This window comes from Neoarius graeffei, chromosome 10 (genome assembly GCF_027579695.1).
Source record: "Neoarius graeffei isolate fNeoGra1 chromosome 10, fNeoGra1.pri, whole genome shotgun sequence".
NCBI lineage: Eukaryota > Metazoa > Chordata > Actinopteri > Siluriformes > Ariidae > Neoarius > Neoarius graeffei.
The window spans coordinates 13,603,171-13,891,528 of record NC_083578.1 but is presented as its reverse complement, the minus strand read 5'-3'; the positions used below and the strand labels follow the sequence as shown (position 1 = coordinate 13,891,528).

The 288,358-nt window shown below is 41.8% G+C and overlaps 4 protein-coding genes and 1 long non-coding RNA gene across 8 annotated transcripts; 3 read left to right on the top strand and 2 right to left on the bottom strand.

Annotated features, from left to right (window-relative positions):
- Positions 1-504: 504 nt before the first annotated feature.
- egr3 (early growth response 3) lies at positions 505-7,525 on the top strand. The gene is made up of 2 exons (XM_060930690.1): positions 505-1,099; positions 4,277-7,525. Exons 1-2 carry the CDS (start codon positions 943-945, stop codon positions 5,410-5,412), a joined length of 1,293 nt encoding a protein of 430 aa, XP_060786673.1. The 5' UTR covers positions 505-942; the 3' UTR covers positions 5,413-7,525.
- Positions 7,526-18,022: 10,497 nt separating this feature from the next.
- Positions 18,023-116,108, top strand: bin3 (bridging integrator 3). Of its 3 annotated transcripts, XM_060931324.1 has the most exons (10): positions 18,023-18,162; positions 48,711-48,759; positions 67,191-67,231; positions 74,150-74,249; positions 76,263-76,324; positions 78,494-78,630; positions 81,503-81,543; positions 96,960-97,101; positions 98,421-98,555; positions 114,740-116,108. In XM_060931324.1, the coding sequence occupies exons 3-10, from the start codon at positions 67,216-67,218 to the stop codon at positions 114,884-114,886; spliced, it is 780 nt and encodes a 259-aa protein (XP_060787307.1). In that variant the 5' UTR covers positions 18,023-18,162; positions 48,711-48,759; positions 67,191-67,215; the 3' UTR covers positions 114,887-116,108. The 3 variants fall into 3 exon arrangements, with proteins under 3 accessions (XP_060787307.1, XP_060787308.1, XP_060787309.1); XM_060931325.1 differs by lacking the exon at positions 74,150-74,249; XM_060931326.1 differs by lacking the exons at positions 67,191-67,231; positions 74,150-74,249.
- A 2,755-nt stretch (positions 116,109-118,863) lies between these two features.
- acsl2 (acyl-CoA synthetase long chain family member 2) lies at positions 118,864-206,679 on the bottom strand. Of its 2 annotated transcripts, XM_060931328.1 has the most exons (22): positions 206,549-206,679; positions 188,099-188,164; positions 158,877-159,100; positions 158,443-158,557; positions 157,674-157,738; positions 154,133-154,234; positions 145,593-145,692; positions 143,783-143,961; positions 143,613-143,645; positions 143,298-143,349; positions 141,416-141,489; positions 134,552-134,629; positions 134,062-134,196; positions 133,729-133,863; positions 130,288-130,383; positions 129,532-129,604; positions 124,142-124,230; positions 123,893-124,009; positions 123,478-123,621; positions 123,295-123,396; positions 123,071-123,142; positions 118,864-119,710 (listed from the first exon to the last, which is right to left on the bottom strand). In XM_060931328.1, the coding sequence occupies exons 3-22, from the start codon at positions 159,096-159,098 to the stop codon at positions 119,570-119,572; spliced, it is 2,124 nt and encodes a 707-aa protein (XP_060787311.1). In that variant the 5' UTR covers positions 159,099-159,100; positions 188,099-188,164; positions 206,549-206,679; the 3' UTR covers positions 118,864-119,569. The 2 variants fall into 2 exon arrangements, with proteins under 2 accessions (XP_060787311.1, XP_060787310.1); XM_060931327.1 differs by lacking the exon at positions 188,099-188,164.
- LOC132892866 (uncharacterized) lies at positions 128,930-187,032 on the top strand. The gene is made up of 2 exons (XR_009655487.1): positions 128,930-130,449; positions 186,653-187,032. It is a non-coding gene; the product is annotated as an uncharacterized LOC132892866 (long non-coding RNA).
- Positions 206,680-214,720: 8,041 nt separating the features above from the next.
- prkg1l (protein kinase cGMP-dependent 1, like) lies at positions 214,721-278,349 on the bottom strand. The gene is made up of 19 exons (XM_060930689.1): positions 278,169-278,349; positions 276,939-277,056; positions 275,804-275,967; positions 268,327-268,440; positions 246,296-246,401; positions 245,988-246,051; positions 245,814-245,891; positions 244,242-244,336; positions 235,322-235,387; positions 233,165-233,233; positions 232,068-232,164; positions 231,740-231,879; positions 231,497-231,586; positions 223,532-223,673; positions 221,854-222,017; positions 221,494-221,616; positions 215,153-215,212; positions 214,987-215,053; positions 214,721-214,867 (listed from the first exon to the last, which is right to left on the bottom strand). The coding sequence occupies exons 1-19, from the start codon at positions 278,347-278,349 to the stop codon at positions 214,781-214,783; spliced, it is 2,025 nt and encodes a 674-aa protein (XP_060786672.1). The 3' UTR covers positions 214,721-214,780.
- Positions 278,350-288,358: the final 10,009 nt, after the last annotated feature.

The window sequence follows — 288,358 nt, the reverse complement described above, 5'->3', positions numbered from 1 at the left end:
TCTGTTTAAACTAGAGTCATTCATTTGTTAACCCTTTATGAGGTGGTACACTCTCTCTCTCTCTCACACACACACACTTTCAGGACTTTGGAGGAGTTAAACTAAAGCATGCATGCACTCTAAATCCATGTGCGTTCTTAAATAAATTAATCAGCCTACTTTCTGTTCAAACCGGATCCAACACCATAGTTTAATGTTCCCCTTGCTATTCACCGAATCTAAATAAAGTGTTTACAAAAACCCCTAAGAATTGAAAAGGAAACCTGCTCCTCCTGCCTTCGCATGTTCCTTTCACTGCGGCTTCGCCCCAAACTGCGCACTGCGCCCTAAGCAGTAGCCCTAGGTCAGAATAGGACGCCGCCGGAGCGCAGTTGATGTTGCGGTTCCGTGTCGCGGTTTGGGACGCGGCCCGGGGCTCCAAACGTTCCACTACGAGGTGCTTCCATTGTGACGTCGTCGCGCTGTAGCGGCCACAAGTTCCTTTGAGTCTCCATATTTGGTCATCTACGTCACGATTTGTTCCGCCCTCTCGGTTTTAACGAGAAAAAGCGTTGGAGTTCCCTCGGCCGAGCGACACAGCGAGCAGCCAGTGCACTTGTGCAATCACCAACACCACCATCATCATCATCATTATCATTGCTGCATTTGATTCAGAGACTTTTTAGAAGAAGAAGAAGAAGAAGCAATGCAGAAATAGCGCACAAATTAAAAGGAAAAGAAGGTTGACTTGAATATTGAGGCATTTTCATTTCGACCGGGAACTTGGATACAATCATAGCCGACTTCAGGGATTGTTTTGGTTGGGGTTTTTTTTTTTTTTTTTTGGTCCGTGTTTTCTTTTCCACTTTAGGTCCTTAAAGCGCGCGGGAGACTGGAGACCGGGGGCGAGTTAAAGCCCGCGCGCTGTCGCCGACCGACCCGAGCCTCTTGATTGAACTTGCTATGACCGGTAAATTAGCTGAGAAGCTCCCTCTTACCATGAGCAGTTTAATCAACGCCATACCTGACAGCCTTTATCCTGAAGAGGACATTCCCACTTCATCTATGAACATCTTCACCAGCACGGACTCCGTCTCGCACTACTCGCAAATGAACACAGGTGGGTAACTTTACCAGTGATCTCTCTCTCTCTCTCTCTCTCTCTGTCTCGCTGGACAGAGTTGTGACCATGGCATCATGTTCAGCCTGTACTCAAGATGATGCCTGGTGTGAAGATGGCAGGGATGTTGGATGAGTCTGATTAGTCTTTATTCCCTGTATAAGCGCACTACTATAGGGGGGTGTGAGGAGTGAAACAGTGCTGTATTTGTGTGTGTGTCTTGCATGCTACCTGTTCTCCTCAGTGATGCTGAGATGATGTTTAGTACCCAGTCATTTGGCATTTAACTGTGGTGTTAATCAACCTAATGTCCTGTTGGATTCAGATTTGTAAAGAAGAAGAAAAAAAAAACCCCAGCACTACTGTCCTAACATTTATTAGGCTATACGAACACGCGTTAATAATAATAATAATAATAATAATAATAATAATAATAATAATAATAATAGGTAGGGGATCACGTGGTAGGAGTCGGAAGAGGGCATCCAGGTGATGGAGAGAGTGAGTGAGTGAGTGAGTGCACGTGCGACATCAACACAACTATACAGTATCCGACCGAATGAGCAGCTGCAGTGGGTTTATAACCTGTTACCTGTTCTGTTCTGTTTTGTTTTTGCGTTGGAACCTACTCGTGAATCAACTAGAAAGGTTAGAAATGGTGTCCAAAATGTGCTTAATAATTCTACAGCGAGGAATAAAAGGTGTGTAAATTAAAATAGAAATAAATAAATAAATAAATAAATGGACATTTTTAGTGAAAAGCTGCTCGTGAAACAGGAAGGTAAATTGTAGCCAAGAGCAACACCTCAACATCAGCCCAGTCTGCTCTTATAGGACTGTTTTAAATTATTATTATTATTATTATTATTATTATTATTATTATTATTGCTGCTACAGTCTATTTATTTATTTATTTATTTATTTATTTATTTGTGTACAAGTCAGTGTTTTTGTTATTTAGGGCCCGGACTGGAGTGGCGGTGCTGCAGGTGGGCGGTTTTTCGGTCGGTCGGGCGGGCGGGCGCGCGCGCGCTGCTTTCGAAATGTCTCGTGCCAAAAACGCTTCACACGTGCACGAGGCTCCGCTTCCACCGGAAAAAAAAAAAAAAAAAAACCAGAGCCAAACATGAACTCTACTGAGAAATCCGTTTATATTACAGTGTGAATTCTATTTAATTTGGCACATTTCAGTGCACTAATGCGGGACATCACTCACCCCTGACCATATAAGGAGGTTAGAACTGAATTCTACAATTATTTTCACACGGACAGGAGAAATTAGAAATGTCAGAAATGGAATTAACCCCACACTTTGGATGGGAAATAATTTTAAAAAAAATTAGAGAAAGAAAGGAAATTTGGTATGATGTGCAGGAAAAAATATAGAAACAAATCGTTTGTATCGGCTGTTAATGAGTTTATTTAAATACTTAGTTTATATCGTTGCACATTAGAAAACTGGTGTTAATTGTGAGAGATTATTTGTATAAACAATAACAAAATAAAAGTGATATGGATGCAAAAGAAAAAGAAACAGATCGATTGTGTTTAGCATAATAATAATAATAATAATAATAATAATAATAATAATAATAATAAAGACGCGACGTCTCCAAGCGCAGAGAATTTCATCTTCCGGTATTTACTTTTATTGACAGTGACTGGTTGAACATGCAGCCCGAGTTTCATTCTCAACCTGCCAGGATTTTCGGCTTCGAGTCTAATTTTAGGAAAAACCCGAACAAGACTAACTGTAGGCTGGATTATGGACACAAACAGGGCTGTTTTCATGGCAATATTACGCAGAAAATCAACCCGAAACAGCCGCAACAAATTCATCTTCATGATTTTTAACACTAAATCTTTCTCTCTGTCGCAAATATGATGGAAGAAATATTTTAAAATCCTGACTGCGAGAAAATATCTTCAGTTTTTCGTTTAAAATAAAGTGCACAAGGTTTGTTTGTTTGTTTGTTTGTTTGTTTGTTTTCCTGTGTATCAGGAGACATGGGGTCTTCTGAAGGAGCTCCACTTTGTTACACACATTAATATGAAGCTGCTTTAGTTTTAATCTCTCTCTCTCACACACACACACACACACACACACACACACACACACACACACAACACAGGGGAAAAAAACCTCCAGTGCTAATTTGTTAATTTAACACCTACAGTGTTTCATTTGGGTCCATCTGGACTTCTAGAAGCACAATGAGTGTTAATTTGTCCTCATGTCATCCATCTCAATGAGGTTAAAAGTGACATAAATGACAAATCCACATTAAATTAAATTAGACCGAAGTGAAATACATACACTAGTTGATCCAGTCCAGATTTGGACATTTTCAAATCCTGTATGTGTGTGTGTGGGGGGGGGGGGACGCTTGTCCCAGATTGAATTCTTTACTCCAGTGTGAGAATGTGTTTGTTTTTGCACTCATATGTGTGTATTGTGCTGTTTGGTTTGTTTGTTTGTTTTGTCTGTTCTCACCATGAATCATGATTTGGTGCATTCTGGGGAACTATGTATCAGAGCACCAAGGCAAGTCCAGTATGACGTCCTAGGATTTTTTTTTTTTTTGTATAAGTTGGCAGGGAAGATCTTTTATTTCATATATTAAATTCAATCTATATAAAATACTAGAAAGTGATAAATTCATGAAGAAATGTGATTTCATAGATACATGAGACGACCAAGTTCAGTGATGAGCTTCGTGTGTAGATTCGGTCTGTGGCGTGTGTGTGTGTGTGTGTGCGAGAGAGATATGACACGCAGTTGTACAGGGAATCCTGTATCTTCTGAAGGACACGTTGTACTTTAGAACTTGAGGGAGGGAGAAGGAGAGAGAGAGAAAGAGGAAAAGACTGAGAGGAAGAGGAGGGGATAGTCACTTCTGTCTCAAGTCAACCAACAAACTTTTTGCTTCCTCTGTCAAAGATCTAATTATTTTTGCTCTATTTTTTTACCTATTTGGACCGAACGATTAACTAAGGTATGGTGACATGCTGTATTCTGTATCCGGGTTAAAAGCTCTCCTATATTCCCTCTAGAGTCCGTCTGGGATTTCTCTTCAAATAGCAACGCCCAGTTGACGAACCACTCTCAAAGATTTAGAATAGAAGTGCTTTTTGTGTCACTTTCTCCTCAGTTGACCTTTCCATTTCTTCCTACAGATAATATCATGGACTTAGGAATGGGAGGTGAGAAGAGCAGCAATGAGATCCCGTATGCTTCCAGTAGTTTTCAGTCCAGTCGAAGCGGGCAAACAGTTACATATTTGGGAAAGTTTGCCTTCGACACGCCTCCTTCGGGCAGCATTGGCAGCTCAGGCTGGTGCCCGGATAACAACATCATCAGCCTGGTGAGTGCTGGCATCCTTGGTGTGTCTCCATCACCAGGTAGCATCACCACGCAGACATCGTCATCGGGCGGCATGAGCGTCCAATCGTCGGACATTGACCAAGTGTACGCCCCGCCCCTTCCTGCCTACTCCGCCTGTGGTGACATGTACCAGGAGCAGGTGGCGTTCCACCACAGTCCCGCAGCATCGTCATCGCTGCCCTACGCACCCTCTGAGTACCACAGTACCACCAAAGCTGTGGACGCCAGCCTCTTCTCCATGATACCTGACTACAACCTGTTCCAGCACCAAGGTGGCACAGGTGAAGCGGGCACCATGGAGCACAAGCCTTTCCAAAGCGTCGAGCCCCTTCGCGTAAACCCACCACCTATCACACCGCTTGAGACCATTCGGGCGTTTAAGGACAAGCAGCAGCTGCAGCCGGGATTTCTGGGCTCGCAGCAGCACCATGTTTCCCAGCACCACCACCACCACCAGCCCCAAACTCTCACCCTTAAACCCGTGCGCCCTCGAAAGTACCCGAACCGACCGAGCAAGACGCCGGTGCACGAGCGTCCTCACGCGTGCCCAGCCGAGCACTGTGACCGGCGCTTCTCACGCTCTGATGAGCTCACACGCCACCTGCGCATCCACACAGGCCACAAGCCCTTCCAGTGCCGCATCTGCATGCGCTCGTTCAGCCGCAGCGACCACCTGACCACACACATCCGCACACACACCGGCGAGAAGCCGTTCTCCTGTGACTTCTGTGGACGCAAGTTTGCTCGCAGCGACGAGCGCAAGCGCCACGCCAAGGTGCACCTCAAGCACAAGGACAAGAAACCTGCAGAGAAGGCAGGCAGCTCGAGCGCCACAGCGACGACGGCGACTCGCTCATCTCCACCTGGTTCCTGTGGGAGCAGCGGGGCCGGTGGGGCCAACGTCCTGACTGTTACCACGTGCGCATAGGACTGAGAGTGGCGTTAGAACGATGGAGGAAGAAACTGAGCTCTTTTTCCTTTCTTCTGAAAGGCCTAGCCATGGACTCTTACAAACTCTCCCTCTCTTCATGCATTAGTTCTTTGGTTACAATGTTTTTATAAAGTGGTACAGTCACATTCACGTTGACCCTTAACAGCGGGTTGAGGGGACACACTAGTGTTTAATGGCAGGGAGAATAGCAGAGTGGGGTAGCAGCCGGTGGACAGTCAGGTCATCCCAGGAAAAAAAAAAAAAAAACAGGGCACTTTTATTTATTTTTTGGGGGGGGGGAGCATTACAGGCTCAGGGAGTCCTAACTTCCGGCTCCATGGACCTATACTCCAGTGATATTCCAGTCTGGCTCAGATTAGTACGTTTTTGTTTTTAAAATAGTATAGAATAGGCATAGGCTACAAGCTAACCTACACTTGCCGTCGATTTATTTTTTTTACACCGTATTTCAGTTTGTCTCTGGCTCATCAAATATGAAAAAGTGCAATTTAATTTCCTCAACTTTCTTAATACTTTGTTTGTGCTGCACTTTGGTTCCTGTTCTTTTTTTTTTATATATATATATATACTGCTCGTTAATTATTTAATTGATGATTTTAAAAAAAAAATACTACAGCCAGTTTTTTGTGTGTTGTCCTTCTCGTGAGCGTAGCAGGGCTTGTTCTGGTGAAGCTACTGGATGATCAGGTTTAAAGGAAAACCTTGAAAGGCTCAGTGAGTTTGAGTATCAAGTGGGTGTTTTCTTGTGTAATTAGACTGCATTATCTTAATATCTCAAAATCCCATCAGTACAATTAAAGGGATCTGGACGCCTTTTTGGTAAACAGGAGCAGATTGCCTGTACTGTACTGTACAATACCACAAAAAAAAACAAAAAAAGCAAGTGTGTGTCTTGGCATCCGAGCTCCTTAAGTGCAGTTTACTTCTTCGCATGAAATTAAGATAAGATCTGTGGTGTTTACTTGGAGTACGTAATCTGGTCATGCCAAAAAGCTACATGTACTTTATTTAATGCCGAGATTTGTAACCGTCCTGCCATTTCATTGTTTTTATTTTTATGACTATGATAGTGATTTTAAATTTTTTTTTTTTTTGTCTCCAGTCTGTATGCCTGCATGCGTCATATGTTGGTAGTGTGTCTGGATTAGCACTGAAACAAAGGACATTTCTGGGAGCAATATGCGTGGCACCTCAACCCCTCATCACGGAGTTAAAAGAAATGATGTGAAATGTGAAATTGTTCACGTTTGTGTCATTATGATATTTATGTTTGTGTCTTTGTTGTTGCTGTTGTGTCGTTGCTGATGATTTCTCACTGGTAGGTTTAGGTTTCATGCGTGCGTCCTGTTTGCTCTCACACACACACACACACACACACATGCACGCACAGCCAAAAAATGATGGAAATAACAGCCTTGGAGCATTAACACACTCGGCTAATCTGGGATGCTGGCTTGGCTTTCTGACTGAACTCAGCCATACGCATGCCATTCGAGATGTTTTTGGATAAAAACAGTTTGGACGTTCTTTTGTTAGTTTGTTTCTTTCTTTTGTTTTGTTGTTGTGTTTTTTTTTTTATTTCTTCTCCTCCTTACAGCTCTGAGAGGCAGCAGCAGTCACGTAGTATCTCCACGTCTTTTTTTTTTTTTCCTCCTACATGGAACACACTGAGAGATTCTGACTATCCGAGAGGGATCGTCTTTTGTACAGCCGCTTATATAAACACACGACTACGTGTTTTCTACGAAGAATGTACAGTTTAAAGGAAAGCAATGTGCTTCAGTATTATGGTGTGTGTCCGTGCGAACACACGCCCCCGAACTCCAAACTCCCAGATCCGATCTGGACGCATAGGGTGTGTTAACATACATTTCTGAAGACTGTGTACATAATGCAGAATGTGTTTTTTGTTTGTTTGTTGTTTTTTTTTTTTTTAACTGTGAGTACGTTTAAAAAAAGGAGAAGCGTTGTCCAACAGTGTCAAACCTGATGCATCCTACGTCCTGAAATATTGTTTTTGTGCATAATATACAAAGATGGAGACACACTGAATGATGTGTTTATTAAAGAAATAAACCATAAGGTTATTTGGAACAAAAAATAATAATAATGTGTGTATGTTAATGTCACTATGTTGTGGGGTTTTTTTTTTTCACCTTTATTGGATAGGACAGTGTAGAGACAGGAAATGAGTGGGAGAGAGATGGGGAGGGATCGGGAAATGACCTCGGGTCGGAATCGAACCCAGGTCCCCGGATTTATGGTATGGCGCCTTATCCACCTGAGCCATAACGCCCCAATATGTTGTGTTTTAATGCGTCGTTCTCGCCTAATGAAGATGGTAAATTGATATAACAGCACAGTTTGCTGGAGCAGTAGTCACTAATTATCATTTTTGTTGTGGATTTGCCCGGGGTATTCATGGTAGAAACTGTGTTCTTATTTGGAAGTGAAACAACTGCAAACATCCAGTATTATCTCAACTAAGTGTCGAGTAGTTTGGAGACATTTTGCTCAGCTCTGATGGAGAGAGTGAAAATGCCCCCTTTCGTATCACACTTAATAATCTGACCCGTTTAGTGCTGTCCTGCACAAAACCCTACCACTCGCGGGCATGTGTGTCCTGGCACTCTGCCATGCGTCCTCCAATTAACACAGCCGCCGACGGCAGCGAAGTTCTGTCTTCTGTCAGTTTCCTGGAATGAATGTGTGCTCGATACCGTAGGCGTCGGTTGACGTTGGCTAATCTAGCAGCATGAATTTTTATCAACATGAATAGTGCAGCCTGCATCTCATTCTTTGACAGCATATGGAGTGAGCGACGCTTAGACGTGTGTCTGAAGAAGAAGACGCCTGTATTTGTCACTTATACATTACAGCAGAATGAAATTTCTTCTTTTCTTCACATATCCCAGCTTGTTAGGAAGTTGAGATCAACCATCATGCATCACCCCTGGAGCAGAAAAGGTTAACCCCTTGCTCAAAGCCCCAACAGTGGCAGCTTGGCAATTCTCAACAACCGTCATATACGTATGAACTTCACCAACATGTTGCAGAGCATTTTTTAAGGATTTTCCACTAGGAGACCAACTGGTCTGGGCAATACAATCACAGGCCCCAGAGTCCATGCGGCTGCACCGCTGCGGCATATTCTGTGATGCAAATTGCCGCATTACGAATCCTCGTTTCAGCCAGCATAATATCAACATAGTTAATGCAGTGCCAAGTTTTCCTTGTTAAATGTATACTTACATGGTACTTGGTTAATTAATTGCAACTGATTGAACCAGATGATAAGACATAACTTGGTTTAAAATTTGGTCTCCCAGTGAAGCTGGTTTGGCATTGACTAGGAGACCAAATCTGGCCACTGGGAGACCATTTGGTCTCCCAATAACTATTAAAAAATGCTCTGACATGTTGGCCTGTTTTCACTTTGGTTAAGTTTCTTACCCACAATGCACTTATAATCTGGTTTCCACTGGGATTTAACCCTCACTTCCTTCATCTCTACCTGAAGAAAACAATGCAAAGACCAAGAGACTTTAGTCTTTTAGTCATCGTGCTCGTTTCTCGCAGTCTATAGACGGATGATTTGTGGAGCTGCACTGCATTCTGGGACTTTGCCCTAATGTATCGTAAGGGCTCAAGAGTTAAAGCTCTGGGTTACTCATTAGAAGGTTGGCGGTTCAAGTCCTAGCATTGCCAGGCTGTTGTTGTTGAGTCTTTGAGCAAGGTGCTTCACCCTTTCGACTCCAGAGTCCTGTATCATGGCTGACCCTGTGCTCTGACTCCAACTTCCTAACAAGCTGGGATATGTGATTGTTTCTCTTTACTTAGTTGTTTTGTTCTTGACATAATATGGATTACTACAGTTGTGGTGTTGAACAGGGCTATTTACTGTATTTTTATATTACTGACTATTTGATCTCAAATGCATTAAGAAGCAAGAAACTCGTCCAGTAATTACCTTTTGACGAGACACACATGCTAACTGAAAAGCATTCCAGGTGACTGCCTCATGAAGCTGGTTAAGATAATGCCAATAGTGTGCAAAGCGTCATCAAGGTAAACGCTGGATACTTAGAAGAATCTAAAATATCAAACATTTTTTTAACACTTTTTTTCTTTACCACATAATTCCATATAGGGTCCATGTTATTACATAGTTCTGATGTCTTCAGTGTTGTTCTGCAATGTAGAAAATACAGAAAAACCCATGAATGAGTAGGGGTGTACAAACTTTTGAATGGTACTGTATGTGTAACAAATAATGGCTTCTTCTTCATCATCATGATCATATTTATTATTATTATTATTATTATTATTATTATTAGCTCATCCAGCCAACATGTGATGAGTTTATGCCATCATTTCTTGTCTGTCATCCGTCTGGCGTCGTCCACATTTCACGAAAATCGCTTCTTCTCTCTCAATTCTTCACCAATTTTTACTCTTTTTGGCAGGAAGGTCGGTCTGCCTGGGGTGCATATGGCTTCTACCTAAAATTGCATAATTGCAATTAATAATGAAGATATGGAGTAATTAAGCTCTAACGAGCAGTTTCCACACAAATCGCTTCTCCCTGAATTCTTCACCGATTTTGATTCTTTCTGGCATGAAGGTAGGGGGACCTAGGGTGCATATAACTTCTACCCGGATTTGCTTAATTACAATTATTAATGAAGTTATGGACTAATTAAGCCTTAATGAGCAGTTCAACAAAAATCGCTTCTTCTCGGTCAATTCCTCGCCATTTTGGATTCTTTCTGGCAAATACAGTAGGTCGGTATTCCTAGGGTGGATTTCGCTTCTATGTAGTGCATATATTGTAGCTTGCAACATTTATCATGCAAGGTAGCCCACTTCAGATCGTTCCTTCTGGATTAGACGGGACCGGAGTGAGCAACACCGTCACTGACGGTCTCGTATCCCACTTATGTTAAGTGGCATTATAACTGCACTGACATCAGCGCCACACAAACTTCTCATGCGAATAGTGAAACTACAGCACCAATGCACCAACACCTATTAAACGATTGTTCCATCAAAGAGCTGATGTTTTGTATTTAAGGACTGACGGATGCTTTCAGAACGTCTCCTCAATGGTGTTAGTCAAAATAACATGTATAAGACAAACATATGGGTGCTTCAAGTGCGTAATTAAAACCTTTCTTCCAATTAGCTTTGGATTGTTTCCAATGAAATGTCACAAAGATTTCTAAATTCAATTAGAACGACTCTGTATTTGGATTTTCTTTTCTTTTTTAGTCTGTTTAACCAAAATGACTAAAATATGCGGTGGTTAAAAATGATACTGGTTTAATTTGGTCACGTGGCTGACATTTTAATGTCAAAATGGATGAACAATGGATGAAGAGACAGAGATTTGTGCACTGATGCAGATCTTCATGAAAACATTACTGGTGTGTGTGTGAGAGAGAGAGTGTTGTCTAAAATCTTTGCTGTAAGAGGAGAGCATGAATAGGTTACGCGCTCTGATCGAAGAGGCAAACGTTGATGCTCTCCATGGATTTGGCTCTTGTGCTCTTCCACAGCTTCTTGTTCTTTTGGACTGATATCTTTATTTCTCAGGGATGGTTTGACATGGTATGTGGAGAGGAAAAAAAACACTGTTGTTTTCTTTATTGTTACAAAAATAGCTTCTGGCATAAGTGTTCTTTCTTTGATTTTAAATTTATTTATTTATTTATTTATTTATAAAAAAAAATTTTTTATTTGTTCATTGCCAAGAACTGTCAGAAAGCTGGGCCAAACTGAAACAGGAAAACAGAGAAGGTAGTGTTCACAGATCAGATGGAAGTGGAGCCTTTGGGGTGTGTGTGTTTTTGTGCGTGTGTGTGTGTGTTGAATCCAGAGATAGTTCTGTGTTCGCATGTACTGTATCTGACAGGTCAGCTTTTTTGAAAGAAAAATATAGCCGTATCAAAATAGCTGACAAAATCAGACACGAATTTAAAAACACAGCGCCGAGTTGAATTCTCCAATCTGATTGGTCGGAGGGCGGCACGGTGGTGTAGTGGTTAGCGCTGTCGCCTCACAGCAAGAAGGTCCGGGTTCGAGCCCCGTGGCCGGCGAGGGCCTTTCTGTGCGGAGTTTGCATGTTCTCCCCGTGTCTGCGTGGGTTTCCTCTGGGCGCTCCGGTTTCCCCCACAGTCCAAAGACATGCAGGTTAGGTTAACTGGTGACTCTAAATTGACCGTAGGTGTGAATGTGAGTGTGAATGGTTGTCTGTGTCTATGTGTCAGCCCTGTGATGACCTGGCGACTTGTCCAGGGTGTACCCCGCCTTTCGCCCGTAGTCAGCTGGGATAGGCTCCAGCTTGCCTGTGACCCTGTAGAACAGGATAAAGCGGCTACAGATAATGAGATGAGATGAGATGATTGGTCGGAAGGTGGTGATGAATTTTCTATAAGAGCAGCTCTGACAGTAAGGTTCAGTTTAATGCACTTGACCAAATACGTTATGGTTTCTTCTATGGTGGAGATTTAAAAACATGCATAATTGTTAAAACACTGATGTTTTCCATTTATTTAATGTTTACAAAGGGTTGCAGGTTTGATTCCCGGGACCGGCAGGAAAAATGTGAGGGGAGTTGAGTGAATGAACAGCACTTTCTCTTCGCTGTGTGTCATGGCTGAAGTGCCCTTGAGCACCCCCAACTGCTCCCCATGTGCTGTAATGTGTGTGTGTATATATATATATATGGGCGGCACGGTGGTGTAGTGGTTAGCACTGTCGCCTCACAGCAAGAAGGTCCTCCGGGTGCTCCGGTTTCCCCCACAGTCCAAAGACATGCAGGTTAGGTTAACTGGTGACTCTAAATTGACCGTAGGTGTGAATGTGAGTGTGAATGGTTGTCTGTGTCTATGTGTCAGCCCTGTGATGACCTGGCGACTTGTCCAGGGTGTACCCCGCCTTTCGCCCGTAGTCAGCTGGGATAGGCTCCAGCTTGCCTGCGACCCTGTAGAACAGGATAAAGAGGCTACAGATAATGAGATGATATATATATATGCCCACTGCTCTGGGTATGTGTGTGTGCTCATTGCTCACTTGTGTGTTCACTGCTTCAGATGGGTTAAACGTAGAAGAGGAATTTCACTCAGTGCGTTTACATGCACATAGAGAAAATCGAATTTCTGCCGTTGCTCGACTGAAATCGAAGTTCTAAATGCCATGGATACACCTTAGCTAGGCTGAAATTGAACCGAACTTGATTTCTCGTAATCGAGCTACACGACCTAGATTATGCGATTTTTGCCGAGCTACTTAGTGCATGTATACCGTATCGAGCTACGTAGTCGAGCTACTTACTTCAGCACTCCGGGAGTGACAAGACCACAAGCGGGAAACACGACAGCCTCGGTCGGCATGACAACAGTAGTAGCGAGCAGCAGAAGAGGTCAGGAGGAACAAACAAAGAAGAGAAAATGGCGAGCAGAAACGTGCACTTCTGGAGCAATGAGGAGACAGAGTTCATGCTCATTCAGCTTAAGGAGTTGAATATATTAAAATTCATGGACGGGAGAAAAACGCGCAATGGAGAACACGGAACTGATAACTTTGTTTACACTCTTGAATAGCTCTTCTTCATGATGACAACCGGAAGTGTACCAACACGATGGGGCGTGTAGCGCCATCTGTGGCTCGGGTGCACAACGTACCTCACACAATAGCTCGATTTCCTTGTGTGCATGTAGGATTGGATTTCTCTGGCACCCCTGCTGGGACCCTTAGCTCGATTACCGACAGCAGCTTGATTTGGATGTGCATGTAAACGTACTGATTGTGCTCGAGTGTACATGTGACCAAATAAAGGCTTCTTCTTCTTTTAAAAAATTTTACGCCACAGGAAGGTCTTTAGATCTAAACGCAGACGCTACATGTTCATTTGTCATACGTTTGTTTGTAAAACGTGGCATGTTGCCTTTTTGTTGATGGAAATGACGACCACATGGAGTTGCTGCTGTCCGTCTCGAGATCCACGCCAAGCTGAAAAGCCTCTTTTATGCTAAAGTGTGTAAAGAAATATGCCCAGAGGACATTGCTCTAGTGTAGACATGACCTCTTTGTGTCGTCCACTGGGGATTAGTCTCAGCTGGAGTCTGTGTTTACTTCATCAGTTTACACTCTCTGAGCTCCTTGCTGTGACTGATCATTATAAACACTCAGCAGTGAAGCAGTAAACCGTCTTCCATACTGTAGGACACGTGAATCTCGCTTACTTTGAGCTGCTTGATAGAAAAAAGACCAGGTACAGATTCGGTGCCGAATGTAGCTTCAGATTTCTGCACCAGTGTGACGTGCTGTGCATTCTGACATGCTTTTCTCCTCACCATGTTTGTAAAGAGTGATTATTTGAGTTACCATAGCCTTCCTGTCAGCTCAAGCTAGTTTGGCTCATCTCCTCTGAGTTCTCTCAACAGTTTGTTCTGTTTTCAGCACCATTCTGTATAAACTTGAGAGAATTTTGTGGGTGAACATCTCAAGAGATTCTCTCGAGATTAGAAATTTCTGAAAACTCAGTCTGCCACCAAGAACAATGCCGTACATAACAAGTCATACCACTTTAATGTTCTTAGCCATTCCTCACTATGGTATGTACTGCTTCATGGATTTATTTTTCAAAGTTATTTGGGTCACACTCAACTTAAATTCTGCGTCGTGTCATAAACATACTGCATCGTGACTAGTTTTACGAGTCATGACATGTTTAGCAATGTCACACTAATATTACTAGTTTAGCTGCCATCATGTTTGACATCATCAACAATTTACTGTACGTCACAGGTTGAGAAAACATCTTAGGACACATACTTTTTCAGGTCTGTCATAATGCTTGGCAAAACGAATGCCATGTTAACGCCAACCCCAGAAATGTTAGGTTATGAGTTTTAGTGTTGTTGATTAGTCTTTAACAGCATCATAAAGGACAAAAAAAAATTGAAACAATGAAATATGGAGAGAAAAAATAAACAGAAAACACAAATGTATTTTAGGGTCTCTCTCTCTCTCTCTCTCTCTCTCTCTCTCTCTCATATGTTTTTACCACAGTGATGTTGAATACTTGACTATTTTTGCTCAAATGGTGTTGATTAGCAACATACATGGGAACTTGTATGGTAGATGCTCCACTTTAATAATAATAATAATAATAATAATAATCTGTAATTGTTTTCTCCATAAAGAGCAGATCTTTATGTAACATTTACGGAAGGAGTCTCCAGTGTCAGGGCTTTGTAAGACTCGGAGAGAGGTTTCAGAGCTGCTGTTTTTGGAGCTCATGACCTGTCGTTATTTTATTCCTTATCATGTTTTTCAGCTAAAATGTACAAACGGGACATAAAGCGTACTGTGAGTATAATACACATAGTAAAAATGATCACGTGACACTATTGCTAATGGTACCATGACAACGAATCACATCACTGTTATGTCTGAACGCACATGACAATACAGTTCCGATGTGTTAATGACATGGTTATGACAGCCTTATAATGTAGAGTTCAACGGTTCACTTGTACTCCCAAATAGACACTCCCAAACAGTTAAACGGTGAGAAATGTGCAAGAGGACAATGTAAATAAGAGCCGGTGTTTACCCTTTGAGCATCTTACCTGGATAAAACGGCTGGTGAATTTATAAATGTACTTCCTTGATATCGATCTGTCTATATAACTATGGGAAAATGTTTTTCATTTACAATTTTTGGATCATCTCCAGAGTCAGCGTTTTATAACAGTCAGTGGTGAAGCTGTAACTTGAGGTTTTCCTCCACATGAAAGTCTTCACGACACAGAACTTTGTATTGTGAAGTTTCCTGGAATCAAAACAAGTTGTGTTTTTGAAATTATTTATTTTAATTGATTAATGAATAGATAGATAGATAGATAGATAGATAGATAGATAGATAGATAGATAGATAGATAGATAGATAGATAGATTTACTTTTTGATCCCAAGCTGGTATATTATGTTACAGCAGCAAGTTATCAGACATGCAAAAAGAAAAAGACACACTGTACAACATAAAATAGAATTTAGAAAAAAAACTCCCAAGAACAAGCAGACTATACAATATACAGATAAAAATCTAATGATAAAAATATATATGTTATTTACCAGCTGGGAGGTCCGTATGGTGAAATACCGTGACCGAGGTCTTGAAAGTACTGAGCGAGGCCCTCTGGGCCGAGGTCACAGTATTTCACCATACGGACCGACCTCATCTCATTATCTCTAGCCGCTTTATCCTGTTCTACAGGGTCGCAGGCAAGCTGGAGCCTATCCCAGCTGACTACGGGCGAAAGGCGGGGTACACCCTGGACAAGTCGCCAGGTCATCACAGGGCTGACACATAGACACAGACAACCATTCACACCTACGGTCAATTTAACCTAACCTGCATGTCTTTGGACTGTGGGGGAAACTGGAGCACCCGGAGGAAACCCACGCGGACACGGGGAGAACATGCAAACTCCGCACAGAAAGGCCCTCGCCGGCCCCGGGGCTTGAACCCAGGACCTTCTTGCTGTGAGGCGACAGCGCTAACCACTACACCACCGTGCCGCCCCCGGACCGACCTTAAGCTGGTAAATAATATATATATTTTTTTCTTTACCAAATTCTAACAAAACGAGAGCGCCCGAAAGGGAAAACCGAGCCGAGCTGCCATTTTGAATCCTCGTTCACGGCTGTAATGTAAATGGCTTCCTCCTCGGTATACAAGTGCACTTCCATGGCAGGAAAAAAAAAAACATTTTGCCACCTATGTAGTCCCCTATTTATACAAAATTGAGTCATTCAGGATTCAGCCATGTTTTTGCTCAGCGTTACCAACAGTTACAGGTTTTTAGCTTTCTCCTGAAATGTTTTCTTTTATTTCTTCTTCCACAGGGTAGTAAAACTCGCTTTCTCTGTGAAGACTGTCGTTATCACTATTCATGATGCACAATTAATGCTATTCTCCTGAGAAACGCGAAAATAAATGTTGACAAAAACTGCTACTATGTATGTTGTTGTGAACAAGCGAGTCGCCAGAGGTCCGTAACCGGGGTCCTGAGTCGTACATGAGCTGATAGCCGACAAGGCACGTAGCTCCGAGTCGGCTATAAGCCATGTACAATTAGATTGAGTGGAATTACTGTTTTATTCTATTCACATTCACTGGATTTTGAGAAACGGAGCATTTTTATTTTTTGCAAATTCGATAAATAAAAACTTTAGATAAAATGTCTAGCAAATAATTTCCGCTTAGAATGTAAACAAAACGGCGAAATGACAGTAGCAGTTTGTGAAAAATGCTATGATGATGATGATAATCTCATCTCATTATCTCTAGCCGCTTTATCCTGTTCTACAGGGTCGCAGGCAAGCTGGAGCCTATCCCAACTGACTACGGGCGAAAGGCGGGGTACACCCTGGACAAGTCGCCAGGTCATCACAGGCCTAACACATAGACACAGACAACCATTCACACTCACATTCACACCTACGGTCAATTTAGAGTCACCAGTTAACCTAACCTGCATGTCTTTGGACTGTGGGGGAAACCGGAGCACCCGGAGGAAACCCACGCGGACACGGGGAGAACATGCAAACTCCGCACAGAAAGGCCCTCGCCGGCCACGGGGCTCGAACCCGGACCTTCTTGCTGTGAGGCGACAGCGCTAACCACTACACCACTGTGCCGCCTGATGATGATAATAATAATTCTTGAAAAATGAAAAAAGATACATTCTTACCATCAAATATTTTCATTCCATATTTTGTCGCTTTTTTAATATTTTTTGGGGTTTTGTTTTCAAGTAGAGTTTTATTTCATCCTTGATTGGTTTTCAGCAACACTCGCTGCCATTTTGTTTTTCTCTACTCATGGTATATGAGCTGATATCCTAATAGTAGAGTAAGAGCATGCGATTCCAGTGAATGTGGATAGAATATATATCTATATATGTGCTTTGTACATGTGAATAGTGCTAATGAATGAATGAATCAATTAATTAATTTGTATTTATTAAAAATATCTGATTAACTTTGAGAGAGAGAGAGAGAGAAGTAGTGGATGAGAAGTGGATAACTTTATATAAAAAAGCAACAATAAATGGATAATAAATACATATGATGGAACTTTCTTGAATTATTATTATTATTATTATTATTATTATTTTAAAAAAAGGTAGTATTGGTAAGTTGCTGTGGTGTAAGTGGAATAAAACACTTCCAGGCATGCGGTTATTGGAAAATAATGAACTTCTGGATTGTAGCAGTAGGATTATTTATCGCAGTAGTTTATTCCTTAATTGTGATATTTCGAATAGCAACACTGTTTATTAAAATGTTGTTGTTTAATCTCAGAAGCCTGTAAAATTCAGTCACCTGTTGAAATAAAATAACTCAACTCAACTCATCCACTTGGCTTTCCGTACTTTAAATCCTCTTAACAGCAAAATACCAAACAACCCGTTATTCCCTCACAATAAATACTACCCAGTGCATAAAAGAATGACTTTCACGCCCTATCTAGTGCACTTCTTTTTGAATTGATCTCCAATTGGGACTCGGACCCTGTACAACGACAACTGCTAATACTACTACTTCAGTTCCTGGTTCCACAGTTGTAGCTAGTGAGGTAGAAAAGGCGATGTTTTTGGAAATAAAGTTGTGTTTTATAGTTAAAGTGGAGTAAACACGACACCATGAGCTGGTATGTATCACAAACAACATCTTATGGAAGAGTTTAGGTCGTTTCTTTGGGTGAATAATGAGCTGTCAGGGTTGGTTTGTCTCGGCTAGTCAGCTAGCGTTAGCATTAGCTTGTTAGCTTGTCTGTAGATATGTAGAATGTAAAAAAAAAAAGTCCGCTTTAAAAAAAAACAGTTCTCAGAAAACTAAAACCCTTTTGTAAGATGTAAAGTGTCTTAAAAGCTTCTTAATCTCTTGTGAATAAAAAAAAAGCCAAACATTTTAGCTATGCTGCTAATCCTTTTGGTTGTTTTAAGCTAATGCTCTTAGCCTGCTAGCGTTTCTCAATTTATTAAAGTTTTAGTTTGGGGTTTGAACTTAAATTTGAGCCTATAGCTGAATCGACCTTCTCTTCGACTCAACGTAAAAAAATTTTTTATTTCAGGTTAAATAAGCTAGCTAGCAGTTTTATAAGCGCCTTGTATCACTGAGAGTTTTAAACACATTAGCATTCAGATATCTAAAACACAGCTTCTGTGGAAAAACGGCGAAAATTCAGCAAGAAATAATGTGCAAAACAACCTTAAAATATCTCTCTGCAGTACCTCGGTTTCTTTTACACAGTCACTTTATGAGGAAAAATAAATCATATTAATATAATTTGTGTGTTCTGCTTTAAATGGGGTATAATGTACAATCACAACCCCCCCCCCCAAAAAAAAAAATTGGGGACGCTGTGTAAACTGTAAATACAAACAGAATGTGAAGATTTGCAAATCATGGAAACCCTATATTTCATAGAAAGTAGTACAAAGACAACAGATGAAATGTTGAAACTGAAAAAAAAAAATATATATATATATATAATTTTTTTTTTGGAAAAATATATGCCAAATCCCACTTTCTGCACATTAAAACTGCATGGCAGTGTAGTAAGAGTCCGGGTGCTAAACTGGCCTGCAGACCCCCCCTCAATTGTAATTGTAACCCTAGCTACAGTATGTGAGAGGCCGAGAGCTACTAATGGCCCTTTTCCACTACCCTTTTTCAGCTCGCTTCAGCTCACTTCAGCCCGACACGGCTCGCATTTCGACTACCAAAAACCAGCACGACTCAGCTCGCTTCAGCCCTGCTTAGCCCCTAAAACTCGCACCGTTTTGGAGTGGGGCTGAAGCGAGCCAAAGCGAGCCGACTGAGGCTGGGGGCGTGAGCAGACACTCCCCTGTGCACTGATTGGTGAGGAGGAGTGTCCTCACATGCCCACACACGCCCCACGAGCGCGCTGGGATCTGTAAACACCGCAAACCCGGAAGGAGAAGAATTACGAATTACGAGAATTTCTGAAGCCTTATGCGCCTCGCCTCATCTATACGCTCTTGCCAGTATCTGTTGGCGTTGTCGGTGACAACAAGCCACAGCACCAAGACCAGCAACACTAACAACTCCATGTCCTCCATGTTTATTGTTTGCTATTCGGGTTGTGAGACTACCGCTTAAAAGCTCACCGATGTCACTGTTTGCGCTGCTTAATGACATCACCTGACGTCCACCCACTTTCGCTAACTCCACCCAGTGTGTCCACCCACTTCCAGCCAGCACGGTTCAGCGCGGTTGTAGTCGAAATGCAACTCCAACAGCCCCGCTCAGCCCGACTCAGCCGCATTTGTAGTGGAAAAGCGGCATTAAACAGAGATCAGCGCTGCACCTATGCAACTCGAGCTGTGGGTGGTAAAAGAGAGCAACTGGACTTGCTTGAAGATTCTTGAAGACGTTTCACCTGTCATCCGAAAGGCTTCTTCAGTTCTGTCTGACTAAGGGCCAATTTATGCTGACAACCCAGTCCTCGCAGATGGCGTCTGCGAAGCCCCCCCCCCCCCCCCCCCCTTCGCAGACGCTCTGCGCGCACCTCCCAAAATTTGTGACCACCGCAGACAGCCTCGCAGACAAGAGGGCTCTGATTGGTCTACTCTACATCCGCTGTACACGCACTTCCGCTTCCCTACTTCCCCGGTTTGGTTTGTTTTCACGACCGCCATTTTTAAAAACACGAGCGAAGATGGAGCAGCACGAAGAGCGGTTGATCGAGGAAGTGAGGAAGTACGTACATCTATATGACTCCAGTTCAAGTCATTATAAGGACAGCGGTGTTGAATGACCTGTTGCTCAGTAACCGGAAGATAAACACTCCACTAACCACACCCACCAACTACTCCTAGCGATTTCGTGACTTTGCGCCCCCTTGCGTTGTGGCGGTGAATAACATCGCGCACGCCTATAGACCCTTTTCAGTCACGTGACCTTCGTAAACGCGAGCGCCATTTTGGACATCTAGTGGACTTCGGCTCGAATCGGTTTGAATGCGAGGAAGGCGACAAACATAAAAGAAAAAGGAGCGAGATGCAGAAAACTGTATTTACTAGTTTACTGTAATTATGATCTGGCAGCTATTTACACCGGATCCAGTGTAAATAGCTGCCGGAGCCAACGTCCGAGCTTGCCGGAGCGCGCTCCGGCCGGCCGCGAGCTAGCGCGCTCCGGAACCTCGGACGTTGGCTCCGGCAGCTATTTACACTGGATCCGGTGTAAATAGCTGCCAGATCATAATTACAGTAAACTAGAATGGAATGTTAACAGCAATGTAATGCCTTTTCTGGCTAATTTTATTCGTCTTACCTCCAACAAAGTGGTCACTACACAAGCGTTGGTATGCCGCTATCCATCTTCTCCGTCGGTCAGCATCTACCGGGATCCGATAAAATGATAACCCTTGCCTTGTTTGTTGATGGTTACTACATCCAGGTGCACAACAATATAGTGGCATGATGGAAGTCTTGCTGAAAATAAACACTTTCTTTGCTGCCGTTCCTCAGTGTTGGCTGCGGTAAACTACTGGTAGTACATGTCCAAAATGGCGGCCGCGTTTGTCGTGACGTCACGTGAAAAGGGTCCATACTCCCCGTTCAACGATAAATTACAACTATCTGCGAAAAGCTATCTGCGAAAGCCTTGTCGCAAGAGCATGCAGAGGCCTTAATAGGGAGTATCAGGTATTTATCCTTTATCCTTTATTAGGATAAATACCTGATACTCCCTACTAGTCAGACAGAACTGAAGAAGCATTTCGGATGAGAGGTGAAATGTCTTCAAGAATCTTCAAGCAAGTCCAGTTGCTCTCTTTTACCACCCACAGTTACTATGACCTGGATGACTGAGAATCTTCACAGACAACTCAAGAGCTGGTTAGTACTGGGACAGGAGACTGGCTGGGAAGACCAGGTCCTGGTGCAGGAAGGGACTGATCTTTTATTCATGGATGCAAACGACGCGCCTTTTGGCGGATGCCGCCTTTTTCACGGCTGTCTGGGAGACTTGTGTGAATCGTGCAGATCCGATGAGGTTTTTTTTTTTTGGGGGGGGGGGGGCGTTGGAGTGTCTGATTATAATTTCATCAAAGTAAATTCTGTATTAAAATTACTAAATAAGCAAATGCCGTTACAGTCCATGAAACATAGGAAGTATAAGTATGAGAAGAAAACAGTAAATCAGAAAGCTGCGCACGTAAAGCCAATTGGCTGCGCACCATTATCTGCTGCTGGCTGCACTTCACTGCACGCGCAAGGATTTCCATCAGTCCAACGTAAGTTACTTGCGTAACACAAGTTACACAGACAGCCCTGAAAAAGGCAGCATCCGCCAAAAGGCGCGCCGTTTGCATCCATGTTTATTGTACATTAAAGTTTTCTGGTCTGACACACACAACCAACTTCACGGTGAAACAGCAGCCTGTCTTCATGAGTGTTGAGTTGAATCGCAGCGCTCCGTTGTTCATTAGTTTACTTCACAACATACTACCAAGAACAAGTGTTTTATTACCTCCTGGTGAAACCCTAGTGTAAATAAAAGAAGGTTCAAACAGCGCAATCAAGTGTGAAACATTACATTCTGAACTAATTTCATTTTTTAGAAACGTTTTCCTCATCAAAGATGCACAGGTTTATTCAGCAACAATCCGTTTTCTGACAATTATCACGTTTTTTTTTCCCTCAATGATTAATAGATTTTTTTTTTTTAATTTAAAAAAGGCATGCGTTATGATTTTTGTTTATAGATAACTTCAGCCTTTTCTTTCTCTTGAAGTGAGTAATACAAAAAAAAGCAGTAGGTGAGAAGCTATAAAGCACAAACTTTTTCTTTGAAAATGTTTGAGGCAGAAAACGTATTAATGCTGGAGACTCCTTCCACAAATCTAAAACGTCGTCTCCTCGAAACATTTTTCTTTGTTTAATTTTTCTTTTTTTAATTCCATGTATTACTAGGCTTGGATTATGTAGCTTGTATAAAGAACAAGTCTCTATGAGCGAGCTGTTACTGTAGAAGCAGTACAGGTTGCTGTTTATAGAAAATTAATCAGCGTCTTCTGACGAGGCATGAGACAATTTCTGGGCTCAAATATCACGATATAAAATACTGATGAGACTGATTTTGCTTCTTTAAAGCTGGACTGTCTTTCAGAGTTTGTGTAGGTCATAAAAAGAATTTTGCCGGACACACTATTTATTATTTTTTTTAGTGGACCGAAAGCTACTGAATTCAAATCATGGACTTCTGATTTTATTAGATTAAAAAAAAAAAATAGGACAATTAATGAATTTAGGGTCACGTGGCTTTAAATTCTCTGCTACCTTTTCCTACTTCACCATGACGCAATGCAAGATACCACATCATGCATCACGTGGTGGCCTTTCCCCGTTCGCCCAAGGCATTGTGGGATACAAATTTGAAACAGGAGAGAACAATGGAGGACGTGAGTGTGCGAATGAAACGTGAAAGACCGACTACAGTAACGGAAAGTGAGAAGAAAAGACGTTATGTTTTTTATATATATATATATATATATATATATATATATATCATTATATATATGAAGGAAAGGAAACGCAGGACCAAACTAATAAATATCGGCGCCCAGCGAGCACCTTGGTGTGATCAGCTGTTCGTTTAGCGACAGAATGACGGAACTGTTAGTGCACGGTCAAAGGTAAACCTGCGCATGCGCGCACGCACACACGGACTTCCTCTGTCTGCTTGACTGCACGAAGCGAACGATTTCATGCGCGTTATTCGCTCAGGAATCCCCTCAGATTAAATAACTTTCCAGATGCAGAAAGGCCTGATGTGTTTATTTCTGTAATTTTTTTTAAAAAAATCACAATGACCAAATTTCAGACGAAACTAACTTTAATCTATTTTATGAAATCGAAAGACCGTCTAGCTTTAAGGTATATCATGATGTTTATGCTCATTATTCGTTATGAGCGCTACCTCTTTTTGCACACTAGGTGGCAGTAGGAGAGGTGGTATTCTCCAGAGCACGAAGTTTGCGAGTTGGAACCTAACTGTCATGAAACATGTTTCCCGAACAGTCCAAAAAGTTAAGCTAATCGTAAGGAAGTGTTCGGGCCTGTTCAGCTTTTTAGCACTGTCCAGAATTCAGCGCGGATCTGTAGCATAGCTATTCGAAGGTAGATATCGTAAAGCGGAATGTATACCGGTAAGTGCACTCCAGGTTCTATCGCAGCTGGAATGATGATGGTCTGAAACGCGAGTCAAGCCTAGGTCACAACCGGACGTACGATTTTTTTTTGGCTGTGTGATTTTTGGCATTTCCCAAATCGCTGCTTTTTTTTTTTTTTTTTTTTTTTTTTTTTTTTTTTGTTCGTGGAGAAAGACGCACGTTGGCTGTAAGTTTGTCTTACAACCTGAAAAAAAACGTAAGCGCCCGTGGAGTTTGTTTGACATGACAAAGAACCTCTGCGGCCGGTCTACGGCTCGAAAATCAGCACGTCACACGCGCGCCCTCCGTGCGTTTTTTGCACGTAGACCGGCCGTAGGCGCACGTACGGCCGGTTGTGACCTAGGCTTTAGCATTAACGCCTGCGTGCTGTTCTTGATGCAAGTCGTACTCACGTCTAAAACGATTCAGGAGCACTTCATGTGTTGTGCTGGCAGAGGTGTAACCTTCACTGGGATGAGGAACTACACAAAATTTAAATCACAGTTGTTGTTCTGATCTATACAGGTGAATCACTTGGTAAGTGTGACTTACTTGTGCATTTCAGATAGCAGTAGGAACAGTGATGAGACAAATTTACCATCAAACAGTCTTTCCATATTAACCGTTGCTGTGAAGTACGTTTATGACCCTGAAAAAGATAAAAATCAGACGTCCTTTCGATTTCATAAAACTGGTGAACTTTAGTTCCATCTGAAATTTGCTCATTGTGATTTGTTTATTTCTGTAATATCTAAAAAACAAAATATCAGGCCATTCTGTGGCTGGGAAGTTATTTAATTTGAGGGGATTCCTGAACAAATAATGTGCATGAAATCGCTCGCTTTGCGCAGTCAAGCAGAGGAAGTCCGTGTGTGCGCATGCGCAGGTTTACCTTTGAGCGTGCAATAACAGTTCCATCATTCTGTCGCTAAATGAACAGCTGATCACACAGAGGTGCTCGCCGACCGCCCATATTTATTAGCTTGGTCCTGCGTTTCCTTTCCTTCGTATATAACATAACGTCTTTTCTTCTCACTTTCCGCAACTGTAGTCGGTCTTTCACATTTCATTCGCACACTCACGTCCTCCATTCTTCTCTCCTGTTTCAAATTTGTATCCCACAATGCCTTGCGCAAACCAGGAAAGCTCACCATGTAATGCATGACGTAGTATCTTGTATTGCGTCATGGTGAAGCAGGAAAAAATAGCAGAGAATTTAGGCCCATGTGACCGTAAAGTCATTAAAGGAGAACTGAAGGCGCGGTTTTTTTTTTAAAATCAAAATTCTATTTCTCTCATTTTATTAAATATAGGAATGCATTTCTGGCAGCTATTTTGTCACTGCTATAGCAAGTTATGAGTGTTTGAAATATGCTATGTAATATCAGTCCATACGTCAAAGCAATGGCTGTAAACGAGATTCGTTGAGACCTGTACGAGACATCGTAGGACGGAAGTAAAACGTACAGCGGAAATCAAAGTGACCGACATCTGCCAACGTTCCGTGTCCAAAATCACTCACTCATTCAATACTCCCTATATAAGGAATTACTATATAGAGGACTACACAGTGGTAAAATGAAAAAAAAAACACTTTCGGACACTCGTCCGTCGCGCTGGTATTTACATCATTACTGTCGCACAATTAAAACGTGCCAGATCAGTCGGCTGGTGGGTTTTCAAAATAATAAAATGCATGCTTGTGGTGTTTTTTTTTGTGATAAATCCATATTATACTGGGCGTACTTCCCACATTAATCAATCCACAGTACCTGCATCTTTCAGTTCTTTTAAATATAGGCTGAATACTTTCTTCTTTGCTGCTGCCTTTTATTAAATCAGATTTGAGACTTTAATTTGATTTCTTTCAGCGCGACTGCAAAAAAAGACGCACGCGCCCTCTTTCGAATGCTGACGGAATCAAGCCGGAAGTTTTGTTTGTCTTGATAGCAATCGGGAAAGTTTGAAAAAAGTAATCGTCATTTAAACTCCTTTTTTTTGTGTGTGCAATATTTCGTTTGGAAAACGGTTTTCAAAATGGTGGCGCTGACACTTCACGTTTCGAAGTCTCGTGAAGATCGCGCGGATAAGCGACGACTGCCGTGGACCAAACAAACTAAATTCAACATGGCTAAAAACCGAATAGGCTGATAAGTATAATATTTAATTGCAGTTAGTCATACATGTCAACCTATACGGAATGTCCGTATTTTATACAGATTTGATTCAATAAACGTAGTATACGGGCGTATAAATAGTTATACAGATTCTTTAAAAAAAAAAACTTCAATATTTATTTAGAGCTATAATCAAATCCTACGATGATAAAAGAGCGCATAACATTTACAAACGTACTGTACACCACAGACAGCCAGTAAAGAGTCTTATGAAATCGCGCGTTATCTTGTGGTAGCGAGACTTCGTTCCACTTTTGATCATGTGCACACCGCATTGCGAGAATCCCGCCAACCCGGAAGTAACATTTTCACCTGAGCGACTTTCACTAGCGACTGAAAAGATTCTGAATGGGCACTCCGGCAAGATCAACACAGACACTTGCTGTGACATGCAGCCTAGGCTACGTTTACATTACGTCGAATCAGCGGATCATCAGATTAACGTTCTTAAAACGATTCGCGTTTACACTAAAACCGTTAGCCGTGCACACAGCAACACCAATACGCGGATACGCTCGGCTCCGCAGGCATCCTGCGCTCCAAATCACTCCGCCCTGAACAGCGAGTGCCCTCTGGAGGGTGTGCACTCCGGCCCTGCGCAGCTCACAGAGCGCGCAAGTGAAGTGAACAAGCCACGATTCGGGACTGAGCCGCTGTGTGTGAGATCCCAGCGCATATCACTTATTACTTGCAAGTGGAAGGATGGCAAGCCTAAAGACAATCATAACTACACAATGGGCAGTATTTGCATCAGTATTTGCAGTATTTTCATACTTTTATACTCTTTAATGAAAGGTGATACAAGGCGGAAGTCTGCGCCGTTTTTCAGCAGTCGCGTCACATGACCAACGCCAGCGAATCAGGAAGGTGGATGTCACAGTGACGTTGTCCAATGAGACGCCAGCTAGAGCTCAGCACAGCGTATTCGCGTATTCTCAATGTTTACACAGCACCGGAGCTGATACGATCTAGATTGAATACGTGGACGCTGGCGGATTCCCGTTTCCCCGCTTTTTCAGGGGGGTTAATGTAAACGGACAGTGCATCCGCGAAGAAAACGAGACAGATACGGTCTAGTGTAAACGTAGCCCTAGTGAGGTATTGGTGCAGAGCGCTAAAAAAGCTGTCATGGAGTACAATTCAGAACATTAGAGTGACACTGTGTGTTTTTGTCAAACATTGGAGCTTTGTATTCATTCTGAAGGTTTATTGTTATTAATATTGAATAAAAAGTAACTGGGATATATCATTGTTAATTATCATTCAAATTTTAGGTAAATTAACTTAATTTGCATCTTATACGGATTTTATAAGGGAAATACGGATTTTGGAGGTTGGTTATACAGGTTTGAGTGACCAAAGGTTGACATGTATGGTTAGTTGCCAATACGAGTCACAATATAAGGTTACTAAAACCGAAAACGTAATTGAATAACACGTTAATTAAATAAAGCAAGCTTCAAAATGACTTCAGTTCCCCTTTAATTGGTCTGTTAGAAACAAGAAAACTAATAAAATTGGACATCTGTGATTCGAGTTCAGTAGTTTTCAGTCCACTAAACAAAAATAATTGGGTGTGTGTGGGGGGGGATTCTTTTTATGACCTACACCTGAAAAATCTGAAAGTCAGTCTGCCTTTAAAATAACGTTAATAGTCAGGGAAAGTTACACCGTACGTTATGTATAAACCCTGATCTACGTTTCTTACAACACGCTGTATTGATATTGTGGTTCAATTTATCGTGATTACAAACTGAACATATTAAAATGTAATATTGTGTGTTAATTAGGGCTGTAACAATATGCGTATCGAAATCGAAATCGCGATACGCAGAGCCACGATCTGTATCGCGATACAAGAAGGCAGAATCGCGGTACACCCTTTCAAACTTCTCCTCAGCCCAAAAACAGAGGCGCTTCCAAACTTAAATTTATGAATACTTTTTATTTAAATTACATTTTAAACTTACTTAAATTACTTTTATTTTTTTATATCTATTAGTAAGTCGTTTTTTCGCCGACTTGCGACAATCTTCTGCGAGTCACGCAACGTCCACACTCGCCACTGGCAGAGCATTCATTTCTTTTAAGCAGTCGCCATTCTGGTTGCGACGCGGGGAGCGAATCTGTAAACAAGCAGCTCATTGGCTGGCTAGGTGTGCCACAAGCCAATCACAATCACTTGACCGGAAAGGCATGCAGTGTTGCCAGATTGGGCAGGTTTAGGTGCTTTTTGGCTGGTTTTGAACATATTTTGGGGTGGAAAACGTTAGCAATATCTGGCAACACTGAAGGCATGTCTGCTTGGGCGGAAGCCTTCTGCGGCAGTTACATTTTGACACGCGAGCAACGTTTCACCATAAAAATTCCGTAATTTCCATCTGTTTTCCGCGATCACAGAAAATCATTGGCCCTATGAGAGTGAGAGAGCCACCCCCCCAAAAAAAATCTTAACGGATTTACACGATTTGGAAAAATGACTTTTTCAGAACCGAAAAAAACAGAGCTTCCGGCTCAACAGTATTATTTTGAGAAATAAAACAATCTTTGGATATACATTTGTTCATTTTTGCATACATATTACTCATTCTCTGCAGTGGTCTGAATTATTTGTTATTAAATAGCTAATGTAAGTAAGTAAATGTTAAGTCAAATTTACTACTTTAAAAAAACATTTAAAAAAAAATCGTGGGTCAAAAATCACGATACGAATCGAATCGTGAGTTGGGTGTATCGTTAAGGTATTAGGCAGAGACCCGTCCACCCGTAAATTTGACGGGCGATTGCCGATTTCAACGGGCAAGTATACACACAGACGGATACTGAAACGGACGATAATGCCGAAAATTTTCACACATGAATACTCCCACATGTCATCCGATAAATCCAGTTATGTTCCGCCCACACACGGACTGGCCATCGGGAGTAGCGGGAGTTTTCCCGGTGGGCTGGTGGTTCAGCGTGGGCCGGCGGAGAAAAAAAAAAAAAAAACAGTTGCGCGCTGGCCTTTAATATGATAAGCAATGTTAACAGTTTCTTTAACAAACTGTTAACATTGCTTATTACAGTTGCGCGCTGGCCTTTAATATGATAAGCAATGTTAACAGTTTGTTAAAGAAACTGTTAACATTGCTTATCATATTAAAGGCCAGCGCGCAACTGTTTTTTTTTTTTTCTCCGCTGGCCCACACTGAACCACCGGCCCACTGGGAAAACTCCCGCTACTCCCGATGGCCAGTCCGTGTGTGGTTCCGCCATCATTTACAAATCGTAAGAAACACAGTTTAATACGAAAAATACTGAAAACTTGAAATGAAAAATCAGAATATTTCATCGTTTCCGCCATTTTGGCCCGCACTGAATCTTGTAACATGCGGACTGAATAAATCGCGAATTCTGATTGGTCGAAAATTGCCAAACACCCTGCGTTGTAGTTTCCTCTTTCTTGGCGGGAGAACCGCATTTTTTTTGCTGACTCACTCTTCTGGATCAAGATGAATCCCAACAAACGCCCCAAATTGAATGTGACAAAAACTGATTCGTTTTTCCACAAAAAGACAGAAAAGGTATGTGTGATACATTGATTAACAAGGGGGTTTCATTGGGGTATGGTAAAATAGAATACTGTTGGGTTTTTTTTTTTATTAAATACTGTAACTAGATCAAAAGATTATATACAATTCATTGTTGTTTATTTTCTTTTCACTTTTGTTACCAAATCAGACACCATACATACATCTGATACATTCAGGAGTGAAACTGAAAAAAATACAAAGTAAAAATATGCAATATTTCTGATCAAAAATTACACGCCATTTCACCCTGAAAATGTCCTAGAATGCAGGAAATGAAGTCTAAATTTCAAAAATTTTCTGGGGGGGCATGCCCCCAGACCCCCCTAGAGGGACTTCGCGCCTGCGGCGCTCGTCTTCGCACCTGCGGCGCTTATCAGGATTATATAAAATATTATTTTTGACTGGTAAATTTCTTTTTCTGCCTAATACCCTATGTATCGTTACAGCCCTAGTGTTAATATCGTCTCGTTCCTACTTCTGACCAATCAGGATTTCAGGTTGCTTGTTCAATAATTTATTCGCTGCACTATACAGTCCAACATTGTATAAATCTGAAAATGACCAAGCTTAATCAAAGTCTTTTTCAAATTCAGCGATGGACGTCATTTCTCTTACGTTTTAGCTTCTGTCTCTGTGACCCTGCTGAACTCTGTTCTTAAACACGACCGTTCTTCTTTAAAATGTCACACAAGCTAATCCTCAACCAATCCCCTTTTTTCCTGAGAAGATGCCAAGCTGAATAAATCAGCAGCAGCGTATTATCAGCTGCTAAAAGCTCCAGTCTTGCAAGTTCTGCATGTAGACCAAGACGATGTGGAAGTGAGCGTGACATCATGGCAGCCAGATGTGACATCAGCAACTGGAAGTAGCCGCTTCCCCTTCACACACACGTCCAGTGTTGGTGCTCCGGGTGATGTGGGCACTCGCTGAAAGGATCTTTTATGGTTCGGGGTGACCACCGCATTCCACACAAGCCAACCAACTGGACACAGTGACGCGGTCACCATGACACCAGGGTCATGAGGTCGCACTCGGCGTCAACCGAGCCTGTGTGCTGCTTATTGATAAGATCCCTGTGTTATACAGTCTGACCGCTGCCTTTTCCAGCCGTGCTGATGTAGCATAATGCGTATCGTGAGTCGAGCTCGACTCTTTACGCAATCGCTCCTGCAGTGGCTGAAGGAAAGCTTTGTTTCTTAGGAAACTGTTTCTCATCCCTCTTTATGCAGTGTTTAATGGGAATAATTTTGCCAGTTCCAGTCTGGACTTGCATACATCTTGAGAGAATTTCAAACCGCTGGTTATGTTAGATGCGTTTAGCAGACGCTCTTCTCCTGAGGAGCGGTTAGGTGCCTTGTTCAAGGGCACTTCAGCCATTCCTGCTGGTCCAGGGAATCGAACCGACAACCCTGTGGTCCTAAAGCTGCTTCTCTAACCATTAGGTCACATGGTTTTAAAAATCTGCAAGTTGAGAAATGCATCCCAATGTGTGATATTTATTTCTAACTCGAAGCTGCCTGATCAGAACGGTCCGAGCATGTCGGATCACATGCTGATTAGCAGCCGCATCTCCTTGGCAACGTGAACAAGTCATCACAGTGCTACTGCTAGAAAAACATACTATGTGTGTGTGTATGACTGACTGACTGAATTGTCGTGTAGTCTCTTTGCTAATTTTTTCTTTTTATAGCTTTCATAAACCGACACGCTAACTAAAATGGTGTGTATAAAATGTAACTCAAAGCAGTTTTGTTCGCAATCGAACACAAAAAGGGCGAGTAAGCAAGAAAGAAGTGACTTCTTTTGCGCTAGCAGCGCTGCCACAAATGCCGCTTTTCCACTACCAACACGGCTGAGTCGGGCTGAGCCGTGCCGTGCTGAGTTGGGCTGAGTCGAGCTGAGTGGGGCTGTTGGAGTTGCATTTCGACTACAACCGCGCTGAACCGTGCTGGCTGGAAGTGGGTGGACACATTGGGTGGAGTTAGCGAAAGTGGGTGGACGTCACGTGATGTTGTTAGGCGGCGCAAACAGTGACATCAGTGACCTTTTAAGCGGTAGTCTCACAACCCGGAGAGTAAACAATAAACATGGAGGACATGGTGTCGTTAGTGTTGCTGGTCTTGGTGCTGTGGCTTGTTGTCGGTGACAACGGCAACAGATACTGGCAAGAGCGTATAGATGAGGCGAGGCGCATAAGGCTTCATAATTCTCGTAATTCGTAATTCTCTTTCTTCCGGGTTTACGGTGTTTACAGATCCCAGCGTGCTCGCGGGGCGTGTGGGCATGTGAGGACACTCCTCCTCACCAGTCAGTGCACAGGGGAGTGTCTCATGCCCCCAGCCTCACTCAGCTCGGTTTGGCTCGCTTCAGCCCCACTCCAAAACCGTGCGAGTTTTGGGTGCTAAGCAGGGCTGAAGCGAGCTGAGTCGTGCTGTTCTTAGATAGTCGAAACGCGAGCCGTGTCGGGCTGAAGTGAGCTGAAAAAGGGTAGTGGAAAAGGGCCAAAAGTTGCTCAGGATCCTTCTACTTTTCTTATTTTTATTCTCCTAACGGTTTTTAGGATGCTATTTCTCCTTCAGTTTTCAACCAATCACCACCAAATTTCACATGAAGAAATACCTCTGGACTGACTTGCATTGCTATGACTTTTGGTGCTGGTCTGGGTCACCGATCCAGAATGATCCATGAAAAACGGGAATTTAAAAAAAAAATTTGTTCAGGGCGGCAGGATGCAACTTTTCCTCACTAAGCGTCATTTTTCTTTCTCTCTCTCCCTCTTTTACCATTCCGGATCTATTGCTGGGTTTCAGTCACGTGACTTTTCTTAGCGGTTTTACTGGAAGTGAAATAGCTGGTGGTCTAAACAGCTGCCGTAGTGCAAACAACTAGTGATAACAACTTATCAGAGTACGCTCGTAATCTAGAAGCCACTGCTGGCTTTAGATATATTCAGAAGATTGCTATGTGCAATGGAATCGACCCTTACAGTCTGGGAAAGAAGATTTGTCATACAATTTCGAAAACGACCCTTTAGTCGAGTTCCCCGACAGCTCGAACTATCTGGTGTTGTAGACGTCCTTCTACACCGCAAAACAGATGAAAGTGGGAAAGAGTATGGAGGCTTACAACTTTTTTTTTTTTGTATGTGGCTGGGTAAAGGACCTTGGAATCAAGTCGCCGCCGAATGAATCCTGTATTGGTTTTGCCCGTGTAAGGTTTTTTTTTTTTTTTTTTAAATAAGCTTTTCGTTCGCGTCTTTACAACAAAGTGCTGCAAGTTGAAGTGTAAACAGACAACAGTTCTCTTGATTCTCACTTGTGTTGGCTCTTATCTCTCAAGTAAATCATTCACAAAGGTCATCAGAAACCCCTTTAAAGACCTGGATCTTAGTTAAACAAGACGGAGAAGAAGTGATCACGGCGCATTGTAACTGTACGGCTGGGGAAGAATTTTGTCGCAACCTTCATGGGTATGGACTGAGTGAGGAGTGAACAAAGAAACAGCTGGGGACTTTAGCGCTTCGTGACTAAAAAAAAAAAAGTACTGTAAAATAGCGACACACAGCAAGAAAAGTACTTGGAAAACACTAAGGACGTCGCTGAGAGGGATACAAACCTTTCACCAAGTGATCACTGCAAACTTGAGCATGCTTCGACTCGGCTCCCTTCGATTTCACTGAGAGGTTCAAAAACCACCTTTCTCGACGTCTTTTTGTGAAATCCTGTGTTCATTCACCCTTTTCTATTAGTTCACGGGGAACCCTGAAGAAACTTATCAGTTTCACGGTTTGATTGATTCGAACAACCTAAAACAACACAAGCGTAAGGCATTTTTCATGCGAGCAATGCACCTTCTCCGTACAAACGCTTTGTCAGCTGAGCTTTGGTAGACCACCAGCTAAAGCTTTGAATAACTAATGAGGCGGATGTGACGTCACACCCGTGTGTGTTGGCTGGCTCTGGACGGCATGTGCCGCAAACTGATTCGTGTGCACCGCTAATGACTCGCACCGGCACTGGATTAAGACGCAGTCAGCGCGCATGTATAAGGACGCCAAACACTAACTCAGGTTGCGAAGTATTGAGTTGTTTAGACACATTACTGAGCCACGTGTCGTTCTGATTTCCGAATTCCTAGTCCTTTTGATTCTGCCTTTGTTTGTGCCTGACCTGCTGATTTGGACTGTTTGCCTGATTTGCACTTTTCTTAATAAATATCTTCTACACATACATTCGTCTCCTCCCATCCCTGACAAGTACGGTGACCAGGTGTCCCAAATTACTCAAATTACTGCGACTTTACTATGACCGTCTCTATCTAGTTACCGGTCTTGGTGGAAGGGCAATTGATGTAAGCAGACGGCTGATTCCGATTGGTGTATGCTTTTGGTATACCATGAAGGTGTAATCCCGCCCACTTTGAATTGTCAGATATAAATGGCAGAAAAATGAAATGCTTGTCAGGGGGGACCCCCCCCCCCCCCCCCCCCCCCCCACACACACACACACACACTATTGTTCCTTCTTTGCGAATTAAGCACAGAAGATCTCGCTAGATCAGTATGAAACTGTTTACGAAGAAATGTGTGTATAATAATATGCATTCATATTGGGGATAATGAAAAGGGAAAATGAGTCATATTCATCCTTTGGCATTAGAAAGCTGGTAACCGGAGCGTAATTCTGTGTGCTTCATTCATTCTCTGCATTATGACTGCAATTCAGCTCGGGTTGTGTGGGAGATGATTTTTGCGCTCTCCCCCCCTGCACTGCACCTTCCCCATTCAGTCAGTTGTGGCGATCTTTCTTTCATTTAGTCTTCTGACAGGAAGACAGTGTTTAACGTGCACCCGGGTCACTGGGGCAGTGAAGCACATCACATTGCCACCGTACCTAAAAAACCCCTGCTGACGTTTTTCCTATCTCTCCGTTTCTCGCAGTGCCCTCTCTCTCTCAGGGCATGGGATCAGTCGTCTCGGTTTGACTGCTCGTCCTCTCTGTGTGCACATGCGCAGGCGGGCGTCGGTAAAAATGGCCCAGCCTGCGAAGATGAGTAGCTGAGGATTCCCACAGTACAGAAGCGTGCCGGTACGTCTGTAACAAAGGCGTGGCGAAAAAAGCGCCAGAATGCATACACGCATCAAGAAGAATCCCTTAAGCTTAAAGAAATCCTTGTAAAATGTTCAAGACCGATCCATAACATTGATCCACAGGAGCTGTTTATTTCCTCAAAAGGTTCTGAAGCTTGAGGGGAAGCACGCCTAATTTCAGCTCATCGAAAACCACAAGCCACAACGTGCCACTTTTTAAAAAAAAAAAAAATCTTTTTGCCAGATTTTTGCACAATACGTTAATAATTGAGACTGATGTGCAGGTTTACCTTTAACCCACTTCTGGTTGTGGGTTTACCCAGGCACATAATTGCCTCGTATGGGTTTTTTTTTTTGTGTGTGTGAAAGGATTAAGGTTGCGAAATAACTCTCGACATTCAAGTTTTGTGATCGTGATGAGCCCGTTTATCTGCAAAAGGCACGGGGTGGGGGGAGTCGGTTTTTCATGCAACCTACTGCGTCATCACTAAAGAGAAACAATTGACTTGAACTTCATTCACACTCTGTTCATTCATCGGACAGGCGTGATTACTGTTTAGATAATATAGGCTTCAGCAATCCGGACAAGTTACGTTCATAGCATGACTCAGAGTTTGGAGTTGAAGAATTTTCATTAGTGAGATAATGCAAACTTTTCCATGATGGCGTGTTGAGGTGGTAAAATTTTTTTTTTTTTTTTGTCGACGGGTCTTGGGAATCATCGTCATGGCCGTAATCCAGACAAACAACCTCTAATAATCCTCTAGCAAGCGTAAAAACACATCCGCGCACTCGCACACATTGTCAGATCATTTATTTTGATAGGAACGAAACCCATTCAATTAAGACTTCATCGCCGAACTCCTCGATTGAGCCATCATCATGGAAACCGCGCACACACCCTAAATGACGACTTCGTGTACCTGTCACAGAAGGCATGCACACGTACAGCGCACACACGTGTGCACTCTTTTTTTTCACACCCTTCTCTTTCTGTCTCATTAGCGCACACACCTTTGCTTTGATGCAGCTGCCAGCTGAAATGGGCTGTCATCACGAACCGTCCGTCATTTTGCAGGGACATTATTACTGTCACACCAATAACGGGGGGTGTGTGTACAGTGCAGTCTGTGACTGCAGCAGTGTAAAAAATTTCTCCATCACAAGGTCTCCCTGAGCTATAATTAAGCAGCAACTTTGGCATGAGAATCGACGTAAATCTGTCCCTTTAAATGTGGCCCAAAAGTCTGATTGCTACCTTTCGGCTGAACAAAAGCAAGGAAGGGGGAAAAAAAACCTCGGCAACGTATTTTCAAAACACTACTGTACAACTCTGGGGAATTTTTACAATCAAACAAGCTCCAATTCGAACTCTACCACTTCGTTCAATTTGACTTGAAACTGAGTTTGGAGTTTCTGTATCTGATTAGGATAAAACAGAGCAGTGTTTCTCAGCGCCATCTAGTGGACCACGAATTTTAAGTTGAAGCTAATTTTTACTCGTCGTAGGGTACAATTTGCTGGGTTGCATCTGACGTCACATCCACTTCATTAAAGGGGAACTGAAGGTAAATTTTTTTTTTTTTATCATCAATTCTATTTCTCATTTTATTAAATATAGGAATGCATTTTTGATCGCTATTTTGTCGCCGCTATAGCAAGTTATGAGTGTTTGAAATATGCTATGTAATATCAGTCCATATGTCAAAGCAACGGCCGTAAACGAGATTCGCTGAGACCTGTGCGAGACATCGTAGGACGGAAGTAAAACGTACGGCAGAAATCAAAGTGACCAACATTGTCAAAAGACGCGCGTGGCCTCTTTCGAATGCTGATGTAATCAAGCCGGAAGTTTTGTTTGTTTTGATAGCAATCAGGAAAGTTAAAAAAAAAAAAAAGTAGGCAGTAATTGTCATTTTAAACTCGTTTTTGTGTAGTATTTCGTTTGGAAAACAGTTTTCAAAATGGCGGCGCTGACACTTCACGTTTCAAAGTCTCGTGAAGATCGCTCGGATAAGTGACGACTGCCGTGGACCAAACGAACTAAATTCAACATAGGCCAATAAGTAAAATATTTCATTGTAATTAGTTGCCGATACAAGTCACGATATAAGGTTACTAAAACCAAAAACATAATTGAATAACACGTAAATAAAGCAAGTTTAAAAATGACTTCAGTTCTCCTTTAAGCTATGGTCACACTCCAGCTCGTGAAGGGTTATCAATGAAAACGAGGCATTTTGGTAGCGATATATGCGTGAGCTAAAAGTTGGGATCACACAGCAGGTGAGCACTTGACTGTCGTCACGCCTTTGCGCACGCGAATCTGGCGCAGCTCGAGCGGATGCACGCGCTTGGGACCCAGTTATTATGGGAAACACCTGATACTGATTTTGAGCACAGTCAGCACACAGATATGGACGCTGTTTTCACAGAGGCTTTGCAAAGCGTTATCATTATCACAGTCACGTCTGTTTCTAGCCATTAACGCTTTTGTAAATATCTCGCCTGCCTGTCTGTAGTGTCCTGATCCCCAGATCTTTAACCCAGCCACATATTAAAAAGTTGTACTCCTCCGTGCTCTTCCAGGTTTTCATCTGTTTCTGTGTAGAACAATGTCTGCAGCACCAGGTAGTTTGAGATATCTGGGAACTTTAACGGATGGCTCATTTTCCAACTCGTAGAAAAAAATCCAATCCCATTGAGTGGTTTCTATATCCACTTCTTTTGAGTGTACCTCTTGGTTTTAATAACTTGCTTGTTTGCTGTATACAAACATGGCAATAAGTTCTTGTGTTAATCAGCCAGACTCCACTTTTGGATCATTAATCCCTTTTGACTGAGAACACCCTGCATGCATGGTCTTATGTTCGCTTCTGGTACATCCATACAGTTTTAAATACAACACCTACAATTAAAAACAGTGGGTTTTTTTAATTGCATTTATTTAATTCCTGGGCTTTGATCTGTAACAGGGAGTGATGTTACATCATATTAAAATGCATATTCTGCACCAATTCCGGTTTTTTTTTTTTTAATATGGAAGTACAACCCCGATTCCAAAAAAGTTGGGACAAAGTACAAATTGTAAATAAAAACGGAATGCAATGATGTGGAAGTTTCAAAATTCCATATTTTATTCAGAATAGAACATAGATGACATATCAAATGTTTAAACTGAGAAAATGTATCATTTAAAGAGAAAAATTAAGTGATTTTTAAATTTCATGACAACAACACATCTCAAAGTTGGGACAAGGCCATGTTTACCACTGTGAGACATCCCCTTTTCTCTTTACAACAGTCTGTAAACGTCTGGGGACTGAGGAGACAAGTTGCTCAAGTTTAGGGATAGGAATGTTAACTCATTCTTGTCTAATGTAGGATTCTAGTTGCTCAACTGTCTTAGGTCTTTTTTTTTTTTGTCGTATCTTCCGTTTTATGATGCGCCAAATGTTTTCTATGGGTGAAAGATCCGGACTGCAGGCTGGCCAGTTCAGTACCCGGACCCTTCTTCTACGCAGCCATGATGCTGTAATTGATGCAGTATGTGGTTTGGCATTGTCATGTTGGAAAATGCAAGGTCTTCCCTGAAAGAGACGTCGTCTGGATGGGAGCATATGTTGCTCTAGAACCTGGATATACCTTTCAGCATTGATGGTGTCTTTCCAGATGTGTAAGCTGCCCATGCCACACGCACTAATGCAACCCCATACCATCAGAGATGCAGGCTTCTGAACTGAGCGCTTATAACAACTCGGGTCGTCCTTCTCCTCTTTAGTCCGAATGACACGGCGTCCCTGATTTCCATAAAGAACTTCAAATTTTGATTCGTCTGACCACAGAACGGTTTTCCACTTTGCCACAGTCCATTTTAAATGAGCCTTGGCCCAGAGAAGACGTCTGCGCTTCTGGATCATGTTTAGATACGGCTTCATCTTTGAACTATAGAGTTTTAGCTGGCAACGGCGGATGGCACGGTGAATTGTGTTCACAGATAATGTTCTCTGGAAATATTCCTGAGCCCATTTTGTGATTTCCAATACAGAAGCATGCCTGTATGTGATGCAGTGCCGTCTAAGGGCCCGAAGATCACGGGCACCCAGTCTGGTTTTCCGGCCTTGACCCTTACGCGCAGAGATTCTTCCAGATTCTCTGAATCTTTTGATGATATTATGCACTGTAGATGATGATGATATGTTCAAACTCTTTGCAATTTTACACTGTCGAACTCCTTTCTGATATTGCTCCACTATTTGTCGGTGCAGAATTAGGGGGATTGGTGATCCTCTTCCCATCTTTACTTCTGAGAGCCGCTGCCACTCCAAGATGCTCTTTTTATACCCAGTCATGTTAATGACCTATTGCCAATTGACCTAATGAGTTGCAATTTGGTCCTCCAGCTGTTCCTTTTTTGTACCTTTAACTTTTCCAGCCTCTTATTGCCCCTGTCCCAACTTTTTTGAGATGTGTTGCTGTCATGAAATTTCAAAATGTCTCACTTTCAACATTTGATATGTTGTCTATGTTCTATTGTGAATACAATATCAGTTTTTGAGATTTGTAAATTATTGCATTCCGTTTTTATTTACAATTTGTACTTTGTCCCAACTTTTTTGGAATCGAGGTTGTATGTCCCTTTACACACTCATCCAGAAGGGTAATTTTGCACAAGGCCATCTGTCTGCAGCAGAAAAAAAAAATAACACAACGCGTCTGGAAAAATCCCAAGCGAGTCTGGAGCCAGATTCGTGACGTTACCTGTGGAAGCGCCAGCAGGCTGCACGAGCTTTGCACGGTTTCAGTGCACAGCCTGTGTAGACCAAGCGCTCCCATTTCCTCTCTCATTGCCCGGTCTTTTGGAAAACAATGAGTACTAACCCCATCATGATTGGTGTTGCTACACCCTCCTACGATACATCTGTTAACCATTTTAATAATTACGCGATAACGTTGAAGAAATTTGCAGAAAACCACCAGGTCGTTTTCTCATAAACAAAGCAGCGCTGACGTAGGATTCAGAAGGTGGCGTCCCGCACGCGACGTCACAAATCAGTGTTTGCTGGGAAATCCAAATGCCAAGTTTTTTCAGAGGCGGACCAATTCGCCTCAAATGGCTTGATTTTCAATTGAGTTTTTCTGGTCTTGCGCAAGGTAAAAAAAAATTGCAGAGAATGCAGAATGTGACAGATATTTGACCAAAGTTGAATATAAAATAGGAGAATTACATTGATCTTGCTCCTGAATTTACCCGTGATATGCACTTTAATACACTTTATTAGATTATGATAGAATAGATGAGCCAAAATAATTGGGGATTTTTTTTTAATAGGCCCCGATTTCCCTTAAAGCAGAAAAGGTTGAGAACCCCTGGAATAAAGTACAGAATTCGCACCATGGAATACACAGCTGTCGGCCCTCTTCTGCATACATGAGCGGACAGACGGCCGTGATTGACAAGAGAAAACGAAACACCGTTCCTTCTACAGCCAGTTTTGCTTCCTCGACTCCTGGCTACAGTTGGGTGTGGCATCAGGATTTGAACCCGTGCTCTTCCTGTGCTTTTCTATTGCATAACTCGGTTCATAGGTGTGTGTGGTGTTTTTTTTTTTTTTTTCTTTTTTTCAAACGGTTTGTAAACACCGTAATTAGATTTATTAATCGATGTTGTCGTTTTAGATCAGGCAGGCTGTATGTCCTTTTCATTCACCTTTCATTAATGTAATCAGGAGCACTGAAGCCTACAGGATGTGATGTCATGATGCTCAGCTGTCCTCAAATATGTACCTGTGTAAATGATTTCTTGAAGCTCAGTTCAGATGATTTGATTGATTTTTGTTTGTAGTCCGGTAAAAGTAAGAAGGGATAGGGTGGTGATTTATTGTTGGGGAGAGGGAAAAAAAAAAAAAGAGCGAGAGAGAGAAGTATAACCTGGCGAGTCACTGCGTTTATTTCTTAAATCCAACATGCAACCGTGATTTGTCATTTAATGCGTGCAAAGCAGCAAGACCCAGGTCGTACACACCCTCTCACTGACTAAGCTGATATCCCAGATTTAAAGCGTGGGTGAGTGTTTTGACCTTCGGGTACACTTCCTTCGAAATATCATACTCTTGTTAGGACTCCTCAGGGTCTTAGTCATCAGTTTATGGAAAACGTTTCTTTCGAGTGAACTATTCTTTATAAAACAAGATTTAAGAGATTGTTAACCTGGTCACGGTTGAGCATGTTACTCTGTTACTTCAAATTATCATGTTACAAGTTAATAATTATTCCTTTTTGCAGTAGAGAATGATTTTATTTTATTTTTTTCCTTTTAGTGTGGGATGAGATGTAAGAGATGATTACACAGCTTCATTCTTCAGGTTGACTCATGAGTAGCAGTCAGCTGCATATGTGTAAAAGTGTGGCTTGTGCTGATTTCACTCGTGTGTGTGTGTGTGTGTGTGTGTGTGGGCGAATTAGGGATGCCAGAATTAATTCACTGAACGAGGGGTGCGTGATATAACAAAAAAAAAAAAAAAAAAAATCACAATTTATTAAATATATTAGTGGTCTCAAAGTTTACGGAATAAAAGGGTACGAGGCAGACAACAGGAGGGTACAATTAAAAAGGCTGAAGCCCTTCGCCATGAACCATAGGTGAGGAAAAATGGAAAACTGGGGTTATCTGAGACACACCCTGCGTCCAAAGTCACCCCCTGCTCACTATATACTGAGGACGCCATTTTGTAGTGCTGTCTGAAACGATAGTGAGGATTATTTGCACTCAAAGTATCCCATGAAAAGTAGTGTAGAACAGATGGTCACTAACCAAGCAATATATCCCATCGTGCATTGCAGTCACGCTGAAAGAAATCAAAGTCTCAAATTTGATTTAATAAAAGGCAGCAGTGAAGAAAGTATTCAGCCTTGATTTAACCTCCTAGGGCTTAGCGGTCACATGCGTGGACAGCACTTTATGGAAATTCGGAACAAGAATCCACATATGTGGACATACTTTTTCTCTAAAAGCACATCTTATCAAAAGATGATGCTTAGTTTTTATTCTAATCAGGTTCTTATAAGCCCAAATAGCAAAGAGAAATAAAAAATGCATGTAAAAAAAAACAGCTTGGGCCTTAGGAGGTTAAAAGAACTGAAAGATGCAGCTACTTTGTATTTATTAATGTGGGAAATGCGCTCAGTATAATATGGATTTATCACAAAAATACATGCATGTGTTTATTTTTGAAAAACCCACCAGCTGACTGATCTGGCACGTTTTTTAATTGTGCGACGGACTAGTGTCCGAAAGCGTATTTATTTTTATTTTTTTTAATTTTACCAATGAGCTCACCTATATAGTCCTCTATATAGTAATTCCCTATATAGTGAGGTAGGGAGTAGTGAACAAGTGAGTGATTTTGGACACGGACAGTTTCAAGGCATTTGGGGAGGAATTTCCGATTTATTGTAAACGGCAGAATAGATTCTGAAGTGATGGTAATCAATACTAAAAATTTTCATAGAACAGCCATATAGTAGGCGGCGTAGTGGTTAGCGCTGTCGCCTCACAGCAAGAAGGTCCGGGTTTGAGCCCCGTGGCCGGCGAGGGCCTTTCTGTGCGGGGTTTGCATGTTCTCCCCGTGTCCGCGTGGGTTTCCTCCGGGTGCTCCGGTTTCCCCCACAGTCCAAAGACATGCAGGTTAGGTTAACTGGTGACTCTAAATTGACCGTAGGTGTGAATGTGAGTGTGAATGGTTGTCTGTGTCTATGTGTCAGCCCTGAGATGACCTGGTGACTTGTCCAGGGTGTACCCCGCCTTTCGCCCGTAGTCAGCTGGGATAGGCTCCAGCTTGCCTGCGACCCTGTAGAACAGGATAAAGCGGCTAGAGATGATGATGAGATGAGCCATATAGTAATGAATCAAAAAGAAATTTGACAATACAAAACTTTATATATTTTTGTGGTTTACAAAATTAAGTTACAATAACTTGATTTTGTAAACATCAAAAATATATAAATTTTGTATCGTCAGATTTTCTTTGATTCATTATTCAATTTCTGAACAATCTGAGTATTGATCTAATCCTAAAGCTTCTATAACAGTGTCTGTCTGTAGTGATATCAGGTACTGAACCTGATTCGGGTTTTTTAACATGTTCGATCTTCCCCTTTATCCTTCTTTTCTTTGAAAGGAACCGCTCTGTTGCCTTTTGCACAAGTCTGTTCACTTCAGATGAATTCAAATTTTATATATAGCATGTGAGATCCTCTTTATATTAAGGAGGTTCAGAGTTCAAAAGATTTTTCAGATATTTAAAAAAAAAAGAATTAATTTATCACAGTATTTTCATTTGGTATTGCACTATATAAGTTATAATAAGTGAATCTGTATTCATCTGACAATGAGTGACTGTTCTTGCAACAGCAACTGTACAAAAACAAATGTGTATAAACTTGTATATATTTATAATTTTAACGATTACCGTTAACGTTAACTGCATGACAGATGTCAAGTCTCGATAAGTGACTCCCCTACAAGGACACACTGCATTTTGACTTGGGACGGAATGCAAACAATGTCAATGCGCCAAGCATGCCGAGTGGGCGGGTTCGACCCAAAACGGGCCGGATACAATAATGGGATAGCAATCGATATTTATATTTAATATTTAGCCGACCAGCATTTATACACGGACCCATACACAGGCGTCTTTCACTCGGTAATCATAGTGACGGCTAAAATTACAGACTTGCCCGTGGTTCGGGGCCTTTTTGAAAACCAGGCATCTAACGTACTGCTCCGCTTCTTAGTCGCCGTTTCTAGCCATGTGGTAGCGCGGCTCAATCACTGTACACGAAACATTGTCAACACCTTGTCAGCCAATCAGATTGCATCTTAGGGTGTATTCAGACCAGGATAGTTCACTTGCTTTGGTCCGAACCAAATGTTTGTTTGTTTGTCTTTTTTTCATTTTGGTGCGGTTCGCTTTCACACTGTACATTTTAGTAAGCGGACCAAAATCTGTCAACAAAGCCCTGAGGTCGTTCAGCTATTGGTCAGAGATGACACGCGCACAAAGCGTTAAATTCAAAAGTAGTCATGGAGGCTTTCCATGCTGTTATTCTTTTTAATGTCATCAAAGCTATACGTTTTTTCCAGTTTTTACTGTTTTCACAATTGTGCGATTACTATGCTGTTGTACAAGTAATTTATCAACGACGACGACAAAGGGCAAGGCGGCTACGGAGGATAGCGCTGATGAGCGCACATCATGTTGTGACAGTTCTGGCTCTTCACGCAATAGATGAATTTCTTTTTTGCGTCGCTAGTACCGCCACTTTTTGAAAGAACGTCCCTGATTTTAATGTAGGTCTGACGGAGTTTCTTCACTTTTAGCCGACATTGTTCTGGGGAGCGCGTGAACCCCTTCTCCTTCATTTTCTCACTGAATACAGCAAACACGTCGGCATTTTTGTGTTCTCTCCAAAAGCTCAGATATGTGGACATCTGCCCATATATCCACAAGGGTACGCGTTTCTTCCTCGGCCCACGTTTGCCCCCTACTCATTTTTTGTACTCTGTAGTCTAGCCTACCACTGGTCTGAATGACTGAACGACTGTTGTAAGGCTCCCTTGACAACCGAAACAGTGTTTGCACTTTGCGGTGGAGTGTCAAGACTCTGTTTCCCATAATGCTCGACAAACGACGGAAGCTCCCGAGGTACAAAAAAGCAAAACTGTCGGATTAGGTCCGGTCTGCTTTCACACCTTCAAAAGATCCGCACCAGGGTTCATTTGGTCCGGACCGAGTCCGACCTTGCAGCTCGGTCTCGGTCCGCTTGTTTGGTCCGGACCAGAGTTCGGTGGTTTGTATTCAGACCAACCCAAAAGGTCCGGACCAAGGGAAATTTGGTTCGTTTGGTCCGGACCAAACAACGTAGGTGTGAATACGCCATTAGTTGCAGCATAATGGCTGCCTCTGTTTCCTACGCAAGTGTTAGTATTTGGCCATTATTTAGTTGAATAAAACTTAGTTTCACATTGCACGCTGCTCAGTTTTGTACAGATATGTAAACAAAAATATTTTTTTGTTACTCAGCCGAAAAATAGACGGCGGCAAATCGCCGTCTGTAGTAGGATTTGCCGCCGTCTATTTTTCGGCTGAGTAACAAAAAAATATTTTTGTTTACATATCTGTACAAAACTGAGCAGCGTGCGATGTGAAACTAAGTTTTATTCAACTAAATAACGGCCAAATACTAACACTTGCATAGGAAACAGAGGCAGCCGTTATGCTGCAACTAATGGCGTATTCACACCTACGTTGTTTGGTCCGGACCAAACGAACCAAATTTCCCTTGGTCCGGACCTTTTGGGTTGGTCTGAATACAAATTGTTTAAATTTGTTTAAATTTTTATTGATTAACATTTAAACTAGTCTATTCCAGTCAGTTCATAAAAATCAAACACTACTGTATATTCTAAAAATAGAATAAAAATGTCTGATTTACAGATGACGCTGTCTTTTTATTTCAAGACCACAGCTGTGGAGATTTCACCAGATTGCCTGTGTGATGTCTGATTGATTTAACATCGTTTCCGTGATCGAACGTAAAATTTCCTGCTTGAAATGCGGCCACTAACGTGACTGACTGACTGCTAATTTGAAAATTTTCTTCCTGTTAACAGCGGTCACCCCTCCCCCACCCTCCTTCACACACTGTTCTGGTCTTGACTTGGTCTCACTTTCTTGGTCTTGATTTGGTCTCATCCCTGTTTGTTTCCGTCTTCGGGTTGAGTACACTCGTACACCGTGCGTGTTCTGGCTGCCGCTTCTCGCCGGAGCTTTTTTATTTTATTTTCATTTTTTGTTTGTTTTTGAGTGTTTATGTCCGCCGGTTGTGGTGTAGCTCCGGACCCAGTTTTGGGCGTCGGTTCCCTCCAGGCCTTGGTGTGCCTTGGGTGATGCTTGTGATCCTCGCTATGGACTGCAGTGAGCTCGTTGCTCTTTTAACATCGTGGTTGTCCAGCGCTCTGTGCGACGGTGCTTTTTGTGCTTGGCGTGGTGTTTCGAGCAATGTCACTCGGTGGTGGCTGTGCAGGCAATGTGGGATTTATTTTTGTGCGCCTTTTGGTGGGACTGTGGTAGCTACACTTTTGGAATGACATCCTCACCACCTTTTGGGGGACCACCACCAATTGTAAAGTGACCTTGGGTATGAGAAAGGCGCTATATAAATTTAACATTATTTTTATTAACCTCTTGGTCTTGTCTCAATTTCGATTTACTTTTGAGACAAGACCAAGACTTTAAGAGGTTAATAAAAATAATTAACCTCTTGAATATTAATGAACCAGTTGTTTCGATACACTTGGCCATGACTTGTCTCAGTTTAGGTGGTCTTGAGTACAATACTACAATACACGCCATCGGATTGGACCAAGGGTTGAACCAGTTGTTTATTGAGTTGCGCTTAATTTGCATAAAGTTGAGAGAATCTAAATGGTTAGTCGTCACTCTGTCGCTTGCTATTGCTGGGTTTCACGTGGCGTCACATCCGCCTCATTAGTTATTCAAAACTTTAGCCGGTGGTCTACCAGAGCTCAGCTGACAGTGTTTGTACGGAGAAGGTGCATTGCTCGCATGAAAAATGCCTTACGCTTGCGCTGTTTTAGGTTGTTCGAATCGATCAAACCGTGAAACCGATAAAAGTTTCTTCAGGGTTCCCTGTGAACTAATAAAAAAGGGTGAACAAACACAGGATTTCACAAAAAAGACGTCGAGAAAGGTGGGTTTTGAACCTCTCGGTGAAATCGAAGGGAGCCGAGTTGAAGTATGCTCGAGTTTGCAGTAATCACTTGGCAAAAGATTTGTATCTCCCTCTCAGCTACGTCCTTAGTGTTTTCCAAGTACTTTTCTTGCTGTGTCATTATTTTATGGTATGAAGCACTAAAGTCCCCAGCTGGTTCTTTGTTCACTCCTCACAAAGTCCATATGCATGAAGGTCGCGACAAAATTCTTCCCCAGCCGTACAGTTGCAATGCGCCGTGATCACTTCTTCTCCGTCTTGTTTAACTAAGATCCAGGTCTTTAAAGGGGTTTCTGATGATCTTTGTGAATGATTTACCTGAGAGATAAGAGCCAACACAAGTGAGAATCAAGAGAACTGTTTGTTTACACTTCACCTTGCAGCGTTTCGTTGTAAAGACGTGAATGAAAAGCTTAAAAACTTGCGTGGGCAAAAACAATGCGGCAGCGACTTGATACCAAGGTCCTTTACCCAGCCACATACAAAAAAAAAAAAAGTTGTAAGCCTCCGTACTCTTCCACGCTTTCATCTGTTTTGCGGTGTAGAAGGACGTCTGCAACACCAGATAGTTTGAGATGTCGGGGAACTCGACTGAAGGGTCGTTTTCGAGATCGTATGACAAATCCTTCTTTCCCAGACTGTAGGGGTCGATTCCATTGCACATAGCAATCTTCTGAATATATCTAAAGCCAGTAGTGGCTTCTAGATTACGAGCGTACTCTGATAACTTATCGCTAGTTGTTTGCACTACGGCGACTGTTTAGACCACCAGCTATTTCACTTCCAGTAAAACCGCTAAGAAAAGTCACATGACTGAAACCCAGCAATAGTAAGAGCTGGGGTTTATCCAGTCACACACACAATACGAATTATAAAATGAAAACATTTTCAATATTAAACCTGTAGTTCTTGCACTCTGCCTTGTACACCCTACATAAATGGCCCTTTTCCACTACCCTTTTTCAGCTCGCTTCAGCCCGACACGGCTCGCGTTTCGACTACCTTAGAGCAGCACGACTCAGCTCGCTTCAGCCCTGCTCAGCACCCAAAACTCGCACGGTTTTGGAGTGGGGCTGAAGCGAGCCGAGCGGGGCTAGGGGCGTGAGCAGACACTCCCCTGTGCACTGATTGGTGTGGAGGAGTGTCCTCACATGCCCACACGCCCCGCGAGCACGCTGGGATCTGTAAACACCGTAAACCTGGAAGAATTACGAGAATTTCTGAAGCCTTATGCGCCTCGCCTCATCTATACGCTCTTGCCAGTATCTGTTGGCGTTGTCGGTGACAACAAGCCACAGCACCAAGACCAGCAACACTAACGACTCCATGTTTATTGTTTACTATCCGGGTCGTGAGACTACCGCTTAAAAGATCACTGATGTCACTGTTTGCGCTGCCTAATGACATCACGTGACGTCCACCCAATGTGTCCACCCACTTCCAGCCAGCACGGTTCAGCGCGGTTGTAGTCGAAATGCAACTCCAACAGCCCCACTCAGCTCGACTCAGCACAGCACGGCTCAGCCCAACTCAGCCGCGTTGGTAGTGGAAAAGCGGCATTAGTGCACGTCATTAGAGATTCAGCCACTGGAGCGAAAGAAACAGCTGGATGTAACGTGTTCTGTAGATCTGTCCTATGTTAACTTGAGTAAGATTATAAATTAATCTCCATTCAAACTACATTTACAAGTATTTTTAATTGCGGTCTCGGATATGTAGGTGTGTGCGTGCTTTTGTATACGCGTCTGCCTTCCGTATAGACCACACGACGGCAGAGATGCCACTAATTTCTAGCGTCTGCTTTTGATGGCCTCCATATGGGACCCGTTAGGGCTGCATCAGAAGGGAAAAGTTTTGTTCGTTTTATTTATTCACTTCCTCTTAAATCTGAGACAATACTTACTACTTTTTGAGTCCACTTCATGGCCGTGCACTTTTTTGCTCAGGACATACAGTCCCATAATTTTGGAGGTTAAGTAGCCTCCAGAGTTTAAATCCCAGTGCCATGTGCTGGCTAAATTCGGGTGAACTCGTGTAGTGGGAATGATGGGGGCTTCACTCGCTAAGCAGTATAGCAGCCAATCAGCATCTCCAGCTCATGGAGAGTCTCATGGACCTGGTGTGGTTGTGTATCCCAGACCGATTGCTCTGTATTGGCGGAGGAGGCGTACGGGAAAAGTTCATCGGTTACAAACAAAAAATGATGAATCGTATCTGCTGTGACATGTACATGGTAAATGATGTGAGTGAATAAGGTTGCGTCTCGATATTGATAACACTTCTTTAATTCCAGAAATTGGAACAGGTTCTTTCTTGATCAGTCATTCAACTATAAGGAAGACTAACGGTTTGTGCTTTTTTTTTTTTTCCCCCCAGGATTCCGTTTAAGATCGGGCAGCCGAAGAAACAGATTGTTTCAAAGACGGTAAGTTTGAGCTCCCCATAATGTTCAAGTCTGTTTTGTGATGTGACCGAGTCTCTGTGACATCCTGCTATTCATTTACACGAGCCTCTTCTTGCATCTTTGGAAGAACCAAAATGAACTGTCCGGTTCACACAGTGACATGGCCACCCTTCATAAAGCTATTCCAGAGCACAGAAAGTGAAACTTGGTATTTTTACTCTTTTTATGGCCAGACACTGAACCTTGTAAGACTGGACGGTGGCAGGCAGTCAGGATCTGGCCACTTCAGTCGCTGGAAAAGCATGCAAGAAATGCACATTGGCATAAAGCCTTCCCAACAAACGTCTGCCCGGAACATGACCATATGTAGAGATGCTTAGAGTAGGTGGCATAGACAAAGCTAAGTTCTGCCTGTTTTTCATTTTTCCCACACACACTTAGGTTCTCAAACCAGTCTGCAGCATTGCAGGGTGAAGGTTCACGATACTCCTCAAGCCAATCGGCTAATAGTACAGTGCCTTATTTCAATATTCACCTCTCTTGAACCTTTCTACATCTACAGTACCAGTCAAAAATTTGGACGCACCTTCAAATTCAGTGTTTTTATTTTTGTTAATTAAGTCACTTCAGGTAACTTAAAGGAGAACTGAAGGCTTTTTTTTTTTTTTGGATCAAAATTCTATTTCTCTCGTTTTATTAAATACAGGAATGCATTTCTGATAGCTATTTTGTCGCTGCTATAGCAAGTTATGAGTGTTTGAAATATGCTCTGTAATATATCAGTCCATATGTCAAAGCAACGGCCGTAAACAAGATTCATTGAGACTTGTGCGAGACATCGTAGGACGGAAGTAAAACGTACAGCGGAAATCAAAGTGACAGACATCTGCCAACGTTCCCTGTGTCCAAACTCACTCACTCGTTCACTACTCCCTATATAAGGAATTACTATATAGAGGACTATATAGTGAGCTCATTGGTAAAATGAAAAAACGCTTTCGGACACTCGTCCGTCGCGCTGGTACTGTATTTGCGTCATTACTGTCGCACAGTTAAAACGTGCCAGATCGCGTACTTCGTACATTAATAAATACAAAGTAGCTGCATCTTTCAGTTCTTTTAAATCAAGGCTGAATACTTTCTTCTTTGCCACTGCCTTTTATTAAATCAAATTTGAGACTTTTAATTTGATTTCTTTCAGCGCAGACAGCACTACAAAATGGCGTCCCCACTATACAGTATAGTGCCCTATATAGTGAGTAGGCAGGGCTCGACATTAACGGTTGCCCGCTTGTCCAGGACAAGTGATACCTACTTAATGTCAGACAAGTTCATCGTCTCAGTTACTTGTCTGATCGGACAAGTGCCAAAAATACGCCGATATTCGGGTTGCATATCAAATTTATCAGTTTATTCACATGATTTCCGAAGCATCTCACTCGCCATATTGTTTTGATGAATCGCCAGATGTTTCTATTCGGAAAGAGCGACGTGTGCATGCGTGATATTCCACTTGCGAAACCAGCCAATACCGCTTCGTGTATTTGAGCTGAAAAGTAAACGGTCGTTTATGATTGGTTTTAATCGTGTCATACACGTGGGTTTGTTAACATTTCTGTTGGCGGGATCATTATTCGACTGTACATTTACGTTGAGTGTGCGGTAATTTCCAAATCTCTGAGTTGTTGTTGGTGTTCGTTATATAGCCGAGCGTGTGCTGGCGGGGAACGTGCGCCTGCATGCGTGTGGATTGACAGGAAGTGAGGTAGGAGTGGGGAAAGTTATCTATGAAATACCAAGCTGTCAAATGGCTGCTATTTAGGTTACCAGCTGTATTAATTAACTAATTAGTAATGGGAGTTTAGGGATTTGAAACATAGGGCTCTATAATTTAGATATAATTATGGATTATTTGAAATTCTTTTTTTTTTTGACCATTAAATACTAGCCTTGTAAACTAGACCCACCCGCCTAGCGGCCAAAAATATTTTTGCCTAGCGAGTGGGTCTAGCCTCGCACCATATAAACAAAAACACCCCGGGCATCAAATCGTGCCCGCCAATCACAACACAAGGTTTTTGTTTGGATTCTTTGGGCGGGCTTTTGCAGGAGTGACGACAAAGCTGCGCGACGCTGGAGAAAGCACAGCAGGAAAGATGGCTACGGCTAGTGAACAGCGCACGTTTGACTCCGCTTTGGAATCAGTTTTAGAAGAATTAGACTTGGAGTTTTCGTTGAAACATGAGCAGGAAGAGGCTCTCCGCTCATTCCTTTTCAAGAAGGACGTTTTCGCTGTTTTGCCGACCGGCTATGGCAAAAGTCTGATCTACCAGCTGGCTCCGCTCGTAGCCAAAAGGATGGGGCTAGTTTGTGCAGTACGAAGAATTAATAAACAGCTTTGAAACATTACTTTTTGATTGTTTCTTATTTTCCCGTTATTTTAAATTTAAGGGAAATTATTTCACCAAACACCACTAAATAAAAACTCTCAAAAACAGTTTAAGCAAACACTTGAAAAACACTTGGGGGGAAAAAAATGAATGTATGTGGTACAGACTCCAAACTTGTGGTCATTATCTCCAAACTTCTTAATATCTAGAACCTGTTTATTAATTAATACGCATTTTGAAAAATTATTTATTTCAAGGCCTCCCCCACTGCTTTCTGTCGCTCTGACTACGTCACAGTCACTGTTGCGCTGATTGGTCAGAGCGTTGGCCTATAGACCCCTTTCACTGACGTCACCTGAAACCGGAAGTAAACAGACCCTGCGCCGTTTTGGAAGACCAACAAACTCGTGATTAGGGGGAAATAACGGCAGCGGTATGTGAACCCATGAGAATAAAGTGGAGTGGCAAACGACTTAAACAAACAAATCTGAGCTGTTTCATGATTTATTGGCCCAACAGTAGACTTGAAAGAAACCTGTGAGAGACTTGGCAAAAAACTGTGGATATAATGGACAAGTCTGTGCATGATCTGCGGACACTTTGAGGTAAGCAAACGCAAGAAATTCAGATTTAAAACATGCTAAATTGGCCCCAAGTTGATAACTGTATGAGGAGCAAGCCTCCCAGACTTCTACAATTTAATAATAATTTAGGATGGTTTGGGACTTGCTCTCCCTCCTATTATATAAATAAAGCATAGTTGTTGTGTAGGCATATATCATAAATACATATGTATAATTTGGATAAATTAACCTAAATTATGGATACCTTAATAGTAACAAAAAGTATTAATTTTTCAACTGAAAAGATATATATTATTAAAAGATAAATATCAACAAGATTACCTTGGCCATAACTATGTGTAGGTTATTCTTAACAACAGCTGTAATATCATGAACTAAAGGCCCGGTCACACAGCGCTTTACGGCTTTATCACGGCCAAAACCCGTCAAAAAGTGCTCTCCCGTGAAGCAGACGATGTTGTTCGTGTTGATGTCGAAGTTAAGACGTGTTACAGTCGATATACAGACGTGACAGGACGCAGGGGAAAATCGGAACGGCGTCGGACGCGGCAAAAAGTTTTGGACTGCTCAAAACTTTAGACCGCGGACAACCACGGCCGGCACACGTGGTAAAGATGTGCAACACACGTGAAAAACGCGTGATAATCAGTGTCCCAGCCGTTATTAAAACTTGGGGAGACGTGGTAAGACGCGAAAGTTTGGCGGTCTATCACGGGCAGAGCACGGTCATCGGACGGGTGTTACGCGTTGGTATCACGGGATATAGCGTGTGTTTAGCGGCTTATCACTGAGAAATGGATTTTTCCGCGTACATAGCACTGTCTAAGCTCGTTAAACGACGTCTCAAACAAGTTCTAAATTCGATTGATCACTGTCTAATCACTTCTGCATCACTTCTGATTTGCGGCATGTAAATACCGTAATTTTCTGAGACCTCGGCACTTGCAGTCTAGATGTCAAGGGGTGAACATGAACCCTCAACGCTGTGATGTCCTCATCTTAATGCTCCAGCACCAACAGAACCAACTGATACAGGCTCAACATATCCTTGCTGAGAGAAGAAGAAGGAGGAGGAGGAGGAGGAGGAGGGTGGTACGGAACATCTGGGTGCGTGACTGGATTGCGAGGAGACCTCAGCTTGGGCTTTACGACCGTCTCATGGTCGAGCTGCGTAACGAAGATCCAAGAGCCTTTCAGAACTTTGAGGATGCCTCCTGCGATGTACGATGAAATTGTGCAGAGACTGACACCAGCCTAAAAGATCTGGATCGGCAACTGTGAAGACCAGCCGTGCGCGACCGCTTTTATATGCGCAGCAAGCCGCTCTTCCAACGACGCTGAGCCGCGGTTACCCGTGATTTGGCAGTGCTATGGCAGTGGAGTGCCCGTTTTACGTCCGCGCTCAACACGTGATCGGCAGTGCTACAGACGCGATGAGGCTGTAACACGTCTTAACTTCGACATCAACACGAACAACATCGTCTGCTTCACGGGAGAGCACTTTTTGACGGGTTTTGGCCGTGATAAAGCCGTAAAGCGCTGTGTGACCGGGCCTTAAGCCGCTAACAACATAATTGTAAGCCTGTAGCCCTTTGTAGGCCTTCAAGTCATCAGCAGTGTAGGGACTGGGTGTAAACAACAAATAGTTTACAATGTCTGGGTAGCAAACGGATGGCAGAATTGGTGTCCGGTCCTCCTTATGTTTCCATTCTCCCTTGCCGCGAGTCTTATCATATGGGTCAAACCCATCAATCACAGCCAGTTTCTCCACATACCGTGCCCTTTCTGCAGCTGGTAATGTACTCACATAACCAGAATTATCATCCATCGTGTCACTTTACTCTCGCTCGTACTTTGTTTTATATTGTGAGTGTATGTACTTGGTCTTCCAATATGGCGCCTAACAAAATCTCGCGGCGCGGTGACGTCATGCGGTAGCCCTCTATACGCACAGAGACAGTTTGAAAGGCAGCGGTTTGTTCCTCCCACCCCCTTCGGAAATGTCTACGGATTGAGGCCAGACTAAATATTCACATTTAGTCTGGCTTGCCAGGCTAATTAAATACCATACAGGAGCCACACTGGATAATTAGACAACAGTTAATCAGTGGAGGATATATATATTCAAAATTAATAATTTAAAAATGAAAATCTCATCTCATTATCTCTAGCCGCTTTATCCTGTTCTACAGGGTCGCAGGCAAGCTGGAGCCTATCCCAGCTGACTACAGGCGAAAGGCGGGGTACACCCTGGACAAGTCGCCAGGTCATCACAGGGCTGACACATAGACACAGACAACCATTCACACTCACATTCACACCTACGCTCAATTTAGAGTCACCAGTTAACCTAACCTGCATGTCTTTGGACTGTGGGGGAAACCGGAGCACCCGGAGGAAACCCACGCGGACACAGGGAGAACATGCAAACTCCACACAGAAAGGCCCTCGCCGGCCACAGGGCTCGAACCCGGACCTTCTTGCTGTGAGGCGACAGCGCTAACCACTACACCACCGTGCCGCCCTAAAAATGAAAATGTATATAATTTTAATTTTCTGGTTTTCAATTTCTCATAAATAAATTAATGATTGATGGAGTCCAATTGATGGAGCAGAACTCAAGGGTTGATAGGTGAAGATGAATAGAAACTTTATTTGTATCCATTCATCTGTGAGTCAATAGAGGTGTGGAGGTTTTCATAAGATATATTATCTTATCATTTGATAACTAGATTTCAGTGTATAATAGTGATTTACAGTATTAATTAGTCAATTTTGTTATCAGTTTTTATTTGTAGCATTATTTGTTTCTCTTATCCAAACTATGAGTGATATCTCATAAAGTCATAAATTTTATGATGTTAGTTTTTGTGATATTTGTTACTGAACTGCAGAGTACTGATCTGTGCATATATAATGGTTAGTGTTTCTGGATCTCATAGTATAGTTATTTTGTTCTTAAAATTTTATGTTCATAATTTCTACTCTATTGGAATATATTGCTTCTGAACTTCAGCATAATAATTGGTGAATTATGGTATCAATCAGTCTGTTTTACTATATTTTTGAACTTTTGCCTCAGTATAGACCCCTTCGCATGTTTGTAAACAAACCGACCGTTGCCAGGATGCGTGCGCAGCCTGGACCCAGAAACAATGGCGCTGCCCATAGACCGGCATTATGAGCTGTCAGATTATGCAAAACAATTGTCGTTACATGATCGAGAATGCTACATAAATAAGTTAACTCTAACAAGTGGACATCGCCTACCGGATCCGTATTTAATTAAAGAGTGGACGGACGATGTTAGTAAGTTCCCTGGTATACAATGGCCAGATATATACTCGTACCTTATTGACAAGACTTCAGTGTACACCCACGAAAAACTTCGTGCCTACAAGTCTTTAGTTTAGATGCATATGATTATGTGCGGGCATGTACAACTTGATTAACAATGGGGCATTCATATTCATTTTGTTTTAATCAAATTATGCCAGTGATGTGATGGCAATGTGGCTTTAGCTACAACAGCAAATACCAACACTAAACAACAATTTGCAGGAGGTAATGGCATGAAAGGAATGATAGTGTAAAGAGTGCAGCTAAGAGAAATCAGAGCTGCGTAAAAAGCGAGAGGCAGAGACCAGAAATGAAACTGAATGGGGCGGGAGCTAGGTTAGAGCAGTCAGCGTAAGTTGGCATTTAGAGTGAGGGCACACAATTTTACCTTTCCATCCTTGCTTTAAAATTGTGATTTTCGGCATACACAAATAACGATGGCACAAAATCTGGACTGCTTGAGTCAAGCGAGACCTCTCCTACAAACAAAATTGCATGCAAAGCTAAGTTAACATGCTAACAATATTCATTACATTGTGTAACTATGACCCAGCTAATCAGACAAACATTACCAAAGTATTTTGCTACATCAATAAACGAAGACTAGAAAGAATAAAAAAGAAAGATTTAATAAATAGCCTGATCTTACCTGTGATGAAGTGGGCGCTGCAAACCCGCGCATTTTTGATGGTGCTTTTATCCCAGTCTACACGTTTGATGGCTTGTAGTCATAGACGTCGGCAATTTTTTTTTTTTTTTTTGGAATGGGTGAGATCCTGCTGGAATTCTGAACATTTTAACCCCATCACTGCTACGATTCTGACACCCGACAACACAACAACTAGGCATTTCTGAGTCTTTTTTAGGTCCAGGCTGCGCGCCCAATTTCCGCTTACGTATGAATGACGTTTACTGCGAAGGGGTCTACATCAAGTATTGATTACTTTTTTTTTTCCCCCCCAAGTTTTTTTTTGGGCTTTTTTTCACCTTTATTGTATAGGACAGTGTAGAGACAGGAAATGACCGGGAGAGAGAGACTGGGAGGGATCGGGAAATGACCTCGGGTCGGAATCGAACCCGGGTCCCCAGATTTATGGTATGGTGCCTTATCCACCTGAGCCACGACGCCCCAGGTGGATGAATTCGGAAACAAATGCAATTAAGATTGTTGGGTTACAAATACACTACCGTTCAAAAGTTTGGGGTCACCCAGACAATTTTGTGTTTTCCATGAAAAGTCACACTTTTATTTACCACCATAAGTTGTAAAATGAATAGAAAATATAGTCAAGACATTTTTCTGGCCATTTTGAGCATTTAATCGACCCCACAAATGTGATGCTCCAGAAACTCAATCTGCTCAAAGGAAGGTCAGTTTTATAGCTTCTCTAAAGAGCTCAACTGTTTTCAGCTGCGCTAACATGATTGTACAAGGGTTTTCTAATCATCCATTAGCCTTCTGAGGCAATGAGCAAACACATTGTACCATTAGAACACTGGAGTGAGAGTTGCTGGAAATGGGCCTCTATACACCTATGGAGATATTGCACCAAAAACCAGACATTTGCAGCTAGAATAGTCATTTACCACATTAGCAATGTATAGAGTGGATTTCTGATTAGTTTAAAGTGATCTTCATTGAAAAGAACAGTGCTTTTCTTTCAAAAATAAGGACATTTCAAAGTGACCCCAAACTTTTGAACGGTAGTGTAGTTTTTTTTTTTTTCCTCTCAAATATTTCTTCGGACAAGTCAACTTCACATTCGGACGAGTAAATTTCCTTTCAACTTGCCCGACAGGACAAGTGGTTTCAAAAGTTAATGTAGAGCCCTGGTAGGGAGCGATTTCAGACACAGGTTGTCAAAAGACGCTTGTGCCCTCTTTTGAATGCTGATGTAATCAAGCCGGAAGTTTTGTTTGTTTTGATAGCAATCAGGAAAGTTTGAAAAAAGTAGGCAGTAATCGTAATTTAAACTCGTTTTTGTGCAATACTTCTTTTGGAAAACCGTTTTCAAAATGGCGGCACTGACACCTGGCTGACACTTCACGGTTCGAAGTCTCACACAAGTCTCGTGAAGATCGCGCAGATAAGCGACACCTGCCGTGGACCAAACGAACTAAATTCAACGTGGCTAAAAACCGAACAGGCCGATAAGTATAATTAATTGTAACTAGTTCCCAATACGAGTCACGATATAAGGTTACTAAAACCAAAAACGTAATTGAATAACACGTTAATTAAGAGAAGCAAGTTTAAAAATGACTTCAGTTCTCCTTTAAAGTGCATATCCTGGACCAAATTCGTTTTTGTTTTTTTTTTTATATGAAAGTATGTCCCTTTACACACTCATCCAGAAGGGTAATTTTGCACAAGGCCATCTGTCTACAGCAGAAAAAAATAAAATAACAAAATGCGTCTGGAAAAATCCCAAGGGAGTCTGGAGCCAGATTATCTGCGGAAGCGCCAGCAGGCTGCGCGAGCTTTGCACGGTTTCAGTGCACAGCCTGTGTAGACCAAGCGCTCCTATTTCTCTCTCATTGTCCGGTCATTTGCAAAACGATGAGTATTAATCCCATCAAGATTGGTGTTGCTACGCCCTCCTACAATACATCTGTTAACCATTTTAATGATTACACGATAACGTTGAAGAAATCTGCAGAAAACCACCAGGTCGTTTTCTCATAAACAAACCAGCGCTGACGTAGGATTCAGAGGGAGGCGTCCCGCACGCGACGTCACGAAAATCAATGTTTGCCAGGAAATCCAAATGCCAAGTTTTTTCAGAGGCGGACCAATTCGCCTCAAATGGCTTGATTTCAACTGAGTTTTTCTGGTATTGCGGAAGGTAAAAAAAAATGCTTAAAATGTGACAGATATTTGACCAAAGTTTAATATAAAATAGGAGAATTACATTGATCTTGCTCCTGAATTTACCCGTGATGTGCACTTTAAAGTAATGATGGATGTCATTTCTCTTTACTTAGTCAAGCAGTTCTTAACAATATGCATGGATGACTACAGTTGTGGAACAGGGCTGTTTATGGTTTGATCTCAAACGCATTCAGAAGGCAAGAAACTCGTCTGCTAATTAACATTTGACGAGGCACACCGGTCAATTGAAAAGCATTCCAGGTGACTACCTCATGAAGCTGGTTAAGATAATGCTAATAGTGTGTAAAGTATCATCAAGGTAAACGCTGGATACTTTGAAAAATCTAAAATATGAAACATTTTTATCCATCCTTTATCCGTAACCGCTTATCCTGTGCAGGGTCTCGGTGAAGCTGGAGCCTATCCCAGCTGACTATGGATGAGAGGCGGGGTACACCCTGGACAAGTCACCAGGTCATCACAGGGCTGACACAGAGACAAACAACCATTCACATTCACACCTACTGTCAATTTAGAGCCAGCAATTAGTCTAACCTGCATGTCTTTGGACTGTGGGGGAAACCGGAGCACCCGGAGGAAACCCACGCGGACACGGGGAGAACATGCAAACTCCACACAGAAAAGCCCCCGTCAGCCACTGGGCTCAAACCCAGAACCTTCTTGCTGTGAGGCAATAGTGCTAACCACTACGCCGCCCTATGTTTTTAACACACAATCCCATATACGCTCCAGATGTTATTTCATAGTTTTGATGTCTTCAGTATTGTGTAGAAACTTTTTTTTTTTGGACTCGTACTGGATATGGAATTGAAATGGACTTACTTGAAATATACACAGAGTGCCACAATACTGAATGGAAGGAATACAATTAGCAAAATTATGAAATTTTGCAAATGAAAATTAAAAAGTTCTGTCCGCAACCATCACCCCACATTCCTGTGAAATCCCTAAACTACAGGTCATTCAATTAGTTGAATGTATGCAATTAAAGTGAGGCGGCCTTTCAATTTTAATAAAATCGCTAAAATTTTAGTTCTCTCTGAAATTTGGTCATTGTGATTAGGGATGTTAACCGATGACCGTTTGACCGGTGGTTGACCGAATCAACGTCAACCGGTTAATTTTTTTTTTGGTTGTCGGTGAAAAAAAAAAAATCAATCGTTTTGAAGCTGCTGATTTTGGAGCGGAGAACCTGGAATTCTGTGTTTTGTAAACGCTTGGGCCATGCCAAGCGGTGTAAGGACGACAGCTGACAAATCAGAAACACCCATTCAGTCATGTCCCGCCCTCCCGCCCCAGTTAAAGACAGCTGACAAATCAGAAACACCCATTCAGTCATGTCCCGCCCTCCCGCCCCAGTTGAACACAGCTGCCACTCGGCGGAAGAAAAAAAGTGTAGACACAGGCTTTTTAGCTTACAAATTACTATTGTTTTTTTTTTTTTTTTTTTTTAATTATTATTAGAAGGCACATGGAGTTTAGTCCTGCCTTGGCCAGTGCATTCTGAAAGTATGTTTCGGTCTTTAGCCAACAATGCATGTTATTGCAGATCGTATCTCTCCACACAAACTAAAGGCGCAGATGCTGACTTTTTCACGGCTTTTTCATGGACTGTAACGGCATTTGCTTATGGAGTAATTTTAATAACAGAATTTACTCTGATTAAATTATTCAGACACTCCAACGCCCCCCCCCCCCCCCCAAAAAAAAAAAAAAAAAAACGGATCTGCACGAGCCGTGACAAAGGCGCGCCGTTTGCATCCCTGTTTAAACTCGTAGGTTAACCGACTTTAACCGGCTAATGAGGCTCGGTGGTCGGTCAAGATTTTTTTTTAGTTTTCGCCATCCCTAATTGTGATATGTTTATTTCTGTAATATCTCATAAAATATCCGGCCATTCTGTGGCTGGGAAGTTATTTAATTTGAGGAGATTCCCGAGTAAATAACGTGCGAGAGATTGCCCGGTTCAAGCAAACCGAGGAAGGGCATGTGCGCATGCGTAAGTTTACCTTTGATCATCCCACCGTCTCTGCTGATCGTCGATATTTGTTAGTTTGGTCCTGCGTTGCGTTTCCTTTCCTTCACAATACAGCGTCTTTTCTTCTCGCTTTCTGTTACTGTCGGTCTTTTCACATTTCATTCGCACACTCACTCACGTCTTCCGTTTTTCGCTCCTGTTTCAAATTTGTATCTCAAAATGCCTTGCACGAACGGGGAAAGCCCACCATGTGACGCATGTCATCTCTTGAATTGGGTCATGGTGAAGCAGGAAAAATAGTGGAGAATTTAGGGCCACATGGCCTTAAATTCATTAATTGTTCTGTTTTAAAAAATAAAAATTGGAAGTCTGTGATTTCGAATTCAGTTGGTCCGTTAAACAAAAATAATTGGGTGTCGGGGAAACGTCTTTTTATGACCTACACTTGAAAAAATCTGTAAGGCAGTCTACCTTTAAAGTGTGTGGTGATATTGATATAAATGTGCCTGCTCCAATGGTGCTAGAGTTTGTTAAAGAATGTACCTAAACAACCATTTAATTCATGTATGAAATTCTGGAGACGTACCAATCAGGGTTTGGTGATCGGGGGAAAAAAAAATCCCAGAATTTGAGCACCACCATTAAATCTATTATAAAAGAAAGCAGTTAACCAGAGAAGGTGGTTGTTAGTCAGAGAAACAACCACGTGACCAAGGGTAACGCTCCATGTGATGCTGCCACCACCATGCTTCACTGTAGGGATGGTGTTCTCCGAATAATGAGCAATGTTGCGTTTGTGCTAAAAGTAAAAAGCTCGTTTTTGGTCTCCTCAGACAGGGAACCTTTTCCCCATGTTTGCTGAATCTCCAGAATGCTTTTTGACAAACTCCCAAGAGAGTTTTCTACAACTCTGTACTCCTTCCATAAAGCCCAGATTGTGGAGGCAATGATTGTCCTAGGAACAGCTTCTCTTATAACTGTTTATAATACTACAAACATGGGGGTGAATATTTGTGCAAAGCACTGTAGCAGCCTGTTCACCAGTTGCATCAGTGTTGTGAAAATGTTAACGCTAATCACTGAACCAGAATGTTTCTTGGTTTGGAATTCAGAGATGCACGTAGACCGCACTTGGTTCATATAATTTCATATCAGCCAAGAAAATGGCTGTAGCTAGAATTTCCCTTGACATTCTTGAAGACCGACAAGACCTTTTCACCGAAATTGAGCAGAACTCTGTGTGGCATTGGACATGATGGCCTGTAAATGTTTCCCAGTGCGCTCACCACAAGGACCGTTCCGGAATCGACAGGACAGCGGCTGTCTCAGCACTCAAAACATCTTCCACAGGAAGTTTAATTATTGTGTGTCTGAACATTCCTACTGTCTCTCCAAGAGGGCAAATGTGAACCGGCTTTCAAAAAAGCCATCATATCAAGAGCCGAGTTCCATCTCAATAAGCTGACGTCCTGTTGGCGTTTCAAAAGGGTTGATTTAAGAGGACTTGAGCCTGTTTTCTTTTGTGAATTTATCAGGTAGCATCATCGAGGGAGCCTCAATCAACAAACCAGTGTCCACTGGAAATACAAGTGAACCTTGGCATGGACAAGGCATAAATATATTTGCTAGTGTTGTCGAGTCCAAGTTCAGTCTCGAGGCCCCAGTGTTCAAGTCATTTAAAGAAAATTTCGAGTCGAGTCTGAGAACAAGACTCCAACCGCACCATTTGACGGTGGCTGTTGCTGCATTTATGTGAAACCGTCTCTGCTACTGTGTTGGATTAACGTTACTGCTCGATTGCCTCGTCAGTTATTACCTAGCTTCAATATTTGGGACAAAAGTTATATCATAACACCTTATTAAAACTATTAAATAATATAAAGAAGAAAAAAGTCAGCAAGCATGTTCAAGTTCGTCCAGCTGTGCTTTGTAAGACAGTAGTCAAGAACCGCGCAATAAATGCCTTAATCTGGTAATTGAGAAGTTGGATAATGCATCAAACCTGGTGAAACATTTTATTAAAACGCAGGATTAAGTACAGTGCCCTTTGCCCAGCGTAGCCTCCGATTCCTGTTCTTGGTCGACAGGAGAGGAACCGGATAGAGTTGCAAACCTGCCTCAAGGTTTGATATGTTGTGCTTTTTGAGATGCTTTTCAGCTCACCACGGTTGTAAAGAGTGGTTCTGGTCAGTGTTTGTAGTCGAGTCACTAAACCTCGTGTCCAAGTCCAGTCTTAAGTCGAGTCCAAACCATTAAAGAAAATTTCGAGTCCAAGAACAAGACTCCAACTGCACCATTTGACGGTAGCTGTTGCCACTTTTACCGCGAGTTGGCCTAGTGGTTAGCGTGTCCTCCTCTTGATCGGGAGATCGTGAGTTCTACTCCCGGTCAGGTCATACCAAAGACCATCATAAAAATGGTACCTATTGCCATCTGGCAAGGTACGCTGCAATACAGATGCGAGTAGGGAGTCAAACTCTCGTGGCTACCAGAGGACCCACCCCCCACTGTAACCAGAGGTGGACAAAGTACCCAACTTAAGTAATGAAGTCAGAGTACAGATCCCACTGGTCAAATGTTACTCCGATACAAGTGAAAGTAGTACAGTCAATTTTTTACTTAAGTTAAAGTACCGAAGTACTTGCTTTTAAAAATACTTAAGTATTAAAAGTACATTTTCTGTCAACGCATCGTTGTATTATTGCCACAACGCTTACAAAACCTAATGCCGTTACCAAAGACAGAAATGTGAATTCACAAAATGAACATGTGCCAACATGGTGGTTTAATGTTAAGCTAGCTAGTCAGTGAAGCTCCACCGGACATGCCAGCAAACGCTTTTCAAACTCAAAATCATATTGGGTAGCTAATGCTACTATAAAAGATTTCTACATTCTGTTTATTTGGCAAAATTATGCTAAAACATCGAAAGGACTTCAGATAAATTAACATTATTCATGTTCGTGTAACTCCGTTTGTACATGCTAACTAACAGTGTCCAAATTAACTAGCTATGTGTAAACGTTAGCCGTGGACAAGGCTAGGGCAACTTGACGAGCAAATCCACAGAAAGTCATCTGACTAACCAGACTGCATAGCTATTGCAACGTTATCGCTAGCTCTAAAAGCACAGACAACTTCGTTGCAAGCTTTCTCTTGGAATAAAACATTTATATACCTCAATATCCTTCCGCAGGTCGGATGGCGAATTTTTGTAGGCCGTGATGTGGTTCGTTTTAGGCAAACAAAGCAAACATTTAAAACGAAATGAATCTTTAATCCTTTCAGAAAACTGAAACATGGGTTCTAGGTATGGCCACGGGTGTGTGTGCATTCTCCAGAAGAACCACCTCCTTCCATTCTGCCATCAACTGATCGTGTTCAAATAATGTTGCTGAGAAATTACTGAACTTGGTTTTATAGTCTATGGACGTGACGTGACCCTAGTGATTACTGATAAGCTGTCTCAGTGTCGCCTGCGAAAAAACCCATCATGTTTTAGAAAATAAAATAAAAAAACATCCACTTTCAAAGCTGCTTCATAGTAATGAGTAACGAGGACTTTGACAGAAATGTAGTGGAGTGAAAAGTACGATATTTGCCTTTCAAATGTAGTGAAGTTAAAGTCATAAGTTTCCAAAAAAAAATACTCAAAGTACAGATACTCAAAAAGTGTACTTAAGTACAGGACTCAAGTAAATGTACTTCGTTACTGTCCACCTCTGACTGTAACCCTAGCTATGTAACAGGCGAGAGGCCGAGGGCTACGGAAACAGAGATCAGCGCCGCCCTATGCATCACATGGTGTGGGAAGGACTTTGTTGCCACTTTTATGTGAAAGCGTCTCTGCTACTGTGTCGGACTAACGTTCCTGCTCGACTGCCCCATTTTAGTTAATAGGCTACAGATAAAAAGCTTGTTCATCGCTCAGCAAGCCCCGCCCACTATCAGCAGGGCAAATACCATGAGAGAGGGTTAACACTAGCTAGTTCATCACTCAGCAAGCAAGCCCCGCCCACTCTCAACAGAGCAATGAATATAGCATGTCACTTCCTTCTCTGGGTGGAGTCTTACCAAATGACGATTGAAGTTTGAGGTTGTCCCCGTCGTCTCTTCGATAGTTCTTCTACATATGGAACGCATAGCAGTGCGTTTTTCCCCACTGCACGAGAAGTCTGTATAACGGGGATCCCAGACGTCTGCTATTTAGCGGAATTCCACCATTTTTCTAGCCAAAGTGGTGGTGGTTTTTTTTTTTTTTTTTTTTAAATCTCTTGTATATCCGTTAAAAATATGTTTAACTAAAATGACCAGCAGAATACGTTCTGATTTGGTTTGCTTGTTTAGCGTTGTTTTTGTCAGCTTCGTTTGTTCTCGTTGACATTCAGGAACACTCGGAAGTTAAATTGATTTAAATACCGCGAGACTGTACGCGATAGAACGAGAAAACAATATGGCTGCGCCCATTTGCTAGAAAATGTGTTTTAACTCCGTTCGTGCTTTTATTTCTAATGCGTTGAACTTCATTCAATATGTCGTGGAAAAAAGATATCGTCCATAAAAGAGATAGCGGAACAGTGTCCAGGTTAGTAGTATATTCTTCAAAGCTACATTTTCATCTAATTTTTATAAATTTTTTTTGCCACTTATGTCATTGATTACAAAATATGGCATCAAATAGATACACATTATTGTTGAATTCTGTTGCTTTTCTATGTTAAATCTATGTAAAAAATGTGTTCTATAGCATCTTTAAATGTTAAAATCTCAACAGCTTCAGGGGGCTTGCAGCGCCCTTGACCCCTGCTGATAGTTTCTTACATTCCTCTATTTTTTTCAATTACTGCTGGGATCCCTGGTATAAGCAAAGCGGACAATCCTAGGGGCGTTCTAGCGCCATTAAAGGGATAGTTCGGGATTTTTGACATGAATCTGTATGGCATCCCCATCAATAGTGTCGTGCAAACACACTGACTTACCCCTGACAGCATCCTGTGAGTCCAGTTCTTGTCCAGTTTTGGTCCAGACGAAAGTAGTCCGGCAAGTTTGTTGGGGTCACGAAAGTAAAACGTTTTTCGTCTCAAAACAGTATGTGTTCAAAAGAGTGATATATTTGCATCACAAAACCGTTGTCAAATAAAAAGTCAGACCTCGAAATCGCTTGGCACTATTTTCTCTCCCTTCTTATCACTGCGCGCTGCCGGCTTCATCCAGCTGCGGCTCCAGCTTCAAGGATAAGCTGGAGCCGCATAAGTAGGAGTCCCGGCGGGTGGTTTGTATTCGATTCGTTTATATCCCGACCTTGTTAGCTGTCAAATTTATGTTCATGGACCCGGTAAGCTGGTAAATAATATTTATTATTATTTTTTTCTTTACCAAATTCTAACAGAAAACGAGAGCGCCCGAAAGGGAAAACCGAGAAGAGCCGCCTCACGGCTGTAATGCAAATTGCTTTCCTCCTCAGTATACAAGTGCGCTTCCATGGCAGGGAAAAAGAAACTACCACTGCTGCCTATGTAGTGCCCTATTTATACAAATAGGAGTCATTCAGGATTCAGCCATGTTTTTGCTCCGTGTCATGGCTGAATCCTGAATGACTCCTATTTGCCGGATGAAGCCGGCAGCGGGCAGTGATAAGAAGGGAGAGAAAATAGTGCCAAGCGATTTCGAGGTCTGACTTTTTATTTGACAACGGTTTTGTGATGTAAATATATCACTCTTTTGAACACATACTGTTTTGAGATGAAAAACGTTTTACTTTCGTGACCCCAACAAACTTGCCGGACGACTATCGTCTGGACCAAAACTGGACAAGAACTGGACTCACAGGATGCTGTCAGGGGTAAGTCAGTGTGTTTGCACGACACTATTGATGGGGATGCCATACAGATTCATGTCAAAAATCCCGAACTATCCCTTTAACGTTAGTTTGTTCCTGAACATGACGTATGAACAGGTGAATGTGCATTCTTTTGCACGAAATTAGTATAAAAATTAATGTAGATAATATCTTATGCCAAATTATTATGGCATGTTACAAAAATTAAAGAAAAAATCCGAGTCCTCGTCTCCAATTTACGAGTCCAAATGCAGTTAATGGACACGTCCAAGTCAAGTCATGAGTCCTTAAAATTAGGACACGAGTCAGAGTCAAGTACTACAAGCCTGGTATGCGCTAGATGATTGGGCAGGTAACGGCTACCCAGTCCTGTGTTTTTGTTGCCTGGAAACTTAGTAGGCTAGATAAGCCAAGCATTTTCTTGCAAGTTTTAATACGAAGCTTAAAAACGAGATATGTTTAGTCAAGATTGTTGATTTATTAGCTCACGCGGCTATCAGCCAATTAGCTATTGCAGTCACGCTCCGTCCGTTTGTCCCCAATGCACAAAAATCGCTGCTCCTCCTTGGATTTTTATTCTGATTTTGTTTGGAAGATCAAATTGTTCTGATGGAGAGCTAATCAGCTAATTATAAACGAATCTGATTTCTCACGGTACGGCTGTGTGAGCTGCTGTGTTGCTGATGCTCTGGTTTTAAGTTGCTAAAAATGCCCCGTTTCATACTGGTTTAGCTTTGCTGAAACGTTTAGTCAAACAGGACTTCCCTGAAACCATGCAAATAAAACGGTGCAAGCCACATGTATGGTCACATCCGAGCCCGTGTGTGGGTGCTTCCTCTCTCCGTGTATCGATGGGGGCAAAACCACCTTCTGTCATCACTCTGTTCCTCTGTCCGCCTCGGTCCCTTCCTCGGTCTCCTTCCTGTTATAACACACACTCAATGCGGACCCTACGAGTGGGCAGTTCACAAGACAGGCACGTCACTGAAGCCGTCTGCACGGCTACCACGAGGTACCATCCTGCAAACTGTTTATTTACAGGATGCGCCCTCAAGAACCACAGGACAGGAACCTTAAAACACCACTTCACACACACAATCCTAACACACTCACACCGGCACCGTGGCACGGACAGCCGGAGCCAGGATTGCATGACCGCTCCGTTTCCAAAATGGAAAGAGGATGTTGTTTTGTTTTACTTTTTGCTTTGCTTGCTTTTTGGGCCTCACAGTTTTGTTTAATCTTCCATTTTGTTTTCATGTCAAACCAAATACACGCCATGATGCAAGTTATTAACAAACATCAGCTTTTCCCACCGATCCACAAATCCAAGCATGGAAAACTAGAGCAGTTTGCCGACACATCTCTTTCAATCATCTCTCTCTCTCTCTTGCTCTCTCTACATGCGTGTGTTCTGTTTCTTCTACAGGTTGAAAGAGACTTCGAGCGGGAATATGAGAAGCTGCAGAAGTAAGTTGACAGGTGTTCAGCGATGTGTTTTTCGTTAGCATTTCTTGAAAGATTTTACTTTAAAATGTGTCCAGAAACAAATATTGTCTCAAAATAGGCTGGCTGTATTAAAGTAAAACAAAAGTTGTGTGTGAAAATAAATAAAGGTAGAAGTTTTGATATGATGAGTCCTCTTGTGAAAGAACAAACCAGGCCCTCAGGCTGGCACTGGGCTTCTAGGAGGTTGTGTTAGCAGATATGTGCTATAATAATGAAGAAATGGAGAAATTCTCCCAGGATGAATACTCTCACCCTTGTAACAAGAATAAATATGTACAAAATAAGCTAACTGTCGAGATTCGGGGTCGTGGCATAAGATCCACACGATGCTTTTTCACTTCAATTATGTGATATTTGTTAACTTGGATTTCTGAAGTTTAAAAAAAAAAAAAAAAGGGATGAACACTGCTATCGGGTAATGGTCCAGTACTGTGCTCGTATACTCGGACAAAATGCTGTGATGCGGTACCACATCTTCCTCCAGAACCTAATGAAACGTCTTTCATACCCCTTTTCGAGCAACAGGGAGCAGGTTCTTGAACCGATTCCATTCAGGATTCTTTAAACCTTGGTGCCAGGTAGCAAACCAGCCCACGTTTTCACCAGTTTTGAGCAGAACCGTTGTAATCAAGGATGCGTCATGTGTTGCACACTTCACACCGGGAGTAAACGGTAACTTTTTAAAGGAATCGATCACTGAAAACTAACTGAATTCTAGTCACCGTATCAATTCTAGGACGGTGTGTGTTTCTGTAATGTTTTTATGTGTCTGAAGTGGAATAAACAGAGAAAATAAACAGAGTAGTTTATAAGGAACTGTTTCGTTCAACCGGCGCAGCCACCATGACACCAGAGTTGCTTCCTGTGAGAGCGCGCATGTATACGTTTATCGCAAAAGTGAGCGAGCAATGCACCATAGTCCATATAGACTATATAAAAACACTCTATCGCTAACTTTTACCGCACGCAAGAAGCTGAAAGTAAAATACTCTCAATAACACGGAATCCAGCAGTGACGAGGAAACAATTGTCCCAGTTCAAAATAGCAAAGCCATGGGTTTAAAAGGCTAAAAGGGGTCTCACCTGGATCGGGCTTCAGCAACTTCTGCATCAATCCCACAGCCTCATTTTGGTCTGTCTGTCTGTCTGTCTGTCTGTCTGTCTGATTTGAGACTGACTGTCTGTCTGATTTGAGACTGACTGTCTGTCTGATTTGAGACTGACTGTCTGTCTGATTTGAGACTGACTGTCTGTCTGATTTGAGACTGACTGTCTGTCTGTCTTGAGACTGACTGTCTGACTGTCTTGAGACTGACTGTCTGACTGTCTTGAGACTGACTGTCTGACTGTCTTGAGACTGACTGTCTGACTGTCTTGAGACTGACTGTCTGACTGTCTTGAGACTGACTGTCTGACTGTCTTGAGACTGACTGTCTGACTGTCTTGAGACTGACTGTCTGACTGTCTTGAGACTGACTGTCTGACTGTCTTGAGACTGACTGTCTTGAGACTGACTGTCTTGAGACTGACTGTCTTGAGACTGACTGTCTTGAGACTGACTGTCTGTCTGATTTGAGACTGACTGTCTTGAGACTGACTGTCTTGAGACTGACTGTCTTGAGACTGACTGTCTGACTGTCTTGAGACTGACTGTCTGACTGTCTTGAGACTGACTGTCTGACTGTCTTGAGACTGACTGTCTTGAGACTGACTGTCTTGAGACTGACTGTCTTGAGACTGACTGTCTTGAGACTGACTGTCTTGAGACTGACTGTCTGACTGTCTTGAGACTGACTGTCTGACTGTCTTGAGACTGACTGTCTGTCTGATTTGAGACTGACTGTCTTGAGACTGACTGTCTGACTGTCTTGAGACTGACTGTCTGACTGATTTGAGACTGACTGACTGACTGATTTGAGACTGACTGACTGACTGTCTTGAGACTGACTGTCTGACTGTCTTGAGACTGACTGTCTGACTGTCTTGAGACTGACTGTCTGACTGTCTTGAGACTGACTGTCTGTCTGATTTGAGACTGACTGTCTTGAGACTGACTGTCTGACTGTCTTGAGACTGACTGTCTGACTGATTTGAGACTGACTGACTGACTGACTGATTTGAGACTGACTGACTGACTGTCTTGAGACTGACTGACTGATTTGAGACTGACTGACTGTCTGACTGACTGACTGTCTGATTTGAGACTGACTGACTGTTTATCTCTATCTAATACAGACTACCTAATATATCTATCTGACATAGTCTATCTGATTTTAATAGTCTGTGTATCTATCTGTCTGATTATCAGTCAGAGACTGTCTATCTGATAGTCTACTGTATCTGTCTAAAATGTTATTTGAAAAAAAGCTATAAATTATTCAAAATTCCAAAGACATAGACAAAAAAAAAACCCTTTCAGAAAGACAGTTGTTGCCAATGATATTTGGGGGGGGGGAGGCTACATATTCAAAAAAAAAATTATGAAAGCATTGACCAAAAAAAAAAAAAAAAAAAGACACACACACACACACACACACTAACGTTGTTGCCAACAAGTAATTCTAGCTATTCTTACTAAATAAACGTGTCTTAGTGTTTCTTAAATAACTCTGTCAGTTTCTAAACGAAGGTAGCAAGGTCACCATGTTGAACAGTAGTAATAAGATGGCGGTGCATATTGATTACCTGCAAGCTCTTGTTCTGGTATTGCAGATATTTGTTGGCTGTCCATTTTTATTTATTTATTTATTTATTTTTAAAAGATGTATCCTTTTCTGGTGCTTTACTGCACTCCACTTTCTCCCCAAACTAATGACATGCCCGCTGATGTCCTCATGGTTCGCTCGGGAAAAACCAGCTATATATTGATTCCAGCTCGGAACCAACTTTTCAATTTGTTTTTGGTTGAATTGCTCTCTGGTGGGTTTCCCAAAAGCCTCTTAACCCTAAGAGCGTCTTAACTAGGGGAGAGAGTGTTCATTGTGCTGCTCACTCTACCGCTTAAGGATGATCTTTGTGCTGCGATGCTTTTGGGAAACTCTGCACTGAACGGTTCAAAATATGGCGCGTAAATCTGGACGGAACCCGTTCCCTGTTGGTGGAAAAGGGGTAACGGTGTTGATCTTTAATAGAAAGGACAGAGCAGTTGAAGTCTGAGAGACACACACATGCACTTACTTCCCTGTCACTTGCCACTCTGCTTGCAGTTCAACAACTCAGCACAGAGTTCGTTGCTAGTAACAACCAACGTAAACAGATTTATCAAATGTTCTATGACACCACTGATTGCTTAATAATAACTAGATTGCTCATTTCAGTATCGGTATTGCGTGCTTGGTACTCTTACTCTTCACATGGCTACACTTCTATGCTTCAGGTACTCGAGTAGGAGTATTCACGCACACTGATCGGGTACGATAACTGGCAGACCCTTATGAGAGTGAGGGATTGCACTGACACGCACAGTGTGGGTGTAGGCATAGAAGAATAATATCTGACTGGAGTCACCAGCGTGGTCCGATGCTTATCTGAATGATATTTAACAGTGCAGACGTTTCGTAAAAAAGCAAGGCTTTGATTGTAACCTCAACCACAAATGTTTGCCGTGAGAAAACATTCCGAAAGTTATATTTTGAGTTCTAGTGATGCGGCCTCTGTGTCCTGAGATTGAAATCCAAATGGATTAAAATGCCAAAATACAGGAAGTGAATCGGTCATGCCGTGTGGTTTTTTTGGGGAGGTAGTAAATAAATCATAGCTGCCATAAAGAGTGTTTTTAAAATAATAATTTCTGTAATTATTTAGTAATATATACTAGTGCATCTCAGAAAATTAGAATATTGTGAAAAAGTTCAATATTTTCCATCAGTTATTTAAGAAAGTGAAAATGTTATATATTATAGACTCATTACACACAGAAAAATGCTTGAAACATTTTAGTTTATTTTAATTTTAATCAGTATGGCATACAGTACAAAAACATATATTAAAAAAAAAAAACCCATCTCAAAATCTCATCTCATTATCTGTAGCCGCTTTATCCTTCTACAGGGTCACAGGCAAGCTGGAGCCTATCCCAGCTGACTACGGGCGAAAGGCGGGGTACACCCTGGACAAGTCGCCAGGTCATCACAGGGCTGACACATAGACACAGACAACCATTCACACTCACACTCACACCTACGGTCAATTTAGAGTCACCAGTTAACCTAACCTGCATGTCTTTGGACTGTGGGGGAAACCGGAGCACCCGGAGGAAACCCACGCGGACACGGGGAGAACATGCAAACTCCACACAGAAAGGCCCTCGCCGGCCCCGGGGCTCGAACCCAGGACCTTCTTGCTGTGAGGCGACAGCGCTAACCACTACACCACCGCGCCGCCCCCATCTCAAAATATTAGAATATTTCATTTCGAGTTTGAGTAAAACAGTATGAACACAGTGTATCTCTCAGTCTAGTTCAGTACACACAACCACAATCATGGGGAAGACTGCTGACTTGACTGTTGTCCAGAAGATGATCACTGATGCCCTCCACAAGGAGGGTAAGCCACAAAAGGTCATTGCTGAAAAGGGTGGCTGGAAAAGGTGCACAAGCAACAGGGATGGCCGCAGTCTTGAGAGGATTGTCAAGAAAAGTTGTTTCAAGAACTTGGGAGAGCTTCACAAGGAGTGGACTGAGGCTGGTGTCAGTGTATCAAGACCCATCATGAACAGACATCTTCAAGAAAGGGGATACAACTTTCGCATTCCTAATATCAAGCTACTCCTGAGCCAGAGACAATGTCAGAAGTGTCTTATCTGGGCGAAGGAGAGAAAGAAATGGACTGTTGCTCAGTGGTCCAAAGTCCTCTTTTCAGATGAAAGTACATTTTGCATTTAATTTGGAAATCATGGTTCTAGAGTCTGGAGGAAGAGTGGAGAGGCACAGAATCCAAGGTGTTTGAAGCCCAGTGTGAAGTTTCCACAGTCTGTGATGATTTGGGGTGCCATGTCATCTGCTGGTGTTGGTCCACTGTATTTTATCAAGTCCAAAGTCAACACAGCCGTCTACCAGGAGATTTTAGAGCACTTCATGCTTCCATCTGCTGACGAGCTTTTTGGAGATACTGATTTCCTTTTCCAGCAGGACTTAGCACCTACCCACAGTGCCAAAACTACTACCAAATGGTTTGCTGACCATGATATTACTGTGGTTGATTGGCCAGCCAACTTGCCTGACCTGAACCCCATAGAGAATCTCTGGGGTATTGTCAAGAGGAAGATGAGAAACACCCGACCCAAAAATACAGATACGCTGAAGGCCACTATCAAAGCAACCTGGGCTTCAATAACACCTCAGCAGTGCCACAGACTGATCACCTCCATGCCACACCGCATTGATACAGTAATTCATGGTAAAGGAGCCCCAACCAAGTATTGAGTGTATAAATGAATACACTTTTCAGAAGTTGGACATTTCTGTATTGTAAATCCTGTTTTTGATTGATCTTAGGGAATATTCTAATAATTTGAGATACTGGATTTCTGATTTTCATGAGCTATAAGCCATAATCATCAAAATTAAAACAAAAAAGGCTTTAAATATTTCACTTTACATGTAATGAATATAGAATATATGAAAGTTTACCTTTTTGAATTAAATTATGAAAAAAAGGAACTTTTTCATGGTATTCTAATTTTTTGAGGTGTGTGTGTGTGTGTGTGTATATATATATATATATATATATATATATATATATATATATATATATATATATATATGGTAAGGATTCATGTTCTTTGTGCTCGAATGCTATTTTTTATTTATTTTTTTATTTATACACATACTTTGCCAAAGGTTTGCTTACTTTATTGCACGGTTATGTTTCCAAGTAATGAATGAGCACTTTGTGTTTTCAGTCCTACACACCCCTGAAATGTATGTATTTATTTATTTTTCTGTTCCGTTTGATTTGTTGAAACTTGTGCAGTGAGAAAACAAACCAAATAGCAAACCTCCAAGAGTATCAATTTCACTTGGATTTGGACTCAGGAACCAGACTGAGGTGTGAAAGCGCACTTAAGGCCCGGTCCCACAGTACCGATAACTATAACTCCAATACCTCTCCTGCTGGACCCCTCCCCCCCCTTTTCTTTTCCCATATCTTATTCGTTTTTATATTTGTATATGTAAATAATTTATCTAGAAGTTTTCTTTATTTTCTATTCTCTGTTTATCCTGTAATGATGCTGCTGGAATTTTAATTTCCCTGAGGGAACCCTCCCAAAGGGATCAATAAAGTTCTGTCTAATCTAACTAACTCTGACTGTACCTGCGCCTGAATTTAGTTCCACTCTGGAGCAGAAACACCACAACTATAATCCTGACCTATAATATCAGTTGGTCCTGTCACTCAGGGAAATAAATGCATCAGTGTTGTAGTCGAGTCACTAAACCTCAAGTCCAAGTAATTAAAAAAAAATTGAGTCGAGTCTGAGAACAAGACTCCGACCGCACCGTTTGACAGTGGCTGTTTTAGTGCCGTTAACATTAATTTGTTCCTGAACATGCCGTATGAACAGGTGAATGTGCTTGTCTTTATCAGCGAATGTGAAGTATTCTGTCAGAGATGGTTGGGAGACGGATGTAAGTGCAGAAGGTGTGTTTATTAATACAAGTGAAGACGGTAAACAATCCAGAACGTCAGGCAAAATCGTGAAACAGTGAAACCGGCGATAGGTCGAGCGAGGCACAAACAGGCTATCTGAGATCAGGAAACCAAACAAGGAAATAAGGCTCGGTAACGTATCAGCAACACAACTCAATACTTCGTAAAGTAAGTGTGTTTTTCACAGTTTTTATATCGGCGCACTGATTGCGCCTTAATCCTGTGCAGGTGCGAGTCGTTTACGGCGCGTGAGAGTGAGTCTGCTTGGCGTGCGCGCTGTCCGGAACGTGCCCGAGAGTCTATCTGATGCACGCGCCAAGGCACACAGGTGTGACACTCTCTTGCACACACAAATTAATGTAGGTATCAATATCTTGTGCCAAATTGTCATGTTCCAAAAAATAAAGAAAAAATCCAAGCTCTCGTCTCCAGTTTACGAGTCCGAATGCAGTTAATGCACGAGTCCAAGTCACAAGTCCTTAAAATTAGGGCACAAGTCAGACTCGAGTACTACAAGCCTGAAATGCATGCAGCTTAGGAACAGTCATGGAAGTTTTTTCCAAGTAGTAGCGCGTTATTCCGGGTCATACTGTACAGCTTGGACTTCAAAACAACCCATGTACACACTCCAGTGGTTGGGAAAATACGCATAGGTCACGGATTACGGAAATATAATTAAAAAGGACACAAAATGCAGAGTGGTTACAGATTTTAATCCGGATGCATCACGAATGCTAATAATTTACGGATTGGTCACGGATGTTTCAGTATATTACAGATTGGTTACAGGTTTTATACAGATGATGCATCACGGATAAAAAAATTAAGAAGTCTGAAACGATTTAAAAGTTTTGACTGCTGAAGTTAATAATTAAAATATATTGCCTGCATTTATAGGTTTTCTTTATTATTGATTTATTTCACGGAAAATCACATCCGTGAATAAAAGATCCGTGCTTTGTATTATATTTTTTAATTTTATTTTCCGTGAATCCGTGTTCTGTGACTTCATGATGCAATAAGGATGTACAAAGATGCCCAGGGAAAAATAGCACATGCTCAGACACCGTCACATGTAAAGAATTACCTGATTTGGTCACGTGTTTTATCGGATCAGAGCCAAGCCTGGAAAAATCTCACCGATACGGATAAACCCAGGCCTGGGCTATAGGTATCGTTATCGGTCTGGTGCGAGGATTAGCCACATTAAACTGCAGGGGATCGATTTATTTATAGTTATCGGTGTTGTGGGACCGGGCCCTTAGACTCCATTGTGTGGAGCGTCTGCAATTCCAGTCCCTGCAGACTAGTTGTTACTATAGAAACGATCGTTTATTTGAGCACGAGCAAGCACGTTAATATAAACCTGTGGCTTGAATACTGCCCAAATGGTTGTTTTAAAAAATAATAATAATCAAGCCATCAGAATTGAGAACTCAGCAGTGCTGTATAAATCTGGTGTCTTGTCTAGACCCAAGAAGTGCCATAAAATGGCTCATATATTTCTTGAAATCATTTCTGTAAAGCGTATCTAAAGCTAATATGTTAGTCTGTGACCTGTGGTAACACTACATGTCATTCACATGTTGGAATGAGGTCTGGTGTTGGCACGCTCATGCACAGAATGGAGCAGCTGGGATACTGGGGCTCGATTAGCACCTTGTGTGAAGGGGGGGTTCTTCATCTGGCATGCTTTCACCTTTTATTTATTTACACCTCTGCTTCTTTTTTTTTTTTTGTTTGAATCTTTACATTTTCCTCATTTATTTTTATTTTTTGTAAAATATATAGATTTGATCTCCTCCTGATTTTCCCTCAGTTTGTTCTAAGATGCGCTAAAACTATAATCTCCCTCTGTGCTGCATTTCTCCCTCAACAAAGCTTTCACATGTGCTGTGATCGGTGTCTCATGGGAGTTTCCCAATCTCTCATTTCCTTCTTAATTGATATAATGAACAGCTCACACACACACGTGCGCGCATGTGTGCACACGACAGGCGCAACAGTGTCGTAATTGCAGATGTTAACACCCCGAGTGTGTGTGAATGGGTCACAGTAGGGAACACCTGTGTGAAATGATCTCCTCGGTGTCGTCTTGTCCTGAAGAAGCACGGATAAGGATCGCAAAACATCAGCGTCCCTCTTTCGTTTGCGTCATTTAAGTTTGTATTAAAAGCTTCAGCGTAAAAGGATGTTGCTGTCATATTTGAAAGAATTAAACATTCGTCCAAATTAATGAAACGCGGATTATTCCTTTTATCATTCAGTCCAAGACGAAGCTTGATTTGTGCGAAATGGTTCACACCGTGTCCGTTGACAAGTTCTTGTTTTCTGTCCACAGGTTGGAAGACCAAACCAAGAAGCTGCATAAAGACATGAAGAAAAGCACCGAGGCTGATATAGGTGTGGAACGGGATTGTGTAGAGTTTTCCGCGAGAAGATGTTTATTTAGCATTTTGGTAACGGTCAGAGCAGAGGTAAAGCTGTTCGGTTTTCCGACGTGAGAAAGGACGGATGGTTATGTCCATCCATATACACACAGCTCCACCCACAAAACTTTCTTTTTTTGCAGTTCAGCTAGAGTTGGCATTAGCAAGGACAATCATGATAATCGAGTGCTCGAAAGCCAAGTTATAACTCTGTAAACATGCAACTTCTCATAATGATTTAGGGGAATGTGAAGTGGCGTTGGGGGCGTGTCCTAAAAATGACGTGGCTAATCCCAATGCAAACATATTCATTCTGGATTAGTTTCGAAACTTTTTTTTTTTTTAAACCCCCCTCTCCCTCCAAGCTACATAATGTACTTTTTCAATGGCTGAAACTTATCATTTCTACATAATTTTAGTAAGAAATGAAAAATATTGACTTGCAAAATGTCAGAAGTAGTAAGCAGGAGTGTTGACGGAGCTCAGCGTTCGCTGTAGTGCTCCAATTGATTGATTTTGTGCAGCAGCTTTTTTTTTTTATAGTGCCAGCTCCAATTACAGCTCCTGTATGTCCGTGCCGTGGCTGCTTTAAATCTGTCAAGCCAAATCAGACTCCTGAAACATCAGCCCTCATCACAAGCTTCAGTAGGGTCGCTGTATCATGCTAATAAAGAACTCGGTGCTTTTTATTTATTTTTTTTACTTTTTTTTTTTTTTAAACCTCTGTCTGTCCGTCCGTCTGAAACACACACGCACACGTGTGCGTACACACCCAGCAACCACAAATTATAGGCACTTGGTACCAAACTTCAACTTGGGGTTCTATACTGTTTTTTTCAGGTCTGTCACACATGAGCCTCCTGTTTACCGATTTGAATGTACTTATGAAACCTATAACATGGATTTACAAAATTTTCACAACACTTTTTTCAGCAACTACAAATCACAACTGCTTGATATTTGGTACCGAGCTTCAGCTTAGGGTTCTATACCGTGTGTACCATTTTCAGGTCTGTCGCACATCAACTTCCTGTTTACCGACAATGTATTTACGAAACCTATAGCGTGGATTTACAAAATTTTTGGAACACTTTTTTCTCAGCAACTACAAATCACAACTGCTTGATATTTGGTACCGAGCTTCAGCTTGGGGTTCTATACCGTGTATACCGTTTTCAGGTCTGTCACACATCAACTTCCTGTTTACCGACAATGTATTTACGAAACCTATAGCGTGGATTTACAAAATTTTTGGAACACTTTTTTTCTCAGCAACTACAAAGCAAAACTGCTTGATATTTGGTACCGAGCTTCAGCTTGGGGTTCTATACGGTGTATACCGTTTTCAGGTCTGTCGCACATCAACTTCCTGTTTACCGACAATGTATTTACGAAACATATAGCGTGGATTTACAAAATTTTTGGAACACTTTTCTCAGCAACTACAAATCACAACTGCTTGATATTTGGTACCGAGCTTCAGCTTGGGGTTCTATACCATGTGTACCATTTTCAGGTCTGTCGCACATCAACTTCCTGTTTACCGACAATGTATTTACGAAACATGTAGCGTGGATTTACAAAATTTTTGGAACACTCTTTTCTCAGCAACTACAAAGCACAACTGCTTGATATTTGGTACCAAGCTTCAGCTTGGGGTTCTGTACCGTGTGTACCATTTTCAGGGCTGTCGCACCTCGACTTCCTGTTTACCGTCAATGTATTTACGAAACATATAGCGTGTGTTCCAAAAATTTTGTAAATCCTTTTCTCAGCAACTACAAATCACAACTGCTTGATATTTGGTACCGAGCTTCAGATTGGGGTTCTATACCGTGTGTACCGTTTTCAGGTCTGTCACACATCGACTTCCTGTTTACCGACTGAGTGTATTTATGAAATGCACAGCATGGATTTTGAAGCTATTTCAAAAGAAAATGACAGTTTACCGGGATGCTATTTGAAATCCCTGGGAAGAGACACTGCTCTTTACTTACTTGTTTCAGGGTTCATTATTTGTTGAAGTCAACATTCATAATAAGTGTCCTATTCCTTCGATTGCTTGTGTTCTGATCTGAGCGGGGGAGGGGAATACGTAAGTGAGCAGTAGCTCACAGTTGATCTTGTTTTGGTTTATTTTAAGCGATGTCTAAAGCGGCCGTTAAGATCGCTGGGGACTTGCTGAGTAACCCGCTGTGCGAGCAGGACCCAGCCTTCCTGGAGTCCATGAGGTCTCTGGATACAGCCATGAAACGAATGGAGGCATTCAACCAAGAGAAGGTGAGGGTCGTTCTGTTGTGCTTGCACAGTCATCATTTCTACATCTCTTCAACAATCAGGGTTGTACATAAACACACACACATGCTGCTCTGTACCAAATGGTTCTATTCCCTTTTTATTTTCTATTGAAACTGGATGTGTTTTTTGCTTCCTTGTTGTTTTGTCAATTTTTTTTTTCTTCCTTTAGTATCCACAGTTACGTTGTCTGGTCTGGATTTTTGGGACAAAATAATGACACACGCATGCATTTTCTAAGTACTACAGTGAAGAATTATGCTTAAAGGTCACCTCAAAAATGCTGCAAAAAGAAATTACTGACATTTACTGACATCGTGAAAAAAAGCAGTCTGTCGGAAAAGTCCCACACTTTAAATTCTCCAAAACATGACTTGGGAACATGAATATAAGGAAATATAGCTTGTTTGTTTCCTGCCCCCCCCCCCCCCCCCCTTTTTTTTAAAAATAATACTTCGCTTAAAGAAGAACCGCAATTCTGCCTCGCAACATCCTCTTCACCGTGTACTTCATGTTTGGCAGCGAAAAACATTTTATGCGAATGTTGTTTCTCACTTTGGCTGAAATAAACTCTGTTACCCTCCAGCAGATTGGGTATGAGTAAGGTTTTCTCACAACAGATCCCCCCCCCCCCCCCCCCCCCCGACAACACTCCTCCTTAGGCATCTAAACCGAAATAAATGCGCACTATTGAAAGATTCCAGCCTCAGTATTTTTTTTTAAGTCCTTTCTTCACTGTAAGTGATTTTTAAACCACATTTCTACGGCTGCTTATCATGAGTCCCAAGGCACGCCGTGTAGCCCGGACAAGTACGCGAGGGAGGAGTAATCGCGCTCCGTACAACCTGCTGACCCCGGTCACCCTGGCAGGACCTGGAAATTTTCAACTCGACCGAATGAAAATTCAATAAAGATGCATTAGGAAGGTTTAAAGCTCTACTGCTTCGTCAAAATATAGAAGTACGTCATATATTTAAAGTCTGTAAAGCAAGTTTGTCCTATAGAGCTGAGATTTTTTTTTTTTTTGTAGTGAACATGGAAGTGTTTCTGGATGAATTAGCATGCCTGGCTGAACCTGGCCTCATTTGTAATATTCGTTTGAAAAAAAAAAAAAAGATTTCACAGGAATACGGCAACCTTTGCAAGCCGTGCTATAAGTACAGCTCGATTTAATGCACGCTGCTGCGAAGCAGATCTCTCCGACAACAGATGTGATGCAAATGCGCTCTCTCTGCACTGACCCCGCTGTCAGTTTCACTAAAGCGAACACTTTTTTTTTTTTTTCAGCAGCGCTCTTCTCTCCAGCTAAGCTCTATGGCCTGCTATTCCAGTATATGGGCACTTGGCAGGCGAGTGATGCGTTAGCCGTGGGCGACAAGAGATGTTAGCACAGCTGATTTTTTTTTTTTTTTTTTTTTTCTTTTTCTCCGGCTTAGTGTTCCTCGCTGCGCCTGTGCGAATTACCGCCTTGGGATGCCGGAATGGTTAATGAGACTTGCATGAATCAGATGCCAAACCTGCAACCAAAATCCAGTTCCAGTGCAGCGGCTAACCAAATCGAGCCAGTGTTTAAATAAAGACAATGAAACCTATCTTTTCGGATTTTTTTATATATATATTTTTTTAAATGCACTCCAGGGGAGAGAAAGAGGAGAGGAGACATGTTATGGTAATGAAGGCAGCTTCAACCCAGGTCTACAGTGTGTATATTTTAAAGTCCATGTATAAAAGGCTTTAAGGCCTGCAAAGTCGAGCGGTTAGTGGTTAACAACTGGCGGCCATGACGGCGGCGGGGGGGGTTATTGATTTTTCAGGGTTTGTGCTTCTTTTTTTTTTGGGTTAGTTCTGTGTGTAAAGGAAAGGGAGAGGGAGAGAGAAAGGGAGTCGGGCTGATCTCTGCCCTCTGATTCACATTGAAGCTGGTGCTTCAGCGACGCCCTCAGGCTTTGCGCTTACCTTATGGAATACTCGCTACACCCTTCGCCCAGCTTTCCACATCTTACACGCACACACACACAAGCTCTACCATCAGTCGTCCTGCTTCTTCACTTTTCTCCCCCCCCCATCCAGACAGTTCACATTTAATAAAGCGTTTACGTGCTAATAAAAGCGCTCGTACGTGTTGATTTTTTTTGTCATGCTCCGTTTGGGGCTTTCTGACTGACTCTTGAGCTTCACACGCCCTTCTGGTGCGTCTCTGCTTGCATCTTTCTTTCGTTCGCCAGGCTATGTTGGCTAGCATGGCTATGTCGCATCCTGACGCGTGAACGTAAATTGTCAACTCGTCAGAGACTTTTTTTTTTTTTTAAGGCCTCGGGGTCAAGCGAGGCATGTCCTCACCCCACCCCCTCACCCCTCAGTTCCTCCCTCGTCTTTTAACATCGAAGAGAATCTGAACTATTATTGTGAAAAATGTTTGTTTGCTAAGAACTTTCATGTTGCCAGGGCGTCCCACCCTCTCCTTTCGCGCTCTCAAACCCAACCGGGGCTTCGCTTTCATGTCTCGTCCCCCGACAGTTCCGTCTTTTTGAATTCGGCGCTTGATGAATATTCACATCCTCGTCCGTCCCCTCAGGGTTTTGAGAGCGGTAAAGAGGTGACATCACCGGTGCTCTCACACCCTTTCCGTCTCTTTTGGAGGGGGCTCGGCGCTCTTTTGGCAGGCTGTGTTGTATCCTGCTACCAATTAACTTCACTGCCGAGGATGGGCTTATTGTTGTTTTTTGTTTCGTTGTACCACTCAACTTAATGATCAATGTAATTTGATATGAAGGTTGCCACTTAGCCGAGTTTTTCTCTCCTAGTTCATTTCGTCTGTTTTATTGTATGTGTTTGTGTTTTTTTTTTTTCTCTGTAGGTCAATCAGATTCAGAAGACTGTGATTGATCCTCTAAAAAAGTGAGTGTCTATTTCTTTCTCTGTCCCTTCATGACTGCATGGACGTTTGGTTTTAAACCTGATTTACGTTTAAAGCATTTAGCAGACGCCCTTATTTACCAATTTTTTATTATTTAAAAAAAAAAAAAACAGTAGCGTTTTCTTGCTGGTCTGAGATCAGAAATTCTGAGTTACAAGCTGTGCAGGATACAGGTGTCGAGACAAGTAATTGTTTGTAGTGTGTATATGAATATTAGTGTGGTATTTATTTTTGAGAAACGAGAGCAAACATCAGACAAACTTGTATACTATCTGGCCAAAAGTTGTTGGACACGTAACCGTCACATCCATTCCAGATTTAAGTAAGCGCCACTCTTCTGGGAAGGCACTAGATTTTTGGGGCGTGGCTGTGAGGATTTGTGTTCGTTCAGCTACAAGAGCATTAGTGAGGTTGGGCGAGGAGGTCTGTGATGCAGACATCATTCCAAACGTGTTCAGTCGAGTTGAGGTCAGGGCTCTGCAGGACACACTCGTGTTCTTCCATTCCACCATGTCTTCATGGAGCGTGCTTTGTGCACAGGAGCATTGTCATGCTGGAAAAGGTTTGGGACTTTTTCTTCCAGTGAAAGGAAACTAATTTCACCAGCGTACAAACGCGTCTTGTACAATTGTGTGCACGTGCGTGTGATAATCAGGTGTCCGCAAATTTCTGGCCATATAGAGTACATGGGTAATGTTGAAGTAAAGGAGATTTCTGTGTAATCGAAACATCGACTGCATGGTGACGAGCCTTGCACCCTGAAGTGCACAAATCCTGAGCAGCAACTTCTGATTTTACACACGTGCAAGTTTTTTTTTTAATCCTTCAGGATTATCCTTTAGTCTTTAAAGTTGAGTATGCTGAATAGTACCACTAAGAGTAGTGGAAGAAAAATGAATTAAGAGTGTGTGTGAGAGAGAGAGAGAGAGAGGCTGCTGTCCCATACGCAAGTGATTGGATGAGAGAGAGAGAGAGAGAGAGAGTGAGTGAATGAAAGAGGGCTTCTGGAGGAAAGTTTATTTGGCTGTCCGCCCCTCCACTCCCCTTTCCCGCCCCCGTGAGTGCTATTCCGTTTGTGTCTGCTCTCGTGGGAGGGGCCGGAACAGGAAGCAGACCTTAACGAGCCGACAGGAAGAGGAATGGGAGCGGAGACACTCCTTGCAAACGCCTCTGCTCTGGAGCACTTGTGTGTGTGTGTGTGTGTGTGGTTTAGACGGAGAAATGAGGAATGTTATCTGTTCATTTATAAAGAGCTACTCGTTGTTACTTGATATCTTTTATAAAAGTTCTAAAATGTGAAGCAAACCCCCTGAGCTGGAAAATCTGTGTGTAAGACTTTTTTTTTTATTAAATGCTCACTTTATTCCGTGTGTGTGCGTGCAGTGGCAGGACGGAATGGTTCTCATTTCCTTTGGCCAGTGGGTGTGTGGTGGACATGTGTGTAGGCTCTTAGCATGGCCTCAAGCCCAGACACACACACAACCACTTACTCATTGACAAACACCAGGTCTATAGGAGAGGATTTAAAGATCAGGACAGGCCCAGGAAGACAAACCTGAACGCGCGCACACAGTGATCTGACCATTTTAAAACTGACCACTTTTCCCCCCAGTAGGTGAATGTGAGCTGCTTGTGTGAAGTTACTCTACTTTTTTTTTTTTTAAATAAAATACCAGATGCCAGCTTTTTAAGACGTGAGCTATTCGTGGCTTTTAGTAAAAGTTTGTGTGTTTCTGTAGTTAGCATCGTCTCACCTCCCGATCCGACGCTCGAAACATCAGCTTTGTTTCTGGCCCGAGCCAAAATGCACTTAACCAAACCATATGCTAAGAAACAATGAAAGCCCAGATTCCATTAGTGTATGAAGAACCAGACTGACTTAATTATTTATATTTCGCTCGCCGTTCATGTATTCAAATGACATTCTTAATGCGAGCCGCAAGAAAAAAAGGTGTCTGATCTCTAATGGATTTAGCCATCTGTTCAGCCATCAAAATCTCTAAATGCAACGATTCATTTGCGGGCTAACAAACTTCCACTGCGTCTCTCAGTCTCGGCTCTCCATACCGCCGCCGGATCTCTTCACAATGTACATTACTGACGCCGGCGCTGACCTTTTCCTCGTTTGCTCTTTGTTACATTAGATGGAACAGAAGCTCTCATTGATGGGGATTCGTACAATAATCTGTGTGCGCGCGTGCACGTGTGGTGTATCCAGACACATTTACACATCGCGTTTGTTTAAAATGGACATTCGAGAAGTTGAAGGATCAGGGCTGGTTGAAATAATGAAACTTTTTTTAATATATATAAGCTAATAAGTAATGAATCTTCTCTAGATTGAAATTCTGTAATCCTGCGGCACTGAAGAAATGTCACCGCTTGACATTTCATCTTCCTGTTTGCAAATCTTTCCTTCTTTCTACTCATTCCTTTTATCTTTAATCGTAAACCATAGATACTGATTACGTGACTGATAATGAGACAGGATTATGTGATAACGCTTTATAATAACACTTGCAAATACACACGCATACTTCTGATGAGAAAAAGCACTCCATATTTTAATGGTTGTTTTATGCGATGACGCTGTAATGATCATCTGAGAGAAATTTCTCAGACCAGTCCTGATTTTTTATTTATTTATTTTTTATTTTTTTGGTGTGCGCTTCATACTCAAACACCAACAAATTGTATAAATACCATGTTTTTTTTCTTGGGTAATTATTTAGTATTAAATTCCATTTTCTACAAAACTAACCCTGCTGATTGTAAATTAGCTATATTTTTAACAGTTATTCCACGAAATCAAGTCGTACATGAGCCGAAAGCCGATGAGGCGCGTAGCACCGAGTTACCTTTAAGCCACGTACAGCCATATTGAGTGGAATAACTGTTTAATTCTATCCACATTCACTGGATTTTGAGAAATGGAGCATAATTTTTTGATAAATAAAACCTTTATACTAGTGCTGTCAAAAATGTCGCGTTATTAACGCATTAACTTGACTCAATTTTAACGGCGATAATTTTTTTATCGCGAGATTAACGCTCTGTGGCATGATGTAGGTTTTTCATAAGCTTTTGAAACTGCCAGGAACTTGGAACAGAGACTTTGGTTAGAAAACCGATAGCAGCTAGACTGTAATGCCACGCCCCGCACAGCCAGAGTCCTCTGCCCTCCCCCCCCCAAGAATCAGCGCGGGCAGGGCGCGCTAGTAGAGATGGGATTTATGGCTCTTTGATGGGATCCGCATCTTTGTGATCCGTTCTTTGAAAAGAGCCGTTCAAAAGACTGGCTCATTTGGCTCTTTTTAAATATTTATTCAGTTTTAAGAAGACAGCGTCTAAAGAAGCCAGATCCCTCTGAACTGTAAACTCAACGCTATCCCAGAAATCCTTCCTGTAATATGCAAATTTGGCCACCTCTGATTGGACAGCGCGACGCATCAACAGGCAGAAAGTGTAAAAGTACAAAATGTGTTAAGTGAGCTGAAACAGTAAAGATCAGATTCAATGCAATATTTATCAACGAACAACTTAAACTTAATATAATAGTGTACTTTATATTATAATCAAGCATGTCAAGCCTACCGTCACTGTGTAACCTATCTCTCTTTAGTTGTAGACTAACTCAAACAGTAGATCATTTCACTCATGGTTCTCTTGCTAGCCCCGCGCCGGTGCTCGGCTTAGGTTTCACTTTGCAGTGGCTGTGTCAAGACGTGTTATGCTTTGCAATAAAAAAAAAAAAAAACATTGGTGCAAAGCAAGCCAATTCACTTTTTTATGCTGATAAGAGAATTACAATGGTTTTTTATGTGACAAAAATGTGCGATTAAATTGCAATTAATCGCGAGTTAACTATGACAGTCGTGACATTAATCGCGATTAAATATTTTAATCGCTTGACAGCACTACTTTATACAAAACGTCCGACAAAATAATTTCTGCTTCGGTGGACTTTTTAACTTATTGATGGCTGCACGAATTGATTTTTAAGAAAGTGTCGTCTTGCTGTTGTGCCAAAGTATAGAGCAGCTCTAGACATTTAATTCTTCCTTGAATATTTCAAACTTTTTTTTTTGAGCTTTTGAAGAAAAATTCAACAAATTTTTAATGCTTAAAGATGAATAATGTAAACCAGCCGGTGAAATGACAGGAGCAAATTGTGAAAAATGATGATAATTCCTGAAAAAAAAAAAACACATTCTTACCATCAAATACTTTCTTTCCATTTTTTTGTTGCTTTTTAAAATTATTTATTTTTGTGTTTTTGTTTTCGAGTAGTTTTTATTTCGTCCTCGGTTGATTCAGCAAAACGCTCCGTCATTTTGTTTTTCTCTCCTCACGGCATATGAGCTGATCTCCTAGTAGGAGAGTAGCCAATCAGAGCGCACGATCATGGCCGTAGCCAGCTATGAGGTCCGGACCTCGGTCATTTTTAAGAGCTGAAAATACATTTGTACGCTAAATATTCAACTGGATAAAAAAATAAAGAATAACATTAAAACGTCTCCGTAAAAAGTGCATTGTTAATTATGTTAAACGTTGATTCTGTCTTCTGTGTCTGTTTCGTGTGCGCGGCTCTGAGACCAAGAACAAAAACGAATGAGTGCGTGACTTGGGGGAGGGAACGTGGTGCAGTCGACACGTTTTTTTCATGGTAACCATCAGCGCACTTTCATGAAGCTGTTAAATTTACATTTTCGAAGCAGCGCAGTTTTGTCCTCATTGCTTGGGCCAGATCAAACCATTAAACAAGCTTACTCTTACCACATACATGATTTTTTTTTTTTTCAAAACCGATGATATTCAGAGGCGTCGTGGCTCAGGTGGATAAGGCGCCATACCATAAATCCGGGTTCGATTCCGGCCCGAGGTCATTTCCCGATCCCTCCCTGTCTCTCTCTCCCGCTCATTTCCTGTCTCTACACTGTCCTATCCAATAATAAAGGTGAAAAAAGCCCCAAAAAAATCTTGGAAAAAAAAAAACTGATGATATTCAGTTCAAACACCATTAAAAGTAATCTCAGGAATAGATCTCTTGTGTGACGTGTAATTCACCCCTCTCATTTAAATATGTAGAAAATTTTTCAGCGCACGCTTTGCGCGCGCATCACAGACCTCGGTAATTTTAAAATGCTGGCTACAGCCCTGCGTGCGATTGCTCATATCCAGTGAAATGTGGATCGAATAATAACCCGTATACAACGGCTGCTGCCACTTCTTATTGGAACTTAAACAAACCCAGCTCGATAGGCCACGCCTATAAACAATAACCATCATACTTGTGACATGCCCATGAGAGTGCTAGTGAATATACACAAGAAATAAAACACAACATGGTGTGGTATGATGCAGCCCAATGCATGTTATTCCCCAATAATGAGACGTCCTGAAGTGTTTTATTGCTCTTGTACAACACCAGTTGGTACTGAATGTCTTATTTTATCCAGATATACAGTCGTTCCCTCACCAGCCTTTGGAAAGCTGTCAACGTTTATCAACGCCTTTTTTTTTTTCTTTAAATTATTAAATACTGATGCTTCTTATTAGTTAATTATTAGCTTTAGGTTACATGCTGTGCCACTATGTACTGTATGAAATGTTACTCTAGAAATGATAAGCCCATTAATATCAACGCATGATTTAGATTGCAGTCATCTGTCCGACCAATCAGAATCAAGAATGCAATATTGATGTACGTACATAGTATAATTAAATTACTTCATCCTAGAACTTTCTGGTAAAATTTAATCATCATAAATGTGGTGATGAATTCAGTTCTGATTTTGTGAAAATTGAGAGGTTCCTTGAATTACTTGGGCATTATTTTTAAGGAAGACTTTAAATGGTAAGCAGTGCAAGGTGTTGCTGTTTAGATTTCTAATAGTAAAGTGTATAACTATTTGAGATGTTTATTAGAGATACAGAGCCAACATAGTAGCCAGTATCGAGTTGGGGGGGAAATAAATCTGCTAAAAGCAAAAACATTACACTCCGTGTGTTTTTCTAAGCGGTAGTTGAAAAAGCTAACATTTTCAGTTAATACCCACGAGCCGAGGTAGAGCTCGCCTTCCTCTGTGTTTTGCTGTTTCCTGAAACGATCCTTCCTGCCTTTTAAACTAGCGAGTAAACTCCCATGGGTGATTTAAAACATGGGCGAGGATGAGAATAAAAAAAGGAGTAAAACCAAAAATGTGCACTCCAGAAGGGTGGAGATAAATCGGACCCACCTTTGTTTTAGAAGCCAGTGATTTTGTTTGTTTATTCGTTCATGGAGCCGTGCTGCTCCTGCTTCTTCCTTAGAACGGTCATGCAATTGTTCTTGAAGTGGTTTTTTTTTTTTTGCACATTTCTGAATCTTGGTCCTCCGTCGAGCCAAAAGTGCATCCGTTGCCCTAATCAAAGTTTCAGTTTGATTGAATTTATTTTGCAAAGATGCAAAATCGCACCCCTCGTCATGTTTAGTTTTATAAACAGGATTCTGATCCTCACAAGTGGATGAACTGTCCCTCCTGCTCCTTACTTCTCTGGCTCGAGCTGTAGTAGGCAGTTTGCCCAAACTTGGGGTTTGGGGCAACTTTACACCTGTGCACAGCCAATCACATGGCAGCAGCGCAGTGTATAAAATCCTGCAGGTACAGGTCAAGAGAGTCAGCTAATGTTCACAGCAAACATTGGTTCAAGCTGACAGGAAGGCTACAGTAACTCGCACAGCCGGGCTTGTAGTACTCGAGTCCGACTCGTGACTTGACTTGGATTTGAGCACTGATGACTCGGACTCATGCGTGTTAACTGCATTCGGACTCGTAAACTGGAGACGAGGACTTGGATTTTTTTCTTTATTTTTTTTTGTAACATGCCATAATAATTTGGCATAAGATATTAATATCTACATTAATTTTTATACTAATTTCGTGCAAGAGAATGCACATTCACCTGTTCATACGTCACGTTCAGGAACAAACTAACGTTAATGGCGCTAGGATTGTCCGCTTTGCTTATACAGACCTTCTTGTGCAGTGGGGGGAAAAATGCACTGCTACAGTATGCGTTTCATATGTAGAAGAACTATCGAGGAGACGATGGGGACAACCTCGAACTTCAATCGTCATTTGGCGAGACTCCACCCAGAGAAGGAAGTGACACGCTACATTCATTGCTCTGTTGATAGTGGGCGGGGCTTGCTTGCTGAGCGATGAACTAGCTAGTGTTAACCCTCTCATGTTATTTGCCTTATTGATAATGGGCGGGGCTTGCTGAGCGATGAGCAAGCTTTTTATCTGTAGCCTATTAACTAAAATGGGGCAGTCGAGCAGGAACATTAGTCCAACACAGTAGCAGAAACACTTTCACATAAAGGCAGGAACAGCCACCGTTAAATGGTGCGGTCGGAGTCTTGTTCTCGGACTCAAAATTTTCTTTAATGGTTTGGACTCGACTTGAGACTGGACTCGGAGACGAGGTTTAGTGACTCGACTACAACACTGACCAGAACTACTCTTTACAACCGTGGTGAGCTGAAAAGCATCTCGGAAAGCACAACATATCAAACATTGAGGCAGATTTGCAACTCTATCTGGTTCCTCTCCTGTCGATGAAGAACAGGAATCGGAGGCTACGCTGGGCAAAGGGCACTGTACTTAATCCTGTGTTTTAATAAAATGTTTCACCAGGTTTGATGTATTATCTGACTTCTCAATTACCAGATTAAGGCATTTATTGCACCGGGAACGGTTCTTGATTACTGTTTTACAAAGTACAGCTGGACGAACTTGAACATGCTTGCTGACTTTTTATAATAATAATTTTATGATGTAACTTTTGTCCCAAATATTGAAACTACACTACCGTTCAAAAGTTTGGGGTCACTTTGAAATGTCCTTATTTTTGAAAGAAAAGCACTGTTCTTTTCAATGAAGATCACTTTAAACTAATCAGAAATCCACTCTATACATTGCTAATGTGGTAAATGACTATTCTAGCTGCAAATGTCTGGTTTTTGGTGCAATATCTCCATAGGTGTATAGAGGCCCATTTCCAGCAACTCTCACTCCAGTGTTCTAATGGTACAATGTGTTTGCTCATTGCCTCAGAAGGCTAATGGATGATTAGAAAACCCTTGTACAATCATGTTAGCACAGCTGAAAACAGTTGAGCTCTTTAGAGAAGCTATAAAACTGACCTTCCTTTGAGCAGATTGAGTTTCTGGAGCATCACATTTGTGGGGTCGATTAAATGCTCAAAATGGCCAGAAAAATGTCTTGACTATATTTTCTATTCATTTTACAACTTATGGCGGTAAATAAAAGTGTGACTTTTCATGGAAAACACAAAATTGTCTGGGTGACCCCAAACTTTTGAACGGTAGTGTAGATAATGATTTTTTTTTAAAGACTATTCAGTACCCTGTAGTATAGAAGTGTTTTAGTTGGTGCCTTTTGAAGTACCCAGCACTAGCTATGATAATACACAAGGCAATGCAAGTGTTTCACATACGTGTGTGTGTGTGTGTGAGTGAGAGAGAGATTGTCTTGATGTTCTTTATTCAGCTGCTATTTCAATCTACTCTGACCAGCCACCACACCCTCAGCCAGTGTAAAATTATACAGTTGACTGGTCAAGTGTGTGTGTGTGTGTGTGTGTTGGACCAACTAGGGATGTCTAGGGAAACATCGAAGGAGAACCAGGACACTTCATTATAAGTTAAGCCTAATCGTGTGTGTGTGTGTGTGTGTGTACACGCTGAGTCAGACAGGCCATGCCCTTGTCGGGTTGAACCAGTCTAGCCCAGATTGTTGTCTTTTTCCAGAAAAACAGCAGCAAACTATGTCTAAGGACGATGATCAAGAAACACCACAGTTTTGGGTAAAATTTGGGAAGAAAAGTAAACCGGCTTAATCCACTCTTCCACAGCTCAATTAAACATTAAAAAGTAATAAACTCTGAAGTCACCGAACCAGTCTGCCTTAACTCCTCCATCAGGTTACTCATAAAATAAAAATGCACATATTGGTAACCAGTGGCTCATGGCCATCAGTTTTGGTGGGGCAGGATGACATTTTGGTAAAGACAGCCTCAAACATAATCAAGTTTATCCCACTTCTTATACTGGAGGCTTCTATCTTAGGAAGTTTTACGGTGACTTTGTAAGAGGTAGCTGAAAATTGACAACGTTGTCATCCGTTATAATGGCTAGCAGGTCCTTTTGAGAGGTTTCAGACGTACGCTTGTTCAACAGTGTTCGAGGTAGTAATATTATATTATACACTTGCTTTGCTTTTTTTTTAACCTGTCTGTCTGTCCGAAACACCCTTTTTCTCAGCAACCACAATTCATAGCCACTTGGTACCAAACTTCAGCTTGGGGTTCTATACCGTGTATACTGTTTTTTTTTTTTTTTTTTTTCAGATCTGTCACACATCGACTTCCTGTTTACCGACTGAATGTATTTACGAAACATACAGTGTGGATTTACAAAATTTTCGTAGCACTTTTTTCAGCAGCTACAAATCACAATTGCTTGATATTTGGTACCAAACTTCAGCTTGGGGTTCTATACCGTGTGTACCATTTTCAGGTCTGTCCCACATCGACTTCCTGTTTGCCGACAATGTATTTATGAAACATTATAGGGTGGATTCTGACGCTATTTCAAGAAGCAAAATGCTATTGCAAAATGACATTTTCCCAGGATGCTATTTGAAATCCCTGGGGAGAACTTTTGTTTCAGGGTTCATTATTTGTTGAAGTCAGCATTCATAATAAGTGTCCTATTCCTTCGATTGCTTGCATTCTGATATAAGCGCGGGGGGGATACGTAAGTGAGTAGTAGCTCACAGTTGATCTTGTGAACCAGGTTTCAACAAAAATTTCCAGCCTAACTCCATCTCAAAGTCCAGAAAATTTGGGCATTTATTTATTTTTAACGTGGGGGAACAAGTATATAACATGTATTTCTGCTGTACACTCATTATCTACTCCGTAATCCCCCTTTCCTCTGCTGATCATCTCAATGTCTTTGAATAGAAATGGTGCTGTGCATCATGTGCTCTGTTTGCACTCACATTTTAGATTTAATTCAGAATATTCGCTGGTGAACACGATCCCGGTGACTAGAGTATTTTTAAACTACCTGAGTTTGACAGCTGTTTCGCTGTTCACTGCACCTCCCACCAAGCATGGGGCAACACGATTCAAGTCCCACTGGGCCGCGATTAGTGCTTGATGCAGTTCCCGTTTTGGCCACTTGGAGTTAAATGGGACAGTGAGCACTCTGCCCTGTGAATGCACAGCATCAGGAAAGGAAATCAGCTGAACATCAGCTTATATCTGTCAAATAGTAATTTTTTTTTTAAATTGTTCTCCCAAAAAAAGCAAATTAGTATTTCAATAGAATTTTCAAATGTATGGAGTTTTATAAACGTATGAAAATTGATATCCGTTGAATGGCTGATACAAGCGGACGAGCCGCTAGCGTTCTGAGCCATGTCATTTATCGCATCCTCCAAACATTGCACAAGAAAAATCTCTCAAACTCTTTCTGGACCCTAGAACTTCAAAACAAAGTCGCTTCACCAAGAACGCCGCAGACGTGCGACTCTGAGCCCAAGGCGGCATTTAGTGCGCATCTCCGTGCACTAATAATGTGCAGCATCGTTGTAAATTTATTTTTTATTTTTTTGCATTTCAGTGTGAATGGGAAACGTTTGAGGAAAAGGACTAAAGCATGGGGGGAAAAAAAAAAAAAGTTTTCCAGTTTACCTGTGTTGGTGTGGACTTCTTTTTAAATGTTGGCCTGCGACTATTTTGTTTGTGTGTCTCCATGTTAACATCCTTATGTAATTTTCTGGCATTCAGTGATCTGCACATGCAGCAAGTCATGTTCACTCGGTAGGATGAAAATCATGTTTTTTGGAGTGTATAAGCCACGCATACTACTAGTGCAAGTGATTTACAGGCACACGATATTTGCAGAAATGTATTATGAAGGCAATAATTTGAAGAATTGCTGCAAAATGATGATAAATCTATGGAACAGTATTTTCAATGTATATGTAATTGTGTGGGGCGGCACGGTGATGTAGTGGTTCGCACTGTCGCCTCACAGCAAGAAGGTCCGGGTTCGAGCCCCGTGGCCGGCGAGGGCCTTTCTGTGCAGAGTTTGCATGTTGTCCGCGTGGGTTTCCTCCGGGTGCTCCGGTTTCCCCCACGGTCCAAAGACATGCAGGTTAGGTTAACTGGTGACTCTAAATTGACTGTAGGTGTGAATGTGAGTGTGAATGGTTGTCTGTGTCTATGTGTCAGCCCTGTGATGACCTGGCGACTTGTCCAGGGTGTACCCCGCCTCTCGCCCGTAGTCAGCTGGGATAGGCTCCAGCTTGCCTGCGACCCTGTAGAACAGGATAAAGCGGCTAGAGATGATGAGATGAGATGTAATTGTGTGCCATTGATTTTAAGCATTAAATTCCCAATATATTAAAGCATTTTTTTTTAATTGTTTGTTTTAGTCCAATGAGCTTAATTTAACTACAGTTGAGTGCTAAAACTTTTCAGTGTTTTTAATTTGCCAGAAAATAATCAGATGATTATTTTGAGATCAGGGCATAAGTGATACAGTGGAGGCTTTAAACATTTTTTTATTTAAACAACAAAACAAAAAGACCTTGATTTGATTACTACTACTGATGATGATGAAGAGCTGTGCTTAACGCTTTTTGTCTAATTTGTCAACATGATTCTCCATATTTATTTGTTCATCTCGCAGTACTGTAGGTCATATATTCATTATGGTTAGACTAACACCGAGAGAGAGAGAGACGGATACTGTTAGCACCCCCCCCCCCCCCAAAAAAAAAGGGGGGAAAAACCAAAAAGCTAAATAGTTGGTTAAATGGGCCAAGGTGATGTAGCATTGAAGGGAGTGTGTGGGTTGATGGTGACGTGTTCAGCACAATATTGTGCCGCTCCCTGTTCTAGTTCCTGTGGGAAACAATCTGGGACTTGTCTTAACAAAACCCAGTGTCGTGAAGCCAGGTCTATCTAATCTCTGCCTCTAGGTGAGCGCACTTACTCTTTCTGATGTCATAACTATGTGCTCTGTTTACATTATAATCCCACCTTTGGGCTTGTGGTTGAAACCACTAAAACCTTCAAGCTATCCCTTCATCCATTTAAAAAGAAAAAAAAGTCCACGTTCCACTATCGTTGCTCATTCACCACTGGTTTGGTCTGAGTGCTGAGCAGCCAAATTACCTTTACTCCATTATTGTCAGGAGGATTACATCATCTTTTAAATAGTCATGTTATCATTTCAGGAGCTGGTTATTAAGTTGAGGCAATACCGGGATGACGTTAAAACTTTAAAGAAACAAAAATTAGTAGTGATGTTTTAGTTAACTCTTTAGTTACATGCTTTTGGTTGGCCACTCCTGTAAATCTTAAGTGTTTGTCATAATTGATGTGTGTGTATATATATTTTGGTCATTTGGCCCTTAATTCTTTTATCCTGCGTATTCAAGCAAGTGTTGTTATAAATTGTCTAACCTCGCTCTCCGTTCACGTTATTCCTCTCTGTTTACTTTGCTCAAATAATAGAAATGTTATTTTCTCTCGATGTTCGGTTTGTGTTTTTGGCCTGAAAGAATCTCACGTGTTTGTGCTGCATCGCTGACGGTTCTTGGCAGTGCTAAGCAGGAGCACAGTCAGGCCTCGAACCAAACCACCCGCTCCTGTTGCTAAGTTACAGCCTGAAGTCCCCCCCCCCTATTTTTAGTATTCTGATAGCAGCATTTTCACTCATTTTCTTTTGGAAAAGAAACAATTAATCACATGGCTTCCTCGGCGCTTTAATTAAGCAGTAATGCTGAAATAAGGTCAGCCATGTCTAAACAGTATCAAGGTCAAAACTCTTGTCGAACGATCATCTGTATGTAAGAGCTTGACTTTTGACAATTAGACAATCGATCTCTGACACAATCATTGGAAATTTGAGCAAGGAGTATGCATGCTTGATGGAAATCAATAGACAAGCTGGGAAGCTTTTACTGAGGGGTCAGCTAGGTTTTTGTAATAGTGTTACTTTCGGGTGGAGATGTATAAATATATATATCCATCCACATTCACTGGATATGAGCGATCACACACTCTGACTAGCTATTCTATTACTAGGCTATCAGCTCGTATACCGTGAGTAGAGAAAAACAAAACGGCAGAGCGTGTTACTGAACCAACCGAGGCTGAAATAAAAAAACTACTTGGAAACAAAAAGCCAACAAAATAAGAAATGAAAGTGTTTCATGGTGGTAATGTTTGTTTTTTCCCCAATAATTATCCTAGCATTTTTTCCCCACCCCCCACAAATTTCTAGTATAATTTAGCTGGTTTGTTTACATTCTTCATCTTGTAAGTATCAAAACTTGTTGTGTGGGTGGGCTTTTTAAATTTTATTTTTATTTTTAAAATTGTATAAATAAAGACTAGGTCAGGGCAGCACGGTGGTGTAGTGGTTAGCGCTGTCGCCTCACAGCAAGAAGGTCCGGGTTCGAGCCCCGTGGCCGGCGAGGGCCTTTCTGTGTGGAGTTTGCATGTTCTCCCCGTGTCTGCATGGGTTTCCTCCGGGTGCTCCGGTTTCCCCCACAGTCCAAAGACATGCAGGTTAGGTTAACTGGTGACTCTAAATTGAGCGTAGGTGTGAGTGTGAATGGTTGTCTGTGTCTATGTGTCAGCCCTGTGATGACCTGGCGACTTGTCCAGGGTGTACCCCGCCTTTCGCCTGTAGTCAGCTGGGATAGGCTCCAGCTTGCCTGCGACCCTGTAGAAGGATAAAGCGGCTACAGATAATGAGATGAGATGAGAAGACTAGGTCAAAAGCTCAAAGAAGTTTGCAAATCATGGAACTAAAATGTCCAAGGAAGAATTAAATAAACGTCTAAAGCTATTCTATACCTCAGCACAACAGCAAGACGGCACTTTCTACAAAAAAAACCAAACAAAACACTCAAGTCAATTTGTGCAGCCATCGATAGGTTTTTAAGAAGTCCGCCAAAGCGGAAATAATTATGACAAGTTTTGTATTAATTTATCGAATTTGCAAAAAATAAAAAGGCTCTGTTTCTCAAAATCCAGTGAATGTGGATGGAATAAAACAGTTATTCCACTCAATCTCGTCGTACACGGCTTATAGCCGACTCGGTGCTACGCGCCTCGTCAGCTATCAGCTCATGTACGACTCTATTTCATGGAATAATTTTATTTATATATATATATATATATATATATATATATATATATATATATATATATATATATTATATATTAGTGCTGTCAAGCGATTAAAATATTTAATCGCGATTAATGTCGCGACTGTCATAGTTAACTCGCGATTAATCGCAATTTAATCGCACATTCTTGTCACACGAAAAACCATTGTAATTCTCTTACCAGCATAAAAAAGTGAACGGGCTTGTTTTGTACCAATGTTTTTCTTATTGCAAAGCATAACACGTCTTGACACAGCCACTGCAAACTGAAACCTAAGCTGAGCACCGGGGCTCTTTGTCCCGAGACTAACAAGAGAACCATGAGTGAAGTGATCTGCTTGAGTTAGTCTATCAGAGAGACAGGTTACACAGTGACGGTAGGCTTGACATGCTTGATTATAATATAAAGTACACTATTATATTAAGTTTAAGTTGTTCGTTGATAAATATTGCATTGAATCTGATCTTTACTGTTTCAGCTCACTTAACACATTTTGTACTTTTACACTTTCTGCCTGTTGATGCGTCGCGCTGTCCAATCAGAGGCGGCCAAATTTGCATATTACAGGAAGGATTTCTGGGATAGCGTTGAGTTTACAGTTTAGAGGATCTGGCTTCTTTAGACGCTGTCTTCTTAAAACTGAATAAATATTTAAAAAGAGCCAAATGAGCCAGTCTTTTGAACGGCTCTTTTCAAAGAACGGATCACAAAGATGGGGATCCCATCAAAGAGCCATAAATCCCATCTCTACTAGTGCGCCCTGCCCGCGCTGGTTCTTTGAGGGAGGAAGGCAGAGGACTCTGGCTGTGCAGGGCGTGGCTAGCGGCTATCGTTTTTCTAAGCAAAGTCTCTGTTCCAAGTTCCTGGCAGTTTCAAAAGCTTATGAAAAACCTACATCATGTCACAGAGCGTTAATCTTGCGATAAAAAAATTATCGCCGTTAAAATTGAGTCAAGTTAACGCAACATTTTTGACAGCACTAATATATATATATATATATATATATATATATATATATATATATATATATATATATATATATAAATAAAAATAATGAAATGAAGTGTGTTGGTTCTTTGCAGTAGTGCATAACGAGAACGAGACCCCGTGCGTTTTGTGTCCCCATCAGGTACAGCAGTGTGTTCCCCAGTCTGAACATGGCGGTGAAGCGGAGAGAGCAGGCCTTACAGGATTATAAGAGGCTGCAGGCTAAAGTGGAGAAATATGAGGAGAAGGAGAAGACTGGACCCATCATGGTCAAACTCCATCAGGTACAACCAGCTTCAACTTCACCGACGCACTCCAAACTGTTTACGATATTCCCGATAACTAACGAGTTCAACACAAATTGCATAAAGCGCTAGTCCGAGTGGAAATCGGCTGATTGATCGATTTACATACTAAAAGCACATTTGGTGTATTAGCAACGGTAATATCTGCATGAGGCACCAGATCTAAAGGAACAAACACTGTGAGTGGGGAATTGAAGAAAAGTCGGACCACGGAATCATTCCAGAGTCCGAGAGAGCATTCCGAAAAACTTTCTAATATACAGTATCCTCAACAACCACATTGATTAATAATTAGCTACGACAGTAGCTACTACTTTTTTCTCCCCTCTGATTATATTAACTAATCACTTAGAATTTGTCAATCTTTGCATTTAAATTCCTTCACCGTCGTCATGCTCATGAATCCAATCTCAGCCTGAGAACTCGTCTCTTTCCTTTTCAAAAGAAATTTCATCTCCTCTGCTGGTCCACACTCATTCCTTCACAGAGCTTGTTCTGATCCAGCTCTATCTATCTAGATCACCTATAGAGGAGGATGCGATCGGTGTGGTGCCCTACCGTGGCTCTAAAGGCCGATCTCAGTCTCTGTACTGTGCTCTGGTGTGCTGCCGGTGTTTTCGGGAGCACAGCGTAACAAGTGCTGACTGGAGCCTTTACAGAAATAGAGCACATGCATTCGAGCACCCACGCAAGAGAAGCAGCTTCTCAACTCCGCTGCTGCACTTTAGAGGCTCCAGCGCACGCACACAGCCAGATAATTAGGTTGCGTGTGTGTATGTGTGTGTGAATGCTAACTCGGAGACACCGTAGTAGCGAATGAGCGTTTGCTCACCGAGTCGGGTTCTGCAAGGTCACTCTATGTATATGTATACACTCAATAGAGTGTCAACACACAGACACACAAAAGGCTTAGGTGCAGAAAATATATACGAGTTGACCACCTACACACACTGAGAAACCAGGCTTCATCAGGGCCATAGAGTAGCACTAAACAAGCTTCTGATTAAATACCGTGTGTGTGTGCTCGTGCTGCTCGCTTTCAGTAACGTTTTCTCATACACCATAAAGAAAAAAACTCACATTCTTTCTCACACTATCCATTTCTCCTTTCACCACTACATCATTGCATCACTCGTTTGGTTTTTTTTCCTTCCCCTTATTTTCACCACCTCCACTTCCTACTATGTGTCACAGAATCCAGTTCAGCAATGTTCTTGTTACAAACCACTCCAGAATTCCCCCAAAAACCTGCCTGTCTTTAGTAGGGGTGTGTGTGTGTTTGTGTTGTCCCTTTTTAGGCAAGGGAAGAGTTGAGGCCAATCAGGGAGGATTTCGAAGCCAAGAATAAGCAACTGTTGGACGAGATGCCCAAATTTTACAACAGCCGCATCGACTACTTTCAGCCGAGCTTCGAGGCACTTATCCGGGCCCAGGTGAGCCTCACACGCAGATCGGCTCATCTCATCTCCATTTAATCTCAGCTTTGTTTTCACTTTTAATATGATTTTGCTGTACAGTACATGTTGGTAATGTCGGTTATGTTACTTTGCATTACCGATGTGTGGCGATTTTGGAAAAACTCTCGGTTGTTGCTGTGGGGGATTCTGGCACGCAACCAACCATGACACACAATCTGGTTTTGGCCAAAAAAAAAATTCTGCTTATAACACGTTTTGAGTATTCAGCTTCAGTGAAAAATTATATTTAATAAAAAAAAAAATGTGGAATTACCTTTATTTAACTTCCTGCAAAGAGCCATGGGTAAAAAAAATAAATAAGTCTCTCAGTACAGTAATGGTGCTTAAACGTAACATGCCATATGCTTTTAAATTACAAGGTGCTTTTTTATTTTCCTGTTTTTTCTTTTCCCCCCCCCGTCATGCTGTTTTAGCATGGTATGAAAACCCTAAAGGATAATACAGGCTAATTTTGCAGCTGTGCCTATTTTTTATTATTATTATTATAATAATAATACCCCCGCTCTGGGGGGGATACTGGTTTACCTCTGTCCGTCCGAAACACCCTTTTTCTCTGCAACCACGAATCATAGCCACTTGGTACCAAACTTCAGCTTCTATACTGTGTATACCGTTTTCAGGTCTGTTGCATATCGACTTCCTGTTTACGAAACATATAGCATGGATTTAAAAAATTTTTGTAACATTTTTCTCAGCAACTACAAATCCCACCTGCTTGATTCATAATAATAAGTCTCCTATTCCTTCGATTGCTTGCATTCTGATCTAAGCGAGAGCGGAGGGGGATACGTAAGTGAGCAGTAGCTCACAGTTGATCTTGTTAAATATGTAAATTGCTTCACCCTGATTGGTTTACATCTTTAAGCAAGAACAGTCATCCACACCTAAGGAATTGTTTAGCCACCATAGCTACTTGTGTTGTAGTTTTTATGATGATTATTGAAATTCTTGTGTATGTATGAAACCAATATTCCTGAAACTATATACAACCCCGATTCCAAAAAAGTTTGAACAAAGTACAAATTGTAAATAAAAATGCAATGCAATGATGTGGAAGTTTCAAAATTCCATATTTTATTCAGAATAGAACATAGATGACATATCAAATGTTTAAACTGAGAAACTGTATCATTTAAAGAGAAAAATTAGGTGATTTTAAATTTCATGACAACAACACATCTCAAAGTTGGGACAAGGCCATGTTTACCACTGTGAGACATCCCCTTTTCTCTTTACAACAGTCTGTAAACGTCTGGGGACTGAGGAGACAAGTTGCTCAAGTTTAGGGATAGGAATGTTAACCCATTCTTGTCTAATGTAGGATTCTAGTTGCTCAACTGTCTTAGGTCTTTTTTGTCGTATCTTCCATTTTATGATGCGCCAAATGTTTTCTATGGGTGAAAGATCTGGACTGCAGGCTGGCCAGTTCAGTACCCGGACCCTTCTTCTATGCAGCCATGATACTGTAATTGATGCAGTATGTGGTTTGGCATTGTCATGTTGGAAAATGCAAGGTCTTCCCTGAAAGAGACGTCGTCTGGATGGGAGCATATGTTGCTCTAGAACCTGGATATACCTTTCAGCATTGATGGGGTCTTTCCAGATGTGTAAGCTGCCCATGCCACACGCACTAATGCAACCCCATACCATCAGAGATGCAGGCTTCTGAACTGAGCGCCGATAACGCCTCGGGTTGTCCTTCTCCTCTTTAGTCCGAATGGCACAGCGTCCCTGATTTCCATAAAGAGCTTCAAATTTTGATTCGTCTGACCACAGAACAGTTTTCCACTTTGCCACAGTCCATTTTAAATGAGCCTTGGCCCAGAGAAGACGTCTGCGCTTCTGGATCCTGTTTAGATACGGCTTCTTCTTTGAACTATAGAGTTTTAGCTGGCAACGGCGGATGGCACGGTGAATTGTGTTCACAGATAATGTTCTCTGGAAATATTCCTGAGCCCATTTTGTGATTTCCAATACAGAAGCATGCCTGTATGTGATGCAGTGCCGTCTAAGGGCCCGAAGATCACGGGCACCCAGTATGGTTTTCCGTCCTTGACCCTTACGCACAGAGATTCTTCCAGATTCTCTGAATCTTTTGATGATATTATGCACTGTAGATGATGATATGTTCAAACTCTTTGCAATTTTACACTGTCGAACTCCTTTCTGATATTGCTCCACTATTTGTCGGCACAGAATTAGGGGGATTGGTGATCCTCTTCCCATCTTTACTTCTGAGAGCCGCTGCCACTCCAAGATGCTCTTTTTATACCCAGTCATGTTAATGACCTATTGCCAATTGACCTAATGAGTTGCAATTTGGTCCTCCAGCTGTTCCTTTTTTGTACCTTTAACTTTTCCAGCCTCTTATTGCCCCTGTCCCAACTTTGAGATGTGTTGCTGTCATGAAATTTCAAATGAGCCGATATTTGGCATGAAATTTCAAAATGCCTCACTTTCGACATTTGATATGTTGTCTATGTTCTATTGTGAATACAATATCAGTTTTTGAGATTTGTAAATTATTGCATTCCGTTTTTATTTACAATTTGTACTTTGTCCCAACTTTTTTGGAATCGGGGTTGTACAAATATAATATTGATGTAGATTGTGTGGCTACCTTGCCCAGCTAACCCAAGCTAGCAGCAGCTACCTGTCTGACGTGGTGAAAAAAGAACCCTCGATGGTGGTGTTGCTTATGGGAGCTCACATCAGTGCATGGTGGCTAACAAATTTCATCAAAATCACACAACAGGGAGTTGTCTATTACTCTCGTACTGTTCTCAGGCTACATCATCTCAACTGACAAACTAGGTACGTCAGATTACATGTTTTAGTGAAATTTAGCATCATGAAAAGTATGTTAATCTTAGGTGACCGGCTAATTTTTAATGTTTTAATTACATTTTGTGGACTGGTGCACAACTCCCATCTTGATTTAGATTGCTTTGGGCAGTCGTATGTTAATGAGGGGTGGTGCTCTTTTTAAAAAAAAAAAATTCTTTATACGAAGCACACACTTTTGTAACTGGGCTTTTCTCTTTGCCCATTTTGTTTCTATGGCTATTACAGACTGGGAAGGGAACAGAAAGGCCCAGTATGTCCCCCAAGTCACATCGACGTATCCTATTTCAAAAACGGCAAGGAAAGTTTTTGATGGCTTGGTATGATTTCCACACACATCGAATGTCACGCCTTGATCAAGTTGTTGGATAGCTACATATTGGAGTGGATCATACACCATCTGTCAAAATGTCCATGATGCTCCTTCGTCCCAGTCAGAGTGAAACGTTTAAATGGAATTTTCTCCCGTTTCACAATTTGTGGAGAACGTATTTCATTTCAGGAAAATCTGTAGCTCTCAGAATCATGCTTGTATTGTGTCCACGTTTGACCATGTGAGTGGCTTCCGTCAGTCTGCCACACATTTAGTCATGATACTGCTATTTATTATATAGACACGAGTGTTTACTGGGAAATACACCACTCGTATTTTTCATGCAAGCTACATCCGGGACATTGAGTAACACATTTAATGATGTCTTCTCTCTTGAGGAGATCAATGAATTAATTATTTTGATAAATTTACGTACTTTTTGTTTGTGAATGCGTCCTATATAATAAGAAAATCACATGTTGGCTTGAGGATATGAAGTTTAACTTCTCGTGTTGAAAAACTTGAATTTTTCATACGAAATACATCGCGGATCTGAGTCACACATTTAAATAATATTGGCTGGGGTTGAGTGGCGTATTAGATATATTCCATTCAGCTAGCATGATATTGAACGAGTCGAAGATGAGTAGCTGAATGGAATATATCTGATATGCCATGAAAAAAGCATTATTATTATTATACATGCATCCTCCCTTCATATCACTATTCTCGAAGGCCAACGCTAGGTTACCTGTGACTTGGTGCTAATAATCTTTTTTTTTTTTTTTAATTATAGTTACTTTTAATATCGACAGTTTGACCTGGCAGCCAAAATTCTCTCAAAATCTTCTGCTTTTAATGAAGCAAACCTCACGGCCATGTTTGTTTATAAGCTGTCACAGTCACTCACTAGCATGGAAGTTTTAAAACTCTGTTTCTCTCTTCCAGTTTTTCGATGTCCGTTGGTCTGTTTTTCTCTTGTAAATATGCATGAAGAATATCTAATGAAGTTTTGGTAGCCTTTTGGGTGTTCAGCGTGTTTTCAGTTTATTTATTTAGTGCTTAAACCTAGCACTGGATTAGTCGCGTCCTCTCTCTCTCTCTCTCTCTCTCTCTCTCTCTGTATCTTTTTTCCTGGCCAACAAAGAAATGATTGTGTATGCTCAGCGGGAAGTTTTGTCATTGGATATTTGCATGAGCTCAGACGTGTGATGTGTTGTCTTGACAACATGCAATATTATAACAATATTGCACACTCCTTCTCCATTGGGGAGAGTGGCGTATACGGGACATTCCACCGAATGGGTGCCATTTGCTTGTTGTACCACTCCCAAATTAAACTTAATTTGTTATATCTTTTCAACACTGATTTATAATAACACACACATTTAACTCTTCAAAATGTGTATTGGTCAACCTCAGGCTATATTACAAGGTTTGGAAGTCAAAGATGGCTGCATTTTTTTCAGTCCTGTTACCGAAACTCTGAAAGTAACAGGACTGAGTTTTTAGCCTAGGATTAGCTAATACATGGAATTAAGCCACATGGCGTCATCGCTAATAGCATGACCACACTTAGCACATTCTAGTGATTTAACAAAAATCTGTATTTTTAAAATAATTTAAGTAACAGGACAGTATGTTGACATTGACCTTATCAGTCAAAGTTAAAAAAATCATCAAATATACAGAAAAGTAAATGAGAGAACTAACTTTTGGTCTTCCCATGGCCTTCAGAAGACGCAACTGATGTAACTTCCTGTTGAGCATGTGATTAATGGAATGTTCCAAATTTGTCAGATGGGGTAATGTGTTTGGGTAACAGGACTGAGTGAAAACCCAGGGATACGACTAAAATGTGTATTTTAACGAAGATATTGTGGATTTCTTATGAAAAAAATATATTTAAACCATGGATAGGATATGGAGTCACACAACAGTGCAAAAGAAATACTGTTTCTGAAGGATTTTAATCATAATATTTCACAGTTAAGTATAAAGTTAGAGTGCGGGGACAGGTAACACATGCTATTTTTCAGTGTTTTAGGTAGTTTTTATTAATCCTTACAATTATATATCTTAAATTTGAAATTAGATCAATGTGCAGGACATTCTGTGTAATAAGGAAATGTATTTTAAAGTACATTTTTATGTGCATTTATACATATAATTTTCTAGGGATGGAAATGGCACCGATTCGGTGGAATGGCTCATACATGGATGATGAGTGATAATGATAACAGTATTGCGTGCCATCAGTAAACCCGCTAGAAGAGAATAAAATGTTTTTATTCCATGGGGAAAGTGTCGTGTATGGATAACAATTCCTGATTTCACTCCGATGATGTCACTCCTAGTGTTTTCCCGCTGACTAGACGCACATTATCAAAATGACGAACCGGTTCAAAAGTAAAATTCTTCTGATTAACTTGGGCTGGGGGGGTTTTGGTGGATGTGTCCGTATAATAAAAAGGATCTTACACAGTGGTGCAAATATATGAAGTTTATCTTCTTGTGTTGAAAAATATTTCACGACTGAGTGATGTTCACCACATGAAGATAAACTTCATACCTTCACACATGATGTAATATATGTCATGTTTATAGTAACCGCAATAAACACAGCCGCTATTCCTGACTACTGTACGTTCCATACCAAGCGTTGTACATGCAAACTGTGCTTTCCTCAGTGTTTAAATGGTAGGTCATGTTAAAATGGGTTTCGTCCCCAAACCAAGTTCTGAAATGTAGGTAAGTTTGATTAATATCTGGACGTGTATCAAGGCTCCAGTAATGTAGGGGGTTAGTCTTTCCAATTGTGATCATATATCCGACCTTTACATTTAGCTCGTTATCTGAACATAATTGGGGTGATCTAAAATTTCACACGCCAGTAAAATCAAATGTTTCTGATAGTTTACCCCGCTGCAAATATATAATACCAAAAAAAAAAACCCACTGAAATAAGAGAATTGTAATAAAAGGTCTTGAAGACCTTGGGGCTACCAAGAAAAAGTTAATTTCATATTGAATGTTATTTAATTTCTATCACAAGCTGCAACTTTTAAACCTTTAATTTTTAATAGTTATTTCATTAATAAACACTTTCTTTTGAAAGCGATGTGGAAAGCGATGTGAAAACCAAAGTCACCAGTTTTTCTTAAGAAATGTATGGGAAAAAAAAATCTCATTTAATATTTAAATACAACAGGTAAGTGTTATTACATCATAAATATAAGAGCCAATTATGATCTGGTATGCAAATTAGCATTTTAGTGCTGGTTTATTGGGGAAATGGGTCCGGGTACACGGGCTTGTGGGCGTCTACAGTTTCATAGCATCTTTATCCGTGGGGTGGTCTCTCTCTCTCTCTCTCTCTCTCTCTCTCTCTCTCTGGGAAAGGTTACTGAACATTTTATATAAAAATGGCCTACAAAACAAGTTCTGTATTACTTTTAAAGTGAAATGTTATTTGCTCGCCACTTAGCATCACAAGCTGTAAAATTAGCGACATGTTTAATTAGGAATAAATAGGATTCTTAGCTGGAGTTAATTACTTAACTGTATCGCTGTCATCTTGATTTTATTTATTTATTTTCCTGTTTTCTTTCTGACAAAATCAGCTGCCTGTTCCACTTTATGTGGCTGTAAAGTAATGAAGTAATTAATTTCTCCTGATGGTCGTCTTTATAAACGTGTGTTGTGGATCGTCAAAACGTGGCTGTGATGTTTAAATGGCTCATCCTGCTTGTTGGGGAAGATGAGACGCTCTTGATTTCTGTCCCTTTTTTTCCTTTTACACACACACACACACACACACACACAAGGCTGTAATCCCCTGTACTGCTCTCTCCACCCAGATCTAATATGATTAACCTTGACCACCTCGTAGAAATGGTCAAACACACACACTGCTTATTTTTATTATTATTTTTTTGTCTTTACACACACATGCGCACACATACCATGTGTGTGTATATACATGTTCTCCACCCTCCTCCTGTCTATAATGTGATTAACCCCCACAATCCTGCTTCAGCTCAGGCTGTCACTTCAGGAAGTTCATAATTATTTGCTTCTTTCTGTATGTGACACACGCGCACACACTGTGTTTTGTTTTTACCACTGACTTGCTGCCCCACGCACTGATGATGAGCTGTAAGTGGACGGACACATCATGTGGCTTACACAATTGTAACCTTGTGATTGTTAGCGTGTGTATGTGTTTATCTTTGGGTTGGCAGTAGACATAATGTTCCTGAGGCTTTATAAAAGCACAGGGTTTAGATACAGGGGCAGTGGGAACAGCTGTTGTAGTGTGTGCTGAAGGTTAACTCGCACTTTTTTTTCTTTTTTTTCCCTCCCGCTCCCCCCCCCCCTTCTTTAACCCCTCACATTGCTAGCACCTTTTAAATCAAAAACTAGCAAAAATAATAAGTGGTGGGGTTAGTCGAGGTAGTGGAATTAAAAAAGGTGGGGTGGGATTAGACTAGGTGGTAGGTTTGGTCAAGATCAGGTGTTGGGGTTAATCGAGATGGTGGGGTCAGACACGGTGGTGAGTTTATTTAAGTTGGTGTGATGAGGTCAGACGAGGTGTTGGGATTAGTCTGGATGGTGTGGTTAGTCGATGGTGACGTGAAGTTTTCGGACAAGGTGGTGGGTTTTGGTCAAGCTGGTGGCGTGAGTTCAGACAATGTTTTGGGGTTAGTCAAGCTGATGTGGTGAGGTCGGAAAAGGTGGTAGATTTAGTTGAGGTGGTGGCGTAAGGTCAGATGTTTTGGGGTTAGTCAAGCTGGTGTGCTGAGGTCAGGCGAGGTGTTGGGATTAGTCGGGTGGTGTGGTTAATCAGTGATGTGAAGTCAGACAATCTTGAAGTTAGTCAAGCTGGTGTGGTGGTTAGAAAAGGTGGTGCTGTGAGGTCAGACAATGTTTTGGGGTTAGTTAAGCTGGTGTGGTGAGGTCAGACGAGGTGTTGGAATTAGTTGGGATGGTTTGGCTAGTCAGTGATGTGAAGTCAGTCATGGTGTTGGGGTTGGTCAAGATGTGGTGATGTCAGACAAGGCAGTGGGTTTAGTTGAGCTGGTGGTGTGAGCTTAGACAATGTTTTGAGGTTAGTCAGGCTGGTGTGGTGAGGTCAGACGAGGTGTTGGGATTAGTCGGGATGGTGTGGTTAGTGATGTGAGGTCGGACAATCTTTTTTTGAGGTTAGTCAAGCTGGTGTGGTGAGGTTGGAAAAGGCAGTGGATTTAGTTGAGGTGGTGGTGTGAGGTCAGACGATGTTTTGGGGTTAGTTAAGCTGGTGTGGTGAGGTCAGACGAGGTGTTGGGATTAGGTTGTGAAATCAGACAAGGTTTTGAGGTTGGTCCAGATGGTGTGAGGTCAGGCAATATTTTGGGGTTAATCAAGTTGGTGTGGTGAGGTCAGACAAGGTTCTGGGGTTGGTCCAGATGGTGTGTGAGGTCAGACAAGGCAGTGGGTTTAGGTGAGGGTCAAGGTGGTGGGACAGACTGAGTGGTAAGGGTTAGTCAAGGTGGGGTTAGTAGAGATGGAGTCTGGTGTGGGGTTATACCAATTAAAGACTGCAGGACTTTGAAAATTTCAGAATCACTGCGTGACTTTTATCACAAACACTACACCAGGTGATTGCAGTTGAGGTTCATGCTCTGGAGAATCCCAGGTGAAGCATGCCTGATCCTCAAATCCCACTTTCTCACAAAAGTAAACGCAAGAGCCTCTATTACGTCTGTCCACGCTACTTTGTACGGAAACAAAAAAAAATGTGAAGTAAGAGGAAAAATGTAGAGGATCAGAAGATAAATTGTGGAAATGCGGGCAGCGAGGATTGTCTGTTCCACAAAGAGATGTAGCCGTTTTAAATTTTTTATAGGTGTGCCACCGGGAATTATGCCGTTTTGTCTTTGTTGCTGCTATTCTTAATAATCATTTGGGTAATTACATGCCAAATAATTTCTTATAGAAGTGTTGTGCGCTTGCATTCTGCCCTTGACCTCCAACACAAATACAGATTGGCGATGGAACTTGCTTCAGTGATCTGCCAGGCATATCAGTCAATGATAGCGTTGCAGATCCCCAGAATTAGTCTGTGAGAAGGAAATCTGGGCTAAAATTAGTGTGTGTTCACCTTTAGATGTGGTGGTGGGGCCAGACTAAGTGGTGGGGTTAGTCGAGGTCTCGGTCTGAGAGTCCTGTGATGCAGCCAAGCTTGTTCTTCTTTCCATGCTGCCTTTACTCCAGCAAGGCTGAGAGAGATCAGTGAGATCAAGTGCTCGTTTGGCGATTCTCCTGTATTAGCGTGGATTAGAGTCATTCCTGTTGCGTCCCCCGCTTGTGTAATCTTATTAGCTGATTAGCGAGGAGCCTTAGCATGAATCACTGTGTGCATTCAGAATGATTGGCAGAGCCTCCTTCCTGTCAGAGCAGGGAAAGAGTAGGAGGGAGAGAGAGAGAGGCTTTAAGCGAATGGCGTACATCAGTATCAGTGGAGAAGCTGCTGCTTGTAGGACCAGGTTTGATATGTCAGTTTGGCTCACGAGGAGAGAATTTTAAATTTGTTTTAAATGAATAATGCTGAAATGGGGCCTGAGCTGCAGGGCAAACCATGGTATTATCTGCTTACTGAAGGGGCGATGCTGACCCTTAACCAGTCAACTAGCTATATTGGTGGTGGCAATGAATAGCCACACACACATGAAATGTGGTGCTTAAGCTCTGAGAGGTATGAATAGTACATCGGTTAGAGAGAGGAGAATCGCTGCGTTAAAGAGGCAGTGTGTAGGTGGACCGCAGAGACTCGCTATCACACATGCTGTATTTAGACTTACTGAGATGTACAACAGCTATCAAGCCTGATTTCTCAACTAGGAGACTCTTCTAGTCAGAGATTAGTGTGTGCGCGCGCGCGCCTGCAGTCCACAATGGACATATCTTAAACACACTGACTCATAGATCTGCTGGAACTGAGAGTCCCTTCATCCTGCTGAATCATACACACACAGTTCAGAGATCAGCTCTGATCAGATAGACGCAAAACTCAACCATTTCATTTCAGAGCTCCACCACATCACACACTGTTCCGGAACAAATATATACACACACACACACACTCTCTTCCCATCATGTCATGCATGTTTAGGTGGTGTTTAGGACCTCTGTCAAAATTAGAGAGTTGTTATGAGGCCTCATCCATGTGCACAGAGGTTACAGTGGTGCTTGAAAGTTTGTGAACCTTTTAGAATTTTCGTTATTTCTGCATAAATGTGACCGAAAACATGATCAGATTTTCACACAAGTCCTAAAAGTAGATAAAGAGAACCCAGTTAAACAAATGAGACAAAAATATTATACTTGGATTAGATAGAACTTTATTGATCCCATTGGGAGGGTTCCCTCAGGGAAATTAAAAATCATTTATTGAGGAAAATGATCTAATATTACATATCTGTGAGTGGCAAAAGTGTGTGCACCTTTAGGATTAGCAGTTAATTTGAAGGTGAAATTAGAGTCAGGTGTTTTCTATCAATGGGATGACAATCAGGTGTGAGTGGGCACCCTGTTTTATTTAAAGAACAGGGATCTATCAAAGTCTGATCTTCACAACACATGTTTGTGGAAGTGTATCATGGCACGAACAAAGGAGATTTCTGAGGACCTCAGAAAAAGCGTTGTTGAGGCTCATCAGGCTGGAAAAGGTTACAAAACCATCTCTAAAGAGTTTGGACTCCAGCAATCCACAGTCAGACAGATTGTGTACAAATGGAGGAAATTCAAGACCATTGTTACCCTCCCCAGGAGTGGTCGACCAACAAAGATCACTCCAAGAGCGAGGCGTGCAATAGTCGGCGAGGTCACAAAGGACCCCAGGGTAACTTCTAAGCAACTGAAGGCCTCTCTCACATTGGCTAATGTTAATGTTCATGAGTCCACCATCAGGAGAACACTGAACAATGGTGTGCATAGCAGGGTTGCAAGGAGAAAGCCACTGCTCTCCAAAAAGAACATTGCTGCTCGTCTGCAGTTTGCTAAAGATCACGTGGACAAGCCAGGAGGCTATCGGAAAAATGTTTTGTGGATGGATGAGACCAAAATAGAACTTTTTGGTTTCAATGAGAAGCGTTATGTTTGGAGAAAGGAAAGCACTGCATTCCAGCATAAGAACCTTATCCCATCTGTGAAACATGGTGGCGGTAGTATCATGCAGCCTGTTTTGCTGCATCTGGACCAGGACGGCTTGCCATCATCGATGGAACAATGAATTCTGAATTATACCAGCGAATTCTAAAGGAAAATGTCAGGACATCTGTCCATGAACTGAATCTCAAGAGAAGGTGGGTCATGCAGCAAGACAACGACCCTAAGCACACAAGTCGTTCTACCAAAGAATGGTTAAAGAAGAATAAAGTTAATGTTTTGGAATGGCCAAGTCAAAGTCCTGACCTTAATCCAATCGAAATGTTGTGGAAGGACCTGAAGCGAGCAGTTCATGTGAGGAAACCCACCAACATCCCAGAGTTGAAGCTGTTCTGTACGGAGGAACGGGCTAAAATTCCTCCAAGCCGGTGTGTAGGACTGATCAACAGTTACCGCAAACGTTTAGTTGCAGTTATTGCTGCACAAGGGGGTCACACCAGATACTGAAAGCAAAGGTTCACATACTTTTGCCACTCACAGATATGTAATATTGGATCATTTTCCTCAATAAATAAATGACCAAGTATAATATTTTTGTCTCATTTGTTTAACTGGGTTCTCTTTATCTACTTTTAGGACTTGTGTGAAAATCTGATGATGTTTTAGGTCATATTTATGCAGAAATATAGGAAATTCTAAAGGGTTCACAAACTTTCAAGCACCACTGTAGATCGTCCACCACGTCTCACTCGGGAGAGGAGATCGTGCACACTCATCTCTTAAGAATGATTGTCATTAAGGACGGTGTTCTTGAGCTCCTAAATCATTCACATATGTTTAAATATACGTGTTTTTCAGCCTAATCTCTGTACATCACCACATTCATCGCTTTTTGTGAGATTTACTACGAAAAAGAACAAACCTTTTTCACTTGCAAAGAATAATCCTCCCTGAAAGACTTGCATGTTGCATGTCTGTTTCCTGCACGACCCACAACCTAAAGAGAGCAGTGCAGCAGCGCTTTAATGCTTTAGTCTGTCCAGTTCTCTCTGCGTGTTCTGCTCAAACGGATCAGCTTCCAAAGCTTCAACTTTTTCATGCTAAATCGGCATCAATGCTGTCATGTCGTCATTTAGATTGCCGATTAGTCAAGCTGCATCTCTACGATAACTTGACACACACTTGACATTTTGGAGCTTTGAGTCTAATGTTTGCACCATTGTTTCCGTTACTTCTACGTTGGATCGTTATTAAGATGTTGGAAATGAGCCAGCGATGAAATTACATCGAGTATTATCTAGTCTCGTGTTTGAAGTTTAACTTTTTTTCTCCTATTATACGCCATTATAAGTATTTCGAGAAGGAAACTTTGGTAGTCAGTAAATGTTTGAGATACATTTTTGTAGATCGCCTTAAAGCTGCATGTTGAATTTGTTCTTAATGATAAAATAGACGAGACTGTGTGGGGTTTTTTTTCCCTGCGAGCGCAGCGGAGATGTACAAGTGCACGCTATACTATATATATGGTTTAGCGTGACTTCTCGGTCAATTTCTCCACAAAAATTACAGCAATGCAGTATTAGAAAAGGAATAAATATAAAGCAGCGGCTGGTTTGCCGGTTTATTTATTTATTTATTTAATTTTAAATTACATGCTTTTCTTCTATCCGTGTGATGTGTGACGTGGTGAAACAAAGTCAGGATGACGTCTGGCTTCAGTTGTCGTTTCTGCCTCATGTCTCGGTCCACAAAACAATCTTCTGTAAAATGCTCATTGCACAATTTGCTGCTTTTTCCAGGAGTAAAGTTTTCTCGCTTTACTTGATAAAGCCACTCGGACAAACATCTTAGATCCAGGACGGAATGAAGACGTGTAGAATCCTACGTCACGCAGCGCCGCCCTCGTTTTCGTCTCCTAATACATCCAATGTATCTGGCTAATCTAGTATGGCCACGCCCAGGGAAATGGCCCAATGGACTGATGTTACAACTTTTTTTTTTTAAGCGAAAGTCCGCTTAATTTTTTTTTTTCGTTGGGAACGTCTTGTATTAGTGTATAATGTAATTTCATAACTCCGTAATTTCAAAGTTTCCTGGTTAATCGCTTTGTTTCCTCGAATCATATACATCTGAAACGACCACGATGGCACAAAACCTTCTGGAACACACACAATGCCTTATTGCGTTGCTCCAGCGTTGAGAACTTTCTCTTGTTTGACTCATCCAAAAATATTTATTCAGAGTGTAAAGGTTGTAAGTTTATATTTGTGTTGTATAGCCACATATTTAAGTTGTTTGTCTGTTGACCAAATGTAACAGCTGTCTTTAATTTCAGAGGGAAGAGTTTTGTTCTTTATTCTGTTCGTGTGTGTGTAGTAAGTGAGACAGAGCCTACAGATGAGCTTGAAAATGTGGCGCATTCCTTAGTTTTATACAACTCTACGAATTAATCCTAGTCAAGAATTGTTGGTTTGGGTTTTTTTTTTTTTTCTCGAAAAGCCCTCGAGTGTCCTCAGTACCACTCTCTTGGAGTTTTTTCATGATCCCTTGGACAGTGAGGTTTCCGACACTGTTAGTAAACTCGGAGAGGATGTGGCATTGTTTCAGCAATGCGTGATTACAACTAGAAACCATCTCCAGGAAATGATAGCTGCTGTTGACCACGACAGTTTAAATGTCTGAGAGTTGACTGTCCCACTAACCTGTCGCTCATTCATCCGTTTACAAAAAAAAAAGTCATTTGCGGAATCTATTACCGTGCACTGGCAATTTTGGTTTTAAGCAATCGGTCTAGGCGTAGACGGACACAAGCGGATGTACGCGTAGGACTGCGCCCGTTTTCCCCACACCCAGTGGCTCCATCCTTCTTCAGCCATCTCCGAGTGTGTGACGGGAGCCCCTCTGTCTCCACGCCGCTCCCACGTGCTGCATGTAAACGGATCGTCAGGCAGTGCTTGATGTGGCAAAGCTGCCAGTTAGACACATAAACAGGACAGAGCAGTATCCGTTTCCCATGAGCCCCGGGCAGGAACCGGTCTCTTTCAGAATCACAGAATGGCACTGACTCGGATTGATCTCTTAATTAGAGCGCAGGATAATAAGCAGTGACAGAGACCACTCGACTCCAAGTCCGGATGAATGATGCCTACTTCTTCGAGCATCAAAAGCAGTTTATTAGGGGAGGGGGGGAAAGGGAGGACGCTTGGCCTTGTGGTCGTCCTGGCTAAGAAGACTATCGGAATTGAGGTAGAGGATTGAAGAAGTTTGTTTGGTTTGAATTGACCAGTGGAGTTTAGTGTATTGACTTCACAAATAAACGAACAGCTAGAAATCAGTTAAATGTGAATGTAATATCTTTATACAGGGTGTCTGGGGGGAAAAGTCCACAAGCACGGATAGAATGCTTAAATAAGCAAATGTGTCCGATATAATGAACAGTTATTCCACGAAATCGAGTCGTACATGAGCTGATAGCCAACGAAGCACGTAGCACCAAGTCAGCTATAAGCCATGTATGACGAGATTGAGTGGAATAACTGTTTTATTCTATCCACATTCACTGGATTTTGAGGAACAGAGCATTTTTATTTTTTGCAAATTCGATAAATTAAAAACTTTTATAAAAAACATCTGACAATTTCCGCTTAGGCAGACTCTTTTAAAAAAAAAAAAAAAACTATCGATGGCTGCACGAATTGAGAGGGATATTTATTTATTTATTTATTTATTTATTTAGTAGAAAGTGCCGTCTTGCTGTTATGCCGAGGGATAGAACAGCTTTAGACGTTTATTTAATTCTTCCTTGGACATTTCAGTTCTGTAATTTTCAAACTTCTTTGAGCTTTTGAACCAGTCTTAAAAAAAATTTTTTCAACAAATTTTAAATGTTTAAAGATAAAGAATGTGAACAAACTGGCAAAATGACAGGAGCAATTTGTGAAAAATGCAATAATTATTATTCTTGAGAAATAAGATATGTTCTTACTATGAAATACTTTTTATTCTATATTTTGTTGCCTTTGTATTTTTGGGGGGTTTTGTTTTCGAGGAGTTTTTATTTCGTCCTCTGTTGGTTCAGCAACATGCTCCGCCATTTTCTTTTTCCCTATTCACGGTATATGAGCTGCTGTCCTAATAGTAGAGTAGCCAATCAGTGCGCGATTGCTCATATCCAGTGAAGGTGGATAGAAGAATACAGAATATGCAGTAGTTGAGAAAATGCCTATCGAGCTTAGGTTGTGTAAATGATCAATACAAAATTAAACGTGTAGTTTTATTTTATTGATTCCTGGCTTCTCGGACACCTGGATATAATCTGAATGAACCATACGTTAGATTATGGTTTAAAAACTTTTTTTTTTTTTTTTTAAGTGTAATAAATTTATTTTTAGATCCTGAACTTGGTTTGTATTAGCATGAGGACATGTTTTAGGACCTGCACCGGACAGGGCGGCTGGCTCGCTCTCTCTCTCTCTCTCTCTCTCTCTCTCTCTGTGTGCGCGTGTGGGTGTGTGGGTTTACAGTGGAATGACTGTGTTTCCCAGTAGGTTTGTCAGCAGCCTACTCCTCGTGGTGTCTCGTAATGTGATTAATGGCTATTAATTCTCTCAGCGTCTCAGGCAGGACCCCTGACTCACAGGAAGAGCAGGATGCTGAAAAACTCTTAACTTTTCTCACTGTGTGTGAGAGAAAATGAAATCTGGACGTGTGTGTGTGTATAAAATATGTGCTGCTTCTGTCAGTTTTGAAGATCTCAAACTATTCATATAAGTGCTTGTAAGTAAAAAATGAAGGTTTTTTTCTTTCCCTCTCATATATATCTTGTTTGTTTCAGGTGGTGTACTTCACGGAGATGCATAAGATCTTCAGCGACCTGACGGACCAAATTGATCAAGGTGGCCTTACGGACCAAGAGCGAGAACAGCAGAACGAGGCCAAGCTCAATGACCTGCGTGCTCTGTCTATTGTAGCAGATGACTGAAGAAAAAGCAGGTCTCTCTTTGCCAGGTTTTACTCTTTATTCGTTCCATCCAATTGTTTCTCGACGGTCAGGCGGCTGCGGTATGGAATAACGGCCGTGAACGATGTAGTAAAGATGTACAGGGAATGTAACTCAACCTCCATTCAGAAGCTTGCTATTCATCAGTCTCTCTTTGTGATCTGGGTTATGGTTCGATTTCCAGTTTGTTTCATGCTAAGACGAGAGGAAGGCTTCCTCAGGCGGATACACTACACTATAGAGCTAAACGTCTGAAAAGTGAAGGATCTCAGTGGTGGGTAGAGCATCACTTGTTCTTTATGTGTAAACGGTATTTAATGTAGAGAAAGGTAATAATTCAGTCGGGCTTCTCTTTAGGAATCATGGTGTGGGGGTCACACGCATGTCGCTTTTAAACCTGCTTTTACTCTGCCGTCTCGGTCTTCGCTCCATCTCCGCAATTCTACAGCCCTGTCTGAGCGAAAACCATAAACATCTCGAAGAAAGCAATATCTAAGAACTTGAAGTATTTATTCGTTGTTGATCGAGTATTTAAATGGTGTCTGAAGTGAATTAAATTTGAGTGTCATGTTAAAATCTCTTACCTGGTACTGTAGCGCCCTCTACTGACCTAAAAAAAAATTGTGCTCGTATTTGTGTAGTGGTTTGAGGAAAGCATGTACTCTGGGATGTTTGTTTGGGGTTTTTTTGGCTACGGCCATACAGTTCTGTATTTTGGATGATTTACGATTGTATTCAGGACCAACTGTATGAAGAAGCCACAGCTATTTTCTGTCCTAATGTTACTTTACGTCTTTGTTAAACGCCAAAAAGTTTCAATCAAGGTGGGCTTTTTTTTTTTTTTTGACCTGGGTTAAAATTAACAACATGGTTCATAATTTCCAACCTTGGTAGACTTTTGGATGATCTAAGATTCTCTTAAAAGGGATTTTCCATCACTTCCTGTCTGTCTACACCTACCAAGTATTTTCTCTGGTCGGTCTGTCTGTCTACCGATTCCAATCTACCTAATTAGCATTTTTTAAGATGTCTCTTTTTTTTCATACTTAACCATGATTCGAACTTGGAGTCTTCTGGTTTTTAACCCAACACCTTAACCAATGAAAAGAGTGATTTATATTTGAGTGATTCCACGCTTATGGGTACTGAAATGGGGACATGAACTTGTTTTTAAAAATTCACCTAAAACCATTTCTTTTTTTACCATCAGGTCACAAAACATGTAATCTTTAATGAATGATATGTTAAAAGATAACTTTAATTTTCTGAGATGTAATAAAAACATATTTATATGCCAAAGTCAGAACGTAACAGAAGTGTTGTGGACATATATATTCTCAATTTTAACAATGTAGAATTACTTTTTGAAACATAGGAAGGTGATGTTTTAGCAAATATAATTAATAAACATGTGTAGTAGAATAAACATACACATTCTTTCAATAAGATTAACATGGTATAGAGCTAGATTGTAATTAATTTGTAACAGACATCATTTTGGAACTCATAGGCTTGACTTTCGCATATAAATATTTTTATTACATCTCAGAAAATTAAAGTTATCTTTTAACATGTCATTCATTAAAGATTACATGTTTTGTGACCTGATGGTAAAAAAAGAAATGGTTTTAGGTGAATAAGTTCATGTCCCCATTTCAGTACCCATAAGCATGGAATCACTCATTTTTAATTTATTAATGAGTCCAGTCTTATTATATCATCAAGTAGCTTAAAATAAAGTCTTCTTGACCCTAACCTGAGAATATCGTAAGTCTCTCTAATACAAAGAGCAAATTATGATCTGGGTTAAAAATTCTAACCTGTAGCGTCTTCAAATGTTGTATTTTTGAAGCGTTTTGATTTGGTTGTGTTCATTCAGCTCTTCATCTCCGGGTTCCGTGTAATTCCTTCTGAAATGCGTGCCTTTATCTTGAGGATTTGGATTCTGACATGTGATTGTCTTGATGTCTGATCATCTCTTACAGCATTCATCTCTCTTTAATTTTGTTTACTTGCTAAAACAAGATGTCGTAGGTTTTTTTTTTTTTTTTCTTTTTTAAAATATACAAAAGTTTTTACTACTTTGTTTATAATCCCATGTACTTTTTAATTCGTATTTGTTTTGGTCGCTTTTGTATTTGTTTGACAAAGTCGTGCAATAAATTGTTGGTAAAAACCTGAAATATATAATTTGTATAATTGCTTGTGAATGCTCTTTCGCGGAAAAATCTGACCAAAGACTCGCATTCAACTCATTTGAAGTTTAAATGTTTTTTCTAAAGTGAAACTCAAGCATTATGCCAGTGTTAACTTATTATTATTAAAATGTTTTTACACGTTATTATAATCCTCGCAAAAGTGTTATCAGCCTTTGTCGGCTGTTCGTTTTGGCAGTTATAGTCATAGAAGGCACCGGTCCATGTGTGCTTGGTGTTAAGATCAGATTAGAGCATCTTTAATTTTACACTGCAGGCTCCTTCATTGGCTCATTGGAGAACTATCACGTGGCAGCAGTAATGTTCACGTCAAACATCAGAATGGGGGGAAAAATGTGCTCTCTGACTAATCGTGGCGTGGATGTTGCTACAGGACGGGCCTGGGATTTTCATACACAACATTGTCTAGTTTAAACATAATGGAATGGTGTGAAAAACCAAAAACATCAAATGAGTGACTGTTCTGTGGGTGGAAACATCTTGCTGATAAGAGAGGTCTGAGGAAAATGGACAGATTGGCTCAAGCTGCCAGGAAGGATATAAATCACTCTTTACAACCGTGGTGAGCAGAAAAGCATCTCCGCATACATGAACCTTGTGGTGGATGGGCTACAACAGCAAATGATCACATTGGGTTCCACTCCTGTTAGCCAAGAACATGAAGCTATCATGGGGTAGTTCAAGATTTCCCCCTCTCTTTATACTGCACCAATTCTAGCTGCATTTATTTAATAATTGTAGAACCTCCATGAGACTAGTTCCTGTTCTCACTTACATTTATTTATAGCAGCTATAAATTGTCATTCTCTCACTAGACCCCTCTCCAAGACAAAAAGTGCAGCTTATGTTACTGAGAACCAGGAAAGCGCACAGACATCATGCAAAAATCTTTACTTCTGGCAGTAACTAGACATGTAATGATTGATCATGTGAAATCGCAATACAAATTTTCTAATGATTCATTTTTTTGTTTTGCCAATTCAAATTGATTATCAGCCTGCATAATCTGCGTTTCCTAGCTGTAATTGGTGCAATAACACAATAGCAGGAATGCAATGTGACTTCACCCTTAGTGGAAGTAACACAGCTCTAATACTATGAAAATGCACAAAAACGGCTCTAAAATGGGAAAGGGCTGTTGCGTGATTGTACAAACAGATTTAACAAGAAATCAGAGCTTTTTTTTTATAAACAGACTGCTGAAAGAAAAGAAAATGGAGAGAGAACAAAATGTTTGCAAGTTTATTAAGAAAAGGCCTACTTGTTATTAACTTTCATTTTTATTAAAAGTGTGTTAGTTCGTAGGCTATTATTTCACTCTATTCTTTACAAATGTGGGTAAATTTATTGTTGGTTAAGAAAATGTTTTAAATTTAACAAAAAGGAATATTTAAATAATAGGAAAGGTCCCCCCCCCACTTTCAAAAGTGAATCATTACATGCCTAAAAAAAAAAACCTGACACGAGACTCCTTCCTTAGTGTCTCCTTGCAGAAAACTTCACCATATTCACAATTGTACATGTTTTAAGCAGTTTGTGGATTAGCCACCATACGCATCCCAGTGTAAGCTGTTAAATCATTTTTTATATTCATATGATCATTTTAATTCTAAAATTATAGAAAATAAAAACACCTTCTGACAAGTCAGAATCAAGATTAATACCCTTGTCAGTATTCTTCTAGCTGTATATATGAACCGTCTTTATCCCAAAAAGTCAGACATCTTGACCAACACAACGCTGTTAAAATGTATTATCTTTATTCATCTGCTTGATAAGAGACATGCATAAAATACAGTACATCTCTCCCCTGATTGGAATTAGTGGAATATTTCATAATCTGCAGGTTTAAGTCTCAATATGTACAGCTAAACGTCCACATTTACAGTTTTTTGTTTTTTTTTTAAATAATGCACAGTGCATAAATTACACGTTTGTTCCGAATGTGAGAAATTACCTGTCCATGTTCCATAGATTAAGCCATGAACTTGCGACCTCTGCGTTTAACGAAATAAAAACAAATGTGATCAAGAACTATTTAACAAACATCACTCATTACAGCAGCATGAAATGGATGTCATCTTTTTCCTCTTATAGCGGACGGATGAATGTGATTTACGTTTACGCTCTACTGATTTCCAGCTGAAAGGACAAGTGTTCGGTCAGGGTCAAAGTTCAGAGTGACCCAAGGAATTGGCGCATGCTTGTAAATATGAAGGGGGGGGGAAGTCATGCATGAGTTAAGAGACGTTAGAACCCCAAAACTATATCCTTCAAACCAGCTTTGTTTCCTCACCTTGTCTTTATGCTCTTATTTATACATCAGAAGTAGTTACGCTACTGTGCATTATCTAGCTCATCAGTAAAGCATTTACAGTTCAGCATGGATTCTACAGTTAGCTTAAAAAAAAAAAGTTAATAATAAAATTCAGAAGCCTGGCCCGAGTCTCTACATGGCCGACTTGCTGTACATGTGTGAGATCTGCTCGCTGAAGACACGGCGCAGGTCCATTCGCTTGCTTTTCAGGGTGGGAGTGAGGAGTCCGTTACTGATGCTGAACATCTCGGGGTGCAGATACAAATCTTTCACCTGGAGAAGAAATGACCTGAGGTTGGTGTGTTTCTTTTACTTCACTTTGCCTAATGTTCCTGGATCTGAGCAGCTCAGAATAAATTATTTTGAGGGATAAAAAAACGCTTTGGGTTTTAGTGTGATGAAGTGGAGTTAGTGATGCACTCTGAAGTTGATTATTTTACTATAACCGCAAGTCCTGAAATGTTATATTAATTAAAACGAATCATGTTCCTCGTACACTATTCATACATTTAATGTAACGTTGTGAAACATCCAAGAGACGGGTAATGCCTGTTCTATAATACAGACATAATTATGCAGATACGAGTCTTTTACTGGGAAATACACCACTCGTATTTTTCATACGAGCTCCATCCGCAACATGGAGAACCAAAAACCTCTATACATCACTCACGAGGATCTCAATGAATTGTTCTGATAAATTTGGTTCCTTTGTGAATGTGTTGCTATAATAAGAAAATCACGCATTGGCTTGAAGATATCAAGTTTATCATCTTGCGTTGAAAAACTCGCATTTTTCAGATGTAATACATCATGGATTGAGTGAAATACATCACTCCAATGACGTCACTGACTAGATGCACGTTGTCAAAATGGCAAGCCAGTTCAAAATTAAAATTCTTTTGAGTAACTTGTGAATTTTTTTTTTTCTTGTGGATGCATCCATATAATATAAAGAACTGTACACGGTAGTGCAAAGATATGAAGTTTATCTTATGTTGAAAACATTTGCATTCGTTTGCTTTGCTCGCTCGTGAAATACATGTTCACCACTCAAAGATAAACTTCATATCTCCACACAACCATGGAATAAAAACGTATTCCCTTCTAGCGGGTTTACTGATGACATGCGATACTGTGATCGTATTACCGTACACCACTCTCCCCAATGGAGAATGAGCATGCAGTATTTTGTTATAATATTGCACATTGTCAACAACACCACGACCTCACACGTCGGTGCTCACGTGAAGATCCAATGACAAACTTTTCTGCTGTGCATACGTAGAATCATTTCTTTGTCGGCCAGGAAAGAGAGAAGACGCGGCTGATCCGGTGCTAGGTTTAAGCACTACATAAATAAATAAACTGAAACTAAAGATGCGCTGAACATCTGAAAGGCTACCAAAACTTTATATAATATTCACGCATATTTACAAGAGAAAAAAAAAAAACATATCAATGGACATCGAAAAACTGGAAAAGGGACACAGAGATGTAAAACTTCCACGCTCAAGAGTGACAGTTTGTAAACAAGCATGGCCGTGAGGTTTGCTTCATTAAAAATGTAAGATTTTGAGAGAATTTTGGCATGTGTGTAGCTGTCGATGTTGATTTTAAAAGTAACGAAGTAAATTACACAGGGATGATGATTATCAGCCTGATGGTAACTGGACTGCCATGCTAACAGCACCAGGTCGCGGGTAAGTTTGCACTGGCCTTTGCTACGGTAACTCTACTGCTATGCCAGCTGGAAGCTAACAGGACAGTCACGGGTAAGCTAGCGTCGGCCTTCAAGAATGCTGATATGAAGTGTATTAATAATAATAATGGCGCTTTTTTCATGGTCTATCATATATTCTGTTCACCATCATGTTAGCTGAATGGAATATCTGATGTACCACTCAACACCAGCCAATATTATTTAATTACACATACAAAAGTTTGGACACACCTAATTCAATGTTTTTTAATTAATAAGAAAAAAGAGTCACTTCATGTCAAAGTAATGAAGGCTGTCGTTTCTCTTTACTTTGTTGTTTGGTTCTTGACATAATATGGATTACTACAGCTGTGGAATAGGGCTATTTACTGTATTTATTATCGGATCTCAAATGCTTTAAGGCAGCAAGAAACTCGTCCACTAATTAACCTTTTGACGAGACACACCTGTTAATTGAAAAGCATTCCAGGTGACTGCCTCATGAAGCTGGTTAAGATCATGCCAATAGAGTGCAAAGTGTCAAGGTAAATGTTGGATACTTTGAAGAATCTAAAATATGAAACCGAACACTTTTGTTTTCTACTTAATTCCATAGTTTTGATGTCTTCAGGGGCGGCACGGTGGTATAGTGGTTAGCGCTGTCGCCTCACAGCAAGAAGGTCCGGGTTCGAGCCCCGTGGCCGACGAGGGCCTTTCTGTGTGGAGTTTGCATGTTCTCCCCGTGTCCGCGTGGGTTTGCTCCGGGTGCTCCGGTTTCCCCCACAGTCCAAAGACATGCAGGTTAGGTTACCTGGTGACTCTAAATTGACCGTAGGTGTGAATGTGAGTGTGAATGGTTGTCTGTGTCTATGTGTCAGCCCTGTGATGACCTGGCGACTTGTCCAGGGTGTACCCCGCCTTTCGCCCGTAGTCAGCTGGGATAGGCTCCAGCTTGCTTGCGACCCTGTAGAACAGGATAAAGCGGCTACAGATAATGAGATGAGATGATGTCTTCAGTATGGTTATCCTCCGCTGGCCGAAAGGCCCAAAGGGGGATTATGTCATGGTGATGTCCGTCGCAGGAAGGGTGCTCAGCTTCTGAAATCAACTCCTCTCACAATTTTTGGAGGAATTTCACGAAACTTGGCAGGATTCTTTGTTATGTGTCAATAATATACATATTGCAATTTCGTTCAATTCGGTCACATTTTACCAGAGTTACAGCCCTTGATTTAACAATTTCATGAGTGTGTGTTTTCCTTCTGAAATCAATTCCTCTCTCACTTTTTGGAGGAATTTCACCAAACTTGGAAAAAGGCATTATGTCATTAGTACACATTGCCATTTTGTTCAATTCGGTCGAGTTTTGACCCTTTGATTAAATAACTTGTACTTTGACAATTTCATGAGAGTGTACGTTCTTCTGAAATCATCTCCTCTCACAATTTGTGGAGGAATTTCACCAAACTTGGTAAAAGGCTGTGTTATATGACAGTTATACGCAGATTGAAATTTTGTTTAATTTGGGTAAATTTTTACCAGAGTTATGCCCTTGATTATTATTAACAAACTTGTACTTTGGCAATTTCATCAAGGTGTGCTTGCTTTCTGAAATAAACTTCCCTCACAATTTTTATTCGGAAAGGCCTGAAGAGGGATTACGTCGCGGCGATGTCCATCTACCCATCCTGGGAAGGGTCCTCAGACGATTTTTGGAAGAATTTCACGAAACTCGACAGGATTTTGTTATCTGTCGGTAATACGCGCATCACAAATTTTGTTCAATTCAGTCACATTTTACCAGAGTTATGGCACAGTTGCCAGCGGGGGATATTGTGCTCTTAGAGCACTCTTCTTCTTCTACAAGCAGTCAAAATACAGAAGCAGTAGGGGTGTACAAACTTTTTTGACTGGTAACACGTGTTTTGTACCTGCTCAAAAGACTTCAGTCCTGCTTCCTTCCCCACTGCAGTCATGTCCTCCAGCACAGCTTTCTTCACATCCTGCAGTAAAGAGACTATCAGTGCACTGCCACAGCACCTCGACACTTTCATTAGATCTGTGTCTGGCCGCTATGAACGACGTTCCAGTTTATACATTATACTGAATAGAAAAATACACACGCGTACACAAAAACTGAGATATTAGAACTCACAGGATTCTGACAGAGCTCTTCGTACGATCCCACAATTCCTCTCTCTTTGACCCAGTTAACAAACACTTCCGGGTCTGGGACCACGATGCCTATTAGATAAGACTGAAACGCATGCACAAGAGGACGACTTTAGTAAACGAAGAGTCCGAATACACTCTAGCTGACTCCGTGGTGTGTGTTTACCTGTAGACTGTCTCCATACACAAACACCTGGAGCACAGGTACGCAGCGCATGTAGACATTCTCGATCTTCTCTGGAGCGATGTATTCTCCCTGAGACAGTTTAAAGATGTTCTTCTTTCTGTCGATGATGCGAAGAGTCCCGTTCTATCTCACACACAGACATTAAAAGGGCTTTTTCATTACTGCATCCAGACAGTACTTTTATTACGTAAAGAAAGTCATTTATGAGAGTATCACACTTCTGTTTTAGACATTTCTGCTGAAAACAGCTCCTCATCCAGATTACGAAGCCTAGATTAGTATTTTGTCTTTTAATATATGACGAAATTAACAGTTTGCTTGGGAGCGTGACTATACTTCTGGACCTGATTTTATACATATTTCAGTCGTTAAGCTGTTGTGTTTGCTCGCTCACCGGCAGCCACTGTCCCACATCCCCTGTGTGCAGCCAGCCGTCACTGTCCAGAGCCTCAGCCGTCCTTTCGTCGTCCCTCAGGTAACCCTGAAATACACCGGGGCCCCGAATACAGATCTGAAAAACACACACAAGCACCAAAACAGCAGCAGCTGGCACATTAGCCTTCCTTTATTTCTATTTCCTTTTACTTTTCATTACAATCCACCAAAATGTGTGTGTGTATGTGTATATATATGTACATGTTACCTCTCCCTGTCCGCTCTTGGCATAATAGTTCATGTCTGGAATGTCGGTCAGTTTCACCATGGAACAAGGAAGAGGAGCACCGACGTGGCCTGAGACACAGTTCAAGTTTAGCATTTCAACAATCAAACTTGCACGAGTGTCCTAAATGGAGTCAATCTCGCCGCTACAAGGCTAACGACTGGCTAAGAATTACCGTATTGGCCCGAATATAAGACGACCCTGAATGTAAGACGACCCCCCCTTTTCCAAGTTCATCTTTGGGGAAAAAGTTTTTTTGAAGACCAAATGTTCATTCATATAAAGCGTATTTATTTCAAAATTCTGTTTAAAATTAGAGGCTTTTGTTTTTCACATTTAAATAGAGGTCATTTCAGTCTCATTTCCGTGAACACTTTTCATAGAAGTAAAAAAAGGGGCTAAACTGCAGGCTACTAGACAAGCCAAATTAAAACATTTAAATTGCATTAATTCAACAAATTTGTCAGGTTTAGATTGAAAGTTCATAAACTTCAGAATGTCAATGCATTGACTTCCCATAGCCTACGGGTATATGGAATAAATTTGCAGAACAGTGCAAATGCTTTAAACAATGCATTAAACAATACATTAAGGTTTACAATAATAAACAACTGAAACAATGGAAAGGGTAGTTTGCTAAATTACAGCTACTCACCACAGAGATCCTCAGCCTCACTTTGCTCACTCTCACTGTCCTCACTTTCACTTTTGGCGGCATTTTGTCTAGTCCGCGAATTTAAGATGACCCCCCTTTTTAAGAGCTATTTTTTACAACAAAAACACCGTCTTATATTCAAGCCAATACGGTAATGTGGATGCTGTACATGAGGAAATCACACGCTCGCTTTCAATCCATGTTGACTTGTTTGCCATTGCAGACATTTGTCTGTTTTTCTCTCACACACTCTTACTGATATTTAAACAAACAAGTTGCAGTATGTCCGAGAGCAGCCATCTTGAATCGCCTACCAAGGGTGTGGCCTTTAGTTTGAAGGCAAAATACATTGGAAGTCCTTTAAAGGGGAACTGAAGTCATTTTTAAACTTGCTTTATTTCTTAACGTGTTATTCAATTACGTTTTGTTTTATTAACCTTGTATCATGACTCGTATTGGCATATTATATGACGCTTATCGGCCTTTTCGGTTTTTAGCGATGTCGAATGTAGTTCATTTGGTCCGCGGCAGGCGTCGCTTATGGGTTGTTTTACAATCAGGGTACGCAAGCTAAAAATCACATTTAACACTTATTATCTTCAATATCAAAAGGCTTGACTAAATAAACTTGGTTGTTTATTGTAGCCCTGTGATAGCTCTATTTACCATGCAAAAAAAAAATTGGTGAAAAATATACGTCATATTTAGCAAAATTACTCGTGTCATTTAGAAAAAGTGCTTTTCTGACCACAGGTAGCTCCAAAAGGGATGCACTTAAATCATTCTTTACACCATAAAACACATTTGGTTCCATATCATTGGAAACATAGTTAAGTTTTAATGTTGAATGCCAGTAAGTTTTCAGACTATTTTGATCAAATTAGTATGTAATTGTGTCAAAAAAAAAAAAAAGTCCTCTCCGAGACAGCTAATTTTTCAATATAAAATAACACATCTAAAATGATTATTTTCATCCTAAAATGTGGTCAAGATATTGGGACATAAATATTAGAGACAACTAACACAAAGCTCACAGCCTTATATTTAAAAGCACTATGGAAGTAGTGGATTCTGAATTGTCAAAAAAAAAAAAGTCCTCTCCGAGAATCACTTCATTTGTTTCTCCCAGCCCTGCTTAAAGCGACACTTAATCTTGTTATAATACAAACTATTACACATGCCTATCTGTTCTTTAACTTGTCCTTCACTTAAAAACTGGTACAAGAACCAGTTTGAATCAATTTGAATTTTGGACCCCTGTGACACAAACTTTGTACCCTGATTGTAAAACAACCCTTATCCGTGCGATCTTCGCAAGACTTCAAACGTGATGTGTCGGCGCCGCCCTTTTGAAAACTGTTTACCCAGCTCGCCACATCATTCCAATTTAGATTAATTTTGAGATTTGCCAGCTTCATCAGTGATGGAGATTATTCCATACGACTTCAAACCAACATGGAATAGAGAAGAGTTGGAAAGACGACGGGATAAGGACGAGTCTGTCCTGCTGGTATTTAAGTCATTACTGTTGCATAATTAAAACGTGCCAGATCAGGCGGCCGATAGGTTTTCAAAATAATAAATACAAGCATGCATTTTTGTGATAAATACATATTATATTGAGCGCATTTCCCACATAATCCTCACTAAGGTTTCGGACAGCGCTACAAAATGACGTCCGCACTATATAGTGCCCAGGGAGCGATTTCGGATACGGAAAACTTCCGGCTTGATTACGTCAGCATTCGAAAGAGGGCGCGCGTGTCTTCTGACAATGTCGGCAGATGTTGGTCACTTTGCTTTCCGCTGTACGTTTTACTTCCGTCCTACGATGTCTCACACAGGTAGGGTTGGGCGGTATCCAAATTTTGATACCTTTAAACTGTCTGTGTTTTCCCGGGGTATACGGTATTACCGAGAAAAAAATATTTTGTTTCGGCCTACTGTGTAACGTGCGCCTATACCGGCGGACCTTGTCCAGACCTGCGCCTATGCCTCAAATGTACTATTTAAAAGCAGCATAGCGAATTATGTGCATTGTGGTATGGATTAAGCAGCAAAGCGAATTTTGTGCATTGATGAATGGATTAAGAGATATTTCAAAGCATCACGCAACTCTTCCTTCATCTTGAAAATAGCATTCAACTGTCGTTTACACATGTCTGCGTTGAAACGCCATTTGCAGCACTATTTCACCTACTCCATCAAAAAAAGTACACGATGAGCAGGATCATACCCTTTCAAGCATGGGAAATAAAAAAAGAAAAGAAAAAGAATCAACCAACACCCAAGTCCGTTTAGACTGCGCGATAAACCATATTCTTCAGCGCAAATGAGGCGAACCTAATTCAAATGCGTGATAGCTGCACAAGGCAAAATCATATGGGCCCACGTCATGCCATGGCGGGGAAATTAATAATCAAATGGCCTTACCTTGCTTAAAACGTTGTCTTGATCACATAACTCCTTACAATTATTCCACTTAAATCCATACGGTTTAACACACCCAACAAAGATAGCAAGCGCATTGCTAATTCCCACCAGAAACCGAACAGTTTACGCTACGATGTTTTCTTCCGTTTCTTCAGTAGAGGACATTTCAAACGTTTATTACCCACATCCCAAATGTCATACGTTATATTATTTTACCTTGTTACTCATGTAACCTACTCAAAACACAACTCATTGGAGAGATCTCGTGGAAGTGGAGTACCCCAGGCTATGGTGTGCCTTAGGGGACATATTAGATTTTTTTCGATTTTGCGCGGTCATTTACATTATTGCTGGCTCTTCCTTTTCATTTTGTTTGAAACCAAAATACTGCCACACTGCCGATGTTGTATTTTTTTTTTTTTTGCCACTAACTCGTTATCTTGACTCGCCATCTTTCAACCGCGGTCTCAGTCTCTTGCGAAGCTTTCTGTCAGACTCCAAATGTCACGCAGGGTTGCCATGGTAACGACATAAACAACCCTGCACGCGATGAGAACTTCTTTAGGAAATTGATAGAATTAGTGAAAATACGATCACACAGGGGCGGCACGGTGGTGTAGTGGTTAGCGCTGTCGCCTCACAGCAAGAAGGTCCTGGGTTCGAGCCCCGGGGCCGGCGAGGGCCTTTCTGTGTGGAGTTTGCATGTTCTCCCCGTGTCCGCGTGGGTTTCCTCCGGGTGCTCCGGTTTCCCCCACAGTCCAAAGACATGCAGGTTAGGTTAACTGGTGACTCTAAATTGAGCGTAGGTGTGAATGTGCGTGTGAATGGTTGTCTGTGTCTATGTGTCAGCCCTGTGATGACCTGGCGACTTGTCCAGGGTGTACCCCGCCTTTCGCCCATAGTCAGCTGGGATAGGCTCCAGCTTGCCTGCGACCCTGTAGAAGGATAAAGCGGCTAGAGATAATGAGATGAGATGAGATGACGATCACACAGTTATTCGGGATGATCTTCAATTTATTATTTTATATTATGACCATGTACTCCATATTTATTTAGATATTATATATTTTTTTTTAAATGACGGTAATGAGACCGATACCGTTGGTACTTTTGGATACCTCGGGATACCTTCTTACCGTAATACCGCCCAACCCTACACACAGGTCTCAGCAAATCTTGTTTACAGCCATTGCTTTGACATATGGACTGAGATATTACAGAGCATATTTCAAACACTCATAACTTGTTATAGCAGTGACAATAGCGATCAGAAATGCATTCCTATATTTAATAAAATGAGAAATAGAATTTTGATTTAAAAAAAAATTGCCTTTAGTTCTCCTTTAAATACTCATCCATTTAAGTTATTCCACAAAATCAAGTCGTACATGAGCTGGTAGCTGACGAGGCGCGTAGCTCCGAGTAGACTATAAGCAGCGTACGACGAGATTGAGTGGAATAACTTATTCTATCCACATTCACTGGATTTTGAGAAATGGAGCATTTTTGTTTTTATTTTTTGCAAATTTGATAACTTTTATACAAAATATGTCTGACAAAATAATTTCCGCTTGGATTGTAAACAAACTGGCGAAATGACAGGAGCAATTTGGGGAAAAAAAAAAGCTATAATAATAATTCTTGAAAAATAAAAAAAAAAAGTTCTTACCATCAAATACCTTCATTCCATATTTTATTGCCTTTTTTTTTAAATATATTTGGGGTTTTGTTTTCAAGTAGAGTTTTTATTTCGTTCTCGGTTGGGTCAGTAACACGCTTCACCATTATTGTCGTCTTCAGGGTTTTTTTGGCGGTTGGCAAACCAACTTAAAGGTGCATTACTGCCACCGACTGGGCTGGAGTGTGGAGCAGGAGAGATTTTAGGGGAGAAGAAACCTGTTTTCTTTTAAATACTCGATGACAGTGATTACAATCTGACTTGATGCGCACCGCCATTTTGTTTTTCTTTACTCACGGTATAGGCTATGAGCTGATATCCTAGTAGTAGAGTAGCCAATCAGAGCGCACGATTACTCATATCCAGTGAATGTGGATAGAATAATTCTAATTTCATTTGCTTGTGCTTAGCTTTGGTTAATTGTTACCTACGTTACACCAAACTCAGCTGATCCAAATCATTTTCAAAAAAAAATAGTGTTTAAACAAAATCGGACCAAACTTGTCTGGATTACATGTACTGCAGGATACATTCGACCTTTCTGTATAGATTTGTAATGCCTGGAGGAGATCATTATCTCCTCATGAGGAGAGGAGAGCGTGTTACCTGCGCTCCAGTCTCCAGGCATAGAGAACGTACACCCAGCCGTGCACTCAGTCTGACCGTAGCCCTCGAATATCTACACACAGAGTAAAACATGTTCATTAAGACGACGTCTCTGACACAAACTCACTCAACCACCTACAGCAAACATCCAAGAGAATACAATATTTATATTTAAAAAAAAAAAAAGTTTTATACAGCTGTGAAAAAGATGTAAAATCATTTTCCATGATGTGTATACACTTGATGGCTATTAAGAACACTGAATGTGATCTAAACCCCAAAACAGTTCATGCCCAAGTAGCTTTGTCCATAAGAACTGCTGCATATACAAAAAAAAAAAACATATCAGTGTCTTCATAACCTTAACTCTGGATAACTTTGCACGTAGCCAGAACCTCACTAATATTCGAAGGATGTTTCCATTTCTTTTTTTTTTTTTCCCCTTCCTTTGACTGGAAAACCAGGCTATTAAAGTCCAGGTGTTCCAGGATGCGTGGGAACTCGTGTTCTGTTCATTTGTCTAGTTTTCCCACAGTCTTGTTCCTCCATATATTTGATTTCAGTGCCAGGACATAACTCATTTGGGTTCATTTTACACTTCTGCATTACCGTTCCTACTGCTTTCAATTCGATTATAAACTTTTTGTCTTCTATTAGTGTGGAATGGTGTAATCTTGTTTGAGAAATATAATGAGGAGTAAATGATATTAGTTGTGGTTTGTTTTTTTTTCCCCCTTTTCTAAGGAGAGCTCTGACCAGGCAGCCGAGGGCGGCTCGGAGGAAGGACAGCACTGTGGGCGAGATGGGAGCTGAAGCCGTCATGATGAAGCGCAGGTTTCCTCCCAGACTGGCCTAGAGAGGGAAAGAAACAAACATCTTCAATCAGGTCGCTCGACACCGCTACGTTTCTGTAGCAAGGTAAAGGAACAAGCAAGAAATTCAATGTACTCACTGGATATTATACTAAAATAAAATCACTCCTAATTAAACGCGTCATCCCATGAAATATGAATAGGCAAGATGTCCTCTTCTTAGTAATACTAAGGAAGAGAACGCATGGGTGGAAGGTGAGAAAGACCAGATGAATAATATCTAGGAGGAAGAAGAATAGAAATAAGTGGAACATAAAGGAGAGGAAGAGGAGGATGATGAAAAATAACGAGAGGAAGAAGAGGACATATAGAAGGAAGTAGTAGAAGACAAATTAAGAGAGAAGAAGAGCAGGAGAAAAGGAAAAATGCAGCAAACTTAAATAGGTCCTGGACGCCTCCCTGGGGAGGTGTTCCAGGCATGTCCCCCCAGGACACGCTGGAGGGACTATGTCTCTCGGCTGGCCTGGGAACGCCTCGGTGTTCTTCCCGAGGAGCTGGCCGAGGTGTCTGGGGAAAGGGAAGGTTGGGCTTCCATGCTCAGACTGCTGCCTTCGCGACCCGGCCCCGGATAAGCGGAAGACGACGAGATGAGACTTAAATAGGTAGATAGATGATTGATTGATTTAATTTGAATTTATCCATAGTATAATTAAATGTGAAATTAGAAAGATGGATTTTAAAAGACGAGTATAAATACATAGGTGATTATAGAAAATCGCACGCACTGTTGGGTTGAGAAATTCAGACTATTTCTCGACGATTACCTCGAGTGACTCGGCAAAATGGCGGCCGATCGCTTCGTCACCGTAAGTGAGGAAGAATTACACATGATGAAAGAAAGTGCTGTTCCGAAAAGCACTAAAGATTCTCCGAAGTTTGGTCTAAAACTATTCAAATGGTAAGGTGGAACTGTGATTTTATTTGTATTTTTTTTTTTAATCCATTCAAAAAAACATGTACAGTAGAACCCCGCCTATTTGCGGTTCAGTATTCGCGAATTCACATATTCGCGGGATTTTATATAGAACATATCTCCTATACATTCGCGGAAATCTCAGCGATTCGCGGTCATTTGCGGCGAACATATCGAACGTTTACGCACTGCTACATTCTCAGAGCCGAATGCTCGCTCGCTATTGGCTGAAGTTTGAATGGCGGGCTGCTGCTCATTGGCTGATACGAATGAGCGCATTGTACAGTACAATCTCGCGGTTCCCGTAGTTCAGACTTGTTCACGTGTTGTGCGTTCTTGGTATTTTTGAATAATTTTTACGCCCTACAATGGCTCCTAAACGCTCTGCATCTTCTAAGGCTCCTGCCAAGGAACCCAAGTGCCAGAAGAAGGTAATGACGCTGCAGGAGAAGGGGGGGGTTTACAAGTATTCGCGATTTTGGCTTATTCGCGGCCATGTTCAGTCCCTAACCCCCGCGAATACTGAGGGCTTACTGTATATATTTTATGTGACTGAGCGTTATTAATTTGCATGCTGCTTTTGAAGTATGAAATTGTTGTGTATAGTTACACAGTAAAAGCAGTATTCTGCGATTTTACTGGAGGTCAGCTTGATGGACCACTTGGGTGCTTGTGCAATTAGTCAACGTAAGATAAAACGCACCTGATTGGTTACTGGAAATTGTATAAATATCCAGGGGTGTGTGTGTGTTAAGGTGTGGTCTGTTAATGTCCAACAGCTAGGGAAGCTGTACCGCTGTTTTTGTTTTTTAAATAATCACCTGTGTATTTGTACGAAAAAAAATTATCCACCTCCGGCTCAGTGAATAATAACCTCGACTTCATCTCGGATATTATTCACCGATATTCACTTCGCCTTCAGCGAATCATTGTTAACAAGATCAACTGTGAGCTACTGCTCACTTATATCAGAATGCAAGCGATCGAAGGAATAGGGCACTTATTATGAATGCTGACTTCAACAAATAACTCTGAAACAAGTAAAGAGCAGTGTCTCTCCTCAGGGATTTCAAACAGCATCCTGGGAAACTGTCATTTTGAAGTCGCATTTTGCGTCTTGAAATAGCGTCAAAATCCACGCCATACGTTTCATAAATACATTCAGTCGGTAAACAGGAAGGCGATGTGCGACAGACCTGAAAACGGTTTACACGGTATAGAACCCCAAGCTGAAGCTCGGTACCAAGTGGCTATGATTTGTGGTTGCTGGGGAAAAAAAAAAAAAAAAGGGTGTTTTGGACGGACAGAGGTAGACCAGTAAGTTCCCTCCTCCCCCCTCGGCCCACGGGTATTTAAAAAAATAAAGCTATTACTAGTCAGACCCTAAAGAATACTTGCATATCAGCTATATATATACACACACACACTACCGTTCAAAAGTTTGGGGTCACCCAGACAATTTTGTGTTTTCCATGAAAAGTCACACTTTTATTTACCACCATAAGTTGTAAAATGAATAGAAAATATAGTCGAGACATTTTTCTGGCCATTTTGAGCATTTAATCGACCCCACAAATGTGATGCTCCAGAAACTCAATCTGCTCAAAGGAAGGTCAGTTTTATAGCTTCTCTAAAGAGCTCAACTGTTTTCAGCTGTGCTAACATGATTGTACAAGGGTTTTCTAATCATCCATTAGCCTTCTGAGGCAATGAGCAAACACATTGTACCATTAGAACACTGGAGTGAGAGTTGCTGGAAATGGGCCTCTATACACCTATGGAGATATTGCACCAAAAACCAGACATTTGCAGCTAGAATAGTCATTTACCACATTAGCAGTGTATAGAGTGGATTTCTCATCTCTAGCCGCTTTATCCTGTTCTACAGTGTCGCAGGCAAGCTGGAGCCTGTCCCAGCTGACTACGGGTGAAAGGCGGGGTACACCCTGGACAAGTCGCCAGGTCATCACAGGGCTGACACATAGACACAGACAACCATTCACACACACATTCACACCTACGCTCAATTTAGAGTCACCAGTTAACCTAACCTGCATGTCTTTGGACTGTGGGGGAAACCGGAGCACCCGGAGGAAACCCACGCGGACACGGGGAGAACATGCAAACTCCGCACAGAAAGGCCCTCGCCGGCCACGGGGCTCGAACCCGGACCTTCTTGCTGAGACGCGACAGCGCTAACCACTACACCACCGTGCCGCCCTGAGTGTATTTCTGATTAGTTTAAAGTGATCCTCATTGAAAAGAACAGTGCTTTTCTTTCAAAAATAAGGACATTTCAAAGTGACCCCAAACTTTTGAACGGTAGTCTAATTATTATTTCAAATCTAATGTGCTGTGAAAGCAGAGAGTCTAGAATGGGTCAGTACTAAGTGCTGTATCTGTGAGAGGTACCTGGATCTTGTGGAAAACCAGTCTGTCCCACACACTGTCATTCCGGACGATTCCGTTGTTCAGCTCGGCCTGTTTCCTGCGCACAGCGTAGTGTAGGATGGCCCTCCTTAACACGGATGTCACTGAACCCTGAATCTACAACACACACCAGAATAGCTCAACCTCTTCCTCTGAAACATGTCACGTTACTCAAGTTTTGCCTCTCTTTATATTACAGAAATGATAATCCAGAATTGTGCGTTTAATCTCATACTGATCATCAACATGGGGAAAATTAATATTATTAGGCACCACCCAATCCTTACACCTTTTTTTTTTTAGCCTGATCCTGACCTTATCGTAGATACGGTTGAGTACGCGGGGCACCACAGGGAAGAAGGTGGGCTTCAGAGTTTTAATGTCGTCCATGAGCAGCGAGATGTCACCCTGGTAGAAGCCCACGCGCGATCCATGACAGAACATCGACACCTGAAGACGTTTAGACGAGCATGAAAGAATGAATTAATGGAGGAAAGGATCAGCATGATGACTTATGCAGATGATAAGGCGCGCTTTCTTTCATGGATGTTGGCTTTACGACACCCTTGCGCTTTTGTCTCATGTTGGTTTGAAGGAGGAGGTAATAACAAAAAGGAATCAAAATTTATTACTCGTTCTCATTTTTATTTTGTTCCAACGGTAAATCTATAGCTTATTTCCTTGTATGCTACAGGTATGAGCGCCTCCTTTATCTACGGACCTTTCTTTTGGCCTCCTAATTGATGGATAGGAGTGACTGAGAGAGTTACAGCATAAACACACAGAAAAACCCAAAGGCTTTCACCTGAAGCATGCGTTCGAACATGTGAGCGAGGGGCAGGTACGAGATCGACACGTCCTCCTGGCGAAACTCGAAAAAGCCCTGCGAATAAAAACATATATATATTTATATATAAGCAAAGAGAAATCTTGCACTGATCATCAGCCGCATGAAATATTAGCAGCATTACATTTTAAGTGGGGAGTTAATTCAATCGTTCAGCACTTACAGCAACAGTTAAACGTGTGATTTGTCTTCTGTGCAGCTGATATAAGGAGGAGTTTAGAGTTTACTGGGTAATGGAATACATAATTTATTTACCACACACTCCTCAGAGGCCTATAGCGGCGGAGGAAGAAGAGCGGTAATGCGTCCCACAGGAAATAAACATACAAATGAACAGAGACAAAGAGGATACAAAACATACCCCCACGACAACCTAGTGTGCATTCAGCATTAATCCTGTTCTCTGACATCAATTATATTTTACTTTTAACTCCATCCTGATTCCGAGGTTGACGGGTCGAGTTGACTCACATCAGGCCAACAAGTAATGAAGAGTGTGCGCACAGGATCAGACCATGTTCATACGATACACAGCACTTTTTCTGGCTACGAGCTTCAGACCAAGGGAGTAACTTTGATTTTGACATTGGTGGGGACACAAAAGTGATCCAAGGCAGAGCTTCTGAAAGGTTTTTTTTTTTCCATTAGCAATCATAATTTCATGTCATGCAGATCTTATAGTTTAACGCAGATTTTGTTGAGTTTTTAAAGCTCGACGGAAACCCTGCACTTACATTCTTGACTTTGAAGAAGAACGAACGAATGTCTCGTTTCTTGGGAGGGGGGCCGTCGTCCATGATACTCAAGTCCACCCACGTGCAATGAACCGGTGCTACAGGTGCTCTAGCCCCTGCCCCTTTTCTGTTTGCTGTCCAAAGTGCCCTTTTCATAGGGACTGTTTTTTTTTTTTTTTATTATTTGTAAAAGATAAGTTAGCTCCAACATCAATATTCTCTACAATTTGACAATAATATATGAAATTATAGATTTATAAAATAACGTTTTTCTATGTAAACGCGGGCATCAATCCGTGACGTCATGCCTCCGTGCAGAAAGCGCATGCAGGCGGTTGACAGTGGGAGACAGTGCGAGGAACGGCATGGTAAGGTCACACTGAAAGTCTCCTTTCATTTCTATCTGAACATGCAATACTGTGCAGCTTAGAACACAACAGTAAATGCGTAGGGTTGTTTATCATTTAATGAAGCCGCCTAGGCTATATTTAAACCGTTTGCTCCATCCATTTCATTAACGTGGCAGATTCGGAAACTTTAGTTTGAACGACGGCGTTAATAACGTATTCTAGCAGCTTCGAAAACTTGGTGCCATTCCACCATTGGATGTATTCTTTGGCATAAAATACAATATATTTTATGACATGACTAGACAGAGAAATCTTTTAGCTTCAAAATGATATATCAAACATAATTTTTTGACAACGACAAGTATATTAATTTTGCGACCAAAGTCACCTACCCTTTTAATTTCCACGCGTGATGTCATCGGCAGGTTCCCCTTCTTGTGTACCATGTGTCGGTCTATTTTTAGACCAGGAAACCCCCAAAGTGAGAGAGTAATTTCTCCTCGTATATGGGGGCCAAAAAAATTGCGAAAAATTGAGTTAATCTTTCAGTTAGCTAGATTTATTGGTATTAGCTAGATTTATTGGTATTATTTTTATCGCGTTCTATCCGCCATTGCTGATAATATGTGCCACGTCAGACGTCACGTGGTACACAAGAAGGGGAACCTGCCGATGACATCACGCGCGGAAATTAAAAGGGTAGGTGACTTTGGTCGTAAAATTAATATACTTGTCGTCAAAAAATTATGTTTGATATATCATTTTGAAGCTAAAAGATTTCTCTATCTAGTGATACCATTTATATATGTTGTCAAAATATATTGTAATTTATGCCAAAGAATACATCCAATGGTGGAATGACACTTTAAGGCTGAATGACGACGTCCACAACATATTCTAGGCTGTCAGACCTTCTTCTGCTGGCAATTGAGAAAGATATCCATATTGAATACAGTGTTGTCAGACATTTTCAAGAACATGGCAAACCGAAGACTGCTGCTTTGAAGAATACTGCAGCATTTAGATGGATCTCACACACACAGAATGTTCAGTTGCAATTGAAATTTAGTTTTGAATAAAGTTAACTTGTGTGAAAAATTTGTTCCAAGTGCCCTTTTTTGAATGTTGAGCCCCTCCAAAGGTCTTTGCACGGCCCTGCTCAAGTCAGCATGCGAGTCGTAGGGCAAGCATGCATGGACATCGAAGTCCAGCTCAATTTGTAGGCTGACGGAGAGTGGGGGGTGCGTGGGGTAGGTCAGGTGTGTACGTGTGAGATACGGGGGGTTGATGGGCGGGTAGTCACGGCTGCTGTGGGAAGTGTGCTGCTTTTACAGCAGATGGAGTGACAGCTGGGATAGCCAACCATGTAAGTTAGCGAGAAACAGGTAGCTAATCAGAGAATGTATATCTACGTTAGAGCGGGGATTATTAGCAGTGTCATACATTTAACCCTTTGTGTGCCATATAATTATTGCTCAGGTTAGGACATCGGTTTTATTGATCGTGATTACACAGTAATATTGGTAGGGACACGTCCCTAGCGTCCCTACCCAAAATTACGCCCTAGTTTCAGACTATTTAAAGGGATAGTTCGGGATTTTTGACATGAATCTGTATGGCATCCCCATCAATAGTGTCGTGCAAACACACTGACTTACCCCTGACAGCATCCTGTGAGTCCAGTTTTTGTCCAGTTTTGGTCCAGACGAAAGTAGTCCGGCAAGTTTGTTGGGGTCACGAAAGTAAAACGTTTTTCGTCTCAAAACAGTACGTGTTCAAAAGAGTGATATATTTGCATCACAAAACCGTTGCCAAATAAAAAAAGTCAGACCTCGAAATCGCTTGGCACTATTTTCTCTCCCTTCTTATCACTGCGCGCTGCCGCCAGGTGACAGCCACGGCTGTTTCATTCATTGTTTACCGCTAGCAAAGTTAGCGACAACATGTCTGACTACGACAGCGACGTTGAAAACATTGACTTCATCTCACAGCCAAAGGGATATCTTTATGAACCCGAATATACAGATGAAGAAATTCGCCAGATGGAGTTAGAACGGGCAGAGAGAGAAAGGGTGGACAGAGAAGTGGAAGAAGGTGAAGCTGGAGCCGCAGCTGGAGCTCTCAAATTAGCTTTTTTTTTTTTGAGATTAACATTTTTATTTTATTGAAAATCTTTTTGACAGTACAAATAGTACAAATTCTGCTGAAGTAAGCATATGCTACTACAGAATGTCAAATCAAAATAATGGCATTCCCCAGGGGAAAAAAAAAACAAAACAAAAAAAAAAGGGGGGGGAAAAATAAAACAAACAACAACGACAGTAACAAAACAAAAAGAATAGCGGCATAGATTACAAATAATTTAATATCAGTAAAAAAAAAAAAGGGAGTAAAACAAATGAAATTTAACCACGGGTCTTAATCTCTTTCAGAATGTCTTGAATGGATTGTAGCATGTATGACCATGCCTGTACAGTTCTTGGTTTGGCCTTGTTGAGACGTGCAGTTGTGCGCTCCAGTGCTAATACATACTGATAAGAGGTGAGCCAGTATTCTTTCAAAGGTAGTGAGGGGAGATACCAGCGTTTCAAAATAGCTTTTTTTGCTGCTGTGAATCCTGCCATTAGTAATTTACGTTGAGTGAGATTAAGGGAACAAATTAGCTTGTTAGCGCCGCTGATCTGAACTCCTAATCACTGCCAAACAATGGGAAAGGTGTTGATTCCTGCGCAGATGTCAACATGACAGCGCGCAGTGATACCAAGGGAGACAAAATATAGTGCCAAATAATTGCGAGGTCTGACTTTTTATTTGGCAACGGTTTTGTGATGCAAATATATCACTCTTTTGAACACGTACTGTTTTGAGAAGAAAAACGTTTTACTTTCATGACCCCAACAAACTTGCCGGACTACTTTCGTCTGGACCAAAACTAGACAAGAACTGGACTCTCAGGATGCTGTCGGGGGTAAGTCAGTGTATTTGCACGACACTGTTGACGGGGATGCCATACAGATTCATGTCAAAAATCCCAAACTATTGCTTTAAGGTCGCAATCTGATTGGCTCTCCACATGTGTGTGTGCTGGTGTCCAACTTTAAAAAAAAAACACGCAAGCCCATAGATCTGTCCTGCCATCTTTAAAAACGATCAAAAGTTTTGTATTTTTAAAATCATGTCATGCTGATAAAATGAGAGAGGTTTGATGACGGGCAGTGATGGCCAGGCCAGTCAAGCGGCCTCTTTCTGTGAAAGTAGCTGGTTCTTTAAATTTTAGTTCTTTATGCAAGTTTTCTTCAATGTTGAACAGGAGAGCACACCACAGTGTATCTAGGATGACGTTCCCCTCCCCTGCAACGATTGCGATTTAAAGCTAGACGGCCTTTTGATTTCATAAAACCGGTGAAATTTAGTTCCCTCTGAAATTTGGTCATTGTGATATACAGGGAGTGCAGAATTATTAGGCAAATGAGTATGTTGACCACATTACCCTCTCTATGCATGTTGGCCTACTCCAAGCTGCATAGGCTTGAAAGCCTCCTACCAATTAAGCATACCAGGTGATGTGCATCTCTGTAATGAAAAGGGGTGTGGTCTAATGACATCAACACCCTATATCAGGTGTGCAAAATTATTAGGCAACTTCCTTTCCTTTGGCAAAATGGGTCAGAAGAGGGATTTGACGGACTCAGAAAAGTCAAAAATAGTGACATATATTGCAAAGGGATGGAGCACTCTTAAAATTGCCCAGCTTTTGAAGCGTGACCATCGAACAATCAAGCGCTTCATTCAAAATAGTCAACAGGGTCGCAAGAAGCGCGTTGAAAAAAAAAGGCGCAAACTAACTGCCCGTGAACTGAGGAAAGTCAAGTGTGAAGCTGCCAAGATGCCACTCGCCACCAGTTTTGCCATATTTCAGAGCTGCAACATCACTGGAGTGTCAAAAAGCACAAGGTGTGCAATACTCAGGGACACGGCCAAGGTAACAAAGGCTGAAAAACGACCACCACTGAACAAGACACACAAGATGAAACGTCAAGACTGGGCCAAGAAGTATCACAAGACTGATTTTTCTAAGGTCTTATGGACAGATGAAATGAGAGTGAGTCTTGATGGGCCAGATGGATGGGCTCGTGGCTGGATCAGCAAAGGGCAGAGAGCTCCAGTCCGACTCAGACGCCAGCAAGGTGGAGGTGGGGTACTGGTATGGGCTGGCATCATCAAAGATGAGCTTGTGGGACCTTTTCGGGTTGAGGATGGCGTCAAGCTCAACTCCCAGTCCTATTGTCAGTTTTTGGAAGACACCTTCTTCAAGCAGTGGTACAGGAAGAAGTCAGCATCCTTCAAGAAAAACATGATTTTCATGCAGGACAATGCTCCATCACACGCATCCAAGTACTCCACAGCATGGCTGGCCAGAAAGGGTCTAAAGGAAGAAAGATTAATGACGTGGCCTCCTTGTTCACCTGATCTGAACCCCATAGAAAACCTGTGGTCCCTCATCAAATGTGAGATCTACAAGGAGGGGAAACAGTACACATCTCTGAACAGTGTCTGGGAGGCTGTGGTTGCTGCTGCATGCAATGTTGATCGCAAACAGATCAAAACACTGACCGAATCCATGGATGGCAGGCTTTTGAGTGTCCTTGTAAAGAAAGGCGGCTATATTAGTCACTGATTAGTTTTTTTGTTTGTTTTTGAATGCCAGCAATGTATATTAGTGAATGTTGAGTTGTTATATTGGTTTCCCTGGTGAAAATAAATGAGTGAAATGGGTATATGTTTTTTGTTAAGTTGCCTAATAATTATGCACAGTTATAGTCACCTGCACACACAGATATCCTCCTAAGATAGCTAAAACTAAAAGCCCTACTCCAACTTCCAAAAATACTCAGCTTTGATATTTGAGTCTTTTGGGTTCATCAAGAACATAGTTGTTTTTCAATAATAAAACTAATCCTCAAAAATACAACTTGCCTAATAATTCTGCACTCCCTGTATGTTTTTTGTAATATCTTTTTAAAAAATGCATACATCTCAGGCCATTCTGTGGCTGGGAAGTTATTTAATTTGAAGGGATTCCTGAGCAAATAATGTGCATGAAATTGCTCGCTTCGCACAGTCAAGCAGACCAAGGAAGTCCGTGTGTATGTGTGCGCGCACGCATGCGTAGGTTTACTTTGAGCGTGCACGGACAGTTCCATCATTCTGTCGCTAAACGAACAGCTGATCACACCGAGGTGCTCGCTGACCGCCGATTTTTATTCGATTGGTCCTGCATGTGTGTCGTCTTGCTTTCTTTCCGTTACTGTCGTCGATTGTTCACGTTTCATTCGCACGCTCGCGTCCTCCGTTTTTCTCTCCTGTCTCAAATTTGTATCCCACAATGCCTTGTGCAAATGGGGAAAGCCCACCACGTCATGCATGACGGAGTATCTTGAATCGGGTCATGGTGAAGCAGGAAAAAATAGCAGAGAATTTATGGCCACGTGACTCTAAATTCATTAATTGTTCTTTTAGGGGAAAAAAAAAAAAGTAATAATCTCAAGTCTATGATTTGAATTTTTTCCCCCCCTTTTCCCCTGCACAGCTACTTATTTGTGTCTCGCATTATTTGAACAGATGTCTAAGAAATGAAATACAATAGGGAAAGAAGAAATCAAGATGGAGGAGGTTTTAATAGCATAAAATCCTGGACCAAAAATTAAAAAAAATAAGTGTAGGCGTGTGATACCGACCTCTAGAACTTTAATAGCTGAGGACACGTTGGAGGCGATGTTGCCATGCGTGATCATGGCTCCTTTTGGCTTTCCTAAATGAACAGGAAGTGAGAGAGTTACCCGAGAAAGTGGTTCTCTTCTATTACAGCCTTCCTATACATATACAGTGGGGCAAAAAAGTATTGTCAGTCACCAATTGTGCAAGTTCTCCCACTTAAAAAGATGAGAGGCCTGTAATTTTCATCATAGGTACACTTCAACTATGAGAGACAGAATGGGGGGAAAGAATCCAGGAAATCACATTGTAGGATTTTTAATGAATTAATTGGTAAATTCCTCAGTAAAATAAGTATTTGGTCACCTACAAACAAGCAAGATTTCTGGCTCTCACAGACCTGTAACAACTTCTTTAAGAGGCTCCTCTGTCCTCCACTTGTTACCTGTATTAATGGCACCTGTTTGAACTCGTTATCAGTATAAAAGACACCTGTCCACAACCTCAAACAGTCACACTCCAAACTCCACTATGGCCAAGACCAAAGAGCTGTCAAAGGACACCAGAAATAAAATTGTAGACCTGCACCAGGCTGGGAAGACTGAATCTGCAATAGGTAAGCAGCTTGGTGTGAAGAAATCAACTGTGGGAGCAATTATTAGAAAATGGAAGACATACAAGACCACTGATAATCTCCCTCGATCTGGGGCTCCATGCAAGATCTCACCCTGTGGGGTCAAAATGATCACAAGAACGGTGAGCAAAAATCCCAGAACCACATGGGGGGACCTAGTGAATGACCTGCAGAGAGCTGGGACCAAAGTAACAAAGGCTACCATCAGTAACACACTACGCCGCCAGGGACTCAAATCCTGCAGTGCCAGACGTGTCCCCCTGCTTAAGCCAGTACATGTCCAGGTCCATCTGAAGTTTGCTAGAGAGCATTTGGATGATCCAGAAGAGGATTGGGAGAATGTCATATGGTCAGATGAAACCAAAATAGAACTTTTTGGTAAAAACTCAACTTGTCGTGTTTGGAGGAGAAAGAATGCTGAGTTGCATCCAAAGAACACCATACCTACTGTGAAGCATGGGGGTGGAAACATCATGCTTTGGGGCTGTTTTTCTGCAAAGGGACCAGGACGACTGATCCGTGTAAAGGAAAGAATGAATGGGGCCATGTATCGTGAGATTTTGAGTGAAAACCTCCTTCCATCAGCAAGGGCATTGAAGATGAAACGTGGCTGGGTCTTTCAGCATGACAATGATCCCAAACACACCGCCCGGGCAACGAAGGAGTGGCTTCGTAAGAAGCATTTCAAGGTCCTGGAGTGGCCTAGCCAGTCTCCAGATCTCAACCCCATAGAAAATCTTTGGAGGGAGTTGAAAGTCCGTGTTGCCCAGCGACAGCCCCAAAACATCACTGCTCTAGAGGAGATCTGCATGGAGGAATGGGCCAAAATACCAGCAACAGTGTGTGAAAACCTTGTGAAGACTTACAGAAAACGTTTGACCTCTGTCATTGCCAACAAAGGGTATATAACAAAGTATTGAGATGAACTTTTGTTATTGACCAAATACTTATTTTCCACCATAATTTGCAAATAAATTCTTTAAAAATCAGACAATGTGATTTTCTGGATTTTTTTTTCTCATTCTGTCTCTCATAGTTGAAGTGTACCTATGATGGAAATTACAGGCCTCTCATCTTTTTAAGTGGGAGAACTTGCACAACTGGTGACTGACTAAATACTTTTTTGCCCCACTGTACACCTTAAACACTAGTTGTACCTTTCAAAGAAGTGGTTCAAGAGAATGAGACAAAGAGGACTGAATAATGGCTAAATGGCACTTTGTAGTATCTCCGGCTTTATGCTGATAGACTGAGTGATAAAGGGACTGTACCTGTAGTTCCACTGGTGAAACACACAACAGCAAGGTCCTTAGACTCAGGAGGCTACGACAAAAATGAAAAAAAAAAAAAAAACTCTATTAGAAATACGAGTGGATGAAAAATATGGTATCGTTCTCACTGAAGAGATCATACAGTGGTACTCATTTATCCTAAGCTGACATGCACAAGGTAGCTGTGAACGATGCACACACTGCAGGTGTGTGAGGAGCTTTACGGCTAGAAACAAACCTGAAATATTCCAAACTCCCTACACATCTGGAGTACAGGACACATTTAATTGAGAAGATATTTCAGAGAACACTTACCACTGGAGCCTGGAGATTTTCCCTGCCCACATCCTGCAGGTAAAAAAACACACACACACACTTACTCTAACAGCGTATTAACAGAGAGGTCACTACTGACATGCTTTATTTTTCTGGTCTGTGTTATGGACTGATATTTAGATCATTTAGAATTCCCATGGTTTTCTGACCATGAGCTGTTCGAGCTGCAAAATCTCCACACCACAGTTCTTCCCTCTCTCCACCAGGGCGGCGCTCACAGAGTTAAAGAGCACCAGACAGGACAGAGTCAGAGTCACTCCTTTCTCCTTGTTCATCAACAGAGACTCTGCTTTCTCCTCTTTATCACAGACCACCAGAGAGATCTCCGCTAGAGAGAAAGAAAAAGGATGGACAGAGAAAAAGGATGGACATGAAAGAGATTGAGGGGGAAGGATTGAGAGAGAGAGAGAAAGAGGAAGGATAGATAGACAGAAAGGATGGATAGAGGGAAAGGGGAAGGATGGATATGAGGGAGAGAGAGAAGGATGGATGGAGAGGGATAAGGATGGATATGAGGGAGAGAGAGAAGGATGGATGGAGAGGGATAAGGATGGATATGAGGGAGAGAGAGAAGGATGGATAGAGAGACAAGGAGAAGGATGAATGAGAGAAAGGATTGAGAGGGGAGAGAGACAAAGGATGGATATGAGAGAAAGATGGATAGAGAGAAAGGGGAAGGATGGGCAGAAAAGGATGGATGAGAGAGCGCATGGGGAAGGATGGATATGAGAGAGAGAAGGATGGATATGAGGGAGAGAAGGATGGATATGAGGGGGAGAAGGATGGATGAAGGATGGATATGAGGGAGAGAAGGATGGATATGAGGGAGAGAGAGCGAGAAAGATGGATGGAGAAGGATGGATATGAGGGAGAGAGAGGGAAGGATGGATATGAGAGAGAAAAGATGGATAAGAGAAATGGTATGTTGAATTTTAGTTACATATTTAGTGCTGGTTTGAAGATGTACGGTGTGTTATTACAGCTCTTTCCCAGACGTTGCAGTGCTGCTCACATCTCTAAACGTTCTCGAGGAAAACCATATTCATGAATAAGATACTACACACTGTGCACCACAAGGGGGCGATAATAACCCACAGAAATTTACAGCACAGGAAAGTTCATGATATTCATCTCATTATCTCTAGCCGCTTTATCCTGTTCTACAGGGTCGCAGGCAAGCTGGAGCCTATCCCAGCTGACTACAGGCGAAAGGCGGGGTACACCCTGGACAAGTCGCCAGGTCATCACAGGGCTGACACATAGACACAGACAACCATTCACACTCACATTCACACCTACGGTCAATTTAGAGTCACCAGTTAACCTAACCTGCATGTCTTTGGACTGTGGGGGAAACCGGACCACCCAGAGGAAACCCACGCGGACACGGGGAGAACATGCAAACTCCGCACAGAAAGGCCCTCGCCGGCCACGGGGCTCGAACCCGGACCTTCTTGCTGTGAGGCGACAGCGCTGACCGCCGTGCCGCCCGTTCATGATACTGACTCGTTTTAAATATTAGCAAGTTATACACACATCAATAAACAACTATTTAGCTAAACTAAATGGTGCTCGTGTGCATTTAATGTTTTAGAGAAGCAGCCTTGGGTTGCTGGTTCGATTCCCAGAACCAGCAGGAAAAAACGTGAGGGGAACTGAGTGAACGAACAGCACTTTCCCGTCCCTCTGTATCATGGCTGAAGTGCCGTTGAGCAAGGCACCGAACCCCCAACTGCTCCCTGAGCGCTGTAAGATAGCTGCCCACTGCTCTGGATATGTGCATGTGCTCACTGCTCACTTCTTCAGATGGGCTAAATGCAGAGGAGGAATTTCTCTCTGCTCGAGTGTACATGTGACAAAGGTGTCGTCTTACCACACATTTTTCATCAAATCTGTAGAATCAGAAACTAAAGAGCAGCCTGGTGAACATGAAGATTAAATCCAGTGACCCTCACTCACCCAGGTTGAGGATGTGCACCATGGCCTCCTGACCCAGTGTGTCATACAGAGGCACTAACGCCATGGAGAAGGTGTAGCAGGCCAACTCTGTAATAACCCACTGCGGTCAGCAGGGGGAGACAACGTTAGCATCAGCACAATTACTGTCCATCAAACTTATTTAACATTGTCAAGTGTATATGAGCATCATGGGTTTCCCACACTTGAAAGGGAAGGACTCGGACACAGGATTCCACTCGTCTTGTATTTTATTGGTTTTCAGTGGAGCTGACGTTGTAGTAGAATTGTGGGAGTAGTAAAATATAGTAGGGTTTTTCCAGAAGAAAAGGTAGAAGCAGAAAGTGAAAAACCTTTACAAACAAAAATAAATGTATGAATAAATGCTTGTTTTTCTACAACAAAGCCCAAGTTAATTAGGCAACAATATATAAATATTTGTGCAAGTATATTTTAACCATTTTTAATCATTCAGGCAATATGTTACTGAACAAACAAATGAACAGAAAACCAGTTCTAAACTAAGAACCATTTACTTCTAACCATTTTAACCATTAGCCCTTTAACAGGCAGTTTGTGCTTTTTAACTGAAGATATTTTACTGCACGCCACTGAGAAAGGAAACTGATGAAATGAAACGAAGGACACACGTTAGCAACTACCAGCAAGCTATAAGAAACAAATTTCTCATGCCCACGGATTACCGCGAGCGCAGCGTTTGCATATAGTTCAGTGGGCTTACCGGTAGCCTTTTTTGTCCTTTTTTCCCCGATGTGCTGTAAGGTTTGTGTTAGTAGCGAATTCTCTTTGCAACTGCTGTGCTGCTGCTTCGTCACAAACTGAACGCCAACTCTGCCTATTGTTCTAGAATGACCGCTGCCCTGCTAATTAGCGTTCTGACTGGCTTCACCTGTTCAGCGCAGCGTGCTGTCAAGCCGAGCGCTGGCAGCGTAGCACTGCGATTCAGCGTAGCAGGGAGTGGCGGAGGCAGCTGTCAATCATGTGAGCCTGCATTCAGACACTCCTTGCGGCAGGTCGCCGCGACACCTCCCACTCGATCTTGGCGTGGCGCGACACGAGAAGATCGCACCCATCAGGTGAGCTGGTCTCTGCTGACTTGTTCCTCCACAGGGAGGAGGACGATGAGGCGTCGCACATCCCGATGCAGTGTGGTACCCTGCGGGTCCCCGGACTTTTTGGTTGGCTTTGGAGTCTTCACCTGAGCACGTCCACCTGGGGGGACTTTCACATGGACATCCCAGACAATGCCTTTGGAGTCTACATTCACGCTAACCACTCTTGCAAGCTTGAATTGCCCCCTCAGTGCATTTTGGTCGCAGAGCCACACTATGTCTCCGACGGCAACATTTCTTTTTGTAGTGTGCCACTTGCTGCGGATGAACAGGTTCGGACCTGCAAGTTGGCTCCAGGACCTCCAGAAGTGGCTAACTTGTGTTTGCATTTCTTGCAGTCTCTTGAAGGGGTAGGTGGTGTAGTCTACTGTTTTGAAGTCTCCAGCTTGTGTGGCTCGGCCAAGCAACAGTGTGTTTGGGGTTATGTAGTTGATGCGGTCCTCACGGCTCTGAACTCTGGCATCGATTGGCCTTTCATTGGCAAGGTTAGCAGCTAGCTTAAGCACTGTCAGGAACTCACTGAAGGTAAGGCCTCCTCTGCCACCAAGGCTTTGCAGAGCTCTTTTGGTGACCTTGACAGCAGTTTCGGCAGCACCATTCCGGTGGGGTGAGTCAGCTGGAAGGATTTTCCACGTCCAACAGGTACCGTTTTTGGCAGCATACTCTTCAAGTGATTCTTTGTTCAGTTGCCTCAGGTAAGTATACATTTCTTCCAGGACAGATTTCGCTCCAATGAAGTTTGTTCCAGGATCGGACCAGATTTTCTGCGGATGACCACGGATAGAAGTGAACCTCTGGTAAGCAAGGAGGAAGCTCTCTGTTGTTAGTGTTTGCCAGTTCGACATGGATGGCTCGGCTTGACATACAGCAGAATAGTACGCCCCATACTTTCATGCTTGCTCTCCTTCTGACGTCATCCTTCACTTGATATGGTCCGAACAGGTCGACGGATGTGAACTGGAATGGCGCAGCTGGATTGACATGCTCTTCAGGTAAGTCACCCATGATTTGCTGACAGGTTTTTGCTCTTTCCTTCTTGCAGATGATGCAGTTGTCGACAACTTTTTGGGCCAGAATTCTTCCTCTGATCACCCAGGCTCTCTTTCGCATCCGCAGCAGAGTTCCTGCCACTCCGTCATGTCCCTCACTGTGTGCTTCACGGGCCAGGAGAGTGGAGACCCAGGCTTGGTATGGTAGCAGGGTAACAGCTTTATGGTCCTCTTTGAAGGCCTGTATCCGCCCTCCACACATCAGGATCCCAGTTACTTGGTCTTTGTATACAACAAGCCTGTCAGTAGTTGTATTTGGGAAGTTCACACCTTGCGCTGCCAGGCATAGTTTCAGGAACACGTTTTTCCTTTCGTTGACAGTGATGACGCCAGATGAAGGTATTGCCTCTCACTTTGCTTCATCTCCCCTCTTGGCATGCAAGAACTTTTTAGCCGCCCTCCAAATCCATGCAACCGTCCCGACCAGCCGTCTTAGACTGCTGAAGTGCTTTTCGTCCAATAGATTTTGGACTGCTGCTACTGTTGGTGGTGGGTTTCTGGACTTGGATTGTGCTTCGTCCTGGACTGCAAGTGGGCTTTGTGCCTTCAGCTGACTTCAGGTGAGTACAGCAGTGAATGTTTTCTTCTGCATTTTTGTGACGTTGTCTCTTGCCTGTGCAGCAACATCTTTCGCTGACTTTTTTGGCCACTCACCCTCAGGAAGCTGAAGGAACTGCGGACCTGACTGCCACTTGGATTTCTCGATTAGGTCATCAGGACTGGCCCCTCGGGTGATAATGTCTGCAATGTTCTCGGCACCTGGAATCCACCACCAATCTCGGATGTCAGTGCTGCTCTGTATCTCACCAACTCTGTTTGCGTAGAAGGTTTGGTATCCATAACTTTCACGCTGTATGGCACCCAAGATGGTCTGGCTGTCGACTAGATGATACCACCTTTTGACCTCGATTTGGCAGTGCTTTTGGAAGTAGTTCTTCAGCTGTGCTGCAAAGACTGCTCCGCACATTTCTGCTTTCACAGGGTCACCTTTATGGTCGAGGAGGGTCAGCTTAGCCTTGGCCTCAACTAGCCTTACGACGACACCATGGCTGCAGCTCCAACGCAGGTACAGCACGGCACCATATGCACACTCACTGCCATCAGAGAAGGTGATTGCACATGGTCTCTCAGCTGGATCTGGCGGTGTGAGAGCTCTGGGGAATCTAACTTGGCTCAGCTCAGCGTACACTTCGAGGAGCTTTATGGCATCGTCTCTGAGCTCTCTGGACAAGGCGGCATCCCAGGTGTCTTCTACGCAGTACATGACTTTTGCCTCTTGGAAGGCCCTGCGGATCAGGATGGCTCCCTTCTGTTTTGCTGGGGCCACAAGGCTGAGAGGGTCATAGAGACCAGAGACTTGGCTTAACAGCTCTCTTCTGGTGAGTGGGTCGGGAGTTTGTTCTCTCACTTGTTCTTTCAACAAGTCCTGGCCGAGGCGCATTTTCTTCCTCTTCTTGGAGTTCACCGCAACCATGACATGTAACTTGTCATCGTCGACGGTGTAGCCGAGGCCCAGGGCTTTGTTATCCTCTTCAGTGAGTTGGTTTGGCAGGATCATGGTGTTTGACTCGATCTTCTCACCTCTCGACTCGCTCCTCCCACTTTGATCCGAGTAGATCCAGGGCTTCATGAAGAACCCTCCTGCTTGAAGGATCTGCTCAATGTTGGATGTAAGGCGTTTCAGGTGGTCAAGGTTGTTGTGGGAAGTCAATATGTCATCGACATAGGTATCCTCTTCGAGGACACGTCTCTCCTCTTTGAAGTGGTTGAATGAAGGCAGGCTGGCAGTCTCTCGCATGGCAACTTGGGCTATGCAACCAGCAGGTTTGTCTCCAATGTTGACTCTTGTTATGGCGAATTCTTCGATCTCTGCATCTTCTGTGTCATGCCACAGAAATCTGTGCAGGTGGACTTCTCTTTCCTCAAGCCAGACAGAGTTTATACATTTTGCGGATGTCCCCTAAAGCTGCGAAGACACCAGCGCGGAACCTCAGCAGGACACCTCTGATTGGGTTCAGGACGTCAGGGCCTTTGATCAGGATGTCGTTTAGGCTGAGGCCACTGTACTTCTGGCTGCTGTTCCATACCAGTCTCACTGGGGTGGAGACTGAATGTGGATTTGGGCCTATCAGGTGACTTATATACCACACTGGCCCGGTCCAGCTTTGCAGAACCTCTTTGGATAGCTTTACTGCAGCTCTGCGGCTCACCATTTCGTGGACTTGTGAGGCGTAGGCCACTTTCCACTCTGGTTCCTTCGCCAGCTGCCTCTCAGTTCTGTGGAACATGGCTTCAACCGCTCTCTTGTTGTTGGGAAGAGATGCTGGGTCTTCTTTCCATGGGTACTTGGCGTGCCAGTGTGGTTCAGTGCTGTGGTGGTCTCCGGCCACATAAGTCAAGCCGTCCCTCACCATCTCCATCTCCCTTTCTTCGGCCAGCGTCATTTCTTTCCCACCAGGCTGACAGTTCCCGCAGCGACTTCCTCCGCATCTCGGTTCGCAAGCTGCTCCAATGCTTTCCCATTTCCACCACTTCAGGAAGTCTCTGTTGCTAGTGGCTGTGTTGGACTGGGAGCTGGGATGTCTGGGAGACTGGCAGGAGACTGGGACTTTGCAGGTGAGTTCGGTGTATCTGACAGCTGCAGTGCGCATGGATCTTGCGAAGTGAGTCTTGGAGGTGTGGGCCGTTAAGGTGACTTCTTCAAAGAGGTCCGGGTGTGTGCCTCCAACGGTCTTGCCAAGCGGGCCATCCCAGAGCACCAAGTCACCGACAGAACGAACCTTCTGGGGTACCAGCTGCCCTTCTTTGTGGCTGATGAGGAGTTGGATCTCCTTTGGTCTTGCCAGATCTTCCAGGGAGATGTCTGAGAAAATTTTCTGCAGTTTTTCTGCCGGGACATGTCTGTGGACTTTTGCCATTTTGTCAAGTCCATAGCAGATGAGTTGGTGTGCTTTGAGTGTCCCTCTTGGGGTGCTGACTCGTATCTTAAGCAAGTAGCGCTTGGTTGCAACAGACACCTTCATCCCTCCAACGCCATGAACCTCCAGTGTAACGTCTTCACTTCTCAGGTTCAACTTGCTTGCAGCTTTGTGCGTTATGTGCGTATTGTGCGTCTGCTGCCAGGTTGATGAGGGTCCTGACACTCTGTCCGTCATTGGCAGTGACATTGAGGAGCATTAGGATGACTGGGTACTCAGTGAGGCAGTGTTCATCTAGAAGACCTCTCTCAGCAGCACTGGAGTTGAATGCCCTGGACGCTATGTTGCAGAAGGCATCTCGGCACTGCTGTGCCAGCTCTGGTGAGAGTTTGGAGAGGAACTGCTCCTGGGTGTCAGTGAGTCTTCTGCCCTCAGCCCTCACCGGACTGAACTTGGGTGTTCTTTGGGACTGGGGTCTGGCAACTGGACAGAAGAGGGAGTGGTGTTGGTCTTTGCATTCTGGATTCCCGCACAGGTAAGTGGTTTTTTTTGCAGTTTTCACCAGTGTGGACTTCGAGGCATCTTTTGCAGGCACCGAGTTGCTGTGCTGCATCCTTCTTCTCCGATAGCTTTAGGTTGGTTCTGAACTTTCTGCAGAAGTACAGTTTTCTTCTGTGCTTTGGGTCACCACAGACGATGCAGTCTGCTGCATCACTGTTGGACGACACTGCCGGACTGTTGGTTGCTTTTGTTCTGGCTTGCTTCAAGAACTTGGTCTTGTCTTTGGCAGGTTCAACGCCATCTTTCAGCTGGTCAAGTTGCTCATATATGGCTTCCTGTGACTTTAGGTAAGCCAGCAGCTTGTCAAAGCGGTTGTGACGGTCCACAGCGTTACGTCAGCAGCATAGGTGAGCCAGTCATTCTTTAAAGTTTCTGGAAGCTTGCCCTCAATGGATTTGGTCACAATGGGGTTCTTTATGGCCTCGGCATTGTCCAGTTCATTTAAGTTGTAGAGAGCTTTTTCCACTGTTTAGATGAGCTCGATGACTCTTCTTGGCTGGCCGGCTTTGACTGGAGGAGTTGCCTGTAGATCTTCAATGATCTCGAGAGCGATGTTGGCTTGGTTCCCAAACCGGTTATCCAGGACTCTGAAGACTTCATTTGAGGAGCTGTAGGTCGACAGGTGTAGGTTTCCGGCCACCTTTTCATCGATGCTGTCGAGCAGCTGGAATTTCTTGACCTCTCTAGACTTTGTCGGTTCACCCTGCTTCTGTAGAGCTTCCCACTCCTCCTTCCACCTGTAGTAACTTCGCTGGTTGCCAGCAAACTTTGGAAGGGCTGTGGCTTTCAGCTTTATTGCTGGCACTGGAGCTGTACAGTGGACAGTGGGCTCTTCAGAGTCTGTCTTGATTTTTGCAGCTTTGATGAAGGCGGCCTTGCGCGACACCAGCTGGGGAAGTTGCACTTTGAGCTCTGCCATGCGGTGATCAAAGTCTCTTTGCTCTGCAGCGGGAGCCCAGCGGTTCCAGTCACAGTGCGCTTCTTTTGCCTTCAGCACCAATGTCTCGAAGTGCTTCAGCATGAACTCGTATGCCTCCAGAGTCACGTCGAGTTGGGCAGAGGAGACATTCTTGCAGTCAGCTTCAGCGATGTGTAGGGCAAGGGGCAGCTCTTTTTCCCCCCATACGATTCCCAGAGTGTTTGTTGAATTAGGAGCTTTGCTTCTTTAGTCCTCTGCTTACAGTATGCCTCTATCTTCTCCAGGTCGACTTTCTTCTTGGCGCCCAGGTCCTCTACAGTGGCTGCGTCCGCTTCTGCCATGTAGGCGGCCTCAATCTCTTTGTTCGGCTCCATGAGTCTCGAACTTTCTCCTGTAAGCTTGTTGAAGTTTTGCTTTAGCTCCTCCACAGTCATCTCTGAGTGTGTTCTTGCAATGCAGTTAGCAAGACAGGAGAAAAGTCTTTTGGCTGTGGTTCGCTCTGTTTTCAGTTCTTCTAATGACTTCGCCATTTTATTTCTTTTTTTCAGGTGACTTCAAGTTTTATCCTCCAGGCCCCCAGGTGAAGTGTCTTCCCTCTCTATTGGGTTGTGGCACGAGTGGAGTCTTGCTTCTTGGTCACTGGTATGGTGCACTGGTTAGGTGGTGATTCACTGGCAGTCGTCTGGCATTCGTCAGTTTCCACTGGTGCATCGGTTTTTCACTGTCAAGTGTATATGAGCATCATGGGTTTCCCACACTTGAAAGGGAAGGACTCGGACACAGGATTCCACTCGTCTTGTATTTTATTGGTTTTCAGTGGAGCTGACGTTGTAGTAGAATTGTGGTAGTAGTAAAATATAGTAGGGTTTTTCCAGAAGAAAAGGTAGAAGTAGAATCAGAAGGTGAAAAACCACATACAAACATAAATAAATGTATGAATAAATGCCTGTTTTTCTACAACAAAGCATGTATGAATAAATGCCTGTTTATCTACAACAAAGCCCAAGTTAATTAGGCAACAATATATAAATATTTGTGTAAGTTAAGTATATTTTAACCATTTTTAATCATTCAGGCAATATGTTACTGAACAAACAAATGAACAGAAAACCAGTTCTAAACTAAGAACCATTTACTTCTAGCCATTTTAACCATTAGCCCTTTAACAGGCAGTTTGTGCTTTTTAACTGAAGATATTTTACTGCACGCCACTGAGAAAGGAAACTGATGAAATTAAACTAATGTAATGAAACGAAGGACACATGTTAGCAACTACCAGCAAGCTATAAGAAACAAACATTTCTCATGCCCACGGATTACTGCGAGCGCAGCGTTTGCATATAGTTCAGTGGGCTTACCGGTAGCCTTTTTCGTCCTTTTTTCCCCCAATGTGCTGTAAGGTTTGTATTAGTAGCGAATTCTTTTTGCAACTGCTGTGCTGCTGCTTCGTTACAAACTGAACGCCAACTCTGCCTATTGTTCTAGAACGACCGCTGCCCTGCTAATTAGCGTTCTGATTGGCTTCACCTGTTCAGCGCAGCGTGCTGTCAAGCCGTGCGCTGGCAGCGTAGCACTGCGATTCAGCGTAGCAGGGAGTGGCGGAGGCAGCTGTCAATCATGTGAGCCTGCGTTCAGACACTCCTTGCGGCAGGTCGCCACGACAAACATTGTACCACGCAGGTTTCAGAGACAAGTCGAGAAGCTTGGATTTGTGTTCATCTTGAAGTGTACAATTAATCATCACGCAGAATCATGCACATCAGTAACTTGTACTATGATCTCATTGGTGTACGTGTAAACAAGTCAGTTCGTGTGTGGATATTTAGCTCTTTGTTAGGATCCTCACAAACAATAGTGTTTTTAATTCTAGCTTCCAGAGTCCTTCTGGTTACACAGGTTAGGATTAGGGTGAGGTTTTGGTGTCAGCATAAATTCGCGACAGTAAACTTTGTGTGTGTTGTACCTCTGGCCTGTTCTGGGCAAAGATGCCGACAAACTGTTTAGGAGTAGGCTTACATCCTTTGGCCAGGAGACCAGAGCCCAGCACCTGCGCCCTCTCTGCTACCTGCAGCAATACAGGAAATGAGAACATTTAGTAGAAAACAAGGTACAGCGAGTCCATCCAGCATGCGAGGGGAAAAAAACATTACGACTTACATACAGTTAGGTCTATATATATTTGGACACTGACAATTTTTTTTTTTTACCTGTTTACTGAAACATATTCAAGTTATAGTTATATAATGGACATGGACATAAAGTCCAGACTTTCAGCTTTCATTTGAGGGTATCCACATTAAAATTGAATGAAGGGTTTAGTAGTTTCAGCTCCTTAACATGTGCCACCCTGTTTTTAAAGGGACCAAAAGTAATTGGACAATTGACTCAAAGGCTATTTCATGGGCAGGTGTGGGCAATTCCTTCGTTATTTCACTCAATTAAGCAGATAAAAGGCCTGGAGTTGATTTGAGGTGTGGTGCTTGCATTTGGAAGATTTTGCTGTGAAGAAAACATGCGGTCAAAGGAGCTCTCCATGCAGGTGAAACAAGCCATCTTTAAGCTGCGAAAACAGAAAAAACCCATCCGAGAAATTGCTACAATATTAGGAGTGGCAAAGTCTACAGTTTGGTACATCCTGAGAAAGAAAGCAAGCACTGGTGAACTCATCAATGCAAAAAGACCTGGACACCAACAGAAGTCAACAGTGGTGGATGATCGCAGAATAATTTCCATGGTGAAGAGAAACCCCTTCACAACAGCCAACCAAGTGAACAACACTCTCCAGGAGGTAGGCGTATCAATATCCAAATCTACCATAAAGAGAAGACTGCATGAAAGTAAATACAGAGGGTTCACTGCACAGTGCAAGCCACTCATAAGCCTCAAGAATAAAAAGGCTAGATTGGACTTTGCTAAAAAACATCTAAAAAAGCCAGCACAGTTCTGGAAGAACATTCTTTGGACAGATGAAACCAAGATCAACCTCTACCAGAATGATGGAAAGAAAAAAGTATGGCGAAGGCGTGGTACAGCTCATGATCCAAAGCATACCACATCATCTGTAAAATATGACGGAGGCAGTGTGATGGCTTGGGCATGCATGGCTGCCAGTGGGTCACTAGTGTTTATTGATGTGACACAGGACAGAAGCAGCCGGATGAATTCAGAGGTATTCAGAGACATACTGTGTGCTCAAATGCAGCCAAACTGATTGGTCGGCGTTTCATAATACAGATGGACAATGACCCAAAACATAAAGCTAAAGCAACCCAGGAGTTTATTAAAGCAAAGAAGTGGAATATTCTTGAATGGCCAAGTCAGTCACCTGATCTCAACCCAATTGAGCATGCATTTCACTTGTTAAAGACTAAACTTCAGACAGAAAGGCCCACAAACAAGCAGCAACTGAAAACCGCTGCAGTAAAGGCCTGGCAGAGCATTAAAAAGGAGGAAACACGGCGTCTGGTGATCTCCATGAGTTCAAGACTTCAGGCAGTCATTGCCAACAAAGGGTTTTCAACCAAGTATTAGAAATGAACATTTTATTTACAATTATTTAATTTGTCCAATTACTTTTGAGCCCCTGAAATGAAGGGATTGTGTTTAAAAAATGCTTTAGTTCCTCACATTTTGTTTAAAAAATGCTTTAGTTCCTCACATTTTTATGCAATCATTTTGTTCAACCCACTGAATTAAAGCTGAAAGTCTGAACTTCAACTGCATCTGAATTGTTTTGTTCAAAATTCATTATGGTAATGTACAGAACCAAAATTAGAAAAATGTTCTCTGTCCAAATATTTATGGACCTAACTGTAAGACATAACTCACGAGTCCTAATAGCAGGAAATAACAGAAGAAACACCACATCTTCATGTTAAGGCTGTTTTTCGGGGGGGCGTCGTGGCTCAGGTGGTTAAGGCGCCGTGCCGTGAATGCGGGCGACCTGGGTTCGGTTCCGGCCCGGGGTCGTTTCCCGATCCCTTCCCGTCTCTCTCCCGCTCATTTCCTGTCTCTGCACTGTCCTATCCAATAAAGGTGCAAAAAGCCCAAAAAAATATCTTTAAAAAAAAAAAAAGGCTGTTTTTCGGCTCTCTGGGAGCTTCATGGCTGGCGACCCCTCACTTATAACCCGGCCATATATCCGCAGCTTACAATCAGAGGCACTTCATTTACTAATAACTCAAAATTTACATATGGGTCATTCTAGAATTCAGGGTACGTTTCATATCTCTGAGATAAACCTTTTATTTTCCACAAAAGAAATCTTTATTGAATCAGTTTTGAACAATAATGCAAATGATGACAAACTTTTCACCAATAGTGATGCCTGATGCATGTTTTAGACCCAATTTATCAAAAAAAAAAAAAGTATTCCCACCCCTTCCCCCACATTATTGGCTGTCTTTGACTCCTGATTTATACATTCAACATGAATAAACATGAAGTGATTCAGTCAAACAATCTTTTTTTTTTTTGGGGGGGGGGGGGGGGGGCTTATATCATCAATTGCATAGAAAATCTATTTTCTGTATTATGTGAAACTTCAGCCATAAATATATTTTATATCCGTCCCAATGTTCTTGTTAACTCTGTTATAAAACCGCATAAAATCCACAAAGACGCATGACACCTGCACCGAGTGATGTCATTTCCTCTGGAGGTAAACTTCGGAAAGGCAGTGAGGCGTGTTATGTTGTTTCTTCTCTCATTAATTTGAACAAAATGTTGAGGATTTTACACCAACAGTAATTATTTATTCGTCAAGTCTGTTATTGTGATATTGGAGTGAATCGATCGCTCATTTTTTAAAAACAATAATATGATTAAATGCCATGTGGTAACTAGTTTGAGGTTAGCATGCGGGGTTAAAACACAAAATGGTGGAAAATGTCAACTCTGTTGATGGATTGCCCAGTTTGACGATAAGAGTCAGCACTTGAAATGTACCCTCGATTACAGAATGGGCCATATAACAATTCTAGCAAACTGATAGGATGATTATGGTTACTTCTCAATGGATTATTCTAGAAGTGATGAGGCGTTCCATTTGTACGTTTGTCCATTTTTCCGAGTTCCCAGGTGGAAAGGTCACCTGGAATGCCCTGAAGTCAGATTTCTGATTCGAAGGAGCCTCACCAACCCCAAAATCCAAGATGGCTGCTGTGTGCATCAACAGTAGTGACCGCTGCGATGTTATCAACTGGTATTGCTAACAATGGACAGATCTAGCATTGGTTTTCCGACTTGCTGTATCGGAACACGGTCCATTCAGACATGACGCAATTCCCAGTTCCGACTTCCAAGGTAAATGGAACGCAGTACAATTGTTCTGTGTAAATCCAAATCCTTCGTTTTTCTTACTTGTGTTAACGCAGTGAAGCAGATAGCGACATAGACATGACCCAAAACTTATTTGCGCTCGTTATCAAGAGCAAATATTTTTGTAATTTCCACAGATGCGCGAATAACAGAGTTCTGAGTTTTTCCTAACACACTAGTCTTACCTCAGTGTAGGAGATCCACTGGTACGGCCTTCCCGGTTTCCGAAAGCCAAGGCACGGCCCATCACCTGTTCAAACATCACAACGGTTTATTTCTGGATGCTTTATTTAGCAGCACTCTCAAAAGTATTTACACCCTCTCTCTTTTCCCTCCCCCTCATTTTCAAGAACACTGTCTTCTGGCACACACAGTGCATTCAAGTATTTCCCTGAACGCACTGTGTGTGCCAGAACACCCCAGTCTTGCACATTTAGAGCGATTCTGTACAGACCCAGGTCTCCCAGTGAAACCCAAACCTTCACTAGCTGCATTCAGGATCTGCCAAATGGCCTCTTTTGGTTCACGTTGAAACCAGCTCAATCATGGTTAATGCAAAATCTAATACTTCAGCTTTCATTCTGAACAGGTTTGCCTGCTGCAGTCAGAAACTCCATTTCCACGTGCTGTTGGTTTGTTTTAATCATTCGTATGGGTGCACAAGCTGTATTCATGCTTACATCCAAGTAATTACAGACAACACTCTTCTCTCGAAGACATAATTGCAGTTTTACGACTTGGCTTTGAAAATGTATGCTTTTGGCCAAAAAAAAAAAAAACCCAGATCAAGTCAGTTTGGCCAGATGGATATCTGTGATGTACAATTTCCTGCAGCCTCAAGCAAGATGCAGTTAAGTACAGGAGATGAGTGCTATTACAACCCCACTGGCTAAACGAGTGCTGCTGTCTTTACGGTGCTTAAACTGCATCTGGGCTGCTCTTCGTCACACTTACCTGCGATTCTCAAGCCTCTCTGAAACATGTCATACACCGTCTTGATATCTTCATAGTAGAAGTCGAGTAGATTGTCATCCTTCAGCAAGGCGGACCGTCTGCAATTGGCGTCTCCCTGAAAACGCATCAGTATGTGTACACACCGACTCAAAATCAGCACACAAAAAAAAATCCTTCATTTGGATGGTTAATGCTTCAGATTTTCAAGGGAACCTCTTCCTGAAGCCAAACCCTCAAACAAAACCAAACTGATAATTATTCACAAATATAATATAAGGTGGCTGGGGGACAAGGATGAAGGGATTCTACATGTTTTTACAGATATTGAGTATGATGAATACTGCGTTGGTAGTGAAAGAGGTGCAAATGCGGCAGAGAAAGTTGTCGGTTGTAGTGTTGGTTTATTTTGCACTGCAAGTATGAAGAAATGCTACCTGCACAGGTACAGACTGAGCCTTCAGGTCACACGGAGACCGGATGGCGCGAGGGCGGGTCACCAGCCAGTACGCCGTGAGCGAGGCCACGGCTCCGAGCCCAAGGAGAGAGGGAGGAGACAGCGCCAGGGAGGAAAGCAGACTCGGGAGATCTGTTATTTCAGTGATCCCTAAATCACTGCCGCTGAGACAAAAGGAACGAAACCACTCCTGCAACTGCATAGCTGAGCAAAGAGAGAGAGAGAGAGAGAAGGAGAGAAAACGATATATTGTATATCCAGAATTATTCTATCCACATTCGCTGGATATGAGCGATTGCACACTGATTGATTGGCTACTCTATGACTCGGATATCAGCTCATACACCATGAGTGGAGAAAAACAAGATGGCGGAGTGTGTTGCTGAACCAAGGATGAAATAAAAAAAAAAAAAAAAACTCTACTCAAAAACAAAACCCCAAAAATCAAGTGTTTAAAAGAAACAGAAATGCCTAAAAGAAGTGTCTCTCCCACCCCCCAGTCTTCTGTTCCACACTCCAGTCCAGAACCGCCAAAAAAAAAAGCAAAATATGGAATGAAAGTATTTGATGGTAAGAACGTATCTATTTTTCAATAATAATAATAATTATTATTATTATTATTATTATTATTATAGCACTTTTCCCAAACTGCTCCTGTCATTTTGCTGCTTTGTTGCCATTCTAAGCAGAAATTATTTTGTTGGACGTTTTGTATAAAAGTTTTAATTTATCAAATTTGCAAAAAATAAAAATGCTGCGTTTCTCAAAATCCAGTGAATCTGGATAGAATAAAAGTTATTCCACTCACTCGTCGTACATGGCTTATAGTCTACTTGGTGCTACGCGCCTCATCAGCTATCAGCTCATGTACGACTCGATTTCGTGGAATAACTGTTAAATATTTGATTCCACCAAAGGTTTTGTGAATCCCAGAGAAACAAGCGGCTTCTTCTTGATGTAAAGATTTGTCTGCAAGATGGCGTATATGATTCAAGTAGCTAAATCTGAGGAAACTAGATGAGGAGCTGATGTATTTGCACTCGCACCTTTTGGTTTTATATACAGTAAATCAGAAAGCTGCGCATGTAAAGCCAATTGTAAGTTACGTTGGACTGATGGAAATCCTTGTGCGTGCAGTGAAGTGCAGCCAGCAGCAGATAATGGCGCGCAGCCAACTGGCTTTACGTGCGCAGCTTTCTGATTTACTGTTTTCTTCTCATACTTATACTTCCTATGTTTCATGGACTGTAACGGCATTTGCTTATTTAGTAATTTTAATACAGAATTTACTTTGATGAAATTATAATCAGAGACACTCCAACCCCACCCCCCCCACCCCCCAAAAAAAAAACTCCTCAGATCTGCACGATTCACACAAGTCCCCCAGACAGCCGTGAAAAAGGCAGCATCCACCAAAAGGCGCGGCGTTTGCATCCATGTATATACGAAGGAAAGGAAACGCAGGACCAAACTAATAAATATCAGCGGTCAGCGAGCACCTCGGTGTGATCAGCTGTTCGTCTAGCGACAGAATGATGGAACTGTCAGTGCATAGTCAAAGGTAAACCTGTAGATGGCAGTAATGAAACACTGGATGCCAGCTGCCGTAAAACCCAAAAGCTGAAGATGACAACGACGCAGGTAAACCTGCGCATGCACACACGTCTGCTTGACTGTGCAAAGTGAGCAATTTCATGCACACTACTTGCTCAGGAATCCCCTCAAATTAAATAACTACCCAGCCACAGAATGGTCTGGGTTTTTTACGGTATTATAAAAATGACCATATCACAATGACTGACCAAATTTCAGAGGGAACTAAATTTCACCGATCTTATGACCGCGAAAGGCCGTCTATTTTTAAGAACAGAACATACAGGATGTGTAATGTCAGGTTGTACCTTCCTGATCCGCCTGTGATGTGACGCGATGCAACACCTCCACACCAGCAGAGGGCGTTCTCTCCTGACTACCTACTTTTTCTACACCAAATCAGTTGACCTATAGAGATCTTGCAGTCACGTGACTGGAAAGTACACAGCCGCCATCTTGTCGGTAAAAAACACAGCTGAATACTGCTGCACTCGTGTACAGAATGGATCAATTTCAACCGACGGACTACACGGCTCATTTTTCTAATGAACAGATAACTAGATATATGTCTAAAATAAACGATCTACAGATTAGTGACCCTTATGGCTTACTGGATGGAGTTTTCACGACCGTGTCAGTGGATATTGAACTGCCAGCGGAATACCCAGACGTGTATAATTACCTCATTAACTTTCCCTCGCTGTTCAGTGGTGAAGCACTGCGTGCTTATAAATCTCTGGACAGTTATCTTTACAGAAATTCAGGATTTGTGAGCGACTCAGATGTGGCATCTTGTAAACAAGAAAATAACTATCCTCATTGGACGGGTAAGTCACTTAAGTATTGAGTATAGCACTGACCAGCCGATTATAGAATAGAATAAGGTAATTCCAGCTGTAATTCCAAATCGTCCGTGTTGTTTACCATGGATCTGGCGTTGGAGAGGTAGAGGCTTAGCAGTGGAGATTTGAGTGGCTGTTTTCTGAGCTTAGTCAACAGGCCGGCTCTGCAGCCTCGCTTTTGCTTCCGCTCCCGGCGCCGCCTCCTTCGCTTTGCTTCCAATAACAATCCACGGAAACCCCGCTGGTCTCGCTATCTCGTCCGGAATGTTGTGCATGCGACGGAAATCGCTACAAACCGTCATTTTCTGCTGGAAACCAATGTCCAGTAAGTCCATACGGTTGTCGTGGATATTGAAGTCCGGTACAGACGAACAACACGCAAAAATACACACAAAAAACAAACGTGCACAGGTAGGGAGAGCTTGTAGCCGCAGCCGTTGTAGTAGAATTGTATATAGTAGGGTTTTCCAGAAGAAAAGGTAGAAGTAAAAGCAGAAGTAGAGCCAGAAGTAGAAGGCGGAAATATGGCGTTTGACCGACAAGGTGTCTGTCACAATCTGGATCGGCTGTGACGTCACATGCAAGTGCTCCATATTACAAGTGTATTCGAAATGGGGAAACCGCTCCCTCAGGAGGAGGTCTAACAAGACGGCGAGGCATCAAGAACTGTTTGCAAACTCATTTCCTGTCTAAGATGCATTCAAAGTGCATGGATGCTTGATGCTGCTCATTACCCATAAATCTGTGCAGTAGCTCCCTCAAAGAACAAAACATTAAGGGGTCATCCATAATTTATCATTATCATTGAGTCTACAAAGAGTAGACTTTTGAGCAACCCCCCCTCCCCCCCAGTGTACATTAGCAGACAAAAAAAATGATGATCTACGTGGAATAGGAATTCAAAATAAAACCATGTCTTGTATTACGTTTTATTAAAATCGGATGACAGGACAATACAAAGATTCACAAGAGAAGAAAAGAAGACAAGACGGGTCCAGAAGTTTTCATAGAAAGCAGGCGATTCATTTTTGAAAATTAGGGACCGTCTTTTTAAGGGGAGCTGACTGACTGTATAAAATTCAACTGACTGCTGACGCAAGTACAAAATACCCATATGATATCCTACGTACCGTTTTACGAGAGAAATAATCCCGAATTGTAAAAGTCGACTTGACTTTTTTCCATCCGGACGATCGCTTGCTGGCACAGCTCAGCTTGCTTTGAAACGTTCGTTTTTGATTCTTTCCAAGCAGCCCGTCCTGCCCTAACTGCCTCCTGCCGCTTCTCAGATGAATGCAGGAAACAATAAACGTTTAAAAACTGCTCGTACTCGTTTGAAGGAGTCTTGTGAATAGCGGTATTTCTGCTATTCACAAATTTGTAAATGCGGTCAAAATCTGGGTCAGCCATTGTTGTATTGAAGAAAGAAAGCGTGTGGAGCGAGCTGGCAAGACCGATGTGGCGCGAAATTTTTAACATGGCGGCCGCCGATTCGCACATTGACGGATCATCATTTTTTTCATTTTAAAAAAGTGTACGTCTGGTCATTAACCCTCCCCCCCCGCGTACGGTTTGTACGCTCGTGATAATAAATTATGGATGACCCCTAAATAAAAGATGGCAAACCAAGCTTGACAAAGTGATTTTGTATACAAATCTTTTTTCATCGATTTTTGAAAAGAAATGATCGTACTCTCTTACAATCCTGTGACTAACCTAACAAATTTGTTTATGATTTGAGGCATCTGTTAACCAACTAGTTACTGTAAGGGCCTCTGCATGCTCTTGCGACAAGGCTTTCGCAGATGGCTTTTCGCAGACAGTTGTAATTTATCGTTGAGCGGGGAGTAATAGGCGTGCGCGGTGTTATTCACCGGCACAACGCAAGGGGGCACGAAGTCATGAAATCGCTCGGAGTAGTTGGTGGGTGTGGTTAGTGGAGTGTTTATCCTCCGGTTACTTCCTCGATCAACCGCTCTTCGTGCTGCTCCATCTTCGCTCATGTTTTTAAAAATGGCGGTCGTGAAAACAAACCAAACCGGGAAAGTAGGGAAGTGGAAGTGCATATACAGCGGATGTAGAGTGGACCAATCAGAGCCCTCTTGTCTGCGACGCTGTCTGCGAGGCTGTCTGCGGTGGTCACAATTTTTGGGAGGTGTGCGCAGAGCGTCTGCGAGGGGGGGGGCTACGCAGACGCCATCTGCGACGCTATCTGCGAGGACTGCGTTGTCAGCATAAATTGGCCTTAACTCTTAGTTATATATTGTACTGGTGTCACATGTTACCATAAACACTCTGCTAAAAGGGTCATTGGGGGGAGTCCTTAGAAGAGGCCTTCAGTCAAAAGTCCTACATTACGAAACACCCGTCTATCACAACAGCGAGACAATAACCTTCTGTTTCGAACACAACCAATATAAAGCAGTTAAACATTCAGAGAACACAAAGTTGTTTTTGAGTAGAGTTTTTATTTAATCCTCCGTTGGTTCGGCAACACGCTCCACCATTTTGTTTTTCCTCTACTCACGGTTTTTGAACTGATATCCTAGTAGTAGAGTAGCCAATCAGAGTGTGCGGTTGCTCATGTCCAGTGAATGTGGACAGAATAAAATACAAATATTCTATCTTAAATTATTCCATCCAACTGAACAGTACACATCAAGTGTATAAGTTTCATTACCAGTTATCAGTGATGTCCTGAACTCACTAATCCAACACTGACAGCCAGTACAGTCTCTCAGCATACACGCAAAACTGTCAATCACCCGTCAACACCTTTAGAAGCATTTTGATAAGGACACACTTCAGTTCTCATTTATTAATATCCAGGCCAGACCTGAGGAACTAAAGCGAGTGTCGTTAATGTGACGCTGCATGAACACGGCCTGTAGGAACTATTATTTAGTGAACTTGTCCTTTTAGAGATGGCGTTGCTATAGCATCCACATGAGGTGTGTTTTCTTTTCTTTCTCCAGACATGAAAACATGGTGAAATTCTTCTCTGTGGTCACGTCCAGATTAATTAAAAAGTGTATTCCTTTAAAAGCGGCGTTTCTTTTCCCATGAGACGGGGCTCAGCCTTTTATAACTTAACCAATAAACTGAGGCCACAGGCAGACGGCTGGGCTTCTCCGTTCGAGCCGAGGAACCGATGCTGATTGGCTGAATCAGAACAGGTGTTCGGGTTACTCTCGGCCATTTTTGGGCTGACGGAGGACCCACACGTGTACACACACACACAAAGTTCATGCCAGGAAGGACAAGAAGCAAAGTGGAAGCGGGGAAATTAACGAGAGAGAGAGAGAGAGCGCCACAGAGAGAAAAAGAGAGAAGGAAAGACAGACAAGGAGAGAGAGAAAAAAAATCAGAAAAGGAAAGACAGCCCAAGAGAAAGAGAGAAGGAAAGACAGACAAGGAGAGAGAGAAAAAAAATCAGAGAAGGAAAGACAGACCGGGAGAGAGAGAAAAAAAATCAGAGAAGGAAAGACAGCCCGAGAGAAAGAGAGGAAAAAAAAATCAGAAGGAAAGACCGACCGAGAGAAAATCAGAGAAGGAAAGACAGACCGAGAGAGAAGGGGAGAGAGAGAGAGAGACACACACACACAGAGAGAAGGAAAGACCGACCAAGAGAGAGAAAATCAGAGAAGGAAAGACAGACCGAGAGAGAAGGGGAGGGAGAGAGAGAGACACACACACACAGAGAGAAGGAAAGACAGACAAGGAGAGAGAGAGAAGGAAAGACAGACAAGGAGAGAGAGAAAAAAATCAGAAGGAAAGACCGACCGAGAGAGAGCGAATCAGAGAAAGAAAGACAGAGAATATATCAGAAGGAAAGACAGACAGACAGAGAGAGAGACTTGGTGGTATGGTATGATGGGGTGAGTGGGAGGGTCCAGCATCACTCCATACACTTTACATAGTGTGAGAGAGAGAAATGGGTCATCTCAGTCCACTGAGGAGACCCAAACAGTGTAACACTCATCTGCAGCCATTTGTAAGCCTGTAGTGTTCCCTCCCTCCCTCCCTCTCTCTCTCTCCCCCTCACTGTGCCATTCATTCCCCCTCCTTTCTCTGGATTCAACCGCACGCGCGCACACACTGTTCACCTCTCACCCACTTCCTCTCCTCATCATCTGAAGAGCTGGGAATAAAAGTATCACCTCCCTGCTCCTGTAGTTCAGTTTCCAGCCCTGAATACCAACACCGTGCTCTCCTCCATATATTAGAATATGTACATGGGTCCGTCTCAGAAACCGCTCTCTCATTTGGGACATTATGGTCAAAAAATACATTTTCTAACTTTACTATTTTTTTTTTTTTGCATTTGCCTAACACTCAATGTTTCTTGTCATGTTTAGTAAGAATAAAGATAGTATCTCGCTTTATCTGGCCTCCACTGTGGAACATTTCTTTGATTACAATTCAAATGCTTTTGTAAAATTGATTTCCATATAAAATAACTCCATCATGAAGAATTAAAGCCCCTCCTTCACAGATGAGTGAAAATACTGAATAAATTTCCTCTTTGATTGCTTGGGTTAAAAATGCCAAGTTATGATGACTGAATTGATTATTCACTTACAGTGGTGCTTGAAAGTTTGTGAACCCTTTAGAATTTTCTATATTTCTGCATAAATATGACCTAAAACAACATCAGATTTTCACACAAGTCCTAAAAGTAGATAAAGAGAACCCAGTTAAACAAATGAGACAAAAATATTATACTTGGTCATTTATTTATTGAGGAAAATGATCCAATATTACATATCTGTGAGTGGCAAAAGTATGTGAACCTTTGCTTTCAGTATCTGGTGTGACCCCCTTGTGCAGCAATAACTGCAACTACACGTTTGCGGTAACTGTTGATCAGCCCTGCACACCGGCTTGGAGGAATTTTAGCCCGTTCCTCCATACAGAACAGCTTCAACTCTGGGATGTTGGTGGGTTTCCTCACATGAACTGCTCGCTTCAGGTCCTTCCACAACATTTCAATTGGATTAAGGTCATGATTTTGACTTGGCCATTCCAAAACATTAACTTTATTCTTCTTTTACCATTCTTTGGTAGAACGACTTGTGTGCTTAGGGTCGTTGTCTTGCTGCATGACCCACCTTCTCTTCAGATTCAGTTCATGGACAGATGTCCTGACATTTTCCTTTAGAATTCGCTGGTATAATTCAGAATCCATTGTTCCATCAATGAGGGCAAGCCGTCCTGGCCCAGATGCAGCAAAACAGGCCCAAACCATGATACTACCACCACCATGTTTCACAGATGGGATGAGGTTCTTATGCTGGAATGCAGTGTTTTCCTTTCTCCAAACATAACGCTTCTCATTTAAACCAAAAAGTTCTATTTTGGTCTCATCCATCCACAAAACATTTTTCCAATAGCCTTCTGGCTTGTCCACGTGATTTTTAGCAAACTGCAGATAAGCAGCAATGTTCTTTTTGGAGAGCAGTGGCTTTCTACTTGCAACACTGCCATGCACACCATTGTTGTTCAGTGTTTTCCTGATGGTGGACTCATGAACATTAACATTAGCCAATGTGATAGAGCCCTTCAGTTGCTTAGAAGTTACCCTGGGGTCCTTTGTGACCTCGCCAACTATTACACGCCTTGCTCTTGGAGTGATCTTTGTTGGTCGACCACTCCTGGGGAGGGGAACAATGGTCTTAAATTTCCTCCATTTGTACACAATCTGTCTGACTGTGGATTGGTGGAGTCCAAACTCTTTAGAGATGGTTTTGTAACCTTTTCCAGCCTGATGAGCCTCAACAACACTTTTTCTGAGGTCCTCAGAAATCTCCTTTGTTCGTGCCATGATACACTTCCACAAACATGTGTTGTGAAGATCAGACTTTGATAGATCCCTGTTCTTTAAATAAAACAGGGTGCCCGCTCACACCTGATTGTCATCCCATTGACTGAAAACACCTGACTCTAATTTCACCTTCAAATGAACTGCTAATCCTAGAGGTTCACATACTTTTGCCACTCACAGATATGTAATATTGGATCATTTTCCTCAATAAATAAATGACCAAGTATAATATTTTTGTCTCATTTGTTTGACTGGGTTCTCTTTATCTATTTTTAGGACTTGTGTGAAAATCTGATGATGTTTTAGGTCATATTTATGCAGAAATATAGAAAATTCTAAAGGGTTCACAAACTTTCAAGCACCACTGTAAATATGAATAATAATAATTTTGGGGATTTGATATGGCGAAATAGGACACAATGGAAAAATCAAGAACTCACCGGAAAGATGAGAATAACGGCGGTGGTAAAAGAACAGCGACTGTACCGGCTGAAGGTCGCGCGGGTCTCTGCCGCGGCGCGCGAGCAACGGGACATCACTACAGCACCGGACGGAGCGCAAGGTGGGGGCAGGGCAAAATGACTGGCTGTAGATTCTATCAAAAGTTCGATCTAAATTGACCATGGTTGCAAAATATTGGCCAAAAATACACAAACACTACGAGATATGAAAGTAAGATGAAAAAGAAACATTCTATGACCTTATACTGCAAGACTAAAACAAAATAAAACTCTCAAAACTCACCTTTTCAGTGATAACGTCCGAACAGATCACCCGCGTAACAAAGACCGCAAATGGAAGCACGATCGACTTCTAACTGTTGGAGTGGAAAATTCCATTCTACACATGCAAATTGTTAATGTGTCCTTCCCCGCACACAAATAACACGCTACGGTAAAAAATAGACCACAACTCATTTTATAGCTCAGAAATTCATACAAGACCAGCTACCATCGTAACATATTCTGTAAGAAACATATTCTATATCTAACTTTCATTTTAAAAAACAAAATCGCAGATTTATAACTTAATCACTACACCATATAAAAATTAAGTTACTACTTTTGGTGAGGTAGTGACCTCGACCCTGAGGCTTTCCGTTTAGATTGAAACACACGATGGTATTGGTTTTGGGTATGCGGAAAATGGAGTTACGACGGTGATCAGATATTTTGCATGATGTTTTATTACAGTTATGATTATTCTGTGAGCGCACCAATCCTTAGGTGTATAAAGTTACAACTTAAAATACAATTAATTAGTGATAACTGTAGACTTTTCAGTGGACTACAACCTTTTTAAAGGTCCCATGGCATGGTGGTTTGTTGATGCTTTAAACGGGCTCGTGGAGGTTTCCGGATGTTATATCTGCAGCCTTTCTCGAAATGAACCCTCGGCACGTAGATATAGCCTCCTGGGAGAAAGCCCCATTTCAGCGCTTTTCCCAGTGCGTCGTTTTGCTAATGAGAAGCAGGAGGCGGGGAAGGGTAGAGGGTGGGGGTGGGTCTTATCATTAATATTCATGACATGTAAACGTGTTACCTCTGATTGGCTAACAGCACTGTGACGCTACCTCCAGTGGGTCAGAACAAGCGGATGTGGGTGTCTTACTATGGCGAGAGAGAAGGAACAAACCGCGAAGGGAAAAATACCGCGCGCTGACGTCATTAAGGTGCGACGCGAGGAAATAAAATAAATTCAACAAATGTTTGGGTTTTTACTGAACAAACAAACAAAATGAACGAGTGACTTAAAAAAAAGAATGTGGGTGTCTTTGTAAAAACTGTTTTGATTGGCTATTATAACAGAGCATGCTGCATGCTTTTTGGTTTTGTAGTGCAGAGTACCTGGCTAACTGCAGGAAGCGGTTAGCTGCACAGCTAATGTAGCCATTGCAAGGCTAACGTGGCACCGATTTTAAAACACGGCAAAACGACTTAACAGTTATACACTTACTTGTTTGGCGTTTGTGGCTGATGCGGCAGGGATGCTTGGTACGGACCCAGGCTTCAGTGACAGTTGATGTGCAAAACCTGCCCTGTACTGTCCCAAGTTGTGGAAACATTCATCAGGAAAATGCTTCCGACAAACATACACCGTCTTAGGTAGACTCGACGGCGTATTATTGGAGTAAATAAAATTAAGCCACTGCGTCTTCAGGGGCTCTCCCGTCGGCAGTAAAAACAGACTCCTTTCTGTGTTGTCACATCCATGTACAGCGCAATTTCCATGTTTCGCTCGCTTAGGTGATGCCATGTTGTTGTGTCCTCTATGGTCTCCTCACTACAACTGGGCGGGCAATCCATACAGTGGGTGGGAATCCAGAGGGGGGGCATGGGGATCATCTCCCTTGCTGACGTAGTAAAGGGAAGAGCTTATCAACGCGCCGTTTTGACGCGCCATTCTCAAATGTTGGGCATAGTTTGGGTTACACATTATGAAATTTCTAGCCACTGGGGTGACTTAAGAAGGTCAGAGGAACTCATTTTAACGTTAAAAAACCTCAAAGTGAAAATTTCATGCCATGGGACCTTTAAGGGAATGCGATGTCGACCATTTATCATGTCCCAGATCAAGCCGCCATTTTTGCCAAATTCTGAATATTCACATCAAAGATTTAGTTTTATCTGTATTATTTCTTTCATCATTTTATTTCAAATTAAAATCAACATCACCATTCAAAACCGTATAGTTTATTGACTGAGTATATAAAAAGTGTATATAAAAAAAAATATTCTTAGTTATGACCCAGTAAAATGACAGATCATGCTGTTACAGGAAAATAAAACCACAAAGTGGTGTAAACTGTTTCTACAAAGTTTATTTTCCCATTACACCACAGCATTTTATTCTTGTTATACCACAGCTATTTGCCACTCATATTTATTATCCATTTATAGTTACATATAATCCTGTGGAAAGCTCACAGAGCAAGTTAGAGCCTGTTCTCATATCATACCTGCAAACAGTCGGTTCTCACCGGCTTCACTGCTCTCTCTCCAAGTTAACACCAAAAAAATGTAATTAAATAATTCCTGTCTCACATTTCTTTAATTCTTTTTTTTTTTTAAATCATTTCTGGAAGAAATGTCTGGTGTCAGCACTTTGTAACAGTCAAGACGTGAAACTGTTTTATTAACTAAAAACCAGGGTTTTGAACCGGTTCAAGGAACGAAAACGAAAACCGGGAACTTTTTCTATTTCACATGGAACAGAAACGAAACCAGAAACTTTATTATTTTTTATGTTCCGGAACAGAAACGCTTATTAAAAATAATGGTAACCGGTTAATACCGGTTTTTATTTCGTTCCTCAAAGTTTCCGTAGCCTACAAATAAAAAAAGTCATTCTTCTCCTGCGCAAGTTTCTATGACCCGCTGGGGTTCACTTCCTGTGTGACGTTCGCTGACTGAATGGAGACAGCGGGAGGGTGGACTACTATCACGTCTCCACATCTTAAATAAGAGGTAAATATTGCAGTCTATCATTATTCAAAAACGTCAATTTCAAACACGATATCAATATATTTGTCCACGTTAATGAGAGGCTCGCGAACATTAAATGACGTTAACCTCTGTTAGCCTATCAATGCATAGGGCCTGACTAGCCTTTGGTAACACACTAAACAAATTATCTTTCATTTTTGGCACTTTTTCTGTTTGTGTAGATGGGAAGACATACTGAGAATCCAAATCGCCAACATTTGAAATAATAATTGTTTTGAATTATTTCTTGTCTTATTTAATGAAGGTTGTAATAGAATTAGCCTACATTTGGCTTAAGCTGGATGAGACAGAGACATCATTTTATAGCCATTTGTTAAACAGCTGACAGGGAACGTAATTAACCGTTCCGGGAACGAAATTTTTTCGTTCTAACCGGTTCAGGAACGTCTATTTAATGGTGGAACCCAAAACCGGAAACGTTAAAATTCTGTTTCTGTTCGGAACGAACCAATAGGAAAAAAATTCTGGTTCAAAGCCCTGCTAAAAACAGATGCAGATGATGGAAAGAGTTCATAGTCGCTGCAACAACAAAAGTGAGAAGTGTTTAACTCCATGCGTCTTCCACAACATTTTGACAGGACCTCAAAAAAAAAAACCCCAACTGGACTTTGTTTTAAGTCTTTGAAGATGTTTCACCTCTCATTCAAGAGGTTTCTTCAGCTCACGTCACTTCATCAGCTTGTCTAACTAGAAGGTGAAGGAGCCTTTTGAATGAGAGGTGAAACATCTTCAAAGACTTAAAGTCCAGTTGCGTTTGATTTGATTTTTATCCCCTGCTGGCCGAAAAGCCCGAAGGGGGATTAAGTCGTGGCAATGTCCGTCCCAGGAAAGGGTGCTCATCTTCTGAAATCAACTCCTTTCAGAATTTTTGGAGGAATTTCATAAAACTTGACAAGGCATTGTTGTATGTCGGTAACACACATATTGTAATTTCGTTAAAGGGGAACTGAAGTCATTTTTAAACTTGCTTTATTTCTTAATTAATGTGTTATTCAGTTACGTTTTCGGTTTTAGTAACCTTATATCGTGACTCGTATTGGCAACTAATTGCAATTAAATATTATACTTATCGGCCTATTCGGTTTTTAGCCGTGTTGAATTTAGTTTGTTTGGTCCACGGCAGGCGTCGCTTATCCACGCGATCTTCACGAGACTTCGAAACGTGAAGTGTCCACCAGGTGTCAGCACCGCCATTTTGAAAACTGTTTTCCAAACGAAATATTGCTCAAAAACGAGTTTAAATGACGATTACTGCCGACTTTTTTCAAACTTTCCTGATTGCTATCAAAACAAACAAACAAAACTTCCGGCTTGATCACATCAGCATTCGAAAGAGGCCGCGCGCATCTTTTGACAACGTTGGCAGACGGTCACTTTGATTTCCGCCGTACGCTTTACTTCCGTCCTACGATGTCTCGCACAGGTCTCAACGAATCTCGTTTACGGCTGTTGCTTTGACATATGGACTGATATATTACAGAGCATATTTCAAACACTCATAACTTGCTATAGCAGCGACAAAATAGCGATCAAAAAGGCATTCCTATATTTAATAAAATGAGAGAAATGGAATTTTGATTAAAAAAAAAAAAAAAAATTGCCTTCGGTTCCCCTTTAAATTCGGTCACGTTTTACCAGAGTTACAGCCCTTGATTAACAAAATTATAACTTGACAATTTCATGAGGGTGGGTTTTCCTTCTGAAATCAACTCCCCTCACAATTTTTGGAGGAATTTCATGAAACTTGACAGGATTCTTTGTTATATGTCGGTAATAGACACACTGCAATTTCATTCAATTCAGTCCTATTTTACCAGAGTTCTAGCCTAGTTACCAGCAGGGGATATTGTGTTCTCAGGGCACTCGTTTTTTTGAGGTTACTATGATACTATGACCTGGATGAATGGGAGCATTCACAGACATTTTGACAGGGACACACTGTAATATAAAGAAAGAATTGAAAAATTACTGTGGTACAAGAGGAAGAACGCACTGCTAGATGGGATACTATTGGGGCATGTAACGATTCATCCAGTTCATGACTCGATTTAATTCACAATATGCTTGGGAAAAAAAATTAAATGAAAATTAACAAAAAAAAAATGGAAAGATTTCCCAGTCTGCATCAACTTTTTTTTTTTGCTTGTTTGATTTAATTCAATAAAATATTTATTTACCCACATTTGTAAAGGTTGGATTAAAATATCTTATCCGTCTTACCTAAAATTTCCCTTTTATTAAAAAAATATATATAATTGGCCTTTTCTTAATAAACATTTATGAACATTCGTTCTCCCTCCATTTTCTTCAGCCTTCAGCAGTCTGTAAAGTCAGAGAGGTCTGATTTATTGTTAAATCGATTTGTAGAGTCGATCGCACAACATCTCATTCATTTTACATTTCTCTTTTGTGTGTTTTCGCAGCATTAGCACTGTGTTACTTCCACCCGGGGCGAAGTCACGTGCATTCCCGCTATTGTATGTTATTACACCATCTGCTGTCTCAACAACACAATTACAGCTATGGAAAAACTAAAAGATTAAACAGCCTGATAATCATGATTCATCTCATCTCATCTCATTATCTCTAGCCGCTTTATCCTTCTACAGGGTCGCAGGCAAGCTGGAGCCTATCCCAGCTGACTACGGGCGAAAGGCGGGGTACACCCTGGACAAGTCGCCAGGTCATCACAGGGCTGACACATAGACACAGACAACCATTCACACTCACACCTACGCTCAATTTAGAGTCACCAGTTAACCTAACCTGCATGTCTTTGGACTGTGGGAGAAACCGGAGCACCCGGAGGAAACCCACGCGGACACGGGGAGAACATGCAAACTCCACACAGAAAGGCCCTCACCGGCCCCGGGGCTCGAACCCAGGACCTTCTTGCTGTGAGGCGACAGCGCTAACCACTACACCACCGTGCCGCCCATAATCATGATTCATTTTTTTTAATTTAATTGATTCAAAATCATAAATTTGCGTCTCGATTTACTGTTGCATGATATCGGAAATCATTTTTGTGCTGCTAACAATAACTTCACATTGATTATTTTCACAGGACAGCACACCCCAGAGTGGTTTATCCCCCATGGTTTCCTTATACAGCCTTCTGAGACTTTACCTTGACCTGCAGGAGTGTGGACTTTAACTGTCCACACGTATGATATATAAATTTATATTTTAAAAAAGTGCCTCTCTATTTTAGCAGTGTCTATTCAGAGTTTTGTTTATCTTTCCTCTTTGTGATCCATTTTCTTTCTCTCCTGTTCAAAGACGTACAAAAGCTCCAGATGAAAGCGCTCCTCTGACTTTGTATCTGAAAACGATTACACAACATTGACAAGAGAGGATTATTTCTTTTCTCCAACGCTCACACACAATGCCTCGATGGCCTTTGTACTGTTGCAGACAGGCGCTATTGTCTCTCTCTTTCTCTCTCAGGCTCCACAAAAGAGGACTGAAGGACAGGAGCCATTACTCAACCTGCTGATAAACGAACTGGGACGCAGTACCAAAGAAAAGACGAAGAAGAATTCGCCGTATCTGTCAAGAAGCCGTACACAAAGCACAGCACTCGTCAATACTGAGGAGATGGAGAAATATAGATGCTCAGGGAGCGAGAGAAAAACAAACAGCCACTTTCAATGGATCCCTCACATTATCTTTCTCCAAGCTGTGCGTTTGGATTCGAGGAAATGTCCAGATCAATATTTTTATCAGACGACCTCCTGAAGAATCCACCTTTACAGTTTTGCAACCTGATCCTTGGAGCTTAATTATGTAATAAACACGGCCCGCCTGATAAACAGGTTATCATACTGTATTTACCAGCGGCTTCTTGCCCACGCCACAACAGCTATTAGAATCGCCTTCAAACATTTGCATCTTCAAGTGATTGTGGTGTTTAAACAGTCAGAAATAAACTCTTCAGCACCAGGGTGTCGGTTTTCATCAGAGTGTTGAAAAATATTTCTATGGCGGCAACTTACGCAGGAACTAATGATGGCATATTAGGGCCATTGTAGGTTTTATTAAAAAAAAAAGAAAAAAACCCACTCTCTCACACGGCTGTTCTCCAAGATAAGTGTGTGTGTGGGGAAGACACCTCAGAAATTTCAGGAAAAAAAATTAATAAATAAAAGTCAGAAATTCCAAGATTAAACAAATTTGTGACTTTGTAGTTTTGGAATATGACTTTTTTTTTTTCCCTGAAATTTCTGAGGTTTTTTTTTTTTTTTTTTACATTAACAGAGACTCAGATTGTTGGCGCGCCCGCGTCTAAGACGCACTATTTCGAATAATGAACGCATTGTCGAGAGGGGCAGGGGCCAATATGGACGCGAGCATTTTATACCCTATTTGGAACGTTTCGTGGTGTATTACTTGACTTCATGGTCTCAATATTGAAAATCTTGCACAAATATGCAACTTCCAACATAATTATCTGGATATTCAACAGATTTCAGCATCGGATGAATTTGTTTTGACCGCCGCCATATTGAATATACGTCGGACCCGTTCGTGTATTTACGCCGCCACGTTTGTAGCGTCCCAAGCGAGTAAAACCTGATCCAAGTCTTTCGCTAGGTGGCGTCTTACGGTTTATGTACGAATATTCGAAAGAGACAAGAAAACATAGATAAGAAAAAAAAAAGAAAGAGATGCATCTATTTTGTCATTCTTTGGCAGAAAGAGAATACATTCACCTGAAAAAACTGATACCCCTGATACCCAAGGTAATTAGTCATACTAGATTTACAACAACTACTGCAACATCAACTACTACAACAGCAACCACTACTACTACCACCACCACCACCACTGGTGACGACGACTACTACAACAACAGACCTACACCAAACTGAAAACAAGTTAATAAAATAAATTAATGAAATTAGAAGTAGAGATGATTAGAGACGAGCAGAATTAGACCGTCACAGCATGCAAAAAACAAACCCATTCTTGTGCTATAATTTACAAGGAGGAGATAATATAGATGTGATACGTAGTGGCCTGTGGTTGAATTTGAAAATATTGCCACTGATTCAACAATATCTCAATATATTTGGTTGAAGCATTGATTTTTGTCATCTACATTGCTTCATATGGCTTCTAATACCAAAAAAAAAAAAAACAGCCCCTGGGCTGCCCCAGCTGTTCATTGGGCTCGCTTCGCTCACTAGGTTCACTTCAACTGAAGGATAATCACTGGGCCCCCCATTGTAGAAATGGGCCCGTTTTTTCCCCAGGAGGGGCCCTGTGGGCCCCTTGACTTGCAAAACAATCTGAGGGCCTCTGCATGCTCTTGCGACAAGGCTTTCGCAGATAGCTTTTCGCAGACTGTTGTAATTTATCGTTGAGCGGGGAGTAACAGGCGTGCGCGATGTTATTCACCACCACAACGCAAGGGGGCGCGAAGTCGCGAAATCGCTAGGAGTAGTTGGTGGGTGTGGTTAGTGGAGTGTTTATCCTCTGGTTACTTATAATGACTAGAACTGGAGTCGTATAGATGTACGTACTTCCTCAATCAACCGCTCTTCGTGCTGCTCCATCTTCGCTCGTGTTTTTAAAAATGCCGGTCGTGAAAACAAACCAAACCGGAAAAGTAGGGAAGCGGAAGTGCGTGTACAGCGGATGTAGAGTGGACCAATCAGAGCCCTCTTGTCTGCGGCGCTGTCTGCGAGGCTTCTGCGGTGGTCACAATTTTTGGGAGGTGCGCGCAGAGCGTCTGCGAAGGTGGGGGGGGCTACGCAGACACTGTCTACGACGCTATCTGCGAGGACTGGGTTGTCAGCATAAATTGGCCTTGAGTCTCTGCATAAAACACCACACCCCACCACACTTCTCGGCTTCCTGGCTGCAGTGCCTTCTTGGAAATGCAGTCGATCTCTTCGTGCTTTATTCTTTTATATCGGACATTTGAGGCAGGAAGACTGCATTTCCGATAACTCTTGGCTTAGCCGTGGGGTCTGTAGTGTGATGGCAGTAAGCCAACCGTGCAAAGTGAAGCCATGTGGCTCCTTGACCCAAAAAACCCCACACCTTTTTCCTCAATTTTAAATTTGTGATGTCTTAATCTTGGAATTTCAAAGAACATACAGTTTTTCTTGTAAACGCACACCTATAATCTTATGACTTTTTTTGCCTCAGAATATTGACCCCGCCTCAGCTCCTTTTTTTTTTTTTTAAACCTAAACATGACCCTCATACACTCTCGTAGGAACGTGTATCCACAGAAACAGATTTAAAAAGCGTGCACAACTGATCATTCATATGGCGAATTCTTCTGTGAAGATCGTTTATTTGGTCGGAGTCTCCAGTGTCAGTGTGTTGGAACGGTCATAGGTCAAACTTTACGGTTTCCATCACAGGGACGCAACTCACTTGTTTCTGTATGTTAACATTAAATGCAACTAGAAATGGATAAACTGTCTTTCAATAAAATTGCTGCAGCGTTAATGGAATGAGACCATCGGTGACGGTATAGCTCGCTCCGGTCCTGCCTAGTCCAGGAGGAACGATCTAAAGTGGGCCACCTTGCGCAATAAATGTTGCAAGCTATATACAGTGCCTTGAAAAAGTATTCATACCCCTTGAACTTTTTCACATCTTTCCACCTTACAACCACAAACTTAAAATTTTTTATTGAGATTTTATGTGATAGACCAACACAGAGTAGCACATAATTGTGAAGTGAAACGAAAATGATAAATGATCTTCAAAATTTTAAACAAATAATCTGAAAAATATGTGATGTGCATTAGTATTCAGCCCCCCTGCGTCAATACTTTGTAGAGCCACCTTTTGCTGCAATTACAGCTGCAAGTCTTTTGTGGTATGTCTCTACCAGCTTTGCACATCTAGACACTGAAATTTTTGCCCATTCTTCTTTGCAAAATAGCTCAAGCTCAGCCAGATTGGATGGAGAGCGTCTGTGAACAGCAATTTTCAAGTCTTGCCACAGATGCTCAATGGGATTTAGGTCTGGACTTTGACTGGGCCGTTCTAACACATGAATATTCTTTGATCTAAACCATTCCATTGCAGCTCTGGCTGTATGTTTAGGGTCATTGTCTTGCTGGAAGGTGAATCTCCTTCCCAGTCTCAAGTCTTTTGCAGCCTCCAACAGGTTTTCTTCCAGGATTGCCCTGTATTTAGCTCCATCCATCTTCCCATCAACTCTGACCAGCTTCCCTGTCCCTGCTGAAGAAAAGCATCCCCATAGCATGATGCTGCCACCACCATGTTTCACAGTGGGGATGGTGTGTGCAGGGTGATCAGCAGTGTTAGTTTTCCGCCACACATAGCGCTTTGCATTTAGGCCAAAAAGTTCAACTTTGGTCTCATCTGACCAAAGCACCTTCTTCCACATGTTTGCTGTGTCCCCTACATGGCTTCTTATGCCTGTCTTTCAACAATGGCTTTCTTCTTGCCACTCTTCCAAAAAGGCCAGATTTGTGGAGTGTACGACTTATAGTTGTCCTGTGCACAGATTCTCCCACCTGAGCTGTGGATTTCTGCAGCTCCTCCAGAGTGATCATGGGCCTCTTGGCTGCTTCTCTGGCCAGTGCTCTCCTTGCTCGCTCTGTCAGTTTAGGTGGACGGCCATGTCTTGGTAGGTTTGCAGTTGTGCCATGCCTTTTCCATTTTTGAATGATGGATTGAACAGTGCTTCTTGAGACGTTCAGAGCTTGGGATTTTTTTTTATAACCTAACCCTGCTTTAAACTTCTCCAGAACTTTATCCCTGACCTGTCTGGTGAGTTCTTTGGTCTTCATGATGCTGTTTGTTCTTCAGTGTTCTCTAACAAACCACTGAGGCCTTCACAGAACAAGTGTATTTATGCTGAGAGTAAATTACACACGGTAGGACTCTATTAACTAATTAGATGACTTCTGAAGGCAATTGATTGCACTGGATTGTATTTAGAGGTATCAGAGTACAGGGGGCTGAATACTAATCCACACCACATTTTTCAGATTTTTATTATTTGTTTAAAATTTTGAAGACCATTTATCATTTTCGTTTCACTTCACAATTATGTGCTACTCTGGTCTATCACATAAAATTTTTTTTATTGAGATTTTAAGTTCGTGGTTGTAAGGTGGAAAAATGTGAAAAAGTTCAAGGGGTATGAATACTTTAAGGCACTGTACACACTATATACAGGCGTGAAAAAGGTGAGAAGGGTGCGCGAGTGGTGACGTGGCCTCTGGTGTTGTTTTATTTTGTTTGGGCAGTCCACCCCCAGAATAAATATTATAGCCTTCTTACTAAGTATACTGTATTGACATTTGCACAAGGACATACAGTACAATTACAAATTCAAATACATGTAGTTATAGTGAAATTATGCCCTGGAAAAAAATGTGAATAATAGAACGAAGAAAGTGGAGAACACACAAGGAATAGTGATCATTTTTTTCCTTTTATTTGCCTGGACCACCAGTGTCTCCATGGCCCGCTTTCGCCGAGTTGCCCACATGCCTTGCCCGCTTCTCTCCTTCAGCAGTCTGTTTCTTGGCCTGCTGAGCACTGCAAGTTGCTTGAGAGCCATACTTGCTCTTCTGCTGCTGCTTTTCCTCCTTGTTCACCCTCTGCTGGTGTTTGTATGTGGCTGCTGCAGAGTTGATGTTCTTGCACAATGTTCTGTCCACTTCCCCAAACTTCACGTCCTCCCTTCTAAAGAGCTGCATAGCTGTCTTCCCCCTGGACATCAGCGTCTACTTGACCATCTGTATTGCATTAAAGGACCCATGGCATGGTGGTTTGTTGATGCTTTAAACGGGCTCGTGGAGGTTTCCGGATGTTATATCCGCAGCCTTTCTCGAAATGAACCCTCGGCACGTAGATATAGCCTCCTGGGAGAAAGCCCCATTTCAGCGCTTTTCCCAGTGCGTCGTTTTGCTAATGAGAAGCAGGAGGCGGGGAAGGATAGAGGGTGGGGGCGGGTCTTATCATTAATATTCATGACATGTAAACATGTTACCTCTGATTGGCTAACAGCACTGTGACGCTACCTCCAGTGGGTCAGAACAAGCGGATGTGGGTGTCTTACTATGGCGAGAGAGAAGGAACAAACCGCGAAGGGAAAAATACCACGCGCTGACGTCATTAAGGTGCGACGCGAGGAAATAAAATAAATTCAACAAATGTTTGGGTTTTTACTAAACAAATAAAATGAACGAGTGACTTAAAAAAAAGAATGTGGGTGTCTTTGTAAAAACTGTTTTGATTGGCTATTATAACAGAGCATGCTGCATGCTTTTTGGTTTTGTAGCGCAGAGTACCTGGCTAACTGCAGGAAGCGGTTAGCTGCACAGCTAATGTAGCCATTGCTAGGCTAACGTGGCACCGATTTTAAAACACGGCAAAACATAAGCTCATAAGTTACAGTCAATTTCCAGACTAAACTCGGTTTAACAAAGCATGCTGCATGCTTTTTGGTTTTGTAGCGCAGAGTACCTGGCTAACTGCAGGAAGCGGTTAGCTGCACAGCTAATGTAGCCATTGCAAGGCTAACGTGGCACCGATTTTAAAACACGGCAAAACGACAACAGTTATACACTTACTTGTTCACCGTTTGTGGCTGATGCGGCAGGGATGCTTGGTACGGACCCAGGCTTCAGTGACAGTTGATGTGCAAAACCTGCCCTGTACTGTCCCAAGTTGTGGAAACATTCATCAGGAAAATGCTTCCGACAAACATACACCGTCTTAGGTAGACTCGACGGCGTATTATTGAAGTAAATAAAATTAAGCCACTGCGTCTTCAGGGGCTCTCCCGTTGGCAGTAAAAACGGACTCCTTTCTGTGTTGTCACATCCATGTACAGCGCAATTTCCATGTTTCGCTCGCTTAGGTGATGCCATGTTGTTGTGTCCTCTATGGTCTCCTCACTACAACTGGGCGGGCAATCCATACAGTGGGTGGGAATCCAGAGGGGGGGCGTGGGGATCATCTCCCTTGCTGACGTAGTAAAGGGAAGAGCTTATCAACGCGCCGTTTTGACGCGCCATTCTCAAATGTTGGGCATAGTTTGGTTTACACATTATGAAATTTCTAGCCACTGGGGTGACTTAAGAAGGTCAGAGGAACTCATTTTAACGTTAAAAAACCTCAGAAAGTGAAAATTTCATGCCATGGGACCTTTAAATGTTTCCACATTTCATGTTGCCACTCCTTTGACCAATTACATCATTCATCAGACTAAATGAGGACTCGACTCTAGGTCCATGAAAGATGGAGAGGCAACACTTAACCAGTGCACCCAGGGAGGGGTACTTGTCTGGTTTGTCGAAGACATGACCCCACCACTCCACGATGCTCTCTCCCTCCTTAAAGCTGGGGATGGTCAGGTCAACACTGAACCGCACAAGTTCCCTCTGGATATCCTGGTCTGCTGGCAAGAGGTGCCCCAGCATACCACTCAGCCTGCCAAGATATGGAAGTACCTGCAGCTTTCAGTTCTTTTTAAATCAAGGCTGAATACTTTCTTCTTTGCTGCTGTCTTTTATTAAATCAAATTTGAGACTTTTAATTTGATTTCTTTCAGCACGGACAGCACTACAAAATGGCGTCTCCACTATACAGTGCCCTATATAGTGAGTAGCGAGCAATTTCGGACACAGTGATTGTCAAAAGACGCGCGCGCCCTCTTTCGAATGCTGACGTAATCAAGCCAGAAGTTTTGTTTGTTTTGATAGCAATCAGGAAAGTTTGAAAAAAGTAGGAAATTCAGTCCGATGACTCAATCCAGCTTCCAGTGGTCTGGTCTGCACTCTGACTGATGTGTGCACGCTGTGGCCAGCAGGAGAAGAGGCGCGAAATGATGCTGCTTGCCCTTTGCAGCGAGATGTACTCGTCGCTATGGCGTCAATATCAAAGCAGGAGGAGGAGGCGCAAACCGGCACGAGCTGTCTATGGGTGCGAAGCGACCTCCTTGCCCTTTGGGTCAATATCAAACACCCCCCCCCACCACCAATTTTTTTTCTCATCGGATCTACACGATTCACGTAGGTCACCCATTTTGGTTTCAAAACAGCGAATTTCGCCGAAAGGTGAGGGATTTTCATGTATGTACGTATATAGAAGCAAAATCCACCCTAGGAACACCGACCTATTTGCCAGAAAGAATCCAAAACGGCGAGGAACTGACCAAGAAGTAGTGATTTTTGTTGAACTGCTCATTAAGGCTTAATTAGTCCATAACTTCATTAATAATTGTAATTAAGAAACTCTGGGTAGAAGTTAGATGCACCCTAGGCACCCCTACCTTGATGCCAGAAAGAATCAAAATCGGTGAAGAATTGAGGGAAGTGATGCGTGGAAACTGCTCGTTAGGGATTGATTATTACAACACATCATTATTAATTGCAATTATGCAAATTTGGGTAGAAGCTACTGTATACGCACCCCAGGCAGACTGACCTTCCTGCCAAAAAGAATAAAAATTGGTGAATTGAGAGAGAAGGGATTTTCGTGAAATGTGGCCAACACGATGGCATAAACTCATCACCTGCTGGCCGGATGAGCTAATAAAACACTGAGATGTGCTGTTGTAGAAAAAAAAAAAATCATCATCATCTGTTTGGTACTAGTAACCAGGGCTTTGAACCGGTTCAAGGAACGAAAACGAAAACCGGGAACTTTTTCTATTTCACATGGAACAGAAACGAAACCAGAAACTTTATTATTTTTTATGTTCCGGAATAGAAACGCTTATTAAAAATAATGGTAACCGGTTAATACCGGTTTTTATTTCGTTCCTCAAAGTTTCCGTAGCCTACAAATAAAAAAAGCCATTCTTCTCCTGCACAAGTTTCTATGACCCACTGGGGTTCACTTCCTGTGTGACGTTCGCTGACTGAATGGAGAGAGCGGGAAGGTGGACTACTATCACGTCTCCACGTGATAATAAGTGAGTAAGTGCATTACTGAGTGTCTGAGCAAAGAAGAGCCTGAACGAAAATGTATCAATTGTTGCCCTTCCCACGGGAATCATCGCGGACTTGAGAGACGAGACCTGACGAGTTAGTTCGTTGGTAGCAGAACAAAATGTCTGGACACAAATCGGGTTTTCAGAAAAGGAAAGAAAATAAACGGAGGGTTGAAAATACAAAAAAGGAGGCAGAAAATGCAAAACGAGTTAAGGTAGGACAAATGGTTACTTTTCTGAGGCAGCCCGCCGTGGCTGCCTGCAGGCTTATTTATTATAGCCCATTTAGTTAAAATAGTTGATATAAAATGTTTATAGTTATGTGATGGTTGTCCTGATTTAGACTGGTGGGTTTTTTTGGGGGGAGGGGGTTGCGCGATGTTGCACCCGGGTCCAGATTAGGGCAGAACCGGCCCTGGCTACATTTAGTTTGTTTTATGTATGCATGTACTTGCATAGATGTGTACTTGGTCTTCCAATATGGCGTCTAACAAAATCTCGTGGCGCGGTGACGTCATGCGGCAGCCCTCTATAGGGCCTGACTAGCCTTTGGTAACACACTAAACGAATTCTCTTTCATTTTTGGCACTTTTTCTGTTTGTGTAGATGGGAAGACATACTGAGAATCCAAATCGCCAACATTTGAAATAATAATTGTTTTGAATTATTTCTTGTCTTATTTAATGAAGGTTGTAATAGAATTAGCCTACATTTGGCTTAAGCTGGATGAGACAGAGACATAATTTTATAGCCATTTGTTAAACAGCTGACAGGGAACGTAATTAACCGTTCCGGGAACGAAATTTTTGTTCTAACCGGTTCGGGAACGTCTATTTAATGGTGGAACCCAAAACCGGAAACGTTAAAATTCCGTTTCTGTTTGGAACGAACCAATAGGAAAAAAATTCTGGTTCAAAGCCCTGCTAGTAACTCCACTTCATATTGGGTCACATCCCAACACCACTGTGTTGATTATTTTCCTAGAACTGCACTTAAAAGGTAGAAATCAGATGATTCTTGAAGGCTGCTCTGGATGGTTTACAGACTCACATCATTCTCAGGCGTTCTACTTCTAATCCTGGAACCTTTTCTGTTGTGGGTTCGCCAAAGAGACGAGCAGAAGAAGCCTGTTTAGGATACCAAGGAGCTGTTTTGTATTCAAATACGGAACTTTGAACTTTTGCGTAGACACTTAGATGTCAGTACGATGACTGTGGCATGTCTTGTGTGGTAGCAACTTCCTGCGTTTCTCCCGTCTTTATGAGGTGGTGTAAGAAGCCCGAGGCGGAGCTCAGAGAGGACGCCACGGCCCAGTGCAACCGACACCTGAAACCTTCTACTGATTCACCACGACTCATTTCACAGGTTTAAATCAATCAATCTGACTCAAATGCCAGATAACGCAAGGGACCAGCATCGCATAACTGTCTTGAGTTCATTTTCCGCACTGGTTTCCTTCCAGATGCTGATGACTAACAGCTGCTAGGTGGGTGTCAGACGGATAAAATGATTCACTGATCTCCTCAAACACTGCCAGGTGTCTCATTAACAGTAATTACCAGAATACAGGGCATTCATTATAATGATCGTAAGGGACAAAAATAATTACGCCCCCGCTCCGAAGGCCGGGGTGTAATACTAATTTACCTCCGTCTGTCTGTCCGTCCGAAACACCCTTTTTCTCAGCAACCACAAATCATAGCCACATGGTACCGAGCTTCAGCTTGGGGTTCTATACCATGTATACCATTTTCAGGTCTGTCGCACATCGACTTCCTGTTTACTGACTGAATGTATTTATAAAACCTATAGCGTGGAGTTAAAGTTTTCGTAACATTTTTCTCAGCAACCACAAAATCATAGCCACTTGGTACTTGGTAACAAGCTTCAGCTTGGGGTTCTATACCGTGTATACCGTTTTCAGATCTGTCACACATTGACTTCCTGTTTACCGACAATGCATTTACAAAACATATAGCGTGGATTTACAAAGTTTTCGTAACACTTTTCTCAGCAACCACAAATCACAACTGCTTGATATTTGGTACCGAGCTTCAGCTTGGGGTTCTATACCATATATACAGTTTTCAGGTCTGTCGCACATCAACTTCCAGTTTACCGACTGAATGTATTTACGAAACATATAGCGTGGATTTACAAAATTTTCGTAACACTTTTCTCAGCAACCACAAAATCATAGCCACTTGGGAACGAGCTTCAGCCTGGGGTTCTATACCGTGTATACCGTTTTCAGGTCTGTCGCACATCGACTTCCTGTTTACCGACTGAATGTATTTACAAAAAGTGGATTTTGACACCATTTCAAAACGACAGTTTACCAGGATGCTATTTGAAATCCCTGGGGAGAACACTGCTCTTTACTTACTTGTTTCAGGGTTCATTATTTGTTGAAGTCAAAATTCAAGATTTTTATTTGTCATATACACAATAACACACAGCGGTTTATTATTGGGTAATGAAATTCTTATTTTGCAACTGCCTGACCAAACTACGCTTACCAAAATAAATATAATATGAAATATAAAATATAAAGTGCATATGGAATGCAAAATATAAAAAAGGTAGAGTGAAAAAAGATAACATTTAAAAAAAATAAAAAATTGCTCCAACGTCAACGTTCATAAGGCCAAATAAAAAAAAATTTTAAAAAAAAGTGTGTTTCCGGTAACCCAACCGATCGAGAATTTCCGCGTCGAAATTGCCGACCGTAAAGTTTTTATTACAAATTTCCCTCGATCTTTTAGTGTAAGCGGCGTTAGTTTGTCATAATTTTTTGTTTCAACGCATTCAAGTTGTGAAAGAAACGATAAAAAGTAAAATGTTTCGCCACTTCTATCAGCCCTCCTGCATAAACATGGAAGCGCACTTGTATACTGAAGGAGGAAGGGAAAACTGAGCCGAGCCCCCATTTTGAATCCTCATTCAAGGCTGTAATGCAAATTGCTTCCTGTTCAGTATACAAGTGCACTTCCATGGCAGGGAAAAACACTACGTTTTGCCGCCTATGTAGTCCCCTATTTATACAAATAGGAGTCATTCAGGATTCAGCCATGTTTGTGCTCGGTGTTTTTGCTCGACCCAAGTTCTACAGTAGGCTAGGCTAGGCCGTCTGCTTTTAATGGAAGTAGCCTAGCCTAGGACGTTATTTTCACGTTATTACATGAAAATATCATGAAATATCGCTTCCACAGATCATAACTCGAACTCTCGCGATATTTTTTTTTATTCGTTTAAAGATTTAAAACACTTATTTTATTATGATGTGTGGTATAAAGGATTCTGTGCCAAAATACTATTTTGTAAGATGTTTACTTGTGTTCATTTTTTCGAACAAAAGAAAAAAAAAAAACTTTTTCCTACCTACCGACCATATTTTAGTATTTCATGTTACTGGAAACACACTTTTTTTTTTTTTTTGGCCTAAGTGTCCTAGTCCTTCGATTGCTTGCATTCTGATAAGCACGAGAGCAGGAGGGATACGCAAGTGAGCAGTAGCTCACAATTGTTCCAAGCTGCTCTGAAAGCTTTTATTTTGTACTAATTTGAAATGCTTTCCTCCCGGTGTCTTGCGTTGCGTTGCCCTGTGATGGAGCGTAAGCAGCAGAATTCAAGAAACGAGCACAGAGAACAACATCTGCTCAAAAACGTGGAAAACTTGCACTAATGGTAAAAACATTTCACTTGGAAAGGACTGTAAGTGGCTTTCCTTTTGAATAGTCTGAGGGGGAAGGAGAAAAAAAAAACATGAAAAGCTAGTAACATCTCCATATGGATGAAGAATAATATATGTCTGCAGTTTCAATCTGCGAATGTAAGATCAGCAAAAGCTGAGCGAATGTACATGTACTCGTTTTACGTTTGTTACACAGAGCTGCACCCTTTTAGCGGTCTGTTCTTAGCACACACACAATGAACATTCCAGAAAGATGAGTAGGAGTCCTTTCATTGCATTTCATTACATTTTACTATGTAATATGTGTAACCTTTAACATGTCTGAACATTGTTCTGCTTACAAACTGCAGCATGACCTCAGCTCGGAGGTGAAATATGCAGCCACACCGCCAGTCCAACGAAAGAGTGTGAAGTGCACACAGAGTGGCTCGAGACTGAGGACTTGGGAAGTACGTAAAACTGGACATGAGAGACCAAGCGACAGAGTGAATGGGGAAACGGCGGGGAAGGAGTCAAAAGTCTGAAGAAGGAGGAAGCAGTGGACTTGTTTCAAGATCAATGATTTCCTACGTGAGATTTCTCACTCCTGAGGTTTCCTCGCACATCCAGTTTCACAACACGTGCCTTTGTGGTAAAATGCCTGACATATCAAACTGGCATGACCAGACAGTTCTCTACAACTGTCTCCCTCACCCTTTTCTTCCTCCTTTATTAAAATGTTTACAGTCCATACCTGCATGCACAAACAGCTCTTCCTGAAACACAGGCTGGATCACTGTTAAACATGTAGAAGCACTTACACCAAGTGTTACGTTAAGCTTACAGCGCACTATATAGGACCACGAGCTGGCTTAGTGGTTAGCGTGTCCGCCTCTTGACTGGGAGATCACGAGTCCTACTTGCGGTCGGGTCATACCAAAGACCATCATAAAAATGGTAGATGCTACTATCTGGTGAGGCGCGCTCCAATACAGATGCAAGTAGGGAGTCAAACTCTCGCGGTTACCAGAGGACCAGCCCCCCACCGTAACCCATAATAAGCGACAGACCAAGGGCTGTAGAAATGGAGGCCCAGTGCACCTCAAAACACTGGTTAGTACTGGGACAGGACACTGTCTGGGAAGACCAGGTCCTGACGTGGGAAGGACCAGGGGCGTAGCCATCATTTTAGAAGTGAGGGGGACAAATTGTTCAGAGGTCTATTGAGTGATTAATCATCCTCTCGCATTCAATTGCACCTCTCCTTCGCAGCTAAAGAACCACATAACCACAAACAGCACAGCACCAGGGAACCGACTTTAGGTCTTTAAAATGATATACTATCAAAATCTAAAGTCAAAATCTCATCTCATCTCATTATCTCTAGCCGCTTTATCCTTCTACAGGGTCGCAGGCAAGCTGGAGCCTATCCCAGCTGACTACGGGTGAAAGGCGGGGTACACCCTGGACAAGTCGCCAGGTCATCACAGGGCTGACACATAGACACAGACAACCATTCACACTCACATTCACACCTACGGTCAATTTAGAGTCACCAGTTAACCTAACCTGCATGTCTTTGGACTGTGGGGGAAACCGGAGCACCCGGAGGAAACCCACGCGGACACGGGGAGAACATGCAAACTCCACACAGAAAGGCCCTCGCCGGCCACGGGGCTCGAACCCAGGACCTTCTTGCTGTGAGGCGACAGCGCTAACCACTACACCACCGTGCCGCCTTCAAGTCAAAATCTACAAAGTAAAATTTATAAATAGAATTAATAGTAGTGACATAGCTAGTTATATTCTCTTCTCACCTGCGACCCTGTATAATCATCCCCGTTGGCCTCTGGTCCACTGTCTCCTCTCTCACCCTGCTCTTTCTATTGTGGCAATAAAGATTAAAAAATATGTGGAAAGTAACATTTTGAAATAGAATTAGGAATACAGTAATAATAAATCAGCAAATTCATGTACTTTAAACTTTAACTACCACAAAAATAAATTAAATCTTTACAAAAATTACATTTATATTCTTATTTTCTACCCAGAAGTGAGTAATCTTAGAGTAGCCAAAATAGTAACGTTACTCAAGTAAGAGTATTGTTACTTTAGAATAATATTACTCAAGTAAAAGTAAAACGTATTTTGCAACAAAACAACTCTTAAGAGTACAATTTATCCAAAAAGTTACTCAAGTAAATGTAACGGAGTAAATGTAACTAGTTACTACCGCCTCTAAGTTAGCTAGCTAGCTTAACTAACTAAATTGACATCTATTTGTCATCTTTTAGCTAAACATCTACATTCAACAGCATTACTCAACTTACACGGTTTGTTTGGAAAAAAAACTGTCTAAAGTCTTTAGCCTCTTGGCTGGTTTGCTGAACATACAGAAGCGCTGCCCAGATCTGAATCACACCAAAGATACTCATACAATATTTTCTAAAGCGTCTCTCATCACACACGACAGCGGTGTTTGCCGCCTTAGCTCCACCTGCTCATGATGCGTTTAGAGGCGGCTCGGAAAAACGTGTTTCCACATGTTAAAAATGAGTTGAGTGGTTGTAATGGCTGGAAAAAAAAAAAAAAAGTGCGGGGGACAGAGGGCACAAATACGGGAAGTGCAGGGGACATGTCCCCCGCGTCCGCTACGCCCATGGGAAGGACTTTGACTTGAGACTACATAGCTTGTCAAAGATAATATCTACAACCCCGATTCCAAAAAAGTTGGGACAAAGTCCAAATTGTAAATAAAAACGGAATGCAATGATGTGGAAGTTTCAAAATTCCATATTTTATTCAGAATAGAACATAGATGACATATCAAATGTTTAAACTGAGAAAATGTATCATTTAAAGAGAAAAATTAGGTGATTTTAAATTTCATGGCAACAACACATCTCAAAGTTGGGACAAGGCCATGTTTCCCACTGTGAGACATCCCCTTTTCTCTTTACAACAGTCTGTAAACGTCTGGGGACTGAGGAGACAAGTTGCTCAAGTTTAGGGATAGGAATGTTAACCCATTCTTGTCTAATGTAGGATTCTAGTTGCTCAACTGTCTTAGGTCTTTTTTTGTCGTATCTTCCGTTTTATGATGCGCCAAATGTTTTCTATGGGTGAAAGATCTGGACTGCAGGCTGGCCAGTTCAGTACCCGGACCCTTCTTCTACGCAGCCATGATGCTGTAATTGATGCAGTATGTGGTTTGGCATTGTCATGTTGGAAAATGCAAGGTCTTCCCTGAAAGAGACGTCGTCTGGATGGGAGCATATGTTGCTCTAGAACCTGGATATACCTTTCAGCATTGATGGTGTCTTTCCAGATGTGTAAGCTGCCCATGCCACACGCACTAATGCAACCCCATACCATCAGAGATGCAGGCTTCTGAACTGAGCGCTGATAACAACTCGGGTCGTCCTTCTCCTCTTTAGTCCGAATGACACGGCGTCCCTGATTTCCATAAAGAACTTCAAATTTTGATTCGTCTGACCACAGAACAGTTTTCCACTTTGCCACAGTCCATTTTAAATGAGCCTTGGCCCAGAGAAGACGTCTGCGCTTCTGGATCATGTTTAGATACGGCTTCTTCTTTGAACTATAGAGTTTTAGCTGGCAACGGCGGATGGCACGGTGAATTGTGTTCACAGATAATGTTCTCTGGAAATATTCCTGAGCCCATTTTGTGATTTCCAATACAGAAGCATGCCTGTATGTGATGCAGTGCCGTCTAAGGGCCCGAAGATCACGGGCACCCAGTATGGTTTTCCGGCCTTGACCCTTACGCACAGAGATTCTTCCAGATTCTCTGAATCTTTTGATGATGATATGCACTGTAGATATGTTCAAACTCTTTGCAGTTTTACACTGTTGAACTCCTTTCTGATATTGCTCCACTATTTGTCGGCGCAGAATTAGGGGGATTGGTGATCCTCTTCCCATCTTTACTTCTGAGAGCCGCTGCCACTCCAAGATGCTCTTTTCATACCCAGTCATGTTAAATGACCTATTGCCAATTGACCTAATGAGTTGCAATTTGGTCCTCCAGCTGTTCCTTTTTTGTACCTTTAACTTTTCCAGCCTCTTATTGCCCCTGTTCCAACTTTTTTGAGATGTGTTGCTGTCATGAAATTTCAAATGAACCAGTATTTGGCATGAAATTTCAAAATGTCTCACTTTCAACATTTGATATGTTGTCTATGTTCTATTGTGAATACAATATCAGTTTGAGATTTGTAAATTATTGCATTCCGTTTTTATTTACAATTTGTACTTGGTCCCAACTTTTTTGGAATCGGGGTTGTAATAACAGTGCATTTACAAACTGAACCCCAGTTAGCTTTCTCTTGGACAATCAATGGTTTGTTGCGCAGGATAGTGGTGCTGCCTCAAAGCTCTGGGGTCCTGGGTTTAAGCCTGAGCCCAGGTTACTGTCTGCATGAACTTTTTCAAATGATCTCCCCATGTCTGTGTGGGCTTCCTCCAAGTTCTCTGGTTTCCTCCCATCTCCCAAAAACATGCCAGTTGATGGACTGGCTAAGATGAATTGCCCCTTGGATGCGAATGAGTGCATGGTCCCCTGCAATCCCTGGTATCCCAATTAGGGTCCATTCCGTCCTTGCACACACTGCGTGGTTGCTTCTGGAGCCACTGCAACCCTGACCAGGAGAAATCTTTTATTGAAAATGAATGAATGCTATAGGGAGCATCTCCAAGAGCTGGAGAAATAATGAATTTCAAAAGCTGCTAACCTCCTGGGATTTTTCAAGCACGACAGTTTCTAGAGTTTACAAAAATGGTGCCAATAAAAGTAAAAATATCCATGCAGCTTTTCAACCAGCAGGGAACGGGTTCTTGAAGCGGGTTCCGTTCAGGATTCTCTGAACCTTGGTGCCAGTTAATGAACCGGGCCATGTTTACACCAGTTTTGAGTGAAACCGTTGTAAAATCAAGGATATGTCATGAATGGAGGGTGTTGCACATTTCATTTCACCTTTTCCATTGCTGTGCTCAGTTTCTTCTCAAAACTAATGACGCCCACTGAGGTCACCGTTCGCTTTGGAAAAACCAGTGGGGAACCAACTTATTTTTCGTCAAAATGCTCTGAATGGTTCACAATTTGGTGCGCGAACAAGCACGGAACCCGATCCCTGTTGGTCGAAAAGCAGTACCAGTGAGAGTCTGTTCTGCGGGCAAGAACGGCTTGTTGATGAGAGAAGTTGGAGGAGAATGACCAGGCGGCTCTGAGCTGACAGGAAGGCTATGGTAACTCAAATAATTACTCTGTACAACCGTGGTGAGCAGAAAAGCATCTCAGAACATACAGACTCTGATGCAGATCGACATCATCAGCAGAAGACCAAATCAAGTTCCAATCCTCTCAGTGAAGAACCAGAATCTTATGGCCCTTTTCCACTACCCTTTTTCAGCTCACTTCAGCCCGACACGGCTCGCGTTTCGACTACCTCAGAGCGGCACGACTCGGCTCGCTTCAGCCCTGCTCAGCACCCAAAACTCGCACGGTTTTGGAGTGGTGCTGAAGCGAGCCAACCCGAGCCGAGTGGGGCTAGGGGCGTGAGGAGACACTCCCCTGTGCATTGATTGGTGAGGAGGAGTGTCCTCACATGCCCACACACGAGCACGCTGGGATCTGTAAACACCGTAAACCCGGAAGAAGAATTACGAGAATTTCTGAAGCCTTATCAGCCTCGCCTCATCTACACGCTCTTGCCAGTATCTGTTGGCGTTGTCAGTGACAACAAGCCACAGCACCAAGACCAGCAACACTAACGACTCCATGTCCTCCATGTTTATTGTTTACTATCCGGGTCGTGAGACTACCGCTTAAAAGGTCACTGATGTCACTGTTTGCACCGCCTAACGACATCACGTGACGTCCACCCACTTTCGCCAAGTCCACCCACTTCCAGCCAGCACGGTTCAGCGCGGTTGTAGTCGAAATGCAACTCCAACAGCCCCACTCAGCTCGACTCAGCCGTGTTGGTAGTGGAAAAGCGGCATTAGGCTACACTAAAATTGTACAGATGGAGATTTGTAAAAGATAAGACAATATTTTTCCCCTGTTCAGTATTTATCACTCCGGTACTAGTGTAAGTTCTGGGTGCACTTAAGAAGCAGGAATTTGAAATTGTGCCCAAATGAATGGAAGAGGAGTTAGACATTACTTGATGTCAAATAAAGTGAATCCTGAATGACTTCATGTTGGACGGATGGCACACAGTATCCCTACAGTACTGTGTAAAAGTCTTTATTAGAAATTTTTATTTGATGACTTCTATATTATCAAGTCAGTATGAAAACATAGCATGGTAGATTTCCAAACATCAGTTTTCCGGCACAAAATTAAATGTTACTGAAAAATGTCCAAGTCAGGAACGAAAGCAGATTATGTAAGAGACTCTTTTCAGATCCCAAAAAAACACCCCACTGGGTTTTGCTACAAGAAGAACTCCAGAAGAACTGTGGCTGGTTCTGGAAGACACTCAGGAAAACTTACAGCTCATTTCCTTATAAAACTGCACTAACTGTACCGGAGACTACTTTTTTGTTTTTTTCCAAGCAAAAGGTCGTCACATCAAATACTGACCATTTCATTCGTTACTGTTTACTGCTCTTTCTCCCTTTTTTCAGGTCATTTTAAACACAAACATTGAAAGGAGAACTGAAGGCAATTTTTTTATCATCAAAATTCTATTTCTCATTTTATTAAAATATCGGAATACCTTTTTGATCGCTACTGTCGTCACTGCTGTAGCAAGTTATGAGTGTTTGAAATATGCTATGTAATATCAGTCCATCAAAGCAATGGCCGTAAACGAGATTCGTTGAGACCTGTGCGAGACATCGTAGGACGGAAGTAAAACGTACAGCGGAAATCAAAGTGACCGACATCTGCCAACGTTGTCAAAAGACGTGCGCGGCCTCTTTCGAATGCTGACGTAATCAAGCCAGAAGTTTTGTTTGTTTTGATAGCAATCAGGAAAGTTTGAAGAAAGTAGGCAGTAATCATCATTTAAACTCGTTTTTGTGCAATATTTCGTTTGGAAAACAGTTTTCAAAATGGCGGCACTGACACCTGGGGCCATCCTTAAAAAAAATCTGTTTCCTGTCCACCGGGTGAGCAAAAAAATTTTTCAGTCGGGAGGGAGGGATTTTTTTTTTTTTTAATATATGGATGGATAAGAAATCGCAATGCTGTGTTTGCTTTTTCTTTCAGTACTTTATTACAAAAGCAGACACATTTAATAAAATGACAGTTTAATCAACTGAAACTTGTACAAAAACTTAAAGTTAGCATTTTAAATGGGGGGGCGTCGTGGCTCAGGTGGATAAGGCGCCATACCATAAATCCAGGGACCCGGGTTCGATTCCGGCCCGAGGTCATTTCCTGATCCCTCCCCGTCTCTCTCTCCCACATTTCCTGTCTCTACACTGTTCTATCCAATAAAAGGTGAAAAAAAGCCCCAAAAAATATCTTTAAAAAAAAAAATTTCCGACACACGGACTTTTTGTAGTTCTAAATCGACCGTTAGGCCTAGTTCGGATGAAATGATCACTGAATGATTTGTTTTTCTGAATCTTTGCTATTTTGTTGTTCGCTAGAATACCATTTTGCGATTTCACACTTAAGCAAAATTTAAAACTCCGGATCTCCTTCATTTGTGGTGGCTGCCATTTTTTTGTGCCGCACGGCGCATGCGCAGAACTGATTCAGTTCAGAGTGCGCGCGCACTCGGCAGTAGTGTGTCGGAGGGAACAGAAGCAGAGATAACGCTCATTTTGTCTCCGGTAAACCAGTCTTCTCTCGTTCAATTACGTGCTGGCATCAAAAGACACCGTTGGTTGTAAATGAACCCAAACTGAGTGGTTGGAGTGTACAGTATTTTCATACACAAATGGAGAAATGTTTGCGGAGTGTTTAATTGTGTAGCCGCCACTGCAGACCGTTGTCGTTGTTAATTCATAGCATGCTCAGCTGCGTGAATGTGTCATGCACCGAAAATAAGAGATTTACAAGCCAGGAACGCCTCATGATGCAATACGCAAGAAAAGAAAGAAGATTTACTGCCATTTTACTTTGTATTTGAGTAAAGTGAATAAATAAATGGTCTGTGGAAAATACATTTAATCCTGGGAACTGCGTGCACAGGAGTTTATTTTGTGTTTACTCCCCCCTCGGCTGGCTACTTATTTGTCATGGCTGGCTAGTATGAGCCTTAGTGGAAAGCCCTGGGAATGCGGAAATGTCAAGTTCGATTTTAGATTTACGAACCCAAAAAAAAAGTCAACCGCACAAACGGCGCTCACCCGGCCGGTGGACCGGAAACAGAACATTTTTTAATAATGGCCTGGCGGACACTTCACGTTTCGAAGTCTCGCACAAGTCTCGTGAAGATCGCACACTAGAAGTTATAATTTAAGGTTTCTGCTTTTATTGCAGGAATTTGTAGATTTTATTGATAATTACAGTGATTTGTAAAGTTCTAGTTAATGAATAAGAAACTAAATTTAAACTTTATAACATACATGCATATATAAAGTCCGCCATGTTGGATGACAACAACCAAGCTGGTGGCGCTTCACGTCGGAGCTGCTGCAACGCTGCGTGACTTTCATTTCATTGCCTTTGAAGAAAGACAATGCCTCCTTTGTGTGCGGGATATAATTGCGGTAATAATGCTACTCGTGACAAAGAGAAACGGTTCTTCAGAAAGAATTCCCAAAATAATTAAAAACGGCGACAAAACGGATGAAGAGCTGTCCAGAGAATGGAACGACGTGCGCACGCTGTGGTTCAAAAACATACATCGTAAGGACTTAACTGAGGAAAAAGCTAATTACATCCACGTGCGTGTTGATTAGGGATGTTAACCGATGCCGTTTGACCAAATCAACGTCAACCGGTTAATTTTTTTTTGGTTGTCGGTTAAAAAAAAATCAAAAATCAATCATCGTTTTGAAGCTGCCGATTTTGGAGCGGAGAACCTGGAATTCTGTGTTGTAAACGCTTGGGGCGTGCCATGCAGTGTAAGGATGACAGCTGACAAATCAGAAACACCCATTCAGTCATGTCCCGCCCCAGTTGAAGACAGCTGCCACTCAGCGAAAGAAAAGTGTAGACACAGGCTTTTTAGCTTACAAATTACTATTCTGTTTTTTTTTTTTAATTAGGATGCAGTGCAAAGCACTGCAACTATTGTTCTTCTACGTGTTTCTTCTTCTTCTTATATTTATTATTCCTACGCAATTTTTGATTTCAAATAACTCAATAACCGTACGTAGCACACAGACAAACAATACATCAAAATGTGCGGCTCGATCGGACTCGCTATGCTATTACTTTTCTCTACAGAATACGATTTTTTCGCGACATAGTCGCGAAAAAATCGTCGAAAAAAACCCCATTCATTTCTATGGAATTAATTGAAAAAAAAAAAGCACTTTTTCAACGTTTTTCAAACGTCCGCTGCTCTGGCATGCTTTAACCTAGAGATGTGATTCAAACTCTAAAACGTAGGAAAACTTCTCCTCTGTGGATCTGGCATTCAACTTTTCTGCTAGGTTCTACACTTTCGGATCAGTCCCGGCTCAACCGCCATCTGGGATCTGGGAGAAAATCCGGCTTTTGAATGGGTGTCTATTGCGTTACACACCAGTGAAGCTCGTTAACTTAGAGTGGAGAGAGGTTGAAAATAAAGCTCAAACTTTCTTGCTTAAACTGTGTTTTCAGCCACAAATTTCACTCTACAGACATGATTTTCTCAAAAGTAGTAGTAAAACTTGTCCTGATTCACACAATGTGTCTACCTAAACGATAGGATTTACAGTTTTTGAATGACAAGCGTCAAACTGAGGACAGGGCAGCTGACAGGCTTCATTGACACCCATTATAAACGTGAGAGAAAAGTCACTCATTTTTAAATCGCTCTAGTGTCGTTATTTTTAACACGACAGACAAAAAAATACATCATTTTATTCAGGAGACCCTTCTAGCGCTCACTGTGAAAGAATTTTGTGAATAGCTGCTTCCGTTGTCGAGTTATTTGTCATTGTTCGAGGCCTGGTCCTGAGCAAAATACAGCAGGCACCTGACAAAACCTTGTGTGTGTGTGTGTGTGTCTTAACCTGCTCAGGCCCGTCACCATGCCGACTGGCTTCAATAAGGGAGCAGAGAGGGGAGGGGGCGGCTGTCTCAAGCACACACATAAATCATGGCATTGTAGCTTCATAGCAGGTCACACAACCGTACATCGCACACAGACAAACAATATATCAAAACGTGTGGCTCGATCGGACTCACTATGCTATTACTTTTCTCTACAGAATACGATTTTTTCGTGACGTAGTCGCGAAAAAAAAATCGCCCCAAAAAACCCCATTCATTTCTATTGAATTAATTGAAAAAAAGCTCTTTTTCAATGTTTTTCAAACGTCCGCTGCTCTGGCATGCTTTCACCTAGAGACATGATTCAAACTCTAAAACGTAGGAAAACTTCTCCTCTGTGGATCTGGCATTCAACTTTTCTGCTAGGTTCTACACTTTCGGATCAGTCCCGGCTCAAACGCCATGTGGGTTCCGGGAGAAAATCCGGCTTTTGAATGGGTGTCTATTGCGTTACACACCAGTGCAGCTCGTTAAGTCAGAGTGGAGAGAGCTTGAAAAAAAAAGGTCAAACTTTCTCGCTTAAACTGTGTTTTCAGCCACAAATTTCACTCTACAGACATGATTTTCTCAAAAGTAGTAGTAAAACTTGTCCTGATTCACACAATGTGTCTACCTAAACGATAGGATTTACAGTTTTTGAATGAGAAGCCTCAAACTGAGAAGAGGGCAGCCGACAGGCCTCACCTTAGCCGCCCACTTTATTAGGAACACTTCTGTTCGTGCATACAAACTACAAACACTCTTCTTAGAGTTTAGAGTTTATTTTATTTTTAAAAGGGACAGTGCACAAATTAAACATTATCCTTGTGGTAGGGACAGATGTCTGTCCCAGGTTATAGCGGTACATGCTAATTTCCGCCTGTAGTCACTTTTTGTTTATACTCTTGAATAGCTCTTCTTCATGACAGCTGCTGTCTCAAGCACACACATAATCATTGCATTGAAACATCATTGCAGGTCACACATTCACGGCCAGCGAACATGCGTGACCGAATTGCTTCGCGCACTGCATCCTCTCACAATTTCCCCCGGGGAATTGTCCGGTCTAGTTATTATTAGAAGGCACATCGAGTTTAGTCCTGCCTTGGCCAGTGCATTCTGAAAGTATGTTTCGGTCTGTAGCCAACAATGCATGTTACTGCAGATCACATCTCTCCACACAAACTAAAGGCGCAGATGCCGACTTTTTCACGGCTGAATCGTGCAGATCCGATTTTTTTTTTAAGGGGGGGGGACATTGGAGTGTCTGAATGATTTCATCAGAGTAAATTCTGTATTAAAATTACTAAATAAGCAAATGCTGTTCCAGTCCATGAAACACAGGAAGTATGAGAAGAAAGCAGTAAGTCAGAAAGCTGCGCACATTTGCGCAGCTTCCGCAAAAACGTGCGCAGCTTTCTGATTTACTGTTTTCTTCTCATACTTATTCTTCCTATGTTTCATGGACTGTAACGGCATTTGCTTATTTAGTAATTTTAATACAGAATTTACTCTGATGAAATTATTCAGACACTCCAACGTCCCCCCCCCCCCCCCCCTCCAAAAAAAAATCGAATCTGCACGATTCAGCTGTGAAAAAGGCGGCATCCGCCAAAAGGCGCGCCGTTTGCATCCCTGTTTAAACTCATAGGTTAACCGACTTTAACCGGCTAATGAGGCTCAGTCAAGATTTTTTTTAGTTTTCGCCATCTCTAGTGTTGATCACTTTATATCTGTTAAGAGTTCATTGCTAATTAAAGCTATGTTTTCCGCTGATTAAATTTAACTTTTGAGCTTGAGCATGAACACACTGCTTCTCACCCAAACCTACGTGATTAAACAAATCCAGATTGGGCACCAACACTCAAATTAGGACATAAGATCAAGACGAAAGAAAACTCATCTTGCAGTATCAAGAAGCAACAGGATAAATGAAAGATCTGCCAAGAAAGCCAGATTCGAAGCAGCGCAAAACTTGGCGAGTTTGGATACACAAGAAGAACCACGTGGGTCAAATTTACCAGGTGAGATATTAGCGATGCCATTCCAGTAACTTCATTTTACTTACGCACTTTTTTTTTTTGGTAGAACAAGATAGTTCACTATTCTTCGTTTGTACGTGACATCACAGCTAATTATGCATGAGGCTTTGAACCGGAAGTCAGCCATGTTGGAAGATATACACAAACTCACATGGCACACGTTTACTATAGAAAATATGCTCGAGAGGTTGTGATGCTCAAGAATTCCTTTAGTTTATTCGCTATGCCGACTCTGTGCTGTAACTGGATGCGGGAACAACTCTATTCGAGACAAGGGGACGTAGAAGTTCTTTAGAATTCCAGCAATTATAAATAATCAAGAAGAAGAAAAAAAAAAGCAAACAGAGTTGTCCACAGAGTGTAAACATCAATGGCTGTCCAACATAAATCGGGCTGATCTCAGCGATGAGAAAGCAAAAACCACACGAGTCTGTAGTGAACATTTTATCAATGGTAAGTGTTACAAACTAGCTAGTTATTAATGAAAGAGACTGCAATAGATAAGAAATACTGGATTGTTTAATAGCCTGTAGGGGTCGACCGATAATCGGCCTGGCCGATATATCGGGCCGATATTCTGCATTTTTAGGGTTATCGGTATCGGCCATAATTTCCACCGATATGCCGATAACATGCCTTTTTGCAGCCATTTCGTTCCTAACGCGACTGTCACTGCACGTCCTTTCCTGCACTCGCCTCTCTGAGTTCAAGAACACGGTCCCGCCCACCACAACATCTGATTTGTTTGGCACAAGAGATATAGCCAATCGACACGTGTAGCTAAACGCTGTGAACTGTTTCAAGGCGGCCGTACGGGCACTCGGGCAGAAGCGGCACAAGGGATACAGCCAATCAACATGCGTAGCTAAACGCTGTGAACTGTTTCAAGGCGGCCGTACGGGCACTCGGGCAGAAGCAGATCCCACTTCAAGGTATTGCCGCAATAAGTCACAAACACACAAGTTGCAAAAGCACAACATCATTATATGTTTACATTCTTCATCTGCTACTCGTTAAAATTGTCCATTTGCATCTGTGTAGCCAGGCAAACTTAGCTTACGGAAGGAAGCACTTGAATTAGCCTACAACCAACTACTGTAGTCTCGCTGAAACTACATGTAATGCTTCCTTCACTACAATATAATCCTAAATTGGGAATATTAGGCTTGGGCATTAAAAGCATTAGAATGTAGATGGTTACTTGTTAAGTTGTTACATAATAGGGAGTGATAGCCGACTTTGTTTGATTATACTTTTTAAAAAATGCTGCAGGCAGCTCCCTACACTTGATTTGTTATTTAAAAACTACTTGAAGTTGGTAAGTCTTACTTAGTTCTTAGTGTAAAAGAATCCAGAGTGTATTTTCATTTATTTTCCACTGAAAATGGTGAGCTGTAGAGAGCAATTCCAGCATTATGGACGTGACACTTGAACTCAAAATGGCAACAAATGACCCAGTGCATGTTTTATTGTCTCCCAGTATTTAAACAGGTGTTGCATATTTTAAGGCTGTACCATACTGGAGAAGTGATAGAACAAGAACAATTCCCATAGTACATCTAGGGCATGCCAGAAAATGCCAATAAAAGATGCGTTATGGATGTGACAGAAAAAGTATCACTTTTCTTGGGTGACTGTACATTTTTATCAAACTCTGTGAAATCGTAAACCTAATGTCGAAATGGAGATATCCATTTGATAGAGGGGTCCAAGGTGAATATTAAAAAAATCTTTGTTTAAAATATTTTGTATTTCATGCAGAGTTTCGGAAGGAAAAGTCAGCGTTATGGATGTGATGAAATTCCGTTATGGATGTGACGCGTCTGAAATAGACATGGCGTATGTTTAGAAAATCAGCAATTTAACCACCATAACCCTTTGAAAAACTCTCTAAACATCAGCTAAAACTATCAAAGTTCTTAAATAATATTTAGGATGGCTATTGTTTTGCTGTTTTGTGGATTTTAGCATACGTTTCTGTGGCTTGTGGCAATAATATAGAATTGTACATGATCAAAGTTGATTTTAGCTTGGGTTTTACATTATAAGAAAGAAAGACTGACAGTGACATATTAGGTTGGTTACAAATTGGTTCAACTTATTCACATCTGTAAAATACAGGCCTAGGTGAGATCTCTGGGAGTGGTTTTGATGTATTACATGTTGCTTTATTTTTGCATGGTGAGGTTGACATTTACATGGAATTGCCCTAATATAGTAGGGAGTGATTTATGTTTTTATTGGTGAATATTTTTTATTCTTATTTTTCTCATTTTATTCTAACTAATGTTTGACTTTATTGTACAAATGCTGCTGGCATCTCCCTGCACAAAATTTCATGTTCAATTTTACAATTAAACATACATTTCATGGATATGAAGGTCTGGGTCAGTGTGTGCTATGTTTAATTTCATGTGAATTATAATGTTTACATTTATCGGTTGCACATATCGGTTATCGGCATCCCAATTCCATAATAATCGGTATCGGCCCTGAAAAAAACATATCGGTCGATCCCTAATAGCCTGGTCGTGCAGAAACTCGCCGCTGTCAAACGTCACAAAGCCGTGATCATCGAGTGTGTGATCCGACAATCAATCAAAGGCTTCTATGATTATTTCCTTTTAAAAAGAGCTGTATGTAATTTTTGATGCTGCTGCTTTTATTTTGCTTTTTCTTTCCATTAGAGAAACCAGCTGATCTCGACAATTTTACCGATCCAGACTGGGCTCCGACAAAAAAAAATATGAGCCACAACCAAAGGTGGACAGTAATGAAGTACATTTACGCGAGTCCTGTACTTAAGTACACTTTGAGTATCTGTACTTGAGTATTAATTTTTTTGGAAACTTATGACTTTAACTTCACTACATTCGAAAAGCAAATATCGTACTTTTCTATCAAGGTCCTCGTTACTATGAAGCAGCTTTGAAAATGGATAGTTTTTTTTTCTTCTTTTCTTTTCTAAAACGTGATTATTTTTTTTCTGCAGGTGACCCGGAGACAGCCGATCAGTAATCACTAGGGTCACGTCCGTAGACTGGATAAAATCAAGATCAATGATTTCTCCGCAGCGTTATTTGAACACGATCAGTTGATGGCAGAATGGAAGGAGGTGGTTCTTCTGGAGAGTGCACGCCCCCGTGGCCCATGAACCCGTGTTTCAGTTTTCTGAAAGGATTAAAGATTCGCTTCGTTTTAAATGTTTGCTTTGTTTGACGAAAACGAACCACAGCACGGCCTACAAAAACTCGCCGTCCAACCTGCGGAAGCGTATTAAGGTATAGAAACGTTTTATTCCAAGAGAAAGCTTGCAACGAAGTTGTCTGTGCTTTTAGAGCTCGCGATAACGTTGCAATAGCTATGCAGTCTGGTTAGTCAAATGACTTTCTATGGATTTGCCCGCCAAGTTGCCATCGCCTTGTCCACTAATTTATGGATTCCCTTCACGGAATCCAGGGACACGTCGGCCGAAACGAATCCGAGAAAATCGCAAAAGAAGCATTTTTTTTTTTTAAATTTGTGATTTTTGTTTTTTTCCATAATGTGCAAGTTGAGATCTTGAAGAACGCAATCAGTATTTCAGATAATAGATTGTTTTGTTGGAAAAGCATACATTTTTTGTTGCAAATTGTCTCGTTTTTGTCAGGACTGTAGCCTGCTGGGGGGTGTGGGTAAATTACCATATGGGCCATTCACGTGACGATTTAAGTCTTTTTTTTTGCCAATCAGCTGTATGATACGAGCTGAGCTCGTGGCTACATAAGCTGCATACAGGCGTGTAATTTCACTATGGAATGAGCAAGCTACACAGAGCGCAGAGGAGCTGAAACACCGCGAAGCAAACAGACGCACGGTATTTACATCGGAGATAACCATTTCTAGCAAAAAAAAACGCAACCAAAAGGAAGTGTTCTAGGACTACATATTCCATCGGAGGCATTGGTGTGTGCAAGGCACCGTTTCTCTTTCTGATGGGGTAAGTTTATTAATCTAAGGCTGTGTGGTTATTTTTGCATGTAACGGAGAGTGTTGTGGTTTGGTTACATGAAACTAGCGTTGTGTTAGTTGTTATCATCGTGCGATCTTTCTTTCTTACAGTGTGAGTAATTTTTCAACCACAAAACGTTAAAGTATACTTTAGGACTTTTTTTTTTGTACTTCATAATTGTTTTGGGCATACTTTGCATGGAAGAAAAATTGACATGGTGATCTTTGTTTACATGAAAGTAGCAACGTGCTAGCTAGTAGGGGGTAGGGCTTTCCTTAACGTCATGCAGATGAGCACCATTATTATGGAATCAATTTTGTGCCAAAATGTTCATACAATACTTTTGAAATATCAAATAAAAACGACAAATCAAAATACAAAAAAGGTCAATTTTTTTAGACTGGCAAACAAATTATTCGTGTAATCGTGCAAAATATCAGTCTGTTACTCTGCAGAAACCTTTTATTTTTGTTCCGCGTCTTTCTCAGTTTTGCTTGACGTAATTTATTTTGGTTGCGATTCCAGCTTTCTCGTTTGCGCTCCCTGACGTTTTGCTTGCAGTTTTGGCACAAACTTTACGTGTGGGTGGGCTGTCCAGGAATGCATTCTCATTGGCTAACTTGTGTTTGACTGACAGCTATGCTCAGCGATTCCCCGGGAAGCTGTTGCAGTCACTGTTTGACGAGTGACCGATCCATTGACGGTAAACAAGGATCGAGTGGACTTCAGTGGCGACTATGATATTGAATTAATTCAACAAAGTGTAAATTCAATATCATAGTCGCCACTGAAGTCCACTCGATCCTTGTTTACCGTCAATGGATCGGTCACTCGTCAAACAGCCCGCCAGAATCCGAGTAGGGAATGGCTGAGCATAGCTGTCAGTCAAACACAAGTTAGCCAATGGGAATGCATTCCTGGACAGCCCGCCCACACGTGAAGTTTGTGCCAAAACTGCAAGCAAAAAGTCAGGGAGCGCAAACGAGAAAGCTGGAATCGCAACCAAAATAAATTACATCAAACAAAACTGAGAAAGACGCGGAACAAAAATAAAAGGTTTCTGAAGAATAATAGACTATTTTGCACGATTACATGAATAATTTGTTTGCCAGTCTAAAAAAATTGACTTTTTTTGTATTTTGATTTGTCGTTTTTGTTTGATATTTCAAAAGTATTGTATGAACATTTTGGCACAAAATTGATTCCATACATTATGTGCCTGCCCTGCACCCAGAGTAACTGAGAAGAAAAACTTTGAGGGCGATTTTCTCCCTTCCCTGTTTTAAGAGGTATGCACTTTCAAAAGGCCACACATTCTTCAAATATTGTCAGATCTCCACATGGAAGGCATCATTGGAAAGCTTAGAAACTGTACTTCCTGAATCTGTCAGTAACTCAAAATGCCCCCGGGCTGACATGTGTCCCTGGATTTCGTGATCTGACACAGTGTGGACAGCCTTGTCCAGGGTGTACCCCACCTTTCGCCTGTAGTCAGCTGGGATAGGCTCCAGCTTGCCTGCGACCCTGTAGAAGGATAAAGCGACTAGAGATGATGACATACATGTCAACCTACTGTATACGGAATGTCCGTATTTTATACGGATTTGATTCAATAAACGTAGTATACGGGCGTACAAATAAAGTTATACGGATTCTTTAAAAAAACTTCAATATTTATTTAGAGCTATAATCAATTCCCACGATGATAAAAGAGCGCATAACATTTACAAACGTACTGTACACCACAGAAGGCACAAACAGCCAGTAAAGAGTCTTATGAAATCGCGCGTTATCTTGTGGTAGCGAGACTTCGTTCCACTTCTGATCATGTGCACACCGCATTGCGAGAATCCCGCCAACCGGAGCGACTTTCACTAGCGACTGAAAAGATTCTGAATGGGCGCTCCGGCAAGATCAACACCGACACTTGCTGTGACATGCAGCCTAGTGAGGTATTGGTGCAGACTGCTAAAAAAGCTGTCATGGAGTACAATTCAGAACATTAGAGTGACACTTTGGCTACGTTCACACTGCAGGCTGAAGTGACTCAAATCCGATCTTTTCCGCCCATATGTGACCTGTATCCGATCTTTTATTGACAATATGAACGACACAGATCCGATTTTTTCAAATCCAACCCAGGCCGTTTGGATATGTGGTCCTAATTCCGATTCCTATCCACTCTTTTCATATGTGACTTCAGTCTGAACCGCCAGGTCGCATTCATCCGACTTACACGTCATCAACAAGCCACAAACGTCACTATTCTGCGCTGAAGTAGGCAGCGGGTCTCTCAAAAAAAGTTACAACAACATGGCGCATAATCACGGGTGCAGATAGAGGGTGGGATTCGTCCCACCCAGATTTAAATTCACCTCGTTCGGTCCCCCCCACTTATAGGGAGGAAAAAACGTCTATGCTGTCTTTCTTTGCATAAGGCAAACCTCACGGAAAAATCAAAAGACTAATTACCATTCGGTTTATTGAGGTGCACAGCAGTACATACATAGTTGCAACAACTCACATAAAACAAAGACTGATATTCGGTTGGTTGAGCTGCGCAGACTGCACAGGTTGCGAGCTCGAGCTTGGTTGCTATGGTAACCCACAACAAGTTTGACAGGCATATCGGGGTTGGGGTTGGTTTGCCTGGCAGCTTTGTCCCCCCCAGTTCAAAAAACGTATCTGCGCCCCTGCGCATGACATCAATGCGAGGGACGCTTCGGGCTGTGAAGGTTCTGAATCTTCTCAATGGAAGGACGCAGAGGTTAGGGAGCTGATTTCCATTTGGGGGGATACAGCTATTCAAGCTAGATTGGATGGGTCATACCGCAACCGGGCGGCTTTACTTCCGTAAACACTGGCCATGCTCACTGGGTGTGACGTCGTCGTATCCTGCAATGCGCATGCGGAACACTTTTAGGTCGCTTTTCGTTCATACTGAGGATCACATACAAGTCGCATATATTTGTTAATGTGAATGACCTCACAAAAAAATTGGATTTCACAAAAAAATCGGAATTGAGCATTAAGCCTTGCAGTGTGAACGTAGCGTTTGTGTTTTTGTCGAACATTGGAGCTTTGTATTCATTCTGAAGGTTTGTTGTTCTCATCTCATTATCTCTAGCCGCTTTATCCTGTTCTACAGGGTCACAGGCAAGCTGGAGCCTATCCCAACTGACTACGGGCGAAAGGCGGGGTACACCCTGGACAAGTCGCCAGGTCATCACAGGGCTGACACATAGACAACCATTCACACTCACATTCACACCTACGGTCAATTTAGAGTCACCAGTTAACCTAACCTGCATGTCTTTGGACTGTGGGGGAAACCGGAGCACCCGGAGGAAACCCACACGGGGAGAACATGCAAACTCCACACAGAAAGGCCCTCGCCGGCCCCGGGGCTCGAACCCAGGACCTTCTTGCTGTGAGGCGACAGCGCTAACCACTACACCACCGTGCCGCCAGGTTTGTTGTTATTGATCTTGAATAAAAAGTAACTTGGATATATCCTTGTTAATTATCATTCAAATTTTAGGTAAATTATTTTAATTTGCATCTTATACGGATTTTAGAAGGGAAATACGGATTTTGGAGGTTGGTTATACAGGTTTGATTGACCAAAGGTTGACATGTATGGATAATGAGATGAGAAGACAGGCTTTCTGAAAGCTTCCGAATGATTTGCTGGCGCGTTGACCTCATTTGTCCTAAATATCGTGACAAATACCGTGAGAATCGTAAACATATCGCGATATGATACATTTGGCAATACCGCTCCGACGCTCGCGCTCTGCTGGAGTCAAAGCGGCTGTTTAGCGCGAGCGCGTCCACGTGTCACGCGCCGGAGCCACACAAAGAGCACGCGGCTGGAAAAAAAAGTGACCTTATTTGGCGACTTTGTTTGTTTGGTGGACCGATAAACGGCGACCGGTAAACTCCGAGTCATTAAAGTTTGGTGTGTTGGACGGATCCAAACAGTGCGCCACTAAAGAAGGAATGAGCTCAGGTCTCAACTCAAAAAGTTTGCTTCTCAGTGAGAGCGAGTTAGAAGCGGTCTTACCTGCTGGATCTAAAGCACAGAGTCGGCCGGAAAGCGAGCTGAACTGCCGTGAAATGAGGTTTGTGTGGACCTTTCACGCGCTCCAGAACCCCGACACCGCCCTCGCGCCTCTTTAACTCACCGCCTGCGTCATCATCGCCTCAGGAGGAACGGGACAGTGACGTCATTTTAGTGTCAGAACATACCCCAATTTGTTTTTGTTTTTTATTAGTAAACGAAATTATTATAATTCTTCTTTATTTTGTGATGTAAACTTTTTATAACTATTGAAATTAATTTAATTTAATTTAATTTAATTATTGGTCATTTCCCCTACATTCTAATAATCACACTCATCTCATCTCATTATCTCTAGCCGCTTTATCCTGTTCTACAGGGTCGCAGGCAAGCCGGAGCCTATCCCAGCTGACTACGGGCGAAAGGCGGGGTACACCCTGGACAAGTCGCCAGGTCATCACAGGGCCGACACATAGACACAGACAACCATTCACACCCACATTCACACCTACGCTCAATTTAGAGTCACCAGTTAACCTAACCTGCATGTCTTTGGACTGTGGGGGAAACCGGAGCACCCGGAGGAAACCCACGGGGAGAACATGCAAACTCCGCACAGAAAGGCCCTCGCCGGCCACGGGGCTCGAACCCGGACCTTCTTGCTGTGAGGCGACACCGCTAACCACTACACCACTGTGCCGCCCCTCACAGTAATCCTGACCTGGTGAAATTACTTGCACTGTAAGAAGTGATTTTGGAGAGTGGTAAATATAATCTATGCAAACCAGATAAAATTTACTCGATTATTGCAGACAGCCAAGGAATTATAAAGTAATGGGTAAATTATACATATGCTACCTATTCGTTAACAGTAACAACCGTTACATGGAAAAATACGGTAAACTATACCCCAAAGCCGTGAGTCCTGTGCTCCAAATTGCGCATGCGTCAGACTGCGGGTTCGAGTGAGCGGGACGGGGAACTCTCGGACCGCCATCTTCCTCTCTCCGGCTGTTAGTTTAGTGAGTTATAAAACAGGTTCATTACTTGAAATGTTGTGTGAAGCTGTTGTACTGCGCTTTATTTTGTGTTTTTTGATTATTTGGTGCATCATTGCTGCATATAAACAAGGCGGTTCAGTTATTTGTTGTATAAATGCACCTGGACTGCAGATTTGGTCAGTCCAGAAACAACATTTGAAGCTGTTAGTTTAGTGAGTTATAAAACAGGTTCATTACTTGAAATGTTGTGTGAAGCTGTTGTACTGCACTTTATTCTGTTTTTTTTTTTGCTGATTTTATGGATTAAAAACATTGAGATGATGAACCATCCGAAAGTCTTTTTTTGGGGGGGTACATCTTACCTTCTCCGAATAAGTAATGGTTGCTACTGTAAGTGATATTAATTACCTTTGATTAGTAATTATCAGGTATTACCTACTAGCAAACAAGAGATAATTTTACCCAATTTCAATGAGAAAGTAGCTGTTGAATAGATATATAAATGTGAGGTAAATTTTACCCAATTTATTTAAGTATTTCATAGCTTTTTATTTCAGTTATTTTATACTCAATATATGGAATTAAATCTACCCCAAATAAGTCAATGCAAATTGTTACCTCAGATTCATTGGGTAAATTCTATAAGTTACTTTTTTCAGTGTGCATTCGCCTTGGAGATATTGTGTTCACAAGGTTTTCGGACAGACATTTGACCTCACATGACCCTTTTCCACCAAAGCAGTTCCAGGGCTGGTTCGGGGCCAGTGCTTAGTTTGGAACCGGGTTTTCTGTTTCCACTGACAAAGAACTGGCTCTGGGGCCAGAAAAACTGGCACCAACTCTCTGCTGGGCCAGAGGAAAGAACTGCTTACGTCAGCGGGGGGGCGGAGTTGTTAAGACCAACAACAATAACAAGACCGCGAAAGATCGCCATTTTTAAGCGACGAGAAGCAGCAGCTGTACAAACGCGAAGTCATCCATTATTATTATTGTTGTTGTTGCTGCTGCTGCTTCTTCCGTGTTGTTTTTGCTTCGATATTCGCGCCAAGGTTTATGCAAACGTAGCGACGCAACTGACGTATACAGCGACGTAATGACGTATACAACGACGTAACTGACGTATACAGCGACGTAATGACGTGTCTTCCCTTAGCACCGCGAGCTATGGAAAAGCAAACTGGTTCTCAGCTGGCTCGCAAGTTGAACGAGTTGTGAACCAGCACCAGCACTGTCCCCGAACCAGCCCTGGAACTGATTTGGTGGAAAAGGGGTAACAGTGACCTTGACCTTAGACCTTTTGATCTCAAAATCTAAATCAGTTCATGTTTGTCCCAAAGCGCACAAATGGTGAAAGTTTGGTGAAATTCCTTTCATTAGCCTTTGAGATATCGTGTTCAAAAGGTTTTGAGACGGACAACCCGAAAACATAATGCCTCCTGCACCTTACGGTGGCAGAGGCATAAAAAATTATTTATATATGGCATGGTGGTGTAGTGGTTAGCACTGTTGCCTCACAGCAAGGAGGTCCTGGGTTCGAGGCCAGCAGCTGGCGAGGGCCTTATCCCCGTGTCTGTGTGGGTTTCCTCTGGGTGCTCCTGTTTCCCTCACAGTCCAAAGACATGCAGGTTAGGCTAATTGGTGGCTCTAAATTGACCATAAGCCTAGGTCACAACCGGATGTATGATTTTTGGCCGTGCGATTTTTGGCGTTTCCCAAATCGCTGCGGTTTTTTTTTGTTCGTGGAGAAAGACGCACGTTGGCCGTAAGTTTGTCTTGCAACCTGAAAAAAACGTAAGCGCCCGTAAAGTTTGTTTGACATGACAAAGAACCTCTGCGGCCGGTCTGCGGCCAGTCTACGGCTTGAAAATCAGCACATCACACGCGCGCCCTCCGTGCGTTTCTTGCGTTTTTTGCACGTAAACCGGCCGTAGGAGCACGTACGGCCGGTTGTGACCTAGGCTTTAGGTGTGAATGTGAGTGTGAATAGTTGTTTGTCTCTGTGTCCAGGGTGTACCCCGGATCTCGCCCATAGTCAGCTGGGATAGGCTCCAATTTGCCTGCGACCTTGCACAGGATAAGCGGCTACAGATAATATATATGTGTGTGTGTGTGTGTGTGTGTGTGTGTGTATATATATATATATATATATATATATATATATATATATATGGCGACACGGTGGTGTAGTGGTTAGCACTGCCGCCTCACAGCAAGAAGGTCCTGGGTTCGAGCCCAGCAGCTGGCGAGGGCCTTTCTGTGCAGAGTTTGCTTGTTCTCCCCGTGTCTGCGTGGGTTTCTTCTGGGTGCTCCGGTTTCCCCCACAGTCCAAAGACATGCAGGTTAGGCTAATTGGTGGCTCTGAATTGACCGTAGGTGTGAATGTGAGTGTGAATGGTTGTTTGTCTCTATGTGTCAGCCCTGTGATGATTTGGCGACTTGTCCAGGGTGTACCCCACCTCTCACCCATAGTCAGCTGGGATAGGCTCCAGCTTGCTCGCGACCCTGCACAGGATAAGCGGTTATGGATAATGGATGGAGATTTGTAACATGGGGAGACTATAACTTGGAGTTAAGTTAATCAAAACTGAACTTTAACAAGTTAGAGTATGTAGGTGTTTTATTTTATTAGTAATAACTCTAATTTCATAATGTAATGAATATAAAAGTATTTGTACTTGTAAAAAAGAAAAAGAAAAAAGGTCATTTTCACAGCTCAAAAACGCAAATTCTGCTGAAAATCTTGACACCAGTCTTGACAGCATTGACCTGTTTACTGGTAAATATTACATATCACCAAGTCATTTTCACCGATTCTTATGGTACACACACACACACAGGATATTTCACAATCACGCAAAGATATGTTGAATCTTATCTTCGAGTGGTGAATGTACATTTCACAAGTGAGCAAAGTGAACAAGAAGATAAACTTCATATCACTGTGTAATATGCTTTATATTATATGGACACATCAACAAAAAATACGTAAGTTAATCAAAACAATTTAATTTTGAACCGGTTCACCATTTCGACAACGCACATCTAGTCAGCGGCAAACATTAGGAGTGACATAATCGGAGTGAAATATCAGGAATTATTATACATACAGGACGCTTTTCCGATGGACTAAAAACACGTATTCTATTCCCTTCTCACAGGTTTCATTCATTTGGTTTGATAGCATGCAATATTGTTAGCATATTGCTTATCCGACAAGTATTACATCACTCTGGAGCAGGGGTGGGCAAACTTTTTGGGTCAGGGGCCACATTGACTTTTGAAATTTGCCAGGCGGGCCGGGCCAACACCAAATTCATACATATCAAACATAAACCGGAAAAGCTTTAATGTTATTGTAAGGCCTTCACTGACAGAGACCCAAATGCAGATCAGATTGACATTTATTTTAGTTCTCAGTCAACAAAGGCAGAGCAGAAAAATGCTTGCAGTTCAATAGATTGGCACATAAAAAAATATATACACACAAAAACAAACACCAGCACTACAGCAGCCACCCACGACAACCAAAATTACTAAGAGTTATACTTTTTACATTATTATGTCTGTAAACATGTGACTACCATCTTATTACAGCTCCAACATAGTTTTAAAAAGAGAAAGTGTTAATACTCACATTCACTCAGCAACCGCTAAGCTGTATTCGTCCGTGCTTGCGCTGACTGGTTGTTAGCATAATTAGCATGCTTGGAGGAAAAGTGCCATTTGATGTTATATTCCTTTAAAACTGCAACGGTTTCTTTGCAAATAAGGCATACAGCCTTTGATCGGACTTCAGCAAAAAAAATATTTAGTTGTCCATTCTTTATTGAACACCCTGCACTCACTGTCCACTTTTCTTTTTTTAGGAGCACTCATTGTAAAGTTTTATCCTGTGTTCTCGAGATCATCAGTGGCACGGGCGCCAGAATGACTTCCATGGCACGCGCTGCACCACTCTGCAAATGTAATCTCGCGTGAATACGACTGACTGGAAAGACGGATCTCTAGAACACCTGTCTACGTGATAACACTGATGTTTATAGATCTGCTCAATCATGTTTATATGATTGTCTTCCGCGGGCCGGATTAAAAACGCCAACGGGCCGGATGTGGCCCGCGGGCCGTAGTTTGCCCACCTCTGCTCTGGAGAATGAGTGTTGAATATGGTTTACGATATTGCATGGTTGTCAAGACAACAAGATGTCGCACGTCGGAGACGTAAAACTTCCGTGCTAGCAAGCGACTGTGATATTTTGTAAACAAACATGGCCGACAGGTTTGCTTCATTAAAAAGGGAAGATTCTGAGAGAATTTGGAAAGAGAAAGATGTGTTGAACACCCGAAAGGAATGTATAATAATAATAATAACAATAATAATAATAATAATATTGGCTGGCTTTTTTTGTGGTATATCAGATATATTCCATTCAGCTACTTGTCTTTGGCTTGTTCAGTATCATGCTAGCTGAATGGAATATATCTGATTTGCCATGAAAAAAGCCAGCCAATATTATTTAATTATGTCACTCAGATCCATGATGGCTTTCATATGAAAAATGTGAGTTGTTTCATATCTTCAAGCCAATGTGTGATTTTTCTTTTTATTATATCGACACGTTCACAAACAAAAAATACTCAAATTTATCAAAACAATTCATCAATTTCCTCACAAGTGGGGATATTGAAAAATATATCACGGTTTTGGTTCTCGATGTACCAGATATAGTTCATATGAAAAATACAAGTGATGTATTTCCCAGTAAAACACTTGTCCATATAATATATGTATAACTCATTGTTCAAATTCTCACACAGCATTCATCTTTCACCAGCGAAATTAAATTTTCACAGTTTTTCTTTCCAGTAGGAAATTCAAACAGCTGAGTATGTAGCGATAACTTTTATCATTTAACCTGCTTTATTTAGCAGCTTTTTCTAAACAAATGAAAATAAAACAAAACCCTGTGAAATCCTTTTCTAAAGACACTAATTCGATTCAGCTTCAATTTCACATTAAACAGATTTAGAAATCTGGGAGAGCAGGGAGACTTGGAACAGTTTGTATTCCCATAAATTCATTTCAACCAATCAGGTTTTAGACTCCAACAGAAGTTCGATGTTGCCCCTGAGAGTAACCGACTTCCTTTAGAACCACAAAGCTGGACACTGCAGTAAGGTCTGTGCAGTTTAGTAGGTTCCTCAACCAAAACTTGTATTTTCTAATTTGCCTCCACCTCAATTGGACGCTGATGAATTGGAGATTTGTTAGGAATTAAAGTATGTAGCCTAGAGTGACCGGATATAGCATTATTTATTAAATTTAAATTCTGGGGGAAAACATTTAAGGATATTGTTTTTTCCAAAATGTCCAGATGGGGAGAGTTGGGACACTTCATTATGTTACAGGTTTTTTCTTGCGGTTTACAAATATGACATTTGCTTAAAAATGTGGGCGTGTCCCTGCATGAGGATTAAACTAATTTCATTCCTTCTTGAGAATGGAACTGTTTTGTCAAGTCAAGTTTTGGGTAAATTGATATTTTCTATCGCTGTACCAGTATTGTGTGTTCATATGTTACAAGTTTTATAATAAACAAGAATTAAACACGTAGGCCTCGGTATTTTATTTTTGTCCTAAGTCTCCCAACATAATGTCTCGTGTCTCCCCGCAAAAAAATAACGACAGGCCAGTTTACGTATGTGACAAGCTGAGAAACTCATGTTGTGGTAAGAGGGTACAGCAAATACTCTCTAATGCAATACGAATGTGACGCAACCTGCAAAAAAATTCACGCAATCCACAAAAGATTTTTTTTTCTCTCCGTGCTTCCACGGAAGGCGGTCGCATTTTCTGCTCTTCCTCGCCCTCCTTTTTTTCCCTGCTTGTGCTTCTGTGTCTTGTCTCGTCTGCTGTACTTTTTGAAGAGACTCTCCCTGCATTACTTTCTAAACTAAAAAAAGCATGGAATTGATAAACTGGTCTCCTAACGAAATTGACACCGTTTTCTCGACGAGAAGCCTGGGTTCGGGAGAACCCGTCTGTCCTGCCGGAATGTTTGCAGCTGGTTACACGATGGACGCGTGGGAGCGGTGGCGGGTCGTGTGCCTGGTGATTCTTTCTGTGGAGGACATTGAAGATATCTACCTATTCGGAACCATGATTACAGGACTTTTGCTGATTGGATTAGGCATTGCCCTGGTATATCGAGGAACTCAGACAACGGTGACAGCTGTTCAAAGCCCCACAAAGCTGCCCGATACGATTGGAGTGGTGGGCAAAGCTGTTGGCACTCGGACTGTGGACATTCAGAACTTTAACCACAAAATGGTTGTTATCTCGGAGCAGCTTTCAGCTTTGCAAGGAATACGTTTTTCGGAGATCAATTTGAATAGAATGGACGGAATGGACAGATATGGACGAGCGGTGTGGACGTGCAAAGACTGCGTCTGGAAAGACCAAACAATTTATATCTTATCGACATTCGGCTCCCTGAGACAGCACCGGCTTCGGTTCAGGCCGTTCCTGAGGTAACATTTCCCCCTGAAGGTCACTGCCGGGAGACACTCTCGCATTCCTTCTCTAACTTTCCGCGGTCACCATTTTTACCCCCAGTGTGACAAGCAGGTGTGTGACCAGCGCCTTCATGGCTGCAGGAGCGGACGGCTGCTTGCTTGCGCTGGATTACCTCCTACCCTCCCCCCCCCCACCCCTGATTCCCCCCCTCAAGTCCTGTGTTTAAAGTGTACTTGTGGTGTTGTGTGCTTTGTGCAAAGGTTTTTTAAATGTTCCCACACTGTACTCCTGACAGGAGCATAGTGGAGGGGATGTTCTTTTTTTTCCTGATCTCTCCTCATGTTGTGTTTCCTTTTTATCTTCATCCCTGTCTTCCTGTCCTGTCTACCCTATGTCAATTGTATGTTGTATATGTACGGACAGGTTGACGGCTAATTTCGCTGGTACATGTGACTAGTGACAATAAAGGGCATCGTCATCATCAAAAGCTGAAAACTGTCCCAAGTCTCCCTGCTCTCCCCTACAGATAACTTATCCAAATCATAGAAACAGAGTATAATTAGATTTAACCAAATAGAAAATAATTTATATTCTCGTTTATTACTCGTTTAATTTATATAAAACTTCCACTGACTGATGTTTTTTCAGTATTTAATAAAGAATGTCCTTCATAACAGTTTTTCACATACTCCATCCCTTAATATCTGACCACTGGAGAGATTAAAAGTCTTTGTCCCAGTCCGAGTCATCTACGGGTGATGAATCTGTGTGATTCTCGCTGCTGGAACAATCCAAAAAGTCTTGGATCTGCAAGAAAGGAAAACAGCAGGATGATCCAATAACAAACCTGCTATGAATCATGTCAAATTCATAACAAGGTTCTCCTGGTGTATTTGAAGAGGATGTGTGTGCTCTGCTGTTCTTACATGTGGTAATATAGGTGGAGTGTGTGAGCCTTTACACACAGCATCCCAGTCAAATCCTTCAAACCACCTGAAGGAAGGACACACAGGAAGTACATAAAAAGAATCTGCACCTTATTTTGTATTGAGGTGAAAGAAAGTCTTTAGTTTACTGATCCGGTGCTCTTACTTGTGTCCTTGGATGTCTCTGACCCCGTTCCTCCGGCCCAGTCTGTCTTTGGGATTGTCTCTGAAAGTGGCGTGATAAATGACCTTAGTTACAGATGGGCAAATCCACTGAATGAAACGGAGCATTGTGGAATAAACAGCACGGCTATTCTGAGAGACATGACAGTGTGTGCAACTGCAGTGGCTTGCATAAGTTTTGACTCTGCCAAAAGACCATCCACTAAAAGTCTGGGTAATGACATACCAGAACATCAAGGACATAGTCGCTCATCTGGCCTGCCATCAAAACAACCATGACTTCCAAAAGATCAAACAGAACCGAAATGTGACAATGTGAGAGAGGACCAACCTCCATGACATATTGTGTACAACAGGCAAATCAACAGAGGACTAAATTTTGTTCCCCGAGGGAAGATCGACCCAAAACATCAATCAGAACTGAATTTGCATGATAAATGAGAGAGGAGATACAATTCTAGTCAGAAGAAAATGTGTTCATTTGTCCTAATTACTAAATAGCAAAAAATTGACAATACAACGACCAAGTTTTGTGCAGAAGGTCGAGTTCTTTCAAACAAAATAATCAGAACTGAAATCCATTGAGAACTGAAGGAGGAGATACGATAAGATTTAACTGAAAATAAACAAAGTTGTAAACAAAGTGTTTACAACAGGAAAATCAACAAACAAACAAAACCAAGTTTTGTTCCCTGAGGGAAGATCTACCCAAAACATCAATCAGAACTGAAATCAGGTGAGAACCACAAGAAGAAATGTCAAATGAAAAGTCCGAAAAGTCGTTAAGGTGACCTAATTAGCAGTTTGTTAGCAAAACACTGACAATACAATGAGCAAGTTGTATACAGAATGACTACCTTTTTCAAACGAAACAATCAGAACCGAAATCCGTTAAGAATTGAGGGAGGAGACATGATTGAACTGAAAATAAAGAAATTGCTTACAACAGGAAAATCAACAAACAAATGACCAAGTTTTGTTCCTCAATGGAAGATCTACCCAAAAACATCGATCAGAACTGGAATCGGATGAGAAATTAGAGAGGAGATACAATTCTAGTGAGAGGCCTGGAAAATGCATTAATTTGGCTTACAAAGCAAAGGGGAGTCCCATATACAATTCGTACATTGGGGGAGTGCCTGTTAGAGAGCGCACTTGTCCTGGGCCATCGGCATAGTGAGGTAGGGTGGCCAGTTCCTTTCCTCGCCGCCTTTAACTTTCCCCAGTGTTTCCACCAGGTCCCCATTCACTGCTGGGTGGACAGGGAGCGAGCCCCAGATCCCCGTCGAGCCGAGGCTCGAACCAGGGACCGTTCGCTTAGCGGTCAAGCGCTCTAACCACTTGGCCACCTGCGCTCCAATTTGGCTTACAGTGGTGCTTGAAAGTTTGTGAACCCTTTAGAATTTTCGATATTTCTGCAGAAATATGACCTAAAACATCATCAGATTTTCACACAAGTCCTAAAAGTAGATAAAGAGAACCCAGGTAAACAAATGAGACAAAAATATTATACTTGGTCATTTATTTATTGAGGAAAATGATCCAATATTACATATCTGTGAGTGGCAAAAGTATGTGAACCTCTAGGATTAGCAGTTCATTTGAAGGTGAAATTAGAGTCAGGTGTTTTCAATCAATGGGATGACAATCAGGTGTGAGTGGGCACCCTGTTTTATTTAAAGAACAGGGATCTATCAAAGTCTGATCTTCACAACACATGTTTGTGGAAGTGTATCATGGCACGAACAAAGGAGATTTCTGAGGACCTCAGAAAAAGCATTGTGGATACTCATCAGGCTGGAAAAGGTTACAAAACCATCTCTAAAGAGTTTGGACTCCACCAATCCACAGTCAGACAGATTGTGTACAAATGGATGAAATTCAAGACCATTGTTACCCTCCCCAGGAGTGATCGACCAACAAAGATCACTCCAAGAGCAAGGTGTATAATAGCAGAGGTGGAAAAACTGGATTGACAAAGTAAAAGTCCTGCTTAGGTTTTCCTTCTGCCTGTGCTCTCAACACAGGTGATTTCACCAATTAGCTCATCAACCTGGCTTAGGGGATGTGGTACTTAGGATCAGCTGGTTCATTGAATTGGCTGGAGCAAAAATGTGGCAGGGTTTTTACTTTCTGCACCCGGGTATTTCCACCTCTGTATAATAGTCAGCGAGGTCACAAAGGACCCCAGGGGAACTTCTAAGCAACTGAAGGCCTCTCTCACATTGGCTAATGTTCATGAGTCCACCATCAGGAGAACACTGAACAACAATGGTGTGCATGGCAGGGCTACAAGGAGAAAGCCACCGCTCTCCAAAAAGAACATTGCTGCTCGTCTGCAGTTTGCTAAAGATCACGTGGACAAGCCAGAAGGCTATTGGTAAAATGTTTTGTGGACAGATGAGACCAAAATAGAACTTTTTGGTTTAAATGAGAAGTGTTATGTTTGGAGAATAGAAAACACTGCATTCCAGCATAAGAGCCTTATCCCATCTGTGAAACATGGTGGTGATAGTATCATGGTTTGGGCCTGTTTTGCTGCATCTGGGCCAGGACGGCTTGCCATCATCGATGGAACAATGAATTCTGAATTATAACAGTGAATTCTAAAGGAAAATGTCAGGACATCTGTCCATGAACTGAATCTCAAGAGAAGGTGGGTCATGCAGCAAGACAATGACCCTCAGCACACAAGTCATTCTACCAAAGAATGGTTAAAGAAGAATAAAGTTAATGTTTTGGAATGGCCAAGTCAAAGTCCTGACCTTAATCTAATCGAAATGTTGTGGAAGGACCTGAAGCGAGCAGTTCATGTGAGGAAACCCACCCCAGAGTTGAAGCTGTTCTGTACGGAGGAATGGGCTAAAATTCCTCCAAGCCGGTGTGCAGGACTGATCAGCAGTTACCGGAAACGTTTAGTTGCAGTTATTGGTGCACAAGGGGGTCACACCAGATACTGAAAGCAAAGGTTCACATACTTTTGCCACTCACAGATATGTAATATTGGATCATTTTCCTCAATAAATAAATGACCAAGTATAATATTTTTGTCTCATTTGTTTAACTGGGTTCTCTTTATCTACTTTTAGGACTTGTGTGAAAATCTGATGATGTTTTAGGTCATATTTCTGCAGAAATATCGAAAATTCTAAAGAGTTCACAAACTTTCAAGCACCACTGTAATTACTCACTCATTAGCAAAAAAAAAAAATTGACAAAGCAACAACCAAGTTTTGTGCAGAGTGAGGAGTTCTTTCAAACAAAACAATCGGAATGGAAATCTGTAGAGAACTGATGGACGAGATACGATTTCACTGAATTGTGGATGACGGATGCCACGCCATGGCAACGGCTCATCAGCCTTATGGACAGATGAACTAATAACGACATCCCAGTTAAGTCTGTTTCAGTTCCAGATTGCAACATAACACAATGTGGAAAAGTTATGCAAGCTACTGTATTACACAGAGATGTAAGATATGAAATATTCATGAATGTATTTGATCAGAAAAACCGTCCTGGACAAAATTTCATTTGCCTTAAGATCAATTTCATTAGACGAGATGTAGTTTCTTTTCAGCAAAAACAAAAGGTCTTCTTTCCGCTTGCTTGTGGAAAAGTGTCTGAGGCAGGGTTATGTTTAATATCCTGTGATGTGCAACTTCGACCCGACCAAATAGCATTCAGTTTCTGCAAGTGAAAGTCTCATGAAATGGCGCTCCCCAGGGGTTGCCTCTGACTGGACTTAGTGATTAGATCTCATGGCTTCTCCTTCTAGTGCTACACTGAGGATACATAACTCCTTTTTTTTGTGCCTAGTTCCCAGGTTTCTTAGAAACAGTGGCGGCTGCTGGTTTTTAAAACGGGAAGCCCATTTTACGCATTCATCGTAAAACCTGTAGGCCGGATATCAAAGCATAGAAAGGTGTGCCCCATTAGCATAGTGAACTAGACAACCCTACCTAGTGGCAGAAAGTATTTTTGCTTGTACATTTCATGTTATAGTCTGGCTTGCCAGGCTAGTGCCTCATATCCTTAATCAAAAATATCAAACATCCAAAAATCACTGGCTATTCAACGAAGAGCCTTGAACATCATACCCTGATATGTAACACAGAGTCTTTAACACAACACCTAGCTGTGCAACACATCCTTGAACATCATCTGCAACACAGTCTGGAAATTCATAACCAGGTAGGCTATGCAACACACAGAACCTTGAATATTATACCCAGGTATAACCTATAACACAGAGCCCACCATTCTCTAAACATTACTGAAGTGTGTATATACTTCAGATTCATGAACATGAACCCTATTTATACACAAATTCTGCCCTCCGCTCCTTTTCCAGAAAATGGTCTGTGACCCTGTCATACCAGCTGGTTGTGCTTTCCAGAGACTTTACCAATTTCTGTTAGCAGCTAGCACTGCAGATCCCAATAAGCCTCAAGCTAGCCTACAACCAGATTGAACTACAAATGAAATAAACGAGTGAATTCACGAATGATCAAACTGATAGAATGGATGAAAGTTAACGGAGCATAACGAGTAATATTTACATTTATTTACAGAGTAATGTACAGAGACATCAATGAGAAGAAACGTTTATATGAAAAGAAATTCGGACAGCACTTTGGCACACGACTACACTTTCTCGACATCCGCTAGGGACTGACTGATCATGCTTCCGTGTTCCTCGCCGAAGTACCGCTCTCCTCATGTCTTTCAAACACTACCTCCAATAATCCTTCATCAGCCTGGCTTCTTGTCCCTCCCACTGTCTCGTTTAGTCCCAGAAGTGACGATTTTGTTGATTTTAACCAATAACAACTAGCCGAAATTGGCTGTTCAGAGCCCTCTCATAGACTGCAACGGATACCCGGCTGCCGATCAGTGTTGCCAGATACTGCTGACGTTTTCCACCCCAAAATATGTTCAAAACCCGCCAAAATGCACTTAAAACCGCCCAATCTGGCAACACTGCTGCCTGTCCATAGAGACCATTGAAATAAGAAAGGTTACAGCCTGGCAACAAAGGTGATTCTCGTAGCGAACTGCAAGTTCGTCAGACATCACTCAAATAAGTTACAGGATAGTTATGAACATAAATACAATCTTGGGCATATATTATGTTATGCAAGTTATTGTTTTAATGAGAATTCAACGTCGTAGACGCCGCAGTTTGGGGAGAGAATTTTAGGGGAAGCTCAGCTTCCCTTGTTGTCTCTGAGAAATCGCCCCTGCTTAGAAAATATCCAACTGTTCTAAGATGAAGACCAATGAAAACTCGGCGAAACTGGACTCGGAACCAACACACTCAGCGTCCATCCAGAATTCATGGATGGCTAGGAATCTTGTGCGATTTATTTTAATCACACCACATCACATGAACCACCATCTCCTGCATATTTCTTCTTCAAACATCAGAAGAGACATCCTTGGACCATTCTTGGCTACAAAATCACTCAGATGTTGACGGTAGTGTTAGCCTGAAAACTAAAGCGCTGCTGCACTGACATCACTACCAACAAGAAGTTGGTCTGCATTGTGGGTAACGTTTCCTCCATGAAAGAAACTAAAAAGTCAAATCAAAAATTCATTGTAAAATGAATTTTGGAGGCCATTTTAATGATAAAGATTATTATTCTATCCACATTCACTGGACATGAGCAATCGCGGGCTCTGATTGGTTATTCTACTACTAGGATATCAGCTCATATACCGTGAGTAGAGAAAAACAAAATGGCGAAGCGTGTTGCTGAACCAACCGAGGACGAAATAAAAAACTCCTACTTGAAAACAAAACCCAAAAAGCAACAAAATATGGAATAAAAGTATTTGATGGTAAGAACATATGTTTTTTATTTTTCAAGAATTATTATCGCATTTTTCACAAATTGCTCCTGTCATTTTGCCGGTTTGTTTATATTCTAAGCGGAAATGATTTTGTCAGACTTTTTGTATTAAGTTTTCATTTACCGATTTTGCAAAAAACAAAAATGCTCTGTTTCTCAAAATCCAGTGAATGTGGATAGAATAAAACAGTTATTCCACTCAATCTCGTCATACATGGCTTATAGCCAACTTGGTTCTACGCGCCTCATCGACTATCCACTCATGTACGACTCATTTTCATGGAATAACTGTTAAATATGCCCATTGTTCAGGGTGGATTATTCCATTAATGCCTTTAATCCTTGTACAGCTGAAGATCAGTGCTTATTAACAATATCGAATCTGCCAACAATAGCTAGTTGTCGCTCAACCAAGTGAAGCTCTTGCTTCAATTTAAAAAAAAAACCCCTCTCCTGGTGTTTTTACCTGCAGAGCTGTTTGATGAAATCAGCCACAGGATTGCTGATGGTCTCCGGAAACTCAACCGCATCAATTCCCTTCAAAACGGCTGCACAGATCTTTAGCTGATCCGGGCCTGAGAATGGAGGACTGCAGGGGTCGGGATACACAGTGAAAGTGAAATACTGGACTATGGCATCTGTGTATCAGTGTACAGTACTGTAGATTATAAATACTCGGCTGAAATGATCATATCGATGATGCATATTGAATATTTAGAAGACACAAATGACCATTTTTGGATTAAGGAAGGAGTTTATTTGAATGCTATTTTAGACACACAGTTTTGAAGGAATATGTTACGTGGAGATGGTTGTAATCTTTCACCTGCCATTGAGTAACTCGTATACAAAAACTCCTAAAGCCCAGAGATCTGCCATCACACCGTGACCCTTGTGCAGAATGATCTCTGGAGCCTGGTAAGCTGCTGAGCCACAGAATGACCAGGTTCTCTGGAGAGAGCCAAGCTGCTTAGCAGAGCCGAAGCCTGCCTGAGAGAGAGAGAGAGAAAAACAGACATACAAAAGAAAGAAAGAAAGAAAGAAAGAAAGAAAGAAAGAAAGAAAGAAAGAAAGAAAGAAAGAAAGAGCAATAGATAGAGAGAGACGGACAGAGAAAGGAGAGATATTTTTTATTAAATTTGGTCTTAGCGTTCCAGATAGCAGGCCAATCTTTTCTTTCTTTCTTTCTTTCTTTCTTTCTTTCTTTCTTTCCCAAACTTATTTCTTTCTTTCCCAAACTCCCTCCCTCCATAATTTCTTTTTCTTTCTTTCCCAATCTCCCTCCCTCTATAATTTCTTTCTTTCTTTCTTTCTTTCTTTCTTTCTTTCTTTCTTTCTCAATCTCCCTCCCTCCATAATTTCTTTCTTTCTTTCTTTCTTTCTTTCTTTCTTTCTTTCCCAATCTCCCTCCCTCCATAATTTCTTTCTTTCTTTCTTTCTTTCTTTCTTTCTTTCTTTCCCAAACTCCTTCCTTTGTATCTTTCCCAAACTCCCTCCCACCATAATTTTTCTTTCTTCTTTCTTTCCCAAACTTCCTCCTTTCTTTCTTTAACTTCCTCCCTCCCACCATAATTTTCTTTTTCTTTCTTTCTTTCTTTCTTTCTTTCTTTCTTTCTTTCTTTCTTTCTTTTTCTTTCTTTCTTTCCCAAACTCCCTCCCTTCTTTCTTTCTTTCTTTCTTTCTTTCTTTCTTTTCCAAACTTATTTCTTTCTTTCCCAAACTCCCTCCCTCCATAATTTCTTTCTTTCTTTCTTTCTTTCTTTCTTTCTTTCTTTCTTTCCCAAACTCCCTCCCTCCATAATTTCTTTCTTTCTTTCCCAATCTCCCTCCCTCCATAATTTCTTTCTTTCTTTCTTTCTTTCTTTCTTTCTTTCTTTCTTTCTTTCCCAATCTCCCTCCCTCCATAATTTCTTTCTTTCTTTCCCAATCTCCCTCCCTCCATAATTTCTTTCTTTCTTTCTTTCCCAAACTCCCTCCCTCCATAATTTCTTTCTTTCTTTCTTTCTTTCTTTCTTTCTTTCTTTCTTTCTTTCTTTCTTTCTTTCTTTCTTTCCCAATCTCCCTCCCTCCATAATTTATTTATTTCTTTCCCAATCTCCCTCCCTCCATAATTTTTCTCTTCCTTCCTTTCTTTCTTTTTCTTTCTTTCTTTCCCTTTAGGATCTGTGTGATAATGTTTTAGCTCATATTTAAGCAGAAATATAGAAAATTCAAAAGGGTTCACAAACTTTCAAGCACCACTGTAAGAGGAATAAAACACTTTGGCACATGTTATTCTATAAGAGCACATCTAGTCATGTTTTATTCCTCACATTTTAACACATACAATGACATATATTTTTGCTTAATCATACAGTATAATACAAATAGATGAACCTGAATGACTGAATAATTGATTATTTTGCTGTCTCTGACAAATAAAATTTAGTCCAAGTACTGTGTAGAGAAAATGATCATCCTTTCAGTATCAGTCTGTAGAGAATGTGAAGAAGAGAACACTGCACCAGTTTGGCGTATCCTTTCTGATCCAGCAGCACGTTGTCTGGTTTCAGGTCTCTGTGGATGATGCCTTGGCCGTGGAGGAATCTCAAAGCCTCCAGAATGCAGGTTGTGTAGAAACGGACTGCGTTTTCATCAAATGGACCCCTGAAATGAACACGGAAGGGATAGGACTTTCCTCGAGGGATAACGCCACTGTAGTATGAATTTGAAGACAAATTGTGTGAATTGATGATACTATATAACAATATAATATGTATTATTCTATCCACATTCACTGGATATGAGCAATCGCGGGCTCTGATTGGCTACTCTACTACTAGAATATCAGCTCATATACCGTGAGTAGAGAAAAACAAAATGGCGGAGCGTGTTGCTGAACCAACCAAGAATTAAATAAAAACTACTCGAAAACAAAACCCCAAAAAACACACAAAAAAGCAACAAAATATGGAATGAAAGTATTTGATAAGAATGTATATTTTTTATTATTCAAGAATTATTATTATTATAACATTTTTCACAAATTGCTCCTGTCATTTCACCAATTTATTTACATTCTAAGCGGAAATGGTTTTGTCGGACGTTTAGTACAAAGTTTTTATTTATCAAATTTGCAAAAAATAAAAACAAAATGCTCTGTTTCTCAAAATCCAGTAAATGTGGATAGAATAAAACAGTTATTCCACTCAATCTCGTCGTACATGCATTATAGACGACTCGGCACCATGCATGTCGTTGGCTATCAGTTGGCTATCAGTACAACTCAATTTCGTGGAATAACTGTTAATTATTTTTGGATAGTAAGAATACACACGATGGCCAGTTTAATAGGAACACCATACTGAAACTAGGAGTCGAGGTGGAGGCTGTGGATTCCTACAAGTACCCCGGGCTGTGGTTGGACAGCAAATTGGACTGGACTTGCAACACCAATCACTTATACAGAAAGGGACAGAGCAGGCTATACTTCCTGAGGAGGCTGCGGTCCTTTAACATCTGCAGGAAACTCCTGTGGATGTTCTATCAGTCTGTGGTCGCCAGTGTCCTGTTTTACACTGTGGTGTGCTGGGGGGGCAGCACATCCAAGAAGGACACATCCAGGCTGGACAAACTGATCAGGCGGGCCGGCTCTGTGGTCGGCATGAAGCTGGACTCTCTGGTGATGGTGGCAGAGAAGAGGTCTATGGACAAACTATTGAACATCATGGACGATGCCAGTCACCCTCTGCACACCATCATCAGCAACCAGAGGAGCCTGTTCAGTGACAGAATGCTCCTTCCCAAGTGCAGGACGAACAGACTTAAAAACTCCTTTGTCCCTCATGCCATCAGACTGTACAACTCCTCTCTGGGGGGGAGGAGGGGTAACAGGAGGACAGAGGACGGGAAGGAGCAGTAGCCTAGCCTAACAATAAGCAATACCGGACAATGTGCAATATAATGTGCAATATAAAGTGCAATATCTCTCCTGCTGCCCCCCCTTCTCCCCCCTTTTTCCCCCTCCCCCCTTCCCCATATCTTATTCTTTTTATATTTGTATATGTAAATACTTAATTTATTTTAATTTATCTAGAAGTTTTTCTCTATTTCTTTTCTCTGTTTATCTGTAATGATGCTGCTGGAATCTTAATTTCCCTGAGGGAACCCTCCCAAAGGGATCAATAAAGTTTTATCTAATCTAATCTAAGATTGGAAAAACATCTAGTGAGCTCATCAGGTTCCACTCCTGTCAGCCAAGAACGGGAATCTGACGCTACAGTGAGCACAGGCTCAACCAAACTTGACATTTGAAGATTGGAAAAATGTCTTGTGGGCTTTTTTCAATCTTCAAATGTCCAGTTTTGGTGATCCTGTGCCCACTGTAGTGTCAGATTCCTGTTCTTGGCTGACAGGAGTGAATCCTGATGTGATCTTCAAAGTTTGCCGCTTCAAAGTTTGAATATTTTGTTCTGTTCTGAGATACTGTTCTGCTCACCACAGTTGTAAAGAGTGGTCATTTGAGATACTGTAGCCTTCCTTTCACCTCAAACCAGTCTAGCCACCCTCCTCTGACCTCTCTAAACAACAAGGTGCAGAACTGCTGTTTATTGGATGGTCCTGAAACTGTCAAGGATGGCATGGTGGTGTAGTGGTTAGCACTGTCACCTCACAGCAAGAAGCTTCTGGGTTCAAGCCCAGTGGCCGACAGGGGCCTTTCTGTGTGACGTTTGCATGTTCTTCCCTTGGGTTTTCTCTGGGTGTTCTGGTTTCCCCCACTGTTGAAAGACATGCAGTTAGGCTAATTATCTACTCTAAATTGTCCATTGGAGAATGAATGAATGAACCCTTTATTATCGCTGTTTGACCTTTGAAATTGACCATCAACCTGTCCTTACAGAGGGGGGCAGTACAGGAAGACGGAAAAAAAGAAATTACAGAGAACATGAGGAAAGGAGAGGAGAAAAAAAAACACCCCCACTCTATGCTCCTGTGGGAGTACAGTGTGGGAACATTAAAAAACCTCAGCACATAAGCACAAGAAAACACAAGTACATTTTACATCATAACACGGGACTTGGGAGGGAGGGGGAAGGGGGGCAATCAGGGGTGGGGGGTAGAGGGGGAGGGGAGGAGGTAGAGGTAACCCAGCGCAAGCAAGCAGCCGTCCGCTCCTGCAGCCATGAGGGCGCTGGTCACCCACCTGCTTGTCACACTGGGGGTGAAAAGCGAGGAGTGGGGGAAGGAATTTCGAAGAGAGGGTCTAACAGCAGTGTTCTCCAGGGGAATAGAGATCTTGCATGTGACGTCACAGCCGATCCAGATTGTGACAGACGCCATCGTGTCGGTCAAACGCCATATTCCGCCTTCTACTTCTGGTTCTACTTCTGCTTTTACTTCTACCTTTTCTTTTGGAAAACCCTACTATATACAATTCTACTACAACGGCTGCGGCTACAAGCTCTCCCTACCTGTGCACGTTTTTTATGTTTTTTGTGTGTATTTTTGCGTGTTGTTCGTCTGTACCGGACTTCAATATCCACTACAACCGTATGGACTTACTGGACATTGGTTTCCAGCAGAAAATGACAGTTTGTAGCGATTTCCATCGCATGCACAACATTCTGGACGAGAAAAAAAACAAAAAACATTCCGGACGAGACCAGATTGCGAGACCAGCGGGGTCTCCGTGGATTGTTATTGGAAGCAAAGCGAAGGAGGCGGCGCCGGGAGCCGAAGCAAAAGCGAGGCTGCAGAGCCGGCCTGTTGACTAAGCTCAGAAAACAGCCACTCAAATCTCCACTGCCAAGCCTCTACCTCTCCAACACCAGATCCATGTAAACAACACGGACGATTTGGAATTACATTATTCTATTCTATAATCGGCTGGTCAGTGCTATACTCAATACTTAAGTGACTTACCCATCCAGTGAGGATCATTTTCTTGTTTACAAGATGCCACATCTGAGTCGCTGACAAATCCTGAATTTCTGTAAAGATAACTGTCCAGAGATTTATAGGCACGCAGTGCTTCACCACTGAACAGCGAGGGAAAGTTAATGAGGTAATTATACACGTCCGGGTATTCCGCTGGCAGTTCAAAATCCGGTCGTGAAAACTCAGTCCGGAAAGCCATAAGGGTCACAAATCTGTAGATCGTTTATTTTAGACATATATCTAGTTATCTGTTCATTAGAAAAATGAGCCGTGTAGTCCGTCGGTTGAAATTGATCCATTCTGTACACGAGTGCAGCAGTATTCAGCAGTGTTTTTGACCGACACGATGGCGGTTGTGTACTTTCCGGTCACGTGACTGCAAGATCTCTATTGGGTCATTCCGTGCCAACTCACCTAAATTTCAGGAACTCCCCCACATCACCGTCTCAGATTTTACTCAAAAAATTCTCTAATCAAGAATCATATGTTTGTACCACACATGCAAAATATTAGCCCCCAATTATGTTGTAGTTTTGGAACTACAGGCCTTTGAAATATTGATGTCAAAACACCACATGTCGAAATTGGCTCTTTCCCCAACTTCAGAGACCCATAACTTTTTATTGCAGCTATCTAGAAAGTTGTGTGTGCAGATTCTTACTGAATGATACCCACTCTTTTCAAATCTGTTGCCAGAAAGCCTCTGAAGGACATACTTTTTGCATAATAGGAAGCCAAAAATGGCATTTTGGCCAAAATCGCTTAAAATTCATTAAAACTCAAAGGGGCCTAGTAGAAATATGAAACTAGTTAGATTTTTTTCCTCATTACATAGTAATTGTAGGGTTGTTATCTGTTCACAGAAACATATTTTGCGATGAAAATTATATTCCTGAATTTTTAAAAAATTTTTTAACATCTTACGTCCTTTCCGAGGGGGCTAAAATAGGGCATTTTTGCCATCTTATTTGTTAATGTGGCTAGGGGTTTAGGATCTTCTAGTTTTTTGTGAAGATGCTCTCATATAAGATGTAACTACTCCCTGATTTTTTTTAACAAACGCCCCTTGCTTCATATTTTAATAATTTTTTTTGTACATGGACAGTTTCATCATTTTTCACTTTTTTCCACATTCAGAACTCTGTAACTCTACATTGGAAAATTCCTACTAGCAGCTATTTCAGATTTACATACACTGACATACAAATTTTCATATTTTAGTAGTAGTCTGCCCAAGAAATTCATATTTTTCTTTCTATTGGGACCTAAAAACAGCTATTTGGCCAAAAATGACAAAAATGTTGACTTGATATTTTTCAAGTTCTGGAGGGAATGGGCTATTTTCCTCATAAATTAAAGATGTGGTGACTTTTTCTATCCTGGAACAAGATCTCATCACAGCTTCTGCCCAATTGCACCCACTCAGCTGGAGATGAGAAGGGTTTCTTCTGATGTGGTACCATCATCGGTAGTGGACATAGGACCTGAAACCACACCAGTTTTACAGTCCCAGTTACAGGCCCCAAGCCAAATGTCCCAATCTGCACCAAATATGTACCAGCCAGGCAAATATATTGCCTGTGTTTATGACAGAAAATGGTACATTGGAAATATTGTCACCAGAAATGAAGAAGAAAATGATGTGTATGTCAATTTCATGAGACAAGGACGAGGCAACACATTCTCATGGCCACCACAAAGCAGGAAAGATGAATGTTGGGTGCCTTTGCTTCATGTCCTTTGTGTGGTAGAGGCCCCAAACATAAAAAGTGGGGGACGCCATTACCAACTAACAGAGGATGACTTCAAACTTGTGAAAGACTTAAGTTTTAACTTATGTACTACTAGATGACAGTTTATGAGTGTCTTAGCACATCACATGAAACTGTACTGCCTGTGAATGAATTACCCATTATCACGGATGCCCATATTTGACTTTAAATTATGTACAAATCTTGTGATGTTTTTCAACATCATGATCATGGATCATTGAATGTGTTAATATGTAAATAAAACCTCATTGCTAAATGTTTTGTGCTTACACAACCTTGAAGTATATAAAAAATACTACTCCAGAATTTTGTTGTTATTTTTCTATATTTTCCAAGGATATTCAACAAAAATTGCAATTATACCTAAAATTTTCTAATTGCAAAAAATAATATACAATACAGAAAAAGTTGTTCAGGAAATGTGTATGCCTAGATTAGGTTCTTATAAGCCTTAATTTGTGTGCAAAACACCCCTTTATTATTCCCTTGTTTATTAAAAGCTGCCCAGCGTTTTTGTCATTTTTGGCCAAATAGCTGTTTTTAGGTCCCAATAGAAAGAAAAATATGAATTTCTTGGGCATACAACTACTAAAATATGAAAATTTGTGTGTCAGTGTATGTAAATCTGAAATAGCTGCTAGTAGGAATCTTCCAATTTAGAGTTACAGAGTTCTGAATGTGGAAAAAAGTGAAAAATGATGAAACTGTCCATGTACAAAAAAAATTATTAAAATATGAAGCAAGGGGCGTTTGTTAAAAAAAATCAGGGAGTAGTTACATCTTATATGAGAGCATCTTCACAAAAAATTTGAAGATCCTAAACCCCTAGCCACATGACCAAATAAGATGGCGAAAATGCCCTATTTTAGCCCCCTCGGAAAGGACGTAAGATGTTAAAATTTTTTTTGTAAATTCAGGAATTGAAATTTCATGGCAAAATATGTTTCTGTGAACAGATAACAACCCTACAAATACTATGTAGTGAGGAAAAAAATCTAACTAGCTTCATATTTCTACTATGCCCCCTAGAGTTTTAATGAATTTTATGTGATTTTGGCCAAAACGTCATTTTTGGCTTCCCATTATGCAAAACGTATGTCCTTCAGAGGCTTTCTGACAACAGATTTGAAAAGAGTGGGTATCATTCAGTAAGAATCTGCAAACACAACTGTCTAGATAGCTGCAATAAAAAGTTATGGGTCTCTGAAGTTGGGGAAAGAGCCATTTCGTCATGTGGTATTTTGACATCAAAATTTCAAAGGCCAGTAGTTCCAAAACTACAATGAATTGGGAGCTAATATTTTGCATGTGTGGTACAAACATATGATTCTTGATTATAGAATTTTTTGAGCAAAATCTGAGACGGTGATGTGGGGACCCTTAGGTGAGTTGGCACGGAATGACCCTATTGTTGCCCCAGCAATGACCTTACCAAGGCCAATGCTGGCTAGGGAGCCGAAATAGATAAGATTGGAATTTGTTTGGTCTTAGCGAGCAGACGCATTCTTTTCATGCCTACGCCGCATGTCCATGTCCATCTTGGTCTCCAAAATGATCTAATTTCCATTGCAAAGCCGAAAGCTTCTCCAAGATATTATCCACATTGCGGGTCAAGTTCTGAATAGCCACAGTCTGAGTGTCGACAGCTCTGCCCACCGCTTCAATCATGTCGGGCAGCTTTATGGAGCTTTGATCAGCTGTCACCATTTTCTGATTTCCTCAATAAACCAGGGCAATGCCTAATCCAATCAGCAAAAGTCCTGTAATCATGGTTCTGAATAGGTAGATGTCTTCAATGTCCTCAACAGAAAGAACCGCCAGGCACACGACCCGCCACTTCTCCCATGTCCATCATATAGCCAGCTGCGAACGTTCCGGCAGGACAAGCTGGTTCCCCCGAACCCAGGCTTCTCGTCGAGAAGATTGTGCCAATTGCATGAAGAGACCAGTTTATCAATTCCATGGTTTTTAGTTCGGAGAGTAATGCGGAGAGAGTCTCTCAGAATATACACACTTAGATGAGACAGCAGAGCAGAAGCAGGAAAGATAAGGGGAGGGAGAGAATGCGACTGCCTTCCGCAAGAGCAAGGTTGGGTTCTGCCAAGTTCAAATGCTCTAGACACACCAATGATGGACTGTTAAAATGTCTGGCTGTAGAGTGCCCCTATGGCCATCGCCAGCTATAAGACGAAGAAGTAATAGTCAAACCAGCCCATCTGGCACCAACAAACATTCCACAAGATCACATTTTTTTCCTCCATGATGGTGTTTGATGTGAAGCTCTTGACCTGTATCACATGATTGATTAGATAATGCATAAACAAGCAGGGGCGGCACGGTGGTGTAGTGGTCAGCACTGTCACCTCACAGCAAGAAGGTCCTGGGTTTGAGCCCAGTGGCCAACAAGGGCCTTTCTGCATGGAGTTTGCATGTTCTCCCTGTGTCTGTGTGGGTTTCTTCTGGGTGCTCCGGTTTCCCCCACATGCAGGTTAGGCTAATTGGTGGCTCTAAATTGACCGTAGGTGTGCATGTGAATGGTTGTTTGTCTCTGTGTGTCAGCCCTGTGATGACCTGGTGACTTGTCCAGGGTGTACCCCGCCTCTCGCCCATAGTCAGCTGGGATAGGCTCCAGCTTGCCCATGACCCTGTACAGGATAAGCGGCTACAGATAATGGATGGATGGATAAACAAGCAGGTGTGCTGGTATTCCTATTAAAGTGGCCACTGAGTGTACATTCACAAGTGAACTAACATCAGTTCCTATTTTCCACCAGGAGTTACCTGTCTCTTAGTAAAGTCCACAAATCTCCACCCAAACACGCCTCCTTCAACATGTAGAGGCACTTTGCGTCTCTAAATGTACAATGCAACCTGAGAGAAAACAGGATATACTCTTAAACAGACATGTAAATGATGAACAGACATATGATCACATTCTCATCTTAGGAGAAACTCTGAGACTCTGGAAATATCCAACCCAGCTGGACAGGAAGTCCTAGGCCATTGTGAGCAATGAGAACTAACCTGATAATGAAAGGACAGCGAGCGTCCATCAGGATTTGTTTTTCAGTGAGGATGCGTGCTCTGTTGCCGGAGCTCCCTAAAGCATGTTTCCTGATGACCTTTAACATGAACACACGGCTGGTGTCATTCTTCAAATGTACCTGAAGAGAAAGATGAACCACAGAGTATGATGACAAAGTGGAAATTTTAAGAAATGGAAATTTATTTAACTCTCAGGAAAAGATTCAGTGAATCACTGAGCTATGGCAAGGAGTTGTACAAGAAAAACATCTCAATGACACGTGATAGACCTTTAATAGCTGTACGATTAGCGCTCCTTCATTCTTACCAGGTGTGTGTGGCTATACCGTCCTTCTCCAACATTACACAGCACCTGAACATCACTAAGTGAGACATGGCACAGTCCATCACCTCCGTCTGCAGTCCTGTAGATTTCAGGTTCATGTTCAGTGTAAAAGTAATCTGGACATTTCTAAATTTCTAAATGCGTCTCCTGCTTGCGATGGTGGAATTGCAATAAATACATTTATAAGCCTTCCTTACCCTCTGTAAGGATTTATTCCTTTGTAAGGATAAATAATTGTAAGGATTTATTCTTAATATTGTTAAGGAGTTATTCTACTCTATTCTATTTTACTATTTCAGCTAGAAGGCATTGAATTCTTCTGTTACCTTCTGTCTCAGCTAGACACATTGCTCGAGACGTAATATTGATATCTTTTTGAACATTCTATCAGAACATCTTGCCCTTTGCCATCTCTGACCTAAGATATCTTTGATATCTGTCTGCACATTGCTATCATATCATATCATATCATATATCATATCATATCATATCATATATCATATCATATCATATCTATCATATCATAAGAACATCTTGTTATTGTATACCATCGCCAAGGTTTCACTCACACACATACATCTGAACATTCCATCAGAACAGTGATGTAATTAAGATGTGACCTGCTCAAGGTTTCACTACAGTCTCTGAAGCATGCAATGATGTCATACACACACATACACACCCTCTGCAGTGATGTCACTTCATCCACACAGATAACACACACATATAAAATCCCCTGTATTCTCTTGCCTCATTGGGGACTTGTGAATAAAGATTGCGAACTTTATGGGGTTCCTGTCTTTCTTCGCGACTCACCCCCAGAGCTCTGGGTGACATGGGGGGACTGATCTCGAGATGATGTAATCGCTCTCTGGAGGCTGAGGGCAAGAGGTGAAGAAACCTTTCACCCTCCAAGCCACGTGAGCTACTTTCAAACTGGCTTATTAGTCGCAGTCAGAGTTGTGATTCAACAAAACAATCCAATTCTGACCAACAGAATTAAGAACTGACTCAGTTGACTGCACTTGAATGTGTTTTGCTGATATAAAGGTGTACGGGGTTGGTAGTAAAGCGCGTACCTGGCTTTTGGCTCATTGCTTCCATTCTCCTTTGTGTCTCCAGATGCGCCGATAAACCTCATGACAGACCTGAGAATATGGTAATTTACCAGAACTTGCTCTTAAATACAGTACTGTGCACAAGCCTTAGACACCCTATTTTTTTTCCATACAAACTTTGTTAGAGATTTCTATTGTATGACTTCTACATTCGCAGCACAGTGGTGTAGTGGTTAGCACTGTCGCCTCACAGCAAGAAGGTTCTGGGTTCGAGCCCAGTGGCTGATGGGGGGCTTTTCTGTGTGGAGTTTGCATATTATACCTGTGTCTGCGTGGGTTTCCTCCGGGTGCTCTGGTTTCCCCCACAGTTCAAAGACATGCAGTTAGGTTAACATGGGGCGGCCTTGAGCGAGGCACCTAACTCCTAACTGCTCCCCGGGCACTAACCCCTTACCGCACCCTGGGCACTGTAGTATGGCTGCCCACTGCTCTGGGTGTGTGTGTGTTCATGTGTTCACTGCTTCAGATGGGTTAAATGCAGAGGATGAATTTCACTGTGCTTGAGTGTGCATGTGACAAATAAAAAGGCTTCTTCTTCTTATCGAGTCAGTACAAATAAAATCTCATCTCATCTCATCTCATCATCTCTAGCCCCTTTATCCTGTTCTACAGGGTCGCAGACAAGCTGGAGCCTATCCCAGCTGACTACGGGCGAAAGGCGGGGTACACCCTGGACAAGTCGCCAGGTCATCACAGGGCTGACACATAGACACAGACAACCATTCACACCTACGGTCAATTTAGAGTCACCAGTTAACCTAACCTGCATGTCTTTGGACTGTGGGGGAAACCGGAGCACCCGGAGGAAACCCACGCGGACACGGGGAGAACATGCAAACTCCGCACAGAAAGGCCCTCGCCGGCCACGGGGCTCGAACCCGGACCTTCTTGCTGTGAGGCGACAGCGCTAACCACTACACCACCGTGCCGCCCCTACAAAAAATATTTGACTTCCAAATGTTCATTTTCCAGTACAAAATTAAATGTTACAGAAAAAAAAAAGTTTGTATCTGAGCAGCATATTACTTCACAAGAAAGCACTTTTCAGATTAAAAAGGAAAACATAATGAAGGCTGCTGGGTTTTGGTGCAAAATGAAGAAGCGAGTGTGACAAAAGTGTCCAGAAGAACTGTGGCTGGTTCTGAAAGATGCTCAATAAAACCTACAGCTCATTTCCGCATAAAACTGCACTCATTGGACCTGAGACTACTATTTCTTTTTTAAAGCAAAGGGCCGTTTCACACCAAATATTGACTTTGTTCCATTTATTAGGGCTTACTGTTTACGATTTACTGTATACTATTTTTTAAACATTGAAACATTTCATTTCATTATTTTGAAGCCATTTTTGGTTCTTTCTTTAGATGCATGTACCTAAGACTTTTGCACAGGACTGTGTATGCATATATATGCATATGCATATATATATATATATATATATATATATATATATATATATATATATATACACACACACACACACACATTTATTCTATCTACATTCACTGGATATGAGCAATCGCACACTCCGATTGGCTACTCTACTACTAGGCTATCAGCTCATATACTGTGAGTAGAGAAGAACAAAATGGTGGTGCGTGCTGCTGAATTAACCAAGGACCAAATAAAAATTCTACTCGAAAACAAAATCCAAAAACCAAAAAAGCAACAAAATATGGAATGAAAGTATTTGATGGTAAGAACATATCTTTTTGTATTTTTCAAGAATTATTATTATTATAGCATTTTTCACAAATTGCTACTGTCGTTTCGCCGGTTTATTTGCATTCTAAACAGAAATTATTTTGTTGGACGTTTTGTATGAAGTTTTAATTTGTCGAATTTACAAAAAATAAAAATGCTCCATTTCTCAAAATCCAGTGAATGTGGATAGAATAAAACAGTTAGTTATTCCACTCAAGCTCGCCGTACACGGCTTATAGCCGACTCAGTGCTATGCACCTCGTCAGCTATCAGCTCATGTGCGACTCGATTTCGTGGAATAACTGTTAAATGTTTGATTCCACCAAATCATATGAGAGAGATTGTGCATTTAGAACATACAGTATGTAGATTGATACCATTTAAAAAGATCATTATTTGATGTTAAAGACTTACTCTCTGTTTATGACCAGACATGTGACATCACCTGCAGAAACAACACTCAAAGACCTTGATACCTCTCTGAAAAAAAGAAAGGAAATCAGATATACATTTAACATGTAGTTGATGTATTTATGTAATGCTGATGAAAATGCGTTACTAAGCTAGCTTCGGACATAATGAAATAAGAGCAAAGGGGAAAAAACTACCAATGGACAGAATGGTTTTCAATAAGTGAAGCAAGACACAGGATCATCGTACAGGAGCTAATATCTAAATTCTCACTGTAAACTGACTGGCTTTTTTTTTTTTCAGCAGATTCCCTGCGATTTGAAGTGTGTAATCTGGAGAAAATTAGCATTGTGCATACATACAGTGCCTTGAAAAAGTATTCATCCCCACTGGCGTTTGTCCTGTTTTGTTGCATTACAAGCTGGAATTAAAATGGATTTTGGGGGGGTTAGTACCATTTGATTTACACAACATGCCTACCACTTTAAAGGTGCAAAAAAAAATTTTTTTATTGCGACACAAACGATAATTAATATGACAAAACAGAAATCTGGAGTGTGCATAAGTATTCACCCCCTTTCATATGAAACCCCTAAATAAGAGCTGGTCCAACCAATTCACTTCATAAGTCACATAATTAGTTGATTAAGATCCACCTGTGTGCAATCAAAGCATCACATGATCTGTCATATGATGTCTGTATAAATCAACCTGTTCTGGAAGGACCCTGACTCTGCAATACGACTAAGCAAGCAACATGAAAACCAAGGAGCCTCCAAACAAAGTTGTGGAGAAGTATAGATCAGGGTTGGGTTGTATCCCAAACTTTGAATATCCCTCGGAGCACCATTAAATCCATTATAGCAAAATGGAAAGAATATGGCACCACTACAAACCTGACAAGAGAAGGCTGCCCACCAAAACTCACAGACCAGGCATGGAGGGCGTTAATCAGAGATGCAACAAAGACACCAATGATAATGCTGAGGGAGCTGCAAAGATCCACAGTGGAGATGGGAGTATCTGTCCATAGGACCACTTTAAGCCATGCACTCCACAGAGTGGGGCTTTATGGAAGAGTGGCCAGAAAAAAGCCATTGCTTAAAAAATCACAGTTGGAGTTTGCCCAACAACATGTGGCAGACGCCCCAAACACATGGAAGAAGATTCTCTGGTCAAATGAGACAAAAATTGAACTTTTTGGCCATCATGGGAAATGCCCTGTGTGGCGCAAACCCAACACCCTGAGAACACCATGCCTACAATGAAGCATGGTGGTGGCAGCATCATGCAGTGGGGAAGTTTTTCATCTGCAGGCACAGGAAAGCTGGTCAGGACTGAAAAAAAGATGGATGACACTAAATACAGGGCAATTCTGGATGAAAACCTGTTTGAGTCAGCCATAGGTTTGAGACTGGGATGAAGGTTCACGTTCCAGCAGGACAATGACCCTAAACATACTGCTAAAGCTACACTGGAGTGGTTTAAAGGGAAACATTTAAATGTCTTGGAATGGCCTAATCAAAGCCCAGACCTCAATCCAATTGAGAATCTGTGGCATAACTTGAAGATTGCTGTACACCAATGCAACCCATCTAACTTGAAGGAGTTGGAGCAGTTTTGCCTTGAGGAATTGGCAAAACTCCCTGTGGCTAGATGTGCTAAGCTAATAGCAATACCCCAAGAGACTTGCAGCTGTAATTGTAGCAAAAGGTGGCTCTATAAAGTGTTGACTTTTTTTGGGGGGAGGGGGGGTTTGAATACTTATGCACACTCCAGATTTCTGTTTTTTCATCTTAATTATTGTTTGTGTCAAAATAAAAAAACCACAATGTGCACCTTTAAAGTGGTAGGTATATTGTGTAAATCAAATGGTGCTAACCTCCCAAAAATCCATTTTAATTCCAGTTTGTAATGCGACAAAACATAACAAACACCAAGGGGGATGAATACTTTTGCAAGCCACTGTACATATATGAAACAATACTAAAGTCCAGCACATGGGCATAGCGGACGCGGGGGACATGTCCCCTGCACTTCCCGTATTTGTGCCCTCTGTCCCCCGTACTTTTTTCCAGCCATTACAACCACTCAACTCATTTTTAACATGTGGAAACGCGTTTTTCCGAGCCGCCTCTAAACGCATCATGAGCAGGCGGAGCTAAGGTGGCAAACAAACACTGCTGTCATGTGTGATCAGAGACGCTTTAGAAAATATTGTATGAGTATCTTTGGTGTGATTCAGATCTGGGCAGCGCTTCTGTATGTTCAGTAAACCAGCCAAGAGGCTAAAGACTTTTTAGACGTTTTTTTCCAAACAAACCGTGTAAGTTGAGTAATGCTGTTGAATGTAGATAATCTCATCTCATCTCATTATCTCTAGCCGCTTTATCCTGTTCTACAGGGTCGCAGGCAAGCTGGAGCCTATCCCAGCTGACTACGGGCGAAAGGCGGGGTACACCCTGGACAAGTCACCAGGTCATCTCAGGGCTGACACATAGACAACCATTCACACTCACATTCACACCTACGGTCAATTTAGAGTCACCAGTTAACCTAACCTGCATGTCTTTGGACTGTGGGGGAAACCGGAGCACCCGGAGGAAACCCACGCGGACACGGGGAGAACATGCAAACTCCGCACAGAAAGGCCCTCGCCGGCCACGGGGCTCGAACCCGGACCTTCTTGCTGTGAGGCGACAGCGCTAACCACTACACCACCGTGCCGCCCCTGAATGTAGATAATGTTTAGCTAAAAGATGACAAATAGATGTCAATTTAGTTAGTTAAGCTAGCTAGCTAACTTAGAGGCGGTAGTAACTAGTTACATTTACTCCGTTACATTTACTTGAGTAACTTTTTGGATAAATTGTACTCTTAAGAGTTGTTCTGTTGCAAAATACGTTTTACTTTTACTTGAGTAATATTATTCTAAAGTAACAATACTCTTACTTGAGTAACATTACTATTTTGGCTACTCTACTCACTTCTGGGTAGAAAATAATATAAATGTATTTGTGTTCCTTTGACTGTTATTTTTGTAAAGATTTAATTTATTTTTGTGGTAGTTAAAGTTTAAAGTACATGAATTTGCTGATTTATTATTACTGTATTCCTAATTCTATTTCAAAATGTTGCTTTCCACATATTTTTTAATCTTTATTGCCACAATAGAAAGAGCAGGGTGAGAGAGGAGACAGTGGACCAGAGGCCAACAGGGATGATTATACAGGGTCGCAGGTGAGAAGAGAATATAACTAGCTATGTCACTACTATTAATTCTATTTATAAATTTTACTTTATAGATTTTGACTTTAGATTTTGATAGTATATCATTTTAAAGAACTAAAGTCGGTTCCCTGGCGCTGTACTGTTTGTGGTTATGTGGTTCTTTAGCTGCGAAGGAGAGGTGCAATTGAATGCGAGAGGATGATTAATCACTCAATAGACCTCTGAACAATTTGTCCCCCTCACATCTAAAATGATGGCTACGCCCCTGGTACAGCATGTGAAAGTGTGTACTCTAGTGTAAAACAAATATAGGACAGAAAATTATTCACAATCAAGACTGCTGCAACTGGTGTTTATCTCCAACCTGAACAACACACTCACACTTCGCTGAATGTGTTGTTCAGGTTGGAGATAAGCACCAGCCTCAGCAGTCCTGATTAATTTGGTGTTGGGTTGGTTTTGGAAAACAACTCCATTCGTTAGAAATAGATCTCTACAATAGTGATTTGTGTTAGCACTGGTATCCCGTAGGGGCTAACAAAAGTCCCGGGCGTGGGAATTATTTTACTTTTATCCATGTAGGAGCATGCAGTCAGATAAAAAGATCATGAAACAAAGCAGAGCCGTATTCATTAACTCAAGAGTAGGGGGTAGTGGGTGTGACACATTTACCACAGCTATTCATTCACTTTCAGTAATAGGGATGTAACACAATGCCATTATCTGTATCTGTATCCACATCTGTGGTTGTTTAGTGCTGCAAATATCTGCATTTCTTCTATCCACATTCACTGGATATGAGCAATTGTGCGTTCTGATTGGCTACTCTACTACTAGGATATCGGCTCATATACCATGAGTAGAGAAAAACAAAATGGCGGAGCACATCGAGTCAGATATATCACTTTATCAAGTCTTTAAAAGAAAGAGAAATAGCTATAAGAATATAGTCGTGTGTCATCATCCCCCAGTATCTCCTGTTCCACACTCCAGCCCAGTCGGTGGCGGTAATGCAGCTTTAAGTTGGTTTGCCAACCGCTAAAAAACTAAAGAAGAAGAAGAAGAAGAAAATGGTGCCATGTGTTACTGAACCAACCGAGGATGAACTAAAAACTCTCCTCGAAAACAAAACCCCAAAAAATACAAAAAAAGCAAAAAGTATTTGATGGTAAGAACGTATCTTTTTATTTTTAAAGAATTATTATTGCATTTTTCAAGAATTATATCGCAAAGTTTTTATTTATCGAACTTGCAAACAATAAAAATAAATGTGCTCTGTTTTGCAAAATCCAGTGAATGTGGATATAATACAACAGCTATTCCGCTCAATCTTGTTGTACATGGCTTATAGCCAACTCGGTGCTACATGCCTTGTCAGCTATCAGCTCGTGTACGACTCGATTTCATGGAATAACTTAACTGTATTTGAATTTAAACCTAAAGTGGGTGTGGCCTAAACTGGAAGGTTTATTTTAATCAAATGTAACCCTTACCACTATTCCCTCAGACACCCAGGGAAAAACCTACCCAGAGGTAGATTTGCCAGCAGTGTCCACATAGTGTGTGAATTCTGGCTCTGAAAGTTCTTCAACCTCAACTACATCATGTCAGGGTGCAGGCACTTATGGATGCAAATGCAGGGGAGAGCGGGTGCATCACAAACTGTAAGCAAAGCCAAATTGGGAAACTGGAGACGTAGTCAGGGACTGGCAAGGGTCAGTCAATCAGTGAGCAGAATATCAGAGATCAGGAGACAGAATGAAGTCAGAAATAAATGTAAACAGAGTTCAATAAGGGGAAGTCGGGCAGATAGTCAAACAGCTTGGGAAAGTCAGGCACGGGGACACAGGACAATACTTCGCAAAGTCAGAGTGTGAGAGCTGAGCTTATATAGGGAAGGTGCTTGCCGGTTAATTAGAGACCGGTGTTGAGGTTAGAATTCTGGTGACGGGGGGCGCTGTGGCACTTGGGAAGTGTTGGCCATGTTTGGATGCTGCTCCGAACTCAGGTTTTCAGCGCTGTTTTATTATTGAGACATCACTGCACAGTTGACAACTGATCTCAATCTCAATTGATCTCAAATGATCGCAGTCTTGTTATTGAGTTTGAACAGAATTTATCTGTAGCCGCTTATCCTGTTCTACAGGGTCGCAGGCAAGCTGGAGCCTATCCCAGCTGACTACGGGCGAAAGGCGAGGTACACCCTGGACAAGTTGCCAGGTCATCACAGGGCTGACACATAGACACAGACAACCATTCACACTCACATTCACACCTACGGTCAATTTAGAGTCACCAGTTAACCTAACCTGCATGTCTTTGGACTGTGGGGGAAACTGGAGCACCCGGAGGAAATCCATGCAAACATGGGGAGAACATGCAAACTCCGCACAGAAAGGCCATCGTTGGCCACTGGGCTCGAACCCAGGACCTTCTTGCTGTGAGGTGACAGCGCTAACCACTACACCACCGTGCCGCCCCTGACTGACCTCCATGAAAGTAAAAACTTCTTGCTTGGGATCCCAAACCCTCTAGTCTCAAAGAAAGAAAACTTTCTAAGAAAGATAGAAAGAAAGAAAGTATAGCACACCACTGTTTATATCTGTATTTATAATACATTCTGTTTATTCTGAATAATATATTCGTATTTGGTAACAGTCCTGCTCTGTAACTGTTTACCTGCTTGGGATGGCTTAAAGGTAGACTGCCTTTCAGATTTTTCAAGTGTACCCTGGCGAAAAAAAATGTACTTTATTGTATTTAAAGTATATTCATATTTTCAATAGTATATTGAAAATGCACTTACACAAATTGTACTTTGTAAATATATAAAAGGTATACTAACATCACGCTTTCACGCTAACACTTTTAACACACTTTAAAATAATTATACTATATTACACTTTATAGGAATATATTATACTAAAATATCTCATCTCATCATCTCTAGCCGCTTTATCCTTCTACAGGGTCGCAGGCAAGCTGGAGCCTATCCCAGCTGACTATGGGCGAAAGGCGAGGTACACCCTGGACAAGTCGCCAGGTCATCACAGATACTAAAATATACTTTAAGTGAAAGTTATGTGTAATTTCTAAAGTGTACTAATTTTTAAGGTACTTATAATACAAACAAAGTACTAATTAAGCATATATTAGTACATATAAAGTCATATACTTAAAGTATACAAAATATACTTTAAGTTGTCCCACTTTAGCACATAAAAGTACACTAAATACACTTCAAGTTGCACTTTTCTACAATTTAATTACAATTAAAATATATTTAGTACAAAATTAGTTGTTCCAAAATAGCATGCCTCAAGTTAACTAATCATAAACATACTTGAAGTATATTGATGATGATTAATGTGGCTTCAAGTACACAAAAGTATGCTAAATTTTAGTACACTTAGCCTAGGGCATAATTCTGGGTAGGGGCGTGTCTCTACCAATATTCAGCCGCTACTGTGCAATCACGATCAATAAAACCGATGTCCTAACCTGAGCAATGATTATACGGCACACAAAGGGTTAAATGTATGACACTGCTAATAATCCCCGCTCTAACGTAGATATACATTCTCTGATTAGCTACCTGTTTCTCGCTAACTTACATGGTTGGCTATCCCAGCTGTCACTCCATCTGCTGTAAAAGCAGCACACTTCCCACAGCAGCCGTGACTACCCGCCCATCAACCCCCCGTATCTCACATGTACACACCTGACCTACCCCACGCACCCCCCACTCTCCGTCAGCCTACAAATTGAGCTGGACTTCGATGTCCATGCATGCTTGCCCTACGACTCGCATGCTGACTTGAGTATCATGGACGACGGCCCCCCTCCCAAGAAACGAGACATTCGTTCATTCTTCTTCAAAGTCAAGAATGTAAGTGCAGGGTTTCTGTCGAGCTTTAAAAACTCAACAAAATCCTTTTGATGTATGGAAACCCTTCATAAAAGTATTGCTGCGGCTCCTTAGGCAGGTTTAGCAACGTGACAGGACGCATCAGAGCTAGGCTACTGCATAGCTGCAGAGAAAAGGAATGCTGGAGCAATGTAACTTGGTGTTAGATAATATCCTCGATGAATGAATGTTAAATTTATAGACCTAATGGTTTTACAGAATGTAAGTAGTCAGATGTAGGCTACTGCATGGCCATGCAGATGTGCGACTTGCATTTCAGAATTAACAGCGTGACAGCCGCTGAGTCTGCTGCGTTCACCGTTTTACAGAGACCTCTTTCTACTACTACTAGGCTAGGCCAGATACAACAAATCCATGGTCCTTTACTGCCACCTACAGACGAATATTGGTAACTGCCTTGGATCACTTTTGTGTCCCCACCAATGTCAAAATCAAAGTTACTCCCTTGCACTTAGCACATTTATTTTTCACCAGGGTAGGTCATAAAAAGAATTTTCCCCGACACCCAATTATTTTTGTTTAGTGGAGTGAAAGCTACTGAATTTGAATCACAGACTTCCAATTTTATGAGTTTTTTGAATAGAACAATTAATGAATTTGGGGCCATGTGGCCCTAAATTCTCCACTATATTTCCTGATTCACCATGACCCAATTCAAGATACTACGTCATGCATCATGTCAGTAAATCGGCTAAGAACACCCTGACTACAAATATGGACACCTCAGACTACAAGTCCCAAGTCTCACAGCGCCCTCTGTCGCACAGTTATTGAATTCAGCTGACACTCATTTCCCTAATCACTGCTCTTCCCATTTAAGCCTCTCACACATGCCACTTCAGTACGAAGTATTGTTCTGCTCATTTCAGTTCATACCAAGCCTTGGTTTGCTGACTCTTTTTTTTGCCCTTTGTCTCATCTCTACCAAGTTGTTCACTGATCGCCCGACCCTTACTAGTCTCCGACCACGATTTCTGTCTCTCGTTTTGGCTTCGTTTGCAGTTTGTTTCTCGTCTTCTTCTGCACATACTGTAAGTCCCTGCATCCTGACACATCACGTGGTGGGCTTTCCTTATTCACGCAAGGCATTGTGGGATACAAATTTGAAACAGGAGAGGAAAATGGCAGACGTGAGTGTGCGAATGAAACATGAAAGACCGTAACAGAAAGCGAGAAGAAAAGATGTTATCTTGCGAAGGAAAAGAAACGCAGGACCAAACTAATAAATACTGGCGGTCAGTGAGAACCTCGGTGCGATTAGCTGTTTGTTTAGTGATAGAATGATGGAACTGTCAGTGCACGGTCAAAGGTAAACCTGCGCATGCGCACACACATGGACTTCCTCTGTCTGCTTGACTGCGTGAAGTGAGCGATTTCATGCACATTATTTGCTCGGGAATCCCTTCAAATTAAATAACTTCTCAGCCACAGAATTGCCTGATATTTTGTCAGATATTCCAGAAATAAACATATATCACAATGACCAAATTTCAGACTGAACTAAATTTCACCGATTTTATGAAATCAAAAGGCTGTCTAGCTTTAAATCTATTTTAAGTTACTATTTTTTGTTTATATTTTGTAAATAGAACTAACTAAATTTGTTGGAAAATATTGTAGGTAGGTGCAAACAAAAATAATAACTGTACACGTCTACCTTGTACCTTCAAAGCTGCAAAGGAAAGAAGAGCATGTGGTCTCGGCATGGTGTACTGGAGGTCATCGCCCCCTGCTGGATGCTTACTTGTTGTTTCGGTTTCTTACCCTTTCAGAGCTCTGTCCCCGAAGCTGTCTCCTCTGGAGAGGATGGACACACATACACTGTCCTCACTGACCGAGCGCCTCTCTATCACTCGCACCTGATGGACAGATCAATAATATATGAGCCCAAACTAGTCTTGCTCGGATTTACTTAAAGGACCCATGGCATGGTGGTTTGTTGATGCTTTAAACGGGCTCGTGGGGGTTTCCGGATGTTATATCCGCAGCCTTTCTCGAAATGAACCCTCGGCACGTAGATATAGCCTCCTGGGAGAAAGCCCCATTTCAGCGCTTTTCCCAGTGCGTCGTTTTGCTAATGAGAAGCAGGAGGCGGGGAAGGGTAGAGGGTGGGGGCGGGTCTTATCATTAATATTCATGACATGTAAACGTGTTACCTCTGATTGGCTAACAGCACTGTGACGCTACCGCCAGTGGGTCAGAACAAGCGGATGTGGGTGTCTTACTATGGCGAGAGAGAAGGAACAAACCGCGAAGGGAAAAATACCGCACGCTGACGTCATTAAGGTGCGACGCGAGAAAATAAAATAAATTCAACAAACGTTTGGGTTTTTACTGAACAAACAAACAAATAAAATGAACGAGTGACTTAAAAAAAAGAATGTAGGTGTCTTTGTAAAAACTGTTTTGATTGGCTATTATAACAGAGCATGCTGCATGCTTTTTGGTTTTGTAGCGCAGAGTACCTGGCTAACTGCAGGAAGCGGTTAGCTGCACAGCTAATGTAGCCATTGCAAGGCTAACGTGGCACCGATTTTAAAACACGGCAAAACGATTTAACAGTTATACACTTACTTGTTCACTGTTTGTGGCTGATGCGGCAGGGATGCTTGGTACGGACCCAGGCTTCAGTGACAGTTGATGTGCAAAACCTGCCCTGTACTGTCCCAAGTTGTGGAAACATTCATCAGGAAAATGCTTCCGACAAACATACACCGTCTTAGGTAGACTCGACGGCGTATTATTGAAGTAAATAAAATTAAGCCACTGCGTCTTCAGGGGCTCTCCCGTCGGCAGTAAAAACAGACTCTTTTCTGTGTTGTCACATCCATGTACAGCGCAACTTCCATGTTTCGCTCGCTTAGGTGATGCCATGTTGTTGTGTCCTCTATGGTCTCCTCACTACAACTGGGCGGGGCAATCCATACAGTGGGTGGGAATCCGGGGGGGGCGTGGGGATCATCTCCCTTGCTGACGTGGTAAAGGGAAGAGCTCATCAACGCGCCGTTTTGACGCGCCATTCTCAAATGTTGGGCATAGTTTGGGTTACACATTATGAAATTTCTAGCCACTGGGGTGACTTAAGAAGGTCAGAGGAACTCATTTTAACGTTAAAAAACCTCAGAAAGTGAAAATTTCATGCCATGGGACCTTTAAATAATTAGGCCAAAGAAAAGTCTGAATGTTGTATCTTTTGAAGAACTGCTCAGCAGATCAACTCTTAGGTAAGGAAACATCCCTTAAAGATGGAGTCATTGATTTGTAACGTCTGTCAGAAGACGTTAAATCATTGTTATTACCACAGCATGTGTAGCTTTACACTCGCCTGTCTCTCACCTGGCCACTGTTCACGATGAAGAAGGTGTCTCCAGGAGCGCCATGTCTCACAATGTATTCACCATCGCTGTAATGACACTGCCACAAAGGGGTGTTTTTTAAAACAAACAAATAATTACATGCAGACGTCTAGCATGCAGTACATACAGAGGCTGTGAGGATGGAAGATCTTACCTCCTGCAGAACGTCTGAGATTTTAATTAGATGATCCTCTGGTAAGGTGCAGAGCAACGGCACACTGAGAAGGGAATACGCAAATGAAGGGCAATAAACAGAAGGAAATAAGTAAACGACCCTGGCCTTCACGGCATGTTCGCACTTTACTGTGGCCCGGGATTGCACGTGGGCTTGCTCAGAGATCTGCTCTACAGATCGAATAGAAGTGAAAGCTTGCAGTGGTGTTTTGTGTTTGTTCATGAATGGGTTGTTTCAAGGTCTGCCATTGTGCAGCTTTGTAAAGGAGCTGCAGTGAAGGTTCTGACCTGCGGAGAACATCCACAGACTGAGTGATGTGGAGAACGCTGCCCCTCTGCAGGACTCTCTGAAATGTCTGACGCTCGATCACCCACAGCTTACTGCTCACCAGTGCTAGAGAGAGAGAGAGAGAGAGAGAGATGGGGGAGGGAGACAGGGAAGAGAGGGGGGGAGAGAGAGACATATTGTGGAAGACAGAGGTTGGTTTAATGTGGTCTTAGCTTTCTCAATTTTTTTCTTTCTTTCTTTCTTAAACTCCCTCCATCCCACCATCATCTTTCTTTCTTTCTTTCTTTCTTTCTTTCTTTCTTTCTTTCCCTCTGTTCCACCTTTATTTATTTATCTTTTTATTTATTTCCCAAACTCCATCCCACCATCTTTCTTTCTTTCTTTCTTTCTTTTTCTTTCTCAAACACCATCCCACCATCATTTTCTTTCTTTCTTTCTTTCTTTCTTTCTTTCTTTCCCAAACACCATCACTCCATCTCACCATCATTTCTTTCTTTCACAAACTCTCCCTCCATCTCACCATCATTTTCTTTCTTTCTTTCTTTCTTTCTTTCTTTCTCAAACTCCATCCCTCCATTCCACTGTAATTTTTCTTTCTTTCTTTCTCAAACTCCATCCCTCCATTTTCTTTCTTTCTCAAACTCCATCCCTCCATCATTTTCTTTCTTTCTCAAACTCCATCCCTCCATTTTCTTTCTTTCTTTCTTTCTTTCTTTCTTTCTTTCTTTCTTTCTCAAACACATCTCTCCATACCACCATAATTTCTTTCTTTCTTTCTTTCTTTCTTTCTTAAACTCTCTCCCTCATCCCACCATCATTTTCTTTCTTTCTTTCTTTCTTTCTTTCTCAAACACATCACTCCATCTCACCATCATTTTCTTTCTTTCTCAAACTCCATCCCATCATCATTTCTTTCTTTCTTTTTTCTTTCTCAAACACCATCTCTCCATCCCACCATCATTTCTTTCTTTCTTAAACTCTCTCCCTCCATCCCACCATCATTTTCTTTCTTTCTTTCTTTCTTTCTTTCTTTCTTTCTTTCCCAAACACCATCACTCCATCTCACCATCTTTCTTTCTTTCTTTCTTTCTTTCTTTCTTTCTTTCTTTCTCAAACTCCATTCCTCCATCCCACCATAATTTTTCTTTTTCTTTCTCAAACTCCATCCCTCCATCATTTTTCTTTCTTTCCCAAACACCATCACTCCATCTCACCATCATTTCTTTCTTTCTTTCTTTCTTTCTCAAACACCATCTCTCCATCCCACCATAATTTCTTTCTTTCTTTCTTAAACTCTCTCCCTCATCCCACCATCATTTTCTTTCTCTTTCTTTCTTTCTTTCTTTCTTTCTTTCTTTCTTTCTTTCTTTCTTTCTTTCTCAAACACATCTCTCCATCCCACCATAATTTCTTTCTTTCTTTCTCTTTCTTTCTTTCTTTCTTTCTTAAACTCTCTCCGTCATCCCACCATCATTTTCTTTCTTTCTTTCTTTCTTTCTTTCTTTCTCAAACACATCACTCCATCTCACCATCATTTTCTTTCTTTCTCAAACTCCATCCCACCATCATTTCTTTCTTTCTTTCTTTCTTTCTTTCTTTCTTTCTTTCTTTCTTTCTTTCTTTCTTTCTCAAACACATCTCTCCATACCACCATAATTTCTTTCTTTCTTTCTTTCTTTCTTTCTTTCTTAAACTCTCTCCCTCATCCCACCATCATTTTCTTTCTTTCTTTCTTTCTTTCTTTCTCAAACACATCACTCCATCTCACCATCATTTTCTTTCTTTCTCAAACTCCATCCCATCATCATTTCTTTCTTTCTTTTTTCTTTCTCAAACACCATCTCTCCATCCCACCATCATTTCTTTCTTTCTTAAACTCTCTCCCTCCATCCCACCATCATTTTCTTTCTTTCTTTCTTTCTTTCTTTCTTTCTTTCTTTCTTTCCCAAACACCATCACTCCATCTCACCATCTTTCTTTCTTTCTTTCTTTCTTTCTTTCTCAAACTCCATTCCTCCATCCCACCATAATTTTTCTTTTTCTTTCTCAAACTCCATCCCTCCATCATTTTTCTTTCTTTCCCAAACACCATCACTCCATCTCACCATCATTTCTTTCTTTCTTTCTTTCTTTCTCAAACACCATCTCTCCATCCCACCATAATTTCTTTCTTTCTTTCTTAAACTCTCTCCCTCATCCCACCATCATTTTCTTTCTTTTTCTTTCTTTCTTTCTTTCTTTCTTTCTTTCTTTCTTTCTTTCTTTCTCAAACACCATCTTTCCATCCCACCATAATTTCTTTATTTCTTTCTTAAACTCTCTCCCTCATCCCACCATCATTTTCTTTCTTTCTTTCTTTCTTTCTTTCTTTCTTTCTCAAACACCATCTCTCCATCCCACCATAATTTCTTTCTTTCTTTCTTAAACTCTCTCCCTCATCCCACCATCATTTTCTTTCTTTCTTTCTTTCTTTCTTTCTTTCTTTCTTTCTTTCTTTCTTTCTTTCTCAAACACCATCACTCCATCTCACCATCATTTTCTTTCTTTCTCAAACTCCATCCCACCATAATTTCTTTCTTTCTCAAACTCCATTCCTCCATCATTTCTTTCTTTCTTTTTTCTTTCTCAAACACCATCTCTCCATCCCACCATAATTTCTTTCTTTCTTTCTTAAACTCTCTCCCTCATCCCACCATCATTTTCTTTCTTTCTTTCTTTCTTTCTTTCTTTCTTTCTTTCTCAAACACCATCTTTCCATCCCACCATAATTTCTTTATTTCTTTCTTAAACTCTCTCCCTCATCCCACCATCATTTTCTTTCTTTCTTTCTTTCTTTCTTTCTTTCTTTCTTTCTTTCTTTCTTTCTTTCTTTCTTTCTCAAACACCATCTCTCCATCCCACCATAATTTCTTTCTTTCTTTCTTTCTTTCTTTCTTTCTTAAACTCTCTCCCTCATCCCACCATCATTTTCTTTCTTTCTTTCTTTCTTTCTTTCTTTCTTTCTTTCTTTCTTTCTTTCTTTCTTTCTCAAACACCATCACTCCATCTCACCATCATTTTCTTTCTTTCTCAAACTCCATCCCACCATAATTTCTTTCTTTCTTTCTTTCTTTCTTAAACTCTCTCCCTCATCCCACCATCATTTTCTTTCTTTCTTTCTTTCTTTCTTTCTTTCTTTCTCAAACACCATCACTCCATCTCACCATCATTTTCTTTCTTTCTCAAACTCCATCCCACCATAATTTCTTTCTTTCTCAAACTCCATTCCTCCATCATTTCTTTCTTTCTTTTTTCTTTCTCAAACACCATCTCTCCATCCCACCATCATTTCTTTCTTTCTTTCTTTCTTTCTTTCTTTCTTTCTTAAACTCTCTCCCTCCATCCCACCATTTTCTTTCTTTCTTTCTTTCTTTCTTTCTTTCTTTCTTTCTTTCTTTCTTTCTTTCTTTCCCAAACACCATCACTCCATCCCTCCATCATTTTTCTTTCTTTCCCAAACACCATCACTCCATCCCTCCATCATTTTTCTTTCTTTCCCAAACACCATCACTCCATCTCACCATCATTTCTTTCTTTCTTTCTTTCTTTCTTTCTCACAAACTCCCTCTCTCCATTCTATCGTAATTTTTCTTTCTCAAACTCCATCCCTCCATCGTTTCTTTCTTTCTTTCTTTCTTTCTTTCTTTCTTTCTTTCTTTCTCCCCCCAAACTCCTTCCCCTATCCAACTATTCCATTCTTCATTTTAAGCTGAGTTTTGTCCAGCTCTCAGCTTTACTCTGAGATTTTCTTGTCTAGGTTGAGTTGTGGCTCTGTTGTCACTGGGATGAGTTCATTTCACTGTGGTGTACGAGTCCCATAAGGTTGTGTGTGTGTGTGTGTGTGTGTGTGTGTGTGTGTGTGTGTGTGTGTGTGTGTGTGTGTGTGTGCCACTGGACCGCATCTGTTGGAGTTTGATAATATACTGTACCACATTATATTATAGTAATAGTATCCTACACTATACTCAAATTAATGGCATGCTATAGAGCAGAGATTCTGCATCTGTAATAGGAAATTAAATCAGTGAGTGTGTGGTGTGATGGAGCTTGATGCAAAGCAATTAGAACGGGTGCGTTAATAAAATCCTGTGATTTGAATTACTGTTGGCACTACTGTCGGAGCTGCTGTTTAAATAATCACCACCTTCTGACCAATCAGAATCGAGATTCAACAGCACTGCGGTATAAACGCCCATAAAGTCTCATTACATTTACTGATATACTGACACAGTGACAAATGGAGGGAAATGAAGACCCAGCACTCAGACACCAGCAAATAAGATTCTCTCTCTCTCTCTCTCTCTCTCTCTCTCTGGATATCGACCTCATTCTGCTCTACTTCCATTCCTACACTTTTAAAGAGAACAGCTGAGAACAGAGAGCGATTGCTCTTCCTCTCCTTGTGTCTCCATCTTCACTTCCTGACTTCTTCTTTCTGCTTAAATTAATAATGATGCAGATTAATTGAGTACAGTGGAAGAAATACTGCACTTCTTTTTTTCTTACCTCCAACTAACTTTCCTTCTTTCTTTCTTCCTTCCTCTGGGTTACGCAAAACCAGCTGACTGCATCTTTTCAAACTGCTGTTCAGGCAATGCCAGAGGTTCACCATAATGCCCACTGCATTGACTGATAGTAACAGAGGCAGAATTGACATCTGTGTAAAAGGGACAGCCGGCACGGTGGGACAGGGGTGTGATGTTTGTAACATTGGCATTCTTCTTTCTGAGACCAGCACAAATTCAAACATCTCCATTTACAGTATCTAAGGTCCACACACTTTTCTGCCTCTAATTGCTTCCTACTTCTCTTCACTTTCTCCTCAAAATAATTTTGATTGCACAAACATGTTGCTTGCATGAGTCTCTCCACTCCTCTCCTCCTCATTACCTTTCACTCTGATTCTCTCCCTCTATCCATTTGCAAGCACAGTTTTCTGTGACAGTTTTTTTTTTTATCCCCCCAAAAAGCCGGCTCACTTAAGGACACAAACTTCATATAGTTTGCTTATTGAAGCGTGAAATATTTAACGGAAGTTATTTCCGTGTTCATACGGTGCTTGGTAACTTTGCTTACATTTGAAGAGTGGTATAAATGTGCATGGCTAACAAAAGCACCTCAAAACTCAGTTCACCTGCCGTTGTTGTTTTGAAAGTGTAAAGCAGCACCAGTAAGATCAGGGTATTCATATTTCCAATGCGTAGATATGTCACGCCACTGGTAATGGAACACCAGTTCGCAGGGTTAAAACACACCCTGGCATGGCTTCAGTGTAAACAACCAAAGCTGGGATATTGAGGTGTTGTTTTTATGCCAATATTGTGGATTATTATCCATACAGGACACTTTTTCGATGGAATAAAAACGTGTTCTATTCCCTTCTAGCAGGTTTCTTTCATTTGGTTTGATAGCATGCAATATTGTTAGCATATCGCTTATCCTATGTGTATTATGTCACTCTACCCAGTGGAGAATGAGCGTTGAATATGGTTTACGATATTGCATGGTTGGCAAGACAACATGACGTCACGTTGGAGACGTAAAACTTCCGCACTAGGAGCGACTGTAACAATTTGTAAACAAACATGGCCACTAGGTTTGCTTTGTTAAATACGGAAGGTTTTGAGAGAATTTTGAAAGAGAATGATGTGTTGAACACCCGAAAGGACTGTATAATAATAATCTCATCTCATTATCTCTAGCCACTTTATCCTGTTCTACAGGGTCGCAGGCAAGCTGGAGCCTATCCCAGCTGACTACGGGCGAAAGGCGGGGTACACCCTGGACAAGTCGCCAGGTCATCACAGGGCTGACACATAGACACAGACAACCATTCACACCTACGGTCAATTTAGAGTCACCAGTTAACCTAACCTGCATGTCTTTGGACTGTGGGGGAAACCGGAGCACCCGAAGGAAACCCACGTGGACACGGGGAGAACATGCAAACTCCACACAGAAAGGCCCTTGCCGGCCACGGGGCTCGAACCCGGACCTTCTTGCTGTGAGGCAACAGTGCTAACCACTACACCACCATGCCGCTCTCTCTCTCTCTCTCTCTCTCTCTCATTATCTCTAGCCGCTTTATCCTTCTACAGGGTCGCAGGCAAGCTGGAGCCTATCCCAGCTGACTACGGGCGAAAGGCGGGGTACACCCTGGACAAGTCGCCAGGTCATCACAGGGCCGACACATAGACACAGACAACCATTCACACTCACATTCACACCTACGGTCAATTTAGAGTCACCAGTTAACCTAACCTGCATGTCTTTGGACTGTGGGGGAAACCGGAGCACCCGGAGGAAACCCACGCGGACACGGGGAGAACATGCAAACTCCACACAGAAAGGCCCTCGCCGGCCCCGGGGCTCGAACCCAGGACCTTCTTGCTGTGAGGCGACAGCGCTAACCACTACACCACCGTGCCGCCCTATAATGTGGTGTATCAGATATATTCCATTCGGCTAGACTCATCTTCGACTCATTCAATATCATGCTAGCTGAATGGAGTATATCTGCTATACCACTCAACGCCAGCCAATATTATTTAAATATCTGTGTAAAAAGGGCTTGTGATTGATAGGAGAGAGAGACTATTGCATCCCTCCCTCCCTGAGAGCATGGCCAAGTTTGCTCTCTTGGGCTTGGCATTTTATATTCATTTTGATTATTAATTACAAATCTTTATTGAGTTACTTTATTTAGCTATTAATTTAGTTCATTTTGCAGTAACAGTATTTATTAGCCCTCCCTGCACTGCTATTTAAAATTTTTAAAAAACAAAACAAAAAACCCAATGCTCTTGCGAGACGCTAGCACTAGCGTAAGTGTGATGTCTGGTGCTGCGTGAGAGCCATTTCTGAAATCCGAAATGACACTAAGATTCTTCATCATACAGAATTCATTGAGACCATTCAGCCAGCTCTCAGATAAGAAGTCTAATAAAACATCTTCCATCTCCATAGCAGCTGAGATTGTATCCCGCTGAAAGGTCATCTTTTTAATAAGGCCATTATATTGTTGTGTGTTGCATTATTAAACACCACTCTGTTTGGTCCACTTCTACACGCATGTCTTTTATTACGGGCTGCACCGAGAGGTTCTCAGCACATCCAAGAACTTCAGCTCAGTCAAATGGAAGTGATAGGGCTATGAATGAAGCGAAAACAAGCCGAGAGTCCCAAAGGCAACACCATGTGAGACATTGAGGTGATATGTAGAAACAGAAGGAGAAAAAATAGACAAGGAGAGAAGGATAGAAAGAGGGAGAATACAGAATATTGTATGGGGAAAAGAGACACACAGAAAGAGAATGGTGGAGAAACAGTAAATTATGGAGGAGGAAATGTTTTTATAGAGAAACAAGACAAGGAAATGAAATACAATATCTAGATATAGATGTAATCAGAAGATTACATTCAAAGACATGAATGTCATCATGGAAAGGAATGTCGTGGCAATATTGGACTCGTTCATCTCATCTCCTCTAGCCGCTTTATCCTGTTCTACAGGGTCGCAGGCAAGCTGGAGCCTATCCCAGCTGACTACGGGCGAAAGGCAGGGTACACCCTGGACAAGTCGCCAGGTCATCACAGGGCTGACACATAGACACAGACAACCATTCACACCTACGGTCAATTTAGAGTCACCAGTTAACCTAACCTGCATGTCTTTGGACTGTGGGGGAAACCGGAGCACCCGGAGGAAACCCACGCGGACACGGGGAGAACATGCAAACTCCGCACAGAAAGGCCCTCGCCGGTCATGGGGCTCGAACCCGGACCTTCTTGCTGTGAGGCGACAGTCCTAACCACTACACCACTGTGCCGCCTGCAATATTGGACTTTAAGTGATTTTCTTTTTCCGTGGCAGAATGATTCTACAACATATATATATATATATTTAATAGAAACTTGTGGTGCACAAGTTTTAATTTATTCTGGGTTTTCTGAAATCAGCACAGGGTCAAAAATATACATACATCACACCTAATATTTGGTTAAATGCCTTTTCACCTTGACCAGACACTTTTGGTCACCATCAACAAGCTTGTGGCAGAATTCTGGTTGGATATTTTGTCCACTCTTCTTGGCAGAATTGAGAGTTCAATTAAATTTGTGTGTTTCCTAGCACTGTCCACATATTTTTGATATGGTTTAGGTCAGGCCTTGCTTGATTCTACCAGTGAGTGGCCTAGTGGTTAGCGTGTCTGCCTCTTGATCAGGAGATCGTGAGTTCTACTCATGGTCGGGTCATACCAAAGACCATCATAAAAATGGTGCCTACTGCCATCTGGCAAGGCACGCTGCAATACAGATGTGAGTGGGAAGTCAAACTCTCATGGTTACTAGAGGACCCACCCCCCACTGTAACCCTAGCTATGTAATAGGCGAGAGGCCGAGGGCTATGGAAACAGAGATTGGCACTGCCCTATGCACCACATGGCGTGGGAAGGACTTTGATTGTTTTTGTTTCTTAGACTCTCGTTCTTGGCTGCAGGAGTGGAACCCAATGTGGTCTTCTGCTGTTGCATGCTGAGATGCTTTTCTGCTCAGCACGGTTGTAAAGAGTTGTGATGAGTTGCTATATCCTTCCTGGCAAAAAACCCTTGAACCAATCTGACCATTTTCCTCTGACCTCTCTTATCAACAAGGCGTTTGTTTCCACCCACTCACTCAATGTTTTTTTGTTTTTTGCACCATTCTGTGTAAACACTAGAGACTGTTGTGTGAAACCCCAGGAGATCAGCAGTTTCTGGAATACTCAAACCAGTCCATCTGGCTCAAACCAACACCCATGTCACAGTGAAAGAAAGTCACATTTTGAGATCATGATTTTTCCCATTCTGATGTTTGAAGTGAACATTAACTGACGCTCTTAATTTGTATCTGCATGATTTTACACGTTGTGCTGCTGTCAAGGGAACAGCTGATTAGAGAACTGCATAAAACAGCAAGTGTTTGTTATGGGTGTCCCTAATAAAGTGGCCGGTGAGTGTATATTTGGGGTCATTGCTCTGTTGGAACAGCCAACTGTGTTTGAGGTTATGCTGAATAATTCTGATATAGTTTTCTTTCTTCATGATTTCATCCATTTTGTGCTAGTTCCGCTGGCAGCAAAACAGATCACAGCATGATGCTACCACCACCATGCTTCACCTGTTGGTACAGTGTTCCTCTGTACCTCTGGTCATTGTGGACAAACAATTCAATCTTTGTTTCATCTGACTATAAAATTTTCCTCTCAAAGGCTTTTTCTTTGTCCATGTGGTCACCTGCAAACTTTAGTGGAGCTTGTAGGTGTCGATTTTGGATAAGAGGCTTCTCAGTGGCACTCAATGATGATGTAAAACTCTCTTGACTGTAGACCATGCTCCAGTTGTTTCCAGTTCATGGAAGCCCTGTGCCATGATGGTTCTTGGGTTGTTCCTCACCATCCAAACCTTTTTTGTTTGTTTGTTTGAACTGATCTTGGATTCTGCAGTTGTTTAGAAATGGCTCCAAGAGACATTCCTGAGTTGTGTAAATCTATTATCCTGTTTCTCAGATCTGCACTGAGCTCCTTGGCCCTTCCCATTGTAATGTGTGTTGGTCAAGCCAATGAGTGCTGTCAAACAAGCTCTTTTTATGTTGACACAGATAAGCTACAAGCTATAGTCAATCACGATCACTAAAAGGAAGGAAGGAGGAGATTTTGGCCTTGGCAAGTTCAAAGACATTTTGGAGCATTCAACACCACTGAGTTAATAATCAAAGTGAGTATATAACTTCAGAAAACTCAAAACAAATTCAAACTTCTGCACCAAGTTCTTGGGTTTTTTTTTCTATTAAGGAGGTTTGTTGTACAATCATTCTGCCACAGAAAAATAAGTTCAAAGACATAATTGAAAGTCAATTATTTTCCATGACTACTTCATTTCCATGGATGTAAACTTCAGAGTGCAACTGTAGAAACAGATAAAATGTATAATTGAGAATGGGACAGAACTAGAGGATGAGAATAATCTAGAAAGAAATTGACTTGGAATGCTATTTTAAAAAATGTCTTGTTTATAAATATAAATAATATTAACGAAATGAATAGAAGGACAGTGACCGAGAACAAAGTGGGAATGGTACATAAGAAATAAAACACAAGAAGACATGCTGTTTGAGGAAAACGATTAATGACAGAGTTCCTGTTACCACCCCGAAGTTGATCATTTTCCTATAACAGCATATCCTGAAGTGTTTATTCCTGTTCTATAACAACAATTTGCCAGTACTACCAATTATCCATCCATCCATCCATCCATCCATAATTGCTTATCCTGTGCAGGGCAAGTTGGAGCCTATCCCAGCTGACTATGGGCAAAAGGCGGGGTACACCCTGGACAAGTCCCCCGATCATCACAGGGCTGACACATAGAGACAAACAACCATTCACACTCTCATTCACACTTGCGGTCAATTTAGAGTCACCAGTTAACCTAACCTGCGTGTCTTTTGGACTGTGGGGGAAACTGGAGCACCCGGAGGAAACCTACACAGACACGGGGAGAACATGCAAACTCCACACAGAAAGGCCCCCATCAGCCACTGGGCTAGAACCCAGAACCTTCTTGCTGTGAGGCGACAGTGCTAACCACTACACCACCGTGCCACCCGCTACCAATTATTTATTAATTAAAGAACGAGACACCATGCTTTTTATCCATCTACAGTTATATTTAATATTATGGTTTATTATACAGACAGGACACTTTTTGATGGAATAAAAATGTGTTCTATTCCCTTCTTGTGGGTTTCATTCATTTGGTTTGATAGCATGCAATATTGATAACGTATCGCTTATACTATGTGTATTATGTCACTCTACCCAATGGAGAATGAGCGTTGAATATGGTTTACGATATTGCATGGTTGTCAAGACAACATGATGTCACACATCGCAGGCGTAAAACTTCCGTGCTAGCAAGCGACTGTGACAATGTCTAAACAAACATGGCCGCCAGGTTTGCTTTGTTAAATACGGAACATTTTGAGAGAATTTTGAAAGAGAAAGATGTGTTGAAAAGGAATGTGTATGTAATAATAATAATAATAATAATATTGGCTGGCTTTTTTGTGGTATATTGGATATATCCCATTCAGCTCATCTTTGACTTGTTCAATATCACGCTAGCTGAAAGGAATATATCTGATATACCACTATGATATGCCAATATTATTTAATTGTCCATTAAATAAGTTAGTTCCTGTTATCACTTACATTACAGAAGCTATGAACCCTTACCAGACATTAACAAAAACCTATGATTTGTGTTGTTGGTGAAACTTCTGTCACAGCAGCTGCTATTGAAAATGAATAAAACCAAATAGAATCAGGGCTGCCAACTTTTCGAAATTCCTTGGAGTGAGATTTTTTTTTGGGGGGGGAGGGGGTGTCGACGGCAAAATTTTTCCGCACACCATGCAGTAAGTGGGAATTTTGTATTCAGTTTGATATTCACTTGTCCCCCTGCATTCTGGTGTTTTGTTTGTGGGTCGTCCAGCTGGAGATGGACAATGGGGGGTTGAGATTTTGGATTTAGTAGATGTTCCTGCATTCTGGTGGATTTTTGGAGTGGCCTGCTGTGCCATACCTACATTCTTACACACCCTGACTTGCCAGGCCTTCAGCTTGTGGCCAACAAAAGCACCAAGTTTTGACTTAAAAGCCCCCACACTAGAAAACTACAGATGACTGCCAATGTTCCTGTAGCCCTATAGACCTGTGTTTCAGATTTAAAGGCAAGTTCATGTTTGAAAATATTTCATCGGCTAAGCCTAAACACCTTCTGAATTGAAACTAAATGTTAAGTTTTTAATAACTGTTGCAAAAAATAAGATTGTCCCTCACTGACTATTCATTATGCATTTAAGGGCTTTCCCCACCACTGGGTTCAGCAGAAGATTGGCATGGGGAAAAATATCAACAGCAAAAGAACAAATAAAATGCTTAAACAGTAAGCAGAATGTGCATGTGCTACAAGAAACATTAAAATGATTAAGTTTGAACAGTATTGAAACACAAAAAGCTGAACCTTGGCCATAGGTGGGAATGTGCACACAAAGTTGGGCTTAAAAATTTTGGTCATACTTAAATAAGCTATATTAATATATTTCTTATTCATTTATTTCTTATCTATGTTTCTTATTAGTAATAGAGCATTCGTCAGGGCCTGTTATCTGACAAATATTCTCTACCTGTCTTGCCCTCTTTGAAACCCTGTCTCCTCAGTATATTGTTCTCTGTCTTTTTTTTTTAAATTATTCATAAGTTCAAGTTCTTTGATATTACAGGTGACCATGCTTTATTTACTTTAACTGAGCAATTACATACATCATAAATAATTAAAAATAAATACCCTGTAAATAAACAATAGGTATGGTGGCTAATGGCTCTTCTTGCATTTGTAATATTATCTCTTACTTGCTTTATTTTACAACATTTCCAGTATGGCTTCAAATAAAGTCATAAAGTATGATAACATACAGTAAACAAACTAAAAATGCGCCTTAATAAACGTGTCCTAAGGAGGTGCTCTCCCGTGCTGCTTGTTGGGGAAGATAGAGGCTGTGGTACGGCAGGAGGCCTATAATGATTTAGCATGCCTAGTACACAGCTCTCGATATGGCATTAAATATTCTCACAACACTTATAGGCTAAAACGATTAAGAAACTTTATATAAGTTCATAATTACGCCAGTAACACCACACATTGGCGTGCATATGTACAAACCTGTCTGAGACACCCGTCTTCAACTCGGATACCTTCTTCTCTCTCCTCTTCCTCTAAATTGACGGTAGGCAATTATCCAACTTCCGGCTAGTGCAGCATCATTAGATGCGCCACCTACCATAGGGGAGTGTGTACAGAAGGGAATACCTCTCTGCCTGTTTAGCCGTGTGTAAGGCGTAATTGATCAATCGCAAGTGGTTGGCGCGACACAATGGGTAGCCTAGATTAGATAGATAAACTAGATTTTTTTTCTAGCGTGAGAAATCGGAGGTATAGCGTGTGAGCGTGTGAAGACAATCAAATGCGTGTGTCTCACGCTCATTGCGTGAGAGTTGGCAGACCAGCAGAATGGAGCATTCAACAGCACAGTGATATGAAGAAAGAATAACAAAGATGGAGCCTTTTAAAGAAATCCCACAGTCAGGGTTGTTCATCCATCCCTGCATAGACGAAAAGTTGGGAGGAGAGAGATGTACAGGTAATAGATTAAGAATTGGTTTTCTAGTGATATAAACAGAGGGAAAGACGAGGAATCAGGAGAAGGAGAACTACAAGATAAAAGCGCCAGACGATCAAAGTCGACAGTTGCTGACTAACAGCATACAGATCGAGGGAATGAGAGAGGAGATGTGGCATAATGAACCGAGTGAAATAAAGCATTGGTGTTGCAGCATTGCTCAATTCAGGCTCAGTCCATGAAAAACATCAACCCATTCTCTGTTTTTTTTCTTTCTCCCATACTTTCATCTCAATCAGTCTCTCTGTCAGAAAGTAGATCAACACTCGGCGTTTCAGCTCAGAGGGCATGGAGAACATTAATAAATACTATAAACAGGAAGCAGTAAGCCATAATAAACGAAACAAAGTCAATATTTGGTGTGAGACGATCCTTTGCTTTAAAAAATAAATAAATAGTACAACCCCGATTCCAAAAAAGTTGGGACAAAGTCTCATCTCATCTCATTATCTCTAGCCGCTTTATCCTTCTACAGGGTCGCAGGCAAGCTGGAGCCTATCCCAGCTGACTACGGGCGAAAGGCGGGGTACACCCTGGACAAGTCGCCAGGTCATCACAGGGCTGACACATAGACACAGACAACCATTCACACTCACATTCACACCTACGCTCAATTTAGAGTCACCAGTTAACCTAACCTGCATGTCTTTGGACTGTGGGGGAAACCGGAGCACCCGGAGGAAACCCACGCGGACACGGGGAGAACATGCAAACTCCACACAGAAAGGCCCTCGCCGGCCCCGGGGCTCGAACCCAGGACCTTCTTGCTGTGAGGCGACAGCGCTAACCACTACACCACCGTGCCGCCCAAGTTGGGACAAAGTACAAATTGTAAATAAAAATGGAATGCAATAATTTACAAATCTCAAAAACTGATATTGTATTCACAATAGAACATAGACAACATATCAAATGTCGAAAGTGAGACATTTTGAAATTTCATGCCAAATATTGGCTCATTTGAAATTTCATGACAGCAACACATCTCAAAAAAGTTGGGACAGGGGCAATAAGAGGCTGGAAAAGTTAAAGGTACAAAAAAGGAACAGCTGGAGGACCAAATTGCAACTCATTAGGTCAATTGGCAATAGGTCATTAACATGACTGGGTATAAAAAAGAACATCTTGGAGTGGCAGCGGCTCTCAGAAGTAAAGATGGGAAGAGGATCACCAATCCCCCTAATTCTGCGCCGACAAATAGTGGAGCAATATCAGAAAGGAGTTCAACAGTGTAAAATTGCAAAGTGTTTGATATTATGCATCATCTACAGTGCATAATATCATCAAAAGATTCAGAGAATCTGGAAGAATCTCTGTGCGTAAGGGTCAAGGCTGGAAAACCATACTGGGTGCCTGTGATCTTCGGGCCCTTAAACAGCACTGCATCACATACAGGCATGCTTCTGTATTGGAAATCACAAAATGGGCTCAGGAATATTTCCAGAGAACATTATCTGTGAACACAATTCACCGTGCCATCCGCTGTTGCCAGCTAAAACTCTATAGTTCAAAGAAGAAGCCGTATCTAAACATGATCCAGAAGCGCAGACATCATCTCTGGGCCAAGGCTCATTTAAAATGGACTGTGGCAAAGTGGAAAACTGTTCTGTGGTCAGACGAATCAAAATTTGAAGTTCTTTATGGAAATCAGGGACGCCGTGTCATTCGGACTAAAGAGGAGAAGGACGACCCAAGTTGTTATCAGCGCTCAGTTCAGAAGCCTGCATCTCTGGGGTCGCATTAGTGCGTGTGGCATGGGCAGCTTACACATCTGGAAAGACACCATCAATGCTGAAAGGTATATCCAGGTTCTAGAGCAACATATGCTCCCATCCAGACGACGTCTCTTTCAGGGAAGACTTTGCATTTTCCAACATGACAATGCCAAACCACATACTGCATCAATTACAGCATCATGGCTGCGTAGAAGAAGGGTCTGGGTACTGAACTGTCCAGCCTGCAGTCCAGATCTTTCACCCATAGAAAACATCTGGCGCATCATAAAACGGAAGATACGACAAAAAAGACCGAAGACAGTTGAGCAACTAGAATCCTACATTAGACAAGAATGGGTTAACATTCCTATCCCTAAACTTGAGCAACTTGTCTCCTCAGTCCCCAGACGTTTACAGACTGTTGTAAAGAGAAAAGGGGATGTCTCACAGTGGTAAACAAACCAAATGAATGAAACCCAATAAAAGGGAATAGAACGTTTTTATTCCATAGAAAAAGTTTCCTGTGTGTGTATAATAATTAATGATGTTGCTCTTTTTCATCCTGTTGTCAGTAGTACTAGCTTCTGTGGTCTGAATTCATAATAGAAAAGCAGCCATGCCAATAGCAGAAACAACAACAAAACCTTGAATTGAGTTGAATGGAGAAAGACAGAGAAAATAGAGAGAGAGAGAGAGAGAGAGAGTAATTACTCAAAGCTCCCGACTGTGTATCCACCTGAGGGGTTGAGTGAGCATCCATACATCTTTTTGGCAGAATTTCCCCTTTAAGGTTAGACGAGGTACAACAAGGACAAGAGCATTGAAACATATGATGCATCTACGAGAAAAGGACTTACTTTCACGTTTAAAAAATGGCCAATTTTCTCTTTATTTTCCTCTAACCTCTCTTATCAAGAAGCCATTTCCACCCACAGAACTGTCGCTCACTCGGTGCTTTTTGTTTTTCGCACCATTCTTTGTAAACTCTAGAGACTGTTGTGTGTGAAAACCCCAGGAACACCCATGGACAAGAGTACTGAAACTAATGATGCATCTATGAGAAAAGGACTTACTTTCACGATAAAAATATGGCCAATTTCTTCCCAGAATTTTTTTTTTCCAGTAAAAAGCAAATGCCCATTGATCCCAGTGAGCGGTTCACGTAACACATCTGACATCAGCTCATGTAGGGCTTTATAATGGCCTGATCCATTCGGCATAATAGTGCAGGGGAAAAAAAAAACACAAAATTGATCAGCACATTGAACTCCTGGAAATGAGAATTACTCTACACATGGAAGAGTGAAATGGAATGTACAGGTACAATATGTCTTTTTTTTTTTTCCTTTTTTTTTGATAATTGTTTTTATTTAGAAATGTTATCAATTGGGTTTCTTTTATCGCTTATTCTCTTGATCTACATACTTTCTCTCTCCAAGCAAGCGATACAACCTCCATAGCCATCAGTGAAGAAGGCATTCCTGTCCGTAATGAAGACACGGCCTCTCGGCTTGTAGCTGAAGCAGAAATGTGCATCAGGACTAAGGTCATGTAGGAACGAACAAAAAAGTTGAGGTCGGAAGAACGGAAGTTTGTACCTCTTTGAAAATTAACAAACTCTTTAACCAATTCTGTACAAATGCTAAGAAGCATCAGTGACCATTAGAGTGCATCAGTTGCCCCCTAAAAATGAAAAGTTCCTCCGATCATGATGCATTTTTGTTTTTATGTTCCTTTTGGTAAGAAAACACACTGGGTGAAATATTTTGACAAAATTCAAAAGTTTAATGGTGGCACCAGGAGCTCAAAGTTATGGAAAAAGCTGCTATTTTATGACTTTTATGACACAATTTTGATCACTTTTCATGAAACATTATGGCACCTTATAGAGTATACCAAATATCTTAGATACACATTTTTAGTACATATTCTAAATATATTATCAAGCACAGTTTGAGTTTTAGCTGTTCATTGAATCATTGTTCAACTACTTTTAAACAATACAAATGTATTATGAATCACATTAATGCTTCTCAATCCCTTGCAAAGGTTCTTAACATGATCTCTGGGGGCCCGTTTACACGAGGACGCTGTCGGGTAAAAACGACTAAATATTTTATCAGAAGTGCCTTTCGTTTACACGAGGACGGCGTTTCCGAGGCTGAAAAACGGATAAAATTGAAAACGCCTTTCAAAGTGGATAAGTTAAAAACGGCCCCCGTTGCGTATCCGTCTAAACTACCCAATACGCGAAACTCCGCTCGGATCTGCTCACGTCAGGTACGCGTTTACGTCATACATATGTCATATACTGTACATGCCAGCCTGGGAAGTAAGAAAGTAAGTAAAAAAGTAAGAGCATGTCTGATTACATCGATCCAACGGACCTTCAAGCTGCTCTGTGTTTTAATGCAGTAGATGTGTTTTCCTGCTCACCCGCCCGGCTGGAGCTCCTCAGTTTGGTGTCGCCAAGTTTTACACACACGCGCACACGTGTGTGCGTGCACGCGCGCGCCGCCTATTCAAGCCGCTCGTGAAACCATAAACCCGAGACTGAAAACAAAACTAGCAGCCGAACGGGTTTATTTTGCTGAGATGGACACTGCCTTTTCTCTTCTTCACCGAAACAAGAGTGAGTGTTACTTAATAAAGGCAGATTAAAAGAGTTTCGGTTTGCTCCTGCTCCTCCCTCGAGCACTACAGTACCTCAGCCGGACCGGTGTTCTGTAAAGTTATCCTAGCAAGTTCTCATACAGACCGTTTTATTATTCAAAACAAGTCATTACAAATTATTTGACTCGGCCAAAGACTCGACCAATACGCACAAAACATAAAAATCGGCAAATGCGTGAAATTCTCACCGATTTTCTATCAGCCCAGCTGATCGGTGGGACAAAACTACTGTTGAATTTTCCTACCCTCCTGGATTTTGCGCATGCGTAGTAGGCTTGGTAGGATAACTTGACAGAACAGCGGTGCAGATGTGCAGATCAGACAAGACGGAAGACGTTGCGCATGCGTGCAGACATAGCGGAGACATTTATGCGTCACCGTATAGACGCAGATTTCCTCCTTGAAAACGGTCGTGTAGACGCGGAAAAAAGTGAGAACAAAAACGGACTTTTGCGTTTTTGTTTTATACCGTCCCCGTGTAAAGTGGGCCTGGGTCACAAGAAATCAATAAATGGAGTCCAACATTGTGATTCAAACCTTACGCGAAAACATAAAATAAGCATTTTTTGGCAAAAAATGAACCTCATGGTGCCGCCATTAGACTTTTGAATATGGTCAAAACATTTTACAGGATGTCTTTATTGGTGAAAAGGAACACCCAAACAAAAATGCATCAGATTTTATGAAAGGGAGGGCAACTGATGCACCCTAGTGATCAAGTTACCAAGTTCACTTTTTAAAACCCTTTTTACACACTTAATACCACGTTGCTCGATGTGGACCAAATTGGAAGTCATTTTTTTTTTAAGTTGTTGTTGATGCAAAATGCATTTCTTTAAAAATACGTTTTTTTTTTACCACCAGCAAATCCAAGTAGTTCACTATACCAGGGTGAATATAGTTCATGAAAACTAAGACTTGAACTAAAAGTAGCAGCGGAAATTTTTCGTTAACTGAAATAAAAACAAGGCACTTTTCAAAAAACAAAACAAAAAACTATGAACAAATACAATACAACATGAGCTAAAACAATATAGAATTACTGTTAAAATCAGCTTCATTTTCATTTTTGTTTCGTTTTCCCTCTCAAGACAGAAACTGACTCATTCCAGAAGGTGGCAGTAACGTAATGATGGCTACCGTGAAACTCCAAAGAAGTAGTAGATGCTTGGTGTGCATCATCTGAAAAGCTAACACTAAATCTAAATAAAACTTGTCAGTTTCTGAAAATAAGACTACTCATGCACATCTAAAACTAAGACTAAATAAAAACTCATTTTAAAAATCTCAAAACGATAATCATTCTACACTATACACTATGGCCAAAAGTTTGTGTACACCTGATCATCACAATCATACACTACCGTTCAAAAGTTTGGGGTCACCCAGACAATTTTGTGTTTTCCATGAAAAGTCACACTTTTATTTACCACCATAAGTTGTAAAATGAATAGAAAATATAGTCAAGACATTTTTCTGGCCATTTTGAGCATTTAATCGACCCCACAAATGTGATGCTCCAGAAACTCAATCTGCTCAAAGGAAGGTCAGTTTTATAGCTTCTCTAAAGAGCTCAACTGTTTTCAGCTGTGCTAACATGATTGTACAAGGGTTTTCTAATCATCCATTAGCCTTCTGAGGCAATGAGCAAACACATTGTACCATTAGAACACTGGAGTGATAGTTGCTGGAACTGGGCCTCTATACACCTATGGAGATATTGCACCAAAAACCAGACATTTGCAGCTAGAATAGTCATTTACAACATTAGCAATGTATAGAGTGGATTTCTGATTAGTTTAAAGTGATCTTCATTGAAAAGAACAGTGCTGTTCTTTCAAAAATAAGGAAATTTCAAAGTGACCCCAAACTTTTGAACGGTAGTGTATGTACTTGTTGAACATTCTATTCCAGGTTTAGACGTCCCTTGCTGTTATAATATCCTCCACTCTCCCAGGAAGACTTTTCACTAGATTTTGGGGCATGGCTGTAAGGATTTCTGTTCATTCAATTACAAGAGCATTAGTGAGGTCAGGCAGTGATGTCGTGTGAGGAGGCCTGGGGTGCAGTTGGTGTTCCAGTTCATCCCAAAAGTGTTCAGTGGGGTTGAGTTCAGTCAGGGTTCTATACAGGACACTCGAGTTCTTCCACTCCAACCTTAACACACTCTGTATTCATGGAGTGTGCTTTATGCACAGAAGCATTGTCATGCTGGAATACATTTGGGCCTTTAAAGGGAAATTGTAATACTACAGCATTCAAAGACTTTCTATACAATTGTGTGCTTCCTTTGGGGAAGGCCAATGTATGGGTGTGATGGTCAGGTGTCCACAAATTCTTTGGCCATATAGTGTATTATTCTATCCACATTCACAGGATATGAGCAATCGCACGCTCTGATTGGCTACTCTGCTACTAGGATATCAACTCATACTGTGAGTAGAGAAAAACAAAATGGCAGGGCATGTTGCTGAACCAACCGAGGACGAAATAAAAACTCTATTCCACCCCCACCCCCCCACCCCCCCAAAAAAAAATACAAGAAAAAAGCAACAAAATATGGAATGAAAGTATTTGCTGGTAAGAATGTACCTTTTTTTTAAAAATTTCAATAATTATTATTATTATCGCATTTTTCACAAGTTGCTCCTGTCATTTCGCCAGTTTGTTTACATTCTTCATCTTTAAGCAATAAAATTTGTTGAATTTTTTTAGACTGGTTCAAAAGCTTAAAGAAGTTTGAAAATTACAGAACTGAAATGTCCAAGGAAGAATTAAATAAATGTCTAAAGCTATTCTGTACCTCGGCACGACAGCAAGACGGCACTTTCTCCAAAAAGACAACACTAAAGTCAATTCATGCAGCCATCGATAGGTTTTTAAGAAGTCCGCCTAAGCGGAAATGATTTTGTTTGTTTTGTATAAAGTTAATTTAATGACTTTGCAAAAAAAAAAAATGCTCCGTTTCTCAAAATCCAGTGAATGTGGATAGAATAAAGCAGTTATTCCATTCAATCTCATGGTACGTGGCTTATAGCCGACTCTGTGCTACGTGCTTCGTCGGCTATCAGCTCATGTACGACTCGATTTCGTGGAATAATTGTTAAATACACTACCGTTCAAAAGTTTGGGGTCGCTTTGAAATTTCCTTATTTTTGAAAGAAAAGCACTGTTCTTTTCAATGAAGATCACTTTAAACTAATCAGAAATCCACTCTATACATTGCTAATGTGGTAAATGACTATTCTAGCTGCAAATGTCTGGTTTTTGGTGCAATATCTCCATAGGTGTATAGAGGCCCATTTCCAGCAACTCTCACTCCAGTGTTCTAATGGTACAATGTGTTTGCTCATTGCCTCAGAAGGCTAATGGATGATTAGAAAACCCTTGTACAATCATGTTAGCACAGCTGAAAACAGTTGAGCTCTTTAGAGAAGCTATAAAACTGACCTTCCTTTGAGCAGATTGAGTTTCTGGAGCATCACATTTGTGGGGTCGATTAAATGCTCAAAATGGCCAGAAAAATGCCTTGACTATATTTTCTGTTCATTTTGCAACTTATGGTGGTAAATAAAAGTGTGACTTTTCATGGAAAACACAAAATTGTCTGGGTGACCCCAAACTTTTGAACGGTAGCGTATCTCGACAGGCGAATTTGTTAATGTTGACTCCAAACTGATTGCATTAAATTTCAAAACAAATGGATATGAGATTCAGAGAGGTACCAACATGCACAAACCCTGAATCGTCCACCACAATACGGAGAGCCTCGTTTCACTGGTGATGATCTTGAGGAAAAGCTTGAGCCTGGTAGCTAACATGGGTGATTTTCAGCATCCTAATTTCACCCCGTTTCCTCTTTTAGTATGCATTACGCGATCTCCGTTTTTCAATCGATTATCACCTGCAGTAGATATTGCATGAGTGAAACTCCATCTTCCACAATCCAGAGAATGAATGTGTACTTGAGAAAGCTGCTGTAAGCAGAGGGAGTTTGTGTGTGTGTGTGTGTGTTTGATAGTCTATGCGTTCTGCGTTTTGGGAGCTTGTGGACGTGTTTGGAGAACTTTGATTTGAAATTCCATTGATCTCACCATGCCAAAGCAGATCAGTGTTGATGGGAATAATCTGCTGTTCATTGTGTGCTTTTGGGCTTCTCATGCTAGCACATGCACTGCATCTCAAATGTGTTAGGAGGGAGAGAGAGAGAGAGAGAGAGAGAGAGAGAGAGACGACTGAACCAGCTGCCCTGTTACTGCATTCGTTCATTTAATATTGGATGAGATTCTTCCAGATATAGGTGTGTGTGTGTGTGTGCACACCTGTAACAGTAGAAGTGCAGGTGTAGTTGTAAAGCAGGGCCAGCTCTCCAAAGAGTGTTCCAGCTTCAATAGCGTGCAGCTTCTGGCCAGCTCTGGATACCTCAAGTTTTCCCTCTGAAACACATACAATTGTCTTACAATCTTTCTGAGGACCTTTTATTAACATAATTATCATTAATGCACCTAATTAATTCTCCGTCTACACCCTAACCTCAGGAACCGAAAGGAAGTCAGCCAAATGTCCACACAAGTCAGATTTCTATGCTTTGGACATTTCTTCCCCATAAAGATATGAAAACATGCCCACAGAGACACCCTTTAGACATGTGCCCTCCATCTCAAATTGGTGACGTTGCCAGGGGCAACCACAGCTGAGTGACAGATTATCTGAGATGTCACAAATTTCACTTGGACACGCCGTCATCCCCAGAAGTGATGCCAGCTCACAGCACCAATCACTTCATGCCAGTGCATCAATGGCACTAAAGCTGCTGTATTAATAAACGCTTTTCTGATGTTCTCTCCTTGACACGCTCCAGTTCTTTATCTTCACATACATTTCACTTCATGTTTCACTTCACAATATCACACAATGGCATTATCTCGCTCTCACATCGCCTTTTTATCATCTCTCTGTCTCCCTGTTAGCAGAACGTGCAGTGTTGGTGCCAGTCTCCAGACCCAGACATGACAAAAATATATGGCACTATGATTATCTAATCTGACACACTGACCATTCTGAAAGACAAAAATATCGTGTTGTCTGACTCTAACATAGGAGAAAGTACAAACTTAAATGAATGAGGTTTTTTTTAATTCTTGTTTTTTTTTAAAAATCCAGGTAAGGAAAACGAAATGAAAAACAAGGTCATTTTTCCTGATAATTAATTGCAGATACAAAATTTTAAAGCAACTTGTGTTGCTTGTCCTTGTTTCCAAATTAGAAAATAAACCATAAAGGAACTAAAACAAGAAAATGGTCTGTTTTTCTGAAAGATGTTGCTGCTGTTTGTAGGGCTGTAAATCATTAGGTTTTAGGGCAGTGGGCATGTGCCATCCTTGACCACCATGCAGTGGAGTAGTAAGGAATCTCCTTCCCTCCACTAGCCTGGGGTGGTACCTTGAGCAAGCACCAGCAACCCCTCACTCCCCTTGGTCAGGGGTACGACCGAAGACTGGACTCGGCAGACTGCACGGAAGGGGCCACCACCTGGTGGTTGAACAGGCAGGACAGCGGACCTGGCAAAGCGTTTGTGGATTGTGATCAGGGCACAGTGCAACACATAGAACGCTGTTGGCCATCCACTGCATCCCAACCTAGCTCCAGCCATCCTGATTCTGTCTTGCCCCTGGACCCAGTTAGGTTGGGACAAAAGAGTGAGGCTGATGGCTATGCAACTCTCCCTCACTCTAATCCAAGTCACACGCAAGACATGACTTTTTAAATTCAAATTCAAGTCCTGTGGTGATGGGCAAGTGATGAAGCAGCAGGTGTGGAAACACTGGAAGCTGTAGTCACAAACCTGCACACAGGCAGCCCAGGGCATAGAGTTGCTCTCTGCTAGAACGAAGCAGCAGTAGAGTTTGGCAGGCCCCTGGGTGTCTGAGCAGTCCTGTTTAGGATTTGCTCTGCTCACCACCATGGAGAAAGGGGCTAGGAAAGGTGCCCCAAATATAACCTGCTTCACCTCACTCTGGCCAGCACAGCACAGCTGGCGGGGATCCCACTCAGCGGTCAAAATACAACAAAAAGATAGTACTCAACCTTGACACATGGAACGTCAACATGTGGGCATACCTTCAAAGCCCGGATTGGCCTCATCAGTCACCTCAGGACCCGCAACCGCCACCCATCAAACTGAAGTCATGGTCATCTTCAACCCCGAAGGACAAACATCAAATCATTAGGTCAAGGTCAGCCAGTACAATACACCTTGGACTCTCTTTTTTTTTTTTTTTTTTTTTTTTTTTTTTTAGTTAGCTATAGGCACATTTTGTTTCAGGGTGGTTTAGTGGTTAACACTGTCACCTCACAGTAAGAAGGTTCCGGGTTTGAACCTCATGGCTGACAGGGGCCTTTCTGTGCGGAGTTTGCATGTTCTCCCCGTGTCTGCATGGGTTTCCTCCGGGTGCTCTGGTTTCCCCCACAGTCCAAAGACATGCAGGTTAGGTTAACTGGTGACTCTAAATTGACCGTAGGTGTGAATGTGAGTGTGAATGGTTGTCTGTGTCTATGTGTCAGCCCTGTGATGACCTGGCGACTTGTCCAGGGTGTACCCCGCCTTTCGCCCGTAGTCAGCTGGGATAGGCTCCAGCTTGCCTGCGACCCTGTAGAACAGGATAAAGCGGCTACAGATAATGAGATGAGATGAGACATTTTGTTTCAGGGTGGTGTAGTGGTTAACACTGTCGCCTCACAGCAAGAAGGTTCCGGGTTTGAACCTCATGGCTGACGGGGGCCTTTCTGTGTGGAGTTTGCATGTTCTCCCCGTGTGGGTTTCCTCCCACCATCCGAAGACATGCAGATTAGGTAAAAAATACCCAGCCACAAGCCGGTGCATACTTGATACTGGTCACAAGCCCAGATAGATTGGGGAGAGTTGTGTCAGGGAAGGCATCTGGTGTAAAAACCTATGCCAAATCAAATATGTGGCTCATGATGACCTGCGGGTGGCACGGTGGTGTAGTGGTTAGCGCTGTCGCCTCACAGCAAGAAGGTCCTGGGTTCGAGCCCCGGGGCCGGCGAGGGCCTTTCTGTGTGGAGTTTGCATGTTCTCCCCGTGTCCGCGTGGGTTTCCTCCGGGTGCTCCGGTTTCCCCCACAGTCCAAAGACATGCAGGTTAGGTTAACTGGTGACTCTAAATTGACCGTAGGTGTGAATGTGAGTGTGAATGGTTGTCTGTGTCTATGTGTCAGCCCTGTGATGACCTGGCGACTTGTCCAGGGTGTACCCCGCCTTTCGCCCGTAGTCAGCTGGGATAGGCTCCAGCTTGCCTGCGACCCTGTAGAAGGATAAAGCGGCTAGAGATGATGAGATGAGATGAGATGAGATGAGATGAGATGAGATGATGACCTGCTGTGGTGACCCCTAATGGGAGCAGCCGAAAGAAGAAGATACATTTTGTATCAGGCGTTAATTGTAATAAATATGGAAATGTATTTGGCTTTCGTTTCTCCTGCCTGGATTTTCAAAAAATAAAGACCATTTCATATCTTATTTTTAACACTGCACTGTCAGAAATAGGGGTACAGTAGGAGTCCATTTCTGTCCCCCAAGGTACAATCTACATTAATGTACCACCTAGGGCTGTAGGGTCAAAAAGGTCCATATACTGTATGTTCCCGAGCAGTATGTAAAGGTTACAAATAAGTACCTTCGAGGGTACTGCCCCAGTGACAAGCCACTGTACCCCTGAAGGTATAATAATGTACTTTATTTTCTGAGAGTGTGTTGCTGACACTGACATAAAATTGCCAGAAAGTTTATGGACCCCTAAAATCTTGCTAATCTAGTGTTTTTCTCACTCAGCCATGATATCAGCTTTTATTCTATCCACATTCACTGGATATGAGCAATTGTGTGCTCTGATTGGCTACTCTACTACTAGGATATCAGCTCATATACTGTGAGTAGAGAAAAACAAAATGCCAGTGCGCATCAAGTATTTAAAAGAAACAGAAATGGCTAAGGGCGGCACGGTGGTGTAGTGGTTAGTGCTGTCACCTCACAGCAAGAAGGTCCTGGGTTCGAGCCCCGGGGCCGGCGAGGGCCTTTCTGTGTGGAGTTTGCATGTTCTCCCCGTGTCCACGTGGGTTTCCTCCGGGTGCTCCGGTTTCCCCCACAGTCCAAAGACATGCAGGTTAGGTTAACTGGTGACTCTAAATTGACCGTAGGTGTGAATGTGAGTGTGAATGGTTGTCTGTGTCTATGTGTCAGCCCTGTGATGACCTGGCGACTTGTCCAGGGTGTACCCCGCCTTTCGCCCGTAGTCAGCTGGGATAGGCTCCAGCTTGCCTGCGACCCTGTAGAAGGATAAAGCGGCTAGAGATAATGAGATGAGAAATGGCTAAAAGAATATAGTTCTCCCCCCCACACACAAATATTTCCTGTTCCATACTCCAGCCCAGTCGGTGGCACCAAACTACCAAAAACCCTAAAGAAGATGAAGAAAATGGCGGACCGTGTTACTTAACCAACCGAGGATAAAATAAAAACTCTACTCGAAAAGGAAACCCCAAAAAATAAAAAAAAGCAACAAAATATAGAATGAAAGTATTCGATGGTAAGAACGTATCTTTTTTTATTTTTCAAGAATTATTATTATTATTATTATTATAGCATTTTTCACAAATTGCTACTGTCATTTCGCCGGTTTGTTTACATTCTAAGCGGAAATAATTTTGTCAGACGTTTTGTGTAAAGTTTTTATTTATCGAATTTACAAAAAATAATGCTCTGTTTCTCAAAATCCAGTGAATGTGGATAGAATAAAACAGCTATTCTACTCAATCTCGTCGTACATGGCTAAAGCCCGGTGCACACAGGTGACTTCTCATCGCAAGTGTATTGCGATTTTTAGACGCAAGTTTCCCCTCTCGGGTAGCTGCGTGTGCGTGTTATCTGCGACCAGTGGGCGATTTGGAGAGGGGGATGCAAGTCACGTGGAAATCACGTGACTACTTCACGGGCGGGGATTGCTTCGTTATCGCAAAGACATGCACACGTGGCAATATCTCTGTAACAAGTCAGTGACTGGCGATTTTTTTTTTTTGTTGAAGAATATCAAGCATGTTTGATTCCTGCAATCTGTCGCAAGCAACAAAAAATCGCGGTCACAAATATCCGTACACGAAGCGGAAAATTGCCCGTGTGCGCCAGGCTTTACAGCCAACTCGGCGCTACGCGTCTCGTCGGCTATCAGCTCATGTACGACTTGATTTCATGGAATAACTGTTACAGTAAATATGATGACTAATCTGATTCTCTTAGACACTGGATAACAAAAAAAAAGAGGTCAAAAGAGCAAAGGGGGTAAAAATATAACTGCATCCAGTCTGCAGCATTTCTGAATCTGAGACACACACACACACACACACACACACACACACCCCAAAAAAAAAGAGAGAGAGAAAGAAAGAGAGGGCTGGGGAAATAATACAAAATATTGATGATGTATTAAAGATCATGGTCACATCACCATGATCTTACCTGAAAAAGCTGCACCAGTGATAAATCATTTAGATCAGACCTTGAGCTGGAGCAGCTTACCTGTATACTATGAGTAATAAAACATAGAAAGAAGAAGAAGAAAAAACCCCCCATCTGTATATAAATACAGTACATACACAACAAGAAAGCGGCGAATTAGTTCTATTAATCCGTACTCCACTAAGAATTCAAAAATATACAATATTTTACTGATATGGTTATATGAGTAGGAAGTAAGTAATTAAATATTTACAAAAGAAGGCGGACTGGAAATGAAAGAACCTCTGCTTATGAATAAAATATTGAATTAAGAAAGTATCTACATGCTATAGCTCTCGGATATTAGCACACATGGTAGAATAAATCATTTCCGTGTAGTCAGATTTTTTTCCTCAGGTTATAAAGGTAATAAGCAAGCAGCTGTCTCGCATCCCTCCTCTCAATGTTCTTCTGGCGTCTAACACACTGATATAACACATGCTTATATTATTAGTATTTATACCACAGCGCTGTTGAGGTCTCTATTTTGATTGGTGTTGATTCATTTTCCATGCCAGTGTAATTCGAATCACAATTTACATTAATGCACTAGTTCTGATACATTATCGTTGCTATAGTAACAACACTCAGGCATGTGTATGGTGGACGGTATCATCCTTGATATGGTGACAGTTTGGAAATAGTTTTGTAAGAGTCAGTGCTGCAACATTTTCCTCATCCTGACCAATCAGGCTATGTACCGTACTTCCCAAACTCTCAGACACAATGGATAATTTTGCACTCCCAATACCCCTCTGATAATATCTCATCTCATCTCATTATCTCTAGCCGCTTTATCCTGTTCTACAGGGTCGCAGGCAAGCTGGAGCCTATCCCAGCTGACTACGGGCGAAAGGCGGGGTACACCCTGGACAAGTCGCCAGGTCATCACAGGGCTGACACATAGACACAGACAACCATTCACACTCACATTCACACCTATGGTCAATTTAGAGTCACCAGTTAACCTAACCTGCATGTCTTTGGACTGTGGGGGAAACCGGAGCACCCGGAGGAAACCCACGCGGACACGGGGAGAACATGCAAACTCCACACAGAAAGGCCCTCGCCGGCCACGGGGCTCGAACCCGGACCTTCTTGCTGTGAGGCGACAGCGCTAACCACTACACCACCGTGCCGCCCCCTCTGATAATATAATATAGTATATTATCATACATACAGGACACTTTTTTGATGGAATAAAAATGTGTTCTATTCCCTTCTAGCAGGTTTCATTCATTTGGCTTGATAACATGCCATATGTTAGCATATCACTTATCCTAATATATTACAGCACTCTACCCAATGGAAACTGAGTGTTGAATATGGTTTACGATATTGCATGGTTGTCGGAGTTGATCCGAATTTCCAATGAGAGTTTTCTGCTGCGCATGTGCACAATCGTTTCTTTGTCCGCCGGGAAAGAGAAAGACGCGTTGAACACCCGAAAGGCTTCCAAAACTTCATTAGATATTCTTCCCGCATATTTACAAGAGAAAAACATACCAACAGACATCGAAAAACTGGAAAAGAGACTCCTCAGAGACGTAAAATGTCTAGCAAGCGACTGTGACGATTTGTAAACAAACATGGCCACCAGGTTTGTTTCGTTAAATACGGAAGATTTTGAGAGAATTTTGTCTGCCAGGTCGCTCCGTTGTGTGTAGTTGTTGATGTCGATTTTAAAAGTAACAAAGTAAATTACATAGGGAAATGAATACTTAAGTCTGAGTGAAAAATACCGTGGCAAGCGGCGTAGAAGAAGAGTCTGGAGACAGAAATCTTAGTTTCTCGGTCTTTAGCCTGTGCTACTTGCTATCAATAGCACTGGCTTGACCACTTTATTAGCATTCGCTAACACTACTGATGAACACTGCACCAGCTGGAAGATGACTGCACTGCTGCGCTAATGGCACCAAGTCGTGGATAAGCTAGCATTGGCCTTCAAGTATGTTGATATGAAGAGTGTGTGCATGTGTAGTAGTAATAATAATAATAATAATAATATTGGCTGCCTTTTTTTCATGGTATATCAGATATATTCCATTCAGTTACTCGTCTTCGACTCGTTCAATATCATGCTAGCTGAATGGAATATATCTGATATACCACTCAACGCCAGCCGATATTATTTAATTATCAGTTTGACCATTTTGCAGTTATTAAATAATGAAAATCAAATAAAACAAAGCAAATATGTTTTAATGTTCCTTGCAAATATTTCTTTACCTTCCAATATGAAGGCTTGGGACGCTTCATCGCCCTCTTGAACGAGTCGAGCTCCCTGGGCAGCTGTGGTAGGGTATGCACAATCCACCAGTTCTGATAACTCCCTCCCTACATACTGCAGCCACTCATTCTCCCTTAGCGCCACCTCGATCACTCTCTGAGACCTTGGAGACAGAGAACGATTGAGAGACCAACACAGTATGTGCATCAATAGCTTTGTGTCATTTTGCTATAAATGCCACTGGACCAGGATCAAATTTTCCAAAACATTGCCAACCCCATTCGACATTGCCATATTTCTCTCTGTGGGTGAGATCCCAAACACACAATGACTGCATCTACTGGAGCTACCTAAGGTCACAGCTTTATGTATAATATCCCATTCACACACACACTGAAAACCTTTTGCTTATCACTATTATGCTGTAATGGCGTCGTGTGGAAATGGGGATGGGAGCAAAACGGTAAAGTCGAAACATTAATCTATCCTCTGGTGACCTCATAACATTTAACAATAATCTTTTTTCATGGTTTCAGTGGGAATCTGAACCATTGGCTTACTGGCGGTGGCGTAAATGATGATGCAGAGACTATTGACGCCAACATAGTCCCAATACTCATATCTCATGCCTCACTGTAAAGAGACTGACTTCAAATTCAAAACAACAAGGAAAGAAAACACTGGCAGATCTGGTTGGAAATTGTATTGAGACACAAACAACTACTGGCTGCATGTGGTGAAGATAAAATTGTTCGTAATGCAGCTCAGCTGGTGCGATGTTAATAAATAACTAGCTAAGGTCTCAGCTTGGGCTTTTCATGACAATATGGGCTTCCCATCATATCCCGTCTCGCAGAGGTTCGTGCTCCGTAGCATCCCGTTAAATACAGTCAGGAGGAAATACGTGATATCCGTTACTTTACCGTTATGGAAGACTGAGCAGGAATGAAAATTTGTTATCTATCCCATGTTGTTGGTTTTTACCTCATAAATTAAGCGATTTCGTATGTGAAAGGGGCTAAAGTGCCAAAAAAAGGACAAGAGTCGACAGTCTGAGAATTATAGGTACCAAACTTTACTTTAGTACGGTTACAAAGAAACATGATGGAGTTTGTGAAAAGTTGTGGGACTCACTCCTGGTTCTTGCTGTGGCTCATGGGAGGATTCTGTAAGATCAGATTGAAGTCCAGGTTTGTCGGCTCTGTAATCACAGATCTTCTCTTCACCCTTCCAGATGAAGCATGATGTTGCCCTGAGGTATGGGGGGGGGTAAGTAGACAACACATTCTGGGTTACTTTTTTGGCAAATGATTTTTCCCACCCCAAAGGGACAAGGAACTGAGTTAGATTTCAATCGAAGCATAAACCTGAGGGAAGTATAGGTCTGGAGGGTTTGCTGAGCAGCAGTGCTCTGACAACCCTGAGGTCTGAACCCATGCACTAGCACAGAATCTTAATCAGAAATAAGTGCAGAGTGTAAAGCAGATACAGCATCCTGTTTAGGATCTGTACTGTAAGTCTTGTTAAATGACCAGAATTAAAAAAAATACACCTTTAATAAATGGATTATTTGATAAGATTTACAGAACAGGATCTAGACACTAAGGGCGGCATGGTGGTGCAGTGGTTAGCACTGTCTCCTCACAGCAAGAAGGTTCTGGGTTTGAGCCCAGTGGCTGACGGGGGCCTTTCTGTGTGGAGTTTGTATGTTCTCTTCATGTCTGCGTGGGTTTCCTCCGGGTTTCCCTCACAGTCCAAAGACATGCAGGTTAGGCTAATTGGTGGCTCTAAATTGACCGTAGGTGTGAATGTGAGTGTGAATTGTTGTGTGTCTCTGTGTCAGCCCTGCAATGATCTGGCAACTTGTCCAGGATGTACCCCGCCTCTCTCCCATAGTCAGCTGGGATTGGCTCCAGCTTGCCTGTGACCCTGCACAGGATAAGCGGTTATGGATGGATGGATGGATGGATGGCTCTAGACACTGGTGCTCCATGTGAGGAAATGCGACCTACGTTGTAACGAGTAAAAATATTGCATAGACAATTGCAAAATCCATCATGATATCCATCAGTTGTGGGACTATTGGCCATTTCTGATGAAGCTGGAAGAGAAATAAAACATGGGAAGTCATGGAGAATGTAATTAAAACAACGCCTCTCTCCATGACCTTTCCCTTCAATATGACCAAAAAATAATCATAAATCAGAAGCTGCTACGTGCCCAAAATATTAGCTATTAAGTCCCCTCCTGTACTTCTGATACACCTCAATGAGCACCATGGCTGCTTATCTCTATTTCATATTCGCACTCATTTCTTCACACCAATTGCTTTCGGATCAGCATATGTTAACAAATACTGGGTACCTGTGGTGGAGCCGGGACTGCTGAGAGTGACCCTCAGCCGGTCGAGCTCGCCCTGCAGACGCCGGATGAGATCGTCTTTGGCGTCAAGCTCCAGCTCGAGTTCGTCAATCAGAGCGTCTCTCTGACGAAGCTCTTCAATCTTCAACTGGAGCGCAAACTGAAGATCTCTGAGAGTCCCCATGGTGTCTCAGGCTGAAAACAATGTCAGATATGATGGTTAAATTCATCTCATCATCTCTAGACGCTTTATCCTGTTCTACAGGGTCGCAGGCAAGCTGGAGCCTATCCCAGCTGACTACGGGCAAAAGGCGGGGTACACCCTGGACAAGTCGCCAGGTCATCACAGGGCTGACACATAGACACAGACAACCATTCACACCTACGGTCAATTTAGAGTCACCAGTTAACCTAACCTGCATGTCTTTGGACTGTGGGGGAAACCGGAGCAAACCCACGCGGACACGGGGAGAACATGCAAACTCCACACAGAAAGGCCCTCGCCGGCCCCGGGGCTCGAACCCAGGACCTTCTTGCTGTGAGGCGACAGTGCTAACCACTACACCACCTGGTTAAATTCATGGGCTTGTTAAAGATATAGGAAGTCTCTCTCTCTCTCGATGTCTTTGAGAGAGTAAGTAGGACATAAAAACAGGCACTAGGTCATGTCAGTAATTAGTCTACCTCTCTGAAAGTGATGGAAATTGAAGACGCCAAATTGAATGATGGAGCTTAATGACAAAGAAAAGTAAAATTAGGATTAAATGCACCCAGTCAAACATGCAGGATACACACTTACAGCGCTTCCCTAAAGAACAGTCCATCTATATTCCATTTGCAAGAGATAAATACGAAGCTACAAATAAACAAAACCCTTACCTGCTTTGGATTCACGTGTTGCAAGCACTGTATTATTTTCCTCTTCAGTAACAGGGAAGAGACAAAATCGAATAGTGTTTGGAGCCGAAAGATCTTTTACAGGAGCATCGTCTGCTCTGGCTGCAAAGCGAGTGTGAGAAACGCACACTGCTGCCAGAGAGGAACGAATGAAAGAGAGAATGGGAGGGAAAGAGGGACAGACAGAGAATGAGAGAGAAACAGGGAAGGAGGAGAGAGAGAGAGAGGGAGAGAGAGAGAAGACAGTAAAGAGTGGTAAAGGAGGAGAATGAAAGAATAAGGAAGAGAACAGTGATGGAGAGAGATAAAGACTTTGTATTAAAGCTCACAGGCACAGAGATACAGGAAGTAATGAAGCGTGAGGTGTAATCGCCCTTGTCCTACATCCATTCCTATTGAAGCTCCATCAATTGTTTCATGAAATAAACATTTCAGCTGTCTTTAGAAATCAAGAGTAACCATAAAACATTTAGTCAGCAGGGCAGCATTGATGCTCCTCTAAAGTATGTCACAACTGCTGATCTCCTGAGATTTTCCACACACAACAGTCTCGAGAGTTTACAATGGTAGGATGGTGCAAAAATAAAAATCTTGCTTGCGGAGGCTGAAACACCTTGTTGATGCTGAGAGAGCTCAGAGGAGAATGACCAGACAGTGATGGCGTAGCTCACTCTGGCCACGTAAGAAATCAAATCTGGGTAGAAGTTATATGCAACCTAGGTACCTCTAGCTTCATGCCAGAAAGAATCAAAATCGGTGAAGAACTGAGGGAGAAGAAGCGATTTGGGTGGAAACTGCTCGTTAGGGCTTAATTACTTCATATCTTCATTATTAATTGCAATTATGAAAATTTTGGTAGAAGCTATATACACCCCAGGCAGACCTACCTTCCTGCCAAAAAGAATAAAAATCGGTGATTGAATTGAGAGAGAAGAAGCAATTTTCGTGAAATGTGGATGACGATGGACGGACAACACATGATGGCATAAGCTCATCGCCTGTCAGCCGGATGAGCTAATAATCACTCTTTACAACTGTGGTGAGCAGAAAAGCATCTCAGAACGCACAGAACATCAATTATGCTGTGTTCACACTTATACCGGTACGAAAGTGATATAACTATCGATACAAAGTATACCGGTACAGTTTAGTGCATCTGTCCACACTAGCGAGAAATGTTTGCGGTTTTCTTTCACGGTAGTTGAAATGCGCGTGTGCGAAATGTTTCCGTGGTTACCGAGTAACTTCCTTCCGAGAATATATGGCATCCGTTATTTCGAGTTCTCGAGAAAACAAAACAATTATTCCATGATCTCAGCTGGGTCACTGTATCTCCGTCGGTAGAGACGAAGCCGGGCCAGTCTTCTGCGGAGGTGCCGCGGACTAATTTTGAAATGATCCCTTATTAAAAGACTTAATGCAATCTGGTCCGTGTATCATCCGATCATTCAAGTATTCCATTCAATCTGGAAAACGAAAAACAAAAAAAACCACTCAAGATTTCGTTTTCCTGTATGACCAAAAAATGAGGGATTGGTGTTTGTTTTCCTTTTTCCAACTCAAAACAGAACAAATAATAAACAGGGAAACCAAAACGAAATAATAACTCTAATTTACGATTATTGATTTTCTCTATTCCCCACGCTACATTAGCCTTCCCATGATCCTCAGCGACAGTCCATCATCTCTGCGTCTATGAAACAGAAAAATTGCATGTGCATGTAGGGAAACCGGGTATGGTTGTAACACGGGGGGAGTTGTAACGCCACTAATTCCACCAATCAGGGATAAGATACAAGTCATGTGGCAATTAGAATCTCTTCATAGTTCCTTTTCGACCACGCATGGACATTTGGAAATCGTTGGCGCAAGTTCTCATGGAGAGAAGTGAAAAAAACAAAGTCTGAGGTAAGAAAGTAACTTTTTTTATATTATTTTTTTTCCTAGTGCTTTACACATTGTAGGTAACGTTGTATGAGTTATATCAGGTCAAACTACAGTCTCTAAGGTAAAGAATGGTGTACTTATCCCCTGCTAATGTCAAAGCACCATGCTAATACAGCTAGCTAAGCAATGGATGACAGTAGTGGGGTAGGTTGTAACAAGTTTTTTGAAAGTGTTACAACCATCCCCTTACATACAAAAAAGATTTTTTTGTGATTTTGATAATTCTGCAGAATGCCTAGAACATGGGTGAGGAAAACAACTCGTGGAGTGGATGCTAAACTACTAAAAAGAGCAGCAGAAGAGATTAGGAAAGGTACATCTGTAAGGGCAGTGGCAAGAAACCGTTTATAACATTAATATGATCTTAATTTTCAATATGGAGAGTGGATTGTATGTCATACAACATCTCATCTCATCTCATCATCTCTAGCCGCTTTATCCTTCTACAGGGTCGCAGGCAAGCTGGAGCCTATCCCAGCTGACTACGGGCGAAAGGCGGGGTACACCCTGGACAAGTCGCCAGGTCATCACAGGGCTGACACATAGACACAGACAACCATTCACACTCACATTCACACCTACGCTCAATTTAGAGTCACCAGTTAACCTAACCTGCATGTCTTTGGACTGTGGGGGAAACCGGAGCACCCGGAGGAAACCCACGCGGACACGGGGAGAACATGCAAACTCCGCACAGAAAGGCCCTCGCCAGCCCCGGGGCTCGAACCCAGGACCTTCTTGCTGTGAGGCGACAGCGCTAACCACTACACCACCGTGCCGCCGTCATACAACATAGTTGGTGAATCTATTTTCCATGTTCATGCAATAAATCGGCATATGAAATGGACTTCTGTTGTTTTTTTTCTGTGTTTTAACTACCTGTTACAACCTACCCCAATACGTGTTGCAACCTACCCCAGTAGTGGGGTAGGTTGTAACAAAGGTACACTCTGTATTTGACATAATCAGACAAATTTTGTGATGTAGTTGAGGAGATTTAAATGGTTGCAAACTGCAGTAGACAAATGTGGGTACTTTGCCTAAAAGTTCTACAACTGTAGTTTAAAAAGAAATGAGAGTTTTATGTGCTGAAGAAAAATGTGTTACAACCATACCCGGTCTCCCTTATATATCAAGTAATTTATTCATACATCCTATTCATTTAAGCTGTTAATGTTAAGCTGATGATCTCTTAATTATTATTATCTCAATATAATAGTAATCTGTACTCGAGTTGAGGGGGGATGGGGGGGTGCCATCCCCCCGGAATAAAAAATGGTCAAAATCATCCCCCCTTTAAAACGGGCATCCCCCCTCCCTTCCCTTGAGCAATTTTATCAATAAATGTGGACATTACTTCTATTTAACATTGGAATTAGAAATGCCATTCCACGTAGCTTTGCTGAAACTGAGCATACAGTAAGCTACCGCGAGAGAGGGCATGTGCAAGCAAAGCGTTTGAGGAGGTGACATTCAGTTGGGGTTCCGTTATTTTTGATTTCATTCGGCGTCAGTGACAGCAGCGGATTGCAGCATCATGGCCAAGCGGAGTGCACAGCAAGACCTAAGCAAGTTCGGATTTAAGATCGCAAGAAAAAAAAACATTTCAGGAGGTAAGTCAAGAGTTACGAATATCAGTCACACTTTCTGTGAGCCCGCTATCACGCTGTAAAGTTCCCGATATGTCGCCTAATTTGTGGGCGGCGGATAACAACGCAGCTATCATAATGAATAGTTAGTTTGGAGTCTAGCCAGCTATCGATAGCTAAGCTACTCAGGTTCATGTTAGCTTTGATTTCTTGTATAAGGCCATTAATTTAATCAGCCTGGACGTTCGTTTGTTATTCTTCAGGCAACAAAAAGTGTTATTCAAGACAGGAAGGCTAAAATTAACGACACTAGCAGTTTTGAAGGCTTCATTGCCTCATTAGAGAGCCGGTCACAACATGTAAGGCAGAGCAGGATTGGTGTAGGACTCGACAAATGCCGCTTTTCCACTACAAACGCGGCTGAGCCGTGCCGTGCTGAGTCGAGCTGAGTCGAGCTGAGTGGGGCTGTTGGAGTTGCATTTCGACTACAACCGCGCTGAACCGTGCTGGCTGGAAGTGGGTGGACACATTGGGTGGAGTTAGCGAAAGTGGGTGGACGTCACGTGATGTCGTTAAGCAGCGCAAACAGTGACATCAGTGACAGTGGCGGAACAAGTCAGAGCCGGGCCGGGGGCGGGGCAAATGACCGGGCCCTTTATTAAAGCTTATCATAACATCATTTTAGGCTACAAAAACGAAGTCCTTCAAACGAACATGTAACTCAGAAACAAAAAACATTAGGATACTGTACATGGCTCATAATAAAACATCAATAGCCTATACTGCGCACATTATTTGAAGGGCATACGAATGAGCGCTCAGAGGTTGCAACGGTGACAGGAAGAGTCAGAAATAAAAGGAGGGCGGTGCAAACCTCACTGAATGCACTGTGTTTACCAATTTCAACACTACGGGGTGCAACTATGTTATTTTGTACATTAAGTCCTTCAAACGAACATGTAACTCAGAAACAAAAAAACATTAGGCGACATACTGTACATGGCTCATAATAAAACATCAATAGCCTACTGCGCGCATTATTTGAAGGGCATACGACGAGCCTTGCGCTCCGCGAACTCGTCCACGATGCTCTGTATGTCACTGATTCAGTGATCTTTTAAGCGGTAGTCTCACGACCCGGATAGTAAAGAATAAACATGGAGGACATGGAGTCGTTAGTGTTGCTGGTCTTGGTGCTGTGGCTTGTTGTCACCGACAACGCGGACAGATACTGGCAAGAGCGTATAGACGAGGCGAGGCGCATAAGGCTTCAGAAATTCTCGTAATTCATAATTATTCTCCTTCCGGGTTTGCGGTGTTTACAGATCCCAGCGTGCTCGCGGGGCGTGTGTGGGCATGTGAGGACACTCCTCCTCACCAATCAGTGCACAGGGGAGTGTCTGCTCACGCCCCCAGCCTCAGTCGGCACGGCTTGGCTCGCTTCAGCCCCACTCCAAAACGGTGCGAGTTTTAGGGGCTAAGCAGGGCTGAAACGAGCTGAGTCGTGCTGGTTTTTGGTAGTCGAAACGCGAGCCGTGTCGGGCTGAAGTGAGCTGAAGCGAGCTGAAGTAAGCTGAAAAAGGGTAGTGGAAAAGGGCCAAAACTGTCTGCTAAAATGCAGCTTTCTTTTTCTTCGTCATAGGCTCTTCTTCTGTCTCCTCAATGGGCCTTTTCCCCTTTCCAAAGAAACTTTCCAAAGATGCCTGCTTTTAACTCATTTTGCTAGCTTGTATCCAGTGCTGTATCAAAGTGCTGCTGTGTATCGAAGCAAAGTATCAAAGTATCCAAGGCAGCTCCTTGGTAACCGTCAACGTTAAGGTGTCACGTGACCTAGATAACAGCGGGAATCAACGTTACAGAAAGAATCCGGTCATTTTTCAAAGCTCAAATCCTCGTTCAGATAATAAATAAATCAGAAATAACATTATAATTATCTCATCTCATCTCATTATCTCTAGCCGCTTTATCCTTCTACAGGGTCGCAGGCAAGCTGGAGCCTATCCCAGCTGACTACGGGCGAAAGGCGGGGTACACCCTGGACAAGTCGCCAGTTCATCACAGGGCTGACACATAGACACAGACAACCATTCACGCTCACATTCACACCTACGGTCAATTTAGAGTCACCAGTTAACCTAACCTGCATGTCTTTGGACTGTGGGGGAAACCGGAGCACCCGGAGGAAACCCACGCGGACACGGGGAGAACATGCAAACTCCACACAGAAGGGCCCTCGCCGGCCCCGGGGCTCGAACCCAGGACCTTCTTGCTGTGAGGCGACAGCGCTAACCACTACACCACCGTGCCGCCCCCATTATAATTATATTTAATTAAATTATCTTATCCACTGCTCTTTATTCCAGATGACAGTCAGCAGCAACTGCAACCCAGTACGTTTACATGCACGTCCAAATCGAGCTGCTGTTGGTAATCGAGCAAAGGGTCCTAGCAGGGGTGCCAGAGAAATCCAATCCTACATGCACAAGTGAAATCGGGCTATTGTGCAAGGTGCATTGTGCACCCGAGCCACACGTGGCGCTACACGCCCCATCGTGTTGGTACACTTCCGGTTGTCGTCATGAAGAAGAGCTTATAGTGTTGCCAGATACTGCTGACGTTTTCCAGCCCAAAACATGTTCAAATCCGCTAAAAATGCACTTAAAACCCCCAATCTGGCAACACTAGCAGTTCCGTGCTCAAGCTGTTAGGCTTTTTTTTTTTTTAGACTATGGCTACAAACTGTCCAGCGCAGACCACTGTTTTGTAAGACAACTTATTTTGCACAATAATATTTTTCTAAAGTCCATTTTTTGCTTACAAAAAATATTTTTTTTGCTTACAATTTAACTTATGTCTTAATAAACACACAAAAAGTTCAATTGTTTTGTTTTTATTGACATTCTTCAGATGTTGGACATATAAACACACACAAATACAATGACTTGTTTATGTACACAATTCACAGCTATGCAACAGCTGTACAGATGTATTTGGTGATACAGTAAGTGAGCTAAATTTTAACAGTGCAAACAATGCCACAAAAAGAAAAGATTCATGCCGTTGTCATGATTCGTTGTCATGCCGACCGAGGCTGTTGTGTTTCCCGCTTGTGGTCTCGTCACTTCCGGAAGTAGCTCGATAAGTAGCTCGATAGGGTATACATGCACAAAGTAGCTCGACAGAAATCGCATAAACTAGGTCGTGTAGCTCGATTCCGAGAAATCAAGTTCGGTTCAATTTCAGCCGAATTAAAGTGTATACATGGCATTTTGAACTTCGATTTCAGTCGAGCAACGGCAGAAATTCGATTCTCTCTATGTGCATGTAAACGTAGTGACAGTGCGGCAGGAGCTGGAGGACCCGGAGTGTGAGGCAATACAGGAGCACACTCTTAAAACACGTGTTGAAAATAACACAACTTGCGTTGTTTTTTAACACATCTCTATGTCCAGATTGGGACAATAGAACTTTTGTTCATTTTAACACATTATTTGTTATTTGTGCAATTTTGGTGTTAAGCATTTCTGAAATATAACACAACTCTTGTTGAAATTAAACTTGCACAAAAGATGTGTTGATTTCCAACACATTCGTTTTAAGAATGCAAGCAGGAGAACCAACAGCTGAAGATTTACAATTTACTGTTGCTTGTTTTAGCTTATTGGTTCCCTACCTACCTCTGTATTTAATTCAATGTTCCCAATGTTCAGTTTTGAATAAAAATTCTATTGACTTGATATGAAAAGATTTAGTTGTTCATTTACATTGCCTGCTGAGGTTTTAATAAATTATTTACCAAACGATTTAAAAGGAGCCTACCATGACGAGTGCAATTTGAAGTGCAACTTCATAGTCATGGTAGGCTCCTTTTAAATTAAAAACACTTTTTGTTGCCTGAAGAATAACAAACGAACGTTCAGGCTGATTAAATTAATGGCCTTATACAAGGAATCAAAGCTAACATGAACCTGAGTAGCTTAGCTATCGATAGCTGGCTGGACTCCAAACTAACAAACATTCATTATGATAGCTGTGTTGTTATCCGCCGCCCACAAATTAGGCTCCATATCGGTAACTTTACAGCGTGATAGTGGGCTCACAGAAAGTGGGACTGATATTCGTAACTCTTGACTTACCTCCTGAAATGTTTTTTTTCTTGCGATCTTAAATCCGAACTTGCTTAGGTCTTGCTGTGCACTCCGCTTGGCCATGATGCTGCAATCCGCTGCTGTCACTGACGCCGAATGAAATCAAAAATAACGGAACCCCAACTGAATGTCACCTCCTCAAACGCTTCGCTTGCGCGTACGCGCCCTCTCTCGCGGTAGCTTACTGTATGCTCAGTTTCAGCAAAGCTACGTGGAATGGCATTTCTAATTCCAATGTTAAATAGAAGTAATGTCCACATTTATTGATAAAATTGCTCAAGGGAAGCGAGGGGGGATGCCCGTTTTAAAGGGGGGATGATTTTGACCATTTTTTATTCCGGGGGGATGGCACCCCCCCCCCATCCCCCCTCAACTCGAGTACAGATTACTATTATATTGAGATAATAATAATAATTAAGAGATCATCAGCTTAATATATTAAATGAATAGGATGTATGAATACATTACTTGATATATACATGCACATGCAATTTTTCTGTTTCATAGACGCAGAGATGATGATGGACTGTCGCTGAGGATCATGGGAAGGCTAATGTAGCGTGGGGAATAGAGAAAATCAATAATCGTAAATTAGAGTTATTATTTCGTTTTGGTTTCCCTGTTTATTATTTGTTCTGTTTTGAGTTGGAAAAAGGAAAACAAACACCAATCCCTCATTTTTTGGTCATACAGAAAAACAGGAAAACGAAATATTGAGTGGTTTTTTTTTTTTCGTTTTCCAGATTGAATGGAATACTTGAATGATCGGATGATACACGGACCCTCTTGGCGCACCTGAATGAACCATTTCTCAGCTGTTTACTCGAGATCACGGAATAATTGTTTTGTTTTCTCGAGATCTCGAAATAACGGTTTTGTTTTCTCGAGATCTCGAATTAGTTGTGTTGTTTTCTCAAGATCCTGAATTAATTATGTCGTTATCTCGGGATAACAAGGTGAATAAAAAAAAGGATTATATGAAGGGCCTCTCTCGGCTTCCGTACGGATGAAACGACGTGTGTGTGCTTTTTGTTGTCAGTGTACAGTCTGTATACAGTCATTTATTCAGTCGAATCGTATAAAACGCGCGAGGCAGTTGAGAAAGAAACAAATGAATCTCTGTTCTTCACTATTTCATTCAGCGAAGACATCGATTGCGGTGTGTGACTTTGCGCATTATATTTGTATCGATACAGAACCGCTTCATCTGTCCACACTACAGCGAAGCGCTACAGTACCGGTACGAAACCCATACATTTGTGGGTTTCGTACCGATACAGTTATACCGCTACAGTACCGGTATAGTTGCTAGTGTGGACAGGTGTTGCACTCTAAAAAAATAATGGGGCCAGTACCGGTTCTTCAGGGCGATGCCATAGAAGAACCTTTTTCAGGGCTTCAAAGAACCGTTCATGCAACAGTTCTTTAAAGAACCATTTAAAACCCTTTGGTGACTGACCCCTTGAAAATGGTTCCTCCAGGAACGATGACGTTTCAGTTGTCAAGACAACGGAAAAACTAAAATACAAAAACAGAAAGATACGTCACAATGCTCTTGTGCACAAAACAAAATGCTCTTGTATTTGTATTTTAGTTTTTCCGTTGTCTTGAC

Coding starts and splice junctions, on each gene's coding strand:
- egr3 (XM_060930690.1), top strand. CDS start 943: ATGACCGGTAAATTAGCTGAGAAGCTCCCTCTTACCATGAGCAGTTTA. Junction 1,100..4,276: donor CTACTCGCAAATGAACACAG/GTGGGTAACTTT, acceptor TTCTTCCTACAG/ATAATATCATGGACTTAGGA.
- bin3 (XM_060931324.1), top strand. Junction 76,325..78,493: donor AAGCACCGAGGCTGATATAG/GTGTGGAACGGG, acceptor GTTTATTTTAAG/CGATGTCTAAAGCGGCCGTT. Junction 97,102..98,420: donor TCATGGTCAAACTCCATCAG/GTACAACCAGCT, acceptor GTCCCTTTTTAG/GCAAGGGAAGAGTTGAGGCC.
- acsl2 (XM_060931328.1), bottom strand. CDS start 159,098: ATGCAGTTGCAGGAGTGGTTTCGTTCCTTTTGTCTCAGCGGCAGTGAT. Junction 141,490..143,297: donor TTTCACCAGTGGAACTACAG/GTACAGTCCCTT, acceptor CTGTTCATTTAG/GAAAGCCAAAAGGAGCCATG. Junction 130,384..133,728: donor TGGTTTTCCACAAGATCCAG/GTACCTCTCACA, acceptor TTCCCTCTCTAG/GCCAGTCTGGGAGGAAACCT.
- prkg1l (XM_060930689.1), bottom strand. CDS start 278,349: ATGGGGACTCTCAGAGATCTTCAGTTTGCGCTCCAGTTGAAGATTGAA. Junction 222,018..223,531: donor AGAAAGGATACGCCAAACTG/GTGCAGTGTTCT, acceptor TCTCTCTCTCAG/GCAGGCTTCGGCTCTGCTAA. Junction 221,617..221,853: donor TACGAGTTACTCAATGGCAG/GTGAAAGATTAC, acceptor CGACCCCTGCAG/TCCTCCATTCTCAGGCCCGG.